At 39.5% G+C, this 288,358-nt stretch overlaps 6 protein-coding genes across 15 annotated transcripts; 2 read left to right on the forward strand and 4 right to left on the reverse strand.

Annotated features, from left to right (window-relative positions):
- Positions 1-13,248: 13,248 nt before the first annotated feature.
- On the forward strand, positions 13,249-22,115 carry NIM1K (NIM1 serine/threonine protein kinase; the record flags this gene model as incomplete). Of its 2 annotated transcripts, XM_080637924.1 has the most annotated exons (4): positions 13,249-13,319; positions 13,873-14,111; positions 19,146-19,414; positions 21,369-22,115. In XM_080637924.1, the coding sequence occupies 4 exons, from the start codon at positions 13,249-13,251 to the stop codon at positions 22,113-22,115; spliced, it is 1,326 nt and encodes a 441-aa protein (XP_080494050.1). The 2 variants fall into 2 exon arrangements, with proteins under 2 accessions (XP_080494050.1, XP_080494051.1); XM_080637925.1 differs by lacking the exon at positions 13,249-13,319 and having other exon boundaries at positions 13,820-14,111.
- A 1,694-nt stretch (positions 22,116-23,809) lies between these two features.
- HMGCS1 (3-hydroxy-3-methylglutaryl-CoA synthase 1) lies at positions 23,810-32,997 on the reverse strand. Of its 2 annotated transcripts, none has more exons than XM_080637170.1 (10): positions 32,992-32,997; positions 30,650-31,107; positions 30,127-30,252; positions 29,598-29,762; positions 28,701-28,869; positions 28,405-28,575; positions 27,431-27,537; positions 26,968-27,093; positions 26,535-26,698; positions 23,810-26,131 (listed from the first exon to the last, which is right to left on the reverse strand). In XM_080637170.1, the coding sequence occupies exons 2-10, from the start codon at positions 31,095-31,097 to the stop codon at positions 26,039-26,041; spliced, it is 1,569 nt and encodes a 522-aa protein (XP_080493296.1). In that variant the 5' UTR covers positions 31,098-31,107; positions 32,992-32,997; the 3' UTR covers positions 23,810-26,038. The 2 variants fall into 2 exon arrangements, with proteins under 2 accessions (XP_080493296.1, XP_080493297.1); XM_080637171.1 differs by lacking the exon at positions 32,992-32,997 and having other exon boundaries at positions 23,810-25,470; positions 26,025-26,131; positions 30,650-32,089.
- Positions 32,998-68,749: 35,752 nt separating this feature from the next.
- Positions 68,750-75,821, reverse strand: TMEM267 (transmembrane protein 267; the record flags this gene model as incomplete). Its single annotated transcript, XM_080637127.1, has 2 exons — positions 75,489-75,821; positions 68,750-69,085 (listed from the first exon to the last, which is right to left on the reverse strand). The coding sequence occupies exons 1-2, from the start codon at positions 75,810-75,812 to the stop codon at positions 68,750-68,752; spliced, it is 660 nt and encodes a 219-aa protein (XP_080493253.1). The 5' UTR covers positions 75,813-75,821.
- A 1,932-nt stretch (positions 75,822-77,753) lies between these two features.
- On the reverse strand, positions 77,754-95,531 carry LOC308232192 (uncharacterized protein C5orf34; the record flags this gene model as incomplete). The annotated part of the gene is made up of 13 exons (XM_080638269.1): positions 77,754-77,796; positions 82,237-82,351; positions 83,117-83,157; positions 83,996-84,088; positions 84,833-84,921; positions 86,475-86,645; positions 86,946-87,015; positions 87,230-87,321; positions 88,162-88,285; positions 89,706-89,801; positions 90,393-91,039; positions 94,921-95,010; positions 95,340-95,531. The coding sequence occupies 13 exons, from the start codon at positions 95,529-95,531 to the stop codon at positions 77,754-77,756; spliced, it is 1,863 nt and encodes a 620-aa protein (XP_080494395.1).
- Positions 95,532-98,310: 2,779 nt separating this feature from the next.
- On the reverse strand, positions 98,311-127,623 carry PAIP1 (poly(A) binding protein interacting protein 1). 4 transcript variants are annotated; one of them, XM_080638139.1, is made up of 11 exons: positions 123,975-124,220; positions 122,538-122,719; positions 116,341-116,529; positions 111,921-112,033; positions 107,132-107,243; positions 105,781-105,906; positions 103,047-103,153; positions 101,588-101,705; positions 101,403-101,457; positions 100,720-100,813; positions 98,311-99,775 (listed from the first exon to the last, which is right to left on the reverse strand). In XM_080638139.1, the coding sequence occupies exons 1-11, from the start codon at positions 124,213-124,215 to the stop codon at positions 99,685-99,687; spliced, it is 1,428 nt and encodes a 475-aa protein (XP_080494265.1). In that variant the 5' UTR covers positions 124,216-124,220; the 3' UTR covers positions 98,311-99,684. The 4 variants fall into 4 exon arrangements, with proteins under 4 accessions (XP_080494265.1, XP_080494266.1, XP_080494267.1 ...); XM_080638140.1 differs by lacking the exons at positions 98,311-99,775; positions 123,975-124,220 and adding exons at positions 126,236-126,353; positions 127,415-127,623 and having other exon boundaries at positions 100,478-100,813; XM_080638141.1 differs by lacking the exons at positions 98,311-99,775; positions 123,975-124,220 and adding exons at positions 126,236-126,353; positions 127,412-127,623 and having other exon boundaries at positions 100,478-100,813.
- Positions 127,624-127,892: 269 nt separating this feature from the next.
- Positions 127,893-181,167, forward strand: NNT (nicotinamide nucleotide transhydrogenase). 5 transcript variants are annotated; one of them, XM_080636727.1, is made up of 22 exons: positions 127,893-127,937; positions 128,949-129,146; positions 135,536-135,765; positions 136,936-137,153; positions 138,664-138,751; positions 139,415-139,503; positions 141,833-142,020; positions 142,723-142,856; positions 145,039-145,230; positions 146,351-146,504; positions 147,403-147,564; positions 148,334-148,444; positions 149,168-149,313; positions 150,255-150,450; positions 150,925-151,158; positions 153,086-153,246; positions 156,662-156,841; positions 161,502-161,661; positions 163,034-163,115; positions 175,561-175,679; positions 177,183-177,298; positions 178,547-181,167. In XM_080636727.1, the coding sequence occupies exons 2-22, from the start codon at positions 128,996-128,998 to the stop codon at positions 178,694-178,696; spliced, it is 3,261 nt and encodes a 1,086-aa protein (XP_080492853.1). In that variant the 5' UTR covers positions 127,893-127,937; positions 128,949-128,995; the 3' UTR covers positions 178,697-181,167. The 5 variants fall into 5 exon arrangements, 4 of the variants coding, with proteins under 4 accessions (XP_080492853.1, XP_080492852.1, XP_080492855.1 ...); XM_080636726.1 differs by having other exon boundaries at positions 127,911-127,980; XM_080636728.1 differs by lacking the exon at positions 127,893-127,937 and adding an exon at positions 128,138-128,158.
- Positions 181,168-288,358: the final 107,191 nt, after the last annotated feature.

Genomic DNA, 288,358 nt, shown 5'->3' on the forward strand with positions numbered 1-288,358 from the left:
CAAGTTTTACATCTGCTACTATAATTTTCATATGTGTAAACCATTCTGCTAATAGAGGGATTGATAAATGTGTTTCAGTATAGAAGGGATATGGAGATGCTCAAAAGATGTCTGTGTCTTATCTCAATCTTGGAGTGCAAATACTAGGTTATCTGGTGAAACTGTTTGAGGAAGGTTGAAAAATGCCTCTATTTTACATTTCCTGGAATTGGTATGTCAGAAAATGGAATAAAAGTTCTAGGTTGCTCTGAAATAATAACTGAAAGAAAATTTTGTTAGAAATGGAATTCTCATATAGGCTGAAGGAAGAGAACTCAGCTTCATCAGGCCATAGTAGACGTCCCAATATAAATGGTTTTAATCTGCTTCAATACTATTATGGGAAATCCTGTCTTACATTCAGTATTGTAATGCAAGAAATTCAGAATTAGCAAATGTATTGCCAATACTACTTTACATGATGAGAAATTCCATGTTGGTAATAAAATGGAAGAGGTGAACAGATACCATCTTCATCAGGAATGAGACTCCATCATTTTCATCACAGCCATCAAGTTAGCAGCCTCAATCCTCAGCAATCTTTCAAGATCAATTCCCAGAGCATGTGAAACTTTGTGGTCAGCTGTGTGTCAGCTTAGGCATACACTAACAACTCCTTAAAGCTGTTGGCTGAATGTATTTACTTCTCCAAAGTGAACTGTGCATACAAGCAGTAATTTTGTGCATTTGCTTGTTATAATGGAAAAATATGAGAAACACCTTAAAGGAATACCAGGAATATCATCCCCCGGGGTAGAAAGCAGGAGCTGTGACATTGCCTAGAATGAACAATAGGTTAGTTAGTATGCATACCTGGTTTTATGTTCATGAACAAGAAGAGAGCAGAGTGTAGTGGGAGAGGTCGTCTTTTGGCTTTGCTTTTGATTTAATAGTGTGCACAAGTTGTGTATATACAAGTTATGTATATGAAAAATTATGAAGTTCTAGATGGAGTGTGCAAGAAGTGCAGGATGTAGGCTTGATGCTGGCTTTAAGATGGGAGCAGGCTTTCAGAATAACGGTTCTCTGGTTTTTATGTTGAGTACCAGTGTGATCACAGTGGTAAATGACTATTATCTTTGCGTTTTGAGAGGTTAGTGGTACCCCAAAGTTTGAGAGACAAAAATAGATTAAGTTCTTTCTTCCAGTGAATGTGATGAGAAAATGTTCATTCATGTCAGCTCTGTGATTTAGAGGTTATGAGAATAATCTCTTTCCAGTCCTGTTGGCCTCTGCATGTTGTCACCAGATTAAGTAGTGTGATTAGCTGGGTTTAAGTGCTAATTTTACAAAGAGAGTGCAAGAGACATGCATTTTGTATCTTGTGCTCTCTCACCTAGTGCTGTGGCACTGAGAGATGCTGCTCTCATGAAGAGACAGGACAGTAAATACTGTTGATGAAGGTTCAGTTAAGAGACAAGCTTTTGGAATAGCCAGAAGAAACAGTTAAACTTTACATTAGAGGCTGAAAAGCTTAGTGCCAGCAAAGCAGGCAGTTCTAGCTCAAGGCAGTGTGGTTCATCATCAGGCAAAATTAAAGATGTTGCCATGCCTAGTCTGAGCTGCTTGCTGGAGGATTAATTTCTTCCAATACACCTCTGTAGGAGCTGATTGTGAGTCCACTTCCCAAGAGGTTTCAGATGCTTAGTGGAACACTATTTCTAGGTTGAGAGCAAACAAGTCAAAGTCCCCTCTTTGCTGTAAATATCACTATCTGTTACTGCAAATATTGCAACTCTTTGCATATCTTCATTTCCATACCTGTTTTCTGCTATTGCTCTGTAGTACTCAACTGATGTAATGTCATTTGTAAACTGCTGTGAAGAATAAAAGGTTTTGACCTTGAGTTCATAGTTCTTCACCATGCATTTTCTTAATGATCACTATGGAGGAAGGGTGCCCTTCTCAAGAAAAGGGTTGCCGTTATGCCTTTGAGCTTGGGGGGATGCATCCATCATGTGGGAACTTGGCCTTTTGTTGCCAAGGCTCTGGCTGCTCCAGGCTGCCATCCTGTTCAGCACCAAGTCACAGAGTTTTTCCTGAGAGCATGTGACCTTCTGGATTGCCAGCTGCACCTTGTTCAGATTTCAGGGCAGTGTTAAGCAAATCTCCCCTCATTTCAGCTTGCTGGCCTCATGATGCTTGCCTACTCAGTTCAGAAAATCTGAACAGGCTGATTTTTGGTATCTCTTATTCCCCTTTTTCTCTATACACAAAAGCTATCCTAGAAACTTTAGCAGGTCTTACAACTTTACATTTTCAAATGTGCAGGTATTTGACCTACAAGCGACACTGTGATGTGTGTTGCCTTTAGTATTATACAAAAGTATCATGCTTTTAAAATCAGGTTTCTGTCCTCAATATGTTTTCCTGCTGGCATATAATTTCATATGCACACTACTTAGAGAGCAGTTTAATTCATGTTTTAACAAGATCCCCATGGATAGCTTTTCTAATTTAATTATAATGATAAATGGGAAGAAAAAAACAACTTCTTGTGCTCAAGCAATTATCACTGTTAAAGTAGCACAGACTCAGAATATTTTGACCCTCTTCATTTTCTTGAGCCTTTTTTTTTTTTTTAACACTAATTATGAGCTAGTTCCACTGATTGTTTTCCTGATGGGTTTTTTCCTGCATTACAAAGTGAAATACAACTAGGGATTTCTTTTCCCTTTAATTGAATTCTGCTGCACCTAAGCAGCTGCCTTTTTTTGTGTTGATAGAAGGCTACAAGGAAGAGGTAGAGCATTAAGCAGATCTAGGATACGTTAGTCAGTGAATGAAATGCTAGAATCATTATATTGCCATGTATTTAAAAATAGATTGCTATTTCAGAACTTTGGTCTAATAAGAATAGCTTATAAACACTTCTGCATGTCTCTATACTCGGTCTTGCTCAACATCTTTGTCGGTGACATGGACAGTGGGATTGAGTGCGCCCTCAGCAAGTTTGCCGATGACACCAAGCTGTGTGGTTCTGTTGATACGCTGGAGGGAAGGAATGCCATCCAGAGGGACCTTGACACGCTTGTGAGGTGGGCTGATGCCAACCCTATGAAGTTTAACCATGCCAAGTGCAAGGTCCTACACCTAGGTCAGAGCAATCCCAGACACAGCTACAGGTTGGGCAGAGAAGAGATTCAGAGCAGCCCTGCAGAGAAGGACTTGGGGGTGTTGGTTGATGAGAAACTTAACATGAGCTGGCTTCAGTGTGCGCTCGCAGCCCAGAAAGCCAACCGTATCCTGGGCTGCATCAAAAGGAGCATGACCAGCAGGTCGAGGGAAGTGATCCTGCCCCTCTACTCTGCTCTCGTGAGACCTCACTTGGAGTATTGTGTGCAGTTCTGGTGTCCTCAACATAAAAAGGACATGGAACTGTTGGAACAAGTCCAGAGCAGGGCCATGAGGATGATCAGGGGACTGGAGCACCTCCCGTATGAAGATAGGCTGAGAAAGTTGGGGCTGTTCATCCTGGAGAAGAGAAGGCTGCGTGGAGACCTCATAGCAGCCTTCCAGTATCTGAAGGGGGCCTACAAGGATGCTGGGGAGGGACTATTCATCAAGGACTGTAGTGACAGGACAAGGGGTAACGGGTTCAAACTTAAACAGGGGAAGTTTAGATTGGATATAAGGAAGAAATTCTTTACTGTGAGGGTGGTGAGGCACTGGAATGGGTTGCCCAGGGAGGTTGTGAATGCTCCATCCTTGGCGGTGTTCAAGGCCAGGTTGGATGAGGCCTTGGGTGGCATGGTTTAGTGTGAGGTGTCCCTGCCCATGGCAGGGGGGTTGGAACTAGATGATCTTAAGGTCATTTCCAACCCTAACTATTTTATGATTCTATGATTCTGCACTCTCCCAGCCAGAGCAGTATTGGTCTCTGCCTGCCCTCAAAGCCTGGCAGCCCTCATACCCTGACTTCATACCCTGACTTCCCTGCTGATCCTTGGAGCAGGACAAGGCAGTTGCCTAAATGTATTGGGGTGCAGGCTCCTTGGCACATGCTGCTGTATTTGGATTTTTGGTTTGTGTTTGGTTTGAGAGATGATATTATGAACCTTTTAGGGATCCAAAACCAGACTAGTGTAAAAAAAAAAAAAAAAATACAAAAAACAAACAAACGGAAATTAGAAAGGGAAAGGAAAGGAAAAAGAGAAAAGACAAGACAAGAAAAGAAAAAAAAAGTTATGTTAGTAGGATGCATGTCAAAGCATTTAGCTGCAATACTGAAAACAATGATAAGAGTGTAAACTGAGTAAAATCTAGAGTTGTGCTCCATCTTGTTTGGGTTAATATCCCTCACTTAGCATCCTTAATGTGCCCCACAGCGGCTGAAACTGAGAACAGTTCAGTTTGCAGTTGTCTTTCTTGAATATTGCTTGCTGCCATTATACTGCTTTTCTAGGTCCCAGTTTCAAAAATACCTTTCCTAATTTCACTTCTGTTCTCACTAGTGGAAGAGGAGTCTTTAATGGGCAACAGACTGCAGAGATTTTGATATGCAGAGATTAGTAATTTATGACCTGCAGGATGTCAGATAAGATCATGTTGCTTCCTGCTAAGCTTCTTGCCAAGTCTTGAAGATTTACTGTGCATTAAGCAGTTTCCAGAGGTTATTTGAAGATTCAGCAATTCCGGCAAGCTTGTGCTTATTCCCCTGCATGGTCCTGTGCCTGCAAAGGTCAAGGAGGACGTATGGATTGCAGACCTGGTAGCAGGCCACTGCCTGATGCAAAGGTTTCTCCATATGTGGTGTGTAAATACAGGTTCAGAGGCAGCAACCTATATGAGGAGCAGGTGGGTGGTCTTCATGGTGAGAGGACCATGTTGTTTGAGAATGCAGCATGCTCATATATTGCTAGAGAAATATGGCTGGTACTGTTTTCCATTTCAGTGTTATTTTCTGATGGATTATAGAGATTTCCAATCCAATTATTAGTTAGATAAAAAGTGAACTACTTGTCTTTGTATCTAAGATTTTTCTCTAAATGTTCTGACAGTTTTCAGTGCTGCATTCACTTTGGGACATTTAAAATCGGTAAGGACAAAGCAGTTGCAATGACATTTTCAGGGGACGGTTCTTCAGTGTTTGTAATATCAAGTATTCATGGAGATGCTGTTTCTCCATGGCTCCTGACACTTTTATGTGGGCATTATCCATCTCTATCAATGCCTTCTTTTAGTCAGGATCAGTAACATAATTACTGTAGAGTAGTGGCTTAATGCCAATTCAGGGTAAATCTCATATGTCTCAGACATTACTCTGAAAAACTGGAGATGCCAGGCAGTATAAAGTACATTCCAAAGTGCAGTGCAGGATTTATATCTTTCCAAATACCTCACTGGAAAATAATAGCAACTGGTTATCTTCTGCCTGGATCCACTTAAAATTTACCTTATGAATACTTAACCTTTCACTACTCAATACTTTTAAGAAGTGAAAAAAAATTGATGCAAGTAAACTTGATCACCTTGTAAGAAATAACCTGAGTTATTTGTATTTGCTGCAGCCCATGTTATAAGTGGCAAAAATAGTGAAAGGAAAACTCTGACAGGCAATATAAAATAGAATTTCTGTTTTCCTTTGGAAACACATTTTATGTTTCTCTTATCTGCAGATAACAGCAGGGTGTTTTTATTGCAGGCCATCTGCTTAGCAGTGCCTAAATATACAGTCATTTTCTTGAAATAAGCAAAGATTGATTTCCGCCGTGATTTCAGTGGGACCCAAAGTATAGCCTACTTCTTACTTCTGGTACTTGCTTTTTCTAGAAAACTGATTTTCTTTTCACTGAAAACCTATGAGTCAAATTCATTTTTAGTGAAGTAACTGAATTAGATGTAAATTTTGTCCTGTTATATGAAAGTATAATGTATCTATTGCCTCACAATACGTGTTTCATGGAAGTTGGTTTTACCTTCGCAGAACAATTCTGTGGCAAATTGACCAATTTACATTATATCCCAGAGAAGGAAATAAAAGAGATTGGCCGGGTTGAAGTTTTGAGAGGGTAAATCTGATTTCGGAATGCAGTCAGACTTCAAATTAATCCCTCCCATGTAGTTCAAAGACCTGGGAAATCAATGGGTTCTGCTAATAAATTATTTTTTTGTCTTTGCTTTTAATGCAAGTTTCTGCACAATTCAAAGACTAATTATTCTCTCTCCAGTTGTTTTATCATGCAATGCTGCAAAAGGATGAAAGGGATATTCCCTCCCCCCCCCCATTTCAGTTTCTACTTCATAGGTCTCAATCTGTTACTTTAGTATAGTTTGTGGTATGTTGATTATACTGCATTTATTTTCTTTTCAATATACCCCATAGTCTGCAGGCTGTGCATTTGATGTTAGACTCCACCAGCTGGGCTGCACCCAACTCCTGTTGGCATCAGGTCAGCTGGGACTGGGGGTTACATCTCAGCACTGAGGGCTCTGTGCAGCCTCTCTTGCTTGATGCTCTTGTCCAAGAGCTTATTCCAGCCCATCAGCAAGTAATAAAACTAGGGGAGGTGGAAGGGGAGTCTGTGCTGCATGCTGATGCCAGTATCACACAAACTGCCTGTCAGTAGCCCTGCTGGACTCCTTTGAACTGCTGCTGTCATGCAGATAGGGGTACAGGTATTGCTGGCAGATAAAATATGCTTATTAAGCTGGCCCAGCCTTATGGTCCACCTGCTAGGTGGTCTCCCTGGACACAGTGACTGTTACAGATCATGGTGAGATCTTTTAGGAGTGGATCACAAATGAGGGCACAACTGTGGGTTTTCCCTGTTTCTCTCTCTGCTCTTGGTGAGAAGGAAGTGTGACTAAATGATCATGGGAGCTTTTACAGACCAGTCAGTCTCACCCCTGTGCCTGGCAAAATCTTGGAGCAGATTCTCCTGGAAGGCATGCTAAGGCACATGAAAAACAAGGAGGTGCTTGGTGACAGCCAGCATGGCTTCACTAAGGGGAAATCCTGCCTGACCAATTTGGTGGCCTTCTATGATGGGGCTACAAAACCGATGGACAGGGGTAGAGCAGTTGACGTCATCTACCTGGACTTGTGCAAAGCGTTCGACACTGTCCCACACGACATCCTTGTCTCTAAATTGGAGAGACATCAATTTGATGAGTGAACCACTCAGTGGATAAAGAACTGGCTGGATGGCCACACGCAAAGAGTTGTGGTCAATGGCTCGATGTCTGGCTGGAGACCAGTAATGAGTGGTGTCCCTCAGAGATCGGTGTTGGGACCGGTCTTGTTCAACATCTTTGTCGGTGACATGGACAGTGGGATTGAGTGCGCCCTCAGCAAGTTTGCCGATGACACCAAAGCTGTGTGGTTTGGTTGATACGCTGGAGGGAAGGGATGCTATCCAGAGGGACCTCGACACGCTTGTGAGGTGGGCTGATGCCAACCCTATGAAGTTTAACCATGCTGAGTGCAAGGTCCTACACCTAGGTCAGAGCAATCCCAGACACAGCTACAGGTTGGGCAGAGAAGAGATTCAGAGCAGCCCTGTGGAGAAGGACTTGGGGGTGTTGGTCGATGAGAAAATGAACATGAGCTGGCTTCAGTGTGTGTTCGCAGCCCAGAAAGCCAACTGTATCCTGGGCTGCATCAAGAGGAGTGTGACCAGCAGGTCGAAGGAGGTGACCCTGCCCCTCTACTCTGCTTTCAAGAGACCTCACTTGGAGTATTGTGTGCAGTTCTGGTGTCCTCAACATAAAAAGGACATGGAACTGTTGGAACAAGTCCAGAGCAGGGCCACGAGGATGATCAGGGGACTGGAGCACCTCCCGTATGAAGATAGGCTGAGAAAGTTGGGGCTGTTCATCCTGGAGAAGAGAAGGCTGCGTGGAGACCTCATAGCAGCCTTCCAGTATCTGAAGGGGGCCTACAAGGATGCTGGGGATGGACTCTTCATCAAGGACTGTAGTGACAGGACAAGGGGTAACGGGTTCAAACTTAAACAGGGGAAGTTTAGATTGGATATAAGGAAGAAATTCTTTACTGAGAGGGTGGTGAGGCACTGGAATGGGTTGCCCAGGGAGGTTGTGAATGCTCCATCCTTGGCGGTGTTCAAGGCCAGGTTGGATGAGGCCTTGGGTGGCATGGTTTAGTGTGAGGTGTCCCTGCCCATGGCAGGGGGTTTGGAACTAGATGATCTTAAGGTCCTTTCCAACCCTAACTATTCTATGATTCTATGATTGGATCTATAAACTTCCAGCATGGTGATCTGTGCTAAGTGGTGCTCTCCATGCTCCTGCCCATCACCAGTCCAAGGCTCTCATAAGGTTCTTGAGTGAGGGCTCAGGTTCCGTCAGAAACTCATGTTTGTCTTTAGCTGTCCATCCCAAAATGAATGTGGGATCAACCCAAAAGATGAGGATTTCACTCTTTCTGATGAGGCTGGGAGGGCACTTGACCAAGCATCCACCTGTATTCTGCTCCAGTATGCAGGACTCAGGCCTATTAAACTTCTGAGTAGGTTTCAAAGTGTGATGTCTTCTCCTCTTAGTTACAGTTGAGGAATAAATTGTGGGCTAGAGTTAGTGTGGTCCAAGTTAGGATTTTTATGGTTGGCTTTTCTTTTTTTTTTTTTTCTTTTTACAGCAGGATTTCTTTATTTTCTTGATTTGGCATCAGGATGTAGAATAGGTCTTTTGTTGTAGTGAAGGTGTCAATACAATACAACCGTTTGTTACCTCCTTCTGCTTCCTCTCTTGGTGCTGTGGCTATCAGGTGGGCTTTTGCATGGAAGCCACTGAAAGTGTTTGTGTTCTGTTTCACTAAGTAATGTGCAGCAGGAAAAATAACAGATACCATGATCTTTAATATTTTTTTTTTTGTTAGACTTCTCTTTCATTTTGTCATCTTGAAGGTAGTCTTGCATCTGTGGTCTGTATAAGATGTGCATAAAGGACAGCAGGGTGCTTTGGCTTGACTAGTTAATATACAGCTTGCCAAGAGTGGCTGTGTATTTGGCCAGGCAATACTGTTTTATATTGCCTTGGCCTTGGCTGCCTCTGTTAATATTCCATGTGCAGACAAACAGTGTTGTGTCTTAGACAAGGATATTTATAAGGTTAAGAATGGTGTTGATCGTGTTTGTTTTCCATCAAACAGTAACAGGTGAACTGAATGCTATGCTAACTAACAGTAGTAATTCTATGATGTACTGAAACGGGTGGCATGTGGGCCTGGGCAGAGAAAGGAAGTTGGTTTTGGAGGCTCTCCGCAGTCAATGCACTGTCTGTATTTCCTCGTACCCACGTTGGGAACACACAGGTCCATGTTCAGCCTGTAACTGTGCAGTATTGTGTGTTTTGAATCTTGTTTTTTTTAATAATTCATATGAAGCTCTGGGGTGCTCATTTTACATAGTCACTGTGTTTTCTGTCATTCACAGAAATAACACTGAGAGTGATTCTTACTCAAATCCAAAAAATCTGGTCAGGGGAAACCTTGAACGAACACTGATTTCCTTTGGCCACAACTGCCATGCACTGAACCAGTACTACTTGAGCAGAGATACAAAAGCGCAGCTATTTGGACATTCCGTGTGTTGGTGAACATGGTGTGTGGCTGTACAGGAAATCTTTTGTGTCATATTGGTCTGTGGTAGAGGTCTTGTGGACTTTTCTGCTGGGCTCTCATCTTTTTCATAAAAGGTGTGTCTTCTAAACATAAGAATGTACTAGGTTATTGGTATTTTCCTGCAATAAGTGAACTTTTCAAGGCTATGGTTAAAAAAAGGTTCAATGTTTTTCTTATGGATGACATAAAAAATAAATGCCTGCTACTTCAAATCCAGTCTGGTTCCACAGTTGACTCCCGGTGTGTAAAATGTTCTAAGCAGGTGACAAGCTGTTCTTCAGGGTAAGTAAGTCAAACAAATCAAGCTAATCCCCTACCCTAGGGAAATACCTCCAAAATCCTACTGTTCTCAGGCTAGACAGCAGAGGGGCTGAAAAGGGAACTCTAACGATGTATTGCAATATCAAGTGGCATCCTCATTAAAAAAAAAAAACCTTGTTACTCTGAGTATTCGAGTGGTAGGAGACCATCCACTGTGATTTCTTTCACATTCACTGCAATAGGAGCTACAGCAGTTCAAGCAGACAAAGCTGAATGGGTTTTGGTGTCTCTGAAGGACAGGCTTAATAAAACAGACCAATTTGCAAAACACAGTGCTCAAAGCCGTGGTATAGCTGCTTTTATGTTTCCACATATGCTGCAGTCTTAAAACCAGGTGACTTTTCTATACGTGCCAAGATGGGATTTTAGGAACTGAAGTCTATATATCCAGTGATCTCTTTTTTGGCGTGATCCTTTTTCCTTTCATTCTAAATGTACTTAGAGCTGTGATGCAGGGTTTTAACTGAATCTGCAGCTGAAGCCTGAGGGTATTCAGCACTTTTTAGAATAGGTCCAGAGTGTCATTACCTGGAAATATTTGAAAAACAGAGTTAAACAAGAGCAGCACAGTTCTTAAAGGAATTATACATCTGTTCACTCTGTTCTGTGTTGCATTTTGTGGTGGGTTGTTTTGAGGGGGGAGGTTGGTTTTGCTGGTTTGTGGTTGGTTTTTTTGGGGGTGTGTTTTTTGTTTTGGGTGGTTTGGTTTTGTGGTTTTTTTTGTTTTGGGGCATTTTTTGCTTGCATATTTTGTTTTTTAAAGTAATAAATACTTAAATAATTAATTCATAAGTTATTAATAAATTCTACTGAGGTTTTTCAGGTCACAGCCAGCCATACTGCAGAAAAATTAAATCATTGTCCCTCATTGTGTTTGCATGATTTCTGATTTCCTTGTTTCTCCCTTCTCTCTAAGAATTATTTTCTTCTACAGTCAGTGCCCTTTTGTATGGTATCAGGGTGGATTTTACTCATTTAGATTACAGGAAGGAACATAGGCTATAAATAGATGGTATATATTCTCCTAACACCAGGAATACTGAAATAGCTCATCTTAAAAGACAGCCTTTCTGTACAGCCAGTTAACTGCAAAGCTCCTGGTTATTTTTGCAGAGGATGATCTTTAGCTGGGTGACTGCTAATGCTGAATAGGTTGGTTCATAAGACTCAGCTATCAGGAGCATCCTGGTTTGGTTTGTTGTTATTTATTTCCCTGCCATTAATAGCAGTTTTGTGTTTCTCCTTCTGCAAGAGCAGAATTGTCCATACATGCCACTCTGGAGTGCTCAGGCTGTAGCCGTAAGCTACAGCAATTCTTTGGTAAGGTGACAAGGATGTTGCTTCCTGCCCAAAGATACTTGATTAAATAATAGTTTGTAGCTTGTATGTGGCACCACTGACATTGCTTGTGAATTTTTCCAAGCATTTCATACGGACAACCTGAGCTGCTGTGGTTTTGACTCAAGACCAAACAGCAGAATGGGAACAGAGTTTGGCCTTTCTAATCTCTGAATCACTGTGGTGGTGTACAGCAGACAAATGTCTTCCAAAAGATCTGCACAGTGGAGTGCTGTCCACTGTGGAAATTCTCAAATACAGTTGAGTTTCATATTGCAAGTTTTTTGTTACCTAAAATACTGTTAAATTGTGATGTGAAACAGGTTAAAAGAGAAAACAGCCATGGGCCAGGATTAAGGCAATCCTGCAAGAAATTGTCCTTTCCCCAGAAGAAGAAGGAGAACAAGCAGAGAATGTAAGGTGTGGGTTTAGATGGGATTTTGGTTTAGCTTGGGGAGGAGGTGTCCTTCCACACAGATTTTTCTTCCTTGGTATCAAATAATAAAGTTAGAGGGAACATTTGGTGCTAAGTGAGGCTGGTTTGATGGGAGAATGCTGAAGACTTTCTTCAGCTGCCACCCAATCTCTCTGCTACTAACAATTTCAAGATTTAGCCAATAGTTGTTGCACACATACAGCATTTGTTGGGGGTTTAACTCTATTTAGAGTCAGAGAATAACATATGATTATTTATTATTATTTTATGCTTTTTTTTTTCTGTCAACTATGAAAATGGCCCTTTTCTTCAAACAGGACTAAACCAGAAAAAGTAATGAGAGGTCAAAGAAGTCATAGAACAAGTGCATTCTCCCTCCATTGCAGTTATAAACTGTGTCAGATGTAAGTTTGCAGCCACACAGTAAGAAGCATCCCTATCAGAGCGGTGACGGAGAAGTGGGGGGACCCTTCTGTCCCTGAGGGCCTTTCCCCAGGCAGAGCTGTAGGCAACTTGGCCACAGCATGGAGAGGTGATGTGACTATCAAAAACACTTATATGCATCTTGGAGCAAGGAGAAGCTTCCTGGAGGCTGCGTCTGTCACCTTGGCCTTTCTGTAGAAGCAGCAATTGCTTCTGTGCCACCTCAGTTCCCATACAATGAAATCACTACCACTTGCCTTTTCTTTACCCTTATGTGGTGCCTTTGGCTTCTGCTCCTCTTGGTCACTCAGATCAGGGTTTAGAGAACAGCCCCTCCTGGCTGTGTGACAGTGAGGCACCTGAGGTGACTGTCTACCTTCCCTAAGCTCCAGGCATTGAGTTACTGGTCTGATTCCCTCCCCCTCAATCTGATACAGGACAACGGCAGTGAGGTGCTTCCTGCATTCACCAGTGCTGCAGGCTGAGAGCAGGGAAGGTGAGCATTGCCATAACCTGCGCTGCCTTTGTGTCTAGCTCACCACTCTCAGGCACATGGTTGTATGACCTGCAGTTGCTGATCAGCTCCTGGTTTTTAAGGTTAAGGAAGAAAGGTAAAGAAGAAAAAAATGGTGTACTGCTTTAAAGGTAAGTGAATGCCTGTGTATTTAGAACAAGGACTTCATTTGTGCTGCCAAACAGAGTTAAAGTGGTGAAATGGTGTGTGATGTGCTGTCATTTAGTGAAGTGAAGGGCTGTTACGTAAAGGTTTAAATGACTTTTTTCATCTGTCTGCTTAGGAGGAACATGCGTCTGGCAAAATTTTGAGAAGGCTCAAGGCGTTAAAGAAAGCTCATCTAAATAAAGGAGGGTTAACATGACATTGCAGTTACTTAATCCTGTATTGTCCTGCCATGTGACTGCAGGGATACTGAGGTGCAGCGTTTCTTTTGCCTGGTGCACAGATTATGCTTTTCCTGTCATCTCTCAGGGTCAGTTGCTTTGTTAAACTGCAATGGGAAGGAAACAGAGGGGCAGCAAACTTTTTACAGCAAGGCTTCAAGGCACAGTGACATTTCCAAGGCACTCTGACAAGCTCACAGACTGAAGAATGAATCAAAGGCAAACCCTACGTTCAGCTTTTGGACTGGTACCAGAGTCAAGGAGAACTATTCTGTTAAAGTCAGCTATTCAAAATGAACTGGAAACGTCTGGATTTATTCAGAGCAGTTTATCGGCTATTTGTTTGACTTCTATCAAGTTAGTTTTCAGAGCAGCAAGCTAAAGCCTGAAAATTCGTGTCAAATGTCTTGCATGTGTCAAATGTACTGCATAGTAGCAGCAACTTGCTGCTTTCTTGCACCAAGTTTACAATTTTAATTGCAAAGCCTCATTTATCTTGTAGATTAAGATCCTGATGTATTAAATCCATTAGTGAGAGATGGATGTAAACAGCTTCCAGTTTTATGTTTGATTTCAAACAGAACTGCAATATGTCGATGTGCCAGATTTGTTTCTGAAGTGATTCCAAACTAATCCTTGGACTGTCAGTAAGCTGCTTTTTTTGCTAAGTTTGTCACAGTGTTCATTATGTGCAGGACTGCATATTCATACAGAATTATTTAATTTAAACTCCTTACTGGAACATCTTGTTAAATGGGGAAGTGACTACCCTATAGACTATGACAACAGGATATATGAATGGAGGAAGTCTTGGAAAACATTGCTATTCCAGGTGGCATCGTGAGGACAGTGGAGAAGACGATGGGCATCCGGAGTGCTACGGAGGAGAGGAAGAGGGCAGGGAGCACAGGCTGACCCCATTTGAGAAACTAATGCATGACATGGCCCAGAATGAAAAAGTGGTGAAAGAATTAACCCTGGGAAAGAGAATTGGCTTCTATCGAGTCAGAGGAGAAATAGGAAGTGGCAGTTTCTCACAAGTGAAGATTGGAATTCATTCCCTAGTCAAAGGTAGGCACTGGTATGTGGGTCACCTGTGTTCTGATGCCCTAGTTCTGAATGTATACAAATGGCTGTCTTAGGAAAGAAAGATGCTGTCTGAACCTTATGTTTCTTTTTTTGTTGTTGTTGAGTGCATCTGAAGTACAGTCACAGGTAAATGCGTACATTTGGATCAGCTTTTAAAGAAAACCATAAGCATTTTCTCTAGATGGCAACTATTAAACCAAAGTTTATCTCTGTAGTTCCCGGAGTTGACACATCTCATCTCATGCTTCAGGCACTCCACACTTCAAAGCATGGTGTTGTATTTACCTTCCTACAACTTGTCCTGCCCATCTGCCCTCCTCCCTGCCCCAGTTCATGGGCTGCAGTGCTGTACATGGTGAACTCCCAAGGGCAGCCTGTCTAGGGGTGCTCCTGCCCATTGACAGAGTTAGCCAGGCTGCCTTTGTTTTATTGCCACTTTAACTAGTATGGACAAAGCCTTTATTTGGTCACAGTAAACTTGGTGAGAAATGTCTGCTTTGCTGGCTCATGTGCAGGTGGATCAATATTGTAAAAAGCTGGGACAGGGCTATAGGTGTAGACTAAGCAGGGGCAGGGAAATGAGCTCTGGTACAGCCAACCCAGGGTTTGTGTTGACATCAATGATTTTTTTAGTACAGAGAAGCATCCTATATACTGCTCCTAGAAGAACATGAAAGGCAAGGTAACTGCAGGAGACACCTCAGTTATAACTAAGAACTTGTCTTCATCTCTCCTGTTTCTCTACTGCTTCTGACTATCTGACAATAACAGAAAACTGTTCTTGTTTTCCCTCAGGAATGACTGGTTTTCCCCATATCTCTGTTTTCTACTATCTTTTTTCTCATAGACTTTTCTTTCCTCCACCATCTGACAGGAAAGAGAATGAGATACACCCCAAAGCCTTCATGCATTGTTACTTGTTGTTGTTTTCTCTAACCACCTCTTTCAGCCCTGACTGCAGATGTGTGAAAGCTCACATTCATCCCTCGTGTGCAGCAGTTGCTGCACTGGGAATCAAAGTGGGGAACTGATGGTATTTATTTTTTCCAAATCTAAGCCTGCCTGAGGGTTGCTTTAACAGGGTGTGAATTTTTGGTTTTGCTTGTTTCAGAAAAGCACCTATGTTCTGCTTGGGCCACAGTGAGTTATTTCCTCTTCTGTGATTTGTTTTATTTTTCCAGAGAAAACTGTGTTTACTGGTGGAGGAAATGCTGCTCCTGTACTGAGAACACGAGGAATGCTAATGAAAGGAAGTTATAAATTTGATCTGAGTGAACCTTTTACCTGTCAAACTTAGTTAGGAGACAGGAGCTTTAACATTTAAATAGAGCTGATTGACTGAAAAAAATTGAACTTCAATGGATACAGTAAGTTTGGATGAACTAATACCAAAATAAAATGAGTAATTTTTTAAAAGTTCTTTTTCAACAGAAATCTCTGAAATTATGTTTTCTTATGTTTGCTAGTAGCTTTTTTTTGTTAAAATGTTCACTGGTCATGGAGTTAATTTCTTGATACTAAGTTTGCAACTGTCATGAGGAAGGAAGGATTCAAGATAAACATCTGACTCAGTCTGCCCTCATAACGTACAGTATGTGGGTAGAATAGGAACATGCACATGTGTGTACACACGTGAGCACATGCATGCACACGCACAACCCCATCACCCACAAAGATGAGTCTGTTTTTTCCAGTGGATGCACACCATTGTGTTGTTAATGAAGTGATGTTCCTGCACAGTGCTAATGAGCACAAGTATTTTTTTGCTTATTATACAAACACAAAGGCTTTGTTATTAATGCTTTTTGAGTCCCTGTGAAGGGGAAGGAGTATGTGTGAGGGCCTGTTCAGCTCTTCAGTTATTTTTGTCATGGTGTTAAGTTCTAAGTATGGTCTTTTCTCTTTCAATGTCACCATATATGAAAAAAGGAAACAATTCTGTTCTTTACCAAGATGAGCTTTCGTAACAATTACGTGTGTGCTGTTCTATATCCCTTGTGGTCTGTTGCAGCTGGGTATGGGAAGAAGTTTTCTAAAGGGAGAAATGGAAGACAGTGCAGTATCATACTGGTTGAAGGGATGAGGAACCTTGTTTCTCTCACAAGGGCTGTCTTGGTTGCTTAGGGGGTACAGGAGAATCTTCAGTGCTATGATGTGCATGGAGTTATTCAGAAGCGTTGCCCATTTTATTAACCTGAATTTTGGCAGAGTTTTTCTACAGAGACCTGCAAAGTTGCTTGTAAGGACTGTTAGGTTACAAAGCTCTGTGTAACCTTCATTTTACATACCTTCCAGCTGACAAATGTAGTGTGAAAGCACAGCTGAATAGATGCAATTAAGAGCATCCAAAATTTACAGCTAGTAAAAACCCAATCTAATGTGAAACATCAATTGCAAAGGCAGTTATGTCCAGGTATCTAGTTTCCGTATCTTTTTTTTCTTGCTGCCCAAGCAATTTTAACTTGGTTCTGTTTGTATTTTGTTTCCTTTTGCCATCGTACTACACGCCACTTCTTCCTGAAGTGATTTCTCGTAATATTTCAGCTAGCTCTTTTCAAACCTCAGCATATACTGCATATAGTCAATTAAAATCTCTTGCTACTTAGTTTTAGTATTTTGGTAAATAAGCTTGCTGCTAAAAACGCCCTTCTGTTCAGCACTGCTGCCATGCAAGGGCAATTCAGGGTTTGTAGACCAAGGGGTTTTTTTTAAGCAGCAGGAATGAATTTAAAGAAAGAAAAGAAGGGTGTTGGGGTTTTTACACTTTTGGAAGGGCTACTTTTCTTTTTTTTGCATATCATGCATATACAATTGCAGTGATGCAGATTTAAAGGAGCTCAGTCCTTGTGTGTGAACAGCATCAGGCCCTTCTGGTTCAGATGTTTTCTTTCTTTTTTATTCCACCCCCTTTCTCTTTTAAAGCTTTGAAAGAAAACTGACCAGGAGGAGTAGTAAATTCCAGAGAAAGGAAAGGGAAGGAATTTAACCTAAAAGATTATGTTTTTTTTAAAGCCTAAATGCCCCCAACTTCTATAAATTAAGATGTAATGATGCAATTACATACTTAAGATTGTAAGAATTGTTATCCTTGTAGTATGTCAGCATTTAGTTGTGCAAATGTTACCTAAGGATGCCCTTTCCTCTTGTTTAGGTGATCAATATGCTACCAATGTGACAAGGGTTTTAGTCTTTCACCCCTAGGTCATCAGTCAGAGCTCTGCCAGGATCAGTGTCATGTGTGGTTATTGCTCAATAGCTGCATTTCCTCCCAGTTCACTGCCAGCACCACACAGGAGTATGTACCTGGTTTCCTAAGGGGCTCACTAGAAAGCATGGAGCAGGTCAGAAAGAAGCAGCGTGGGGAAGACTGCCCAGTCTCAGCACAGGCTCCCTGCTGACGATAGGCACATCAAGGGACAACTCAGCACCTTTCACAAGAATCACATTTGCTTGGAAATCTGCACTGTAGTAGAGAGATCAATTTTATACATATAAGTTACTAAGAAAGGTAAATATCCCAAACATGGAGTTTTCTTGATCTGTACAGATATATATGCATATGTATCCTTAACACTTCTAACACTTCCTTTAGATAGCGATGAAATACTAAACTTGAGTTAAATGACTTTATAATATTTAGTACAAAATATTTTGAATGCTTTTATACCAGAACACATGTACAAATGTGATAGCTCTCTGAATCTTACAGCAGGAAGTAAACAATACTATTTTTTTTCATTTACTGCTACGTACTTGATACCAAGGTGAAGTGGTTTTTTTCCTGAAAGATTTTATGGAAGTAATTAATTGTTAAGATATCTGTGAATGTTTAACTAAGATATTATTGGGGAAAAACCTTCTTCCTGGGAATAAACAGTTGTTTTTATTGCCATGATCCAATTTAATTTTGCTTTCCTGACAAGTTATACAAAGCCACTGTAAACCTATTTTAAACAGGCTAATCCTTCACATACCAGATGCATTCAGTAGACTGCAGAAAAAAGCTATAACCTACCAGTTAAAACAGAAACATGAGGGCAATTGCAGTTGACCTTTTCATTCTGCTCTGAGCTACCCTGATGATATGGTGCAGCAGCAAGTGTGTATCTGGTTTGCGGCCTTTGGCTTCACTGTAGATAGGCTACAGAAACATGTAGAACTTAACAGCAGCTTTGTATTACCAGGACAGCATAAGACAGCTAGATTTGCTGCCTTACAGGATCCCTGGAACTTATGCTAACTCACTGTGTTCTTTCCCTTCCTCAAAATCTGTGTGTGATGTGGATTCATGGCCCACTGTGGCATACAGACATAAAAATGTACTTTTCCTGTATTCTGTACAGCACCAAGAACTACTCATACATGAACCTGTTGGAAAAACTGACACAACTATCCTGAGAAAGACAAACCTCTACAACACTGGTTTTGCTAACGGAGAATTCAGGACGGGGGGTATGGGATAAGAAATTAGGGAAGAGTTCTTTAAGTTGCACCAACTTAAAAACACCTCTCCATGATTAACCTGCAGGTTATTGCCAGAGACCCAAAATTTCACCCAAGTTTGTCTGTCTGTTCTGAAACAAAGCACCTAATCTGACACCTCCATTAGTCTGGAACTACCAGGCTCAGGCCTGGCTCATCTGAAGAGCAAACACTGAAAGAGAAAGTGTGGACTTTCTCTACCAGCATTAGACACCAAAAGCAGATGATCCAACTGTGGCCATCAGTCACACATTAGCCTGACAGCAGCGGAGCATATTAAGGCAGCAGATGATTTGATCATCCCTTGCAATACACTCCCAGACTTCAGCTACCTCAGCAGCGGGTAGGATGCCGTACACAAGGGCATGGGTGTGTGTGAAAGTCTGAAGGGCTTAGTAGGCCTCTGCAGCTTAGCTTATACTGATCAGAGGTGGAATTTCATTGCACTTCTATAATCAAGGATTGTTGTGAGCAGATGGAATTACCATCTGTGCCTGTTGCATTAACAACACGGAAGAACATTCTTCTTTTCAGAGAAAGTTGCAATAAAGATTTTGGACAAGACAAAGCTAGACCGGAAGACTCAACGTTTGCTGTCCCGTGAGATATCCAGCATGGAAAAACTGCACCACCCAAATATCATCAGATTGTATGAAGTTGTGGAGACGCTCTCAAAACTGCACCTGGTTATGGAGTATGCAGGAGGTGGGGAACTCTTCACTAAGATCAGTACAGAAGGCAAGCTGCTAGAAACGGAGTGTAAAATAATCTTCTCCCAGATTGTGTCTGCTGTGAAGCACATGGTAAGTTGATCTTCTGCAGATTTGTTGCCTGTCACTACAGTAGCAGATTTTGTGGATGTATCTTTTGGTTTTCAACTAGTAGGTTTACTCTTTCCAAGATTTCAGGACCGTGTTTCTGAAGAGCAAACAGCTAGAGAAAAGATGTCTTAAAGGTATCAGAGCTTTCACATGCACCTCCAGTGACTGCTCTCTGTTGACAGCTTTAGGGAGGAGACCGACCTGGGATTCACCTGGTGGGTGGAACCATCCCTTTAGCAACAGTATTGTGTTGTGTGCTTTAAGTTAGTGCAGGCGCCGGCTAACACATCATTTCCTCCCTCCAGCTATTTCAAAACATAGGATCAGTGACTCTTCTGCTATAAGTGTTCTGCAGAAGAGGCTTGTCAGGTGTTGCAAACGTCTAGCTTGCTTATTAATGAATGTGGGAGGCTGGCACTTAAGACAATTGATTCCGAATCCTTGCTTTGGTACAGATCTGTGAAGTTAACACCCAGCAAGTCACTCCCCCTTGCCTAGTCTTCAGTATCTGGGTTTAGTATAATGCTATTTATATAGAGCCCAAAGCATCTTGTGAAGGCATAAGAGAAGCAATAAACTACTTCAGTACCATCTCCTCTGAACTTTGTGTAGTAACTACAGCTACTTCAAACGACAGCATAAAACCACGAGAAGACTTTTCTGCAGGACTGAGAAATAAAAGTGGTGTTCATTAAAACTTGCCTCAGGGTGCCCCCCAGTGGCTTGTAGTCTCCTGCCACATAATAGCCTCAAGCAAAGTCAACAGCAAGGGTGTTCCCCAGTCAGGCTTCTAGAAACTGCAGTACAAGTTGTTCGTGTATAAACAGTCTGCATTTTTTTACATATTTCGACAAAATTATAAGATCTACTGTAATTGCTGGATTAGCTCCCACACCTTTTCCATAGGACAGGTACTCTGCATCTACTGGAACTGACATTTTAAGATGACATCTATTTCTGAGCATTAAGGCCAGATCGACCAAGCTAGCCAACCTCTTCACTTGTACACACAGACTTCCACAAAATATTTTAATTTTGCTAAGCCACAAAATCCAGGCTACTTAAATCCCATCTCAGTGCTGCCAGTCCACAGTGAGGACAGATCTCTGCCATCATTGATAGCAGTTTAAAAAACTTAGGACGCTGAAGGTTTTCCTTATTGCCTCCAGATACTGCACTTTGTTACTTCCAAAGGTGGGGCAGAGTTCTCAGACACAATCGTTCTTGCTGTTTCAAACATGAAGCTAAACCCTTACTTAATCAAGACAGGTATATATCACCAACCACTAAGCAGAGAAAATTCAGTTTGAGTCCTTGGCTACTTCTGGCATTTCCAAGGGAAAAAAAGTAAAAGTTACAGTGTATGTATTTACTTTAGACTCTAAAACAAGAAGATGCCACTGAACTTGGTGTCCTGCAACAAGAAATACCACAAGTGAGCGGTCCTTTCCTCCTGCCACTACCGGGTCCTCACACGACATTAGATCATGCAACAGAACTGTAGTGTCCTTCTTACTTTATCTGTGATTACATTCACTTGGTAAACCAAACACTTTCACTTTGTAAGTCCAGAAGCTTGCAATATATACAAAATTGCAGTTACTTTTGTTAGTTGCATCATTACAGAAATGTAGTAATTGCTAAAGCAAGGGTTCTGAACCCTGAAAAAAATTACAGATTTTGCACATGAAGATACCTGGTCTTTTAGGATTAGCCATGATGCCAGAGATCGGCTTCATGAAAATACTTGATACTAGTTAACAAGTTGAGAAAGCTATCATTAAAAACCTCAGCTTCCTTCTTCCCATCTTTTCTACCTACCCTATTGGTTTTGTATCAGTAAAGAATTAATTTTCTTTAAACACTTTAACTTTTCAATTTCGTTGAGAACTTTCCCATGAACAAGCTAATACCAAGTCTTCCTCTTGTTCTACAGCATGAGAATAATATTATTCACCGGGACCTAAAAGCAGAAAATGTCTTCTACACAAGTAACACCTGCGTTAAGGTGGGAGACTTTGGATTCAGCACAGTAAGTAAAAGAGATGAAACTTTAAACACTTTTTGTGGCTCTCCTCCTTATGCTGCCCCTGAACTCTTCAGAGATGAAAACTATGTTGGCATTTATGTAGACATCTGGGCACTCGGAATCCTGTTATACTTCATGACAACGGGTATCATGCCATTTCGGGCAGATACAGTAGCCAAACTGAAAAAGTGCATTCTTGAAGGGACATACAGTTTGCCTTCCTGCCTCTCAGAAACTTGCCAGAAACTGATAAAAGGAGTCCTTCAGCCAGTACCAACCAAACGATACTCCGTCAAACTTATCATGAACAGTGAATGGATGCAAGGGATACAGTACCCCAAACCTTTACAGCCCTTTAAACTGGATCCGAGGTACTTATCAGACAGTACACTCAAAGACGAAGATATAGAAGTCAAAAATATTCTTGAAGATCTGGGAATCACAGAAGAACACATTCAAAACAACCGGGGAAGAGATGCGCGCAGCTCAGTAACAGGGGTCTACAGAATTGTCCTGCACAAAGTTCAGAAGAAAAGGGCACTTGAATGTGTTCCTATCATGTCCCATTCAAACCCCAAAGAACAAGACCTGAAAGGAGGAATCCATTCTTACAGCAGGATGAAGAACACATCCAAGCTGTGTTCTATTTTATAAACTGCACTGCAGGCTTTATAATTGCATATTTAACAAAGGGTTTTATTAACAAGTTCTGGCATTACATTTTTTTGTAATTTTTGAATAAACCAAGAATGCCTCATCTCCTCTGCATTTCTCCACTCAAAGTGCTCAAATACAGAGCTCTCACTCATTTGTTTGCCCATTGCTCCAGAGACTTGGTATAGCCAGTACAAGAACCCCAGCAAGTGAAACAGGTAAGAGATCATTAGTTGAAGTGACCTTTTAGTAAAGGTCAAACAGTACTGCATTTAACATGCTACAGGCATATTACAGCTAAGATCTTGAAAAGTTGTGCCTCAGCTTGGCACAACTTTGCCGCTGCAAACCAGGACAGTTTTTTGCAGAAAACTAAAGCAGAAACCAGACTGTAATATAAACAACTGTAAAGTCTTCTTTAAAACTTCTCAGCAAATTAAACATGGATAAGTGTATAACAAAGCTCTATGGGCTTTAAAATTGTATTTAAAAAACCAGCAGTGGTGTTGTTGACCACCGTTCCCAATTTGTCACAATTACAAAAGGCAAATTAGGACATGCTGCTTGAACTGTGTGGTCACAGTTCCTGTTGCAGAACTGGTTGGGCTACCATCTACTGGGCTACCTACCACCTGCCATTACTTGGATGACTCCAGCAGCTTGGACTCTAGCTGCACTCCAATAAAGGAAGATTTAAGTGTACTCCAAAACTCATGTAGTTTTAAACTCTTGCTTTAGCTCTAAGTATCAGTAAGCTAGACGCAACCAATAACAAAATCTGCTTGAGATTTGAGGTTGAGCTAGATTGAGCATTACAAGCTTGTACCAATTCCTGCCATTATAGTTTGGCAGCAAAAGCTGATTCTGACCACTGCAAGTTAAAAGTTGGATAGCCTGACAACTCCAGTTGTTCCAAGCATCACCAAGATGTAGATACTCTGATTTTCAGCTTTAATTGTTTATATTTTCATCCTCAACACCGTAAGCTCCAATGCAAACAGTGGAAGAGTGCAGCAGCTGTCCTCTGAACAGGCACAGCTGACATGCCCAAGCTAAGAAGCAGAACCCCATCCTACTTTAGTTAAGGAAAGTAAACTAATACAAGGCTTAGAGGTATAGCTGGTGTTTTCAAATTTAAGGGCAGGATGTCTCATCTGTTATGGGGGACTGATGAGATGATAAGTTGACTTTAAAAGGGCTAATTAATGTAAATGAGCCACAAAATAGCTGAAAAGCCACCCCTGGTAAACAGAGATTCAGTGAGGCTTAGGTAAGTACACAGCAAGAATCAATACTGTCTCACAGATGTTTCTGAGGGGGATAAAACAATACCATCTTTCTTAGGACTGTAATAAAGATGAATTGTATTTCATAAGCTGTGAATAAATTCCTCTACTATAAACCGTTTTCCTCTGAAAGCATTAAGTTATATTGAAACACAGCCCTGCAATAATGGTTTCCCACCAGCCTAAGCAACCCTTTCCATTTTTGTAATGGAATGATACTAAGAAGAAAGATCCAGAAAGTCCACACAGCTGGTGAACCTACAACTTCAGGTTTTCACAGGGACAGTTTCCTCTTTTTTTCCTGTTAAAGAAAACAAAAATTCATCCTGAAAATCCAATGAATCAGCACTACTCCAACAGGTTTCAAATATCTCAAATTTTATTTTAATAAAGGATCAGCCTCACAAACCACAAGGCCCCTGTGATAACTTCACGCCAGTAGTGCGCTTCCTGGCTTGTCCACTGCCAGCAATGGACTTTGTTCCATGGCAATTTGTTTTCCTGGTGCCAAGATTAAGTTTCACAAGGGCAACCTAAACCAAAGTACTTGCAAACACTATCATCATGCATCATTGCTCCATCATTTTCAGCAGAACAAACAGATTAGTATCCATCAATTTATAATAACTATTTTACCAAGGCTTGACTGTACAAATACAGCAAGTTATCAAATCCTGGTGAGTGACAGATAATACAAACACTTCATTACACACAAAAAAATTGTAATTTAACAGACATGTAATTTTTTGCTACTTTATATTAGATAATGCAGCTTTGTAGAATTAGCAAAGAAATAAATCCAACAAAATTTCATTCTGTACATTAGCTCAATTTAAATATGTATATATTACAAGCTTACAAGGCTCATGTCATAGTTAATTTCCAATCTGGGCTTTAAAAATCTACCAGAATGGAATCCCCATTAGTATGGTATATCTACCTGTTGCAAAATTGATAGCTTTTAGCTTGCATATTGGGAAAAAAAACAAGGAAGGAGGAAAAAAAAAAAAAAAAGACCCTACTCCTACAGTATCGCCATTAGTCAGAAAGATTTCAAGGTACAAAGCCAAACTCAAAGTTAGAAAGTCTTTCAGAAATGTATTATATAAAGACTAGTGAGAGGCCAGTGCTCCAGACACAGTGATGTTTCTCCCTTTCTTCATTTGCCAATTAAAACAGCTCCGTAATATCTAGAAGTCCTATATGAAAATTCTGCTGCCTTAGATAATTATAGAACCATAGAATCATAGAATGGTTTGGGTTGGAAAGGACCTTAAGATCATCCAGTTCCAACCCCCTTGCCATAGGTGGGGATGCCTCACACTGGACCATGTCGCCCAAGACTCTGTCCAACCTGGCCTTGAACGCTGACAAGGATGGAGCATTCGCAACTTCTTCGGGCAACCTGTCCCAGTGCCTTACCACCCTCACAGTAAAGAACTTCTCCCTTATATCTAACCTGAACTTCCCCTGTTTTAGTTTGAACCCATTACCCCTTGTCCTGTCACTACAGTCCCTGATGAATAGTCCCTCCCCAGCATTCTTGTAGGCCCCCTTCAGATACTGGAAGGCTGCTATGAGGTCTCCACACAGCCTTCTCTTTTCCAGGGTGAACAACTGCAGTTTTGTCAGCCTGCATTCATATATGAGGTGCTCCAAGCCTCTTATCATCCTCCTCTGGACTTGCTCCAACAGCTCTGTGTCCTTCTTAGGTTGAGGAAACCAGAACTGTACACAGTACTCCAAATGGGATCTACTAGACAATCGGGAAAGATGCCAGATCAACGAACCCATATCTTTGCAAGAAAGAAATCCCTCCCTCCCTTCTTTCTCTTTCCACCCACGCTGCTGTGATTTACAAAGCGGGTACAAAATACACATTATGGCTGTTCAGAGGAATCCCATAGTAACTAACACAGCAGGTCACAAAGTTTCTTGGAAGAAAACCACCTGGTCAGTCTAGCCATTCTTGATCCAGTCATTCTGACCGGGAAGAGAGATTCTTCTGCAGCAATGAGTGCTACTTGGTTGTATATATTTCCCAAAGCAATGAGGTGATGGGATGCAGACTGGCAGAAGAGAGGGAAGGTGGTAGAGAGAAAGAGAAGTGCAGGATTCTGAAGTCAGCTTACTGTCAAGGCACTGAGAATCCAAACACAAAAAGCCTGAACTAGCTTGCCACACATTTGAAGTTAACAGGATAGGTTTAAAGTAGAATTTAACAGTAGAAGTTAACAGTGTAGATTTGAGTAGAAGTTAACAATATAAGTTAACAGTGTAGGTTTCAAGTCATTTTGAATGGAAAGAGCAAGCAAAAGTATTTTTCTGTGTATGAACACCTTGTAATGGACTACAGCTACTACTCAGCAATTGAAAAAAAAAAAAATGGACATGTTAATGAATCCACACAGCTCCTGGCAAGTCCCTCCATCCCCAGTATATTCATGAATTTACTGTCTTGAAAATACTATAAACATCAGCACACCATATTATGACAAAGCTTTTCAAGGAGCTTTAACAGTTTTCCATTCTCCAGTGAAGTACTACTATTCACTGAAACTTGAGCACCACTGCAATCCTCTCCCTCTCTCACCCTACCCTCACACCTTATTTCATTCCCCACCTCACAGAGGTATCTTAATGCTCCCCATTGGAAATAGCAACAGTAACGCCTTCAGATTCTGTTGTTGCAGGGATTCTTGGCACTTTCTTAGCAGGGCTTGGGATGTGCTAAGAAGAAGGGAAAAAAAACATTAAATACAGTTTTCTAGTTCACAGACATCCATACTTCATGGCTAGTCCAAATCTCAACAACATTCATGCTACACTGGACGGCTTCATTTTAAGTCAACTGAATTGGTCATGCTTCATGCAAACTGGTAACGTGAAAAGAGCCACTTTGTTCTTGTTTCATTCTTGTGCAGTTTCATTCTTGTTATGATGAAATGTACATTTTAAAATCCCATGTTCAATTTTTTTTTTTTTTACTTCTTTTACTTACATAGATTAGCTAAGTGTTTAACATAACTTGTTAAAACCACTTCCTCCTTTAACATACATGCACATGCTATGACAAACACACAAACCGTTCCACCATTTAGCTTCAACTTTTAAAAGAGTGCCGAGTGTTCACCTCATGAACAACGCCTGGGTGGACAACTTCAACGCCCGCTTCCAGCGGTCCATCACCCATGAGTGGGCGCCGTGCATATGTTCTCCTGTGCTTTTCATCCACACGCACAAGGTACCAAGTTCCCTCAAAGAGATCTTCTACTGAGCACTGTGGAATATAGTTGGCTGTAACAAAGCCAGTAACACACCGTTAATTGGTTCCTGGTAACAGTTTTACACAGCACAGGCTTTGAAGTTTGGACACAGTAAGACAGAAAAAAACAAATCTACATTTTCATGTCTGCCTCACTGGACCAATGAACATGAGCTGTCAGAAGTAGAAAGAAGTTGGACATTTCCTTTATTCTACACCCTAATAGTTTAAAGTCAAGTGAACTAAGTGATGACCATCTTGCTGTGAGGGTACAAACAATTTATACTTATGAAGCTCTTACCCAAATGATGTGTTTCCTGTCTAATCTTCATATTTTCAGCAAAGACATCCGGTGCAATACATTTTCTTGAGTCAAGTCTTGTTTTGAGATCGGACAGACTGGCAGTAATTTTGTCTAGTGCAGAACCTACAATACAGAACCATCACGTAAGGTCGCACCAGTACCAAGAACTGCATGTTAGCACTTCAGTCTCATTCAAAATGTTTTGCATTACAGCAGCTAAACCTTTTTTCATTGAAAATATTCCCAATTACTCCATCAAAACAGTAGCGGAATTTGAAGAGTATTACTTATCTGCCCAAGGAGACACTTAGACATTCCCAGGGGTTGGAACATGTTCAGTTTAGCATTACTATCATTAAGCACTGCTCTGCAGGTTTACTTATTCTGGTGAGTAGTATCATGAGGCATTTAGCACGGAGCTGTGCAAGGGAGTTAATTAAAATTTCTTCCTTTCACTCACCAGGAGTGGCATCTTGAGTAACTCTGATGGAATACAGCGTAGCAGCAAACCCAGAGCCATACGAAAACACACTGATTCTCTGTCCTGCAAGCTGCTCTGGAGAGTACCTGCAAACCAAGCAACAGTTATTTAAAGTGAGAATTAAGCCAAAGTGCCAAATCTAAGTAACAAGAAAGTGCAGCTAGCTCAGCAGAAGCAGCCAGTGAGTTATATTGACTACAACACACATTTTGCATGCTATGTGCTTAAGTGACTTTTAAACAGTATCAGGCGTGGCTGTTATGTGATGACTTCCAAAGCTGCCTAAGCAAAACAGAGCAAGGAAATGCCCAGAATATCATTATCCAGAAGGCAGCCAGTTTTCCTTCTTAAGTGACCTAAAGCCTAAAATGAGTAATCACATCTTGGAAGGCAAAGTCAGAATAACAAAAAAAAGGATCCAAGAGGAATGGCTTAGTTTAAACTTAACATGATTTTGTAAAAGTCTGTCATTGAAAAAAAAACAAAAAAAAACACCCCCAAAACCAACCAAACAAAATAAAACCCCTAAACAACAACCAACCAAACAACCCCCTCCCAAGCCCCTAATTTAATTTGGCTTTGCTTATTATAAGTGAAACAGAGAAGGCATCCTGATTCTCTCTGCCCCTGCAGTAAGTGTTTTTTTTGGAGGGGGCAGGGCAGGGAAGGTTGAGGCTGGGAAAAGATACCACCACATAAATAAGATCCTTCTTCAGCAGGAAGCAAGCAGCTGTTTCAGATCAGCTTCTGACATGTAACTTTTGAATCTGCTTGTCACCTGAACCCAACTGTGCATGTAGAATCGGTTTTTTAACTTCAGGCTTTCTGCTTAAGGCAATCTAGTAGGAAAAGGTTTGCTAGATGGTACTTTTACAAAACGCTTTCTGAAACAAAAACCTTTTATAACCTTACATATAAAAAGCTATGACTTTTTCCCATTATTTTATGCTTACTGGGCTAGAAGAGAGGCAAGGCAACCATAGACTGAAGGGGTGTACATATTTCCATTCTGATTGGACACAAGTAACGAAGCTTTGGTTTTCTGATTAAAGAGCTCTGCACTGGCTTTCATGAAAGCTTTTTCCACATCTCTGTCAAAATATGTATCCTCAAGTTTTACATCCCTATTTTAAAAAAAAAAAAAAGACGTTCATAAACAGTTACTAAATTACTTTACAGAAAGTAAAGACACACTGGAAGTGTAACAAGTTAAGATCATACGAATAAGGAAGATAGCAGGCATTCTCACCTGAAAGCCTCCAGCCCACTGAAAATACCATCTGCTGTTTCTGGGTTCTGATCACTGAGAAAGTCATTCAGCAAGAGTCTAGCCACAGACTTCTGGACCAGTTTACAGTAGGGAGAATGAAAGATCATGAATCCAAAGTCATTCAGGGTGAAACGTCTGCCTATCCCCTCTGGAAGTGGCAGAAATGCTGTGTTACAACTTATGTTCAGTACTTAGTGCAACTATGAAAATAAAACACAAAGGTGGCAGGGTACTAGTGATTTTATCACATCACCGTACAAGAGACTACAGTAAGACTAACTATGGCTGTCAAGATCATTTAAAACATTGCTGCTACTTCTATTTAAAGGTTAGTTTCTTACTGATCTTTTGCACCAACTAACAATGTTTGACCTCCTAGAAGAAAAAGCTACAAGCTTAACAAAATCTCCCTATTCCTTTTCACCATTTTGATGTAATAGTCTACACTTCATTTAACTAGCTAATCTTCACCCTTATGCCCCTTAATATGAGTAAAGCAATTACTAAACATGTGAGGTTAAAAAAAAAAGAAATCAGTATAGTTACATAACATTTAAATATTAACGCCAATATCTTAAGAGCATATCATGTGAAAGGGTGGAAATAACATGGTTTTTTTAAGCAAGGTATTATACATTACACCAAGATAAGCTTCTGGAAACTGCTGCTTACCATCAGGTACTCAGCCATACCAGAACAGATGTAAAACATTTCTTATGGGAGAGACAAAACATTTGAAACGCCTCAGAACATGCAAAACCAAGATGGGGACTAGTCTTCAGAACGAATGCTAAAACTCTGAAAGTACACTGCCAGCACAGAGACACATTTCAGTATTTGCCAGATCTTGCAATATCACCAAGTTCGGCTACATACCTTTTTGCCACTGGGTGTGGATTTTGTTGCGATAAACAGTATAGCAGCGATCTAATGCACTGAGGTAGCACTGTATAGAGAGTTTGCCATCAACTACAGGATATTCAGAGACCATATCTGGCTTATAGAAGTCATATGCATGCTGCATGTGGGTTCCACGCAACCCTAATGGACAGAAATTGACAAAAACTATTCAGCTGCTTTGAGTCAACTCGAATGTATCACTTAACACAATTGGGGAAACAAGCAATATCTGGCTTCCATTAAGCAGGTTTTCATAGCACTTCAGGCCCACTCTTTGACAACTTTATTGTAGAATCCCCAAGGAAATAAACAGACATGAGAATCTCTAGTTGCTCCTTGATGCATCCTATAATGGGACTTGCCCAAGTTAGCCCAGAGTGAGGGCAGATAGCATAATTTCTGACATGGTGTGAGTTAATCCAGCCCTCAAGCAAAGCACAACAGGCTTCCAAACAGATTTAGTTATCTGTATGAACAGTATTTGTTTTTTTTCCACAGGACTAACCTCTCTCAAAAATTAACGGAGCATTTGGACCAACCAGCATAGCAACAGCACCAGCTCCACCTGTTGGCCTGGCATTTCCAGTGGCATACACAGCTATGTCTCCAGCAACAACAAGTGCATAGCGTCCTGTGAAAACCACACACAAATAATGATGAGAAATAGCCAAGAATCAAGCATACTTTAATACCCATCTGCGATTTTCAGATGTTGGTCACAGAGGAGATGACCCCACTATTTAAGGGGCTCTTCCATCTTGACCTTTCCCCCACATTTCAATTACTTAGCAGCCACAGAAATTTACAGGAAAAGACCAGTGATTACTAACCATGTCATCTTTTTTTTTTTTTTTTCCCCCACTGGAGTTGAATGTAATGTCCAGTGCATTTAAGAGTAAGACTTCAGAAGGGAAAAATAGTTTAACCTCTGGGTTTTACATGGTTAAACATGAACACTGTCATTATGAGCCAGACTACCCAAAGCCAGAGGATGATGTAACTTTTCCAAGAAAATACTCTGAACTTACCATCCCAAGAACTGGACTCAATCCAATTAATGGCATTAAAAAGAGCAGCAGTGCCTCCATAGCACGCATTGGTGGTGTCAATGCCTTCTACATCTGTATTACCAGATTCTTCAAAGAGCTGCATCAGGACAGTCTTTACAGATTTTGATTTATCAATTATCGTCTCTGTTCCAACCTCCAATCTCCCAATACAATCATAGGAAAGGCTGTTCCTCTCCATCAGCTTCTGAACCACAGTCAAGCAGAGAGAATTGATATCCTCCCGGTCAGAGCAGAACCCCATTCTTGACTGGCCCAGCCCAATGGTGTACTTCCCAGCATCCACACCATCATACTTCTCCAGCTCTGTCTGGTCAACGTACTGAGAGGGAAAATATATCTCCAGTGCAACAATTCCCACATCTTTGGGCCAACAGTATTCAGCGTTCACCGGAAGAGAGCCAGGCATCGTGGTAGATCTTTAAGGAAAAAAACAAAAAAACCCACACACACACACAGAAAAAAAAAAAAAAGGCTGATTTATTCACATGCATTTTGAGAGACCTACTTTCAGTTTCTGCAGACTTGTAGAAGAAGTTATATTTCAGGTATTCTGCAAGGTCATTTGCAAAAGGCAAGCCTCTGCCCCCTGGGGAGAATTTGGTCTGAGCGTACTGTAAACATCACTAGAAGCTCTGTAACATTTTTATATTAGGAAGCTGTTTTAAGTGAGAACACAGATTTCAGCCCTGGAGATGAACAGATGAAGGTTAAGCCCAAGTTATTTCACCAAAGCAATCCACACTTAACAAGTGTTGTTTGAGAAATTAGTTTATATCAAGGTTCATTATTGTATTTCTGCTTATACGCAAAGTCTCAATTTTACACAACCAAGCTAGAAGCATGGGATTTTTTTTTTTCAGACGTTGCTAGTTGAGAACTTAGGTTTAAAATTCAGCCTTTATCTCTGCCTTAAAACAAGCCAGTTTGTTTATACTTGCAACAAAGACAAAAAGCAGGCATTTTTCTGATGTTTGTTCTTCTTTCTTAATTTCTGGTTGGGTTGGTTTTTTTTTGTTTTTTTTTTTAAGCGTACTGTTTTGGTATTCCAGAACACTGGAACTACCAACACCAGGCCTGGAAGAGCATTTCACATACCAAAATGAATACAAAGAGATTCCTCCTGATAGACCAAGTTTTCTTATTTTAACCCTGTAAGTTTATTGCCACTACACTCGAGGATATTTTACATCCTGTTACTTTAGCCCTATCCCCATTATACGGCCATGCACCACCTTCTTGTAGTTTTGCTCATTTCCTTACAGAGCACTTATCCCCTTCATGCCCAGCTGCAAGTACCATCAAACTGACCCAACTTTTTCCATAAAGTCTTAGCGAGCTGTTTAATGGAACTATCCTGATTTAGGCTGAGATAGAGTTAATTTTCTTCCTAATAGCTGGTGCAGTGCTGTGTTTTGGCTTTAGTCTGAGAATAATGCTGGTAACACATTGAAGTCAGTAGTGCTTACCCTGATAAAGGCCTTTTCAGCCTCATGCTCCGCCAGGAGGGCGCAGAGACAGGACACCTGACCCAGACTAGCCAAAGGGGTATTCCATACCACAGCATGCCTAGTACATGAACTTGGGGGACTTACCCAGAAGGGGCTTATCACTGCTCAGGTTGGGTTGGGTATTTGTCAGTGGGTGGTGAGCAGTAGTACTGTGCATCACTTGTGCTTATTACGGTTTTCTTCTTATTTTATTTTGGTTTTTTTTAGTTATTTCCCTTTTCATTATTATTATCAGTAGTAGTAGTATTGTATTGTTTTTAATTACTAAACTGCTCTTATCTCAACCCACAGGTTTTACCTGTTTTCCCCAATTCTCCTCCTCATCCCGCTGAGAGGGGTGGGGGGAAGTGAGAAGCTGTGTGGTACTTAGCTGACAGTTGTCGTTAAACCATGACAGAAATAAAGCCTGTCCCTGCAGGAATGCTGATTTTACAGGATGCATATTAAGACAAGCATCAAGTGTTTTCTGTTACCGGTATGTTCTTATGAAACTGAAGTCCGAGTGTGTGGTTCACCATTTCGACTTGCCTCCAGCAAACTCAACCATACCTGTAAGGTACCTAAACCTTCATTTTTACGGTATTTCTCTTGCAGCCTGTATTAAAACGCGTGAACAGGAGGAAAACGCTATTTAAAGCTACCCACTGAAGCACCGCATAGCACACAGCTCACCGCCACGATCTAAAGCAAAACAAGCCGCTTGGCGTTCATCCCACCGCCACCCGATCTCATGCCTTTCTGTCTACTCGCCACACCCAGTGCCCGGCCGCGACCTCCTCCCCCTCAACCCACCCTTGCCGCACCCCTCATCTCAGTGCACCGCCGCGGCCTTGCTGAGGGCGGCGGGCAACCCCCAGCCGGACCCACAAACGGCTCAAGGTTACCGGTGACCCGGCCCAGTACACGGCCAGGAACCACCGGCGTGGCGTGAGGGGCGCATGCCCGCTCCCACCGCAGCGCCCACTTCTACCGCAGCGTAAGGCCCAACCACCCACCGCCGCCGTCACGGCCTTACACGGTGTGGAATCTCATCGCCGGCTGCCGGCGCGGAGGGCCGCGCATGCGAATTGGGCAGGCGCGAAGTGCGCAGGCTCGGAGAGATCGTCCCGTTCCCCTCTCGGGACGGCGGCGCTAGCCGTCTTGCCCGCAGCCCTGAGGAGCCCCTTGAGGCGCTGACAGCGCCGGCATCTCTTGCAGCCCAGACAGCTGTGTGCTCGGCTGCATCAGAAGGCGCCCAGCAGGTCACGGGAGGTGACTCTCCACCTCTGCTGTGGTGAGATCTCACCTGCAGCACTGCGTTCAGCTCGGGGGGGAATGCAAGAGGGACGTGTAACTGGTGAAGCGAGGCCAGAGGAGGCCAGGAAGATGATTAGAGCGCTGGAGCACCGCTGCTATGGAGACAGGAGAGAGAGTTGGCTTGTTCAGCCTGGAGAAGAGAAGGCTCTGGAGAGACCTTAGAGCAGCTTCCAGTGCCTAAAGGGGCTACTAAATCTGTAAGAGGACTTTTGGCAAGGACATATATTGACGGGACAAGGGGGAATGGCTTTATAAACTGGCAAAGTGCAGATTTAGATTGGACATTAGAAAGAAGTTCTTCACTGCAAGTCTGTTGAGATGCTGGCATAGGTTGCCCAGAGAAGTTGTGGCTGCCCCACCCCTGGCACTGTTCAAGGACAGGCTGCAAAGGACTTTGAGCAACCTTGTCTAGTACAAGGTGTCTGCCCATGCTAAGGTGGTTGGAACTGGATGATCTTTAAGGTTCCTTCCTACCTATCCAAACCATTGTACGTTTCTGCCTCCAGGAAGCTGGTGAGCAGGATTAAGGATTTATTACGGCATAACAGTGGGTTTACACTGTTAGACATGGAGTGGCCATCACAGCTTTCCTAAATCCACAGGCAGGGAAGGGAGTGTGATGGTCCACAGATTCCCCAGGAGCTGTGGGACAAGCTCAGGTCCCCTCTCAGCAGCACAATGAGCAAGTCACATGCATCTTGTAGGGCCACAGAGCAGCACTGTGGTCCAAAACTTGCTCCACAAGCATCATTTCACTCCAGATATGCACAGGCACTGCAGGGGAGGAGAGTGCCTTCCAGCTCCCTGTACAAGTGCAGACACAACACTGACAGTGAGATCCCAAGGTACCAGCTGCAGAAATGGCCTTGGGGTCCAGCTCTTCTTGGCACAATGTACCTCACTTTCTTCAAAAGAGGTCAGGGGTCAAAAAGGGGTCATTCTTGCTGGCTCAGCCATCCCGAGGACAAGCCTTGAGCCCAAAGCAGAGCTTGTTTTTGCTCCAGGAGCCAGAAAGCCACAAGTTAAAAGGCTGCAGAGAATCTTAAGAGGCTCAATTTTCATGAAGTTATACACTAAATGCCAACTCATGCAGCACATAAGGACCTGGCCTCTTTCATCAGAAAGCTTTCTGCAGAAGACAGCTAAAAGGAGGCTCCTTTTTGTGGCTCACCTAATACCAAGGTCACCAAACATACCTCACATAGCAGCAGTCATAGGGCTACCAGCTGTACTGCAATGAAAATCATGGCTTTATTAAGTTGTTCTGGTCACTGAAGAAAACGGGACAGCTTAAGCCAGTTAGTCACTACAGGAAAAAAATTGTTTACTTAATGCAAAACAAACAGCCTTTTGTTCTCTTGGTCAACAAGCAAACAACATCCCATTACTCAGTTTTGACTGAAAAGAAAGTTTTCTCAAAAGTACGATTTAACAGACTGAGAATGCCAAAGGTTTTCATATAGACACTTAGGAATGCTTTGTCTTGTGTCCCCTCAGGATTCTGTAGGGAATGAACGAGCAGCATAAAAGAGTCACCACTTTCCGCTAGTGTTGCCAGAAATCTGTTATCTCACCACAACTGGTGCCTTACATTGTCTTTGTGTATATTTGTATATTTTTTTATTGGGTCAAATATTGCATATTTAAGAATATGCATTGGTACATATATTGATATATTTGAGAATATTTATATAATTGTGAATATTCTGCCAATAATTTGCCTTTATCAGTTCCTGCTGAAGTCCTTCACTCCTGCAGAACACTTGGCTGGAAGTTAAGAACTGAGCCTGCAGGCTTTCGCCACAGACAACGCTGCTAGGGGTTCACCCACTAACCTGAGCGGCTCCCGGCTCAGGGGGAGCTGGCGGACAGACTGACCTCTCGGGTGGCAGCAGGGATACTTGCGGGACACTTCAGCCCCTCTTCATAAGTCACCCCCCATGATCCGGCAGCCTCAGCCGCGACATCAGGCAGCCACCCCGCCGCAGCGGGAGGCACCAGGCGCTCGCAAGACCTCGCTCACGCCGCGGGAGGTCGCTGCCTCCACCCGGGTCGAGGGCACCCGCCGCGGTACCGGACACCGCTCATCCCTACAGAAGCGGGGGGCAGCTGCGGGGAGACCGGCCAACGGCGGAACGACCCCAAACCGCGGGGATGGTGCCTTGAATTCTGCCGTGAAACAACCCCCATACCTCGCTGTGTGCACCCTTTTGGACTGCGCCCGCACCCGGCTACAAGCGCCATCATGGAAGAAGGCGACAGCATCCCTGAGGCAGCGCCTGCTACCTGTGGCATGTGAGAGGGAGGCTGGGTAGGGGGATACGCCCACCCAGCCTTCCCCGGCTTGTCGCTCTGTCGCGACACTGAGAGGCGGTGACACGCGGAGAGTGCCGATGCTTTCAGCGCCGTCCCGACGAGAGAGCTGCGGGCTGAGCCCGTCAAGTCCCGCAGCAGCCGCCCTCCACGGCTCACTCAGGACAGAGAGGCTTCCCCCGGGGGCAGCACCCGGGGCATCGGGACGTGACTCTTTCGGCTGGAGTCTGGCCCAGGCGGCTGCCCCGGGTGGGGAGCGCCCCACGCCGCACTGCCCAGGACGTTGCTCCGCCATGCTCCGGGCAGCGCCCGACGCGGTGAATGTGCTGGCACCCGCGTTAACAGAGGCACCCGCGTGGAGAGACACCCAGGCACGCCTCCGTTTCTCTTTTTTTCACTCTTTTTAAATCATTTCCCCCTTCTTGCCGCACTGCAGGCACTTCAAACGCGCTTGCATCCACTGAGAACACCGCTCCCAGCTATACCAACCCAGCCCCAGCCCGCGGGCGGCTCCTCTCCCTCCTCGCCCCGCGGCCGAGGAGAGATACAGGGTCCGCCGCCGAACCGCAGGAATCCCGGGGCCCGAGCCGCGCTCACCTGGCACAGGCGATGGCTACCGGTATCACTCGCTGCGTCTCACTCTTGCCGGTCCTCACGCACGAGAGAACGCACCAGGCGCCGGCTTGCGGCGCCTTTTAAATAGCCCCGCCGCCCGAGCCCCTGAGCGGCATCTCCGCCCCCCAATCACAGCTGCCGTCGCGTAGGTCCCGCCCTCCGGCCGGCCGGCAGCTCGCGGAGAAGGCGGGGGAAATGGTGTGAGAAAGTGACGCGGCGTGGCCAGAGGGCGGCGCGCCAATGGGGACGCGGCAGAGGCGGCGGGCGCTCAATGGGAGCCGAGCGCCGCGCGGGGGCAGCCAATGGGAGCGCGCTGCCGACCGCGGGTGAGAGTAGGACGGCTGCCGGTCCCCGGCGAGGCGAGGCGGCAGTTGCCCGGCAACGCGAGGCGAGGCCCGCCCGGCCCCAGTCAGCAAGGGTTCGTGGGGGGGAGCCCAGTTAGGACTGCCCCGCCTGTGTCCGTGGCCGCCGGTGAGGGGCTGTGGGGCGACTGCGGCTGGCTGAGGGGTCTGCAGGCAGTCGGGGACCGTGGTCCCGGTCATCGGAAAGCCAGTCCTATGTCTAGGCCTACAAAACCGCTGCGCAGCCCTATCCCTCGGTATTAGGGCATTCGAGGCTCTCACAGGGGCTCTGCCAGGGAAATTGCTTCACGGAGGATGCGATGTCCTGCCCTGGATTGTCCTGTTCTGACGGGAGTGCCTTCCCAACTTGTTAAACCCACAGCGTGCCAAGCCAAACCTCGTGGTGGTGGTGTTACTTGGGACATCGACAATTAGCTAATGTACGGGTTCCACATGCCAATCTCTGTAGCCTTTAGGCCCTGTGCTAATCTATTGCTGCACAGGGTACTGAACATCCCCAGAAGAATCACTGAGAGTACAAACCTTCGTTGCAGATGAGAAGCTGGTCAATAGAAAACACACACACATTTCAAAGCCTGGATAATTTGGTTGTAAAACACTTCTCAAGTCAAAAAAATAGCATGCCATTAGCAGCTGGTGTCAGGTTCTGTGTGATCGCTTGCTATAGCTAGCAGAAGACACTGCCTTGATCAACTCATGTTGTATCAGAGAGTTTAAACCCATGTTATTTCCACCATCTTAGGGGCAGGTAAAAATAATGTGAAAGAAAGGAAAAAACTCAAAAGTGTGACTCCTGTCCTTGAGACATTGAACATTCTGCTATCATCATTTAAAATCACAGTTTTGTTGTAAAACTCTTTATAGTGCAAGGCTTCAGAAATACTGCTGAGAAACCGAGAGTTTTGTTTGCCTGTGTCACCCTGCAGTCTTCTGATAAGCTTGTACCATTTGTAATGCTGAAAAAAACACATTAGCAAAATATGAACTGAATAAATGATAGCATAGCTGCATCATGTAGACGCACTGCTATCTTCTGTGCCTACAGACCAAATGGGCTTCTTGTTAGAAGTTGATCTTCTGCTCTGGGAATCTAAAACTTCACTTCCTCCTTTTTATCCCTTCCTACAACCAAAAAAAAAATCCCCAAAACAAAACCGAAGGTGCAGCTGTGTCCTTGTTCTACACTTCAAAATGGGTCCCAAATGCCAGCCTCTCATTATATGCTGTGGTGGCAAACAGTTTCCTGTTACTGGGGTGCTTGGTGTGTTCCGGCTTTAGGGAAGAGCAGATGTGCAGGAGGAGATGAAGCAGTCCATGTAGGATCTCATGTCAAAGCTGTGAGTGTGCCCTGATATTGTGCAGCCCTGTTCCCTGCTCCCTGGGGTCTCAGCTGCCTGTGGGCAAGGCCAGCTCTGGTACAGTGCATACATGTAGCCTGGGATGAGGCTGCAGTGAAAACAAATGTGTGATGAGGAGCTGTGATTTGTCGCCTGGGTGGCCTCTTCCCCTTTACTTGAAGCTCTCTTTGAGGTTGGGCCCTTGCCTGAGCAGCACTGTGGGTATGCCTATGCCTGGCTACGTCCCTTGCTGATCCTGACCCACTGACCTGACTTGGCAGCTTCACCTCCAGCCTGCTCATCACTATGGACTCCTCTGGAAACCGAGGGTCACTCTGATCCTGCTTGCCATTGCTGGACCCACTCTGCTTTTTTGTTTGGGCACTGTCAGAACGAGGTCACTGTCTTGTTTGCTTTGTTATCACATTCAGTTGCTGGCTCACCTGCCCTTGCTGCTCCCTGACAGCTTAAATCTGCTCTCTTGTGAGCTTGCGCTTACAGTGCCATGTTATGTTTTGTTTTGTTTTCAGATAAATGTCATGTTTGCCTTCAAAATGGTAAAGGCAGAATGGGTTTTTGTGATTCTTTTTTTTGGTGTGTAGTCAACAGTAAACACAGACGTAAACATGAATCTTCTTACCTTTATTACATCTTTACAGATCTAATTAAAAAAAAAAAAAAAAAAAAAAAAAAAAAAGTGCCAAAATTACTAAGGTCAGCTTGGGGAGATAATTCATATTATTGCTTTCTTTTTCGTGGTCTGCAGTACAAGAGGATGAAAGGCATTCCATAGTCTTTGACATTAACTTTCTGTGTTGTAGAAGGTAGCATGACATAGACATGCATGAAATCATTGCTATTAATTTAAAATCATTTATTTGAAAAAAAAAACCAAAAAACCAAAAAACACAACCCCAAAACCGAAAAAGCAAAAACCCAAACACCAAACAAGCAAACCCTAACAAATTAGCAATCTATAGGCAATAAAATTATAACCATGTTCTCCTATGGTTTCAGTACTGAAGAGTGTTTGAAAATTACACCCTGCAGATGATGCAGGAAAGCTAAAAAGTAAAATGTGATGAACAATTGCTGGGTTTTCAGAATTTTAAACTGAGGTTAAGGACACAATGCAGTCATATTTTTTTAATAGTTGTCTGAAGTTAAATTCAGAGACCAGGTATCTGACCTACACTGCTAAGAGCAATATATTTGTCTCTTCAGCATGTTTCTGGATCCAGATGCTAATTTAAATTTACATCGAATCCCCTGCCATGGGCAGGGACACCTTCCACTAGAGCAGGTTGCTCAAAGCCCCATCCAGCCTTTCCTTGAACACTGTCAGGGATGTGGCAGCCACAGCTTCTCTGGGCACCACCACACCACCCTCACAGTGAAGAATTTTTCCCTAATATCTAATCTAAATCTCCCTTCTGTCAGTTTAAAACCATTCCCCCTTGTCCTGTCACTACATGCTCTTGTAAAAAGTCCTTCTCCAGATTTCCTGTTGGCCTCTTTAGGTCCTGGGAGCTGCCCTAAGGTTCCCCTTAAGGAGCCTTCTCTTCTCCAGGCTAAACAAGCCCAGCTCTCTCAGCCTGCCTTCACAGCAGAGGTGTTCCAGCCCTCTGATCATCTCCATGGCCTCTTCTGGACTCACTGAAGCAGTCCTCATCTTGCAGACTAGTTTGATGGCTAGTCAGTTATAGCGTAATATCTACTACTTTTTCTTATTAATCAGTACAATTTATTTTACAGTTGCTGCCAGTAGTATTATTCTTTTTATTCAGCTTTATGAGGCTATTTGCTTTTCCTGTCACTGAGTATATTGCAAGAAAATTCCTAGAAAAAAATACTATTTTTTTCACAAGAAGGGCTGTGCCTGTACTGCTGCTGCAACAGACTACAATTGATTTATATGAATATCTAAAAAAGATCTCAGTAATAACATCAAAGGTCTCGGTAAATCTTGTTCCAAACGTCTTAGGTAATTAATTATAGTCCTCTAACCAAACTATGCTCCAGACGTGATTGCCACTATCTCCAGCCCAGCTTGTGAGAATGACACAAGTTTTCCTTTCGTGGCCCTACAGCTTGACAAATCTGTCCAGTGAGATTCTCAGTTGAGACTGTATGGGACTAGTGTACAAAAATTAATCCTGCACCTCGGTAACCTTAGAACTGGAAACCTGAGACAGGAGAGGTCCATTTAATAGAGATGGCATTACTAAAGAAACTCAGCATGCTAGCCCAGAATAACCTTGGAGAAGAAACATGCTCAGATGCTGCTAGGAAGCATCTTTGTCCATTAAAATCCAGTCTGTTTTGATAAAAGAGGAGTTTGAACTTGAGGCTCTCTTGCAATTTTTCAAGTGTAGAGGTGGGTAGGATCTCCTAGTCCAGTACTGTTTTGAAAGGGAAGTGTTTGCTGTCTGATGACTCACCTCGTTTTAAGCCAGTGTATCAAATTCAGGATGCTGATTTTGTCTCAATAGACTCAACAGGTTCTTTGCTTCTGTTTAGTAATTCTTCAGCAATTCTCTCCATGACCTTTTTTTTTCCTAAAGCCTCCTAAAGAGATAGAGACTGTTGTATTAGGTTAATAACTCTTAAAATAAACAGCCAGATGATTAAAGCTGTTTCTTAAAACTGTATAAGAGTTAATTTACTGGAATTTTCAAGAATATTAATTACATGCTTAATCTGGATTTAATTAAATGGGAGCTACACTTCTAAGTCACTAAAATTCTCATTGGGATTTTCAGATGCAGCCAACTACATCTTCAGGTGCCTAAACCCATTGAAAAGAAAGCTTTACCCAGCATTTTCAAGGAAAACAATGTCATGTGTAACAGTAATCTCTTCCACAAAACAAGACGTTGAGATGATTTTACTGAAGAAAGTATTGATTTTATGGTTTTGCCAAGCACAAAATAGCAAAGGTCAAAAACAGTGCTCAGCTAAAGGGAGTGTGAAGTCACCCAAGTGAAGGTTTGGAAACTGGAAGGATTTTCTTTTACGTATTTGTGTTTTAGGGTTCAGAGATAGATGAAATTGTACCAGACAGTAGATCTTTCAAGTGCTGTTCTTAATCCAATATCAAGGGAGAAAGTTTTCTGGATTGAATGACTAGTAGAAGTTATTTCTAATTCAGTTCTCAAAAGAATGCACACGCAGGAACCCAAACTTGAAATACAGCTAGCAGCTGGTAGAGGACTTATGCCATCTGATAATCTCTCGATTTGATCTGCTGACTCCAGGAGAACCTGATACACAATAACACACACTCTGAAGAACTGGGAAATACAAACAAATCTATCCAAGCCTGTCTTAAAGTAGGTCCAATAAATGCAAACATTTCAATAATATTTGAGTTGCAGAGATGGCTGGGGTTTAGAGTATTTGTGAAATTGTAACAATTCCAGTTATTAAAACTATAAAACTCTGTTTAGATCACACTTTGCTGCTTTTACACCCTATGTGCAAGAGGGGGAACTGCAGCAGAGTTACAGAATTTCAAATGTAAAGCAGTAATTGTTGAACAGATACGAATCTAAGATGTGGAGCCCAGGAAAGCTGACAGTACGAAAAGAGGTCACCACTAGGAAGCAGATACTGTGCTCCAGCCAGAGAGAGAACCACAGCTGTGCTGCACACTTAAAACTGACAGGTCTGCAAGCCAGGACTGCATGGATCTTCCCAGCAGCCTGTGACCAAACCAACAGGGTCTTCCCTTCCCTTCCCCTCTTCCCATAACAGACTCCACTCGTGATGGTGGTGCTGCTGTGGTCTCAGCTAGAGCCATAGTTTCACTTTTTCCTCATCTGTACTGTCAGCTTGACTTTGCTCCCTTCTTTCTCAAATCTCCCAGACTTTCCTGACTTGCCTTTACTGAGTGGCAACACTGAACGATTCTGTAAGTGAAACAGCCAGATGGTTCACACGGGTGTCAGACATGCCTGTGTCAGCCTGAAAAGGTAGTTGCACAGCTCTAATCCTGTGAAATACTGTCTGTCTCTGATAGAAAATCATGGAAATCAGGGTACACTCCGTACTTCTGTCAGTACTTTGGGTACACTGTATACACTCGAAAGGCTACTGGTTACATTAGCGGGAAGGCTTTGAGGAGCTGAGATGCTATCATAGACCCACCTAGAAACCGGTGATTCAAGAGGGAATTGTGAAGGTAAAATCAGGAATCAGGAGCAGAACATGAGGAAGACAATAAATAGAACTGTCAGAAACAGCAAGATGTAGATACAGTAGTGTTATATATTTTAGCAATCTAGCATTCTTGGCTCTCTGATGGCCTGGGCGCAGGAGGATTGGATTCTGTCTAACACTCATTCACTATATCCATGTGGTGTCCAGACAGTGCAGCATCAGAGTGTAGATGGAATGGTGGCAAACGTGTGCCATTTCAGCTTGCATCAGCCAGAGTCCATCCTCTGCCTCCCCAGCGTGCTGATCACGGCATTCAGGAAGAAGAGATTCTGTGTGTGTGTGTGTGTGTGTGTGTGTGTGTGTGTGTGTGTGTGTGTGTTTGTGTTCAGAGTCAGAGAGAGCAATCCCAGCTCCTGCTCCTGGCAGAAGGCTTCCTGCATGTCATTTCAGCAGGCAGAGGATGTAGAAATGCCAGTATACACAATAGTGTACATTGGCATAAGATACAATATACAATGGTGTACACAATATACCCTAGAAACTGGAAAAGGAGTTAGATGATAGAGATGTTAGGAGGCTGTTGGCTCATCAGGTAAGATAATTTCTTGGTTTTTCATACCTGTTTTGAAAGGAGTCACTTCCTTTCATCAGATGTGCACCTGTGGGAGTACACTACCTGTTCTCTAGTTGCCTTGTACAGGTGTTCATCTTTATTTTATTTAGGGAACCAAAAGTGGCTGCTTCTATCTACTGTCATCTGCCATGCTTTCTCCCATGTTTGCAGTATGTAGTTAGACATAACAATTACAGAACAAACCCAAGAGACAACTCTGAGGAGCTAATTTAAGTCAAACGCAGTGAATGGAAACAAACAGTAATTAGCAGGGGAAGAGGATGAAGAACAGAATTATGCTGTATACTGAGTATTTTTTGCTAGCTAAGTAAATATTTAAAGCATGCATTCTGTGGCATTCACTCTTTTTAAGACCTTTCTTTTCCCTCATTTGCTGCTTCCCACGTATGCCTCTGAGGAAAAGTGCTTTTGACTGAGGTGGTTTTGTGGAAATAGTAAATTAGTTCGAAATTTCCAAGGAAGGAGGAAGGGAACTGGAGACTGTGCCACACAGGAGAAGGCAGTGCAGAGCAGTGGGTGGGAAGTTATGGAGTGCATAGTCACTAGTCATTAGTCAGACCAGCATCACTATTAGCCTACAAAGAAAGGCTTTGACAGATATGTGCAATTTTCAATGCTAGTTACTAGAAATTCAGCAAAAAGGGTAGGAAGGACCCATCTGAAGTGTTTGAACGGGTAATTGAATGAACAAAGGCAGTAGAGATTATCTTTGTTGCATAGCTGCAGATGCCATACTTTGGGCTCGATAAGCAAGCTCGGTTATTATCACTGAAATGATATTTCATGATATTAACAGCCAGGAGCAGAGATTGTTTGGAATAGGTAAAAGACACATGATTTTGGCCAGTTAAACCAAACTAGTATCTGGAAAGCTATCTGTAAAATTATGTAAAAAGAAATAAAAAATGACTGGAAGAATAGAAACAAAACAAATGACAGCACAAAGGTGATTGCAGTCAAGGAAGGACCAAGAACAGTACTGGGAAAATGGAGCAATGAGGAGGAACTGCATACTGTCATGTTAAAATAGAAACTACAGGGCAGATTGTCATGAAAACAGGGTGGGAAAGAGGAGGATTTAGGTCTGAATTTAAGTACAGGGAATGCTTGCTACAAGGTGTTGCCAGGAACATCTTGTCATCAGGCCGGTAATCTGACCAGCGTAATTCTTACGTACAGGTGATGTTTTCTGCCACTGCTTTCTCTAGCACTTAAGTACTTGAACAGTCCTTTTAATGCTACAATCATCCATCATTGACAAAGTCTGGTATCTATGTTCAAAATGCCATATGCCGCAGGTATCTTCATCATGGAGCTTGCTTTATCTTGTTACTGTTTCTTTCCTTTTCTTTTAATAATTCTGATTCTTCTCTGCTTTCTACCACGGGGTTTCTTTCTGGGAGTCCTGTGCTTATTCTTCTTCATCCATTTTTTAACTTTTCTAATCCGTGGGCTCACACAAAACTTTCTACCTTCTATGTAGAGACTGCCAGAGCAAAAAATGGGTGTTAGTTTCAAAGAAGAAAATTTAACCCCCAAACATTTAAAAGATGATCATACTTATCACTCACCTATGAAGACCACAAAGCTAGAACTTGTTAATCATAAATTATATTTTATGCTACGGCTATTCACTTTTGTCTGATTTCAAATATGTAAAAGCTAGGGTGTAAAGTTTGCATGATTACACTTGTCTTCCAAAATCTAAAAAAACCTTTACTACTTCAGTGGGTCTGAAAAGAACCACAATGCAAAATAGTATGTTTCTATGGCCAATAAATAAGTAGACCACATAATTATTCTTATTACAATCATAATTCAAATATCTAGAAGTAAAAAATGTCCAGGATTTCTTTGAAATATACCCATTTAGCCCAAACAGTGCTAGCCAAAAAAAAAAAAAAAAAAAAAGAAATGCTGATGTACAAAAGTGAGAAGATTTAATGAATTTAGGCAAGGCTTGTAGAGGATCAGTAGTTGATTGATCAGTAGTTCAACGGAAGTCTTAAGGTACATGAGTTATTCTTCAGTTCTGAAAATAAAGCAAGTGTCAAAGTTAGTGCAGACTGAATAATGATCAATATTATTAGTGAAAGGAAATTCAGTTTTAGCAGTCAGAAGTTTAAATAGCATAAGGAAGCACAGTTCTGAAATCACACAAAATCCCAAATCTTGTTTTTTTATTGAATTTCTGTTAGCATTCTAATGTTCTGCTTGCTTAAATGGCACCTAATAGGTTTTAACTAAACAGTACCCATTACACAGTGAAGGACCCAAAACATCTCTTACATAACAGCTTCTAGGTGACACAGGCCATCAGCTTTCTGGATTTCAAACCTCTCCACTCTTCGGAGAATCCCTTTGGGAATTTCATCTGAAATTTTCGTGCAACAGTTAAAGGCCCCAGGAAACAAAGCTAAAAACAGTAACAACAATGTTAGAAACAACAGAGATATGAAGGGGAGAAGTCACAGCTGTACGTCACAGAATCAAGGGTGATTGAGGTTGGAAGGGGCCTCTGGAGGTCATCTGGTCCAACCCCTCCTGCTCAAGCATGGCCACATGCAGCTGCTTCTCCAGGACCATGTCCAGATGCTTTCTGAATATCTCCAGGAGTGGAGATTATTCCACAAGATACCTGGACAACCTGCTCCAGTGTTTGACTATCCTCACAGCAAAAAAAAGAAAAAAGTCATTTCCTGTGTTCAGATTGTTTAATGTGTTTTAATTTGTGCCCATTGCCACTGTCACTGGGCACTACTGCAGATAGCCTGGCACCTTCTTCTTTCATTCCCATCAGGTATGGGAATGATGGTTACACCACCTTGATGAGAACTCCCTGGAGCCTTCTCTTCTCCAGGCTGGGCTGTCCCAGCTCCCTTAGCCTTTCCTCACATGCAAGATGCTCCAGCCCCTTCATGATCTTTGTGGCCTTTCACTGGACTATCTCCAGTGAGTCCATGTCTGTCTTGTACTGAGGAGCCAAGAACGGGACCCAGCTCTCCAGATAAGGCCTCACCAGTGCTGAATGGATGGAAAGGATCACCTCCATTGACCCTGTGACTGTTGTCCCCTGCTCGCATCCTTTGGTAACGTGCTCAGCATAGCGAACGCCATTTAGTGAGGCAAGCAGCCATTCTGTGGCCAGGTGAGTTATGAATTTGTTCATTTTCCTGCATTATCAGGCCCTCATGATCCTGTGAACCAAACAGGCAAACCAAACAAGTTTCTTCTTCCTTTTCTTACTGGCCCACAGCAGATAGTGCTGCCTGGCTTTATTCCTCATTTTTCCCACAAAACAGTTGAGTGTTATTGTTGTCTGAAGAGCAGCTTCCTCCACCTCTCCTTCTGCACACATATTAAAGGCTTGTTATGGTAAAATAAAAATAATAGCAACATTAATTACACAGGAAGTGACAGGAGCTTAATTTAGAAGCTTTGCTCTGTGAGGTTGAATCAGGCTGATTATGGATTGAGATTATTAATGCTGTTGCCGGGTTTTGTGTTTTCTTTTGTCCCAGGAGCTGCCATGGCTGACTGTATCTTCACTAGAGAATGATCTCCTGCAGATTTTTTCCTGCTTGCTAATGGCATTTTGAAAATAAAAAAACACTGAACCTTAAAAGGCAGATCATAACTCACGATTTTTGGATGAAAAATGCTAACATTTTGGTGTTGATTTTCTTCTGCTCTAGCACAGAAAGAGACTTTCTAAAAGGGATTCCATCCATCAGCTCAAGGACAAACAAAGCTATGTGTTCAGGGATTTATCGAGGATGTGAAGGTCTCAGAATCAAACCAAGCACACCAAGGACTCCAGTGTTTGTCCTTGTCTGTGAACTCATCTGGGAAAAGAAGGGAGAAAGTCTTCTTCCTCTTTGCTTTGACTTTTTATTTTTCTTCCTCGCCTGTAAATCATGCTGTTCCTTAAGTAATCATTTGGTCTTGGAGCACATGAATCATAGAGCAACATAAAAAAGAAGCAGGAGAATCAATTTCAGTTCCTGTAAGCAGGAGACAAGAAGTCTGTGTAAAAGCTTTCCTGTAAGAAGACTGTGTGCTCTGTTCTTTGCGAGAGTGCTTGCTGAGCACTGGGATAGCAGATGCTGGCTGAGCCAGCAATGCAGCAGGAGTCACTGAGCATCAGTCAGCTGCAGCTTGCAGGGAGCTTTTGTACCATTGGGATTGGTGGCATAGCCCTGGGACTGTGCAGGCAGAAGGGAGGGTGAAGGAAAGCAGCTGGGCTAGCAGTTGCCTCCTCAGCAACCCAAGAGGAAGGCTGTAAATAACCATATTGTGCAGAAGGATTAATTAATCGTTACCTGTAGTATTTCCCTATTGCCCCTTGCTTTTCTCTCTCAACAACATACTGTTTGTGAAGCCAGTTAACTGGTGTTTGTAGATGGGAATTCAGCTCACTGAGCACTACTAAGTTTAATTTTTTCTGAGGACTCAAGGCAGCACTTGTAACACTGATACATGAACTTCCGTTGCTGCCATCAACTCCTGGCAGAAGGATTCTGTGGTATAAAAACTCAAGGAAGGGTAATTATCTGATACCTTGAACTTTGTCTGAGGTTGATGGTTGTGCTTTTTGGAGAGGTCTAGCACTGTGCTTCTTTGGGGTATAATGAACTTAAATACCTGACAAGGCAACCACTGCCACCCTCCTGTGGAATGGCTGGATATTACAGAAGGTCTTTGGATGAGGTGGCTGTCTCCTGAACTCTTCCTTACCTGGTCTGCCCGGTGCCTGGATACAATCTCTTGCCCTCATCCCACTTTATGTACTTAAACACATCACTTTCTTCAATCTTCAGATCTGAACCATCTGTATTTCACTTTATAGGGCAATATATATCACTATACAGAATCATAGCATAGTTTGGATTCGAAGGGACCTTCAAAGGTCATCTAGTATATAGCACTATGTTAGTAATTTGTACACTGTACAACTGAAAGTTACGAAATTAATATTGATGTACTTCTATAGCTTTGTAAGGAAAAATATGCAAAAACTCATATAAGGAAAATAAGGCAAAATTCTTGATACAGTTCTTGAGCAGGCTTGTATCTTACTGACCAGTCGTGAGACTGCCCTTTTGCAGGGAATTTAGCCAACAGGAATTGCATATTTCAGAATCTTGTTTGCAATTGCACCTTTATATATCACTCACATAGCTAGAATAACAGTTTTAGAGTGCATTCAACTACTTGATGCTCAGTCATCTTTGAACTGGAACATGAGGCCACTCACATCTAATTTATGCAGCTATAGCAAAAGCTGTGCCTCTCAACATGAGGGCATGCAACAGACTGCATGGGAGACTGGTGAATACACTAACAGAAAGCAGACTGAAATTTTGTATGAAATGTGAATGAGTTAGTGCTTATGTTCTTGTCCAATGAGGCAAAAGCATTTCTTATGGAGATCGAGAAGATGTTAGTAACTTTTATTTGAGGTGTGTGCCTCAAAGACAAGGGATGCTGTCTTGCTTTCATAGGTCTGTATGGGTCCTTGTCTTGAGAAATTTCGATCTGCACTAATTTCTGATAAAAAAGAAGCTGTCACTTTTAAATAATGTTGTTGTTCTGTGCATTGAAGTGCAGCTACCATATGGAAAATAAAAATCAGTTATCTTTGAATCACAGATGAATACACGGCATCAGGGTCTTTTCGTCAGACAACATGAAAGTGTCATCAGCAACTTTGTGCTGACAGAGGCACTTGTGGTAACTGGTACCTTTTTACATGGGAGTCAGTTTTAGAAGTCTGGGGTTTTTTTAACTGTGAGCGTGAAGAAGGACCACGGCAAGAGCCAAGGAATTCCTGTATTTCCTCAGAGCCCCAGGGGAGGGCATGCTGCTCTCCTGGAGCACTGAGTCATCCTGCAGCTCCTTTGCCCAGTCCATTATTGCTGTAACTGCATGCTAATTCCACAAGTGAAAAGAAACCAGGAGACAATAAGCAACGCTAATGATTTCAGCCCAACCCAATACTCTGTCTTCTGTGTTTTCAGCAATTAGATCAGGTTTATTAGTAATCATTGGTCTAAACAGTGGCTAAAAGCGAAGAACTGTGGTTTTCCACAAGGATCTTTGCATGGCCTTTTGAGTGCTATTTATCAGTCAAAGAGATTTTTTTCAGTGCTGCCCATTTCATTTGTCTCTATGGCTCAGTGGCACAATCAGAAATCCACAGCTGCTTACCCGGAATCATTTAGACCTGTTGTCTGACACTGAGCATCTTTAACCAGAAAGCTAATGGAGCTGTTCAAAGGACCGACAAGCTCACTGATGGACCTTGAGACAGGTCCACTCAGGGATTGCCCTGTCATTACTTCAGCAGGTAGTATTATCTGGTTTGGTATTTCTTCCCTGGGAACTCTCACTGGGGGAAGACCTATTGGTTTTTAAACGTTGTGTTTCATATCTTGAAATGCCATCTTCAATCTTGCAGAAAAGTCCACTGGAGCAAGTTAAGTACCTTTGTGGAGGGCAAGTAAGATATTAACTGCAAAAATACCTTTACTCACCCCACTTTCTCTCTAACGATGCTTAGAAAGAACCTCATTTTCAGATGCATGTATCTTGTGGAATACAATAGTGCTGATCTTTTCATTATACTTGGTTCATTTAGCATGCTTTGTGTAGCTTTACAATTTCAAAAGAAGTGGAAAGACAGAAAGTTTTGCCTTTCTACTGAGAAAAAATTTTTTAGCAGATTTGAAAAAAAAAAACCAACTTGATTTTTTCTTTAAAAAAGGAAAAATATGCATGAAATTCTGAATTATTTTGAAATCCTGCTTGTTGGTCAAACAATGTAGGCCAAGGACTTAAACTTCCCACAGTGGTTTGTTTTCTTGGAAGCCCTTCAAATCTTGGTGGCGCAGTATTCAGTCACTTTTTTAGTGCTGAAAGGATCAAAAGCAGTTGTCAACTAGAGATGACTGTTTTCACCTGCATTCAGCTAGACCTGTTAGAAGCTCTTTTAGTAAAATGTTGCTCCTAAATGGAAAAGAGTCCCTAAATTCTGTGAGACTCCATGGGTACTGTTCATTGTACCTGTCTTTAAGCTTCTGCTGATCATATCAAGTCTCTTTGACTGTCAAAAGTTTCTTGTTTCCATTTGCTGTCTGCTACCTGGCTAAACTTCATTCATAGAAACTTTTCTCATCCTTTTTGGTTTGCTCTTTTTATCACCATTCTCAGACTTGAGAGCCACACACTAAACTGCTGAGGAAGGCCATATCATCTGGGGTGCAGGCAAGAAATACGAAAAGCAATTATTGCTGCCTGCTCAGTTTCTGGGGCAACAAAGAATATTCCCCTCTTTCTTCATTTTTGAGCTAATATTCTCAGATTTGCCTACCCATTTAGGGAAACTGCAGTGCCTTATGCAGAACCCTCCTATGGCATACAGGAGGAGTAGCTGATGTCTGTTCTGCTGCTCCCTGGCTGCAGCTTTTAGGCAGGTAGGACTGGGTTGCTCTCTCAGTATGGGTAGGGCAGACCACTGGCAAAGAGAAAGAGCAGCCATTGTTTCAGCCAGGCTCTTCTGTAGGAAATCTAACATGGCAGGGCAGGTCTTAGCCTCATGAAGGGTGGGCAGATGGAGAAACAAGAGGAGACGAAGCCACATGGAAATAAATGGTGAGCGACAGAGCCGTAATGTTTGTGCTTGCGCCCACCCTTGTGCTTGCTCTTAGCTCTGTTTTTATTTTGGCCTCTTTTGACTAAACACGATAGGGAAAGCTGGGCGTTAGGTGAGAACAGTGAGGCACTTTTGGACCCTGATTTCTCTCTGGTCTAGAACCAACCCAGCTGCTGGCTGGCAGCACAGAAAAGACTGTCAGTATTGCTGGCAGAGCCTTAGGTGACTTTTGTGAACTGGATGTGACCTATGCACTGCCGAGTGAAAGGCCATGCTGTGGACATCCTTCTGTGTAACAAAACCCCCCCGAAAGATAGTTCTTGCACTTACACAAACTAAGGGATCCCAGCAAAGATACATATAGTTCTTAAGCAGAATGGGTTCTCCCAGTATACTGTGTGGTCTGGGACAGCTTCTCTCGCACAGCGAGATCCATAAACCTGAAGCACTTTCTATGCTGAAATGTGAGACCTGCTGATAGGGTGCCTCAGGTTCACAATGAACCAATGCAAATCTGTACCTATTGCACAACGTTGGCACACCTAGGACTATTAATGGCAGGGATTAGTGTTTTCTGCTGGAATTCTTTTGTGGTTACAGAGTAGGTTTTGTACATCTGGAAAAAGCCCTTTGCATTGATTAATCAGATGAATGTCTTGCTTAGTCAGAACATGATATGTACTTAAATGCTCTGGTCTCAATACAGCCATTTCCATAAAGTCTGAACCCTTAATCTGGTGTTGTAGGCATATGAATAGCATCCAGGTTCTGTCCTTGGAAGGAAATTTACTGTCACAACATCCACACTTTATATTAACTACTAAGGCAGATAATTTAGTATTCTTTAGTGCACGAAGCTGCCAGAAAAATGTTCCTCTCATCTAAACCGAACTTGATGCTATTTTAGGAGTTCAGTATCTCAAATCAAGCCCTTTCATCTTAACTTAAAGCAAGTCAGTATTTCATTACGCAGAAGGCTCTGACCCAGGTTGGCAGGTGAACAAAGCAGAATGCTAGAATCTTTGGCAAATGTAACATAGCTGTACTCTGTAAAAGCAAGGAGATTGCTTAATAGCTGGAGATGAGAAGGGAAGTAAACTGCTGAAAAATGCTGTAATGCATCCTGCTATTTTGGATGCATGGTAATACAGTTAAAGCATAATTCTGAGAAAGAGATAAAGAAAAGATAGAAGGGATTCTAAGCTATGCCTGCTGAAGTGGTGGAACCAACAATAAATAAAGCATCAATTGTTATATATAACTATATAAATCATACCATATAATTTTATGACTAAGAATAAATACAAATGAAGTAATACAGTGATGCTTTTCCCATTCTGCTATGACAACTGCTGCTAATATGGACATTTTCAAGGGTGGAAGGCTGACTATAGATAGACAGATGGGCCTGTTGTATAGGTCATGATTTTCAAATGGGTCTTTATCCGTCAAATCTCTATCAGTTTGCAAGCTGGCTATCCCCATACAACATCCTTGATGCTCTGGACTACAAAGCATCTAGGAAAGAGAGGCTGAAAACTGGCAAAGCAGAGTTGTAATATCGATGTGGTCGAACAAACACTGATATCCAATGCCTTATCAGAAGATGAAATTTCTGCTATCCCTTGCAAAAACAAACCACATAATGACTTGCACATTATGATGCAAAAAGAAGCTGTCATGTGAACATACATCTGGGCTTTTTTTATGAAACAATACAATTTGATAAGAGGGAGCCCATCTCCCACACTGCACAGATCACCCTTACTCTGACCAGACCAGCATTACTGGAATAACTTGGCCATGATAAGTCCATCTAACTCCTTTGGGAAGACCCAGACAGTCTTATTTAGTTGTTATTCCTACCCTGTAGCATTCACCACTTGGTTTGGATGCTTTTACTGTACAAGAATTATCGAATTTCTCTCTTCCTATCTTCAAGATGAAATGCATATAGGAGTTCTGACAGAGAACTTCTGTCTTCTCACATTGAGATTCAAACCAACCACCTTTGAAATAGATCCCCTTGCCTGACCTGCTGCATACTCTGCCATGCAGTGCTGCCCACCTCACTGCAGGAGAAATGGCTTTGTAAATCTCTGGGACTGAGATGGGATGATGGAAGATTAACAGGGGGTTTTAAAGTGAAAGTGCAAAAACTTCTTTTGAATTCTATTACAGGTGAAAAAAATTCTCCTTTACACCCTACAGAACAACCTAGATCTCTTTTCTGGCTCTGCCTGGCAGGGTCATGTTCCTGCCTGTGGCTGGGTGTAATTATGGCTGCTAGATGGCTTGCCTGGCCTCTGCCAGAGGCTACCAATTCATATCCTCAAGCAAAGGAAACTTTTGCAAGTTTGCATGTAGCAGCCCAAATCTTACTTGTAGTATGTGTACTGTGACACTGAAATAAATGGATGCATAATGGCAAACCTAAAAAGCCTAAGTCTAATTAGAGTTAACCCTAAGTCTAGTTCAGATCAGGGTACAATGTGCCTGTACCCAGATACCAACTTTTGGTTCTCCCCATTTTTATTGTGGGTTCTGCTGTTTGAATATTGTTGCTAAGTATGGAGCATGTGTGCATGAGGAAAGTTAGGTGGTGAAGGTGTTTCCCCTGTGCCAAATGGTTCAGTATAAAAGAATGTGTTCTATGAGAACCTTTACTTTGACCTGTGCGTGTACGTGCCAGTCCTATTGTGCAAGATACTGCTGACTGGCCAGATCATAAATATAATAGAAGAGCTCCTGCAGAGCCTTCCCATGCCAGCAGGTGCAGTGGCCATTTTAACAGGACAGAATTTTAAGGCAGATTTTGCCTACATGTAGTCTAAATCCTCACAGAGCTCCACAATTCCTACTTCTACTGAAGCCAGTGGAGCTTGAGAAAGGAAAAAAACCTCAAAGGCTGAAGTGCTCTGGAATTCGAGTTGTCTTCTCTGTGAACACAGCTTATTATACAGTAGAAATTTACAAGGAAAAACTAAGACTTCAAGCACAGCACTGACTAATCGAGTTTATATTTTTTAATTTCAATGAAAATGCAGATCTTCTGAATCCTCGAGACATGCTGCACCGAACACAGAGCATGCAAAAACGCTTTTCTGCTGGGAGAAATCAGTTACGTCATTTAAAGTTTTCTGAAATCTTTGCCATCCAAGGCAATTTCACTTTAAAGGAGAAAGAGCAAGTGATTTATAAACATATTCCCTCTTGAGAAGCCTGGAAAGGAGGAACTTGCAGGTGAACTACAGAGATCCCCTTAAACAAATAGTGACATTTTATTGGGTGTTACCTCAGGAAATCACTGCTTTAAAGGTCCTATACCTTCAGAAGTTAAAATCGCTCAGCTACGATGTTCTTGGTAATGTTTGCTATGACAGATAAACCCACTTGGCTTTTCCTTGTTTAAGCCATTTTACAGAATCATAAAGCCACCCTATCTATTGTGGAAACATTGAGGAAATGCTCAGGTGAAGCCCTGACTCCACTGAAACAAATGCCAATTGTTTAAGACAGCCAGATTTCACTTTGTAAATCCTCCCAGCACAGACCTCTAAACTATCATCTATTGTCCCATGGAGAGCTGCAAAAGCTCAAGCAGACACAATTCCAGGTAGGTACGCTTTGTGTCCTTTTATCTGCTTACTTTAAGGAGTTTGAAGCACAGAAGCAGACACAGTGCAGTTGTACTTACTCTGAGACGTCTGACTAACCGCGACTGCCAGAACAGCCAGAATTGTGACCAAGTTCACATCCATTCCTCCTAGGAGCTGCGGGAGCAGAGCCACAGGGCAGACAATGAGCTCCAGGAGCTGGTGCCTAACCCTACCTTCTGGCTGCTGGGGATGAACGTGACTCAAAGCCCCACCCTGAGCAGCACCTCGACATCGGCTCTGTCCCGTGTGGCACCATGGACTTCAGCAGGGCTCCTCCGCTCACCTTTGGGTGCGTGGTGGAGTGCTTTGTCCAGAGGGAGAATAGGGTATTTTTCACACAGTACCGCCAGGTTGTACTGCCATATGGCTGGATCCTCTCAGCCCTTCTCACCGATGCAGCTCTCCAACAATAGTAATGCTGAGGGTAGAAATACTCTAGAAACAAATATTTGCAGGACTAAGGTAGAAGAATAAAGCCATTCTCCTATTAGGAATCACATCTGAGAAAGCTAAACATGCAACATCGTGGGCCAGACCTGCTGTAGTATGAAGAGGCTCAACTTCAAGACAGTCGTAGCCTTGCACTAGCTTTGCATTTGACCCATGCATTTTCAGCCTGTGTGAGCAAGGGCTGTGTGTTATTTAGCACATCTTACTCCCTGTAACACAGCAGCGCTGTTGTTCATGAAAGAGACTGCGCAATGCCTTTGGTGAAAGACAGCTGGGGAAACCTGCAGCTAGTGTATCTGCAACTACTGTGTCTCCCTCCATTTTCTTCCTGAATCCTGTCTCTGCAGCCCATTTCAATAGCTTCCTGTGATTGCACAGGAACACTCAATCTGAACAAACAAGTAGCTTTCAGTGGGTTAAAAAATAAGGATGCCTATTTGAAGGCTGATGATTTCTGTAATGCTTCTGTGAGTGGCACTGGAAAAGTCTTTTTCTGACGCACACAGGCAATGAGGAAAGCTGTTTCTGGGGAAAATAACTCCCAAATTTCCTGTTACGCTTGACTTAACTCACTGATTCAAATCTCCTAAACCCCCAAAATATTACTGTGCAATCTCAGTCTGAATTGAGGCTCTATGGGTAGCAAGCAGTTGCCATATTTGCCACTGCAATGCATGCTGTCTGCTCTGACCTCTTTCAGTGCTGAACTAGAATAATCAGTCTGTAGAGTTGCTAAACTGTTTAACCCAGCTCATCCTTGATCTGGCTCACTACAAGCCATTCTCACCATCCTAAGTTTCCAGAACACAAGACAGAAGAAATTGCTAACAGGGACTTTAATCCACACTTATGCTGTCTCAACAGCAGTTTTGCAATTCCATCTAATATCAAATTAATATAGTGCAATCACACTTTATGGCTATCACAATTTTATTTCATAGCTCTTGGTTTCTGCTTCATACTGTTATCTACTAGGATAAGAGAATGGGGCAAATGCAGAGTACTACACTTTCAAATGAAAGTCTACTGTTAAGGAGAGAAAGATAGTAGATAATAATGTGTGCTGTAATGTATGATTTCAGGGAAGTCATTTACATTGAAAACAAGATGATTCATTGTCGCCATTCAATTGCAGTGGACAAAATCTATGTTACAAAAGCTAAACCATCACGGACAAAGCTTAGACAGCTCACAACACCTTTATTAACACACACTTGGATAAGGACAAGACTATCAGCAGCATGAATATTTTTCAACGTAGCATGAAGAGGAACAAGCTAGATGAAAAGAAATAGCGAGACAGGTGTTACTGAAGTAACATGTTACAGAAAGAGCTTCAGTCAGTATTAGAGTTTGTATGCTAGTGTCTACTTGACACTGCAAAATGGGTTGCTTTGTATCCTTGAAGATAAGTCTTTTCTGACAAATGCTGCACAGGGGATCGTCGCATACAGTTTTAAGGGCCTGACACAGATTACAAAAGTCTCACCAAGGTAACAGTGTGGAGAGCTGCAGCAGTGATGGGAAGGGGGGAAGAACCAAAGCACTCCGTGGCTATGAAGACTGGATCCTGCAGTGACAAGACTGAAGTGTTTCCAGGTGGTTGCTCAGACACACACACACATGCTGTGTTCTCAAAAATGAAGAATAAATACAGATATCTGCAGGTATTCATTTCTCTGCTGCTGGCAACAAACTACAGCATACCAAATAAAACTTAAATAAAACCAGTCGCACTAATTGGTTTGCACTGAAGTTTTACATATTAATATTCCCTCAGAGTTCATGGTGCCATTTATAGGTCCGAAATACAGTAAACGTCTATTTACTTCAATGGGAAAGTGCAGCAAGGAGCTATGATTATGTCAGACATGGAACATGCTTTCCAGTTTATGGAGGCTATGTAACGTGTCAACAGTTTAAAATGTTACACCTATTAGAACTGAACAAAATGTAAAATGAGGAAACAATGGTGCTTCATGAGACTGAGAAATTAAGAATAAAGCCAGGGAACAATAGCCAATACTGCACCATATGAATGTGCAGGCAGCCACCCAGCTTACAAAGCAAAACCAAATTAGCATGACATTTTTTTCCGAGAACTGCACTGGCATAGTTGACAAGCACAGGTACAGGAAAGTGAAGAGTTTTATTGACATATCAATTTGAATCACATTCAAAGCTCAAATAGAAGTGCAAACCTGCAGGCAGAAAGTGTTGCAAATGAGAAGGTAGTCATTCTTCCACCTGAGAAACAAAGCAAATACTTGTTTTAATCCTTTTTGAAGTTCTATCTTTATTTGTGAATGCAGGACTGCTGGAAAGGCTAAATCTGACACCTCTTTCCATTTCAGCCCTTAATTTTTGAGCAGAGGTTAATGACTGTGACTTTTTCTATGTTAGTATGCACTGCAATATAATGCCTTCAGTTACGCATACTTTTCTCCACTTACTCAAGCAGAAGCAAGTGTAAACTGTCCTTCTTTAACCCACTCCTTGCCTCTGAGAAATCTTCTTTTGCAACAGGAGTGCTGATTAGTGAAGAAGACTAAACCCTCCAACTCAGTTTGTTAAAGCAGGATAATTCACATTAAAGCAACTTTGGATCATTGCTGTCTCCAGCGAGACGTAATTTGACAAAGGCTTCTAATGTACTGATAGATGCAACAGGCTTATTTGTTACTTCGGTACTTCCTATTACTCTCTAAATGATCATGATCAACAACTCACAATAATTTGTTTCTTTTCTTAGACTGGCTTAAATCATGAATGGACAGAGAACATAATTTACATTCACACTTTGGACTTCCTTAGGGCTTCTACAAGTATAGCAGCGGCAAAAGGAAGATAAGGGAAAATGTGGGGCTGTTGCTGAATCAGATGGGTTGTCCTGGTAACAGAAGATATACAGAAAGAGGAATTTCTGAATGCCTTCTTTGCATCAATCTTCACTGCTAAGGACAGCCCTTGGGGGTCACAGACCTCAGAGGTAAGAGAAGGCCAGAGAAGGGAAGACTTCCCCCTGATTGTAGAGGGTTGGGTTAGGGGCAGGCTGGACAGATTTCACACTCATAAATCCATGTGCCCTGGTGCGATGCACCCATGGGTGCTGAGGGAGCTGAAAGATGTTGTTGCTCCGCTGCTCTCCGTCATCTTTGAAAAATCATGGGAAATGGGAGAGATGCCTGATGACTGGAGGAAGGGCAAGGTCTCTCCCATCTACCAAGAGGGCAAGAATGATTGACAAGGGGAGAGCAGACTTTACAATTCTCTCTCTTTAAAACTCTCATCATCCTTCTGCACACCAGAAATTTACCTGTGGGTAGTTTCCTTTGGGAGGAAAAAAAAGAGTCCAGAAGAAATATTAATCAGAGCTGTGAACAGTTTAAATGGTTAATGCACTCAGTAAGATGCAAGCCAGCCAGATTCAGTCCTCTGCCTTAGAAGGAGGGTGTAGATACATGCACTCCTTATGCAAGCTTTCCTGACAGCCAGCTTGGGCCTCAGGGGGGGTGTATTTGACATTCAGCTCTACATCTTACTGATACATAAAACAGAGAAGAAACCTGAGGAGGGACTGAAGTGCCCATTTCCCTCCCGTCGGGTGGGCACACAGAGCATGGGCTTCCCATGCCCTGACCATTAAATTATGATAGAATAGGATGAAAGTTGTGTTCTTTGGAAGAATGCAGTTTTTTGTTCCGAAGAATTGGTTTTGGGCTTTACACAGCAAGAATCCAAAGGTGCCAGGTCTGCTGCAGTGCAAAAATTGCAGAGGAATACTCAGTATTTTCTATTGTCTGTTTCAGTAAAATTTTCATTGCAAGTATTTTGAGTTCCATTTGAAGCAGCTGACTCCATACACTCCACACACACACACACTCTTCCCTAAGAGCCAGGCATTCTACCTGGAGGTGCTTTTACTGGATTTTAGCTTTTACTGTGGTAACAGCTGTCATCACCAACGGAAACCACTCAGAGAGCCCTTACCTCTAGTACACAGCAAAAGGGATCATTCCTCAGAGGCAGTGCTTTGGAGGCCAACCACAAGAGGAGGAGAGGATGGTGTGGCTCAGGTGCTAACAGAGATGAGAAGCTGGCTGGCTGACATTTAGAAGTCAACACGTTATTACTCAGCTTTAGAAAAAGGACCTAACTCATAGAGTAAGAGAGCAAAGAGACAAACTGAAGAGTCCTCCCTTTTCAATCTCTGTTTTTCAAAAAATCAATCATAATTTAGAGGATGGCTGCAAGTGGTTTGCTGAGAGGATCTGCAGCTGCTGAAAAGAAAGAATGGCAAATGTTTTCCACAGTCGGCTGACTTAAAAGAAAACCTGATGCTGAGATACACAAGCAGGAAATAAGGACATTGAGATTTGTATTTCTTAATAGAACAAAGATCAGTTATTCTGCATGCTTTGTTATTATTAAAAAATAAATAAATAAAAAAAATTTGCTTGACTACACAGCATAGCCTTTTTTGCAAACCAAGTAAAAAATGAGATTTTTGCATTAGTTTTCCACACAGCCTCTTCCCAACTCTGCCTTCCAAAAGACTTCTCATGACAATTCTAAGTGCCAAACACCATATTCCCCTGACTTTTGGAAGAGTTTTTTTGGCCTTAACTGGCATTTGAATGAGGAAGTGAGTCTGGTATTTTGACTCCAAAAGGCAAAAAGCAAACTGGGGGATGGACAGAAGATCTACTTATAAACATATAATCTGTGAAAGCTCATGCCCTACAGAGGCAATATCTGATCACACAGATCAGTGGTCTTGTTCAGCGTGATGCTTTGTTTCTATCCTGCTTCTCCTCTCAGCCCTAAAAGCTGACTTTCAGGACAACGTGTATTCTGAGCACCCATTCTGACTTCCTTATCTTTCAAAAACAAACATTGCATGTATAGGGGAATTAGAAAAAGTGACAAATGTTCAATGGAAACTTGTTAAATCTGATTTTTAAAAAAGGTTGGTGCTCTTCTCTACCAACATAAATAAATACACAAATGTTCCGGTCTTATACTTTGGCTGAAAATATGTTTACGGTCACCAAAGACTTACACAGGGACAAACGCAAACATGACTGCTGCGTAAGGTTATACTAACACAAGGCTATGTGGAGTGCTTGCAGCAGATTACATCAGTGCATGAGGATCAACAGCCTTGTACCAGTTTTTCAGGGAACAAATGTGATTCTCCCTCTTTTCCTGACCCAATTCACTGACGGTTACATTGGCTTGTGAAGTCATTATCAACCCTGAACTATGATCTCTTGCAGCCTGTGTTTATAACTCAATTTTGTCTTACAAACCGTCATGCCCACGTTACATTTTCATTATTTAGCTAGCACTGTGATTTTTATGCAACTTCTCAGGATCTCACATCTGCTGAGCAACAGGCAGTCAACCCCTCACAGCTCTGAGGCTCACATAATATACTTGGTTTTTTCATTCACAGAGTTGAATTCATGCTTTCTTTATGCCCAACATAGGTATCAAAGCTGGGGAAGAGGCAAAACAGCTTCAAGACTTCTTTTATGTTTCTCATGGCCTCATAGCCTGGGCTAAGAAATAAGAGGGGAGCTCTAACAAAGGATCTTTTCTTCCTGAATGAGTCCCCTGGCCCACTGACTGTGAAACATGAATGGTGTGTTCTTACCACGGGTCCCCGCATAGGTTTCCTATCAACATCCATCCTGTCTGAGGAGCTGCCAGGTAGCTCATCAGAAGAGGGGAAGCTCACTGCATAAGGAGCCATCGTCCAAAACAGATTCTTCCCCACACTGGTTTGATTTTTTAGTTCTCTTTCCTGGAAGAGCACAAAAGAGCTCCAGTGAACAAGGTGCCATGTACATTGTACGTGTGCTACTGTGGAACATGGCAGGCAGAACTGCAGCAGGGTTAATTTCTCCTGCCTCATTAGTAGAAAATCTGATGTGCTCTGCTTTAGGAAAAGGCCACACTTCACCAGCAGTGGGAGACAGCCATAGCAAATTCTGAACAGTAGAATGATGCATGAGTTGGATATACACCCTCCCCGTCCTCCTCCATGATGTCACTGTCTGTGTATAAGCTCCTTCAGATTTTTTGGGTTTTTTTTTTCAATAGAATTAATACAAAAATAAAATATGTGGGGCTATTCTTGGCAGCTTTTTTTTGAATGCCAGATGCATGAGTTTCACAAGTCTAAGGGGTATGGGAAATGCGAACATTTCGGAGGAAAAAAGAAAATAGTAGTACCAATTTGCAATAATTTGTTTTAATTTGCTTTTATAAAGTCTGCTACTTGAAGTTAAACAAAATCAGAATCAATTCTCCTATCTTTGTATTTTTATAGTTAAATGTTATCTACATGATATTAAAAATAGTACTTATATTCTATTACTACTTGGGCAGGGACTATCTTGCTGTGTTACACACCACCTAACATAATGAGAGATTGAAACCTTCCTGCACTACCCAGAACAAATAAATTAATAAGAATGTTGTCGATAATATGCTGCTTCTGCAGTTTTCACTCACTGACACTGGGAAGGGCTCTGGCTGCTGGATTGGGCCTGCTTTTGTTTTGAATTCCACTTAAAGTGATGTGATCACCAAATATTCCTCATTTGCAATAAAGGTTACACTGTGAAAGTTGCACAGTGAACCAAGCTCCTCTCTCAGATAACAGAGCAAGGCTGCACAGATGTAACAGAGTAAAATTTGATCAGGAAAAAAAACCAGGAACAAATTAGCATGCTAATCTCTTTTAGTTATGTTTACAACTTGAAGTCAGGCAAACAAAAATAATCCTTTATGTTTCATCTTGTCTACATTCAGGCAGCACTGACCATGTGTTTCCAGTTAAAGATAGGCCATGCTGACTTTTTGACTCCTTCGGGGATCTAATCTTTAGGTTGCAATAAAAATCAAACAGGAATAAGAGACAGTAAGTGCAGTAAGTGCAGACTGTCCTTCCCAGGGGAGGTTCTGTTCCTGCCAGAAGACATTACACACACACTCTCCCCATAATCAAATTCACTGCTTTTCTTTCAAATTATCCGATGGTTTCCAGTCCATCAAGTACTTGGATGGAAAAATCATCCTGCGCATTTATATTTATTGACTAACTTGGGGCAGGGTGGTGATTTACTTTGGCAAGTGAATTTGGTATTTTAGTTCCTCATTGCTATTCCAAAGCCTGTTTTCCTGGCATTGGAAAGTTGTTTGCAATAACCTGCTCTCTTTTTGTAGTTTTAAACCCCAAACTATTTCATCACTTTAGGTCAGCTAGCAGGAAGCGACTGATGTATATCATTTAACCATGAAACTCAAAGCTAGTAATTATAGTTTGAAACAAGCTCCTCTCTAGGGGAGTCTTTCCTTGAATAACTACATTTCCGCCTAACATTCGTGTCAGCTCTACCTCTTCTGCTTTGAAGAAGTACAGCTTTGAACACACTTATCTGGCCCAGCTTCCACACACACACAGAAAAAAAAAAGCTTCTTTGTTTGTTTCCTCCCTGTAAACTAATTAGAGACCTAGTGAGATTGGATAAGGCTTATGAAGCACTTGGGAGGTAAATGTGAAATGCCATCATGGAGGTAGGAATACAAGAGGGAAGAAAACAAGGGTCAGTTAAGCAGTTTTCCTTTGATAATATATAAAGGGACATAACATTCAATTGCATTCAGACGTATTTTATGCATGTCACAGAACACCGTTGTTCAACTGTTCTGACTTTGAAAGCCAGCAGTTACCTCCTTCAAAAGGCTGGTAAACCATTTTGTCCTGTCTGTACCTCTGCAAGTCCTTTTCTCCTCCATCAAGTAGACCATTCAATTAACTCCTAAAAGACTGCAAGTATTGTTATTTTGGGATAGAAAAAAGGCAGAAATAGCAGATACCCTTCATAAACATGTCAGGAGAGTGTTTTCAAACTCTGTCTCCAACACAGACCATTCTGATGCACTGTTTTTTTCAAGTCTGGATATAGTACAAAGTTGAAAAATTTTAGTAGGTTTCTCATTACACAGAGAAAAATCAATGTTTGTTACCTCTATAGATATAATTATGTCAGTGTGCCAAATCAGCTGGAAGCTCAACTGAGAAATAAAGCTTTTATCTCCATCAATAAAGCAATTCCTGCCAGGGAAACTGGCATAAGGAAGTATTACCAGTGCCAGGGAAATTGCATGTTCTCTACCTTCAATCAATACTACTCCTTTTGAGAGATGCTCCCCTTTCTGGTTGAGATTATATACCACCACCAACTCAGGGACACAGCATTCTGCTATAATCATGAAACTCAAGTTCACCTTGTGTACTTGAAACTTTTTATCTTTCACGTAACCTTAAAGTATGTGTACACTATGTGGCAATGCGAACAAACTCAGTGGAAGGCCAGTCCTTCTGCAAGCTAGGGAGATAGAGAAATCGGATGAAAAAAAAGAGCTAGAGCAAAGCAATTCTTCAACACATTTTTTTCAAACAAATAGCCTATTTTATGATATTGGTTACTTTCTTCTAGAGGCGGTGCACCTACAGCTTGTTCTGTAAGCAGTTTGGACAGATTCTGATGAAATACTTGGTGTATGATTAGTCCAAAGCATTTTCCACCTTTTATTGAATACCTTGCGTAACCTTGCATGACAGGTAACTGCTTATGAGTATGTGCCAAGGCAAAAAAGTTGTACTTGGCATTTGCAAACCTTTATACCTGTCCACTATAAAGACGGAAAATGCTCACTCTCTCGATGACTAAAAAGACATTGCCTGTTTTGCAGAGCTAATTCAGGCAACAGACAACCACAAAATGTGCCAATTCATCCCTTTGAAATAGGCAGCAAGAATAGACTTTCTTGTAATTAAGTACAAGATTTTCTTATCTGAAACAAGTTTTCAAGAAATTTGATCATTCAACATAACTGTCAGTGGTAGAAACTCATTGGGAAAAAACTCAGGATTTTCTTTTTAACAGAAGCAGGTTTTAACACCCATGGGAACTGCTGAAGCATGGAGCCCCATATGCCACATACTTAGGCCATGGTTTTCTTAAGTAACACTGCAGCATTCCTTCTTTGCCCTGAGTGTGCAGGCAGCAGCAGCAAGTACAACCCGCATCTCCTTGGAAGTGCTGGAGAATAGTATCACAGCTTCCTAATGGCAATATTTACCATGACAATAACAGATGATCCACGTCCATTTACTGCAATTAGGAGAGACTGACAGTACCAAGTACAAGCTCCGGTGTAGAGCCTCTTCTAAGTCAACTTCCAAAGGAGAAAGAGGCACGAACTTTTACAGTACTTCATGTTCCCAGACTAAGTTCCCATACACTGCAGCCAGAGTCATGTATTTTTTCCAGGAAAGACAAACTGAAGCAAGGACTTGGCACCAGAAATTTCAGCCATGATAAATATATTTACTGCAATGGTTTAATCTTTTAAAGAAAATCTCCTGGCTTTGGACAGATTTAGATTTTGAGAAAGAAAATCATCTAATTTTACAATACATGTTTGTTCTGCATTTTAAAAGCCACAATTCATTTTAAAAAGCTGAAATGTGTCAGTCTAGAAGTTATGTGAAGTGACTCATGGGATCTGGGTTTAGTTGTTTCACTTTTTCATGCTTTTCTGCATATCAAGAAATAACCTGGACAAAAGAGTCCTTGAAAAGACAGTTCCCTTCTTCAGCAACAGGAAATCATGGTGAATGACAGGAAGACAAGCCCAATCTACAACCTCAACTTCAGCCACCTACCTTCTAATTAAATACAATCTGTGGTGACTAGAATGCAATTTAGTAGAAGAGAAGTAGACTTCTCTTTTAGGAAGAGATGAATCATGTTTCAAGCACCAACAGTCAGACTGACTAGATATACACGGAATACAAAGGGATTCTGTAATGAGACAGATGTCTGCCATCTAGTCTTGCAGAACCCAGCTGAGGTATGTGGGTCAGGTACACTGAAGCAGAAGCAAACTTTTCATCTAACCTGAAGTAAGTCAAGCACAAGAAGAGTGCATGAAACGCTGCTCTGTACTGTCTCTGTACCCATATAAAACTACTAGAAATGCCACTCAGTCAACATTTACATAGACATGCAAGATGCATGAAGCAAGATGCAAGAGCAAACGTTCTGCCTTGGTAAGACCAGGAAAATGAGTGCCTGTGTCTATACATTATACACAGTTTATTTTATATATTTATATATATATATTATTTTTTTATATATTGCTTTTGTTTAAAATGCTTTTTTTGAAAATAAGATGGATAAAGCCTTATTACTTGAATCTTACAGTATTCATTTATCCCAGAAACACTTCAGGCTTTTAGACCAGTCATCACAAGCCTTGCTTCTAAATTGTTGGCATTAATATATAAAAAGAAGTTGGTTTTGTTTGACTATCAGCAATTTAAACTGAAACATAAAAGTGAAACTAGCAGCATTAATAACCTTGTAAATTCCTTGTGCCACTGTCACATCTGCTATCTTTGGTTTCATTTCTTTACCCAGTTCCTGTACGAGCACTCACAACTACCAGCTTTTTTGGCTTATCTGTAAGATTGCCGGCAAGGAGTGAACAGCAGATCAAGGAAACCACCACGCACCAGTCCAGGAGCCCTTACTTAGTGTGACACAATTTTTAAGGGAAAGACTGACTAAGATCAAAGTAAGACTGAATTCCCTTAGCAACGTGAGGAAAGCTTCAGGGACATTAGTATCATTCCTTGGACAAAGGAATTGTTTCTGTGGTGGACATGGCAACAGCATACAGTCCGACTTGCTCAACTACCCTTGCAACAGTTTCAGTATACAAATCCATTTTCACACAGATTGTTCCCCCATATTTACTAATACGAATGTTTTCAGTCAATTAGTTTTGATTAAACAAATCTGTTTCTACAAGCTGCTTAGAAATCTACTTTTCAAACAAAAAGACTGCAGCATCTTTTCTTGTTTTCAACATTCTGAAATTTTCTTACACTACATTAAAATGTTTTTGCTAACTAGTAGCATACCAGGGTTTCCTAGTCATTGCGAGAAACATTCCTCCTTACCCTAGGTAAATCTGATACAAAATTAGGTTAAGCAGTGGAAGATGATTAGATGAACATAGGCGGAAAGATCAGTGTGTGAGATATATAAGCACTATTTATCTTTAATAGTGGGTCTATGTTATACGTAATAGAAAACAGTTCTACAATACCGAATTCAGTGTAGAGGCCATGAAATGTGGAAAATTTTAAGAAATAACTGAAGTAACCAATTTATTGTTTTGAAGAAAAGCCTTATTACTGTCGTTTTGGGTTTTTTTTTTTAATGGATGCAAAGTATATTTTAAACCAACAGCCCTTCCTTTGTTTCAGTGCAAGGTCTGCCTGTAGCAGGGAAACAAAACCTAGATCGTGGATTCAGAAATTACTGGTTGAACAAAGCCCATGCTGTGCAACACCTGTAATATAAAATTTATTCTGTCCTGAACAAATTTACATAATTGACAGAATATAGACTGGCTCCATTAAACAGAAACATACTCTTCTGATGCATTTCATTTAGCTTCATACTGATAGTAGCTGATGGAATAAAAATACATGTGTTCAAAATTAAGTATGAACTAACATTTCCTTTAGACTGAATTCTAACCCCTCCCTCATTCTTGAACTTTATTTCCATTAGCAAAAGAAATGTTCTCCTAGTAATAAACTAATACCAATGACCTGGCTGTTAAGATTATTTCCATTTAATGCAAACTCCCTTGAAGCACGGCACCAATTATGAATAATTCACTTACCAATAACCAATTAAAGGCACATGATGCAATACACTTCCCTGTAGAATGAAGTGGTACCAAGAGTCAAGTGGAAAATACAGATTACATTTTAAATATAAACTGGCAAGAAATGTGTTTACTGTTTATGTTAAGGCCACTGAGGCATTAGGAAAAATTTTGCCTTGTTTCTGGAGGACTGGGGAGAAGAAACATTCTAACACTTTTCTTTTAAACTTGGCAATTGTTAGTACCTACTTTCCACAATAGCAGTCCATTAAAACAGGAAAAAAAGCAGCAAAGTTCTAACAATAAAGGAAACCACCACACTTTCTTCAACTTGGTAAGTACCACTTGAAAATACATGGAAAAGTTTAGATTAGCACAGCAAATGAACCACTGAAATAACTATTGTTTTAGTATCATGAATTGTGCACAGAATTAACTTGAGCTTTTCAACTTTTTTTTTTTTGTGTAATTCACACGCTTTTTGTACTTCACATTTACCCTTCACAGTAAAGCATGCAGTAAAAGCACAAATTCATTATGGTTTTAGTGTCTTGGTTTATTTTTGCCATGGTTTTGCTACACATGGCAGGTATCAATGCATGGTTGGAAATACAAATGAATTTGAAATGCACATGAAATACTGGAAAGGAATTGTTAGGCAACTCATTCCTAATAGGCAGGTGTATCTCGTAGGTGACATGAACTTCGTCATTGTTCTCTAATCTGTGTACCCACAAATTACAGCATTACATGCAACCTGTCAGTTTACTCTGAAAAGCTGTCAACAGGCTGAGGTGAAGTAGCCTGAATGCCAGGATGTGAGACTGCCAAGTAGGCGTGCAGGGAGAGAAACAATTTAAGTGTCATACGTTCGTGCTGCCTTCCTTAATATATTTCTAAGTGGCATTCACCTATTGCTGTGGTAGAACTGGTACAAGAACATGACCAGAAAAGTAATATATTGAAATACAGCTGAAAAATATTGTAAAAAAAAAAAACCTCACAAAAACTGCAATACAGAGAATGAAAATATGTGTTTTTAAACTACTGAAGATATACCTTAAACATTGCCAGGACAGTGCAGTACCATACCAATCTTAAGGACTGTTGGTGGACACAGAGTTACCAAAAATGCTACAGCTACAATCTAAAAATGAGACAATGCAATTCTCCACTTTGTTCCTATATGCATTTCCCTTTGCAACAGACCTGTATATTGCAAAGCACAAAATTATACGAGTATTATACTATGAAACAAGAATTCAGAAAATTTGCTACAAGGATTTAAGTGTTCACTTCTTGCACAAAATATATTCATAACTGGAATTTCATAGCCTATAGTTTAAAATACAGGTTAGGAGTAAATGCATGAACAATGCTCCTCCTCTTCTAAACCATTAAGCCTTTGGATAAAGGACAGTTCCTGCTCTGACGGCTCTAAACCAACACATTTTTGATTAAGTTTCCCTAAGCATAACTTTCTTACACGAAGAACAAATAGGGCAGAGACTATTTGGAAGGCACATTTTAAAAGGTGAAACACTTTCCGTAATTAGCTTAGTGTGCAGCAGACAGCCTGTAGTACTTTGCAGCCATAGGTTTCTGGTATTCAATAAGCCAGTCATCCTAGTTGGTATCTTCTGTAATTTTTTTGCGCTTTATACTAAGATATATTTACCCACGTAAGTGCAGTATGAACACATCACCTAATCTTTACTTCCTTTGATAACTTCAGCTCAGCACATGCTACCCTATATATGCTCTTCTATAAACATAAACCCTTTTACAGCTGTTCATCACAAACTGGAATTAAGGTCCCATCTCCTTAATGGACAATGGAGTTCAATGAACAAAAAAATTAGTAAAACAATGATTAATAGACAATTCTCAGCTTGTACACTGTAACCCAGACAAAAGCTATATTTTTACTTTGGGACTTTCTCAGAGAAATTTCTGTAAATGAAAACTGAATAGATCTCAGTGCAAATTACTACATTACGAACACGCAACATAGTAACATGTTTTGTTAGGGAACCTATTTATGAGGAAATTTATATTTCCATGTAATAATACTGAATTTTAGTTTACAATAATATGGATGACATTGCATCTAATGGAAAATGCTGTTTATGAGGACAGTAGTAAGGTCTGTAAACAAACTCACATTTTGCGCAATTTTAGTTTTCTCATGTCTGAATCTTCCCAAATTTTCCCTAAAGCTTCTGTTTTACTGTAATAAGTAAGTTTGCCTTCACACAATCGTTAAATATTCAAGTCTTAATAGCCTTTAAGAGACTTCATTCTTATACATCAATGCGGATTCCATGTTTTATGGACATTAATTCTCTAGTGCCTGTTAAATACATAATAAATGAACACAGATGAGGTAAAGATGCTGTAATTGCCACATACAGCCAATATGGCAAAGGAGGAGTTTTTCCAAATGGGCAGATCCAGAGGCCATGACGAATCCCGTCACGGATGTGATGAGAAGTCCAGGATATGAACAACATCCAGGGAAGAAAGCACCATGAATCCTTAAGCCTGAAAAGGTGCATAATAAACTTTAATGTCAGAGCCGCAACAGGAATCACAGTAGAACAGTGAAGAAATGGTCTCCGTGGAAGAGTCAGAGCAGCCTGCAGAAAAGAGAAATATAATTGGCAATAGGTACAATTGCAACAAGAAAAGAAATGTTTCATGGATGTTTACAGGTGTATTATTAAGTGGCTAAGTGCAAGTGCAAAGAAAAACACACTGTTCCTTTCCACTGTAGTTCACCAAAACCAACAATATGATTATTTAGATGTATGAGAGCTGTTTACTGCACTGTCTCTCTATTGTACGGTATGAATCATGCATCCTATGAAGCATTACCAATGACGAAACAGGGAGGGAGAGGGATGAGTTGTGCTATCTGTCAGATAGGCATGTGGAACCTTGTACATACAGAACTTGTATAGTCTGCTGCACTGATTATATGTATCTAATTTTGAAATCAAAACAACCATATAATACACTTAAAATATTTAATACACTCTACTTGAAATATTTCATATGCTTTAATGATTTAAAAGAAACCCCACTATATCATACTAGTTAGCACCTGTGAAGCTGTTTTAGTTGAACAGCACCTGAAACAGAACAGTAATTTCCAATATAACAAAAATATAATCTAAGTTACATGTATTTTGGTTGCCTTGACACAGTATTTTTTACAGACAGGCAAAGGACAAGTTCAGAAGCCGACCTCTGAACCATTTGTGACTGGGGCTTTTTTATCAACAAATTGTTTAACACTATTTCAGTTGAAAGCCTGATATTTGGTTTTAATTAAGGCGAATGTCTAACCAGTGAGATTAAACTTAAGTGTTTTAAGAAGTGATAGCTATCAATTTAATACATATACTTGAGAAAACATTCCAGATGTACTTACTAGCAACAGCTAGAACTATCTCCACAAATTCAGGTAGTAAAAAAAAAAAAAAAAACAAAACCAAAACCAAAACCCTGTTTTGGTTTTCTAAGCAACAAATAAGTAAATTCTTGCTTCTGTAAGCATAAGAAAAACGACAGCACATTACTAAAAGATCTATACAGGTGTTGATGTAATATTAACTGGTTCAATTCGGATACCAGTGAGCATTTGGAAAGACTGTAACAGGCATCAGAGACATACTCTTTGTATATAATGGTGCATCTGATTGTGATTTTGAATACTGCATCTACTGCAGAAAGCAAACAAAGCATTACTACAGGACACCAGCCAGTAATCTGTCAATGCTTCAGTTGTGTTAACTGTTGCAGGTTTCAGCTATGGGAAGTGGGACTCTGGAATGGCTTAATCAAGTTTTCATGGGTAATTCAGACAACTGCTTTGAACAATGTCTTCGTTGTAAGGAAACTTTGATGTAGCCTTAGCCACAAATCAGAGATGAAAACTTACGGGCCACCTTAGAATATAACAACCTGTGCTTTAAACTAATGCCAATGTTAAAAGGCTCACAGAAAGCTTTGTTCTGTTAGGTTCCCATCACATGCTTCTCCGTGACTCTCTCAATCAGGTGACAGAATTAGAAAGCTCATAAACTGTCTCAACAACTTTTAACTGCAGTGGTACGGACTCAGCTCCTTAAAGTTGGTGCAAAGGGTATATTTTCTACAACTTTGTTTCTGCTTTACACATGCAGAATTCAAAGATTGAGGCAGAAAAATCTTGTGATGGTGAAAGTATTACCTGCCCTACAAAGAGAAGTTGTTGTTACTGTCAGCAAGAGCCTGAAAAACCCATATCAGCTTAATTTTGAAAAAAATCCCACACTGGATGGTGATACATTTTGGCAGACATCTTATTGACTAGTCACTACCCCTGCACTTCATAGAACTCAGTGGCAAAGTCTAAATGAATATTTTCCCAATATGTGCCCTATGGATGTTAGGTACCAACAGCAACACAATGAGTAAGTAGAATGGTAATGTTTAATTACATATGCAATTTATCAGAATTAGTGCCAACCTCTATCCAGTTTTCTGGAGGTGATGTTTTAATTTGTTTCATACAAATTTTAGATGGTAGCGCTGTTCATACAGCAAAATGACCATGCAATTTAAGCACAAGACAAGCCTATTCTGTAACAGCAGTAGAGTCATTGAGCATCTGAAATGCTGTGCCTAAGTTCTGAAAGAAGAACAGTCTGTTACCTCTGTTTCATCCTGTAACTATAGAACATTTACATCTTTGAGTTGACAAGCCCAAGGAAAAGACATGTTCTATTTGTCAATATAAGTTGTTACGCACTTTCTCCTAACTTGTTTGCCTCTAGAGATTACCAAGGCCTTTTCTGCCTTAAATCTCCCAGAAAAAGATGATTGTGATTTGGGTAGATTTAGGGAGATGCCTACCATGAGAGAGATCAGGCTGCAGTTGCAAACAGAATTTATTCACAACAAAAATTACCTTTCCATTTCCCTGAATGTTAAATCAGGTACAAGATCTTCTCAAAGTTCCTGTTCCTCCAGCCCCTTTCACACATTACCATGAGCAGCTAGAGACTGAAAACAACAATTCCATGCAAGAGAACCCAAACTAACTCTTTGCTTTACTGCTCAAAGTGACACCACAGAATTTATGTAATAACATGGGCTCCCTCACTCATATTCCATGATATTTCAGACACCTGAAGTCCTTAGTTTTGGGCCTGATCTATAAACTCAATGTTGTATTGTTTGTGTGCAAAGCTTATTCTCCATACCAGAAATGCTTCCTGTGCAGGCCAGGCTGGTCAGTAGTGGCACATTAACCAGCTGTTTTACATATGTTTGCTGGTACAATCTTGTTTGCCACCGACTGCATTCTCTACACTTCTAGAAGCTGGTAGTTTTAAGCAGCAAGCTAGCAATTCCTCCACATCTATTCTACAACATGAGTGTTCAGGCTACAATCAATCCTGCATGACACTGGGAACAGCCCATGATGCTGTTTTTGTTTATCAGCAATGCTGAGTATGATGTCAGGCTGCAGAAATGTTCACCTTTAGAGCTAGTCAATGACATAGATTCTTCAAACACAAATTCTTAGATTCTTCTACACTTATGTCCATATAATACACAGTAATAACTACATGGAATACAAAGAACTACAAATTCTAAGTAGCAAGGTCTTTATAGACTTTATACTTGTTGCAAAAAATAATGTGGGCAAAAGGGCAGATCACATGCTACTTGGTACACAAGTATTTATCAGAGTAAACATATAAATACCACAGGTGACTATTTAACCTGAATACTGCAGAAAAATAATGATGACACCATGAAAAGCAGCCCAGTAGCCAAATAATCCAAGCAGTCAGCTGTGTCAGCAGGAAATGACTGGAGGAGCCTGAATGTAGCAACTGGAGGTAGATGGCAATACTGCCTACTTAAAAAAAGTAACCCACCATCAGATTTAAGAGTGATTATGAAGACTTTATATGTAATTGTGTAATGCGAAAAATACTATTGTTACAAATTAGTAAGAGTGGTGTGGTTAATTAGATTCTTAATTTATTAGTTACTTAGTAATGTGTTGCATAAGCGGTAAACATTGTAGTCTCTTAAATCAGTTACTCTCAATTCTGCAATCTAAGGAGAAAGAATGGGACTGGAGCTAACAAACACATAGTAAAAAAGTATTCCATGAAGTAATAAATTATATAGGCAACAGCCTGAAATTACTGCATGAAACTGAAAGTTACGTCATATAAAGCCGAAGAAAGAAAAATCACATATTACAATCAAGTCTAGCTAACTGGGCAACAACAAAGCAGTAAAGAATAGGGATATTACATTATATCACAAGCTAAAAAACCTCTGATTGCAGTGCAAGAAGATTTAAAACCTGTAAAACCTGTAATAGACTTTTTTTTTTTTTAAATGACAGAAATGTTGTATGCATGTGACACTAAAAGTAATTAATCTATGCTATCTGGATCAAATGAAATCTCACCTAAAATACTATACGCAATTCGGGACAGGACCGTTTAAAGATAATTTAGGCAGAAGGTAATACAGAGGAGACCAAGAAAAATAGTGAGAGGTTTAGAAAACACAGATCTAGGCCCTTCAGATTTTTTGCAAGCCGGTTAGTCAAGAAGAGACTTTTTGAAAAGCATAATGGTTTTGCAAGTTGTAAAAGTAATGCTGTTACTGCTATAAGGGTCAAGAGACATACACAGGACATGATTTACAGATAAACATCCTTTATTAATGCAGTTAATGTTTGGAAGGAGGAGTTTATAGGCAAATTGCTATGAAAAAGCCTTTAGGCATCCTGCATTCTCCTTTCCTCAGCTAAGTAGGTTTGGCTACTAACTTACTGCTGGCTATTCCCCTACCTTCAACACCTTGTATTTCTGATTTGAGCACCATTCTTGGGGAGAGCACAGCAATCAGCTATCTTCTCCAGAGAGGGCATAAAGAATAAGTAAACAAGATCTAGCTGTCACAACACTTTAGGCTGGATATTAGAAAAACAACTGCTAGCTGCTTGGGAACCAAAACAACACAGGAAAAAAAAAAAAAAAGTCATGAAACTGCAGTAATTTACTTTGTTTGGGATACTAGGGACAGGCTATAATAGCAGTCTCCATTATGTAAAATGTATGCATATTTAACCTCACCTCACTGAAGGCGGCAGAGACAGGTCACCTCCCAGTTCTTTGATACAATGCTTAACTTTCTAAACAGACACTGGTGAAGAGTGTCATCTAGTGGTCATAATTTAAAAAAAAAGTACTGGTAATCTCAAAAGCAAGAAAAAAGCAGCAATAAAACTTTAACAATACTTTCTCGTAATTAACTATTCATTACTTGCATTTGCTGATTTTAAAAAAAGGAAATATATATATGAAAAGAATTATAGATTTAAATTCTATACTAAAATCATAGAATCATAGAATAGTTAGGGTTGAAAAGGACCTTAAAATGTTAATATTATAGGACTCCTTAATCAACCAAACAAATTTTCCTTTTCTTTATATAGTTTTATAATTTTACAGTATTTCCATATGCAAGAAGTATAGAGAAGGAGAGAACCAGAGGCTGCCTAAGGAGGAACAACACCAGGCACCAGCACATGCTGGAGGCTGCCTGGCTAGAAAGCAGTTTTGAGGAAATTCAACTTGTTAAATAGAGGAAATTCAACTTGTTAAATACAAGCTGAATATGAGCCAGCAACATGACCTGTGGCAAAGGCGGCCAGTGATATCCTGGGCTGCTTAGGAGTGTTGCCAGCAGGTAGAGGAAAGTGATAACTTCCCTTTATCCTCAGCACTGGTAAGACCGCCTCTGGAGAGATGAGTCCAGATGGGCTCCTCACTATGAGATACATGGAGCTACTGGCAATTGAGTCTGGCAAAGAGCCACTAAGAGTGTGAAGAGACTGGAGCATCTTGCATATGATGAGAAGTGGGACTCTGCAGCGAGCTCCAGGTGAGCCTGCTTCATCAGGAGGCCTGAGAAGATGACTTTCAGTGGACACTTCCAACTACAACCAAGAGCAAATTCCTAGTAGCAAGCAGAGTGGCAAGGCTGCTGCTATGGGGAGCATGGGGCAAAAAAAAGCTATGGACCTAGGGGCAATGAATGTCTGCCTAAGGTATGAGATATGGGAGGCACAGAGCTAAGAGAACTGGGGCTCAGTCTGGCACAGACTGAGCTTACAGAAGGTGCCAATGTTTTGTAGAGTATAGAGAAGAAACTGTTGTGGTCAGCCCAATCTGGGCATACATATCTACAACAAGCAAGAAAGACAGGGATATATGTACGTGAATGCGGAAGGAGGAATAGGACACACCTAAACCACCAGAGCACTACCAAAAAAGAATGCCATAATCTGGTAATACTCCTATTGAGAAACTCTCATTACAAGCGGTTCTGCAAGTGGATGATGATCATGTATGTTCCTTAACAAGAGAAAATTCACCTTTGTATGCTTATAAAGAAGTTGACACTTGTCCTTTTTTTTTTTTTTTTTTTGTAAATGAACTGTATTTAAGGGCAAACTCAAACTGCCTTTTTAACAGTGACAGCTCATATACAGCTTGTTTGTGGGAGAAATACTTAGGGCTGGCTAAAACCAAACGTACTATTCAGTCAGACTGAATGAAACCAAACTGCAACTCAATTATCTACTTTCCAGATATTTCTGCCCCTTATTGTAAACAGAAATGGAATAATCCACTTTATATAAAAAGCACACACTTTTTTATATAAAAAGCACACAAAGCACTTAACTGTTTATAACAAAGCAACTATATGATACACAGAGGATATAATAAACAAGGGCTTTCAGAACTCTTTTATACAGAGCAAGAAGAAGAACTTAACAGTAGATATTAAATATTTTTAGGGTTTTTAAAATTTTAACAACTGCATCAAATATAATTCCCATATATCTACTAAATGTATCTAATTGGAACTTTTTTGCTTAGGATATGGCAGAAGAAACAAAAAGTAAACAGTAGTGAAGAAAAAAAATACACAACCACTGATCTACTGCCTTACCTTTAATGACAGGGAGCCAGCAAGAACAAAGTGGTCCACATCAATGACAGAGGCGAGGAAGCCAGCCAGAGTGACCTCAGTGAAGTCACTTTTCTTCCTGAGTCCAATCACTATTGCCCAGGACCACATTCCTAGTATACCATGCACTGCATTATCAGAGAAGGCTCGGAGCCAGTCATTTTGCTGAACAAAAGAAAACTGCAGAAGTCTGTCTGCTACAAAGCAGAATACTCCCAAACCTAGACTACAAATAACTGAAGCTGTGCTGAAAGTCTGGAGAAGAGCATGGGCCTTTTCAGTCTCAGATTCCATGGCGATAAGCATGTCACATCACACAAAATGTCATCAGGACACACACTATGCATTGTCCTTCGCATAATCAGTTGTTCTGTAAATGTTACGAACAGAGAGAAAATTATTAAAGAAAAAAACCTATAATCACAAAGCATTTATCACTACTACAACTGAGCATAAAAAACCCCCCACTTCAATGTTTTATTATATATTCCTAGGGATTTTTTTTTTTCATTTCAGTTATTGTATTCTCTTTTATTATATTATATGTATTATCACCCAGGTAGTACTCTCTGAGCAACCACTTTTTTTAGCTTGGAGACTAGCACATAGAATAAGCATTAAGAAAACCAGAACCACTAAAACATCTTTACTATTTATCACAAACACTAAGACAATAATGATTCAGTCAAGCAGAAGTAACCAAAACTAACTCCTTACAGAGCAAAACTACATATGCTTCTCCTCAGTACGTGCTCCAGCAGTAAACTCTACTGTTACTTTTAGGGCTTGTTTATTGTCTGCCACATTACCTTCATAACAGCTCTTTTTGCAGGAAAAAAAAAAAAAAAATTAACTAATCCCAGATATTTTACTTTTCAAAAGTTGACTGTTGTAATTTAAAAATAAAGGCACTTTTATTAGCATTAATAATCACTTAAAAGTTTTTTTTAAAATCATGAATGTCCTGTAATTGTTATGAAACTCTCTCCTAGAAGGTGATTTCTTGGGAATTACTGTCCCTAAATAACCACCTGACACCTCAAAAGAAATTCCAAAAATAATTCAAATTCTTAAAAGACACTCTCACTCCACTCCCAAGAAGCAATTATGGGATACCTGGATTATAAAGACAAACTACTGATTTCTGTGATACCATAAAAAAACCACACTTTTGAAATAAAGTGGGTATACATTAAAATGACATATTCCCAAGCTTTATTATGTTAAACACACCGAAAAGCAGTCTTTGAAGGCCAGTACCATTTCTAACTTTCCCAACTATTACTCTATTCTGCCTTTTGGTGGAGCCATGGAGACAGACCACAGTTTCAAAGCCTACATCCTATCCAAAAACTTTTTTCTCCAAGAGTTTGCTATTTCTGTGCAATCTCAACAACCCTTCTTCACACAGTTCTATTAGGTAAATTTTTTATTCTAAATGGGGTTTTACCACTGTATTAGACTTCCTTTAAAAGTGAAAACTTCTAACAATCATGACATTAATTAATAATTATGACATTAATTAATAATTAATAATTAATTATAACAAATAAACATGTTATTTATTATAAGCCCTAAAAATATAGAATGTGTCTTCCAAATTATGTGCATGCCTGCTTCTTGTAGAATTACTCACAAAAATACGCAGACTGACACTGATCTTTCCAGAAAAAAAGCCCGCTCATTCACTTATTTATAAGCTCTTAAGGAGAAGAAAGCATGAATAATACATGGACTTTGCTCACAGATGAAAGAGGTGGATCATGTTTAAAGTGTGTTAACCATGACTGTCCTGAAGGAAGATGTAAACACAGTATTTCCTGAAACACTGGAACTGCCATTTCTGGTATGTGACTTTACAACACAGTCCCCGTTTCTGAATAAATTCCACTTTAAGGAACAAATAGTGATCTCCTCACAAATGTTTCTTCTGTATAAACATCACATCAGATTGGTTTTTATTTAAAATTACCATAAAAACTGTAATAGGAAGCCAACTTGTGAAGAACTGATGTAGCAGCATACTTTTAGAAAGCACACCAGTATTCAGAATCCAACTTACCCTGGGACTAAGTGAACATACTTTTTCCATTGCCGTTGCTTTATTCCAGTAGCAAACATGGTCTATGCCTCAGCATGGAGCTTCTGTGCTTTTTGAATCCTGTCTGCGCAGTCCAGTGCAGGGAAGACCAAACACCATTTGTTGCATCCTAAATGATTTGAACCAGGTAGCAGTAAGCACTGATACTACACAGAGCTCTTCAAACTCTCTACAAAAGACATATAAAACCTGAAAAACAGTATAAAATAGAGAAAGAAGCAACGTCTTTTTAATGAATTCCTTAACAAATTTAATTGAGCTAAAAGTATCTTCAGCAAGGGCTGAAAGCCCTGTGAGAAAAAGCAGGAAAAGACAACCATAAAACACGAGAAGGGCACAAATTAAAGATGGAACAAGGTAATAATTAAAAGATAATAAACCCCAATGTCATAAAGTCAGAAAAATGCACTTCCAGCCTTCTGTTTCAAGTAACTGCATTTCAAACTACACAGAGACCTATTTTAACAGACACTTCCTTGTAACTGTGTGAGTGAAAGATTCCCATGTAATGAAACATTTGTGAGTCACATTCAGTGATCTCTTTCTAATTTCATCCCATCAGTTAGTGAGCTTGTCTATTCCAAGTGGTGACCTATAAATTCAAACAGCAACAGAGGTCTGCATCAGTTCTGCGGTGGGCTTACACTGCTTTGCTATAGATATTATTAACGTGCATAAAGTGCACAGGAAAACTATCAAAAGCAACACAAAATGAGTATGATTTGAGAATTATTGTACCGTGAAATAAAGGTAACAATACCAACTGGAAAACAATATATGAATGGGTGTATTTGAGACAGAATAAAGAACAGGAAGCAAAAACGTGGCTTCCGATTACCCTTAGTCAAGAGCCATGTCCATGGAGTAACTGTTCTTTTTAAACAGTCTGGCTCTGTCACCTTTCATAGACACAAATGACTGATGTCTGTGCAAAAATCAAGTCAAATTCCCAGGTACAATGGCATAACTATAAATATTCTGCAGATCAAGAGTGAAATCAAGACTAGAAAAAGCAAAACTCTGTTCAACCAGAATAACCTCTGAAACTACAATTTCTAATATAAACCTAGAAAATGCATTTTTTGTGTGGAGAAAAAAATGATTTTCAGGTGGTGTAAATATACCACAATAAAGTGTGATATGTTTACACATACCACAATAAAATATAAAATATCACAATAAAGTGTAAAATATCACAATTAAGTGTCAGAGCTTTTTCTATCCTATAAATCTGACAAAGCACAGTTGTGGAGCTTACATTCTTGTTAGAACAGGAGAGTGGGAAACAGATGTATTACACAGAATGCTTAGAAACCTATGGGTGATCAGTCCAGTTAACATATTGAAAGAGAGATTTAGGCTGGGTTTACAAAAAACACATGCACACAACAGCTGACAGAGTTACACTGCTCAGAGTTATGCTTTCTCATGCCATTTTTCTATGAGATATATATTAGCATTATGCATAATCTCCGCCTATACCCAGAAAATGTAATTCTGCTGATGCATGTAGTTTCACTTATGGAAACTACAAAAATAATTTTAACAAACACACAGTTAACACTGTAAATTACTGACACAATAAGATATTTAGATCAAAGTTGCAAATATGAATTTGAAGAAACAGCTGATACTAAGAAGCCTTTCAACTTATGTTGTTAACAGCAAGAGAAAAAAATCAGGTACATGAATACACATAGGAATTCAATGCTTAAAATTAGTAGAATTATACACTTTATAAAAGAAGTCAAGATTGTAGCAATCCCTTATAATTCTATGATCTCCTAAAAAAGTATTATTTGATATATGATGTTAACTTATACAAAATACTCCATAAAGCTGAATTACCAATTAAGACATGAACTCAAATATTTAATATATTCTCTCACAGAAAGCAGATCCGAGCCTAAAAAGACCTGTGAAGAACCAATAATGCAAATATTTTGGGGTTAGATAATTATAATGCATTATTGATGTCGGAGGGTGGAAGGGGGCTGAACAGGAAAGAGGACAAAAGCACACAAGAAATCAGTGAGATTTTATCAAATTACTGAGGAAGAAACGAAATTAAAACCACAAGGAAATTAAGAAAAACAAATACCACCCACTCACCCCCCCACACCCCTCCTAAAATCAGGACTTAAATAAATTGTTTATTTCAGGGACCATAATTTAAGATGTTTTTTTAAAAGAGATACCAAGACACCAAAACGCAGACCTTCTCCTTAATGAGTACTTTGGAACTGAGATGTACCTAAAAGAAAACAGTTGAAAGAAATATCCTTAAAGTATTTAGGAATAGAAACAGATCCCAGTACTATCCAGTAGAAGAAAAAAACCAATCATTTGTCGTACTAAACAAGAAAAAAAGAAGCACGAGCGGTTTATGCATTACCCTCATTAACCGCAACATCATTTGTATCTTAAATAACTAACCCAATTTTAGACTAGAATACAATTAGTATGTGTAACTAAAGACAGGGATGCAGGAGACAGGCATGCAGCAAGCAGACGTGAAATTACAGCGATCAGCAACAATTTTTACGTCTTGAAGGAAGAGTATGCTTTGCCTCAACACCCACCACCAAAGCCCCTCATCAACCATCTCCTCAGTCATTAAGAAATAAAAATGTGCCGTCATCTTTACACAAGAACGGGAGCGTGAGGCAGCCTGACACCTAAGTGACATGCCTGGCTTTAGGCAAAGCACTTCACTCTTATGTGAAGACCCGACCCGTATATCCGGCCCGGGCGGCTGCATGCGGCTTTCCGGCTCCGCGGGGCGAGAGGGGCTGCCGCTCGGAGCCGCGGAGTCCGCGGAGCCGGGAAGCCGCCCGCAGCCGCCGCCTAGTACCGAGGCCGCCCCGCGGCCCCTCGCACCCACCTCAAGTGCGGCCACCGCTGCCGCCGCCAGCAGCCCCCTTCGCCCCATGAGGTGAAGCAGAGCCGCCCGGCCCCGCAGGAGACATGCGTGGCCGCGGAGCAGGCTGGGACAACGGCTGAGGGAGCGGCCTGTCTCCGCGTCGGCCTGTGGTATGCGGCTTGGTTGTGGGGGCAGTGTCCCTGAAGTGTTGGAAAACAGCGTGTGGGGAGTTGCAGTGAAGCGGCGGAAAAGAAACCGACGGTCTGCTGGAGGACAGGAAGGCTCTGCAGAGGGATCTGCACAGGCTGAATCAATGGGCTGCGGCCAGTGCCAAGAGGTTCAACAAGACAAAAGTGCCTTGTCCTGCACTTGGCTCAGAACAACCCTATGCAATGCGCCAGGCTTGGGGCAGAGTGGCTGGAAAGCTGCTCATGGAAGAGGACCTGGGGATGCTGATTGACAGAGCTGAACTCGATTCAGCTTGTGCCCAGGCAGCCAAGAAAGCCAATAGTATCCTGGCCTGTATCAGCAACAGTGTGGCCAGCAGGGCCAGGGCAGTGATCATCCCCCTATGCTGGGCACTGGTGAGGCTGCACCTCGAATCCTGTGTTCAGTTCTGGGCCCCTCACTGCAAAAGAGACATTGAGGTGCTGGAGCGGGTCCAGAGAAGGGCAGAGAGCTGGTGAAGGGTCTCGAGAATGAGTCTTACCGCTGAGGGAACTAGGGAGGGGCTTAGTCTGGAGAAGGCTCATGGGGGAACCTTATTGCTCTCTGCAACTGCGTGAAAGGAGGTAGTAGTGAGGTGGGGGTCAGTCTCGTCTCCCAAGTAACAAGCAATAGGACAAGAGGTAACAGCCTCAAGCTGTACCAGGGGAGGTTTAGGTTGGGCATTAGGAAAAATTTCTTCACAGAAGATGCTCAGGCATTGGAACAGGCTGCCCAGGGCAGTGCTGGAGTCACTGTTCCTGGAAGTGTTCACAAACCGTATAGCTGAGGCCCTCAGTGACATGGTTTAGTGGTGGACCTGGCAGTCCTGGGTTAATGGTTGGACCTGATGATCTTAAAGGTCTTTTCCAATCTAGTTGACTCTGTGATTCTATACAGGTAAATGGTTTTTTTTCTATAATCTCAGCCTTTGTACTGCTAATCTTCATCTCTGGAGCAGCAGGCTAGTGTGTTTTCATTATACACCACCAGTAGAACAGTGCACCACCCGGTAACAGAAAATGCACCAGGAAGCACTCAAGACGCTTTAGTAAATACTTATTTACTACAAAACCATGAAGTAGAAAGCATTTGGAAAGCTTTCTATTGAATTCTGGACTACTCAGTGTATGCATCTAAATAAAAGCCCATTTATACAGTTAAAACTGCTTATCCCCACCCTAGCCACTTGAGCAGTAACTTAAGTTCCTTGTACAGTTCTCTATAAAGTCACGTGATTCATGTATGATTTCATACATATAAAAACAGCACTTCCAGGTCAGCCCTTATGTATTTATACAGCTGTGCGCTGTTATTTCACTGTTCTTTTTGCCTATGCACAACAAGCAACTCTAGTGTTACAACAGCAACCCAGTCACTGCCTTCAGCCTTCATTCCTCTCACACCTCGAAGCCTCCTCAGACAGAACTGTGGCAACTCCCATGAAGATGCAGAACACAGGTCTTCATGAAGCCATGGGGCTTCACCTCCCACAAGCTGCAAGCAGAGATTCAATATCCTGAATTACTTTGGAAGTTTTTTCCAAAGCCTCCAGGACGTACCCTTCACTGATTTCTTCTAGCTCACTCTCATTTTCTGTTTTTTTGACAGTAAGACCAGATGGATTGGTTTTTGCAGCAGATGTCCCTTCCAGAACGTTGCTATTATCCAATAAAACTAGGGTTATTTTGTTAAGGAAAGAAAAAAAAAATTCAGAATCTTCCTCCTAATGAGAAGAATACTTCTCTGGATTCCTATTCATCATTCTGCAAAGTTTCACATTTCATAGCATGGCAATTACATAAAGCTAAAAAATAAGAGTGTATAACTTAAAATATCTACAACATTTATAAAAAATGTCTTTGAGACTTTGATTTATCCAAAAGTTACCTTAAAATGGAAACTATGTGATGTTACACTGCACATTCAACAGCAAGCACTTTTCATACTAATCAAATTGAATGCTGGCTTGAAGACAATCGTTAAGAGTGGCTTTAAGCAGAGGCAGTGCAGCACACTTTTTTGAGCTATCTGAACACAGTGGAGTGAAACTAAGGTAATTGAAAAACAGAAGGGTTCTGTGCTGTAACAACAAGCCCCATGGCAACTGCATCATCCTACTGTCGAGAAAAGATCAGCAGGTGAGTGTTGGTGAAGTTAAGGCAATGCCCATTAAAGGGCTTCCTTTTTTTGGTGATTTATTTATTTTAGTTTTGTATGCTGCCTTTGCTTTTATTACTGGTGCTGTGATGCAGAAATCAGACAAGCTAAACAAAGGATAAATAAGAAAACAAAAAATGGCTTAATAAGATAAGAAGTGGGTAAGACAGTAAAAGGTGATAATAGGATAGACAGCCTTTGATGATCAAAAATGCAGATTTGAATATGCAGATGAACAACAATGTAAAAGTGAAAAATCTTTACAGCTTTCAGAAAGGATACAGTTAAATCTCTGTATTTTTTCAAGCTCAACATCAGCAGACCTGTCCAAAAAATAAATTGTTAAATGATGTAGTATCATGAAAAGTTCTTTTAATGTATTTTCAACTTCAGATTTTATAATAGTTTCCAGCAATACTAAAAATTAGATGAACAAAATCCAAGCAGGAAAAAAAAAAAAACCCCACTGTATTTTTGTCCTTCATACCACAAGTAAATGGCTGCCATCTGTCAATCAGTTGTTTGTGTTACCAAAAATATGGGCTCTTCTCTAAAAACAGTCTCTTTGCTATATGTATGTATGTACAGATACAATTTTTATTTCATCAGCTACTGAATCTGCTGTAATTTGAATACGAAGAGTAATAATTTTAAATGATAAACCCCACATTTTTAATACCTGAATGTGTTTGTATATGATGTCAGCAGACTTTTGGTCAGATCAGTAGCATGTATTAAAAAGGACAAATATATTAGCAAGAGATGTTAAGTGTCATTTAGCAGTTCAAAGTACTATTTTAAGCTGCTTGGTGCTCTGTTAAAAGACACCTTTCTTAGCCTAGTTTCTCTTTTTCACCTTGCAAGATACTATCTCTGTAACATTACTCCTCCTTTGGCAAAGTCACCATAATTCTGATTTTTAAGTAAGACAGGCTGAAGAGCAATGAAACAAGCTTCACCTAGAACTCAATTTAGCTAACTTTTTAAACACTGAAAGAAAAATAAATGGACTTAAAATTATTACTTCTGACCCTTAGGAAATTCAGTCTATGAAATTCAAAGTTTATTAGTCTTTCTGAGTTTTATTTTCAACTTATTTATAGGTCAGTTATTTAGGATAAAGGTTATTTGTAGTCAGTTATTTAGGATAAAGATTAATACCAATTTTCTTCAGTTACAGAGTGTTCAGTATATTCAGGAATCTCCTTCCTTTCACTCAAACTTCTGCACCATTCTATTGCTGTTCTTGTGTACCTACATTAACATGAAAATTTACAAAAAGTAGTTATTTATATGAGAAATACACTGCATTAATTCAAGCAAAAAAACCTGAAGGCATTAAGCAATAGACCTGGATCTGAAAGAAGAAAACATGAGTCAAAATCTAGCTTTTTTCTCTAGGTTCCCATGCCAATTTTTGATTCCCATTTTTTGTCTAGAGTCTCCTTCATACTAAAATTTGTACTGTCACAGAAAATCGTAACAAAGCTGTATGATTTGTAATGAATAGTGTACAAATGTTAATTTTTGTTTGTGAATATCTCCTTGTTGAAAAGTAGCACAGTAAGCTTCTAATGGTTCCCATAATGAGGCTGTAATTAGAGCAAGCAGATTAGAGAAAGCAATCTGCAGGCAGAGGTCAGTATCTGTAATAAAGCAGAAACTGGATAAAGTGCTATCCACTTCTGTGTACCAGCTCTATATAGGACAAGGATTTTTTTCTTTTTTTTTTCCATCCTTATCCACTGATCTAAGTGCCAAGTTTCAGCTCTAGTCACTTTTCTAAAAAGATATTACTGGAATAGCCATAATGGAATGATAGCATGTAGAGGTCCTGAGCCATAAAGGTCCTGAATCTTTGCCAGATGAAACACAGAGCTGTTATCATGGTGTGTTTGGTGTTACCTCCCTCCCATATATTTTCAGTAAATACCATGTCTTCATATAAGAGATCTGTGCAGAATTCTTTTCTATTTAACTTGTTTAAGTTACTTATACCTTTCATAAATTCCAGGATGACTTATTTGTATTAGCTGCTGTAACCCATCAGAAGTAGTTAACTTACACCAGCCTACGTCTTCATTTATCTTAGAAGAAAAAGAAAATTAGAATTATTAGTTTTCTGCTACAGTCCAAAGAAAAAGAAAAGAAAGGCGAGTATAATAGGCCAAATTAAGAATTAAGTATCTATGAACATTCCACTTTAAATACTTAATAGTTTGTGTTTCGCTAAGGATAGAATTTGGTTATTCAAGAATAAACTACCTCCAGAAAAGTGTGTAGAAATGTTTCCAAACCTGTAGAATATTCAGTTCTTCCTCCTTTTATCAGGAGTGAGTATATAGATTCAAGCTAGCTCACATCAGGAAGTTATATTGTATCTCTTGACACACTATCATATTTATATTTTTTATAACATAAAAATTATATTTGAAGGTTGAAGGAGGTGATCCTGCCCCTCTACTCTGCTCTCATGAGACCTCACTTGGAGTATTGTGTACAGTTCTGGCGTCCTCAACATAAAAAGGACATGGAACTGTTGGAACAAGTCCAGAGGAGGGCCACGAGGATGATCAGAGGAGTGGAGCACCTCCCGTATGAAGATAGGATGAGAAAGTTGGGGCTGTTCATCCTGGAGAAGAGAAGGCTGCGTGGAGACCTCATAGCAGCCTTCCAGTATCTGAAGGGGGCCTGGAAGGATGGTGGGGAGGGACTATTCATTAGGGACTGTAGTGACAGGAGAGGGGATAATGGGTTAAAACTTAAACAGGGGAAGTTTAGATTGGATATAAAGAGGACGTTCTTTACTCTGAGGGTGGTGAGGCACTGGAATGGGTTGCCCAAGGAAGTTGTGAATGCTCCATGCTTGGCGGTGTTCAAGGCCAGGTTGGATGAGGCCTTGGGTGACATGGTTTAGCGTGAGGTGTCCCTGCCCATGGCAGTGGGGTTGGAACTAGATGATCTTAAGGTCATTTCCAACCCTAACTATTCTATGATTCTATGATTCTATAATAGAGATATCCTCAGACACTTTAACATAGTTTTGTATCTTGTCACCTCAGGATAATAAGCAAAGGCACAGAAGCAAAAGTCTCAGCATTCAACCTTGAATTCCACACTCATATAATTTTCTCTGTAGTACCATTCAGCAAAAATCGACATAGTCGTTTTACTTCTGTAGTAAATAGATTTAAACACATACATGTAATACCATATGCACAAGGTTACTTTTCTGAGTAATTTTTCACTATCCATTTACTCAATGACAGGTAATTCGAAATAAAAACCAAATACTCCCTTTGTTGATCAATGTGAGTGACTTCTTGAAAGGATAGTTTCATTTGCCTCCTTAGGCATCTGTTAGGCACTAAAATATTTTTCCTCCTTGTTTCTGGTTAAAATACTGACAAGACATTAATGGTGGTATTTTCATTTAGAGGACTATACAAGCTTGTGAGACAAACCTACTCTTGAGCTTCTGGACTCATCCAAATGAAAAATACTGTGAATGAATCTCTCCAAAGTCTTCAGTTTGTATTTTACAGGCATCAAAACTTTTGCTTCATGTTCTCGTTAGTTTCCTAGTGGTACTTTTCATGAAGAGTTTTAAGAATAGTTACCCTTATAACTCATCAGTTACCTGGATCTTGCTACAGGAAGAGCTGAAATCCCAGACCATATTCAAGGTCACCCCGTCCCAAAAAGCAGCATGGACTTTATGATCCGAGTACACGATGAGTCTTCCTATGCTGGGAATAACCTTTTCATGCAGCAAAACTGGCAACATTTCTCGTCCATCTGTCTCAGGTACCTAGAATGAGACAAATACATTAAAAACTTGAGGAAAGGTTACTTACATCATTCAGATACTTGAATCTCTTCCAGATCTTCAATTCACCTGTTTTTCCAGACCATAACCAGATCTCCATCATGCAGTTGCCTTCTGTTTCACAAATATACATTTACACTGCATGCTATTGGCTCCCAATATATATCTTCTGATCTTTAAGGATACACTAACTATTCTTCTCTATAGATTAGGTCCTATTCCCTATAGCCTGCATAATCAACCTTACAACACTGAAAGATTTATAAATCTTCAGCTACATACCATTTTCCAGCAGCAGAGATAATAGTTATGAGTTAGTGACAGTTTAGTCTTGTAGCAGTACTGAAGTATTCTGAGAAAAAAAAAAACAACAAAGTATTAAGCATTTCATGCTTACTACATCTCCTAAATAGTTGTAATCTTCTGTAAGTTTATAGACGTACTTAGTGCTGATATAAACTCCTTTAATTTTTATACTTCATGTCATAATACATATTATGTGCAATTTTAACTACTGTCCTTTCACAGTCAGAGGAATTAATATAACAAAGATAAATTAAAGTTACTTGGTTGCCTGAGTGATGATGGAGGATATAGAATATGAATTTCCTGGTACATCGGGAGGTAGGCTGTTGACTGAATACATCTTCTCTTCCCTCTGCAGTAAAAAGCAGAAAGGAGGCAAGTTAGTTACAGGTACTGTAGCATGAAAACAGCATTAAGATTGCAAGATATGAAACTTCTGACCTCCCAGAAAGCAACTGTAATCACATTTTTCCAGAACACAGACAAGTATCTCCTTGAAAAGTACTGACCTGCTGTTGTATTCTTCAAGCCTACTTCTGTGGGAAGAAACATGCACTCAGTATGGACCAAGAAGTTCACTTATCAGAGAGTCAACTAGTTCATTACTGAGTAACTACAATTGACTACATGTCACAGGCTTGGTTTGAAGGGTACAAAGTCGACACTTAATTTTGCTTTAAAAATACAAAACACTGTATGAGCCTTCAGAGGATGTCTATTCTGGAGAAGTTTAACAATAGACACAGAGAGAAGCAAAACCATTTCTCCACCAATGAACAGCAGGTCTGTGGCAAAGCTAGAACAGAACTTGCATCTTCTAGGTTCTGTCTCTATATCATGAAAAAGAAAACATTTCCAAATGCACAAAGATTAACCTCTCATCAGTATATTAAAGACTAAATGTGTCTTCTAAATTAGTAAGAAATGGTCATTATAGAATCCTACTGCAGTGCATACTTGAGCTTGTGAAATAAATGTTACAATTAAAAAGAATTTTTTTATCTGTAAGATAATCTTACCTGTCTGTAACTTATAAAAATGCATTCTGGAACAGAAAGTATAATCTCATTTTTTGTATGACTGGTTGCTTGATTCACTACAGATTCTATGGGCAAATGTGTTAAAAAATAAGGAAACTGCTTAACATGAAGGAATTTAGAAAATATTTTAAAATTTTAGAAGAGCTTTATACCTTTTTTGTTCCTTTCTGGATTGAGTAGTGTATGAAATAATTTCCCAAAAGTGCTCCCTCTGACTTGAGAACTGAGTCATCACCAGGATAGATTTCTATGATGTTTTTCCTACCATGGATAAATCTGAAAGAAATAACAAGTGTTTTAACAAGTATTTTAAATGCTGTGTCACTACCCAAGCAAAACAGGTTAGTACACTTCAAGAAAGCACTAAGAAACATATTTTCAACACAACTCCTACAGGAGAAACCTTCTACGGTTTTATAAACACCAGAGTGTACCAATTATTTCTTTCAACACAGAACATTAACATTGCCAGGCTCTTTCTTTGGTTGTGTACATGGTGTGCGGGATCTAAACAAGCTAAGGAAAGCTTTTTTTTGTGTTGAGGTAAACTTATCACAAGAGCTCATTCTGCTGAGCACAAAATACAGCAATTCTAAAGGGAAAAGTCTTAATTTTCTTAGTGGTCCAGCCCTACCTAGTGTACAGAGAGCATCAGACTGAATGATTCCTGAACAACCTGAAGGTCTTCACTTTCACTGCAGCTGTGTGTTTTTCCCTAAGATAAATGGTCATTCACTTGTGATCATATGGTATCTCAGAAGCCTAAAAGCATTTAGTGGCCCAACTTTGTGACTCTGTGGTTATGTGCCTGGAGTTTGGTAATGGGACTTACAAGACTAAGTACAGCTACTCACCATATCCAAAGAAATGAGGTATAGTACTAAAGAACTGCTAAGCATTTTGTTCAGAAATGAGATGAAAATTTAGGAATTGCACTGAGAAAAGTGAAGAACACTGGGCAGAAAGATTAAAGCTTTAAACACTGATTATGTTTTTATCAGAGACTTTTAGATGCTGCTAGCAACTGTAGAATTTTCAGGTTTTACAACAGATTATTGGAAAGGGCAATTTTAAAAAAGGTTTGTGGTTTTGTTTTTGTTTTTTTGTTTTTTTGTTTTTTTTTTTTTTAACCATACACCAGTAAAATCCACAATTTAGCTGCCTGCAAGATGCGAATTATGTAGGTCACCAAGACATCAAGACCAAGATAGGTCACCATGCATTTATAAAGCATGAAATCTTCAGCATCAAAAGCAGCAATGTAATTTTTAAAGTAACCAAGCACGATTTTGCCAGTGGGAGCTCCAGCTGTCCAGTAAACCTTGAAGAACTCTAATACAGCGCCTTGAGCAACACTGAGCAAGTAGGTGGTGTCCCTGGTGATGGCAGGGGGTTGGAACTACATGATCTTAAGGGCCTTTCCAACTCTTAACTATTCTGTGATTCTAAAATCAGATCACTACTTTAAAAGCCTTAAACATGATTTCAGATCGGTTGTTTCACACATACCCACCTTCAGACCTGGAAATACACTGTACCAGAAAATCTGAAGTCCAATAAACAGCAGAAATGAACAGCCTCTCACATGAAGATTGTGTGCAATCTTTCAAAGAGTGAGAAAGGGATAAAGTAAGGCATCCTAAAGCTTAATTTCCGTAAAGTCTTCCAAAGATGAAACACAAGATCTCCGACATACCTATAAAAAACACCCTGCCACCATACAATTTGAATTAGCTGAGGGCATGAATACTTTTCAATGTCTTCATTCTGAAAGAAGTCACAGAAAGTCCACCTGTATAAAATACAACAAATGCTTCAGGAGAGGCTGAAGGTCAGGTTTTTTCTTTATGTGCTGCTGATCATTTCTGTACCAAGAACAGATGGATGCACACTTATTAAAGGAAAAGAGACTAGGTATTTTCAGATTCCTCTGATTCCTTAGTTACTCATATTAGTTACCAAATTAATTTTGTCAAACCTGCAAAGGTTTTCTTTTGTTTTGTTTAATTATTTTGACAGAAAGCATATGCCACTGGCACAACCCAGAAGTATTATCTTCTCAAAAATGAAACCACACCAAACAGACCCAAAACTGTGTTCTTATTTCAGTATTCTCTTTTTCCTTTACATAGTTGTACGGCATGTCAGAAATATAAAAAATACTTTCCTCTGGACTAATTCCTATATTTTAATTACAGTAGGATACAGAATGTTAGTTTCACAAACTTCATGTCTCAGGAAGTTCCTAAAAACATAAATACTGCTATAGTAATTTTTTAAAAATCTTTTACAGCTAGAATTCAGTTATTTTGCTAGAGGTTGAAGTTCCAAATTACAAATTTCAAAACGTGTCAACAACTATGAAGTAAACAACTTAAATTACCTGTGTAAGTGTGGGGCTCTGCAACTGAGTGGCAAAGCTGTAGGTAAATGAGAAACTGTTTCCTTTGTTCCAGGGTGTATTAAAACATCAGTTTCCATAGATGGATGGTTGTTTTTCTCACATGTCTGCATTACCTTCTTAGCAGTGTTTACGTTATAGCTCATTAGTGCCAATGACAAAGGGTATTTCCATTCTTCTGGGTAGGAGGAGACAGACCAACACTGCGTAACCCACATGTATTCACAAGAGTGATTTGTGTAGAACAAAGGGACTCCACCTGTGTCTCTTTGGTCCTCTGGATTGGCTGGTTCTCTGTATTTACTTTCAGCACAACCTTGATCATTCTTCTTACCCTCTATTCTCATTTGTTTCAATGACATTTCAGCAACAGGATTCTTTCTCAATTTTCCATGCTGATCTCTGGTTTGATAGTTGCTGTTCTTTTGAGAGGAGCGTAGGGATGCTGTAGATGACTGGCTGACTTTGCATAAGAACTCCACTGTGAATTCCTGCTGCAATTCTGACAGGTAAAGGTGAGCATAACCATCTACTGATGAGATCTTCACACTGCCATTGTCTGCACATCTTGTCAGATCAGTTGTAGCAGGGTCAGGCCATGTAATTTCTAAAATATCCCTGAAAACAATCTAAAACAAGAAAAAGGACTGGAGTATTTGGCAAGATAAAAATGACCTGCTTCCCACAATTTGCAATGAAAGATTTAGATTTAAATGAATTCAGTTCTGCAAGGTGATATATAGCACGAAACATTATTCTAAATTTATTTGCATACATGTACTGAAGAAGAGGCAAAATATCTCATTTTTGTATCTGCTTCCTCCTAACAGAGTTCTACTTAGCAATAATGTTTTAATTTAATATGCATTCATAAACTAGTAAGGTGCATGCCCAGCTGACCAGGCTCAACTGCCCACAGATGGAAGGTATTTCTGTTTCAAACTGCTTCTTAAGAAACACTGATGAGAAAGCCTAAATTATCTTGATTGTATCAGTTAATGGTACACTTCACAGAAAGCCCACATTAAAACTGTGTACATTAAAACCCCATGTGCCCTGAAATCTTCTATTTACAAGATTAAGATAAGCCTGTAAACTGGCATGTAACATGTATTTATGTGTTCTTACCAAAATGGAAATTTATTGAAAACATTTTGCTGCAGCAATGCAGATTTGGTTACGCTGCTACTGGTAGGATGGGGGTAAAACACACCTCTGAAGAAGAATGTAAAATATAATAAAGATTTTAGACTTTTACAACATTTGGAAAGTCTCAAAAGAGTAGCCTCATCTTGGTGCTGTGATATTCAAGTACAGACTGCTGCTTCAATTAGCACTTTCGTTCAAAACAAACAAAAAACTTTTTCACACCAGATGGCTTTCTGCTACCCCTTCTACAAAAACAAAGCAGCTGATTCTCAACAAAGTACTCCAAACAAGCACTGTATCTACCTCAAACCCCAGATTAAAGCTTTTCCCAAATTGTAGGTTTGGAAAATACATTAATCACCCTCTGAAACTAGAAACATCCTAAGACAATGAATGCCTTTCTAGTCATCTGCAAAAAGTTCTGCCCTAAAAATTAAGTATTTTCCTTTGTATTGGCCTGGTACCTGATCACCACACAGAAAATATCATTAGCCTGCTTTGAATTGAAGACTTCAGGTAAAGCACTGGATCCAAGATAAGAACAGAAATGGAAACCCTCCCAAATAAGATGTGAAAAAAAACCTTAGCATGTAAGTATTTGCATTCCTCATAATTTGTTTTATCTCAATTTAATCAGCTTTCTCACATTTGACTGACCTTTAATCAAATATGTTTCAGCCCAAATCACGCTTTGGCTCAGCATTGGAAAAGTCTGCATTGTAAATACTATTTGCAGTTCTGAACAGAACATACTACTGACAACATCCGGCTCCTCAAGCTGTCTAGAGATGTGGATGGCTAGTGTGGCCAAAGCAGAGCCTAAGCAAACTAACTACTATGCAGTTTGGAATTCAAACATAAGCACAGTAACACAGTGCAACCGTTTTCGTACCCAGTGACCAGTAAAAGTACAGTCACTGCTAGTAAAGGCCATAGGCCTTGGAGTAACTGCGTCCTACGGTAACTATGGGAGGCTCCAAGGCTGGCCCGTTAGGCTTATTACCACCTTATTATTGGAACACGCCCAGTGAACTAGAGCTTGGTGATTGTTACCTTGCTTTAATGGATTGCTGAGCCTGGGAAGTAGCAAAAGCCTTGGAAACAATGAGCACTAGTTGAAAAGAGGGCACAGAACAATAAGCTAGCAGTGAATTACCAAAGAAGTTCAATCTTAAGAGCTACAGAAAAACCTGCTTTTGCTTTAAGAAAAACAACAGTTGATAAACAGTTGGTGTGGGCTGGGAAATTTACCCCTAACACCCTGAACAGTGAAAGCTCTAAGTTAGGAAGCATCTAGAGGCCCAACCATGCTCCAGAAGATGCTGGCCTGGGGGAGGGTGGAGACTGATTTGGAGAAATCTCCAGGAACTCGCCGACAGAGTTTAAGTTGACAAGCAGGTGTTCTTTATTGTAGTGCCAGGAGACACAGCAGATAGCTTCTCCTAACGTGTCTCATCCGAACCTCAAACAGACCATGATTATATTGTTGCTTAACATGCATATTCATTAATGTCATACATATTCATTAACCATCCAAGAACTGCTTTACGTAATTCCACGCCCATTTTCACATGCACACAACAACGTGGTAGTGGTCTTTTGGGGGTCATTTTCTTCTTCCAGCAATCTTCATCACTTCTGGCAGTCTTTGAAGCATGTGCAGTAGATAATGCTTACACCAGCTTAATTGGTTCGGTAACACTGCAGACATAATCGTCCTGTCCTTCTACTTGTCAGGCAGCTTAGCTGCAGCACATCCTGGACATCTGCTAGTTTCAGATACTCTTTATCTACACATCCTGTTTTTCTATCCTGATTTTCTTACGCTTATTTTGTACTAAGGTCATAAGGACCTAAAACTATGTCAACTACAATGGTTTATCTTATACAAGGATTTTCATTATGTTCTCTAGCTGCACTCTAGTTTTTTTTCTTCTGTGAAATGTATATCTTAGTTATTTTCCTTTGCTACTGTTACGACACCATCAAACTTAACGTTACTTAGAACTGATTCCACTTATTTACAAAGGTTTGTATTTCATTTTGTGCCTCCTTGTCTCAAGTGTGACCCACGTGTGCTAATGACAGAGCATCAGCCTACTGCTAAGTATGTAGTGATACTATGTTTCCAGGAACTAAATGTTAGCATGAAGTTTTAACACTTGCCTGCTACTAATGAAGTTTTAACACTTGGTGAGGCTCTTAAGTTGCCTTAAGAGTCCCACCATAGTGTGTACACACATGTGTTTAGTGGGAACCCAGAGAGGAGCTCCTAGAAATGGTAATGGGGGTCTCTGGATGGATCTCAGCCAGACCTGGAATAGCCATTCCTAGAGTAACACTGCCCCTGCCCTCCTGCAGCCACTAGAGTCACAAAGGTGCTGCAGTGCAGAAACAATGGGATGCTGAATGTGCCAGTTCTCAGAAACCACTGCCCTATGTCACCCAGTCTTCCCTGGCAGGTCTTCAGTGCAGGAAAGTGACAATATATAAAACAGTTCATTCTGGCATATGTACAAACCCCTAGGTTTTAGTCTTACTATTGATGCGAGGAATAGTAACAGACTAAGGAAAGGGTTAAGAGTTTTCTTCAAACTATGTATTGATTGTGTTAACTTAGTATAGGGAACAGATATGTTCTTGTTCTTGCTAGTCTTGTGGTTAAACTATAACTCAAATAGGTAGCCGAAACACATTGTTTAAAATCAGGGACCCTTTTCTCTCAAGAAGATGAATGTCTGACAGGAACCTGTCTCAATTAGCCTCTATAAGACTTTAGGTTGCCAGCTGGGGAAACTGTGCCAAGGGTGAAAAGTGCATGGCAAGGAAGACCTCTTACTTCACCCAGAAGACCCCGGCCCAAGACCACCAGATGGCAGTATGCAGGCGTAGAGGGGAAGGGAATGGTATTAATGAGTTCTTGGAACTAATTGTAATAATCTTCTCCTATGCCTGTGAAATCTGATGAATATGTATGTTTGTGTGTAATAAATATCCATCTTGTTGAGCTCTTGGTGCACGAGTTAGGAGGAGCGATCCCCCTTGCATCCAGCGCTGCAATAAACATACCTGCTTTATAACTCTTTGTGAGTTATGAAGTTCTATTCTGTAAATCACTATGAGTAAACGAACTCTTAGGTGTTTGGCTACAAAAGATGTGGAGAGAAGACTAAATGAACTGTTGAAACTGTAACGAAAACTAGCAGTATTCTAAAGTTGTTAGCTGCACTCACCAAACTGTCCTCTCTACATCGTCAAGGCCTGTGCTCATCATATACACACGTGTAAATTTATTGGAGTCCACCTTGTCAGGCTCCTAGCGATGTCTATTGTACGACAGCATTATATGTGTAACTCTCACCTTTTTTCTTTCTGGAGGTATAACACGTGAAGGTAAGTATGGGCGAGAAGAGAACCTGTTCCGGAAATCTAGAGCTCGTGTAAGTCGTTCCTATTGAAATGCAGAGAAAAACAAACCAAAATAAGCCTGTTACAAGTTTTTCTGTACATCGATGACCTTTAAAGCTGATTTTATCTCTTTTGTTTTGCAGCAGAGGCTGAGAGATCCCCGCCGTACCACACAGAGGAACTTTGCTGGGGAGCAGAAGAAACCGCACGCCGGGTACCCCGCACCACGGCTGCTCCCCGGGACCCGCGCCCGCCCGCATGGTACGGCAGGACAAACCCAGAGGAAAGCTCCCCGAAAGCATCTCGACACGGGCCCGGTACTGCACATCAAGGCCAGGGGCCCAGGAATCAGCGGGCGCGACCCCAGCGTACCCGGTGAGCGCTGCGGCAGAAGGCGGTCCGCTGCCGAGTGTTCTGAGCCGGCTGCAGCTGGTGGGAAGCGGCGGGGGGCGCCGCGTCGTACCGGTACTCGCAGCCGCAGGGCGACAGCAGCAGGCGGGCCCCCCCCGCGTACTGCACCTCCGCCGAGCCGTCCCCGTACAGCACCATCAGCCGCTCCGCCATGGCCGCGGCGGCGCACCGCGGGCCGCACCCGCCACCAGGAAGTGGAAAGGCCCGAGCCCATAGCTGCCGCCTCCGCCGGGCGGGAAGCGAGCAATGGGGCGTGGCGCCGAGCTCAGCGGCCGCACAGGGGGGTTCGGCGGGCTCGCTGCGTGCTCGTGCCTGCAGGGCAGAGGGCGGAAGCGTGACTCGGTTTATACACACGTCTACAGAGCAGCTGCGTTGGAATACGCGCGGTGTCTTTTCAACTTGTTAGGGTTTGTTATTACCTGGTAGAAACACAAGTATCTTTTTTTTATGCTGCTCCAGAGATGAAGATTAGCAGTACAAAGGTCTAGATTACAGAAAAAAACCTATTTACCTGCATAGAATCACACAGCCAGCTAGGTTGGAAAAGACCTTTAAGATCATCAGGTCCAACCATTAACCCAGACTGCCACGCCCACCATTAAACCGTATCCCTGAGGGCCTCAGCTATACGGTTTGTGAACACTTCCAGGAACAGTGACTCCAGCACTGCCCTGGGCAGCCTGTTCCAATGCCTGAGCACTCTCTCAGTGAAGAAATTTTTCCTAATGCCCAACCTAAACCTCCCCTGGTACAGCTTGAGGCTGTTACCTCTTGTCCTATTGCTTGTTACTGAGTGAGGAGAGACCAACCCCCACCCTTCTCCATCCTCCTTTCAGGTAGTTGTAGAGCACCATAAGGTCCCCCCCTCCGAGCCTTCTCTCCCTCAGCCGTTCCCCATCACACTTGTGCTCCAGGCCCTTCACCAGCTCCGTTGCCCTTCTCTGGACCCGCTCCAGCACCTCAGTGTCTCTCTTGTAGTGGGGGGCCCAGACAGGATTCGAGGTGCAGCCTCACCAGTGCCCAGTGCAAGGGGATGATCACTGCCCTGGCCCTGCTGCCACACCATTGCTGATACAGGCCAGGATGCTGTTGACCTTGGCTGCCTGGGTACAAGCTGGATCATGTTCAGCTCGCTCAGTCAGCATCCCCGGGTCCTTTTCTGCTGGGACCTGTACCTGTGCTTTAAGATGGACCTTGTTCTGCAAGTGCTCTGACAGAGCAGGGCTACCTGGAGCACAGCAGCACCAGCATCAACACATTCCTTCCTCCCCATGCAGGACACCAGCTACTGTACAAGAGCTAGTACAAGCTAATCTTGCTTGTTTCTGTAGTGCTACAATTACTGAACCCAACATTCAAAAACCCAGTGACCACCTGTTTTCCTAAAAAAAAAAAAACAAACCCAAAACCAAAAACCCCCAAACAAAAAAACAAACCCAAAACCAAATCAAAACCAAGCCCAAACCCAAAACCCAAAAGATTAGCAGATTTGAAACTACGAAGAAAAAGTTGACTCAATATCTAAGTATGTAACTCTCGCTCAAAAGCAAACCACATGAAAAGCAGCAAGTTTGAAATTACTTCAAGCAGTGTGTGATTTTCAAAAACTAAACATTTTTGTTAAATCACAAATAATTTGTCTGGAATGGCAAATACTGTTGCTTGGTCATGTGCTTGACTTTGGAGGCAAAGTCTGTTTCTTTTCAGAACCAGTACTAAAGAAGTTTGCTTCACTTCTCTCCCAAAGTTTGCTTTCCATGCTTCTGCACCTTCACTGGTTTACCATTATGTCATAAAGGAAAGAAATCTTTTTAAGTGTTATTTATCTGCAAGGTATTGTTCAGAAACTTGCAGATGAGAAACATACACAGTGCACTTGAAAATTCAGGTGAGATCATCTTTAAACCTTTCAAGACTCATCTCTGACATGCACAGAACTACTGGCAGTTAAAAGCAGGTAGACAAGCAGGAAATGGTGATTATGATGATGCAAAACCTGCTGCTGGCTTTACTCTCTCACATCTCATTCCGCCATCAGTAATTTGTGTTAGACTCCTGTGAGGCTTAAGACAAATAGGGTTGTCAAGTGTTTAAGGCCAAGATTATCCTGTCTTCCTTAAGCAGTAAGGCAGAGTTAAAACCAAATTTTTCTGCAGTATGGCCTTAAAAACTCTTACAAAGCTTCCTACGTGCAGAGACCATCATCATCACTAGTACTTTGAACAGAAGCGTCACTTTATGTCACCAGTCAGCACTGCTGGTGGAAGGCAAATCTTATGTTGCAAATTTTGAACCAAATTGCTTCATCCTTCCAATTCCTAGTCCCCAACATTTTTGTACAGGATGACTTGCCCTATTTCTTACCTACAGGTAAGACACACTGTCTCCACAAGCTGACATGGTATACAACTGGAGTCCCACAGCTGCATTACAGACAAAAAGACACTGCAAAAGATACAAAACTAAAACACAGAGTGGAGTCCCTTGAAGACACTATTAGTTTACTATAATGGATATATGAATACTTGTTTCTTGGGACTTCAAGGTTTGAGTAAGTATGTTTTCCACAAGACATCTGCCTGTAAAGTCAGTGGAAATCGGGCCTGTATTTGGATTCAAATTTTCATATGAAAAGAATGCTAAACATTTGAGAATGTGTGTGTGAAAAGAATCTAATTTCATTTTCACTTTTCTAGATTCTGGATTTTGTTTCTAGAGTCTCTGAAATGCTAACATAGCTCTTATGACCATACTGCTCTTTGATAAATTTTATTTTTCCAATGAGTATTAAAAGGTAATACTCCCTGCAACTGTCTAAAGAAAAATAGGAGTATTAGGTAAAGGGGAGTTAGAAAAAGGACAAAAAAATACCTTTTTATTTTTAAGCAAAAAACGTAGTGAAACTATACCAGAGGAAACAAAGCTGGTTAAGTTTTATTTTCCAAAACCTCAACCTAAATAAGTATGTTAAATGAACAGAAAGAGTCAGTGCTCACTCTTAGCAGATGCACAAGTTATTTAATCAAACAAGTAACAGTGAAATATTACCAGAATTATTTACATGCATATTTACAACATGTGTTCTTCATAGTTGTTAACTTTTGGGATTTTTTTTTTTGATTTTTTTTTTTTTTTAAATTTTTTTTTTTTTGGTAAGGGATTCTACTCAATCTAACCGGTAACAGATAACAGGAAACAGTACAACTGAGTTTGGCAACAACAATAACAGAGTATCCTAGGAAAGGTAACATGATTATATGGGGTCAAAAGAAGAGCAGTTGGCTTCAGAATGTTGACATTAATGAAATACATGAATTTACTCCAACTACAAAATTAAACTACATAAAATTAGAAGAATAAAGTAAGTTAGAAGAGTTACTAGGTCAGACATGTTAGATACATTGAAAAGAAAACCAAAACTCTATATTGAGCACTGCACAAACTCTTGAGAAGCATGGGTTAAAACATAACTACATTTGTATGCTCTTGAGTAACACCGCAAATTAAAGGCTAGTTTTTGCTTGTAGAAGTTGAAAATAAGCTTATCTAAACCAAAGACCTTGAAAGCACCCAACTTCCAAAATACTGCTTGCTTCCTCACCTATCAACATAGAATGTGTTTGTACCAGGGGAGAAAAAAAAAAAAAAAAAACCAAGCCAAAAACATCTGGACCTCATCCGTACAGGTTTTGGGAAAAAAAAAGGGTAATAAACAAAACAAAATTTCCCACAAAACAAAACCTACATAAATCACTTCTCATGGCTGTAATCTACAGGGGAAAAAATAAAATAACTCCCCAAACACCCCCCCTAAAAAAACCCCCACAAAACCAAAAAAACAAACCAAACCCAAGACCCAACTGTTTTTGATCATGCTTTTTTAGGGGGGAAAAAAAAAAAAAATTGGGTATCTTTAAAAAGGTTGAGTAAATCCCAATGTATACTGCAACAAGCAAGAAAGCAGTTAAATTCAGATCAAGTTATTCTTCCCCTTTTTCTCAAGTGAAATTTTATGGAATAATTCCCCACTAGATTGTAATTTCAGTTATGATAATTTTAAAATAATTTTTATTGCAGCCAAAACATTGTTCATATACCTGTACATAAAATAAACTATGATTATATACACAACATTTTAAGATACAGGGCATGAGTTTACAATTTTTGGCAGTTTCTGTTAATGAAAATTGTGTAACTTTAGTACTTGGAGAAACTCAAGCTCCCTGTTTTGGTACAAATGTTTTTATCCCCATGAATTCTAACCATAAAGTGGCTTAATAAACTAACATTAATTTGTAACATCTCACTATTTTTTCGTATGCTCTGATTCTAGACAGAATTTTTCATATGCCTCTTCAATTTCTGGATCCATCTCATCATCAATGTCATCAAAATACCTGAAAAAAAATTAAAAAATTACATCACCAAAGATGTTAAGTACAGCTTTTCAGAAACATTTATGTAGATGTCAAAAATAAAACACAGCTCTGTACACAGCTGTTAACTATGACATTTTCCTAAAGGGGCTGAAAAGGAAAAAAACATGGGTAACTAAGAAAACAAATAAATAGAAACCTCAAAGCAGCATGGGTATGGTACAAATAGCGACAGTGCTTGTCACCATTTTGGATCATCTTACACTGTCCACAGTTTAAAACCAGAAATAGTTCCCAAGATGACAGTAAGTGCAATAATATTAACCAAGCTTCATAAAATTTAATAATGCATCTGTACTGATCTATTAGCAAGAAACCATAATTAGCATCATATTAGCATATCTTTTGGTTGCTCAGCATCCTAGTTCAAATACTGCATCCACTGCCTTGGTAGCACACTAATCAAAGAATCCATTTATATAAAAACCCACATTCCTTTTTGTTGATATATGAAACCTTAATTCCAAAGGAATACTGAATAACCATTGAAGGAATACGACTTATCCTAAGGAAAGAAACGTAACAAACGTTGAGAGACTGAAAATTTTGTAATCATCTCTAGCTGGGATGTATATGCACATCACTCAAGTGAATTCAGTTTGTCTCACTACCAACACTTGAAAGTCTGCTGCTTCATTTTGCTTGCAAATTTACTTATTTATTTATAATGCAGGAAAGAGTTTGTTTGTACATGTACATGAATATCTGAATTCTAATTACCCCGCTCATTTGGATAAATATAAAATGTTTCAAACTTGTGTGATTACAAAACAGCTAACCTCCACTGTAGAGCCAACTAATAATTATTTAGTTTTGGTTTTGGCAGGACTGGATTTCTGAGTCTGCAGTAAAAAGAACTGGTATTAAAAAAAAAAAGAAAATTATCACTCAAAAAGAAAACATACGGATCTCCAGGTCCTGGCAGATATGTTCCATTTTCTTCATATTCTGGAAAAAAGTCCTCTCTTTCAAGCAGCTCTTGGTATTTTTCTTGATAATCTGGCAAAGCAAAAATGAGATTGAATAATATATAAAACTAGTCCTCTAAATTACCATACAACTGTATGGTTGGAAAATAACCTTTTCAATGAAACCATAAATGGTATGGAACGTTTTATAGAAAAAAAACTCCTGCTACTGTGTTTCTCAGGACATGAACCAACCTTCAAGAATGATACCTAACTTCCCAGCACAGATGTCTGCTGCAAAAGATTTCATGCCACACTGTGCTCAGATTACAGAGAACAAGGAAACCAAGGAAGAAACAAACCCTTTTGCTACTAACAACAAACAAAAATTGACTTGAAGATTTCTGGCTTTCCGGAGGGATCAAGTTCTGAGAACTATGGCACAAATTCTTCTGAGTGACATGAACTCAAATACATGCTTTCCATTTTAAATATTTATTTTCCTTTAATGCAGGATAAGGCATGGGTTACACGAATCAGAAATTCAGACATAATTTTGTCTTTTAATTTGCATGGATTTCAGAAATTTGAAGAACAACTTTTTATGTACTTCAACAGGACAAAGTTGATTACAACTCTTCAAAGATTGAGAAGAAAGGTATGCTAAGCTGTTGACATACCTGGGTCTGCTGCAGTGAAAGGAACACCCTCCGAAGTGTAAAATGTTGGCTCATTCTAAGAATAAAGTTACACAGAAAGTTATACGTATTCAGAGAGACAGCTGTTTGTAGTTTTTAACAATGTGACAGTCTATGAATCAAATTAAATTCACAATTAAGGAACTGAAGTGTCTGTATGTTCTTACCATAAAATAGTTAGGGTCATTTTCAGGGGTAGCTTCTGTATGTGCAGAAGATCCATGAACTCTACCCCAGTTACTTGATCGTAATTCTACTAGTTTCAGAAGCATATGTTTCACATCTCTGAAATAAAAAAAGCAGCACTCCATAAGTTAGAATGTTTTGTGCTAAGCATGAAATTAAGCTTCTCATATCTTGCAAATACTACCGTTAAATCCCCTCCCAAAAGCTCTAAAAAGGACAAAACCTGGTCTAGTCAACAGATAACTTTGAGTTAATTTTTTTCCCCCCATAAGTCTAGACGCTTTATGTATCAAATATAAGATACTCACCCTCTCCACTTCCTCTGTGGTGAAGTAAGAGGCCCATATGATACAAAAATTGCTATAGTTTTTATCAAGATACCAAACCTGCAGCACAAGTTTTTCTGATAAATGGATTGCACTGGGAAAAACAGGCAGATGATCTTCAAATTTTATTTAATAATCTAATTTGTTCTCCTAACTTCAGCCCTTTTAATCACACTGTAATTCTGCAGTCAACAGTGAGAAGTAATGTCTCGAATACATTAGATATCACGAGTCATTTCACCCCTAAAATAAGAGAAACTGCTTTTTTCTTTTAAGCAAGTTCATGGAGAAGACTCTCATTAAGGAATAAATAAAATCTTCACTTGTTTTCTCTATTAAAGTAAGTTTGTGCTTCTGTGTCTTTGAAGCCTTTGCTTGTGCTATCAATTTTCTCAGGTTCCTGAAGCAAAATCTTCCTCATCCTCCCTGGGGACAGCTCAATTACAACCCACAGATGCTATAAGCTACCTGTTCGCCTCCCTCCATATGGCAAGAGATCAGGTCACAGTGCCTGGACCATCTATAGGTTTTTAGTGAGTTTGCAAGAAGCTGAGGATGAAGTACAACAGAATCAGATCACCTCATTCACGCAGCCGATACCACTCATTTTTCTCCAGACTGCAGTAAGACCATACTCTCCAGAAAAACAACACAAAACCAAGTTTCACTTTGCCTTTACATTTATACTTATTTGTATATATTTATATAACCCTAATAATAAACCCTAAAATAATATTTAAAAGTATAAACTATGAGATATCGCCACAGTTGTCTACTTATATATATATACTTGCTCTTAGAAACTAAAGCACTTAGGAAAGATTTCAAGATCTAAAAGATTTAAAAAAAAAAAAAATTAAAAAAAATTACTGTGGACACACATACCTATCAAAACATAAAATACAAAACTTTTTTTAAAAAAAAAAACCTCCCCAAGCCCCTCAATTAAGAAATATCTGATTCTATACATAGGAAGTGACCCAAACATCCCCTTCCTTCTTATAAATAGAAGTTTTTAAAATGTTTTGGATGTGTTGTTCATTATTCTTGAACATTTTTAAGGTGTTCTGTTTAATATAAGGAAACCCCACTGCACATAAATTTATCTTCTCACCTGCTACAGTTTGCATCCAACACAACATTTTCAATTCTCTGAATAATATCCTCCATATCACTTTTTCCTTTTTCTTTCCAGGCATCTTCTAAAACTGAGCCTGTCAACTAAAGACATTGGATTAGTTTGGGGTTTTTTTGTTTCTTAATTATAAAACATTAATAAACTGTCAACAGAACAGGTTCTGTAACAATTCATAACATTTAGATGTACTGCGTGACTGCTTGAGGACTGACATTCCCAATTCCCAATACCTTTTTGCTAAAGAGATTAACAGACCTTGTAAATAGTTTATTTTAGATTACAGGCAGTATGGTAGCTCTATGTCCAATGTTTATGTCACCAAGAAGTTCACAACCACTTCTCTCCTTTCAGTCTTGAAATATGATTTGAAACAACTCTTCAATGACATTTGTCAGATCTTACGTAAGTATATGCTATAAAAAAAGGAGACCTTATTTTTGCAGATAATGCCACTAGGTTGCCTGAGACTAATGAAGAGTTTAATAAACAATTTAGAAACACCTCAGTAAACTTGGCTAGCATCACACATGCCACACGATTTCATCTGGGTATACATGAGGAGCCAAGAATTATCTAATTAAGCCAGCCTCAATTTTAATCCATAAAACCTGTGAGGCTGAAGCTGCTGCTGAGAGAGTTTTAGCAGCAGATAGTCTACAACTGCTGTGGATGAAAGCCTTTTCTGTTAAAAATAGGTACTTCACTGCCCAGTAATTGCACAGTAGGAATTTAATCACAAGAAAAATAGTTCGCCTCTATGATCAAAATTAACAGCAATTCCTCATCTACTCAGCATAAATATTACACTTTTCAAAATGCCTGGAATGGCACCTGATGATACAAAGGAATAAAATGCAAAGATAAAAGCAAGCATCTTGGTCAGCATTTGTTTGGTATTTTCAATTTTCTACTGCAGTCCTACCCTGATCCTAGGCAATTAGATAATAGTACCAAGATAATAGTACCAAGGAGTTTTAATTACAAATAAACATACTGCAGAGCAAACAAGTAAAACACCTGTATCTATCACTATATTAAATGGAAAACAGGAGACATCTACTGCTTCAATAGTGAAGCCAAGGGGTTGGACTAGGTGATCTTCAGCGACCACTTCCAACCCTAACAATTCTGTGATTCTGTGTGATTCTGTTTCGTGAAGTAGCCCAATCTAGCTACACATATACTCTAACATTTGTAGCTACTGTAAGACACTAGAAAACACATGCATCAAAAAAACCCAAAAAACCTGTGTTCTGTAACACTTTGTAGATTAGTACCATGTCATAAAATAATTTAGATTGCTGTCTTTTATTTTTGAATGGATGTTGTGAAGTCAAGTAAATATTCCAAGAATATACACAGAAATAGCAAGATCTCCACCTTCTTTTGAGAACGATTATTAAAAAAACAGCAGCACTGGAAAGCCTCACAATTTGTGTACTGCCTTTTTGGAAAGTCCTTCAATGGGCCTTGCCTCAGGGAAGCACTGCCAACATAAGGATTGACCATGGGAGGGACTGTGCTCATTGAATACAACCTCACATTTTTGCTTTGAAGCAACCTGTTTAAACATCCAAACTTCAAATGTAAAGTTTAAACTGAAAGATGTAAAACCTCTCTTCCCTATTCACCATATCAAAAGAAGCTGCCTGAATTTCAAGATAGAAGAGTCTGAAAAATAGTGGAGTGGGAAGAAGAGGGAAGAATGAGGAAAAAGCAACTAAACAACCAACCGCCCTTCCTCTACCCTCTTTTCCCCCCAAAAAAACTAAAGTCCAAAAAAATACTGTTTAGCTTTTAAATTGCTTTCCTGTAAAAGTCTTTTCCCAGCTATGAACATAACCATGGCAAAGAGAAAAGTTTTTCCCTGCATAGAGGCTACCATTTTTTTTTAAGGAAAAATTTACAAGCAAAGAGGTTTGTTTTCATCATGAAAAAGGAATATATTCATTTGTGCAGTAGCAATGATACAGACAATACAGGATGAAATAACTGGTATCAAGAACCTTCTGCCACAAAAAGTGGCAGACGTGTCCTTCAGAACAGAGAACACAGAATCACAGAATCATAGGTTGGAAAGGACCTTAAGATCATCTAGTTCCAACCCCACTGCCAGGGGCAGGGACACCTCACACTAAACCATGCCACCCAAGGATCTGTCCAATATGGCCTTGAACACTGCCAGGGATGGAGCATTCACAGCTTCCTTGGGCAACCCATTCCAGTGCCTCACCACCCTTACAATATAGAACTTCCTCCTTATATCCCATCTAAACTTCCCCTGTTTAAGTTTTAACCCACTACCCCTTGTCCTATCACTACAGTCCCTAATGAAGAGTCCCTTCCCAGCATCCTTATAGGCCCCCACAATTCATTCAAATTGGTTACAGTTTTCTTCCACACCAGAAACAGCAAAAGGATACCTGAAGTGACTGCTTAATCCTCTGCTTCCTGGCTTCAGTTCCATTGCTCTTGTATGTACAAGAACAGCCTTTCATTTTACTTTTAGAGCTTACGTTACTTTTTTGTTGGCTCAATTTCATAATGGTACTAAGCGAGAAAAACCCAGCAAACAAGTATAGCTTCCTTTGCTAATCATGTAATGCATAAAACCTTATAAATATTTTCTCATTTGCAGTTTCCCCACTGCTTCCGAAGGCAGGAAGGTTAAAAAACTTGATCATTTTTTCTGTTAAAACTACCGTCTCACCTTCAGCAGTTTCACTGCACATATCAGATTACTGTCCACAGGATTAGACAAGAGTGCATTTAGTAATTCCCGAAGGCCTTCCTGAAGAATTTCTGCTCGCATTACCTGTCCCTTTGTTCCTTTAATCTGCAACAACAAGTTTAAAAGACTTAAGTTTTAGAAATCAATTTAGTCACATTTTCCTCTCTTGAATGCCGTTATGATTTGGTTCGTGATCAACATAGCTGAGCTCTTTAATTGGAAGAACATGCCGCATACTGTAGCTGTTTTAGAACATAGACTTTGAGAATACCTTATAATTCTGACGTATACATAACAATGCATGCCTAGCATTTTGTTTGCTAGTAAATTGCTAAAAAAAGCTACCAAATGCCTGGCAAATGGTCCACAAAATCCCAGAACCCCAAGCTCTTTCCCATGTTACAATATGTATTCTCTACGGCTGTAGTGGCTTACTTCTGGAAGGTGCTCATTATGTATTTAAGAGAGTATAGAAAACAGTTGAAAAAATAGATCGTAAGTTCCACAGAACTGGACAACTCCTCCTCCCGCAAAGCCCTCTGCAAATTTTCCCATTTACTTCCATCAAGTGAAAAGCAGATTTCAAGGCCTACTTACAAACAGAATTGGAAAACTCACACATTTATGTTCTTTCCTTATGCCAGCAGGACATTTTTATATTGTTTGCTTATATCAAACTGTTGAAATAATCCTGCTAAAAATATATTTAAGTACACTTTGGCAGTGACCTTACTGAACTCACAAGTGTAAGAGTCAAAGAAGCTTTAAGTGTACATAAACTTTTTTGCACATATTACAGATGCAAAAAACCCCCAATCTAAATACAAGATTACATGCTTAAAGCATAATACAAAGGCTCAACCTTCAGAAGGTATGTCTTTAAAGTCCTAAATTTTAAATTGCTCATTTTAAAAAATTCCACATTTTCCTCAAGGGTTTGTTAATAGCTCCTATTGGTGACTGGATACTGAATCATGGGTTATTTATCCTGATCCGCTTCTGCAAGGTTGTAACATTTCCTGCGTTGGTGAAATGTATTCATCTGGGGGTTTTGCCAGTCTAAAGAACATACCAAAAGCTGCATTCCAAAGGTGGTTGTAGTTGGTTCTTTTTATGATTTCTTACACTTTTAAAAAAATCTTTATAAACTTCCACTGATCTTGTCCTATTTTCTGGACACACATTATAACAAAACTGTTCTAAAGTTCTTTTAATCTATTCCCGTCTCCCTTTAGAAAAAAACACCTCAAATTATATGCCATTTGCAGTGTTTACCTGAACACAACAAAAAATCAACAAAGAACCACACCGCATGCAACTTTCTTCTTACCTCTAGATTAAGGTAGAGTTCAGCTAAGAAAAGCACAAAGGCATGAAACTCTTTTTGAGTAGTCTCATCTGCTCTGGTGGCTTCATCCCTGTTTTCATACTCTGCTCGACACCTGTAAAAATTAAAACAAAATCATGCATCTGTAAACATCCCAATGTATTTGTTAGAGGAGGGTGAAATTTTCTGTAACCATTCTAGCAGTGATTATATTTGAAAAGTTTGCAAATCAATAGAAAGCCTTTGTACATATGTTAAAATTTCGTAACTTTGCTGTTCTGTATTTTAGATACTGTTCCAGTAGGTGATTGTGTTTAGAAATCATAAATAATAGAGAAGCTTCATACACTGACTGCTGCAATTGTGTTGGTTTGTATCTTAGCTACTTTATAACTAAACGCTACAATGGTGACTTTAGGTATAGAAACAAATATAACCTTGTATACTAAAGGGAATGTAGAAAAGAATGTACTGAGAAACTCCAACTTAGCACAACCAAAAATTAACTAAGCCAGAACCACATACCAAGGGCAACTAAGTGAAGATAAGAGAATGCTGTATCCACATAATGGTTGGGATTTGTCCAAAGAACAGGAAGGTGAAAAAAGGACAGAGTGAGGAAGAATCCTTACTTCATCAGGACGACCACAACGACCACCAGAAGGGGCTGCGCAAGAGCAGAAGAGGCTGATGTCGTAAAGGACTGATGAACCAATCCCCGATACCTATTGCGAAACTTCTAACGTATAAATTGCGAACGCAATGTGACGGGGTTAGAACCAGATTTGGGTGCGTACCCCTGGTTCTCGGCGCCTTAATAAAGCACCTCATATAACCATTCCGATGGTTATGTGCTTGTCCTGACGCTAACATATTTAACATGACCCTTACTTAACAGAATGCTAAGAACTTAGGAACTACATTGAAACTGTTGCATGCTGAATGTTGGCAAGTACAATTTGTGAAAGAAATGAGAGCACTTGACAAAGACACCATGGACTTGTCTCTTTTCAGGTTAATACATATGATTACATGATGATGTTTTCAAGCGCTGAAATTGGAGACAGCAAAATGAAATAGAGCAAATTACAATATGGAAAAATTAGAAGACAGTTACAGTTTACATATTCGAATATGGGTCCAGGAAGTTTAATGCAGGCAGCCAAATGACCACAAAACCAGATACTCAGTGAAAGACATACTGCCCCTTTCAGGGTGTTGCCCACATTGTCTTAGATACCTTTACATTTACTCGATAAATTCTTTATCTAAACATTTTAAGTGGCAGTGATGCCTAGCTTATGACACTAAGCTGTGTGGTGATATGCTGGAGGGGAGGGATGCCATCCAGAGGGACCCTGACATGCTTTAGACGTGGGCGAGCGCAAACCTCATGAAGTTCAACAAGGCCAAGTGCAAGTTCCTGGACTTGGCTGGGGCAATCCCAAACGTGGATATTGGCTGGGTGCATTCAGAGCAGCCCTGAAGAAAAGGACTTGGGGGTACTGGTGGATGAAAAACTGATTATCAGCTGGCAATGAGTACTAGCAGTCCTGAAAGCCAATCACACCTTGGGCTGCATCAAGAAAAGTGTGACCAGCAAGTCAAGGAAGTGATTCACCCCCTCAACTCCACTCTGGTGAGACCCCACCTGCAGTACTATGTTCAGCTCTGGAGCCCCTGACATAAGAAGGATGTGGAGCTGTTGGAGTGAGTCCAGAGGATGGCCACGAAGGTGATCAGAGGGCTGGAGCAGCTCCCCTATAAAGACAGGCTGAAAGAGCTGGGATTGTTCAGTCTAGAGAAGAGAAAGCTCCAGGGAGACCTTAGAGCAGCTTCCAGTGCCTAAAGGGGCTGACAAGAAATCTGGAGAGGGATTTTTTGTAAGAGCAAATAGTGATAGGACAAGGGAGAATGGCTTTAAACTGAAACAGGGTAGATTTAGATTAGACATTAGGAAGAAGTTCTCTACTGTGAGGGTGGTGAGGCCCTGGCACAGGTTGCCCAGAGAAGTTGTGGCTAACCCATCCTTGGCAGTGTTCAAAGCCAGGTCGGATGGGGCTTTGAGCAACCTGGTCTAGTGGAAGGTGTCCCTGCCCGTATCAGAGAGGTTAGAACTGGATCATCTTTAAGGTTCCTTCCAAACCAAACCATTCTGTGATTCTATAATCTAGATATAAATACAGAAGATTAAGATAATATGGCTGAGAGGTAATTTTTCTAGTACGCAACAACTGTGCCAAAAACATACAAGCTTACACAGCAGTTCAAAAACAGAATTGAAAAGTATTTGAGATAAAGGAAAGCCAGACAACTTCTAATGTACCTCTATGGTTATGTAGTGAATTAAGAAACACTAAAGAAACTGAAAAATCTACATTTTCTATTTCAGCTGCTTAAAGTAGAAACTTGGGCTGAGAAACAGAAGAGGAACTCTCTCTGGTTATACTGTTAGGTTGTTTATCTCCCTTCCCAATTACATCCGTACTAGTAATAAAAACAAAAGCAGGGTGCCAAAATGGATGTTATCTATTGGGTTGGCTTTAAAAAAGCCACCAAAAACCTGATAACCTAACCTTAACAGCTTATTTCCTTCATCCTCAAGTAACAAACATATTTAAAAAAAAAAATCCTAAGATAAAAGTCATAATTTTGAAGGCAAAAAGGCTCATTTTGGGAAGAGGGAAAATGCAAGTATTTTCCGTTTCTTCATGTCCTGGTTTCAGTTGAGATAGAATTGATTTTCTTTCTAGTAGCGGGTACAGTACAGTGCTGTGGTTTGGCTTCAGTATGAGAATAATGTTAATAGCACACTGATGCTATAGTTGTTTTGTGAGTACACTGGAGGAGTGAGTGAATGGCTGTGTGGCATTTAGCTACCTGTCAGGTTAAACCATGACAGTCCTTTGGGAGCCCAACACAGTGCACAAAGGATTGAGCTAACAACAGATCTGACCTCAGTGTGTTAAAACAAATTTGCTATAAGCATTCATTAAATTAGTTTAACAGTCACTGATCACAATATTGATTGATTTTCTCTCAGAGTTGCTGTGTGTGTTCTCAGAGCTGTGGTAACACCTTACTTGCTGTACATGTTGCCTGTTGTGATATTTATCAACTCTGGGGGCTGGGTTAAGGTTACCATTTTGCTGTACTTTGTAACACTGGCTTATGACATGATAAAATTGCTGCTTGTGAGACTCACTCAATCTTGCTTCATTTCCGTACTTCGGGAGCCATCTATCGGAATCTATTAGCAATGACACCTTTTACCTTTTCCCCTCGGAGAGCCAATCCATTGTGGAGATATGTTCTTCCATTTCCCTTTCTTCTGGAGGAAATACCTTCCTCCATCTTCCTCTTCTTCTTCATGCTAATTACAATAGCTCAAGAATTTTGAATATTCTAGGGATGTTCAAACCAGCGTGATCCTATTGCTGTGTCTCCTAAATGTCCTCAGAGTTAAACTACTTAAGAATACCATCCAGAGATCGGTCCCGAGTCTAGATAGTTATGAGTGCTGCTTGGGTAGAGTACCTGTTGTAAAAGTATGCCATGTAGACAGATACTCAAGTATTCAAGAGTTGGGCCACTGAAGAACATCAAAACAGCCAAAAGGTAGATCAGGCTGCTAAGACTGAAGTGGCTCAGGTGGATTTGGACTGGCAACATAAGGGCGAATTATTTTTAACCCAGTGGGCTCATGCAGGCCACCAAGGAAGAGATGCAACATATAGATGGATTCATGACTGTGGGGCAGATTTCACCATGGATGCTATTGGACAGGTTATCCACGAATGTGAAACATGCACTGCATTTCAGCAAGCCAACTACTTGGCTTCATTATTATTATTTTTCCTTCAATTTCTTTCTTATTAAATTCTCTTTTCTTTCCAGGTCTCTCCTCCATCCTCCTGAGGGGCAGGGAGAGTAAGCAAGCAGCTGTATCATTTTTAGCTACCTGCTGTCTTCAACCATGACACTCCAGAAGTTACACTCCAGATAAAAGATCATCATAATGCACTGCTGTTGAAGTTTTTCATGATTGTGTTCCTAAACATAGGTGCACTAAGTGAAACTTTTTAAAACAAGAAGCAAGCTTGAAGTTTATAAAGCCAAAAGCCCTTCAAGAGAAAAAGGCTAATTTCTAAAGAATTCTTAAGTATTAAAGTGTACTGCTTCAAATGTCATGCAGTAAGATTTAAAAGGAAATAGTCCATTTAAAAACTTTTTTGTCAACTACAAAATCTAGTCATTATTAAACTGTAAGCCCTCGGAATTCTGTAGAAACTGAAAACTGAAGAAATGTATTCTTCTGGATTTTATGCACCCACTTCACAGACAAAGTCAGTTAGCTGATCAATGAATAAACCTTACACAGCAACTCCAGCCAGAAATGTAATTAAGGGAAAAAAAAAACCAAACCCCACAATGAAGTCAGTCTTGGCAAGGGTCAAAGGACAAGGACAGTACATACATGTGCATTTACTATACTTTCAAACTTCAGTTGACTAACTTTCCAATTTACCCTGTAATTTGGGATCAGTCTGAGATACTCAGGTTAAAAGAGCCAACAGAACTCCAAATGGAATCCCTTTCTCATATTTTAAAATATTGAAATATTTTAAAATATATGTTTTTGATACCCAGTATGTACGTGTGCTTTAATAATCCTCAATCTAAACTTCTATTTTATATATGTACCTTGTTGCACATGATGCTAACAGTTACTAAGTAAGAAGACATGTAACCTGAGAAAGTGACAGGCTTAAAATTACATACTGATACTGACCTTTGAAGTAACAGCTGTCGGAAGTTCCCACTTTGTGGACTAATGGTTAGATGGTGAGATAGATAGTTACACAACCGTGCTCCCATGTACGAAAAATTTGGGACAGATGTGGCCTTCCAAAATAGAAGTGGAAAAAAGAAATTATTCATAAAATCATTATTAGGCTATCAGGAAGTATCTTTAAAAGCTTTTTAGAAAACTACAACAGTTGATAGGACAACTGAAGAGCAGAAGATTAATAATTACTATTTGTCATGTTAATTTTTGCATCTCATCAACACTTTGCTAAATGCATTCCTGCACTTAAAAAAATACATGTACTGTGATTTGTAAGAATCTTTAAAAAACCAACCACTATTACGCTGTGTGTCTGAACTGTACTTCTTCACTATAACCTACAGCCAAAAAGTATCTGAAGGTCACTTACAAACTGTTTATACGAAAAAAATCAACACGACATTAAAACATTTTTCCAAGGACACACTCTCTCTCAAGGAGCAAGGAGTATATTAAAACAGCAGCAACGACAACAACAAAAAGTCTCCTTCATTCAAAGGGCTGTTTATCCCAGAAACTATTCTTGGCAATAACGAATGCCCAGGGAAAAAGTACAAGAACATGGAAAGTAAAGACAACTACTTTCTCCTGTACACACTCCAGCAACCTGCAGAACAGCAAACTCCTGATTCAGAGGTTAAGACTGTTATCATTACAGTTAATAGCTCTTGATGGGTCTTTTTTTCCAGAACAAGTGATATTACTCTGAACATTTACACTTTTGTTATCTAAAAAGAGCTGGCAGCAGTGAAATTCTACAATGTAAGTTATATGCTGTCTGAAAAACATTCGGCTTTAAATACTATACTTTAAAATTTTAAGAGGTGGAAAAAAACCATCGAAAATTCAACATTGTCTATTATTCAAACTCTCTTAGAACTTAATGCAGAATATCCTATCATTTTGGCAACTTATTACTGTTCAATTATTTTAAACTATCTTCTAACAACACTTGAATTAGAGATTCTTTCTCATATACAGCTTCAGTGAAAAGAGGTTCTAGTGTAAGTAACTACAGCAGCTCTGCCAAAAAGAAAACAAGGTTATCAAGAATTCATTAAACTTCTCCAATGGCTGAATCATCTTTGAACATTCATTGTACATCTTGATCACCTATCAGCTCTACAGCTGTGCTTGCTGCTTCTAACATGTTCAGATAAAAAGCATCTTGCCATTAGCATGTCAATGCATTATATCTAGTTACCTTGTATATGCACTATAGCTAGTTACAGGCAGAGAAAAATGCACTTACTGTAACTGTACTATGTGCATGAAGTCGTTGGTAAAAACTGAACTGTCTTTGGAAGATACAATAAGTTTATGTAACTAAGATAGTAAAATACAATCTAGTTTCCAGTAAGAGGCACGTGAAATACCTAATGAGCTTTTTGGTGCTTTGGTTCAATTAGTTGCTTGGACTAGAAAAGGTGTCCCCTTTTTATGCAGCAAAATACATCACTTTAATTTCACTTCTGTCTCCTAACAAAACCCCCAAACCAGTCAAACACACACAAATTCTTCGAACCTCATCTGTATTTTCTAAACTTCATCTTCCTAATTACTTGGTCTGTATTTGTGGTTGCATCAAATACTGAAACAATTAAGTTTTAGGTATTACGACCTAAATTTAAGGTATTATGACTCAGAGACCAAAAAAACCCACCTCTACATCTTCTTAATAACCAATCATTACTGTGCAGTAACATCTTCCCTGAATTATTGTTGCTGGTAATCACAGTTTATCTCTGACTCAAAAAAGTCACAATCTAAGCAGAAGGCTAATCTACGAATACCTATCTTGAGAAATTTCAGCCAAGATTCTTAAGCTATAACGTCAGAGTGTTCAACCTCTGGAAAACAAGAGAACCAACACTTCACTCTGTACAGAGACATAAATGGGTTAGGAAGAAGAAGGTGAAGTATATAATTAATACTTATAGACAGATTGAGATACCTGATACACAGACAAAAGGGAAGAGTGCACAGGACTTGGGTTTCATTCATTTCAGTCTTTTACTTTACACCTAGCAGGTGTAAATCTGCCACCTTTAACCCAGGACTGCCAAGTCCATCACTAAACCATGGCACTGAGGGCCTCACCCAAATGGTTTTTGAAGACTTCCAGCGATGGTAATTCCACCACTGCCCTGGGCAGCCTGTTCCAGTGCCTGACCACCCTCTTGGTGAAGAAATTTTTCCTAATATCCAGTCTAAACCTCCCCTGTTGCAGCTTGAGGCAGTTACCTCTTATCCTACGGCTTGTTACTGGTTAAGAAAAGACCAGCCACCTCCTGGTTCCATCCTCCTTTCAAGTAGCTGTAGAGAGTGAGAACTCCCTTTTGCCTCCTTTTCTCCAGACTGAACACCCCCAGGTCCCTCAGCTGTTCCTCATCACACTTGTGCTCCAGACCCTTCACCAGCTTTGCTGCCCTTTTCTGGACCCGCTCCAGCACCTCCATGTCTCTTTTGTAGTGAGAGGCCCAGAATTGAACACAGGACTTGAGATGTGGCCTCACCAGTCCTGAGTGCAGGAGGTCTCTAACCATTTCCTCCTGAATTATAGAGACTTCAATCAGCTCCTCATCTCTGCCACACAGCTCAGGGAGCTAAGTACCCTGAGGATGGCTGGTGTGACTATTGAAGACTGAGGCAAAGGCAACATTAAGTATGTCATCCTTTTCCTCATCCTTGGTCACTAGGTTTCCCCTAGTATTCAGTAAAAGATGGAGGTTCTCCTTGGCCTTCCTCTTATTGCTAATACATTTGTAAAAATACTTTTTATTATCTTCTATGGCAGTGGCCAGATTTAGTTCCATCTGTGCCTTCACCTTTACAATTTTCTCCTTCCCTAACTCAACAATATCCTTGTATTCCTGACGGAGCAACAGTCCCTTCTACAGGTAATAGATTCTCCTTTTTTCTCCTGAATTACCATGATATCTCCCTGTTCAGCCAGGCCATTAGATCAGGTTGCTCAAAGGCCCATCCAGCCTGGTATTGAACATTTCCAGGAATGCGACATCCACAACTTCTCTGGGCAACCTGTGCCAGCTGTAAGATCTTCCTGGAGCAACCTTTTCTCCAGGCTGAACAAAACCATCTCTCTCAGTCTGTCTTCATAGGAGAGGTGCTCTAGTCCTCATTGAGTAATAACACTCAATGCTTCTCAGTTGAGGAAGGCACAGCCAACCCTAACACTGAACTTGTTTTTAAACAGGGGGAGAGAGAAAGAGACAACACTGAAGACTTAAATAAGAGTCTATTTAACTTTTATGAAGTCAAAAATCAGATAAATCCCTCTTTTTCTTCCAATAAAATTATATGGAATATGTCAATCTTTTAAAACTGTTGTCCATGTGTTCAAATAAAAGATGGGAACACAATGCTGCCAAACACAACACAGATAATCTTACTGATAATCACTAATCTGTTGTGAATTAAACCTGCATCAATTCTGTATGACTTTACATACAGAAGAAGAAACTTTAAGACTCTATAGTTCTGTACCATGATCAATCAGTCATGCAGCTTCTACATGCCCCAGATTAAAATATTCTGCAAGTATCTGCACTTAAAAGGTAAATAGAGTTTGCATTCTCCAAGGTAGAATTCAAAAGCAACCAACCCAGAAAAGTGAAAGACACCCAAGGTAATAAACAGCAAGGTTAAGTGTGACTTCATTCTCTGCAACAAGGCCAAAAGACAGTAAAAACAGCTAATTTGCTAACCGACAGATATTAAGCTGTTTGTTCCAATGGCTCCCCCAATTAGTACGGAGTTCAGCTCAAGGTCGCTGTCCTCATTTCCATGGCCATCAATGGGACTGGACCTAGTTACCATTAGGTGAGCTTTCCCTTCCCCTAGTTATGCTGTTCTGAAATAGGTACATTCCAAATGAGTAAGAAGGCCTGTCAGTAAAAGAGTGTTTCCCAAAGGGTGATGCGCACAGCAGGTATGAATTTAATTTTTTAAAATACCAAGGAATTGAAAGTATCTGAGTAGTATAAAGAACTTGTTTTGCAGCATAAAAATGTACAACTCTGACATTGCTTAAGAGTGTACTCCTTCAATCTTTACTATATAACTAAAGCAATTAAAATATAACTCCCTTTAACTGTAATTTCAAATCTAGTATGTGAGCCAGGAGATAAAAATTTATCAACTGCCCAAGTATCCCACACCTGAGCTACTATTTAAATTTGATTTAGCAAAATCTTTCCCTATATGTTCCAGTCTAAAAAGAAAAATTCATTAAACAACTACATAGATAAAATTACATGACAAATAATACTGGTATGCATACTTTGGACACTAGGTAATAGAGGCACAGTATCAATATTATAAGACAGAATACACAGTGTACCTGCTGATAGATGAGCTCAACAAGCCCTTGTAAATCTTCACCTGAAGTGACCCAGGCATTCAGTGTTTCAGCAAACTGCTCTATTTCAGTTTCAAAACAAGCTGGTTGGTCGGTGAGGTGATTTAGGAAATCTTGTACGTATTCCACCAAAGTCAGATAGCCATCGTATCTATCTTCAAAGGAAGAATCCTATAGCAGTGAAATAATATACCAACTATTTAAAAGGAACATAAAATAACATTGTTACACTTACTATATCGAGAAGCAACCATATAGCCCTTAGTTGTGAGTCTGCAGACTTAATAGTGATCTTTATCACAGTTTACTTGAACACTTTTAAGAGAACACAGACCTCAGGGCATCAGAAAGCTCTAGTAGTCCTATCATCTTAAGAACTAGGTAATATTTTTATAGAGATCAGGGTCTCCCAGCAAAATACATCAAAAGACAGATCAAAAGAAATCAGAGTTTGCCAAGTTAGGTGCAAGATTAACTAAGCAATAAAGTAAGTATATATGTTAAGTCTAAAACTAAAACTAACAAACTGAGGCTCAACACCCATTCCTGATGTGCAGACAGTGCTGCATATATATGAAATGTAGAAGGAAAAATAATCACAAACTTGAAACAAAGTATGTTGGACTTAAACAGAATGTATAGTGCTTCAAAACATGCAGAACGGCAAGAAATTACAGAAATACAATAAATACAGACTAGCACCCCCATGTAAAAAGTATTTTTTAAAGTCAGTGAATTTGTATCTCTTGACAATGGATGAAAGATTACAAAGCATGAAATGAAACTATTCAAATGGTACTGCATTAATTTGCAGCTACGGAGGTTAAAAACCAGGCAGTAAACACACCCGCTCCCTAAAGGAGCAATGAGCTTGCACAATACCACTTTATCAGTGTTTACACTCCTGCTGATGGACAGAAGGCTGTCAATTTTGTTCATTCAGAAATGAATGTATGTAATGGTATCTGAAGTCAATACTGTTCTGGAGTATTATGATGCTAGCATAGGAGGGGAACAGCAACGTTAAGCAGGATACTTTGTGATGTCACTAGTAATAACACAGTACAAATAATTCACTTTGTCACACTACACAAAAGATGGTGAAAAGCATTCTTACACAGATTTCAGAGGTGCAAGCAGGAGCCTGAAGAGGGACTGCTAAAGAAATGACTTATCATTAGTTATTCAAGACATAAGGGTAACACAGAATATCAGGCCTGTCAACTGATCTACTAGTTAGCAAGAAAAAGGTTTAAAATACATGAACTGTAAAGAAAAAAATTATCTGAAAATGTTAGTGAACTAACAATTTTCTTCATTTAGTGGACATAAATACATTGCCAAGGATTATAAGTACATTCTCCTTTTCCCCACCACTTCTCCCTTATTGAAGGGATGTAATTTACTTTCTGTCTTCAAAACAGCTCAGTCTCTCCTGTACTGTGAAGCAACATGGATCTGTGAAAGGTTTTTATTTGGGCATGAACTGTACAGAAAGACAGACAGGCATTGTTGGCAATCAAGTATTTACATTCATTTCACGACCTGTGAAGAATCTGTGGGGAAAAAGGCAGACCTTCCAAAATTCTTGACAGATCCACGTCATAAGGGTATACAACTTAAGCTAGGGGGAGACGTATCAATATAATAAAAGAAAAAACTAGAAAGATATCCTATTATGTGTAATTAAGTAGAACATTTGTCTATGGTATTATTCACTGTACAAAGTTACATAATATTGCCCACAAGAAACTGAAAAAAAAAAAAAAAAAAAAAAAAAAAAGAAGAAGGGTTTATGGAAATGGTGGCAAATTGTTATTACCCATAAGGATAAATATTTCAACAACCTGGTCCAAGTTAATTTTATTTTGAGTTCGAGAAGGGAGTCAAGAAGCTTCAGAGGTCTTCTGCAACTGAAAGTATCCTACAGTTCTAATGGTTTGGAGCTTACAAAGCTGAAGAATAAAGGGTAACAGGCCTATGTGTAATTTGCTAAATACTCCATTTTGCTAAAGGAAATCAACTTTTACTAGGCAATCTCAAGTACCCCAGGAAAAGTTCTGTAAAATAAACTTCAACTATTTTGTTCCACAGAACTATGATGTTATTGTGCAACAACTACAGCTTAGTCATATACAGATGAACTGGCTCCTGTACTCCAAACAACCTGTTCAAAAAGTCTCCAGCCAGGTTGCAGGGAACGCTGTTGCTGCGGCTAGTATAAAGAAGCTGCTCCTTCTGACAGCCGTCAGGTTGTTAGGAGGTCCTCATTCAGTAAAGAGGAAGGTATCTTCCTCTCATCCTTATTTGATAGGAATTCAGTCTTGGAGGAGAACATCCTTCTGGAAAGATCCCCAATACCATCTGGTATACCGGTGTCCCTGTATTCATACTCCTCTTCCCATTTTGTAATTAAAAGGCTAAACACAGAGGCTCTGTACTACATTAACCTACCTGTACTAACTATGCAAATCTAAATGCAATTGAGGTTTTAGTAACTATGCCAGCAAACAGAACAAAGAGGAAAAAATGAGTAATTCAAACTTTATAATAAAGTTGTATATTGCTAAATAAGTAATACCTGATACTTTAATAAAGTTTAGCCTAGTAACTTCAAGACACAAACCACTCATGTTTGTCACTGGCAGATTTTAACAAGAGAAGATAGCACTGAGTATTGTATCAAATAAAGAAAAGCAAAGCAAATCCCTCTTATTATTTTTATTAGTTGGCTAACAGGAGGCTATAAGTTTACAAATTTATGATTCAAAGCCATGAAAGTAAAATGGAAATTTTCCACAAATTTCAACGATTTCTCAATCAAGCCAACACTGTCTAATCCTTCTCCTTTATGTTTGATAGCTATAGGATGGGATCCTGGATTATTCGCAACAAAAGACTGATCAATTTAAAGATAATGGATTTGCCTCATTTTGGCTAAGAGATGATTTGCTTCTCTTTTGCCTCTGCTTCTACTAAGAGTCAATCCATGAGTTTCAAAAAAAACCAGTGAAAAAACTCAGTAGGTACTAAACCTCCTCTGATTTATGTAAAGGTAACAAAAAGGAAGAGACATGAGCCAAATCTGCTCCTGTGCTCAGTTTCTGCACATGTGCTAATTACCACCTTCCTATACCTGGTAGGTATTCACAACATTTCTTCCACTTAGGAACTTTGTCACTGAATCCGTCATTTGATTTCTCTTCAGACTCTTAGGAACAAGCTTTTCTCCCTTTCAGATTATATGCATTTAACAAGTTTACAATAAATTTATTGCAAACTTAAGTACAAATGATGTACAGGGAAAATGGAATGTGCCATAGTGATAAATAGTGATCAACACCATCACTTGGAAAAACAAGACTGTGTGTAAGCAATACATTCCTTACTAATTACCTTAACCTTAGAAGCAGAGCTAAAGGACTGATAAAAGGAGAATACCTGCACCAGACAGTGCCAAACACAAAGCAAATACTAGAAAAACAAGTGGTCAACAAGAAAGGGCAGTAGCTGGGTGAAAAGCAAAGGTGGCAGAGGAAGATTGCTGACTGACTCAATTCAGGACCCCAAAAGCTTGCTCTCTCCCCACCCCCCTCCATGAAGCACATGTGCTAAAATAAAGTGCTAATTAATAATATATTTGGTGACTTTTGACCAATGATAAGTAATTTCTTTGTTCTCTGAAATGTATGTATTTGATGTACACAAAACTAAGGTGTGCTAGCTTTGCGGAGCTTCCACCTAGCACCCTATTTTGCAAAACAGCTGAGAATAAAACACCTCGAGTCTGAGTATATATAGTCATTCTGCATGCCAGGTAACAATCCCACATTTGGGACAACACAAAGACTGTTGCATATACAAAATCACCTCACCATGCTGTATGAAGGGAAGAGGCACCCTCCTGCTTGGCTAAACATATAAAATCAGCACTAAGGCAGCTTAACCGCCTCCTTTTTTTGAAATGAAATGAAGTAAAAACCAAAGCCAAATCAAATGGTGATGGTGAAATTCCACCCAAGATGATACAAAGCTCATTCCTACGAAGTGAAGACATCATTGTGCCCTTCTGATGGAGTGACAGCCATGTTATTATCATACACTCGTGCCAGAGAACAAGTCTGACATTTCCAACTAGCAATCCAGACCTAAATCTAGTCACCAATTCTACTGCAGAATTCCACAAGTTCTGACTGGACCGACCTCTGTAAGGAAACAGATAATTCCATGGGGGTCTTTATTCCCTAAAGTCCTGGTAAAGTTTTTCTGAAAACTAGTATGCCTTGTGTGCTGTTCCCCTTACACTGTCTTCACAGGGAACTGACAGTTTTGAGTATCAGAACTAACCGGAAGTGATAAAGTAATCTCATACGCAAATGTGATATGGACATGCACAGTAATTACTATAATGTACAAAAAACTTGAAATGTGTCACTTTTTCTAAAACAATAAATGCTTAATAGCAAACACACTGTGTATTTCAGAAGAGAAATGGAGCTTTCAGATGTAAAAATTCCAGGGAATGTTATAAATGAAAGCTAAAAGATATTAATTTTAAGTCAGAAAAGGAGAATTTTCTCAAAACTTTTTTGATTTAAATTTTAAAACTCACGATCAAAATCTGTGTAATAATGAAGTGTGCTAAATTTCTTATTTTTATTGCAAGTGAAATTAGTACAGTCATTAAAATTAAAAAAACCCAAAACAACCAAACCAAAAACACATTAAGAAAAAAAAAAAAAAGCCAAAACAACCAAAAACCTTTGTAATAGTGAAGCACAAACATCTGAAGCACCACTATTAAGGCCCCTGCAACATACTTACATGTTCTAGGTTTTGCCTAGCATTTAACAGGTATTTTAATTAATAGATGAGTCACATATTTCTACACCATATTCCTACACCATATTCCTACAACACAGCAACCAGGAACTCCTACATGCCTGTGTGTTTCCTCAAAAGAGCTGAAAAGCAACACTGGTGTCCTCAAAACTTTGTAATTGTAAGCATGCATTATGTATGCCAACCCAAATGGCAGGTTTTTTGGTCTTGAAACTGAAATCCTTTACTTATAGAAAACACGTAACATATATTGGTGGAAAATAACTAGATTACCCATTCACTGAAGCATGTTTGTGTTGGCATTTCGTTAGCAGTTGTATATCGGCTATGGGCTTCTATTATGCAGGACAGTAATTCTATTCCGTAAGCTGGCAAAGCTGGTAACATTAAGGTAACATCAATTTCACTGGTGAGCAAAAGACTTTAAATCCAAGCCATCATATTTAGCATTCAAATCAAGTATTTTTCTAGAAGGTATTAAAAATCTATATGTTTCTATAAATTGCTTGGGGTTTTTCTGTGGTTTGTGGTTTTTTTTGTTTTGTTTTGTTTTTTAATCACTTGAATGTATTCGTAAAAGTCATTGTTCCCACCTGTTTATGTACAATACCAGAATTTGGCTGCTTGCACAAAAGGATATTCCAAGAATTCACATACATCCTTCCCTTTACTGAAGCAGTAACATGGAAGATAACAGAGTAGAAAATAAAAAGTACCAACTTTCATTACATGATGCATCTACAACATTGATCTGAAATCACCCTTAACCTGGCTGTAAATGTATTAGGTATGTGGGTAGGTAACTGCTAGGAATGAGCTTAATCCTACTTTTCTGCCCTTTGGTGATACAATACCACTTTTAAGGAAGGAATTAGAAGTCACAGTCAATTGTACCCACTGCAGAATAAATTTCAAACAGGTAAAGTCTGTGCTTGGAAAAGCCTAAGGTCAAGCTTTCGCCCACACTTGCATCAAAAACTGTGAACTCTGCATAAATGTGCACCTAAGCCCCTACTTAAAATCCAGGAAAGATATAACTACAACAGAGGTACCTGCTAAAAAGATGTAATCAATGCTTGGTCAAATCAACAAGTAACATTGTTATCTGCAGCAAGCTTTAGCAAAACATCTCATGCTAAAGGCCCTCACATACACCATAATATTCACCCACTATCACTTAACATTCTGACTGTGGCTCCTGAGGTTATCATCAGAGTTTCTGGAATCTCTTCAGCAAATGAAGCATTCAAGTTACCTGATTAAACAAGACCTCAGGAAAACGTTAACTTGAATACAAGAAAATTGGCATATACTAAGAAAAGAAAATAAACACTCACCGCAAAGTTCTGATTGAAGTTCTGGATGTATCCTGGTGGATAAAACTCAGGTGCTTTAACAGACAAGTTTGATCTTATCACAGGGGCTGCAGCCACTTGAGGTTCAGCCATTTCTGGTTCAGAATCAAGAACTGAAACTTTATCTTGTGATCCAGATGGAATCCCTGTCTGTGGCAGGTGCTCTGAAAAATTTTTGTTAAAAGCTTTTCTTAGAATTTACTAAATTAGTATGTATTCACATGGAGTACATACATAGTACGTATTTTTTTATTTAAAATATACTTTTACCATAAAAATACTTTCAAGTTTACTTCAAATACATTTTTTTTTTCTTAAACATGGAAAGTTTTTACTTTAGCAAACTCTAGATGTCCTTCTACCTCACAGAAAATAACCACAATGTTCATGTGAAAGGAACATTAAAAAAAAAAAAAAAAGAAATAAAAAAAAAAAAGAGAAAAAGGAAAAAGAGCTCTCTCCTCTCCCACGAAAACATGCTTTCTAAGAGAGCTAACCTGAGAAACTAGCAAATCTGCTTATGATATGCTTGCTCATCTTGTGGGTTTTCCATACTTTTCAGATAGAAATTCAAGACTTTGAAGTTCAATTATTGGAAGATATGACTAATTTTTAACAACACTAATTTTACCAGAATTCTCAAAGACACTTAGGTGTTTTTCTCATACATCATTGGCAAAAAACCCCCACAACTAAGCAACCAATCGACAATGAAAGAGTGCTTTTAAAAAAGTATTTCCCACGAGTTCCAAACGTATCTTTATAGATTAGCTCCTATGTTTATTGAAAATGGAACCTGATACCTACCCGAAAAAGCTAACCAGCAAACAATGCTTTGTATTACTGCTGGATTGTGTTTATTTTCTGACAAACCTTTAGGCTAGTGTTCTTCAATAAGAGGAAGGCTGAAACCATCTGCTGTCAGTTTAACAGATGGATAAAATGCACACACAGATGTGAGGGCCCAGAAAGGGGGCGAGTGGACAAAGAGGTGTTGTGAGTGGCTTCAGTGCCACATCACACCTTTACCTGGCCATAGGCCCATAACCCAGAAACATGATCACTCTTCTAAGGAAAGGTGCAGATGCCCCCACGCAGCTCTCCTCGGTGCCACGCAGAGAGGAGCCAGGAGGGTGGATGGGGTGCACAGCGCGCTGGCCCTCAAGGCCGCAGTGACTCCTCCGCCTCTAGGTATGGGGGTGCGAAAAATCACGCGTCCCCGCGCTTGGGCCGCGGGGAGGTGGTGCGAACCCCCACGGCTCCAGTCTCAGCGGGATGGCGAATGGGTGGACAAGCGAAGCAGGAGCAGCATGCTGCGGGCACACGAATGGAGGGCGGCAGGCTGCAGGGAGCTGCTCCCCTACGCCTTCGACACCGGGGACCTCGGGAGGGGCAGCGAGGGGGCCGCTGCTCCCGTACCTGCGATTCCAGTGCCCAGGGGCGCAGTCTTCGGAGGCCGCAGTGATTCCTGCTGCGGGAAGAGGCCGCCCACTTGGTGCTGCTGCTCGTCGGCCGAGCCTGAGCTGTTTGAACCGCTTCCCCCAAGGGGGGCCCCATCGCCGCTCTCCGGCGCTCCCGCACCACCGCGGACACCAGTGCCTTCCCAGCCCGCGCCCCGGCGTCGGCCGGCACCCGGAGTTCGGTCGAAAACATCCGACATGCTCACGCTGGTGCAGCTCAAGCGCTTCTGGGAGGCAGCCGGCGAAAGGCGTGGGGGCGGAACGGGGAGAGGGGCAGGGCGGCCGCTGAGTCCCGCCTTGCCGCTGCCCGAACCCTTCACTTTCAGTTTCACCCCCACCCCAACGCCACGATGGTCGCGGATCGGCGCGGCTGACAGCGCCCTCTCGCGGCACTTGTCATGCCTGTCGCCATAGCAACCCCGGCGCAGGGATAGCCTCTCGACCCGGCCCGAGCTAATGTCGCCCAGCTCGGCTGCCGCGGACGAACAGAGGCAGTTCCCGGACCCGAGGACAACCTCGCCTGTCCACAGCTGATGGGTCTGCACCCACGCACCACAGCACGGGATGGCTTTCCAGCGGGCTGCGAGTGTCAGCAGTCGGTTCCGGGGCCGCACCTCGTCACGCCTCCCGAACAGCGTGGAAGCTTGGGCACGGCATTTCTCACAAAACACTATGTTCTTGCGATTGTTCCCCTGCAGGGACACACAGCGCGAGGTGACCCCAGCAGCACACCAAGACCCCTGCTTCACGTGGCAGAAGACCTCTAGCTACGCTATGCACATATAGGCAAAGGAGAGGCGTTTATGTGCACAGCTGCAACCTGAATTCTGCACTTGAGCCTCTAACATGGCAACATGATTGTACTGCTACACTTACTTTGTATGAATGTGCTTATTCAGAATAATGTATTTTCATGTGTAATTGTGCATGACATGGTAACAAACTCTATTCTGATTTAACTTTTTAAACCTTCCACACCAACACGAACTACCTGGAAGAGCCAGTTATCTGTGTAATGCATTTTGCTAGTATTAACTAATATTTGCTAATATTTTGCTAATAACCCACATTAACTGTGGGTGACTCAGTTTAAGTGCCTGCTCACAATTTAATTCACCTATTCCTGTTCTGTTTTAGCCCAGAGCCTTACTCTACTCACTTTGCAAACTCCAGCACACCACAATATGCTTTCAAGATGAAGCAGGTAATGGAGACACAGGGTGCCGAGAACACACCACAGCTTGTCCTGACCCCACAAAGGTGCTCTGTCCCTTCCACAGCCAAAGCCAAAGCCTGAGGTGGGGTCAGGTCAAACTCTGTTCATCACTCATGAGGGGGTGAAAAATACACACATGTGTGAAACATTATAAAAAAAACCCTCAAACAAACAGAATAGCACTGTCTTGTATTTAAAAAAAAAAAATCGGATTGTAAAATGGTGCCTTTAGAAGTTATGTTCCTATTTGGTTTATTACTACATTTTACCATTTTTAATTATTAATGGGGTATTGGTGTAGGGTATAAAATATTTGTGACTTCCACAAGGCATGAATTGGTCTGATTTTTGGTGAGAGACAGGCTTGGCCAGACAGTAAAGGTGACACAGCTGAAGTTCATTATGCTCATGGGAAAACTGTTCCTAGGCAACCGCTACTGAAAGCCAGACTGGTAAACTAACAGATCTACACACTGCAAAGGAAATGAGAGCAACAGTAGGAGGTTTTGATGAGGCAAAAAAATACCGGAATACTTCCCTTGTGTAAACAATTCTCAAAACCAGATCTAAGCAGCATTACCAACCCTTTAAAGATCACAAATTAGGTACTAAAATAACTAAACGGAATATATTCAGTAGTGTTGTGTTATTTCAGCTTCACTTTTAAAGCCCGTGTTTGTGACCTCGCGTCACATCTGCAGACTCCACCTTACCAGGAGGAGAATGAAAAGCTTACATTAATGTGAAAAAGGAAGCTGAGATTCTCAACCACTGGTCTTAGGCTCCTGAGGCTTTAAAGGAAAATCATCAATATACTCTGACATCACTTTTTAATACACCAATCTTTCGAAAAAGCAAATCTCATTCTTTAAGGTATACACCTATTGAGGAATTAAATGTTACTGAACAGGTAACTTTTCATCTGTGATCATAAATGTGAATTCTTTTCACTTAACAGACATTCTATATTATCTTAATTTAATGTCTGTTTGGCAACTACTTACCATTTAGAGTGGATTGTGATACCAGATCCATCTTTTCCTCAGAGATGTAGTACTGGAGGTTGTATGAAAGCAGTTGTGCTTGGCTGGGAACCCAATTTTTCTTCCCTATTGTATACACCTAAACCAAAAATTAAAAAAAGGAATTTTTTAGGCAATGAAATCCAAAATTACAATACCCAAAATACTACCTACAATAGCCAACCATTTTAGACAGTGCTTAAAATTCTGCTTAGAATGTTCTGGCCTGAGTAATTGCCAGTTACTTCAATCCTGTGATACCAAACTGCAGAAGACCCAAGATGGCTACGCTAGTGAGACACCCAATGATGGATGAAAACTTTTACCAAATGCCGTTATTACTTCCAAATATCCATTTGTAAGAAGTTACCTGTTTTGTCCTAAGTGTGAGACCTAATGTCTATCACTTAATTTTGAAGCAATATTGTACACACCTGCAATGCCTGGTGCTGAGAAACCACAAACTGCAACTTTGTCACTATTCAGAACATAAGCACTTTAAATTTTTTTTTTCTTTCTATGCTCACAACATATTTATAATTAGAAAAAATGGAAAGGACTAGTTCTACCTTTTAAAACTGAATATATTATTAATAATTGGTATTTTGCTGATCCCTATTATATTGACAAGGCATGGCATTGCACTACTTAATGGTATGGAGTCTGAAACATAGAGCACCCATATTAGTACATAAGGTGTAACTCTAACTGGAATCTTTCCCACAGATTTATTTAAAAGCCCAGTAGTCTCCCGAACATCTAGCAGCAAGGTATCCTATTAGTTACTCTCAGAGAAACATGTTTTCAGAATCATTAATTCACTTCTAGTTGTAAGTCATTGGTTTTTTTTGAGGCTGTATGACACCTCTGGCAATGCGTGTTTTGCAGGAACAGTTACACTGATGTAAATAAAGCCTAGCACATACCTAGAAACTACAGACTGTGTGAAGTAAGAGAAGATACACAGGCAACAGGCAAGCTGTCATCTGTAAAGTTCCTACTTAATAGCATGTTCTCTTCATTCACGTATTGTTTATACAGTTGTCAAGAGTTCCTCTGTTTCTGTTATCCTCCCACATTGTATCTACCACTCTAATGCAGACACCAGCTCGCTGCTGTATTACACATCTCAAGAAATAACAATAATAAAGAAGATACCACCTATATGTCGTGGTGCTCGTCCGCAAGAAACCAGCCACGTTTCAGACACCTTCTTCGCAAGCCGCTGCCTCGACCTTCGCCTCCTCGCCCCAGTCACAGGCGGCCTGTCACGGCTGAGGGACGCGCTCACCTGCTGCCAGCGCCCAACACCTTCGGCCTCCACCAACGGCTGCGACGGCTTCAACCCCGGCCGCGCTACCTCAGCTTCCTTCGGGAAACGCCTCACCAGCGCCGCAGCACCGTCCTGCGGGCAGGGCCTGAGGGCAGGGCCAGCAGGCGGAGCCACCCCTCAGCCGCGCGCCGCTGGCGGAACGCAAGGCACCACGTGACGGGCAGCCCCCGCCACGCCCCTCCCGCTCGGGAACCGCCCCGACCAATGCGTTCCCCTCACTCCTTCCGGGTTGGCAGGCAGTGCACCCCCCACAGCCCCTCTACACCATCCCATCCCGTCCCGTCCCGCCCCTCCGCCCCACCCCACCCCACCCCACCCCGCGCTGGGACTGCCGCGGAGCCTCGACCCAAGGTTGGTTAGTGCCGTGCTAGGGCCGGTGCCGGCGGTGCAGCTGGTGGGTGTCTTGCGGGATAGCAGCGGTGGCATCTCTGCTTTCTCGCGGCTTGGACGGGGGCTGGCCGTTGCTGAGGGGAGGGCTGCGGTGTCTCTCGCAGCGCCCAGGAGCGGCGGGAAGGAAGGGCGGGAGAGAGGAAGGAAAGACGTGTGGGAGGGAGGACGCCTAGAGAAAGCAGGTATCGCGGAAAGGGGCCCGCGGGAGGGCTCCAGGCAGGGATCGGAGAAGTGGCGGCTGCGGGCCTCCCTCCGGGCGGGCGCGATAGCCGTTGTGCTGGGGAGGGGGGTGGGGGGTGGAGGCCTGGCGAGCGGGGGGCGAGCCGCCTGCCCAACTACGGTCTGTCAGTGGCCGTGGCTATAAATAGTAGCGAGAACAAAACGGGGGCTCTGTGCTGTGGGCAGGGCCGATGGGGGAGCGGTGGTCCCTCGCTGTGGGGAGGGACGGGACGGCGCGTTAGACCCGACTGAGTGTCGGGCGAGGAGCCCTTGCATCCGTCAGGAGTCAGTACCCGCCTGCTGAAGAGGGCACCCCGGATCCCCTGCTCTCTGCCCCGCTTGTCCCAGCCCGAGTGCCTGCTCTGGAATGTGTCCAGAGCCCGTGAGATGCTGTCCCGCAGCGGGTAACTGTTCTGGGAGCTCTGGTAAGGGTTTGAATTGTTTGGCTCTGTGGAGCGCAGGAAGTTTACACGTGTCAAAGATTCTGGTTTACAGCAGTGGTGTGAGGAGAATGCAGTCTTTGAGCACAGAAATGCGATTTCTAGGTCAGCTTATTGTAATGTCAATCCTGCTATGGTCTTGTTAATTTAGTTCGATAGTTGCCTCAGTTAAAAAGAAAGTTCTAGCTAGGAAGAAAAGAGGAGAAATGATCGTCTCATGGCTACTGGCAGTAGACAAGGACTTAGGCTGCTGAGTTTACATGCCTTCTATCTTGTATCATTAATAATTCTTGCTTTGTTTTTATGTGTGCAGCCCGAATTCCATAAGTGGCAAGGAGTCTGCTGTAAGGTCTGGGCAAAATGGCGAGCCTTCTGCGCATTGCTGTTAGTGGGTGCTCCGCTCCTGTTTTCAGCAGTGTCTTACCACCTAAGATGCATTCTGCAAAGATGCCATGTTTGCAGATGTTTAAAACCCACAGGATGCTCACGACTCAGGCAGTTCTAAAGCCAGGTAAATTGATTACACTACTGTAAATAATCTTTTATTTTAAAACATGGAGATAGATTTAATTTTTCTTTCAGATACGCATTAGTACAGAAGAGACTTAAAAAAGCGCCCCTTAAATCATGTCAGTAGCATGCTTGGGTCATATGTAGTACAATTTTACGCTGGTTTTAAAGGGGTTATGTGAAAGGTGTTTGTGCTTATTATGAATACTTTTCTTAATAAAAAGCCCGAGTTCCCCAAGAGGTGCAGTTGTGCAACTCTTTGTGTGCATGCAGAGGAAAACAGAGCCCTCACAGAGAGGGGATCTGCAAGCATGACTATATGTAGATGCAGCTATCCCATCTAAAAAAAATCTTTTGTTCAGAAAACTTATGTTGCACTGCCTTGAAGAACTTCTGATTTGCATCTTCACATGTAGGGCTTGTTGGTATGTTTGCACTAATTACGTTTATGCGCAGATAATGGACAGGCTCAGGTATTTTCAGGAGAGAAAAAAAAAAAGGAGGGGGGAGTGGAGGGGTGTCCTTGGTTCCAGTTTATGATGTGAGCCTGGTGCATAAAAATCAGAACTGACTTTGTTTTTTTCCCTATGCAGTGTATAGCCTGAGAGCTAGAGGACTGGAGAATATATAAAACTGATTTAATGATATTTTTGCCCATTATCCTGCATGGGTCATGCTTCCCTGAAGGAATTTAGAGACCCAGCTGCAGTGCAGATCTAGGATCTTCTCAGTCTGCGACAGATTAATGTGGAAAGTTAGACACTGTACACGTGATGTTCAGTTCTTCCAGATATGCACAGTAGGTAACTGCATTAGATATCTTAGAGTATTAGAAAAGTAGTGCTGTTTGTGCATTGAAGTGTCTGGTTATGAAAACTCAAGACACAAGATTAGATTATAATAACTCTGAGAGGCCTTTGTTGCATGGAATTTCTGGCAGTACTAACAACGGCTGGTGCGTTCTGGGGTCCTCTCAAATCAGTAAGCCAGTGAGATTTGGAGCTTCTGAAGAAATGTAATGAGAAGAAGAGTTTCTTTAGTCCCAAGGGCTCCGTATAATTGGTGTCGCATGGCTTTTTACTACAGTTGCATGGTGACCCTGAATTTCTTTGCTCTGACTGACAGATTTGTGATGCTCCAAAAATTTTTTTTTTCATATTATGTACCTAATGAAACATCTGTCTGTCTTGATATGGCAAATTGACCCTTGGTTGGTGGTGTTAACCTGGGATGTAGAAAACTAGGTTCAAGGTTCTTTCTCAAATGTCCCAGGTAAGTGCCCTTGTTGTTGTTTGAGTTTGGAATCAATCTTTGTAGTTGAGTTTGACCACAAATTTGATCATGAAACTGCAAAATCTCTTCAGTTTTACTGGAGTGAGTATGCTTGTCTCTGTCTGTCATGTGTGTGCGTTTTCCTATTTTTGTGAATCACTCTTCAGAATTTTTTCCACAATGACAAAGAATTCTGATAAGTGTCATATGTTCAAGCATTCAGTCCTGTCTCTTCACATCTGTCATGTGGAAGTCCTTATTTAAGAGTGAATAGTATTCACACAATGCAGTTAGTTAATGCTAAAAATTAAGTTGGAGAAGTATTTTGGTTGATGATTAAGCTGTTCTCATAGTTAGTTTTGGTAACATGAGATTTGTCACTCAGTAGAGGACAAATGAAGGATAAACCAGCCATTGACTGACGAATTACTGGCAGTACTGTTGCCTATGTATACTTTTTAAGTGCTCTTGAATCAAAATTTAACAGCATAGAAAATAACTGCATTTTATTCTTTTAGAAATTATCAGTGACACTTGGTAAAATCACTGTAATACTAGGAACAGTCAGTTTTCTGAAAAGACCATTGTCACAGTAATTCTTCTTAAGCCTGTGGTTGTTACTTCCGTTCTTTCAGATTAGCTTTCATTTAATCCAGGATATGTTGTGTACAAGAACAGCAGTTGCTTTGGGTATGAAGGGATTTGGACTCAGTTGAAAAGTAAACTTGGAAGATGGATACTTTTCTTACTGCTGTTTAATTTGCTTTCTGTGTTCCTTAGAAACATAGGCATTTTCATACAGGAGTAAAAATGTATTCCTGCAGTCTATCTCAAATAGTTGCTAGCACAAGGTGCTTGGGAAACAGATGCAAAACTTTCCCAAGCCCTGTGAAGGGTGACCGACTGTCAGGTTTCCAATGTACTTCCAGATTCATTTGCCTTAGAGCTCTGTGACTTTCACCCATCTCTATCTTGGGATTTTTAATGTAATTTTAATTTTGATTCTTCTTTCTTAAAAATGCCTTTTTTTTTTTTTTTCCTGTATAGCAGAACTTTTAAACCTATAACAGTTTGTTATCAACTGATTGTCTTGATAAGTTGTACGTTATTTATAAATCATAGGCATTCTCCATTAATTTCCTTGGGTTTTTTTATATCCCCTTGCTTGTGTAAGAAGAGGGATCAGGTTTTTGTTTAATATTCTGTACCATTCTTTTGGTTTTTCTTTCTTTTTTTTAATTTTCCCAACATCATATTCCTGTTCTTTGGAATATGTCCTCATCTTCAGAACAGGTGAGATGTTTGGTTTAAAGATGATATTAGAGTAACTTATAAATTAAGCAGGTTACTTATCCTGTTTTCCCATCCCAGAAGATATGGCATATAGTCAAAACTTTTCTTTTCTCCAAGTCTGTTGTTGGTAATACTTTCCTCCAGACTTCTTCCTGGAATCAGGTTAGGGGGATAAAAATCTCTATTTTTCTCTATTTCTCTACATACAATGTTCTAAGTGTTCTTGCTAGTTTTAGCTTATGATCTTCTTTAAACAGCTGGTTTGTAGATAAAAGTTAAATAGAGATCATCACTTCTGTGATGATAGTTATTTTTTGTTTGATTTCTGGAGCTTGAAGATTTAGACTACCTACTTATTTTGCTTACTTGAAGTTTGAGACTGTGCTTTATGTCTTCATTACACAGTTGAGATTGTTAGGCTTCTTACTAGTTTTCTAAATTCTAATTTTTGTATATTCCACACTAAGATTCTTAGGCTTATGAAATTTAATGATACCGCCACTTTTGGTACTGGCAGTGTCCTTTTGCTGTTGATTCTTTGTATAAAAAAAAAAAGTGGTGTATTTCCTACAAAATGAACAGTACATTCAAAATCTTCATGTGACTCAAAAGGCTCTCAAGGTATGTGTGTAATGGTCTGTTTCTAGAAAATCTTCATGTGATAAAGCAGTAAGTTAATTACTAAAACATTCTCAAGGCAATTCTTAAAGAAATTACTGGATGTGGAAGCTTAGAAAGGCAACTTGGATGCTTCACATTCTCATGCAGTTTAAAATGCATGGGAAGGATTGCAGATGTTCTTCCTTGAAGTAAAATCTAAATCAAGATCCTAAGTTTATGATTCTAGATTTCAACTTTTCAAAACTAATAACTTCCATAATATTGCTGAGTTTAGTAAGCCAAATCTGTGCTCATTGTATAGCTATTATTCAAAAATAATATTTATTGTAGCCTGCCCTGAAGTTTTAACATAGGTCTTTGCTTTGCAGTTGTGGACATTTGCTTTGTTTTGATGTTAAATGATGTGATAGCTCAGTATAGTCTTCTTGAAAAATGTCCTGTACCTGCTCTAGCTAACCGCTGGCAAACCGATGTCTCTTTGCTTCTGTGTTCATGTGCTTCTATATTCGCTGTTTGCTAGAAATTTGGTAGTGGGACGGAGGAGAAAAGAAGGTGAGAGGCAAATGAGACTTGTTGAATTTTTATCTTGGATTTGATCTCCCAAAGCATTGGAGGAGGACATAGTCCTCAGTATTGGTCTCTGATTGTTCTCCTTGCTAAATAAGATGCACAAATAGTTTTACCTGTTTTTATTGCATGCAAGATGTACCAATGTGAAAGGGAGAAATAAGGAAACACATTTGGGATATAATGAGAGCGTATTCTTGTCCCATCGCTCCTAGGCTTTTACTGTGGTACCCCACATAAAACAAGGAAGCAAAAAGAAACCAGAAGCATATATTGTCATTTGAGCCATAGGAGATTAAAAAAAAAAGAAAAAAAAAATCTACATTTTTTTTTCCTGAGAAGTACATAAGCTTTAGCCAAGTGTTTGTGTGCGTTTGAATCCTTCTATTCCTTTTATGCTATAAGTCCTTCCTTTCTCTGAATTTGTGTGCTGCAGAAACTTAGAGAAGCAGAAGGGGAAGGTAGAGCTCAAGTTCTTATTTGCTCACTGCTTCTTCAAAAGCTGTTTGCCTTCTATCCTAGAGCACCTTCCTTTGGAATTACGATTGGTCTCTTAACAAATTTAAATCTTCTAGGTTTCATTTCTGCTTCTAGAAGACAACTGAACTGATTTAGTGAAAATCAGAAGCAGAACTTTATTGTGTACTAATTAGGAGAAGAGATGAAGAGAAAGTTCTTTTCAAATGACAAGGGTGGTTTGTATGACTGACATCAACAGTTACTGCGGCTTTAAAGTGGTCAGTGTTGCTGTAGTAGGGATGCCCTGAGTTGCACAGTTTGCACAGTGATGCTTATATGTGGTGTATGCTGATGAAAGAAATCTTTGCGAAGCATTATTACCTTTGTGGGTCTGTTGTTTCAGATGTGCATTCTCACTCCTGCTGTGACTTTGTTCCTTTAAATCATGTTTTTCTGAATTTGATTTTTGTCTTGTAATTTAAAAAAATTTAAATGTTCTCCAACTTACAAAATATCGCAACACTTCTGTCTTCAAATTGTTTGTTACCATTTTATTAGTTCATTTTCAAAGAGAAAGCTAAAAAGAAAAAAGGTAAAAATAATTAGAAGTAATGCACTTCTTTGGTGAGCTCTGTCATGTTGGATATGTTCAACCTTTTTTTTTTTTAATGGATTAGAAGTCTGACAAGTACATATAGATATTTAAGTACCAATTCTTAGCAATTTTTTCGGAACATTATAGATTGATAGTATCTTGAAAGTTGTTAAACATTTTCAGATATTCAACTTTAAACACCTTATAGTCCTAGTTTTTATTTCAGATTTAGATTTTAAAATATCAAACTAACTCAGTTCCTCCAAGTTCTTCTAGTGTGGTATGGGTGGCTTTATTTTGCTTGTTTCTATCTTAAAAAAACAAACAGGAAAAAAAAAAAGTGAAAAGGAAGCCTTCCTAAGGCATGCAACCCATTACTTGCCTGCTGCAATGTTTGTAGCAGAATACATAGTTTTGTGGCAAAATGAAAAGCAGATCTGTAAATTAAAGGAAACCTCTCATCTTCTTCCTCTCACCCCTTTTTTTTTTTTTTTTCGTTTGCTGCTTGATCTTTAGTATCTGTGACTGCTTAAGCACATATATTTCATTAATCTATATGTGGTGCAAGTGGCTCATGTACAAATGTCACAATCCAGGTTTAAATTCTAGATAGACAGCACTGAAAGTTGATGCAAAACTGGGCCTGCGTGCTGGACTGCATGCTCTCTAGCGTAATTGAAGCAGTAGTTTGGTATCTAAGTATTCTGCTTGAGTCTGTGTATTTATAAATTATGTATTTAAGCACTTAATTTGATCAGAGAAGATTTTACTCTCAGATGTTGTACTGGAAGTCCACAAATTGTATGTGAACAATTACAAAGATGTTTGTAATTTGAAACCTTAGGCTAAAACTGATAGATTGCAGCCTCAGCATTTTCCTGATGTTACTTAGAAGAGCTTTGAACAAGTTAAGACAAGGAAGTAACATGGAAGAGAAGTGTAATTGAATAAACTAGTAGATGGATATTCCATTATTCTTCCACTACTCCTGAATTCACTGTTTTTGTCTCTGTACGAACTGTAAGAGTACATTATAGATGTAGTTGTGTCTTTCAATGTCTTTTGTAGTATGTAAGTTGCATTCATTAGTAGTTATCAGAGACAATTGTAATTTGAGAAACATTAAAAACATGCTCATTTAAAATGCAGTTCAGGTGAAACAAACTTAATTTGTTTATTTCTTCACAATAGTGACTAGAGAGAGATTTAAACCCTTCTTACCCCAGGTAGAATGTGTTATCACCAGAACACCATGTAAAGTATAAGTCAGAATGACAGTTACACAGTCAGAACTATAAATTCAGATGGGTATGAACTTCACCAAACACTTGTTACTGCTTGTGTGGTTGATTGGGCTGACCTATCGATTCCTGAGAGAACAAGAGTCTCTAGCAAAGTGGTGTAATTTAAGGAAATGTAAACTACAGTACCAGAAAAGATCATTCTACTTCCTCTTCCATTAGGAGGGAGAACTGGTAAGTATGACATGTCTGCATTTGTCTGTACAGCACTGAGTAGTGCCATTAATATCAATTTATTAATCTTTGATGCAACTAATGCTGTCTTATCTGCCACTCTTACAGGAATTCCATATAAACAGCTGACCGTAGGTGTCCCAAAGGAGATATTTGAGAATGAGAAGAGAGTGGCTCTATCACCAGCTGGAGTTCAAGCCTTGGTCAAACAAGGCTTCAATGTTGTGGTGGAATCTGGTGCTGGAGAAGCTTCCAAATTTTCTGATGACCATTACAGAGAAGTTGGAGCAAAGATCCAGGGGACCAAGGAAGTCCTGGCTTCTGATTTGATTATCAAAGTAATTGCTTTATTAATATATTTCCTATTACATCCTTTTTGGAGAAACATAGAAGTAATTTTTTTTCTGCTAGTGTGCTGAAAGTTCAGTAAGTAAATTAGAGTTTTCCATTCTAAGTTCTGATTCAATTTTCTTCTATCTTCTTTTTTTTTTTTAATAGCTCAGGTGTACACCTGCAGTAATAAGCTAGTAAATGGCAGCATTGAAAAAAAATGAGGATAATTACTTACCATGTTTTTAACTAGCTTGGAGGTGTTGTGTTTTCTAGAGCGTGGCAGGCTACTAGTTCTAGACTGATAAATGAGGTCCCTGCTGTAAGAAACTTTCGCTGCAAAAGTAGTAACATACAACTGAAATTATTCTTTAGAGAGAGTTGCTTGGAATTCTGAAGATGCTGGTTTCTAACTTTTCTCAATCAGGCGTCCAACAATTCCACAACTGAGTGTTTCAGAAGTATTTGTAACTAGATGAGTTAGATGTAGTTGATCTGGGAGGGCTGCTAGAAGTGAAGTTGCTAGTGAGGTATTAGGTTGTGTAAAGTCCTGAAGGAAAATGGAAAAAGACCTTAAACTTGATGCTGAGGCTTCTTTTAACTGCTTTATTTAAAGTTATTCTGTCAGGTTTGAACATAGAATTTCTGTGAGCTCCTTTGTGAACAAGCCTTTTAAGTAGGTTTCTTTTTGAAGAAAAGTAAGAAACTCAAAAGAAGTACAGATGAAGATGAGTATCTGCTGGACTTCATGCTTGAAATTCTCTGTATGCTGTGCTGCATTGCAAACTGATAAGTGATTCTTAGCCTGTAGAGCTTAATGGCATATCTGCTCAGTAATCATTTTGCTTAAAAATTGTGTGTTTGGGCCAGCTATCTGTCATAAAAGCCACTAACTGATGGTTAGAAGCCATCATATCTTTCTGAATGTGTGATGGCTATTACTGTCCTGTCACCAGTCTGCCTAGAGCTAATTCTAATGCATAGATTGCAGTTAAGAAGTGCAGTTACTCAGTTGTGTTCATTTGTGTAAACAGTTCAGTTATGTAAACAGCGTTTGATATACTTCCATACTTGTGTACTTTGTAGATGGGAATGGACAACTGCAGGTGAGGAGGAAGAAAGTCCAGTGTTCTGATTTATTTCTTCTGATTAATTTGGAAACTTCTCTCTTTCTTCAGGTGAGGGCTCCTATATATAACTCAGCTCTAGGTGTGCACGAGGTAGATCTTTTTAAGACAGCGACTACTCTGATTAGTTTTATCTACCCAGCACAAAATCCAGACCTCCTGAAAAAACTTGCAGAGAAAAAAACTACTGTCTTGGCTATGGATCAGGTTCCACGGATCACCATTGCTCAGGGATATGATGCGCTTAGCTCCATGGCCAACATTGCTGGGTATGAATCTTTTTTTTTTTTTTTTTTTTCTTTCAGCTCATGTAAGTATGGCTGGATTAAAAGCTATGTGCTTTGGTATTGGGTATATACAAAACAATCCTGCACCTCTATTTTCATATAGTTGTTTCACAGAGGATGACGCTGTTGGAGGTGCCAACCAACTTAAATTTATTGCGGTCAGCTTTGCAGCAGATCAGAAAAAAGCCTACAGAAAAATTAAACAGACAAAATTGATGGCACTTCTTTTAATTCCATGACTGCTTTCTCAATTTTTTTTTTTTTTCATCTGAGATAGATCTGAGCAGGCTGAAGTTATCTTTAAGAAAGCTTGAACACAGGTTATCTGTCATTGGGATCTGGTGGTGTTGGGAGCTCACTGACCCAGGCAGCATGTGGTATGAATGCAATTGCCATGGCAGATATAAACAAAAGACCAAGTACTCTCAGGCATCTTCATGCTTTGTGACTGGTATTGCAGGTATTCCAGTGCATTAAAATGTTGTTGTCATCAAGCTGACTTCTATTATTAGATTCTTGATTGCTTTTTTATTTTTTTTTTTTTTTTTTTTGACTTTTTACTTAGATGATGTCTGTGAGGCATAATAAACCTTGGAGAAGGCTACCAGATTTTGTGGACACCAGCATTATACATCTGAGCACATGTTTGGTTACTTCTCTGTGTTTCATTCTGTGTAATTTTACTAAAATACAGAAATTCATAATGTTCTTAAAGGTATAAAATCTACAAGCTGTATTCCAAATTAGGACTAATTTTTTGTCATACAGACCTCCATATATTCCTGCTAGAGATAGGAAAAAAGAGTGGAAAGAAAGGAAAAAACAGTGGAAGCTGTTGAACACAACACTGTTAGTAACAATGCAAGAAAATGTGCACTGTTGTTAATAAAAGACACAATTGCACATTAACCTGCATTTTTGGATAGCAATATTGATGTTAACTTAGCATCCAGCCATCCGTTCTTGAACAGCTACAGAGCAGATGGGGCAAAAGAAGTAGCAAGCTTAAGCTATTTGGCCTAAACTATATAGGTCTGCAGAGTTAGGGTCAGAGTATCTTGTTTAAATGTGTGCTTGTTTGTCTAAGTGAGCTTACTGCAAAATTGCTCTAGGTTTTGCAATTGCTTTTTCATATTTCCTTCCTAGCTAGCCTCAGGTTACAGCCTTTAAAGATAGCTTCAAAGACCACAGAGTTAACTGTTAGCAAGTTATGCATATATTGTTCAGGTAAAATTTAATTTGAGAGAGTGAATGGTTGTGGACATCCAGTATATGGCATTATAAAAATTATGTCTGAAAATGCATTCCCCACCCCTTCCGAAAAAAAAAGGAAATACAAAGACAGACTTAAGCTTGTACTCAACAGTAAAATATTAAACTTGCTTTATCCTGTGCAAGCTATGGTCAAATGTTTATGCTTTTGATTGCTGTCATGAATGGAATTGTACTGACCCTAGGAAAATACTGATACGTGTTTATCCTTAATTGACAGTTACAAGGCTGTGGTACTGGCAGCAAATCACTTTGGTCGATTTTTCACGGGTCAGATCACAGCTGCTGGTAAAGTGCCTCCAGCAAAGGTATGTGCAATTAAGCAGATACTGTGGCAGAAGAATATGTGAGTTCTTGAGCACAGCTAACGACTGCTGAAACTGTTTTAAAAGGCTTTTTTCCTGCCTTGAGGCTAGTTCTAGAGACTTCAGAAATTCCTGTAGTTATTCCCATAACAATTTTTGTTCTCTACCTGTAGGGTTGGTGTTTTGGGGAATAACAGAATAATTTGAGTTTTACTTAAGTTTGCTTAGTTTTAAACTTCAGACTATTTATACATGGATGGATTTCCCCTTTCTCCGCAGATGAAGAACTGCAAGGAAACAGTTCAGAAAAGTCAGAAATGTTGGGATTTCTGGTGCATTGAAGGCTCTGATTGAAGGGATTGCTGGATTGGAATTGCAGGTGGATTGGGTTGAAGAGAAATGAAAGTAGAATTAGGGAAGGGGGAAAAAAAAGCCAAGGAGAAAACATGTACTTACATAAACTGTTAGCTGCAGATGAGTTGGCTTTCAGATAAGTGAAGTTAGGCGTTGCAGCTTTTAAACTTAGATTATGGGGCAGCTCTACCAAAGTAATTTTGTGTTCTATGTCTTAAGGTAGCTTGTTTAAATGGCAGTACAATGCTGCTGCTTTTCTAGCCAGCTCTAGTTTTAGGTTATGTTACAAATACGATGATTGTATCTTTCTAGGTCTTGATTATCGGAGGAGGAGTTGCTGGCCTGGCTTCTGCAGGAGCAGCTAAATCAATGGGTGCAGTGGTTCGTGGATTTGATACCAGGTAGGTGTATGAAAATGGTAATAGCAATCTGACGTTATTTTAAGGTTAAGTAGTTTGAGTCAGTATTACAGTGAAAGCACATGTACTGCACTGAATCACAATTCCTTTCCTGCTATTTTTATTCCATCTTTATTCGTCTGTTTTTTTATACCTCAAAAAACCCAAATCTTCCAAAAAGTCCTTATCATTGCATCATTCCGAAATACATGAATAAAAAAATCATTACTTTATGACAGTGAGAAAGGTAGGGCTTTTACCCATAGTTTCATGTCTCTGTTCTTCTTGGAGACACAGAGGAAATAGTAAAGAAATAATCTATATGCCCTTATCTATAGCTTGCTTTGATCCAGGTTCATAGCTGCATACTCTCATTCACTTCCTCTTTCCTGATCTGAGAAAGGCCAGCTAGGAAGTCTTTGGAGAGACTCTCTCCTTCAGTAGGTTGAAAGAAGCAAGAGATCAAGTTATTTTATTTATAAATCTCAGAATGAACCAACAGAAAATGCATCTAAAGCTGTTCAAATTCTGCTTTCTTTGGGTCTCTTCTTCGTTTGGAAGGATTATTTTCTCCTATAGCCATTTTTTAGAGCAGTAGAGTGGGAAAATCACAGAGCACAAACATTTGTCTTACAACTCCAGGGACTACAAACTGGATTATTTTCTGTTAAATGGCCTTATATTGAATTTCTATCTGCTTAATACTGTATTTGCATGAAAATTACTTATATATGTTTGATTTTATGCAGAAGTGGCATTTAGTGCTACTTAACTATATTTAATATGAAAGAATAAAAGTGATCTGGTTTGAGACCATCCTAAGAACCCGAATGTACACAAGTCCTTGGGACCTGAATGAAATCCATCCGTGGGTCCTGAAGGAGCTGGCGAATAAAGTCGCTAAGCCACTGTCCATCATATTTGAAAAATCATGGCAGTCAGGTGAAGTTCCCGATGACTGGAAAAAGGGCAATACACTTGGAGTATTGTGTACAGTTCTGATGTCCTCAACATAAAAAGGACATGGAACTGTTGGAACAAGTCCAGAGGAGGGCCACGAGGATGATCAGGGGACTGGAGCACCTCCTGTATGAAGACAGACTGAGAAGGTCAGGGCTGTTCATCCTGGAGAAGAGAAGGCTCATAGCAGCCTTCCAGTATCAGAAGGGGGCCTACAAGGATGCTGGGGATGGACTATTTATTCATCAGGGACTGTAGTGACAGGACAAGGGGTAATGGGCTCAAACTTAAACAGGAATTTTAGGTTGGATATAAGGAAGAAATTCTTTACTGTGAGGGTGTTGAGGCACTGGAATGGGTTGCTCAAGGAAGGTGTGAATTCTCCATCCCTGAGGGTGTTCAAGGCCAGGTTGGACAGAGGCTTGAGTGACATGGTTTAGTGTGAGATCTCCCTGCCCATGTCAGGAGGGGTTGGAACTAGATGATCTTAAGGTCTTTTCCAACTCTAACTGTTCTATGATCCTATGATTCTTTGAATATATCTCCAGATTTATGATGTGCAGCATGAAAAAACCTTCACTCTGGTTTGTTAAAAAAATCTGCATATGCCTTAAAACAAACTAGAAAGAGTTTATTTTTCCGAAAAGCATGATAGAAACCTGTCTAAAACTTTTTACAGGCTTTTTTTAATTCCCTTCTTTAACATCCTTTATGCTTTTATGTTGGTGCGCAAGAATTTTGTCTTAAATCTTACGTGATGTGAATGTTCACCTGACTCTGAAATTTAGACTCATTATTTACTGTGATATCATGTGATGAAAAATAAATATCAGATTTACAGGATAACTGTTAAAAAAAACCCCAAAACCCTCAAAACCCAAGTAAACCCTCAAACCCATGACCCCTTAACCCCCCAAACCTTCCAGTTTTCCCTGTAAAAATCAGACTTACTAGTTTCCATTTGACAGATTAAAGACAGGGCCACATGTTTTGCATTTGTCACCTCTCCTTGGCATCTAAGTTTGGGCTGTAGATGTACCTGGGCATGACAAGAGAAATGGGTAAGCAGAGTTAGTCAACAGTTAAGCTCCCAGCTTTGAGACTTTTATTGGAGCAATGCTGCTGAGTGTACAGGAAACCTTGGCTGCCTTTATTACTTACTCAACTATTATTATTATTAGGGACCTAAAGTTAGTGATGTAATTACTTTTTTCACCTAATATATAAAGTTTAGGACTTAACTTATGATCTCCTTAATCCTAGAATAAGTTTTAGATCTCTTGTGTGGAGACTGGTACTAAAAAGACCAGAAAAGTCATGGTGGATTTTCATGGCAGCAGTTGTTTTCTTCCCTGCAATTTTATTTTCTTAGAGCTGCAGCTCTGGAACAGTTCAAGTCTCTTGGGGCTGAGCCTTTGGAGGTTGACTTAAAGGAATCTGGAGAGGGACAAGGTGGTTATGCTAAAGAAATGTCCAAAGAATTTATTGAAGCTGAAATGAAACTCTTTGCCAAACAGTGCCAAGATGTTGATATCATCATCACTACAGCACTTATTCCAGGTATGTTTTGTGTGCAGGATGCTTATTTTCATTTATCTTGTGTAAGTTGGCATGTTTTGAAGCTGTGCCTACAGTGAAAACAGAGGTGTTACTGAATTATTTCAGTGCTACCATGTACCTTTTAACTTCCCTGATAATGCCTGGTTTTAAAGCATGTGCCTTTTTTTGCAGCTTTTGTTTTCACAAACTAGCAGTCTTTGACTCAATACCATGTTCTTCTATTGAACAAAGAGTAGATGGTAATAAGAATATGTAATTCTCTTGAATATTTATTGCATCGCTGCCACTGCTGCTATTCAGCTTGTGCACAGAAACAAATCCAAACAAAACAGTACTGTCTTTGGTAATTGAAACATATTAAGATAGAGCTTACTATTTGTATTGCACAACATCTGTATTTTGATGTGGCATCTTTTGCTCTTTTTGTGTTATGACTTGAATTGTGAGATTGGATGTTGTCAGTTACTGAGAACAAAATTTTACACGCTCAGAGCAAGATGTTCTAGCATCTCTGCTCTCTGCCTGTACAAAAAAAGCCTTCTATGACATTTCATCCTACGTAGTGATGACTTGAAAATTTTTCTTACAAAAATAAGGTTTATATATATAAAGAAGGTTTATATATAGAGAGAATGTATCTCCTGAGCTCTACAGATAAAAAGCTTTATTTTGTGTTTAACTTAAAATGCCTTGTCTTGTCAGGCAAAAAAGCTCCCATCTTGTTTAAGAAAGATATGATTGAATCAATGAAGGAAGGTTCAGTTGTTGTGGATTTAGCAGCAGAATCAGGAGGAAACATTGAGACTACAAAGCCTGGAGAAATGTATGTTCATAAGGTGAGCATTTTAATCTGCAGAGTGTTCTCAGTTTGTGTGAATTCACATGGTGTTCTCTAAACTGCTGAAAATGAGTAGCTGATTTCACTATTTGGGCTTAAGTAATCCTTACGTACCTCAACCACTTGTAAGCCAAACTAGAGTTCATTATTACTATCTGTTTATTAAAATAAGCAATTTTGCTCTGGGCTGAACTTACTACTTTGGTTTTGCTCCAGTGTTCATTGGCTCAGTAGAGAGCTTGTTTTTCCACTTTTTTGGTTTTATTTTTGATATTTGTGAGGAATCTGCTAGCAGTTACAGAAATTTGGGGGATGAGATTTAAAGTAGCAGGTTTCCAAGGTTGTTCATTTGGTGATGTCAGGACATAATGGTGTTATTAGGGAAGCTTGTAGGACACACTGTTGCCATGGTTATTAATATTAGCAGGGCTGTGTGTGTATGAGTCATGCACTGTATTTGGCTTTGTGGTTTTCTAGGGCTTTTGATGTCATTGCTTAAAAAATTAGAGTATGTAGAACAGAAGTAATCAGATACTTGCATGAAGAATTTATATGGAACACTTTTAGTCTGAGGAGTATTACTCTTGGATATAGTGTACTGGCACTGACCTGTGGAAAAAAAGCAGCAGTGCAGAGGTATTATCAGTGTGCCATAGCATTGTATTGTGAAGCCAGAGTTCCTGGAAGCATGCATGGATCTTGGCTCTCAGTTGCGGGAACAATGTTTTAACTCAAGCTTGCTTGTATGTGCATGCCAGCCTCAGCTTCCCATACGTTCCAAAACCCTGATAACCAGGTATACTCACATTTGTTCTTTAAACAGTAGGGATGTATTATGTTACCTCTTTACGTAAATGTGAACCCGTTAGGCATGTTACTTGCACAGCTGGCTAGCTCTCAGGAAGTTTCCTTCACTCTTCTGTCATATGGAAAGTTGCCTTCAGTGCATGCTCTCAAGAACGACTGAGAAGGTGCCAAGCATTGGGCAGAATAATCTGTTACCTGATGCTTTAAGAAGTTAATCTGACAGAATGGTAGGATTTGGAGAGGGCAGGCTCTTGCACCAATACATCTTCCTCTCTGTGTAGGCTTGCTGCTAATAGCATTTAAGTTGTTGGGTTTGATCATGTTGGATACTGTAATTGTTGTGAGTAATCCTTCCCCCAACATAATAATGTTAGAGCTGCAGGTAACAGTTTTATCTGGGGTTAAAACCAGAAATAAGTGAAACAGTTTGGATATATATTTCTAGGAGAATATATAGGAATAAGAGAGGGACCTTTTAAAAGGGCATGTAGCATTAGGACAAAGGGAAATGGCTTTCAGCTGAAAGAGAGTAGATTTAGATTAGTGTCGTGGTTTAAGCCCAAGCTGTAAATCAGAACCACGCAGTCTACTGCCTCCCCCCCCCCCACCTTTCTTCCCTCCGCTTCTGGAGGGACGGGGAGGAGAATCAAAAGAATGCAGCTCCCACGGGTTGAGATAAGAACAGTTTAATAACTAAGGTATAACACAAATCACCACTGCCGCCACCAACAATAACAACGACAAGAGAAATAATAAGGGAAGAGAACACGATACCGCCCGCTGGAAAAGACAGCCCGGCCGAAAAAGGGACGTGCCCTTCCGGGTAGCTCCCAGTTACATCCCCTGGCATGACGTGCTGTGGTATGGAACACCTCCTTGGCCAGTCTGGGTCAGGTGTCCTGTCCCGCTTCCTCCCGGCCCCTCCTCCTCCCTGGCAGAGCATGAGACTCACAAAGTCCTTGGTCAGTCTAAACATCAGTGTTATCAGTTTTTTGTTCCCAAGCCAAAAGTCAAAAACACAGTGCTGCAACAGCTACTAAGAAGGAGAAAAAAAAAAAAAAAGAAAAAACTGACTGCCACTGCTGAACCCAGGACAATTAGACATTAGGAAGAAATTCTACACTCTGAGGGTGGTGAGACACTGGAAGAGATTGCCCAGAGAAGCTGTGGCTGCGCCATCCCTGGCAGTGTTCAAGGCCAGGTTGGATGGGGCTTTGAGCAACCTGGTCTAGTGGAAGGTGTCCCTGCCTGTGGCAGTGGGGTTGTAACTAGATGATCTTTATGGTTTCTTTCCAATCCAAACAATTCTGTAATTCTATAATTCTTCAGAGATTGCACTAATCCTTAGTATTTTGCTTAAATTTTTTTTTCAGGGCGTTACACACATTGGCTATACAGACCTGCCTAGCAGGATGGCTACTCAGGCCAGTACTCTCTATTCCAATAATATTGTCAAACTCCTAAAGGCTATTAGTCCTGACAAAGAGAACTTCTACTTTGATCCAAAAGATGATTTCCATTATGGGACTCTGGATCATGTTATTAGAGGAACTGTAGTAATGAAGGTAAGTCAGTAAATATTCTTTTCTTAATTTGTGAGTGCATACATTTATCAGTGTTGCCTCTTTAAAATACTTCAAAGATACTGCGTGCAAATGGACTTCAGATACGGCTTCATGGGTAGTGTGGCCAATCATGTTTGTATTCAGCTGAATATTCCTCTGTCCCTTTTTGTGAAGGGAGAGCTCTTTGCTTCTGTCTTCTTGTCATGGTTAAACAAGTATCTAATGTCTGCTCTTGAAAAATAGGAAAAAGATTCAATTTGCATGTTGTATTCATACGATAAAAGCATAGTTATTTAAAACATGTTTGAAACATTACTGCAAGATCAGAAAAATATTCCTTTTTTTTGTTGTTGTTTTTAATAAATACATGTTTCTGTTCTTATAAGAGTAACTTCAGAAAAAAATGGTGGAACTGGAATGTGCAGGATACTCTCAACTCTATTAGGAAATACAAAAATACAGACTTTGGTCATGGGCCAGTATAGGCTCTCCTCCTGAAACTATTAGGAAATAATAACTTGCAGTTTAGGTAAGAGGTATTTGCTTCTGTTGAGTTTTGCTGCATAATGTTTCCAGCATTTTGTAATGCTTGTGATACCTGGAGGAGGATTGCATTGAGCTCCGCTCTCCCAGGCCACTGAAGTGGTCTGTACTGCACAGGTCTGGAGGTTTTTCCTCTAGAGGTCTAGAACAGCAAGAAAAGTGAGACGATATACTTGGTTCCTAGCTGAGGTCTCGGCAGGCTCTGATTACAATTCAGATCTGTAGCAGATTTTGCTATTTCCAAGACCCTGTTTTATTTTGCATAAATGTTTTCCATTTAAGGAACTTGACCACTTTGTTTTCTGCTTTCAAGCCTTGTGTTGTGATTCCACCAGGTGCTCTTGGACGCTAATATTAAATCATGTCTGAAAAATATGCAAATCAGTAAGGTTAACTTGGTCAGGCTGTACTGATCGTCTAACCTTGAAAATGTTGCATATGCAGAAAAAGAAGATATTCCTGTGGCATGCCTGTAGGATGTTAAGACTCAATTGAGTTGCAGGATTAAGACGAGGAGGTTCCTCTAACTGTAAAGCATCTGCCAATGTTAGTGATAACTGTAAATACCTCTTGTCAGGATGGCAAGGTGATTTTCCCAGCACCTCCACCAAAAAACATTCCTCAAGGAGCCCCTGGGAAGCAGAAGACTGTAGCAGAGCTGGAAGCTGAAAAAGCAGCTGCTATTACACCTTTTAGAAAAACTATGACTACTGCATCTGTATACACAGCAGGTAGGCACCTTCCAGATTTGGAGAATCAGTGTATAGTGCTCCTCATTTGGCAAATACTTTTAAGACTCCTCATCTTACTTATCCAATTTAATAACTATTTGAGAGAGCAGGTGATTGGCTGTTCTACTCTGGTGCAAAATCAGTGTATTAGAAAAACTGCTTTTGGGAGGGAAAATAAAATTTTAAAAGTTTAACTAAAAGTATCAACATTTCAAACAGTGGTGACTCATGCTGTGTGCATCTATGTGTTTGGCTTTATTTAAATATCAGTAAAATACTTAAAATCCTGAGGGATTCCTGATAGGACTGTATCCATACTTTGCAGCAGAGCCAATTCAATGCCATTGCTTTCTTAAAATTTTAATTTGTCCACAATCTACTGAAGTACTGAGAATATGACATTTGTCATATATGTTGTCATAATAATATATATTGTCATAGATATTGTTTGCTGTTGGCATTTGGTATTCTGTATGTACCAGAAATTCTGCATGAGGTAATTAATGAATTACTTATTCTTTATTTTAACATCTGTTCTTCATATGCGTGGTTTGAGTCTTCATAATAGTATTTCAACATGATTGTCACTCTTCTATATTTTTACTTTAGAACAGGGGAGTGATAGGATTCAGTGTTACTATAGAAACCTATCATTGCTACTTTGTGTGCATGCATAACAAAGATGTATGTATTGTATTTACGGTTTTATTTTCTATTGTAAAAGAAACACTAGCACCAAAGAGCCTCGTAGTTGACAACTATGACACAGCTGATCTTGAAATAAGTCCATGCACAAGGCTCCTTTTTGTTTTTAGCTCAGTACTGGGGAATCCTGTTGTACAGAGGTTACATGTAGGAAACCATTGAAAACTATAAAACCGCTTTGCTGTTCTTCTAGGTTTGGCTAGCATGTTAGGGCTGGGCATTGTAGCACCTACTTCTGCTTTCACGCAAATGGTGACGACATTTGGCCTAGCTGGAATAGTGGGGTACCATACAGTGTGGGGTGTGACTCCGGCTCTTCACTCTCCACTCATGTCAGTGACTAATGCTATCTCAGGTGAGTAGCTGTCACGCAACTGCTTGTTTTCTGTTTGAAGTAGGCACAGCTCGTTTTATTTGAACTTCAGATGAAAGTCTGCTGATAAATAAATAGCAAGGACACTTGAAACAAACTCTTTATGAGAATATGATGTTTCAAAAGAAGGGCAAATGTGGTGCTGTGTATTTTTAATTTTTATAACTGATTTTTCACTTTTAACCTGTTTCCTTTAAAATTTGTTTTACTTGGAGTACTGCAGTCTCTCCTTTCATAACACATATCTTTCCTCCCATCTCTCCAAAATATTGCCCTGAAAATAATTTGTCTTTCATATTTTCTGCATTCTTTTTTCCTCTCCTCAAACTGTGTGTTTTGAGAGAGAGGAAAAAGTTCCTAAGTGACCTGTAAGGCTCATAACTCTGTCAGATGTAACATACTGAGTTTGTATATATGTATGACAGGTCACAAGTCTAACTCATTTTGACTGTTAAAAGCGAAGTTTCTTTTATTGAACGAGCAATTGGAGGCTGACTCTGTGTTTGAGGCACTGTACTTCAAAACTATATTCATATAATAATTTGTAGTTTTGTTTGTTTTTCTTTTTAAACCTGTTCGTATTGCTGAAAAGGACTGTTTAGTCTGACTAGGACTGAAAAGTTTGAATAGTAGTGTGTACAGTAGGAGTCAAAATTTGAGTTGACTGGTATCTGTTTGACAGCTGAAAGGAGACTTGCTACAGGTATAGAGCCTTTTTAGGTTCAGTAACGCTTTTTTCTCTTTTAAATAGGACTAACTGCAGTTGGTGGGCTGGTAGTGATGGGAGGACACTATCTCCCTGAAAATGCTCCTCAAAGTCTTGCAGTGCTTTCGGCCTTTATCTCTTCAGTCAATATTGCAGGTATGAAAGGCTTTCTCCGGAGGGTAACTTTAAAGCACTTGTCTAATTCTTCTATTTCTTCTAGGTCTTTAATTATATAGATTCCAGAAGTAGAATTCTGAAAATTGGGTAGAAGTTACTCGGTCTGGTTTGCACACCCTGTTGTGTAAACCTTCTTTAGGGAAATATTTAAATGTGCCTTTTTCTTTTACAGTATCCTTTTGGTGATGATTATATGAAATACCTTTTCCTGTATAACTTGGGATATAAATTTATCCTTGTATTCCTTTTTTCTACTTGAAAAATATACTAGCGTCATAGAACAAAATTCTGCTTGCTTGAGCTGCAGAAGCCCAAGCTTCACAAATAAAAAAGATAAGAAAGTGAGCGATGTGTCTTATAGATACAGCTTTTTTCTAGAGTAGATAGGGAAAATGGCACAGTCATAAACTAAGCTGTATCCTACAGTCAGTGTAGAGTATGGAGCCAGAGCACGTCCTCAGTGTGTTCCAACTTGTCCTTTTATGAATTTCTTCTGAAGGTTAAAAAAGACAACAGGATCTGACACTGGTTACATATTTGTTACCTGGTGGTTTTCCAGATTAATAGCTTTTCAGAGGCTTTATTGGTGTCAGTTGTTAACTTTGTGTGGTAATATGGTTTAACCAAATATTTCTCTTACAGCTTGGCATATGTTTAGTTTCAGATTTTATTTTTGTAAAATTGTTCTTTTGCTTTGGCCAGGTGGCTTTCTAGTTACACAGAGAATGCTGGATATGTTCAAACGTCCCACAGATCCCCCTGAGTACAACTACTTGTACCTACTTCCTGGTGGTGTGTTTGTAGGAGGCTATGCAGCTGCTCTTAGTGGTGGCTATCACATTGAACAGGTAAGGAGATAACTTTGTGGCTCTTAGCCAGCTGTTCACAGCATGATACCTTTCTTCACTGTTTACTCTGAGGGATGAACTGCAAATTAGCCGTGGTCTTTTCATTAGCTATGTATTCCCACAGGGCGAGTCTGAAGTTGATTAACATGAAGTTTGCAATCATACCCCAAATGCTGAATCTGAAAATTTTAAAAGCTTTGTTTTTTTCCTTTCCCTGCAAAGCACCCAGTACTTTGATACTTATTGGACAGTTTTGCTAAATTACAGCTTAAGTATTAGAGCAACTACAGAAACCAGTCTTTGGTTTAAATGTTTCTGAAAATTCAGCTTGGCATGACAGTTGAAGTAGGTGTGACATCTGGATGTGATGAGATTTCAGCACAAAGAGATTTACAGGGATTGTACCTGTAAATGAGCACCTTTTATGGCAATTTTTTTTTTCATTTGTTTTAAAAGGAATTAAAAACAATCTGTATTGCCTTCTGTGTTTGAAAAAAGTGAATCCAAACATACCTCTATGCCAGAGGCTTATAATAGATTTGATTTTTTTTTTTTTTCAGTTACCTAGACAAGTACTGCTCAGTTCATTTGTTTGTTCATACATACAAAATAGGAGTTCAGATGTTCCATAAGCAAATTCTGAAACTATTGCTGTAATGAACAGGACCATTTAGTTTCGAGTTTGTACTAAAGAAAAATTTCCTTCTGAACTGATGAGGAAAAAGGGCTTGACTCAAGTTTAGTATTCACAGATAAACCAAGATTGGCCAAAATCACATCCTGTGCAACAGTTTCTCACAGTCAGAAAAGTTCTGACTTCAGTTAAGAACTGTAACTGGAGAAATCAGACCTTCTATGTAATATTCAGAAAGATTTTTATAATGATTATTCAGTTTGTCTTTAATTCATATATGCATACTGATGTTTTTCTTATTTTAAAGATGATGTATTTAGGCTCAGGCTTATGCTGTGTTGGTGCCCTGGCTGGTCTGTCCACACAAGGAACAGCTCGTCTTGGAAATGCTTTGGGTATGATTGGTGTTGCAGGAGGCTTAGCAGCAACTCTTGGATGCCTTAAGCCCTCACCTGAATTGTTGGCGCAGATGTCAGGTGCACTGGCACTTGGTGGTACCATAGGTATGTATGTGTATGATACTATAAACTAACAATATTTGCTCTATGCATGGATTTATGCAGGCTGTATATACACAAAATACTGTATAGCTCACAGGTGAATTGACTAAAATTTATGGATTGTGTATGTTACTTTGCAAATACGTGAACAAAAAGTCACAGGGCTTTTATTAGTGCATCAGGGTAACATAAAGAATAGGGATAGTGGTGGAAAAGCAGGAGCAATATTTAATAAAGCTTCTAAGAACATGGTAAGCTTTAATCTTTTAATTTCCATTATATCTTCATTGCATAAAATACACAAATGCAGCTTTCACTTAAATGCCATAGCAATTCTCAGCGTAGAACAAATTCTTCCATTGGAACAAGAACGTGTGTGCATTGATTCAGTGCACACTGAACTATGATACATTAATTTCCATCTGCACAAATTGGTTGTGTTTTGTAAGACTTCCCTCTGTTTTCAACTTTTAATAGGTTTGACGATTGCTAAACGCATCCAGATTACAGATCTGCCTCAGCTAGTGGCTGCTTTCCATAGTTTGGTTGGTTTGGCTGCGGTGCTCACCTGTATTGCAGAATACATGATTGAATATCCTCACTTTGCTGCTGATCCAGCTGCAAATCTCACCAGGATTGTGGCATACCTTGGCACGTACATTGGTGGAGTGACTTTCAGTGGCTCTCTTGTTGCTTATGGAAAACTACAAGGTGAGACCTTCCATTCAGAATTCAATATTTGTGACAGGCATTTATTTGTGATAAACCCCTAGGGTTTATCTTTGCCTTTAGACTGCTGCGTAATTGGAAGGAAACTTAGTATTTTGCATCAGGTGAAACTTTGTTTAATTCATATGAATTCATTCCCCCCCACTTTTAAATTGTATTTAATTTGTGTACAGCTTTAGTTATGAAAAAATTGTCTTCAATGCTTGGACATACTCCTGTGAGTAATTACTAAGTCATGTAAGCTTCCCTCAATTCATCTTATCTAGAAATAAGTGTTGCTTTAATGCTAAGACACTACCTGACACTGTTTCTCTAGTTGATTTTATTGAACTTTTATGTTCACAACTTCATATTCCTGAGCAGGCGTTTCAATTGAAACCTTTGTGTTGCTGGACTCAGTGAGCACTGCCAGTATTTATAGGATTTTGTTCTCAGCACTGCAGGCTTCATTTAGGTAGGTCATTGCAGGCTTCACTTAGGTCATTGCAGGCTTCATTTAGGTAGGTCATAGCAGGCTTCATTCAGGTAGGTGGCTTGCAATATCAGCTGAGACTGCCTCACTTGAAACCATTCAGTTCACTGTCTACCTACTGTGCAAACTCCGTGTGTCTTTCTGTTTTAGTAAATATGCCTTCTAAATTAAATACTAATTCCTGATTCTTAAGCACCTAAAGGTTCCTTATTGTGTTTATTTTTGGTTTTGTAAGCACACAGATTTTGAGAGACTGAGGTAATACCTGTACTAAGAAGTTGCAGCTAAGAGCTTCCTGTTACTAATCCTGTTACTAGCTTTGCAATAGTTCCTTTAGGAAACATCTGTTTGCTTTCTTCAGTGTTTATGAGACCAGCCATTGAAGGAGGAAGCATGACATGGATGGAAAGCTGTCTTCTCTAATAATCTTTTGAAGGATTTGTCAGTAGTATGTATTTATGATGCATTTCTGCTAAGTGGTTACTTATTTATTTTTATTTGGTTATTTGTTTTTACCTCCCTCCATCCCCTCAGTCATTTGTGCGCATGTCCCTGGTGAACTTCCTGGCCTGTTTCAGCCCAATCTTCTGTTTCTCGTTTTGGTTTTGTGGGGTTTGGTTTGGTTTGTAGTTGGGTGGGGTTTTTGTTTGTTTGTTTGTTTTTTTCTTTGCCTTTCCCACTTTCCCTTATTTTTTCCCCCACTTTGACTCCTAGTCCTGAAACGATCAATTCATTCTTCACGTTTAGTTCAGCTAAATTTAAATGAGAACTCGGTAAGTAATTACTTACACCAAAAGTAACAGATAAATTTGCATTATTTTTACTTTTATTTGCCATGTTGTTTGAGGAAAAAAAAAAAAGCCCAGGGTGCAAATAAATTCACATAAATACCAAACCCTCTTTGCCAGTATGGAAAGCTGTAAGAATTCTGTGTGACTGAGGGTACTGGTGAAATCAAAGCATTTGAAAGCAGGAGTATTTTATATTTGGGATTATCTGTGGTCATATTTTTCTAAGCACACAGCTTTTAAGAGGCTGAGGTAATAACTGTACTAAGAAGTTCCAGCTAAAACTTTGTATTACAGAGCATCATACATAACATGCAAAGACCCAGGGCCAGAATAAAAATATGGGTTGTTTTGATTTGGTTTGGGTTTTTTTTCTTTTTTTTTTTTTCCCCTGTTTTGTTTGTTTGTTTGTTTTGGTTTTTTTTTTTTTTGTGATTATTCTGAAGCACTTCAATGAGATTAGGAATTAAAAAAGAGTTTGAACAGGAGTATTTGAGGATCTCAGCTTTGACCAACTTGTTTTATTTTCTGCTCCTCGCTTTTTCTTTTTTTGATTTTTCTTCATCTGAGGTATTCGATTTTCTCTGAAGGCAAGAGGCAGGCTCACCAGCACACATGTATCAATCTCTGAATATGCATTTGGTTGCAGGTATCCTGAATTCTGCACCACTGCTCTTGCCTGGTCGACATGTATTGAATGCAGGATTGTTGGCTGCCAGTGCTGGTGGAATGATTCCATACATGATTGATCCTAGTTACACTACGGGGATGATTTGCTTAGGTTCCGTGTCAGCTCTCTCAGCCATAATGGTAAGTCAGGGTGTTTTAAGAGGCGAAACAAGTTAAACAAGCGGTTTGTTCTTTGGCTTTGCACGATTCCTCTTGATGGTTGAATTTTACCAGCCTGAGTCACAGTCATCATAGTGCCTGTATGCTAACTTGCAGTAGTAAGTAGCAACTGACTTTCCTAAATCTAGCAGTAAATTAGAGCTGTTCCAGAGAACAGGCATGTGTATATAGGATTACTTTTTCCAGCTATGACTTAATGGAGCCTATTATAAGACAAACTTCTTTTAAAAGACTTCTTGGAAAGTTTATCCTTAAAATAATTAAAAGAGCACTAGGTCTACTGGTTATCATAACTTAGTAAGATTATCCCCATGTGTAACTTGCCCCCTTCTACTCACACTGGCTGTTGCAAAATTTACCTTGAGTATTACCATTCTGTAAACTAAGTCTTGCAAAGACTCCTCAGTACAAATCTTTAATGTTATGAACAGTTTCACAGAGCTGGTAGGATATTTTTGTGAGTAAAAATATGTGACTAAGCACAGGGTGAGGACAGTAGAGTGCCTTCATGTCCTCTCAAAGGCAGAATCAATATGTCGAATTCTCAGGCTACAGCTTAATATCTCCTACATTGGAATCATAGAATCATAGAATAGTTAAGGTTGGAAATGACCTTAAGATCATCTAGTTCCAACCCCCCTGCCATGGGCAAGGACACCCCGCACTAAACCATGCCACCCAAGGCCTCATCCAACCTGGCCTTGAACACCGCCAAGGATGGAGCATTCACAACCTCCCTGGGCAACACATTCCAGTGCCTCACCACCCTCACAGTAAAGAATTTCTTCCTTAGATCCGATCTAAACTTCCCCTGTTGAAGTTTGAACCTGTTACCCCTTGTCCTGTCACTACAGTCCCTGATGAATAAACAGTCCATCCCCAGCATCCTTGTAGGCCCCCTTCAGATACTGGAAGACTGCTATGAGGTCTCCACGCAGCCTTCTCTTCTCCAGGCTGAACAGCCCCAACTTTCTCAGCCTGTCTTCATACGGGAGGTGCTCCAGTCCCCTGGTCATCCTCGTGGCCCTCCTCTGGACTTGGTTCCAACAGTTCCATGTCCTTTTTATGTTGAGGACACCAGAACTGCACACAATACTCCAAGTGAGGTCTCACGAGAGCAGAGTAGAAGGGCAGGATCGCGTCCTTTGACCTGCTGGTCACGCTCCTTTTGATGCAGCTGAGGATACAGTTGGCTTTCTGGGCTGCGAGTGCACACTGCTGGCTCATGTTCATTTTTTCATTGACCAACACCCCCGAGTCCTCCGCAGGGCTGCTCTTAATCTCTTCTCTGCCCAACCTGTAGGTGTGCCTGGGATTGCTCTGTCCCAGGTGTAGGACCTTGCACTTGGCATGGTTAAACTTCATAAGGTTGATATCAGCCCACCTCACAAGCGTGTCAAGGTCCCTCTGGATGGTACCCCTTCCCTCCGGCATATCAAACGAACCACACAGCTTGGTGTCATTGGAAACTTGCTGAGGGTGCACTCAATCCCACTGTCCATGTCACTGACAAAGATGCTGAACAAGACTGGTCCCAACACCGATCCCTGAGGGACACCACTCGTTACCAGTCTCTAGCTGGACATGGAGCCATTGACCACAACTCTTTGCGTGTGGCCATCCAGCCAGTTCTTTATCCACCAACTGGTCCACCCGTCAAATTGATGTCTCTCCAATTTAGAGACAAGGATGTCATGTGGGACAGTGTTGAACGCTTTGCACAAGTCCAGGTAGATGACGTCAACTGCTCTACCCCTGTCCATCAGTTTCGTAGCCCCATCATAGAAGGCCACCAAATTGGTCAGGCAGGATTTCCCCTTAGTGAAGCCATGCTGGCTGTCACCAACCACCTCCTTGTTTTTCATGTGCCTTAGCATGCCTTCCAGGAGAATCTGCTCCAAGATTTTGCCAGGCACAGGGGTGAGACTGACTGGTCTGTAATTCCCTGGGTCATCCATTTTCCCCTTCTTGAAAATGGGGGTTGTATTTCCCTTTTTCCAGTCGTTGGGAACTTCACCTGACTGCCATGATTTTTCAAATATGATGGCCAGTGGCTTAGCAACTTCATTCGCCAGCTCCTTCAGGACCCGCAGATGGATTTCATCAGGTCCCATGGACTTGTGGACATTTAGGTTTTTAAGATGGTCTCGAACCAGATCCTCTCTTACAGTGGGCCTAAGGTCTTCATTCTCACAGTCCCTGCATTTGCCTTCCAAGACTTGGATGGTGCAGTCACAGACTTTGCCGGTGAAGACTGAGGCAAAGAAGTCATTAAGAACCTCAGCCTTCTCCAAATCCTGGGTAGCCAGTTCTCCCGATATCTTCCAAAGGGGGCCTACGTTGTCCCTAGTCTGTCTTTTACTCGCTACGTACCTATAGAATCCCTTCCTGTTATCCTTAACATCCCTAGCCAAGTTCAGTTCTAACTGGGCCTTAGCCTTCCTCACCTGGTCCTTAGCTTCCCGGACAACATCCCTGTATTCTTCCCAGGCTGCCTATCCCTGCTTCCACCTTCTATAAGCCTCTTTTTACCTTTGAATTTTCCTGAGCAGCTCCTTATCCATCCAAGGAGGTCTCCTGGCCCTCCTGCTGCACTTCCTTCTAGTTGGGATGCAACAGTCCTGAGCTTGGAGCAGGTGATCCTTGAATAACAACCAAGAGTCTTGGGCTCCCCTGCCCTCTAGGGCTGTATCCCATGGAACCTTACTAAGCAGGTTCCTGAAGAGGCCAAAGTCTGCTCTCTTGAAGTCCAGGGCAGTGAGCTTGCTGCACGCTCTTCTCACTGTCCCGAGGATCTCGAATTCGACCATCTCGTGGTCACTGCAACCAAGGCTGCCCTGGAGCGTCACATTTCCAACCGGCCCTTCCCTGTTGGTGAGCACGAGGTCAAGCATGGCACCTCTCCTTGTTGGCTCCTCTATTACTTGCAGAAGGAAGTTGTCTTCCACACAATTGAGGAACCTCCTGGATTGCTTGAGCCAGGCCATGCCTTCACTCCAACAGATGTCAGGGTGGTTGAAGTCTCCCATGAGAACAAGGGCCTGTGAGCGTGAGGCTGTTCCTATCTGTGTATAGAGCGCTTCATCCACAGATTCCTCTTGATCAGGCAATCTGTAACAGATCCCCACAGTAATGTCCCCCATCGGTGTTCTCCCTTTAACCTTGACCCACAAACTCTCTGTTGACTGCTCACCCGTCCCCAGACAGAGTTCCATACTCTCCAGCCTATTGATTTTGATATTTTTTCATTGATATTGACAAGACTTGTATAGGTTAATAACTTAATATTTATTTTTCAGTGCTAGAGGCAGGATGTCTTCTCTATATGTTCTCCTTAGTTATAGCTTGTACTGAAGCATTTTCTTTCCTTTTCCAGGGTGTCACTTTAACAGCAGCTATTGGAGGCGCTGACATGCCTGTAGTTATTACTGTCCTCAACAGTTATTCTGGATGGGCTTTGTGTGCTGAGGGCTTCCTACTGAACAACAACTTGCTGACCATTGTTGGTGCACTCATTGGCTCTTCTGGTGCCATCCTCTCTTACATCATGTGTGTGGTAAGAAGTCAGCAGAAATGTGCTTGTTTTCCAAGTAATAAAAAACTGTATTCAGCATGTTTGCTAGGCAGATAAGCAATTGGAAGACCAAACTGCTAGATGTTTACAGACTAGATTGAAACTGTTGGTCTAGTTGCCAGTCATCTCTGTTTGGTTTCGAGAGATATGTACTTCAAAACTGCAGAAAGCTTTTGCATTGATTTGTGCATTGAGGTTTGGGATCTGGACTCAAGTTTAATTCCTTGTGCTCAGGTGTTTTTTTAGACATATTCTATCACACTCATGTTTACTTTTCATTTAAGCTAAATGAAAAATCTATCAGCAGGAGATACTGTAAGTAGTAAGTTTCTTTGGAATAAAAAAAAAGAAAGTTGGTTTGATAGGAGGTAATGGAAAGTTAGATTTTTGGAGTGCAGGAGAGTGTGCTACTCTCTTCAAAGCAGGTACTCTGAAGTACCACGGGGTGGCAGCAGGCTTGCATTAATGTAGTGCTGGTACTAATGTCTGTTGGAGCAAACTCGAGCTTCAATGCAACCCTGTGTGTAGATCATACTGCATTATTATCAATGGCCTCTTTTTCTATGGAACATTTGTGCATAAGTAGTTTATTTTCGTGTGTGTGTCTCCTTTTTGTTTTCAAAGATGGAGAGATAATGACTTAAAAAATAACACCTATTCACAGCTACCAGCCTCCTGATTATCTGTTGTGTAATTCTGTTTCATTTCTGCTGTTGTGTTCTTGTATGATCATTATCACTCTTCTGCTGTCCTAATGTTTTCCTGCAGTCAGCTCTGGCTATCTTTTTGTACTTCATATCTGCTGATAAATAGTGTCGTTACCATGTTAGGAATCACTCATTTTTATCTCTCTTGAGGAGCAATTTCAGAAAAGCTTAAAAAAGTATTTTTGTGCAGCTTTGTGGAGGTGAGTTCAAGTGAACAATCCCAGGTATGAGTTTTAAAGAATCTTGTTTGTTCTTGAACATTTTGTATCTCCTTATCAAAAGAAAATCTGATTATGTGGTTCATGGGTATATTTATTTAGGTATAAATGTATATATTCGTATATATTTGTATACAGGCAGCAATTTAGTCCATATCAGCAGAAGGACGATGCTTATGGGCAACACAGGAATGAAAAGTGTGTTCTTTAAAGATCAAATTCTTGTAAGTCTTGGTGAAAATATAATCTGTTGGGTATGTATTTACATAGGCATAATACCTCTATAGCTTCGTTATTTATTTTTTTTTCTGAGCCCTTCTGTTTTTTTATTTATTTTATTGTTGCCTCCTCTCAGCACTCACAAGAGAGTTTTGAGATACTGCATTTGTTGTTTAGAGGAATCTAGGTGAATAGGAAGCCTGGGAAGGTAATTAGCAAAGCAGCTGTGCTGTGACAAAGTGGTTTTCCTCTATGAATTTCTTAAATTTCAGTAAGTTTAGTGTTTGAGATAGGATTCTAGAAATTTTGTGCTGCTTTATATAAAGTTTAGACAAAGTTCATTGGCCAGTAAAATACAAAACGTTTTGTATAATTTCTGCATAATAAGCAGAATAACTTGTTTTTAGCCCAGCATTTTTCTTTTCTTCTTTACTTGCTTTAATGGAAATTGTTACTTTTAAAAGTATTGTTGTAATTAGGGGATTCAATATCATTGCCTTCAAGCTGCATTTCGGAAGAAAAACTGCTCCAGAGTTCCAGTAAACTCTGATTGAGTTATTGTAACCTGGGCTAATGAAGCAACAGTTATCCTCTCATTTTTTTTAACTTCTTCCCTCCTCTAGTATGACTTCCATTCAAAGCAGAGTGTTTATTGAAGCTTACCTAGTACAGATGAGAAGGTGTTTTTTGGAACATCTTACTGGTTGAAACCTTCTTTTTACATTTCCAATACTTTTTGTGATAAAACTGTAGTTTAATCATCCAAAAACTATCTGGAAAATCTCTTAAAGCTTGAGTTTATAAAATTGGCCAACAGGTATTCAGATAACCACTTAGTGTTTCACTTGTATGTACTTGATTTTATACCTGTCCCTCTTCTGTGCCTATTAGTTGGGTGAGTTAAGGACAAAGAATTTAACTTCAAAACAAAAAACCAAAGGCCTGTAGCGTTCAGTCATCCTGTGAATTGTGACTTCTCTTAAAACAATAACACAATGTCTTCATCAGAACACTTGATTATATTAGCATGTCCTTCCCTCCCTTTATTTTTTGCCCCAAGTGAATGCTTGATGATCACAAATGTGGTACTAGAATTGGTATGCTTAGGGATGGGGAAAATGCTTCAGGTTGAAGAGGAGCCATTAACTGAGGTGATGAAACAGAGCAAGAGAAGGAACAGATTGCGTTAGTCTTATGAATAGTATGATGGTCCCTCACCTGAACTACCTGTGTGGTTTCTGTTGGCACAATGGGGAAGGACTTGGAGTTCTCAGGGATCAAGTGTTTGCTTTTTCCTGGGCTGTAAACTCCTGGCCAGTATCACCTGTGTGTGCACAGCAGAGAGGTCTTTTTGCTAGTGGTTAGATTATCTGTGAGTGATGAAGCCTGCACTTTGTTGTGTTTGTGGTCTGTGGTGGTATAGAAGATGAAAGAGGCTGTAGAAGAGTTTCACTGTGCTGAGGAGGTCTTAGCTGCATTATTTAGTTGTTGCTTGTTGAGGTCTTGGCTTATTTTGAAGTCTTCTGTACCACTGCTTTTTCTTCTTCTCTTTTTTATTTTTTTTTTTTTATTTTTTCTTGCCATACTTCCTGATTCCTCAGCTCTTTGGTGTGGAGCCAGGCAAGGGTGCTTCAGTCTCATGCTTGCTGTTTGTGGATTATCAGATCTCTAATATTTGAACTATTTTTCCTTTGGTCTGGTCTTACTGTTGGCTTTTGGTTTAGATATGTGTAGAAACTGCTTTGCTTCATGTAAAGTTAGTGTACGCAACATCTAAAGAGAGTATTCTTCTGTCTAGATAGTCTTACCTGACTCAACTGATGTAATATACTAAGTAGTCTATTCTTCTGTTTGATAGTTTGGTATTGTGATACTTGTCAAAGGCAGTGTGTTCTTAGAGGATATGAACTACTGCCTGCTGCAGACAGTAGAAAGATGCTGATTCACCAAATTTGTGAGCCTGCCTTATGGTATCTGAAACTGATGATGTGTCAGGACATCTTCTAACACCTTTGTTGTACTTATTTGCTGAGAAAGTTGGGGCTGTTCAGCCTGGAGAAGAGAAGGCTGCGTGGAGACCTTATAGCAGCCTTCCAGTATCTGAAGGGGGCCTACAAGGATGCTGGGGATGGACTATTTATTCATCAGGGACTGTAGTGACAGGACAAGGGGTAATGGGTTAAAACTTCAACAGGGGAAGTTTAGATTGGATATAAGGAAGAAATTCTTTACTGTGAGGGTGGTGAGGCACTGGAATGGGTTGCCCCGGGAGGTTGTGAATGCTCCATCCTTGGCGGTGTTCAAGGCCAGGTTGGATGAGGCCTTGGGTGGCATGGTTTAGTGTGGGGTGTCCCTGCCCATGGCAGGGGGGTTAGAACTAGATGATCTTAAGGTCCTTTCCAACCCTAACTATTCTATGATTCTATGATTCTATGATGGTGAATTTCACAGGATGGCATATCTTCTCAGGCTACAGCAAAAAAACTGTGGAATTGCATGATTTGAAATGTTGGTGGAAAACGGACACTTGGAAGCATAGTTTTGTGTGGGTGTTTCCTTTTGCTTGTGTGTGTGCCTCTCCAGATCAATTCTTAAATTTTGCTGTGGTTTCTGAGCTAACACAGCAGATGTACGACACACATGTTTAATTAAAGAAGCAATTTATCCTGTTCTTTTCCTGCTTCCAAAGTTTTGTTTACTGCAATTACAAGTTTTGCCTGCTTCCAGATATTGACAGATACTGCTTTGGGACCATACTCACACGGAGACATGCCACTGAAAGCATTTAGCCAGTGGCTTTTCCTGGCTAATTTTCAGGAGCCAAATTTTCAGGATGTGTTCTCCTTTTAAAGCTCCTATTTTAAGATCTCTTGTCCCCCTTTGGTGCTCAGCCAGTAAGTTAATGGTCCTTTTCAGTTTGTTACTATTTGTTTTGAGTTAGCATTTGGTTAATTTTGTGTGGCTACTTGGCTTTGTTGTGGTTTTCCTGCCTTGATGCTGTAGGAGCTTTGCTTCTGTACTACCTGTAAGAGCTACGCAGTTTCCATGCTATCCTGTAGCAGTTCTGTAGCCGTTCTGTACTTCTGTGTTGAATTGCTCAAGAACTTGAGAAAATATCTTGCAAAAATAGTGTGTGTGTATATGTATGTAATAATAAACCTGTCATCAAACATGCATTCGTTTGTATTTCTTTCTTTTGAGAACAAAAAGAGACCAATATTTGCTATTTGTGGTGTTTTATTCTTGTTTTAAGGAAATACTGATACTCTTCCATTACATGTGATGTGTTAGAAGCTGATGTTGGGCTACTGTTGTGTTAATCTGTGTCTCTGTTTTAAGAAGCCTGTTTTAAGAAATTTTCAATTGTAAGCAGGTGAAATCAGCAGAGAAAGACTATTGTCAGGGAGGATTTAATAGTTTCAGAAGTCTTCTTTGTGGACATTTCTTCTTTATTTTTGTATTTCATCTTTACCTGATGAAAGCTCTCTTGTCTTTCAGGCTATGAACCGTTCCCTTGCAAATGTGATTCTAGGGGGCTATGGCACCACATCAACAGCTGGTGGAAAGCCCATGGAAATTACTGGAACCCACACAGAAATCAATGTGGACAATGCAGTTGAAATTATAAAGGAAGCCAATAATATTATTATTACTCCAGGTAAGACATTCTTGACTCATACAGCAAGATGTTCAGAGGATATATTGTTTAAAAAACACTCTCAAAAACCTAAAAAAAACCAAAACAAAACCCCAAACCAAAAGAAAACAAACCCCAACCAATGAACAAAACCAAACAGCCCCTCTAAGAAAAAGAAAGGTAGCCTACCTTGCAGTTGCAACATAGCAGTAACAGGGCAAATGTTGACTGGGTTTGTGGTATATGTTTTTGTTCCCAGGTTGTCATTCCTTTGTGTAGACATGAGTCCGACACTTTATTTTTCCTTGTGTGTGTCTCTTCAAAATTTGTGCTATATATTTAGGCTTTAATTTTTTCAGGACAAAGACTGTCTTTTTTAAATTATGTTTACAGTTGATTTTTTCTACAGCTGTTGTAGTGTGAGTTTCCAAGCACTACCACAGTACCAGTGGTACCAATAACAGAATATCTGTCTGTTAAGTTACTGAAAGAGGGAATTTTATTTATACTTCTCATCTACTTGCTCAAGTCTGCATTGTACTGTTAAAAAAAGGCAGAAAAATAAAGTGGAAAGAAACCTGAAAACCAAAACCCTGAGTTGTCTGAAACTATTATGTAGGCTGTAGGCTCATATAGTTCAATAGTATGTTCCCTGTTAGAAGAGGTCAGGTAGGGAATAGCTCAAGACTTGTTTTCCTTCAACTGAATGGCACAAGTATTGTGTTAAATTTATTTTAGCATTTGAGTGCAAAGAATGATAACAAAGTCATCTTTCATTTTGCTTCAGCTTAAATGAAAACATCAGTGGGGTAGGGTTCTGATTTGGGAAGTCATCTTTGTTTCCAAGAAAGCTTGCAAACATTTTCAAGGAGTTTGTGTCTTGCTCCTGTGATCAGACCTTGAGGACACTGTTAATAATTTATGCTCTCAATTTTCTTCCTGGGCACTTTTGCTCTGATGATTTGATTCAGACAGAAAGACTGAAAAGTTTGTTTGCTGCTAAAGCAAATCTAATAGTATGTTGAGGGTAATGGTGGTGAAGTAACCTGATAGTAGCCTCTTTATCAATTTTTCATTGTACGTGTCTGAAACATCATTTTCTGATAGAAAGATGAACACATGCTTTTGTGTATTTGAAGTAAGTTACTTGCGTAGTTTGACTGGTCAAAGGACTACACTGGTAGTGGTCAGGAGACCAAAACAAGAGTGATCAGTGGGAGTATAGTGATCAGGCTGGGAATATATGGGTATCTTGTGTATGTGTGCATATACATTTTTTTGTTTATTTTTAATTATGGGAGCTTCTGTTTGTGTGGAAGGTACACTTATTATTTTGAACTATTCTGTCTGCACTGAAACAGAAAAATAGCTTACAATTTGAAAATTCTTCCAGGTTATGGTTTGTGTGCAGCAAAAGCTCAGTATCCCATATCTGATCTGGTGAAAATGTTGAGAGAACAAGGGAAAAATGTAAGGTAGGTACTTTCCTTGAGTATTACAGTTGTGGGGTTTTTTTTTAATGTATTTTTTTTATTTTATTTTGTTGTTATTTTGCTTTTGTTTTTTCTTCATTCCAGAAAAATCCCCTGCAAGTCTTTGTTTTGGTTTAATTTTTCTTCCAGTCAGTATTATGCTGATCGCTCTCTCAGAATACTAGCTAAAAGAATGCTCTAGTTTTACTAAGCTATAGCTGAATATCTAGAAATATCTAGAAATTTCATACTGAACATAAAAGATTCCTTACTCCCTTATACTCTTCTTAAGTTTGGTTTCTGGAAGAAGCCAGCATCTGGAGAATTACGTTTTTTTTCCCAGTTTTGTTTTATTTGGTGTCATGCTGAAGTTCAATTAAAAAGAATAGTTTTAAAATGTAATACTTCTCTATTGAGGCAACAAAATTTTACTTTTCTGAAAGGTAAGTAAGCTCCTTTGGATACATATGCTGTGTCTCTGGATATAGTAGTATTTTGCTACACAACAAGCACTGGAGTTATTTGTAAAATAAAACTTTAATATAATTCTGCATTGTGTTCAAAAGTTAGCCTTTTCAACAGGTGGGGAGGTTGGAGAGCTTTGTGAAAGCAATCACTTTGTGGGAATACATAACTGTGAGGAGTAATCACAGCAGCTGAAATCAGTTCAGGGAGAATAGCTTTTATGTTTGTAGTCAACAGGGAGACAGCACAGGCCTAACATAAGTGCTTTGAATGCCTTTGTAGAGAAACCTCCATTGAGGAGGATTGTTTATTATCCTGAAAATTGTTGTGTTTTTTTTTTTTTTTTTTTAAGTCCTGATATCTTAAGGAAATGGACCTCTCTGCTTGGGGAATGGCTAAAGGGGTGCAATGGGAATAGTTAAGGATAGTAGGCAGGAAAGGAGAGCTTTCTACAGTACGGAAGAATTTTTTACTGGGGTCAGTCTGGTATGAAGTGAAAGAGTACATGAGGTAGCAGTATCTGCACGAAAAATGTGGGGCTTCTTTATTTCCTGAGATAACTGACTTGAATTAATAGAAGTCAGGTGAATTAATGGCAGTCAGGTGAAGTTCCCGACGACTGGAAAAAGGGAAATATAACCCCCATTTTCAAGAAGGGGAAAATGAATGACCCAGGGAATTACGGACCAGTCAGTCTCACCCCTGTGCCTGGCAAAATCTTGGAGCAGATTCTCCTGGAAGGCATGCTAAGGCATATGAAAAACAAGGAGGTGGTTGGTGACAGCCAGCATGGCTTCACTAAGGGGAAATCCTGCCTGACCAATTTGGTGGCCTTCTATGATGGGGCTACGAAACTGATGGACAGGGGTAGAGCAGTTGACGTCATCTACCTGGACTTGTGCAAAGCGTTCAACACTGTCCCACACGACATCCTTGTCTCTAAATTGGAGAGACATCAATTTGATGGGTGGACCAGTCGGTGGATAAAGAACTGGCTGGCTGGCCGCACGCAAAGAGTTGTGGTCAATGGCTCCATGTCCAGCTAGAGACTGGTAACGAGTGGTGTCCCTCAGGGATCGGTGTTGGGACCAGTCTTGTTCAGCATCTTTGTCAGTGACATGGACAGTGGGATTGAGTGCACCCTCAGCAAGTTTCCAATGACACCAAGCTGTGTGGTTTGGTTGATATGCCGGAGGGAAGGGATGCCATCCAGAGGGACCTTGACACACTTGTGAGGTGGGCTGATGCCAGCCTTATGAAGTTTAACCATGCCAAGTGCAAGGTCCTACACCTGGGACAGAGCAATCCGAGGCACGGCCACAGGTTGGACAGAGAAGAAATTCAGAGCAGCCCTGCAGAGAAGGACTTGGGGGTGTTGGTCAATGAGAAATTTAACGTGAGCCAGCAGTGTGTGCTCGCAGCCCAGAAAGCCAACTGTATCCTCAGCTGCATCAGGAGGAGCTTGACCAGCAGGTCGAAGGAGGTGATCCTGTCCCTCTACTCTGCTCTTGTGAGACCTCACTTGGAGTATTGTGTGCAGTTCTGGTGTCCTCAACATAAAAAGGACATGGAACTGTTGGAACCAAGTCCAGAGGAGGGTCACGAGGATGATCAGGGGACTGGAGCACCTCCTGTATGAAGACAGACTGAGAAAGTTGGGGCTGTTCATCCTGGAGAAGAGAAGGCTGCGTGGAGACCTCATAGCAGTCTTCCAGTGTCTGAAGGGGGCCTACAAGGATGCTGGGGATGGACTGTTTATTCATCAGGGACTGTAGTGACAGGACAAGGGGTAATGGGTTCAAACTTCAACAGGGGAAGTTTAGATTGGATATAAGGAAGAAATTCTTTACTGTGAGGGTGGTGAGGCACTGGAATGTGTTGCCCAGGGAGGTTGTGAATGCTCCATCCTTGGCGGTGTTCAAGGCCAGGTTGGATGAGGCCTTGGGTGGCATGGTTTAGTGTGGGGTGTCCCTGCCCATGACAGGGGAGTTGGAACTAGATGATCTTACGGTCCTTTCCAACCCTATATGATTCTATGAAGTAATGCTTACTACTACAGAGCAATGTTTGTGTGTTAAAAAAAATACGGATAGTAACATTCAATTCTTATTGGCATGTTTGAAACAAAGCTGAAAAGAATTATCCACATTATAATGTTAGATGCCCTTCTTAGGTTAAAAATCCACAGTCTGCCTTGCTGTTTTACTCTTCTTAAAATCTCTTCTGCAGTCTGGAATAGCTAAAGATATTCAGTGCATACTGATTAGAGGTGTCTTGCAGACACTCAAGAGCTTCTCTTTTTGGACCTATGTGCTGCACACAGTGCCTCTGTTTTAAAGTTATTTCCTGTCTGTTCCTTTAGTTGAAATCGTCCTAAGTCAATCCATGTAATCTTGCATTGGCAGGAGGACTTTAGCTTCCACAGGATATGCTGCCTGATTTCCCTTTGCCTCTTACAAGCATTAAGGCTGTGATATTTTCTCTCACACCATGCTTTGCAGTTTTCTAGTCTGGTTTGTTCAGAAAGGAGACAGTGAGCATTGGAAGGTCTCAGGATGTAAACTTCTGTTACCGTTTTAATGTAATCTGCATTCCATTAAGCAACTTAACTTACTGGATTCTCATAAATTTTTGCTATTGCAAGCAACACTGCTATTAGAGTTCTTTGAGTATTGCATGGAAGGATAACTGGAATGCATGTGACCAGACCTATGGTTTTATTTTGCTGGAGTGCTGATCCAAATAACAGGATTATTTCTTAGATGCCAGTAATGGCTTGAAGTCCTTTTTGTCTTTAATTTCCCATAGACCTTACAGATATTGAGAGTACTAGCAAGCAAGCATCATGCCTCCCGTGCTGATTGTTTGGGAACAACTGTTTTCTGATTATGGTAACTTAATATTTTGAGTCAAGGCTCTGTTTTCATTTGAAACAAGATACTTGGACAGATGCTGGTTAGCCGCTCATTCACTGATTTCCATGTGTTTACCTAAATTATATGGTGACTTTCCTTTGAAATCAGTACTCCAACTGTTAGCACTCCAGCACTGCAGTACTCCAGCAATTATTTGTTTTGGTTTTCTTCCACTGTTTTTCCAGGCTTATTGAAAAGTTGCATACAAGTGTTTGCATTGTTTTACACCATGCATTGATACTGCATAATGGCAGGGTTGTCATAGGGTTTATCAGCAATTACTTGTTAGTGTGTGCCCATAATGTTGTAGTTTTGCATCTAAAATTGCTTTGTAGATGTATTTGTTCATGCATACATGATAAATGAGGAGGTGTGCTGGTGTATTTGCTTCCTGGAGCAGTCCTATTCACACCTTATTTCTCCATGTTTAGCAGAAGCTGTGTCCCCAGATTGCATTAAAATTTTTGAAGACCTGTTAGCTGTGCAACAAAAGAATCTTTCTTGGCTAATGCAATGACAGTGTTGTGTGCTTTGGCTTTCCTTTCAGCTCTTCTATTTTTTTTATCAACTTTGGTGAAATAAAAGACAAAACCAATAATTACTTATGTTGGCTTTGCAGGGGAAAAATGTGAATGAATCCTTGAAATAACTGGCTTATACTTGAAATGAATCAATTTCAGGAAGGGATTGCTGCAGTGCTTACCTGGTATTTTAATGAAATAAATCTGTATTTATAGTTTGTGGTAATTCAGGCCTTTCATCACTTTGGGGAGCTCCCACGGTGTTCATTGAGTGCAGCTGCTGTCCCTCTGGTTTCAGTAGGCCTGGAGTGCCTCGGGACCCTAGTATAGTCACCATCCAGATGTAGTGACACTCTCACACATCCGCTGTGGAAGGATGCCAGCATGGACATACAATTGCATCAATTTGTAATGCCCATTCTGTGCCAAGAAAAATTATGTCTGTCATATGGTCTTCTTTTGCTTCATGGCTCATGATGGATCCAGAGGAGCTGTTGTTTTCATTTACTTTGCTTATAGCCGTAACATTCTTAGTGAAGAGTGCAGATTATATAACATGATGCATAACCTTTGACTGGGGTTTAAATTTAGAAATACAGAGAGTTTGGAAACTTCAGACTTTTAAAATGCATAGCTAACATCATCGCTTACTTGAGATGATCTTGCAGCAGATCACATCTTTAATGCATTAGGAGGATCACATAGAAAGCTGGATGCTGCTGACCCTTCATTATAACATTCCGTTGTCATGGATGTGTAAGACAATAAAACTTTTCATAAACTAAATCCTCAAGTCCCCAGAATCTCTTGGCCTTGGAGAGGAAATGCCTGTTCTACAACTGCTGTTTTATCCCTGCGAAGTTACAACTGAGTAAATTGTTGAAAGTTCTTCTTTTTCGGGCACATGTAGTTTGTAGGCCCCTAGTTGTGAAATTCTGATTTCTTCTATATAATTAAATTATATTCCATAGAATCACTAGACTAGGTTGCTCCAGGCCATATCCAACCTGGCCTTGAACAATTCCAGGGATGGGGCAGCCACAACTTCTCTGGGTAACCTGTGCCAGTGTTTCACGACCCTCACAGTGTAGAATTTATTCCTAATGTTTAATCTAAATCTCTCTTCTTCCAGTTTAAAGCCATTCCCCCTTGTCCTGTCACTACAAGCCCTTGTAAAATGTCCCTCTCCAGATTTCTTGTAGCCCCTTTAGGTACTGAAAGGCTTCTGTAAGGTCTCCCCAGAGCCTTCTCTTCTCTAGACTGAAAAAGCCTAACTCAGCTTGTTGGTCATCTTGTGGCCTCCTCTGGACTTATTCCAACAGTTCCATGTCTTCCTGAAGGTGGGGGACCCAGAGCTTCATGCAGGGCTGGAAGTGGGGTGTCATGAGAGGAGAGCAAGGGAGCAGAATCACCTCCCTCGACCTGCTAGTCATGCTCCTTTTGATACAGCCCAGGACATGGTTGGCTTTCTGGGCTGCCATCGCATGTTGCTATGTCACATTTTGCTTCTCGTCAACTAACAGCCAGAGTCCTTCTCCTCAGGGCTGCTCTCAGTCCATTTTCTGCCCAGCCTGTATTTGTGCTTGGGACTGCCCTAACCCAGGTAATTCTATATAGAGAGATGTAATTACTGTGTAGTATTATAGTACAGTTTAACACTATATACATTTCCATATATAAGTGGGTAATTGACATCTCACATCGGATTAGCTATCTTAGCTATTGCCACAGTGTGACTTTCCTAAGATTTTTTCTATCCATATGTTTTGTTTCTTGCATAGTAAGAAATTCTTTTGAGAAAAATGTATTACAGAGTGAATGGACTCTTAGAATGATGCTTTGTGTAGGTTTTCTAAATCTAATTCGTACATAAATATGGTGGTTTTCTGGAAACTCTCATAGTTTAGAGAAACATTGTCCATCACATTTGAAAAACCATGGCAGTCAGATGAAGTTCCTGACAACTGGAAAAAGGGAAATATAACCCCCATTTTCAAGAAGGGGAAAATGGATGACCCAGGGAAATACAGACCAGTCAGTCTCACCTCTGTGGTGGCAAAGTCTTGGAACAGATTCTCCTGGAAGGCATGCTAAGGCACATGAAAAACAAGGAGGTGCTTGGTGACAGCCAGCATGGCTTCACTAAGGGGAAATCCTGCCTGACCAATTTGGTGGCCTTCTATGGTGGGGCTACGAAACTGATGGACAGGGGTAGAGCAGTTGACGTCATCTACCTGGACTTGTGCAAAGCGTTTGACACTCCCACACGACATCCTTGTCTCTAAATTGGAGAGACATCAATTTGACGGGTGGACCAGTCGGTGGATAAAGAACTGGCTGGCTGGCCGCACGCAAAGAGTTGTGGTCAATGGCTCCATGTCCAGCTAGAGACCGGTAACGAGTGGTGTCCCTCAGGGATCGGTGTTGGGACCAGTCTTGTTCAGCATCTTTGTCAGTGACATGGACAGTGGGATTGAGTGCACCCTCAGCAAGTTTCCAATGACACCAAGCTGTGTGGTTTGGTTGATATGCCGGAGGGAAGGAATGCCATCCAGAGGGACCTTGACACACTTGTGAGGTGGGCTGATGCCAGCCTTATGAAGTTTAACCATGCCAAGTGCAAGGTCCTACATCTGGGACAGAGCAATCCGAGGCACAGCTACAGGTTGGACAGAGAAGAAATTCAGAGCAGCCCTGTGGAGAAGGACTTGGGGGTGTTGGTCAATGAGAAATTTAACGTGAGCCGGCAGTGTGTGCTCGCAGCCCAGAAAGCCAACTGTATCCTGGGCTGCATCAGGAGGAGCTTGACCAGCAGGTTGAAGGAGGTGATCCTGTCCCTCTACTCTGCTCTTGTGAGACCTCACTTGGAGTATTGTGTGCAGTCCTGGTGTCCTCAACATAAAAAGGACATGGAACTGTTGGAACAAGTCCAGAGGAGGGCCACGAGGATGATCAGGGGACTGGAGCACCTCCTGTATGAAGACAGACTGAGAAAGTTGGGGCTGTTCATCCTGGAGAAGAGAAGGCTGCGTGGAGACCTCATAGCAGCCTGTATCTGAAGGGGGCCTACAAGGATGCTTGGGAGGGACTATTCATCAGGGACTGTAGTGACAGGACAAGGGGTAATGGGTTCAAACTTCAACAGGGGAAGTTTAGATTGGATCTAAGGAAGAAATTCTTTACTGAGAGGGCGTTGAGGCACTGGAATGTGTTGCCCAAGGGAGGTGTGAATTCTCCATCCTTGGGGGTGTTCAATGCCAGGTTGAACAGAGGCTTGGGTGACATGGTTTAGTGTGGGGTGACCCTGCCCATGGCAGGGGGGTTGGAACTAGATGATCTTAAGGTCTTTTCCAACCCTAACTATTCTGTGATTCTGTAAAATACTGATTACCTATATTTCTTCCAGGTACATACTTTCAAATTGGTTGCTCCTATGTTAGTCTTTTGGTTTGGTTTGGTTTTTTTTAACCTAATATTTATAGATGGATATCTTGAGGGACTTTGATGCTGGAGAATCTAATTAGTTTTGAGCACATGGAAAGATGGGTTTCTAACATTTTTGAAAATAATAAAATATGAATTTAGTGTTGGACATTATCTTTTTATTTTTTTTTAAATCTTCAGTTGTTTTAATTATGTCCATTTACAGTCATTCGATGTTGCTGTACAAGAAAATCTAGAAGAATTTTAAAGGATGAGCTGTTAAGATGATCCACCAACCAGTCTTAACATACTGCATAACTCAGGTGTGCATAAGGTGGAAATTACTGTCACTGCTGAATGGCAGCTTAAGAACAACATACATTGATGCAAGCTCATAGGATGTTAAAGTATGCTTTCTAGGAAGACACTAAATGTATCAGCAGGATATCGTAAGCAATGTGTGTCAGTTCTCAGTTGGTTTCACATAGTCAAATTAACTAGGTGGCTTCTGAATTATTAGTGCTGCTGAATTATTAGGGACAAATGAAGTCTAACAGATCTGTTAGTTCAAATATATTGGTATAGCTAGAAAGCACTTGCAAACCTTGCTGTACCTGGTTTGCTTTTGCAAGAATACAGCTTCAGTTCTTGCTCCTGGGGCTGTATTGTAGGTATGCCATTGGCTTCTGTGGGTCAGCTCAGCTCTGGTGACCTTACTAGGTTAGTGTGTGATGCTTTGTGGAGGTAGTCTGCTCTTTCTTGGGAGGGTATTTGCATTGAGATAAAGTCCATGCCATGTATTTGGAGCTTGCTCTAACTGTGATAAACCATAGTGGCTGGAAATATGAGCCAGTACCAACTCTCACTCACTTAAGTATGCTTAATAATTTAAATAACTAAATTCAATTGAAAGTCTTTAAGTGACCTGACCCAGCAAACCCAGAGCTTATTTGATGCTGAAATACTATTTGAAATATATATGTTGTTGCCTCAGGCATGACACCAGGCCTAAGCTAGCTATGTGGTTTGATACTAGTAATCTACATAGTCATCCATAATGTGTGATGAGAGCATTATACTGTCATACTACCTTGCAACTGTTATATGGCAGGATACAAGCTGTCCAATATCTGAATGATGCACTTCTCAGTTAATTTAGTTCTGTATTTTGTTGTATTTTCTTCCTTCCCTTCCTGTTACCTTGAATAACAGATTATTGTTTGTACTACAGAGGTGGAGAGGTGTCAAAACACAAAGTGAATGGGATGGAGAGAAGAGGAGGTGAGGCAAAACCCTTGGGCAAATTATTCTCTGTATATACAGTGCCTAAAGTGTTGAGTAAACTAAACTAGGCACCAGACAGATGTTACTTACTTACATCACTCTGTCCAGCTTTGGCATAATGACAAGAATCCTATCTTTACATGGATGAAGTGATCTTGAAACACTTCTGCACTGGGTTAGGCAGGTGCTAGCTGTTTCAGTATCGATAACAAGAATGTTATCTAGCCAGTTGTAATAAAGATAGATGTTGACTTTATGAACTGTATAAAAAGTGATTTCCATTCTGAGATTTTTCATGCAATAGTTGTCTATTCCCACTGCTATAATCAACTTCATACTACTTTAAGTAACACAAACTGCTCCTCTCACTTCCCCCAAATTTAAGTGCTTTCTGTACTGGAAGTGCTGTCCTATATATGATGTGCATGTCAGGAGTTCTAGATATTTAGTCTAAATTTAAATGAAATTGTTGCACTCTTTGTATTAAAAAAAAAAAAATTCAAAATATTAACATATTTTTCAGAGTGTTGTGTTGTCTTTCTAAAGGTAAAAAGAATCTGAAATTCTGAAAGAGGCTGATTAAAAAGGCTGGATATCCTTGCCTGATATTCCTGCTGTTTAGGTGTAAAGTCTTAGTAATAAGAGGGTGTATGCTTACTTCAGTGTATCTGACAGTTGGAGGTGGTAAGCAAGCCCCATGTTACATGGTCAGGGTCAAGAGAAAAAAATCAGACTTAATTCTGTGTTTCAGTGAACTACCAGAATAATGTTTCAAGTCAGACACAGCATGATTGTGAATCTTCGATACAAGTGAAGTATATATAGACTGAAAACTTAATGTCATGTAAACTGAAGGTCAAAAAGAGTGTGAGATTTCTGCTTGATTTAAAAACAGACCAACCAACGTAACTGAGTTCTTGCATAACAGATATTAAAACCATATCAAAGAAACCTCACTATTTTTCTCTTTAAAATATTAATATTTATAAAATAGGTTTCTCTTTTAAACTAATTTGAGTGTTGAATTTTTGAATATGAGTGAGGTTCATATTTTGAGCATCTGGGAGATGTTCATGTGACAAAATGTTTCTGCCGTAATACACATAGCTTTCAAGAACTGCTGCTGTTTTGAGTCAGGAGTAAGGATTTTAGCTACCTCTGTTCTGTGCATACCTGAATTCTGCTCTCCATTGGACAGGCTACCTTACTCCAGATGTATGGAGATCTTATCTTGTGAAATAATGAAAAACTTAGAGAGGCACAATTTTTAATGGTTCTTTTTGGCACACTTGCACACCCAGTTTTAAGAGGTACTGGCAGGCTACTGTCATATTTCGTTAACAGGCTCTTAGAAGCAGACTTCTGGGAGTTGCTTTAATATTTATCCACAAAGCTTTTGTATGAGTAGCTTTCTTTGTGAATACACAGTATGTGGTTTCAAGCAGAGTCTGTCAGAAGTCCCTAAGTACTGATAGTTCATGCCGTAACTTTTCCTGAATGAAGATTACTTGTCCCTTGCTTTTCTTCTTTCTTTGCTTCTTGTCAGGAGTGGTGCAGTCAAAGTTGAAATTAATTCTTTTGGCAGCTTAAATTTTGGCTTTCCAGCCCTTGGAATAAGATTGTATGTGTACATAGTATTTAATAAAAACCTCACAAGTATTTTGTTTTGTGTATTGCCAAAGTAGCTTTGGTCACAAAGACACTAAAATAATTTTATTAGAAACAAAAGAGAATTTTGTTGGAAAATCTTATTTTCACTGCCAGAGGAGTGATGGGTTTTCTCAAGTGTACTTCAGAATAAGAGTTCTCCTACTGTACTGTAAGAGATTGAATTTGGTACACTTAAAGACTAGCTGCAGTACTGCACATGGCTTCCATTACTGAGTGGTATGAAACGTAAGCTGTTAATGTTTTGTCCTGTGTATTTCCTCTCCTTTTTATGATTCTCAGTATTCTCCTTTGCAATAGGATTGCATATTTACTTGCTGAATACTGTCTATTCTCTTTCTTTCCTGAAAAGCATTTCTTTTAAAGCTGGCTTTTATCCTGCTGCTTGACCTAGAGCTTAAAATTCTAGTATATCTTGTGCTATGTGAATTGATCATATGTCCTTAATTTTGTTGCTGGAGTTCCAATTATGTCATCTTTGCATTGTCTTAATGTTGTCTTGCTGATGGAGTGTTCAGTTGCCCTTTTAAGGATGTATTTGCACAGTGTTAAATTTATAATCCATCTGTCATGGCAAGTTGATTTATCAGTCTTGCCCTTCTTTCTGAAGAAGTCCAAAGCAATCTTACTGCATTCCTTGGACTTCTGTTCAGAAATTTCTGTTCAGAAATTCAGAAATTTACAGTTCTCTTGCATATTTTAGATCTCTTCCAAAGTACATGTAGGCTTCCTTATTATAAAACATGTAACTTCAGCCATATATATTTATCTGAGGCATTTCTGGTGTGCTGGAATCGGCATTCCATTTGGTGATAGCTCCAGAGCTGGAAAGACATAAAATGTGCAGAGCAGTAGACATGAATATTACTAGTTTATTCAGGGCCAGTAGATGAGCAGAAGAGTACAATCTGCCCACAAGAAATAGATCTGCTTCTATGCAAAATATATTTTTGGGAGTTGCAGCTAAACCAGTTTTAACACCTCCATTCTGACTTTTTGTCAGGTTTTTACTCTTACAGAACTGCATGAATGCGTTGGCTCCCTCTCTGCCACCCTCTGTGTCTACCTGAATTTTAGTAACTCAGAATGCATAAGCTGTGTATTTTGTCTAAGTTGGTTTTGAGCTGTTCTGAAAACATCTCCCCCCTTCTCACTCTCTTTTTCTCTCTTTTTTTTTTTTTTCAATCATGACAAGACAGTGGGACGTTAACCAAATTCAGCAAAACATTGTCTTATGCTTGAAGTGGAGTCCTTACTAAACTTTCTGTTAGAGTGTTAGATTGTGCTAACCGTGCGCATTCTAGAGCTGCCCTAGTCAACAAGGTCATTGCCAAGGGCATTTCTAGGAGTGGCTGTACTTCAGGAAGAGTGCTGGTCCTTTTGGCCTTTTCATGGAGTGTTACATTTTGTGGCCAGTTCATATACTCTGGGTGCTTTTACTTTTCAATGATGTAAGGGACCATGGGTGATGGTTTTGCAGCAAAAAGGCTTATACATAAAAACTCAAAGGTGTCTTGTCATAAGTTTTTAAATGTGATACTGCTTGGAAGATGGATCCAAAAGGTTGCAGTGTGTGGTGTGGCTCAGTTTGGTGATTGTAGCCAGACAAAATGGTAGAATAGTCCTATTACCTACAAAAGTGACTGAAGAAAAGCTTTTTGGTATAAGCTACTGCTGGGTGGAAAATTTACTCTATTGTTCCTTCTTGATAGTGTTCCCAGGCATTTCTGGCTATGAGTACCTTCTGTGTTGTCGCTACAGGTCTCCAGCAGGCTCTCCAAAGCTACTCTGCAGGTGCAGCAACTTTCTGAAATGCTCTTCTTATGATGGAAGGATTGAAAATGTACTCCTGGCTTCTTTAGTTCTGCCGGTGAATGAGCATATTCTTTTGCATACCTTCTGTGTCATCGATACTTTTAACTTTGCAGAAAAGCAGCAGCTGCTCTCCAAGTGAAGAGTGGAATCTATGAGCCTTGTTCCCTTCCTCACCTGCTACTTCCCTGCAACACTGGAAAAGTAACTGTGATACTGTTAAGGTTTAATCATTTCATTAACTCACATATGTGCTTATACTTAAGAACTTCTCAGTCTTGTAGGTCACAGGTGGCAATTTTACTATACAAAATAGAGTGATCAGTCATATTAACGGGATTGAACTTTCTTTTTTGTTAGGTTTGGTATTCACCCTGTGGCTGGTCGTATGCCTGGTCAGCTGAACGTACTCCTAGCAGAGGCTGGTGTTCCCTATGATATTGTCCTGGAAATGGATGAGATCAACAATGACTTCCCAGGTTAGCATGTGAGCTGTGAGTTTCCAGTAGATTGGATTTGATGTTATCAATTTTTATTTATTTCTGGTTTTATATCACACAGGGATTATTAAAAATAAAAAATCTCAGTCAGACCATTCAGTTTCTCTTTGTGCCTGTCGTGATATTGCTGTAGAGAAGCAGGAGGTCTTTCTCTTGCATTCTGAGTGCTCTCCCAGGTGATGGCAAGTGAGCACAGAGGAATACAAGAAATACTGTGACTCAGGAGCAGAAAGTACGGACACGTAGAGCAAAGGGGAATATTGAATGCAGGTGTACAGAAGAGGGCAGGTGTTGAGTGGAAGTTAAGTAGGCCTGTGAAATTTGCTTCCTTCAGAACCAAGAGAGCAGTGTTCTTTTTTACTTGGATGTAGCTATGAAATAAGTGACAAATGCTGTGTCATACAATTATAGAATCATAGAATAGTTAGGGTTGGAAAGGACCTTAAGATCATCTAGTTCCAACCCCCCTGCCGTGGGCATGGACACCCCACACTAAACCATGCCACCCAAGGCCTCATCCAACCTGGCCTTGAACACCGCCAAGGATGGAGCATTCACAACCTCCCTGGGCAACCCATTCCAGTGCCTCACCACCCTCACAGTAAAGAATTTCTTCCTTATATCCAATCTAAACTTCCCCTGTTTAAGTTTGAACCTGTTACCCCTTGTCCTGTCACTACAGTCCCTGATGAAAAGCCCCTCCCCAGCATCCTTGTAGGCCCCCTTCAGATACTGGAAGGCTGCTATGAGGTCTCCACGCAGCCTTCTCTTCTCCAGGCTGAACAGCCCCAACTTTCTCAGGCTATCTTCATACGGGAGGTGCTCCAGTCCCCTGATCATCCTCGTGGCCCTCCTCTGGACTTGTTCCGATAGTTCCATGTCCTTTTTATGTTGAGGACACCAGAACTGCACACAATACTTCAAGTGAGGTCTCACCCTCTCTATTACTACCCCATACAGGAAAACTACTGTTTACTGACTTCTTGAAGTCAGGTGTCATGGATGACTTGACCCTGTCATGTCTTGCAAACCAGTTTAGCATTGTACAGACATCTTGCTTTCTTACATCTTTATTTAAAAATCAGAAAGTTGCTGGTAAAAGGTTTTTCAAAAGAATAGTCAAAGGAAAAGCTAGGCATAAGGAGATTTGAAAGTCATGGTACTATGTGTATACGAAACCACATTTAAATATCAAAGGGTTTAATTTTGTGAGGTGGAATGATCTAACAAGTCCTTTAGAACAGGGTTCTGGATGCTTGCAGTTTACTTGGGCTAGTTTATAGCACTCTTGCCTCTCACGTATAACTTGCCTGATAAATTTGAAAAATATTTGTGAATGAAGTCCCCATAAATGTTGTAGAGTGCTTACCATAACAGGTTTTTCTGCCTCTGAAGATCAGATTTAACACAAAAATACATCAGCATCACTGTTCAGGTTTCAGATAATTTTTCATCAGTCTTATTTTCTTTGTCTTGCTGCAGAAACTGACTTGGTCCTTGTAATTGGTGCAAATGATACAGTTAATTCAGCAGCTCAGGAAGATCCAAACTCTATCATTGCTGGAATGCCAGTTCTTGAAGTCTGGAAGTCCAAACAGGTGAAATTAACAGAGTTTCATTAGCGCTTACCTTAGGGAGCATGCTTTTAAAAAAAAAAAAGATTTATAGGATAAGCTAACGAGATTCTCCTACTCTTCTGGTTTCCATGAGAAGCTTTTCTGCAAGTTGTCCAACAAAACAGTACTTTGAAAGTGTAATGCATTATTCATGATTTTATAATCATCAGCAAATGCTTTAGTGAGCCTAGTGGTGATTGCAGTAGAAAAGACCAATGAAAGTGCTTCTACTAAAAAATGTGATTAGAATAAATTATGTTCTGCTCACATTTGCAGTCCTGAAGCATTTCTGTACAAATACCTGCTTTTTTAAGTTCATAGGAAATTTGATTGATAACTTTGATATTGAAGTGGAAATGCAAAAATGAATAATATGCTTAAATAAAAAGAATCAAAACAGTAACTGGCTGGGTTAAAGAGCTTAGTTTCTGCAGGTTGAGCTGATAGTTTAATTACCTCACCAGTTTTGCTCTTCAAAAGCAACTTTGTCTCTTCTAAAATACATAGACTTGAGTTGCCTCATTGTGAGATCTTTGATAGTTTGTTCTGAACCCAGATGTAACCTCAGTTCTTCTGAGGGTTTAGCTATTCAGATAGTCGTAGGCACATACATTTATCAGGGTGTTGCAAATTGGGAAATAAGCATGTACATGGGTGAAGCTGGTAAAGCTTCATAGTTTCTCTGCTGAAAGTGCCATGTTTAACTAATTTAACTTGAATATCTAAAACTGGCTGAAATTTATTCTAGGATTAGAAAACCCCATAATCTCATGTATGAAGTAATGCAGAGTAATGGTCTGGAGAAGTCTAGAGAATGTTGCACCAAGGATTGATGTGAATGCTCATCTGAATTGTGTTGCTATCAGGGAATTGGCTCCTAAAATAATTCAAAAGAAAAAAGCCTCAAAACCCTGTTATAATCATCAGTGCCCATCTTGCTTTGATGTTATTGTATGGAATAAGTAAAAGCATATGCATATGTAGCATCCACAGTCTCTTCATGTGATGTGTAATATTGTGTTTAACAATAAATGTTTCTGAAAGTGGTTTGGGTATCAATTCTGTCTGCTGTATTAAAATTTGAAATAGAGTTTTGTAGCAGTGAGTACCCTATTTTGGAAGCCTCTTCATCTCCCTTAGCTTGTGGGAGTTGCTTTTTGTATTGTCTTTCTTTGGAGGGGGGATTGCAGTTGGTTTTTGCTGTTTCAAACATGAACTCTTTACATGCAGGTCATTGTAATGAAGAGGTCTTTGGGAGTCGGTTATGCAGCGGTGGACAATCCAATCTTCTACAAACCTAATACTGCCATGTTGCTGGGAGATGCCAAGAAGACTTGTGATGCCCTGCAGGCGAAAGTCAGGGAATTGTATAAAAATTAAATACTGATTTTGTATTCCACTCATGATTGCAGGTATTGTTTTGTCACAGAGGTTGTAGAAAAAGAGTTAGAAGAATTCTTTACTGTCATAATACAGCCAGCATTTGTAGAAGACTGCATTGACTCCTAGGAGATGTAGTTCAGTTAGGGAATCATTGAATCATAGAATGGTTTGGTTTGGAAACCAAACTCAAGATCTTAAGATCATCTAGTTCCAGCCCCCTGCCATGGTTCCTTTAGACGAGGTTGCTCAAAGCCCCGTCCAGCCTGGCCTTGAACAGTGCCAAGGATGGAATGCAAGCTTTATGAAAAGATGGCCATATTAGGCCTTCAAACTGAATCTCCCATGAGGCAATGCATTAAAGAATGAAAATGTGCTTTTTAAGGTTAACACTGAGCTGTTAGAAGCAGGAGCTAACTCATGGTCATCTTTAAGTAGTTACTGGCTTCCTCCTCCTTACTGTCTGTACTTCTGTCATGGTAATTCACTAGAAAATACTGTGCCAAACCTGTATTCTGTCTTATCATTGAAGTTGTTCTTTGGCCAGTATGGACAAAACAACTATTTATTTCATCAAAACTTCAAGCAAATTGCAAACAGATGCAAGGAGATGCAAATAGATGCTTACATGATCTGAAACTCTGAACAGAATATTCTGTTTCTTTTGGGGATTTTATGGATGCTGTGAATTGGGAACATTCTAAGAAGGTTACTTTTCTTCAGAAGAACAGTTCCACTTCTTTGTAGTGTCCGCTTACATTATGTAAACACAGGATTTCAGGGACCTACCCAGTAAGTTCAAGTCTGAGAAGGAAAAGTACACATACTTGCACTGCTTAACTTTTTTAAGCAGCTGCTAAATTCTCCATTTTTTCCAGTTGTTGCCTTTTTGAGTGTCTGAGGAAAACTATGGTCCTGTTCTGCAGAGGCGGAACATCTTGCATACCCAATCTGTTCACAGAATTTGGAACACTGTTTCAATTTATGTTCACTTAGACTTTCCACTGTATTTGCTACTTTAAAATTCAGTGATGCTTTCTTAATTAACATTTTTGTGATGCTGGAAAATGCACTTCCGAACATATTTAAGATGCTGGAGTTTTATTAGAATTTTTCTAAATAAATAAGCTATTGTTTGAAGAGCACAGAAACATACCAATCTTAAAATCCAGTGTTTTGATTATTTGACTTCTCTTTAATCTAATTAAAAGCACTGTTAAATTCTTATAATAAGTTCAGCAAAGAATTAAATTACATTATGAACATAGATTACCATTTTGTTTTTATTATGTTAAGTGTACTTGAGTGGAACTCAAATATTTGCCTATTAAAATGACTTCATCGTGTTTCCACTATGATGTTGCAACTGTCCATGGTGACGAAGACTAAATAGAAATAGCTGTACTTGTGTTAGAAAGCAGTCATATTTGGGGAAGACAAACTGTTATGAAGTAAGTCTTGAAATTAATCCATTTTGATTCATAGAACAAGCATTTTTTTATTATACCATGTACAGAGACCTCATTTAAAATATAGTATTTCTACTTAGCTACCTCTGGTTTTGTGTGAAAATCACTTAAAACACAGACTTTGAACTGATAGGAATTACATTAAGAGTTGTAGCAATGTATTAAGGAAGCTACCCTTTTTGCAAATCTCTTTCATATAATTTGAAATAAAAATTTTCATGTAAACATTAATGTGTTGTACACTGCAGGAAAAGACTTGTAATTAAATTTTAATTTTAAAAAATTGTGGCAGCTATATTTGATTGTAGCATATATGGCTTCTTGATTTCATTGTATTCAACTCTTCTTTTAGGTCTGCAAAAAATAGGAAAATGGGAGAGCGGGAAAGACAAGGAAATAATCCTCTGTCTGTCTCCCAACTAAACAAAATGGGATTTGAAGGGATTTAACATCCTAAAGCATTAATTTTTGTCTTGTCAAACATGGTGAATCTAAATCTGTATGCAACATGTTTCTGCTTCTAAGTAGCTTTTTAAAAAACACAACAAAGCCTACAAACAAAAACAATGGGGGAGGAACTTAAAAAAATTAAAAATATGTCCATATCATTTTGTTGGATCAGAGGTACCAGTGTTATCTTCGAAGCTGTGCTTTATCGTGGAACACCAGCTGATCATTGAAGTGCTAATAAAGTCAATTATTTTTCTTATTGATCACTGTCTCTTTTCTCTCCTGTTGAGTAGGTAAGTAGTTTGTTTGTTGAGTAGGTAAGTAGTCTCAGATTCTTTCTGGGAGTCAGAAGATCGAATTGCTACCAAGGATGTTGAGACTGAAGAATGTAATGAAAAGGAGTCAGTGAAATATGCTTATTTGGCTTTTTAATTTGAATAGTTCTTTAAAATTATGTTATGTGACTGTAGCAACTTCTAGTAAATGAAAAGGGTTAGACAGCTTCTGCGAGCAGTTGATCCCAATATTTGTTGCCTTTTTGACTTAAAAAAAACCCTGAAAAAGCTGTAAGAGCTGAGGTGTGAGATTAATCCTATGCCCTTGAGCCTGATACCATATAAGTTTGCCTCAGTTCTTAGTTATTTAGATCTACAAGATGGTCAAGTTGATTTTGTGAAGGTTTCAGTTTTTCTACCTTTGGAGTGAATGGTAGTAACTTCAGCCATCTGTGAGTCTGTTCAGTTGTAACACAAGTCTGACATGCAGCTTTCATGTTTTCTTTGAGTTTTGGTCAAGCCAGGAGTCAGAGGCTGCAGTGTGGCATTAATTCACGAGTTAACCCATCTTCCCTGTTTAGCTCCTGCCTGCAGTTTGATCAGAAGCTGCGGGCTTTGATTTGAACATTTCATGGGTTGAGGTGCCATAGCTTCTCTGTTCCAGTGTTTGATTCTTACCATTGTGAACAATTTTTTTCTTTCATATCTATTGGAATTGCCTTTGCTGCAATTTGTGTGCATTAGCTGGCCTAATCCTGTTACTGTGTCCCTCTGAAAAGAGTCTTTTTTCACCAGTCTTACTGTATATGGCAGGAAAATTCTGCCCTTATCCATCTATGCCTGACACACGCTGTCTTTTGTTTCTCCTTGTATGTTATGTGAATGGTAAGTTGCAGCTTGCCTCACTTTGGTGTGTTAGTGGTTTCTTTTACTGGACACACTAATGCAAATGAAGTCTCGTAAGTATGAAGTGCAGGGTAATCATCACTTTTACCTATGAGCTATGTGCTTACTGATGCAGTCCAATACGTGGTTGGCCTTTGCTGCAAGGTTGTGCTGCTGTTTCACCATTCATGATGGTCTAGTGGGACCTTCTTGTTTTCTGCAGAGCTGTTTTCTTGCCAGTTGTCCTGCACTCTCTGCTATTGTGTGGGGTTATTCCATCTGAGTCATGTTTTTTTGTGTTTGCTTTGGAACTTCATCAGACTCCTGTCAACCTGTTTCTTAGCCTGCTGAGGTCCCTCTGGCAGTCATGCCCTCCAGAAATAATTTGTTCCTGAAGCTTCGTAAAATCTGTGAGCTTGTTATGAGTGATTTCCTTTGGATTGTCCAGGTCAATAATAAGGAAATTTGAGACTTCAGTACTGACCCCCTCATGATGTTGTTACTTCACCACTAGCTGGATTTCTTACTGTTATCACAACCATTAGAGTCTGGTTGATGCTCCACCTGTGCAAACTGGATGTATGTCACTAATGTGCCTGGATACTGTGTGAAACCTTGTCAAAGGCCGTGCAGAAAGTCAAGGTACGAAAATCCTTTGCTCTTCATGTGTCCTCAGGATCAGCCATCTCACTGCAGAAGGCAGTCGTATGGGTCAGGTATGATATGTCCATGGTAAAATCATCCTGCCTTTACCCAGTTGTCTTGTTTTACATGATATTCTGAAGGGGTATTGGTTATATATATGCTTCCCAGGGTCAAGGTTAGGCTGCCTGGCCTATTGTCTACCTGTTCTTTGCCTTTCTTGAGCCAGCAACTTATTCAGATCAGACGTTAAACTCTTAACTGTAAAAGCTGCTGTTTCTAGCACACACTGTGTTTACTTTCTGTCCTGAGAAACATGGAGTTTTGTGATGGTAAATTGGCTTTTTAACATTTTGTAAATAGGGGAATTTAACTGATTGCCAAATGACAAGTTTGCAGTTATGTGATCTATTAATCCATCAATCTGTTTCTCAAACTCTTACGTTAGTCTGGAATTTTAGAAACCGTATCTTAATCTAATGAGTTACGTATATCCTGCTGTGTTGGTTCCTTGTAGCAAGCATGCATTTCTGGCTAATTCAGATAGGGAAATTAGGGACTGAATCTACTTCTGTATTTCAGTTTGAATAAAAAGATGGCGTTTGGAGTGAATCACAGTTTCCTTCACTTCCTAAGTTTTGATTTCTGTTGCAGAGCAGTCTTGGAGCTCACACACTTGGATTCTTTTGAAACTAAGGTAGAAGATGCTTTAGAGCTGTGAATGAGCATTCAGTCTGTAGAACCAGATTAGTGGTAGTTCACAGTAAACATCCTCAAGCGTATAGGGTGCATTTCATATCCTCAGCAACAAGTGCTTTTTTTGCCAGGTTTGATTCTGTTGTGCCAAAGTAATTACTAAGGTAGACTTCCAGATCTCCGGAGCATCAGACAGATCAAGAGGATGTAATTTACTTCTTTCCAGTCTAAGGCTTAGTTAGTTGTAATTAGTTAACTAAAAATTTAAATTCAAAAAACCACCCACCCCAAAACAGAAAAAGATTTTTGCTCTATAAGCATAATTATATTTTTGTATAAGCTCTCAAATTCTGCAGGAAAACTTGACAGGAAGGAGTGTGAACACTGAGAGATCTGGATACTTTGTACCTAAACAGTGCTGTTCAAATACGCATTTCATTAGACTTGCAATGAGAATTCTTCCGACAATATCACTAGTGTGGAGTGGTGTTTAAAAAAAACAATTCTGAAGAAGTGCAAATGCTAATGACTTGTGTAATCCAACTGCTCTGTAGCTGCAAAGAGGATATATCACATTAACTTTGTTAAACTAGTGTGATGCATGTTTTTTCTTGAGAGGAAGATACGTACTTACACATTTTCATAAATGGGTTTAGTAATATTTGAAGGTCAAAGTTCCCGAAAGGTGATAATTTGAAGTAGCAAAACCTGTCCTAAAACATTAATTTAAGGTATTGCTTGAGACATTAAGGGACTAATTTACAGCCCTTTTTCCAGAGCTGTCATCTTAATAACTTCTAAGGAAAGTAGTCTTGCTGCAAAGATCACACCTTCCCATGTAAGTATAGCTTTAAAAATAAGGTTGTATGTGATGCAGTTCTGTTTGATGTGCTGAATATGAGCATCACTAACAGTGTGATGTTTTGCAATTAGGTGTGAGAGAAGGCTTTGTGTGTCTCTTGACCTTCTTTTCCTGTTCCTTGTTGACAAAACCCATAAACCTGGTTATTATAACCGTTTCCCTATTAAAGAAAGGAAGCAACAAAGGAACTGGAGAACAAAAGGGCTAAGAAGGCTTCACACTCAATCAGAAGTGTCTTCTGAAAGAAGATTGAGGTTGAACTCTAGCATAGCATGAAATTAAGTTATTCTATTACATGGTCAGTCTAACCCATAATTTAAAAAATCCTTAGCAGAATGGAAACTTAACAGCTAGTGAACTTAAAAAGCTCAAGCAGATGTTAAAGCTGTCTCATGCAGTAATAACTAGCAGTTGCCCATTCTCCCTATTAAAATATTACAGATGTGGATAGGAAAAACCATTTGGTTTTCTGATTTTGCATTCTCAGAAGCTCATTGTTGTCATAGGCCATGGTACAATGAACTTAAGTTTTCAAGTGTTTTATGGTGGATTTGTTAATGTGTGGACACAACACAGGAAGTTGTGTTTTCTGTGATTTATAGGCACATCAACAGTCCTTATTTTTCATCAGCATGCTCTCTCCAAATGTATCCATTGAATGTTAGTTTCATGAGCCATATAATATGAGGTGATCAATTTATATTTGAATTTTAAAACCAGAAAAGTATAATCAACATAGTGCAATTTGGTGTTGCTATAATTTTCATGTTATATTCCTTTTGAAGTCAGGTTGATTCTATGATTCATTTGCTCTTTAAGGTACCCGTGAATGTTCATTAAAGATCTCAATAGAGTGAATATTGCCTGAATGGGAGATGATATGAATAAGAAACTTTAGTTTTAGTTTGGAAGCATACTCTAGTGTGTTACCTTGAGATTACTGTAGTCATGCACATGTTGCAATTCCTCTGATTTATTGCAATGGATGTTATTAAAAGGTTGAGCAAAACAATGTTGGGATGAAGCTAAGATGGCAGTGAAGACCAAAATACAGTTCAAAGAGCTCAGTGTAACGTCCTAGATAAAAAGACTTGTTTTGCTTGCCCTCCGGATGTGCCGTGCTGGTCTCCATCATGAATTGCAGTGTATCCCCCTAGATAAGAATGAGGCATCTGAAATTTTGTTGTCGATGACATGACAAATCAGAAAATTTTCAAGAGGGCTTGAGTTTGACTTTTGTAACAATCAATTCTCTTTCATTCTATTCAAGGACCAGCTCTGTGGCTTTGGGCTGAACAGTTAAATCTCAGTGTTTGAATGGGTGTGATATCCTTCCATATCAGAAAATGCACAATGGCTTACAAACAGCAACTATTTTTTAAATAATATAAGTAGCAGTGTTAGCAACACATTGTTTCTGTGTATGCATTCTTATCAAAATAATTATCTTTAAAACTGTAAGCTCTTAAAAAGGGAAAGAAGAAAGCTGGATCTTCTACCAAACAGCACCTGAAACCCATGAACTCTCCAGACTCCTCCTGTGTTTGTTTTGTTTGTTGGGTGATATTCTACCATTAGTTTTCAATAAACCTGGAGTATTTTAGCTTGCTTGTCCTTTCAGAAATAAGTTCTAGTATTTGGAAGATAAGTATCTTCCAAAGATGTTTTATTAGAATTTTTCCAGCAGGCAACATTTTTTGTTTGTTTGGTTTGTTTTGTTGTTTGTTTGTTGTTTTTTTTTCCTCAAAAAAGCATGTTGGTGAGGTGCAAAAGTCAGTATTTGAGCTTCATTTTCAATTAGTATCTTTCTTATTTTATCTTCAGAATATACTGATTTGACTCTCAGCCAGACTTACCAAGTAATATATTAGGTTAGGATAGGGAAGTAGATCAGGTTTTGATCAGTTTGACACTAAGTTTACCATACCTGAAGACTTATGTCCTTTGCAGGAAATACCGAAGCATTCTGCCAGAATTTAAATTCATTAATATTTTTCCATTTCCAAGCAAAGTTAATATCAACTCTCTTTTGTCTAGCTCCAAAAATTACTTCCCTTATGCCTTTTAGGAATAGTTGCAATTGGTTTGGAAGTTACTCTGATGAACTTGCAGTATTGGGTACATTTTGTGAGTGAAAATCAGTTTTTGTTGAATTCTTAATTGTCTGTACTTTGTGTTGGAGGCAGTGGCCATGGTTTATCGGGATGGAAACATGGAAAATAATTACTATGGTTTTCAAATGTAAAATTGTGTTGAATGCAAAGATAATACAAAGGGAACTTTGACAAGTAGGAGTTGGGGATCTAAAGCAGCTTTTTTGCTTTGTGAAAATTTTCAGTTCTCTATATTAAAAGTTTCATCAAAAAAACCCCACCACAAAATAAAGACACTTTATCCATTCTGCATCTGATGCTGTATCCACAAATTTCAGTGCTCCTATTAGGAGTTACTTGTGATTTAGGTCAGTATTCACAAGCTGTTAAAATAGAGGCATTTAACAAATGCAAATGTTGAGATTTTAATCTTTGAAATATGAAATTCATGTTTTCTGATTAAACTGTAGATAAGAAAACCCATTATCCTTTTGCTGGATTGTATTTCTTGTATAGAAAATATGTTTTAAGGCCCAATGTGAGGGATGGTTGAAAAGAAAGCCCCTTAAAGAATCTTTCTATGCTAGGGAAGGTTTGATATTCTAAGAAGGGGAGTCCCAGTTTGCCTGTTATTGCAATACCTCTACTTTACAAGTAGAGGTGTTAGTGTTCAGGATGGAATATATGAGTTGCCACAAAATGAGCACATTTTTTAAGGCTGATTTTTTGCCATCCTTTATTAAAATCCTGTAGGAATAAATGCTGTTGAGGTCCAAACAGTGGATGTAAAGCTGTTTGTATGCGTGGCGTATGTAGATGTGAGTGGTCAAAATGTAGGTTTCAGCTGATACTTCTCTCTATAAACACTTTTTCCCTGAATGTCTAAGACATTTAAGTATGCTGCTGCCTGGTTGCGTATTTAGAGGTTCTTTTTTGTTTCGAAAGCTTGTTCCAGAAATGTCCAAGCTAGTTCTCTTTGGCTTAGCTTGTGTCCTGTTACCACTGAGAAATAATCCTTGTGCAGAATATGTAATGAAGCAGCTATAACATCATCTTCTGAAAAAGACTTCTCATTCTTGGGGAGTTGGTTATTGCTATTGTTTGGTGGCCTGTTGTCATAACAGACTAAAAAAGAAAGGGAGAGTTGACTTATTTTATTAGGCAATTGATGTAGTTGAGAAAAGAATGGACACATTTTTCAAACCTCATTTTCTTCCGTTTAGAAATGGCCTTGTACTCAGCTTTGAAGGGCACGTTACCCTGAAAGCTCTGGTTTGTTTCCCAGCTATATTGTTTGGTCTTACATTATTTGTTCTCTCAAAATTTGTTTTCTGTGGCATGTCAAACAAACCTGTATGTTCTACCATTTCTTATTGTTATAGGATCTAAAATTATTGATGTGGTATTAAAGCTACCTAGTGCATATTTCTGGCATTTGTTCTTGAATGACTTTGTCCATTTATCTTCAGCAGCAATGTTTGTTAATCTCATTTTAAATACTAAAATCTTTTAAGTGCTTAAGAGAGGATTTAAAATAGAATGCACGTTACTGCTAACACAGCAAAAAAAATGAAGTGTCTTACTGTAAGGAAGTAATAAAAAGTTGTGTCTGCATGGTGGATAAAAAGGATATTTCAAGGTAGAAAAAAATGCGTTTTTTTAAATACTATATTATGTTTTCTAGCTTTTGATGTCTTTCAGACCAGAGTAATTGATTTAAATATTTTATCAAGTACTTCTTTAAAATTAAGAAAAATACTTCAAACTGTAACAGAATTACATTGTTTATAACATTCTTTTATCACTTCATTGTTCTAGAGTCTGTAATATAAAATAAAATAAATGCCTGCTATCCCACACCTGTTTGGTTATCATACAATGTGTTAATTATAGAATCATAAAATCAGAGAACCATTTAGTTTGGAAAAGACCCTTAACCTCCATAATCCTTGTATCAGTCTCCTTTGTGATTATTTTGGTGAGGGTCCTGAAGAAATTCTTCTTGAACAGAGAAACTGATTGACTCACTACGGGCACTTGGAGTAGACAGAGAACAGGAGGAGGGAGGGAGAAGATGGAGCACCTGGCTTGAAAGTTGAATAGTAATTGACTGTACCAACCACTGGATGTCACTTGTTCCATATAAATATATGTAAGAAGTTAATGGTCTGGCATAAGAAAAAACAGTTTGTGTGTCTGTTGCGAGCATGAAAATGGTGCCTAGGTGAGAATGGGCAGCAGAATTTTTCTTTCTCTGCCTCGTGCTTTTTTATCTGAAAATCAAGAAAGGCTAATATGAAGTGACATCTTGTTACCTTAGAGTGCAAGATGCTTGTAACTGTGTTATGCCATAATGCTTCTAAAGTGAAGTTTAGATGATGGCTTTTCCAGTAATGTGTAACTATGAGGCAGCCATCAGGAGGGTCCTATTTCTGCCACTACTATGCTGATCTCCATGACTTCTGTAGCATTAGCATTGACTTGGACCATGAGTTTGAGTCAACAGAAATATGGTTTTCACAACAGCGTGTTTGATCTTGTGTGCATTTGTAGGCTTTTTGTAAAGATGAAAATGTGGATGTAAAGAAGGATACATCAAAGGTAGAAAAAGGACAGTTGCAGTCAATTAAAAAAAAAAAAAAAAAGAAATGAAGAGATAAAAGACAGAAAGGAACAAACCCCAAGAAGTATTCTTTTCTTGAGGTATTGCCCATTCACTGCAGAACATCTAGCTATGGAAATTCACATCTTGAAAAAAATGTATGGGCAACATCGGCACCAGTCGAAATCCAACTCCTGTGTATTGACATGTGTAGTTACACTTGATGTGGTCATCTGTTGTGCAGATAGAATTGTGCCTGTATGTACATCCTGTCATGTCAATCCTAGCAGCAGCATCTGATAGCACTATCAGAAGACTGGAATAAAAAGAAGAACCTTTTCTTGACTAAGTGCCAGAGAACTGTGGTATGTCTTTTTCACTCGTAGGTCATTGCATAAACAGGTAATCCTCAGCCATAACACACTGTCCCATCACTTCTTTTACTTTCCTCATTAAATTTTCTTCTTTCTAGTAAGTATGTAAAATTATAAAATATAAATAATATTCTAAATATATTAACCAAATACAACATAAACTATGTAAAATAAATGCAAAATATATAAAATGTATTATATAATAAATATATAAACATCCCATAATTAATGAGTTAATGTCATTGCCATCTCTACAACGTTAATAGTACAGACTTTCTGTTAAGCGTAAGAATGTTCATTTTACTGAATGCTTCCTGTCTAGGTGTCAGCTCTTAAAATGTTACTGATATTTAGAATGTAGAATGACATCTTGTCCTTAGTGAAATGAGGTCCACTTCTTCCAATGACTTCTGGTCGAGCAGGTTTTTTTCCATGTGTACTTAGCTGTTCTGTACTGTTGTAGTAGTACTGTTGTACTAGTGCTAAATCATTCTCAAAAAAACCCAACCAAACAGAACTGTCCCCTGTTATATGGGAGACAACATTTCAAAAATTGTCTGGTGAAAAATCAGTTCTGATTTTTATTTCTAACTAAAACTTTTTGTTCAAAAGGAAAACATGTTGTTGTATCTTGCAAAATTTTGTGCATTTGACTTTGAAGTATAAAAGTTGAAGCATGGATCCTATCTAAAACCCAGCAATTATTAACAAATGTCTCCTCCTTGTCATTCCCTTGAAACTTATAAACAGTTAAGTGATAGGGAATTTACAGGGTACATTAATAGATTTTTAATATGTTTGTATTTGTATATTCTTATCATGTTTCACCTATTTGTAGTGATTCGCTATCTTGAAGGTTTATTTAGTGCTTTGGAAAAATTTTTAGTTTTTATAGTAATATCTTGTTAGTATGTTTAAAACTGAAACAGTCTTTTATTTCCCTTCTAGTTGTGCTTCTGTTGCTGCTGTTAAAACTGTGTGGTAGGGTCTCAGGTGGCTGCTGGTTATTAACTCTACAGGCCTTTTTGTTAAAGAATGGTTTCTTTCCAAGGGTCTTTTAGTCAACCCGAGTGTTTTCATGTCTGGTATTTGATCACATCTTTTATTAAAAAGTTTTGTCTGTTCAGTTCTGTTGTATCTTGAAACTCTACAGTGAAATTTTCAGTCCCAGTTTTTCATTACTCTATATAGTATTAATTTCCCAACAGCAAAGGCTGTCTCTGTCTGGTTATTATAAAACCATATTAGATACCAGTGGAGACAACAGAGCTTGTTTACTCTTAATTACATACAAGGCAAGCGGTGTGTAATACAAACCTTTGCTAATTTTGTTTTAACAGTTAAACATATTGGTCAAATTTGGTAAATGATGCCCTAAAGGGCTGTGCTACAGGTTACAAGAGCTGAAGCAGTTTGTCAGCTGCTTTCTGGCGCTGAATATTTTAATTAAAAATATGAGTGGAGCTTTTGTAATTACACACATGTGAGGAATGGGAAAATGAGAAGAAATAAAAACTTCACCTTTAACTTATTGTTGCGCACTTAAAAAACAAATTTTTTTTCTTGTAACAGCTATACCAGGAAATTTCAAATGTTCTCAGTAGAATTCAGATAAGGAAGGAGACAGCTGTTTCCACCATGGCTGCTCATAGAGGTAAGTTTTCATGTGCTAGGTCTCCATCCCAGTTTTCAGAAGAAGCTGTATTCATGATTTATCGCTTTTTGTTATGACTCCATTTGTGTTTGGCCTGACCACATCCTGATTTCTCCATTTTCCTTCAGTCCCCTGAACACAGTGGATTCCATCACAAGAAAGCCATTCCAAGTAGTTTTATTTGGGCTTTTCATGCTACTTTCTACTTCACATGATGAGGAATTCCAAGGAGAAGAGCAAAGAGGGGGCATCAGGGTTAATGTGTTGTGGAGTTTCCATCTCTCCATTGCTGTGCCTGATAACCAAATGAGCAAGACCTTGCTGGGTGCTTTTATTCATTTATTTGACTAGAAGCTCTATAGGTCCTTTTATTTTGGGGAATTATCTAGTTCTAAATTACGGATGAGTAGACACAAGCAGATAAGTCTTGGGTTGCTTGCTTACCTTGAATTGTATCAGCTTCTTCCAAAGGAGCTCTTCCACAAATTTTGTAGAATGTCTCATATGTTTGATATATAAGATTAAAACCATACTTTAAGGAAACATTTGCTAGCTTTAAATTAATGATATGTGAAGTCACAAAGAGTGGTATCCAACAGAAACCCATGTGTATAATGGTACCAAAAGTATAGCAGATTCTTAGGGCAGTGGTATATTAATCATAAAAGAGCCCAGTGCTGTAAATTTTACTGCAGTCAGGTTGCAGGCACTGTAAATGATGAAATGAAACAGCACCTACTATGGTTCCTCTTCATGCAAACATTTCAAACAAGCTGAGGCAGAATGAATAATGCATGCATTAGTGTTATGCAGGATGATATATTCATTAATACTTTTAAAGCGTATGGTGGACTTATTTGTGAATCATGAGAAAAGACTTAAGTAGTTTCAACCTGCTGAGTGTCAAAATCTATCTAAAAATGGTAGGAAAACTCATTTAGGCTTTGTTTGGTTCATTCTTTTGTGTCTGAATACTTTAAGCTAGTAGGATATAAATGAAAATATTTTTTTCCTTTCTTGTACAGCAAAAAATGAAACAGCCCTGCCACTGACAACTCACAAAAGAAGTAGAAAGAAAAAAAATTCCATGTATATTACTGCAAATAGAAGTAATTTTGTCCAAATAAAATAAGCAAGAAGATGTGAGTTTTTCATTGAGTTTTTGCAAGCAGCAAAATGACTTAAAATGTAACAGTGAGTACATTTATACTCCATGCTACAACCCAGGAGAGCTCTAGGTTCCATGTCCTGATAGACTCACCATTAAATTGGTAAAAAAGTCTTTATCTCGAGTCTGAGCATCCATCATTGAAATGATACAGGTTGGTGAGATGACTATAGCTTAGTGTAAAAGGATAACTTCTTGCCTGAGCTGAGCAGAGTTCTCTTCTCCTCGCCTTTCTCTTTCCAGTGAGGCAGATTTTGGCATCAGCTCTGTGACATTTGTATGAATGACCCCTTTCCAGCAGAAAGCCTTTATGTCTCTGGGCTCAATAGAGCAGGTTCACCTGAGACCTTCTGCCTGGCATTGTTACGTGGCCAATGTGCTACTTCATACAGACAGTCTGTGGCTGAACAACATGTAATGCTAGAATTGCATACTGCATGTCTGGAAGCACAGACCTCCTGTGGTTTGAGCTGAAGAGGAATTTCTGTCAAGATAGCTGCTATGGTCTGGGGAGGTTTCATTCCTTTCCAGGTCAGCCAATAGAGAAGGACCCATCGCACACAATTTTGAAAGGCAGGCAGGCATTCCTTCTAGTGAAACTGCGTAATAGACGTTTAAATGAATACATTTCATTAGGAAGAGTCATGTGTAGTGTTTTATGTAATTAGAAAATATTTATGTGACTAATCTTTTTGGGAAAAAACCTAATAATGTACCCACACTTCGAACTCTAGAATGTAACGTCAGTAGGAGGGTTACCTTTGACAACAGATTTCTTTTCATGAGCAATACCCTTTGGTTTGGCATTTGAAACTTGTACTGAAACCACTGAGGTCAAAAGGTAGAATTTAAAATCTCTCTCTTCTTCTTCCTTTTTTTTTTTTTTCAAAGGACCAGTTATGTGTCTCTGCACAGAAGGTAAAGAGATGGAGTCTTTTTGCCTTTCAAAATGTTATTTATTCACTTGAAGTTTTACAGAAGAAAATGTTATTTACACAATAGGCAAATATGTCATGTTTATCTGCCAAGACAATTCTTGCACCACAGTAATTCCTTCTGAAGAAACAAATGTCCCCTTTCACATTACAGCTATGCACAGTTTACATGAATTTTTCCAGGACTGCACTTTAGAAAAACTGCAGTAACACTTACATACTTTTCTTTCCCCTCATGTATAAGCAGTGACCTTTTTATCATGGCCTCATGCTTACACAAGCCAAAGCACTAGTAGGTGATAACCTATAGGTGTTATGAAAAGTACTCTGCTAAACAGGAGCGCTGCAAGTTTTGTCAGAAAAAATAAAGTTTTACCCCATCAGTGTTGGAAGGGCAAACCAAAACAGGATTTAGGAGCTCGGGCTAGATGCAGATGTGGGACCGTCTGATTTGTGAAACACATCCAACCTTGATTGTTTCCCTTCTTTTTGTTCTCCATCTATCCATGTTGAAAGGCCTTTTATGCTTAAAGCAAGTCTCCTACCTCTGTTGTGCCGAGAATTCTGTTATTGCTACAAATGAATACTTTAAAACTCACCCCAGCTGAAAAAAAAGAAAAAGCCAAGAGTGACAGCTTCTCCTGAACAGAGGTTGTAACACTTTGCATATAGATTCCTTTAGCTTGGTGACATATCCAATGGTTACGGGGATGGATTCAGAGTTACAGAGCATCCTGTTCCCTAAAAGCTGAAGGTGTTGCTAATTCCCTCGCAACACCTGATCTGGACTCTTCGTTCTGTTGTCCTTTATTTAGAGATGCAGAACTAGCAGCAAGGAACTATATTTGAAAGCAGTCAAAGCCAAATCCTAAATAGCCTCATGTAGCTGCTACCTTATACTTGAAGTGCCTGTTACGAGATGCCTAATCTCGTAAGAGAATGCATTTTTTAAGTATAAAAATATGAAACGATCAACCTATTTATTTAATCAATGTGAAAATTAACATCTATTTCCTTGTGAAGGTCTTGGCTGGTTCCCCTGGGATGCCAGTCCACTGGGAATTTCCCCAGGACACTTAACCCCAGGGGCCCAATGAAAATGGATTCCTCTGGAAACACAGTTACATAGATGCTTTATTTTAAAACAGGATTGATTGACAAGAAATGTCAGCAAATCACTTGTATAAAATAACCTGCTGCTCGCAGCATGGGTCCTGGAAGTAGGGGGTATAAGCCATGAGGTGATGTCTTCCTCCTGAGAGGACTAAGATGGCTCCAAGGAAATCCCTAAACCATGGACTTAAAAAATGTCTTAAACTTCTTTTGTTTTCCATCTTTGGTAAATCTTGACTTTTTAAAAGCACCACGCACAGACTTTTAGAAAAGGGATTGGACAAGTTTGAGGTGCAAGGAGCAAATTGGATCCCGTCTTCCTTTGGTGAATGTAGTGCTATAATCACATCTGTTGCTTCTGCTGGTCACATCTGGAAATATGCTAAACTGATTGCGCACGTATAGACATCTATAAGGCATACGTTAAGAAAGGCTAAAGACTCTCAAGGGACCAGGCTAGAGAAACACCAGTCTGGAAGTTGGACGTCAAATTTTTAAGTACTTTCTAGCCATGCAGATGCCTATAAGTATAAATCCATTCAGAGTTAGGCTGGATATACTGCCATAAAAGCCTTCCTCGAAGATCTACGCCATAGTCATTTGCATGAGGCAGCTCAGTGTATGGTGCAGCAGTGGAGAGCGCTTCCTTATGCTATATCCTCCACAAGTGCCTCCCACTGCTATAGCTCTGTAACCGTTCTTCTTTAACGCCTGGTGTGCAGAGCCCTAGGCAGGAGATTTGTTTATCAGTGCTCGTTGCCTACAGGGCCAGCATTCATTTCCTCCCAGAGGAACAGAGTCATCCTGCCAATTTGGGTGGTTAGAAGGGGTGCTGAAGGCAGCTTCTGAGGCTGTAGCATATGATTAAGGAAACCACCTTGAGCTTCCCCTGCTACCCATGCTTTTGTGAGGCAGACCGCTCTGTCCATGATGAGTGGTCACAATAAATCTGTTATTGTTGGACTAACATCCCACAGGTGCATCGCCTCCACCAAGAATTCTCAATAAAACTCTGGAAGCATTTTTTTTTTTAAACTCATACCTTCTCAGATATTCCCAATTGCAAATCTTTAAAATACTTTGCATATCACTAGGATTAAGTGTTATTTGCTTTGAGTCACCCATGCTTTGGAGCTCAGCTGTTACAGGTTTTGTATACTCTAGATGGTGCCTTACATTATTAAAAACCTGTATTTTTTATTGCTAGCAAGTTCCTCTTCTATTGGAACTGCTGTATCATGTCATTCACAAAAGACTTATGACATTATTTACGTGACATATGTCATTTACATAAAGCCTGTATAGGTGTTAGCTATCAGGTGTTATCTTGATAAGCGTCATTTTCTAGACACCTTTTGGAATTTGTATCTTTCTTATGTTGTCGTGTGTTTTAAAATCAAGCTAAGAATAGACAGAAATTAAATGTGAAATGCAGGTTTTATGCAGTAAGTTTGAATTGAGATGTTTCCTGTAGCAAATATGTGTCATTTTATAAATGTGTTTCCTTTTTTTTCAGGGGGAGAAGAGTTTGGTCAGTGTTTCCTGTATCTTAATACTCTTGACCTGTTTGTTCTGCTTGGTCATAGGAAAAGTAGCTAGGCCTTTGGCTAGGGGAAATGGAAGATATTTTATTGTTTTAATTACCAATTGTAATGTAATTGTGAGGACAAAGGCATAGATTTTCTTTCAGAGTGCTATTGGTTACCAGGTTGTAAGTGTTGTAATAAAACCAAATATCTATATGGACTGTGATCAATATGAGATAAAGCATTGAAAATGAAAAATCCTTTCTTTTTTTTTTGTTTGTTGTTTTGTTTGTTTTTTGTTGTTGTTGTTGGTTTTTTTGTTTTCTTGCATTTAAACAGTGAAAGCAGGCTAGTGTGTTGGACTTTTAAAAAGTCTGTATGGTTTCACTTCCTAGCTTTTGTAGAGTAAGACATTTCTTAGAAATTCAACATTAGAGGCCTTTTAAAATATGAACTGCTCTTTTTGCTGAGACAGTTTAAAATCATCTTAAATTTTGTATTGACTTAACTTTTTTGTTTAAAAAGTTTTTTATTAGATCAGAATTTAGGCCTGAGTTATCCTGACACCATGCATTTAAGAAAATGTCAGCGTATAGTAAGCATTCTGGATATACTTTAAATTTTATTATTGTAGAGGGTTTTTTTGGGGGAAGCAGGGAGATGTTGGACAATTCAGAGCAGAGGGGAAGAAAACCTAACAAATTCTTGGGTACTGTCCAATTCCTGAGCTAAGCCATGAACTCCATATTTGGCTTGAAATAAGGAATTTTCTCCTCAACAGCTGTCCCTAGAGTCAATATAAACTGTTCTAAAATATTTAGTTACCAGCAGAGAGATACTACAGGAGGCACTAAACCAAACTGTTGTGAAGCCCTGGGCATAGTAAGGGAGCCCTGATTCATAGACTGTACTGTATATTGCATAATGGTGCAGCTATTCCCCTGCTTGTTTTCAGCGTTATGGCATATGACATAAGGAGAGGGCTTCCTTCTGAGGCACCTAAGCACTTCTGTTGGGAGGCATGATGCAGAGATCAATAAAGCTGTTTGTAAGGAAGGAATGTAGATCCAGGCATCATGATACAGGCTGCATCAACTTTATTCCTTAGAAAACTTTCAAAAAGAACATAGTGTTCACCTCTTTGCCTGTCTTTGTACTTTTTAAAGACTTAGTGCTCTAGTAAATAATGATTTTTGGAAACAGTACTTCCGGACAGTGGAAGAAAGCCAAAAAACCCTTAAAACTGTACTGGAGCATTAGAAGTAAAAGCACTGTTTGAGTAAAAACTTACCATTTTGAATGAGCGATGTATTCAATCAAAGTCTTAAAGTGCTACTTAAAATGAAACCTTAAGAAAGATGTTACTTTTCTCTTTGATTTATAAATCACCATAAAAGCAGGATAAAAAGTTCTTTGTAAAATGCTGCTTGACTCTTCAGCTGTTAAGCTGAAATCCTATGCTAAACCAGTGTATGCAACTGAATAATGTACTGAGACTGAGATTACCTACTTTTTACACCTTTATACTGCTACAAAAGCAGCAACCTTACCATATACTTAAACAATGTAAAAGAGAGAGCGCATGCAAATAAAGAATGTCAGGTAGATATAAAACAGAACTCGCTGGAGTAAAGGGGCTATGGAGCTGTATCTTCTCTTATGTAACATTTCGCACTCTGCTAAGAACCCTGTGTATTTTATCATCATCAAGGATGACGACTGTTGTTGAAATCTGAAGTATTGACATAGAAGGTCTGGATGCAACTTCTTCAGAGAAAGTACTCCCAGACTGCATCTCAGGACAGAATGGTCTGTGTGAGATGTCTCCCTTTAAGGGCAGTTCAAAATAATGCAGTAAAATAGGTTTATTTTGTACTAAAATGCAACAATCGTCAGGAGCTGTCTTTAAACTAAAGAAAAGATTAAACCTGTCTTGGGGTTGAATGTGGTACGACATCAACAGGTTGGATGTTGGTTGTTTCACATGTGGTTAATCTCATTCAGTTAAACTGAATGGAAGTTAAACTACTGGAAGGAGCACAGCACAAAAATAGAAGCTTAGCATTTACTCAGTTCAAGGAACAGAGAATGGAAAGAGGATGGTAAAGGACGGTGAAAGAAAAGAAGACAAAATATGTAAATATATAAACACATGCAATATGTAAGAATGAAAACTGTAGGTTCTGAAAACATGAGGATTTTTCTTGTTTTCCCCATAGTATTTGTGGACTGTGCTGTTCAGAATAACGACTAAATTGTGTATTTTCCAAAGTTAAGCAAGGTATTTGTTTTTTCTACACAATTGCTCTCTTTCTCAGTAGAGCTACTGCTGTGAATGAAAGACAGTATGATCTTGAAATATCGCCTAGACATAGGAACATATTATTTACATAAATTGGGTTATGTACTTTTAGCTGTAATAACTTGATAATGAAAATTAACTATTTTCTAGGAAAAGTCTTCAAGAAAAGTTTCATCTAAGGCCATGGCAGTGGTGGAGACAGCTAGGATATGCAGTCAGGACATTTACCTCTTTCCAGTAACCAACTGGCATATTCCTTCAGCAGGCTCGTGGAGAAGAGCCCTCGTGAACATTAAAAGTATTTACTTGAATTTCTTTTGAAAACACCATTTAATTTATTTTCAGGTAGGGTGTTAGAGGCTGAAGACCAGAAACAGGTTTTCTGTAAGAGGCAGGAGTAAAAAGCATCAGTGTGCAAGTGGCCAAGCAAGCTGCTGGAGGCAAAGGTAAGTAAATACAATGCTTCCCTTTGTACTCTTACATATTGATTGCCTTGGCTGTCCTACGCTGATGAGCCATCCAGGTTTAGGGTGGATGTGAAGCTGAAATGCATGCTTGTGCTGGAAACCCTGCTAGAAATCAGATCCTCGAGTTAGAAAAATTGAAATTGATACCATTGCCTCTCTGTAGTAATCCCTCAAATAGAGTCCCTTCTCTGGAGATAAATCAACTGTGTGCGTAGTCTTCCAGTAAAGCACTGATATATGCTGCATCTTCTCACATGGCTGGTTGCCTGTAAGGTTTTATGTAGCATGAGAATAATCAACATTTTGACTGAAGTCTCCTTGGGGAGTGGATTGTCTTCAGGTTTCATTTTGCATAATGCAAAGTGGGTTGTTGACACTTGACAAATAATGAAAAATACTTCAAATATTTTGATAACTTCCTTTATAAAAAGCCTGATTAATGGAGGTCTGTTTTGAGAAGTTCTCAAGCAAGAGGTTTAATGTAAATGTATTACTTTATAAAAAATTTCACTTTTCTGTAAAAGGTTTAAAATTAATAATGTGCGGCTTTCAGGTTTCAGACAATTGTTGATTAGGTTTTTTTATGGAACCTCTGCTAACAAAACAGTTGTTTAAAGCTGTCAATCTACAGTCTCCAGTTATTCACCCCTTATTTCTGTGAATTTTGATTAGCATACTCTTACAAATAAGAATAAAGTCACAGCTGTCAGATGTTGATAATTAATATCTGCTGAAATAACTGAATTTACAAAAATATTCAGTAGAATGTATACTTGGCTCTTGGGCACAATCTGCACTGTAGGTGGAAACAGGTTTATAAGTTTTAATGTCATAAAATTTCTGATGCCCATAACCTTTCATTCCTGTGAATGTAAGAACTTGAATTTCAAAATTGTTTGCTATTAGAAACAAAATGATCTGGAAGCAATTTTGCTTCAGACTCAGAAAGAGGTTTTATGGGATGGTGAGGGGGATTTTTTTAATCTTCGTCTAAGTAGGACAGTTCTGCATCCGTAAGCATGAAGGTCTTAAGCAGATCTGTTTTACCTTCATTTGGTCTAAGTTTCATCTAAGTGTCTGTAGCTATATTAGTAAGATATATAGTTGTCTTAATAAAATAGCTTGCGTAGCTCCTGGCTGTGGCTCAAGCCAGCTGGTACATTCACAGTGGAGAGCTGGCCCTGAGATCATCCAGGGGCCATTCCAAGGAGCTGGTTGGGATGTTGCTACCCTGGTTTCATGTGTGGATGGGGAGTGAGGCACATTTGGTGTGCTCTGTAGTGGCTGGGTGGCCTCAGAGCCAGCAAACAGTCTTGGGTCTGTTGTGAACATAACCAAAACATCTCGCAAGACTCTCCCTTATCAGGGAAATCTATTGGCAAGAGCAACTTATCAGTACCTTCTGGGAGAGCACCGAATGGGGAGTTTTGTTATGCCTCAGAACAAAATGTGCACGATGCTTTAGCAGAAAAGTGTGCTCAGCAGAGATCTGATCTTTTTTGCAGCTTATCTTCTCCCTGCTCTGACCAAAGCCTCCTGAGAAACCGTGATGTATCTTTCTTTTCCTGCACCTTATTTTAGAACTGACATGAGTTGGAGCTGTTGCAGATTGTGGAGACTTAACATCCCTCAGCATATTACCCTGCAGAGTCTCCCCATAAACACAGGTGGACAGACAGCTCCATATATCTCTCCAGCAGATGTTCAGTCTGTTCAGTAGCTCTACCAGTGAAAATCGTGGTTTCTCACCCACTTTTCATCCTTTTCAGAAAAAAGTGGGAACAAAACATTCCTCAAATCCTATGACAGCAGAACTGTAGCCAGAAAAACGACGTATAGCTATGAATTTAGTCCATAGAATATTTAAGATGAATTCTAAGATTCTTTCCACTCACTAAATTTCATATTATTGTGTGCCAAAATCAGGTCCTGCATCACAGTCTGCTGATGAATTCAGTCTCCCAGAGAGGTGGGTCCCCAGGGCACCAATTATTTGAGTTAATGTATTTGGCATGGAGTACATCCATCTGAAATTCATAATCTCCAGGACTAAGAGGTCAAAAAAACATTTGGAAACAACTGAAAAGGCATTTGCTTGTTGTTATTGTTTCTGGGATTAATATGGAGACATTTGTCTTCTCGCAAACATTAGTTCGAAGTGTGTGATTCTACTCCAAATCTTCTTGTGAAGAAACTTGTATCACTTGAATAGACCTTAAAACAGAGACTTTCCATAGCCACACACCTTCTTTTGGGGTCTTGCCAGATCTGAAAGGCTAAGCAGTGTAGGACATGTTGGGAAACATGTTGTAGTTGAACCTACTGGCAATCTGCAAGTCAATTTTTTGTCATAGTGTTTTGGCTTTGTGCTTAGTTTTCCATGTGACCTCTCGTTAGGCGAGCCATTGTCTGGCCACATGCCCAAGTTAAGCTACCAGGTTTATGGGGCACTCATCAGTGAGACAGAATGTATTTGGTCCATGCTAATCTTGTCTTTACCACAGCATCATAGGGTAGACATTATGTAAGCTGGTTGTGAGGCGTTTATTGAGTAGATCCCTAAATTATGGGGCCCGGGAATACCCTGAGCGTGGCTCCATGTCTCTGAGCTATGTACTTTCTGCTTTCAGGAACGTGCACGGGGAACTTGAAGAACACAAGTGTGCTCATTACTCTTTTTCTTGCACTCTTCTGGGCTGCAAACCACTTTATGGAACTTCAGGTACTCCCTTTGGTGCAGAAGCTAAGAGCAGTCATGTGCCTCCACTGGGTCTACAAAGCTGGGTATCTTTCCAAATTTGTGGCTTTGTGCATCAGTTTCTCACTGATTAAAAATGTCATGTCCTTGTCTCAGGGAGAAGCTTTGAAAGCAAATGTATTGGTGAGTGTGATATTCTAGGATACTATTGCAGTAGAGGCCATCAGTGTATTTTCTCTTGCTATGTAGCAAGAGTAAGATTTAGATGTCCTTTATTAAGTTCCTGGCTTTTAAGGTGTTTTCACTTTGTAAATGTTGTCATAAGTAAATACACTGTCATTTAGCAATATTCATTCTTTTTACATAATTTTACTTATTTTTCCTGTTAATAAATCTGTTTGGACCTAGTAAGATACTATGGAAGGCCCAGCTAGTTCTTGTATTTGTGGCATCATCCACCAAATGAGGTCTGTCTATAAGACAAGTAGTTTTCCAGTTTTTGAAATAGTGTTTCTCCTCCCGCTGCTAATACAGCCTAAATTTTGTTAAATACAAGTTTTGAGTCTGTGTTTGTATTTTCCCAGGCTTTTTTAATGCCTGAGGGAATAATTTATAGGGCTGTAATTTTGTGGGTTACTGTGTTATGACCATTTATAAATGGCTCCTTAGGGCACTCAGAGGGCCAAGAAAATATAAATACAAACACAAAACAGAAACAAATACCTGCAACATGAAGAAAACTACAAGTAGAGAGACCATATGGCCTAACAATTCAACTGCACTTAATGGCTCCATTCACCTCCTATGGAAGTAAAAGCATGTTTTACTAGTGACCCCAGTGAAAGAAAAATTGAATGTTTAAACCTCACCTGTAACATGACAATCACTTAAGTCTGCGTTTAACAATATCCATACTCATTCATTTATTTTCTTTTAATATTGGGCTGTTGTTCTTTACTACCAAATATAACTCCCTATTCCCCCTTCCCTACAAATTTAATAATGAATATTTTGAAATACTCCTGTAGCTTTAGGCTTGGCTGATTAATAAGCTCTTTATGACATTTTATGTTGCAGTAGTTAAAGGGAACTGTTGGCTGGGACACCTAATGGGAGCCAGGCACTGTGGGTTCTGGTCAGTTTGTACTGGAGCAAGATACATGCTGGGCTGAGCTGCCCCATGGAAGCAACACGCATTCCTGTCAAAAGCATCCAAGCATTCGCAGTGGGCAAAACATCTCTAGTCAGGATATTTTTACTTTATTACCTGTAGGTAACATCAACTTCTGATGACTGATTTGGGCTTAGAGGAAAAAAGAGAACATAAGCAATCAAAAATTCACTTCAGCAAAGCACTTTTCTCCGCCTCTTTCCCAGGCTTGACTTCCCCAGTGTTTGCTGGGAGTGAAACTCAGTTTATCCCTGTTGCTACAGCCAGGTGATGGGTGACACAGGAGGTCTGCGGTGGTATGCATAACTTTTTGTTTTCCTGCTGCTTTCTTTGCATATATTTTTTGTTCTACGGCACTTTGTTTCTTACTGCTTTTCGTTTGCTGTTATTTGTTTCTTCAGGTTTTCTTGCTATGCTGTTTCTCAGTACCTTTCCTCTGGTGTGGGTTGGCTGTGGGTCATAGTCAGCCAGAGGTGTCCCTGCCTTGGTGTGGATCCCCTGTGGGCTGCAGTCACATAGAGGTGTCCCTGCTGCAGTGTGGATCACTGGAGGGCCACTGTCCCTCAGGGGACTGTAGGGTATTCACAATAGCAATCTCGCTCTGCATTGTGCCTTGTGAAACTTGTTTCTCTCCACTATGAAAGGAAAATTACTGTTGTGCTTCTAATTCCTCTGGAATTAGGTTCCTGAATATACCTGGAAAGGTATTCCTGTACTCTTTAATTCTTCACTGTTAAAAATGAGTACATCATGTATAGACATGGTGTACATACACACCCTACAGACTGTAAGGTACTCTGAGAGTGCAGCCACATGGACAAATGTCTCATTTTGAAGAGAAGATGGCTTTTCCTTTATTGTGTGACAGATTTTGTGAATAACTACCTGCAAAGACATTATGGGCCAAACCATAATGTTCTTGCACAGGACCAGCTTCCTGGGCTTCCTAGCTTCATAGAGACAAAAGTTGCATGCGTGAAGCTCTGTGATTTAATGACTTAGGACATGTTTTTCTGTGAGAAGCCTGTGAAAGACAGCTACTGACATCAAGGCTTTGCCTAGCCTACATTTGCTATACACACCTCTGAACTCCCCTGCAGAAAAGCTGAAGATCCAGAAGTAGAAAATACCCACATCACTGGTTTGGGCCATTTTTACTCACGTTAAATCTGAGTTTTGCCAATAAATCTATTTGAATTAGGACAGGAAACTGAGAGTATTTAATGTGGCTGAGACTAACAATCCTACCATTTTCCCACCAGAGGAAATTTTTACTAAACTGTAAGAAAATGAAAAGAAGTGATGTAATTAGGAAGCTTTTTCAGCAACACTGATGGTTTGCAGAAGGGTAGGTGCCATATGAACAGTGCTGCATGAGCCTTGAAACCTCCTGGCAAGGAAGTGAGTTCTGAATGAAAAATCCTTGCCAAATGCACCCTGTCATGTTTTCCATCAGTGGAGCTGGATATTTGTGTATAATTCTTGTGGGATTGGAGGATGGTAATGTATACACACAGAAAAAGTTCAATTTCAAGTAGCTGCTAACATCCAGTAAACAATATGTTCCAAATTCCTTTCAAGGCTCCTAGCACACTGATTTTTTTTCTAAACACTGCCATTCTCTGTGATGTTCAAGACTATTGGTGAGAAGCATTCATAACTATAAAAAGAAAAGAATTGGACATAAAATATTTTCTATTGAAGCTGCAAGACAGTGTGTGCCTTCTTCCTAGCCACAGCCCTCTATTTTCAGTGTGGCCATCACCATGGCTTTTCAGGAAAAATAAAGACTTCAGGCTACTTCAAACCTGTGTGTCTCTATAGCTTTCCTGTTTGATAATACCAGATGGCCTTGTGACAGTTCATTTTTATCTTCATAAAATGGGGAGATTCCAGGACCTTGTAATATGGGAGTTTACAACAAAGGCAGGTGAAACACACAAAGCTTTTTTTGATACTGGAAAGGCACAGAGCATGGCAGAAACACTCTCAGAGGAATCTGAGATGCACCTGTGCATTCACTATTTTTAAAAAGTAGTAAAATCCCTGCTTAGTGTTTTTGCAAAACATTACGTACTTGTATTTGTGTTTACGCATGCTCATAATAGGCAGAACTCTGCTCAGCCACACGGTAGCATTGCAATCCCTATCATCAACACTGAGGTTACAAAAGAAATTTCCTTTGTGTTTAACCCATATTTTGTTTCTTCACAAGCACAGACTACAAGCATCAGCCACTGCAGCTCGTACAAATCAAGAGTTCATGGCTGCTCCCATACAGCCCTTGCTACTTTCAGGCCTCTTGCACATTGCCATTAATGCCATCAAGCAAAGAAAGCTGCTTGAGCTTCATTTGAAGACGAATCATAGAATCATAGAATAGTCAGGTTGGAAAGGACCTTAAGATCATCTAGTTCCAACTCCCCTGCCATGGGCAGGGTCACCTCACACTAAACCATGTCACCCAAGGCCTCATCCAACCTGGCCTTGAACACCGCCAAGGATGGAGCATTCACAACCTCCCTGGGCAACCCATTCCAGTGCATCACCACCCTCTCAGTAAAGAATTTCTTCCTTAGATCCAATCTAAACTTCCCCTGTTTAAGTTTGAACCCATTACCCCTTGTCCTGTCACTACAGTCCCTGATGAAGAGTCCCTCCCCAGCATCCTTGTAGCCCCTTTCAGATACTGGAAGGCTGCTATGAGGTCTCCACACAGCCTTCTCTTCTCCAGGATGAACAGCCCCAACTTTCTCAGGCTATCTTCATACGGTAGGTGCTCCAGTCCCCTGATCATCCTCGTGGCCCTCCTCTGGACTTGTTCCAACAGTTCCATGTCCTTTTTGGATGTGAATGCTCCATCCTTGGCGGTGTTCAAGGCCAGGTTGGACGAGGCCTTGGGTGGCATGGTTTAGTGTGAGATGTCCCTGCCCATGGCAGGGGGGTTGGAAGTAGATGATCTTAAGGTCCTTTCCAACCCTAACTGTTCTATGATTCTATAGATGATTCTATGATTCTAGATGGTACATCACACAAGATAGTGCTTGTTCATGTACGTTTGAGTAATCTACTATTTTGAGCCTTATGGTGAGCTTGCTGAGGATTTGCAATGCAGTTTCTAGTCCTCATAAGCTTACCATGTCCTTATGCAAATCAAACTGGAACTCAGCATCTTCTGACTCCTATCAGCTAATATCACTATGTTCTTCTACCCTTGGCTGGAGGCTAAAACAATCTTTTTAATCATCTTTTGTGATTATGAAGTGAGTGTGTGTGGCAGATATTTAGTGATCAATGGAGAATAAAGGTAAGAAAGGAAATTTTCACACCAGTTAAACAGAAATGGACCAGGTCTGTGAGTGTAGATCAATACTTACTTTTTGTTTCTTTGGTAGGAGTATTCACAGTTGAAAATTAATCATGTGCATTGCATTACTGCTTTCAGTCCCTGACTATCTGGGCAATGCTGGAGTCGACTGCCTTCAGCTATTAGTTTCCATCCTTCATGTAGGAAATAATTTCAGTAAGATAAAATTTACACTTTAGAAGCTCTTAACTACTATATCACTGCTAATGTTGTGTACTTTCCCATGAACAGCTAAAGCCCATAACATTTTCCCTACATGCCACACCTCCAATGACTTCATCCTCTAACTTCATGTAGGACTTCAGACACAGAAGTAAAAAACAGGATCCAAACAGGCTGACATTCCACTAAGCTGGAGAAGAATATATTTTTAGCTTTACTAGCAAAAACTGAATTTCTGCTCTAACTGATGAATGGTGTTGCTCTGAACAAGCTGGGAACTGAAAGAAAGAATAATTGCCACATTTTAAAATATGGAATCAAACTTTATGACCTGTGAGAAGGAAGGTTCATCATGCTGGTAGTTTTATTTGTTATACAAGCAGTCTAGCTTCTACCAACCAGATAAAAAAGGCTACATGATTCCAGCACTACTGGTTAGATACAGCCATAAATGGCCATTTGTGAAGCAGCTTTAATAAGTGTGATAATACTTTGTATTTCAACAGGGCCTGTTATCTTAACCAAAAGGTTTATTAGTATTAATTGAACTTTACGTAATTCTTGTGAAGTAAGTATAGTAAATCTAGGGATGGCAAGTTTAGAAGAAAGATTATCTGAAACGTGAAGCAACTTGCCAGAAGCTGTGTTGTGACCCAGTACCTGGCCTAGGAATACAACTTTACAGTTAATGCTCTAGGATACTAGGCTGTGCTGGGTTATAGTTCTCTGGAACTGTAAATGAGCTCAGAGCAGTCCTAATGCATATGAAAAAGATGCCTTAATGTCTTCTGTCAGCAAATTACAAGGCAGCATGTCAGCCACACTGGAACTTACTAGAGAATTTGATGCTGGAGCAGTTGGATTCAATAATGCAACTAATTATACTTGATGTGGCATTATATGAGAGGGTTCTCCAGCACAGACAGAAATGACAAGTTTGTTTTGAGAGAGGAGAATCCCATCTTGGGAAAGTCAGCTGAGTATTCAGGCTTGACTTTGAAGCCTTTGATGAGAGAAGCATGTCTGGTCTAATCTCTGAGTGACAGGTTCATAAACACACGCACTACAGTTGATACGCTAATGGCTATATTATGCTCTGCTGATTTTCTTTGCGCTGCTCATTGAGTTTCTTTAGAGACATCCAGAGATGAAAGAGAAAAATGCACAGCGTGTTGTAAAGACCAAAAAGAGGTTTTGTTTGCAAACGCTCTTGTTATCAAGCAAAGCATTAGAAATCTGCAGCAGCTCATGTAACTTGAAGAGGCCATGTAGTATGAAAGAATACCACTCTTCTAGATGAAAACCTGTTAGCGTCCACAGGAGGTAAATGTAGCTTAGTGAAGATACAATGTCACCGAGAACTGCAGGCGTCTGTCTTTGCTCAGTTTGCTGGTCACATCTGTGGAAACCATTTGCTATCAATTAGAAGTCCCTCTTCTGCTTTATGTCATGATGTGACTTATAAGCAGAAGAACAACTGGCTTCACTTCTTACTAGGGAATTCTTCCAAAGTAGAATGAAACAAGTCTTCAGCTATTGCAAACCGACGGCAAAAACAAATGTTGCTATGAAGCTGTATCCCTTATCGGTAGTTGCCACAGCTGCACTTAAGCTCTGGGCAGCTGAAACAAAAGTCAGGGTAGTCTAACACATCTGTGAATGTAAAGCAATGTTTCTGACTGCCTCTCATTGCATGAAGGCCACTGGTTTTCTGTGCATCCAGGAGGGCAGAAAACTGTATCTTTGTAACCATTAACAACAGCTGGTATAGAACATTACCAAGTCCATCATAAAAAAATGCCTGGAATCTTTGTTTATTCCTCAGAATCAAGTAATTTCACAATGGTGGTTTCATGTCATTCTCCATAGGAAGTCATCTCCAAGATCCCCGAGTTTAATTCTTGGTATAAGTTTTTCACTTACAAAAGATATAATAAAAATGTTAGTCTTGCATTCACAAGATGTTCTTGTCAGTTCTATAGACATAAACCCATTAATGATTAAAAAAAAAAAAAAAAGAAAGATGTCCTTCAGAGCCTGGGTTGCAGAAAAATTTTATAGCTCTTTAGCTATATTTTCTCAATTTCAGGTTTCCTGTCTTGTAACAAAAGGTTAGCTCCATTAACTCAGGGATATGTCACAATGTGGAAAAGGGCACTGAGTTGGGTTGTCAGCTCACAGCCTACATGTTCTTTCCCCCTTCTATAAAAAATGGCATTCTACCTTGATTAGGCATTAAGAGACATTCAAAGAAAGAACAGTAAAGTTTATTTGTGCATGTTTAATAGTGAAAACTAAGACAATAGGTAGAAACCCACTTTATGCTCTAAGCTCCTCTCTCTTGCCCTGTGCTCCTCTTCTTTATATTTCCCTTTCCCTCACCCCCTACCAGAGTGTAAAAGAGACCAAAGGGCTCCAAATAGAAGCTCTGCTCTCTCCTATGATCTCAATGGGAACTGAAAAATCTGAAAATACAGTTTACAGCTGATAACGGATTTGGAAGTTGACTCCTGTTATTCGAAATACACTGCTCCTCCTTAGCCCTCCCTCCAGTTTAGATGTGTCTGTTAACTGTTCTTAATGCTGCATTCTTCTTTGATTTCGATGTCTGGAAAACCTTCATCTTAGTGTAATACTGAGATTTGCAGCCTGTTCTTTTTTACATGCTGTTGTACCCATGAATGCTCACCAAATTACATTATAGAGCTTTTTGCTGTCTATTATAATTATCCCTAAAAGTACTGTCTGGCAAACATAAAAAAACCAGTTATAACTCCAAAGGATTATTATGCCACTGTAAAATTGTCTTCAGCTGACTAGGTCAGAGCAGTAGATAACTTGTGATGACCATAGAATCATAGAATGGTTATGGTTGGAAAGGACCTGAAGATCATCAAGTTCCAACCCCCCTGCCATGGGCAGGGACATCTCACACTAAACCGTGTCATCCAAGGCTCTGTTTGGACGTGAACATCACCAGGGATGGAGCATTCACAGCTTCCTTGGGCAACACATTCCAGTGCCTCACCACCCTTACAGTAAAGAATTTCTTCCTTATATCCAGCCTAAACTTCCCCTGTTTAAGTTTGAACCCGTTACCCCTTGTCTTATCACTACAGTCCCTAATGAAGCGTCACTCCCCAGCACCATTACAGGCCCCCTTCAGATACTGGAAGACTGCTATGAGGTCTTCAACAGCCCCAACTTTCTCAGCCTATCTTCATACGGGAGGTGCTCCAGTCCCTTGATCATCTTCTTGGCCCTGCTCTGGACTTGTTCCAACAGTTCCATGTCCTTCCTATGTTGAGGACACCAGAACTGCACACAATACTCCAAGTGAGGTCTCACGAGAGCAGAGTAGAAGGGCAGGATCATCTCCTTCGACCTGCTGGTCACACTTCTCTTGATGCAGCCCAGGATACGGTTGGCTTTGTGGGCTGCGAGCGCACACTGCTGGCTCATGTTCATTTTCTCATCAACCAACACCCCCAAGTCCTTCTCCGCAGGGCTGCTCTGAATCTCTTCTCTGCCCAACCTGTAGCTGTGCCTGAGATTGGCCTGACCCAGGTGTAGGACCTAGCACTTGGCATGGTTGAACCTCATAAGGTTGATATCAGCCCACCTCACAAGCGTGTCAAGGTCCCTCTGGATGGCATCCCTTCCCTCCAGTGTATCAACCAAACCACACAGCTTGGTGTCATCGGCAAACTTGCTGAGGGCGCACTCAATCCCACTGTCCATGTCACTGACAAAGATGTTGAACAAGACTGGTCCCAACACCGATCCCTGAGGGACACCACTCGTTACCAGTCTCTAGCTGGACATTGAGCCATTGACCACAACTCTTTCGTGCGGCCATCCAGCCAGTCCTTTATCCACCAACTGGTCCACCCATGAAATTGATGTCTCTCCAATTTAGAGACAAGGATGTCATGTGGGACAGTGTTGAACGCTTTGCACAAGTCCAGGTAGATGACGTCAACTGCTCTACCCCTGTCCATCAGTTCTGTAACCCCATCATAGAAGGCCACCAAATTGGTCAGGCAGGATTTCCCCTTAGTGAAGCCATGCTGGCTGTCACCAGCCACCTCCTTGTTTTTCATGTGCCTTAGCATGCCTTCCAGGAGAATCTGCTCCAAGATTTCCCAGGCACAGAGGTGAGAATGACTGGTCTGTAGTTCATGATTTTTACATGTATTTTCTATTGGACAAATCTATGCTTTGGATCCTTGTTGCAAAGAGACCAGAGAGACAGAAAAAATTCATATAGATTAGTTAGTATTTGTGTGATTCCTCTGTGCTTTTTCATCGACCTGTATAAGTGATTACGTGCATGGCATTGTCCTAATGATGTGTAAGGTACCCTTTTCTTCAATGCAGACTGTCTTTATATGCACCTTATTTGTCTTGATGATCTGCATTCAGATCTATCTTGCTAGCTAAACATTTGGTCCATTTCTTTGTGTTTTTAGGAAATCAGCCGGCTAACAGCTTGCTTTACTTGATGCTCCTGCCCCCTCAGTGAACTTGGTGCTTCAGCCAAGTGTCATTTCATTTCCAGTCACTGTGGAATGATGAGAGCTGGACATAGGACACCACAGTTTTGTTCTTGTCCTTATGCTCTCTCTGGTCCCTAGGTCAATAGATACTGGGATTGCAGTGAGACTGGCGTACGTCATGTTTGGGGCCTCAGAGAACTTCCTGGCAACCCAAGGAATGGATCATCCTAATGAACTTTGAAGATCCATTGATTTCATTGGTAGGCAGCATGTGTTGACTATTAAAAATTTTCCTGTGGGAGGGGTATAAGAATACAGAATAGCTTTCTCAGAGCTCTGATTATCCCAAAAAATTAATCACTGAGCTGTTAAACTGAAAATATTTAGTAATGTGGTCTAATTTGCATAATATCAATAAGTTAACATAGAACCATAGAATGGTTTGGGTTGAAAAGGACCTTAAGATCATCAAGTTCCAATCTTACTGCCATGGGCAGGGATGCCTCACAGTAGACCAGATTGCCCAAGGCTCTGTCCAGCCTGGCCTTGAACACTGCCAGGGATGGAGCATTCGCAACTTCCCTGGGCAACCCATTCCAGTGCCTCACCACCCTTACAGTAAAGAATTTCTTCCTTATATCCAATCTAAACTTCCCCTGTTTAAGTTTTGACCATTACCCCTTGTCCTGTAACTACAGTCCCTGATGAAAAGTCTCTCTCTGGCATAACACAGTAAATTGTTAAAAAAGAGTAAGACACTTTCTGTCACAAATGGCTTTGTTCAGACAGATACTTTATTTATGCATCTCAATTTGGAAACTAAAATAACTCAAGACCTTCCTCCCATGTTTTAATTACAAAAATTGCATCAATACCAAAGAAAGAAAAAACTCAGTGCTCAGGCACAGACAGATAAGAACCTTCACAGATTAAAAGTAACAGAGCTGGATGGAACTCTGAATGAAAGAGAGCAGAAAATAGCATTCAAAAGGAAAATATCTTGCTTTGTAGGGGACTAGGATAGGAAACAGACAGAAACCCTAAATCCTTCTGCAAGTTTGCCGACTTCAAAGCCTTAATTAAAAGGCCTACATTGGTCTTAATACATTATATTATCAGAGAATGTGTAGTAAGAACTTAGAAAATAAGGGAATAGAGAATTTTGGAAGGTTATTTCTGTGAAACAAGGCAAGGCAATGGGTTTGCTTACAAAACAGATCATGTGAAATTTGTTTCAATTTAACATTGTCTCACTTTTGTGATACGATTTTCTAACTGAAGAAAGAAGCGTGTCTAATACTGTCAAGTAGAACCATTAATAACAGAGAGTATGAGAGTGCTTTATTTTTAGAACTTAATTAAACTTATAATTAAGCCATCAGTGAGACAAAAGAGAACAAGAGTATTAAATTGTATCAAAGGAAAGTTTAGTAGCATAAAAGAAAACAAGACAGAATAAAATGTTTGAGGGGATAAACAGAGAATATAGAATAAAGGAAGAATTAATATCCAGAGGATTGCCATAGCCATCTGTGCATGCTGTCCCTCATACTCTGAACAGAATATTGATGGTAATGGAAATGGAGGCTGTTATAGAATCATAGAATAGTTAGGGTTGGAAAGGACCTTAAGATCATCTAAGTTCCAACCCCCCTGCCATGGACAGGGACACCTCACGCTAAACCATGTCACCTAAGCCTCTGTCCAACCTGGACTTGAACACTGCCAGCAATGAAGCATTCACAACTTTCCTGAACAGCCCATTCCAGTGCCTCACCACCCTCAGAGTAAAGAACTTCTTCCTTGTATCCAACCTAAACTTCCCCTGTTTAAGTTTGAACCCATTACCCCTTGTCCTATCACTACAGTCCCTAATGAAGAGTCTCCCCAGCAACCTTATAGGCCCCCTTCAGATACTGGAAGGCTGCTATGAGGTCTCCACGCAGCCTTCTCTTCTCCAGGATGAACAGCCCCAACTTTCTCAGCCTGTTTTCATACGGTAGGTGCTCCAGTCCCCTGATCATCCTCATGGCCCTCCTCTGGACTTGTTCCAACAGTTCCATGTCCTTTTTATGTTGAGGACACCAGATCTGTACACAATACTGCAAGTGAGGTCTCTCGAGAGCAGAGTAGAAGGGCAGGGTCACCTCCTTCTACCTGCAATCTGAATCAAACATTAAGTGCATAGGAGAAATAGAAAAATTACATATTGAAGTAGAGAGTATAAAAGTTAACAAAAGCAATACTAGAAAATGAAATGAATACTCTGAGATTAAGATAATAGAATTTACAGGAGCACATGAGACATGAGAAGTCAGTAAGGGAAGAGGGGCCTCTAAGAGCAGCCTGGATTAATTTACTGCCGGAAAAGTTAGGAATTGCTAAAATCTCTTCTAAAACTGTGTCCTTACAGAAAAAATTCAGCACAAATATAGAATCTAGCCAACTATGGAGCACTCGAAATATTATGTAAAAATGCTCCTGACTCTTAGAATGACACAATTTCTAGCCTGTAGCTTCAGTTATAAAGATGAGTTGACTTCCTTTCAATGCAGACTTATCTTGGGAGCAGAATGCTACAGTGAAACCCTTTCCTCCTTGTGAGAGTAGACCTTTGACAACAAAATCAGTTTGATTGAATCTCTGGGTTTTGGGTACTAGGCACAGTCTGGTTCTGTGCCTTAGGACTCTGAGGCTGTACTACAACTCTTGGACAGTCAGCTCCACCATCATGGAGAGGCTGGATCTTCCAGAGATTTTGCTGACAGTAGGTGTTCCTAGCACCCTGCTGCTCTGATGCATTGCCAGAGAGCCTACCTGGTGGTGGAGCTCTTGTTTCTAGTCTTCAGGGATGAAGTAGTGGGCAGGCAAGGAACTTGGGCTTAGCCAAGCCACAATCACTTTTACTCTGGAAAACACCAGGCAGTTACAAAACAACATCCTGTATGTACCCTCCTCCCCCGCTTAGTGTGATCTCATCCCTCTTGGGAGTCCTGGTTTGGACAGCATCTTTCCTGCCTTTTCATCAGGCATGTGGTAGTGGTTTGGCCTTTTTACTCACAGGATCAACTTTTATCATAGTCTCTGTCTTTCTTTTGTTCACATACTTCAACAGGGAGCAGCCTAGTTTGCATACTCCCCACCCTCCACTGTCTTCTTTACACAACCTGTTGAAGCAATGACCTTACTGGTAGAAAACCCCTTTTTCCAGTAAAGGAAGATTATCAGACACCAATGGATCTTGACTGCTCTCTCATTGTTAATCCCCTCTGAGCACTCCATATGCCAGCATGAGTGTTGTCAATATTCAGAAGAGTGAGCTTGAGTCTCAGGGGGTCAATGGAGACACTGGAGACATTGCAAAGCAATGATCTAAGAAAAAGGTATGTCAAAATAGCATTTCCCAAAGGAGGGGTCATTCCTGCGATAATGTGGACAGATCCCAGCATAGAAGCCCACTTCTCATCTGTATCTTAAAAGAGGAGGAACCTGGTAATTTCAGTGCAAGTACTGCCCACTGGTATACAGTAAAGTTTTACCCCCCCCGAACTTACCTGTTTTACCCTTTCCAGGCAATAAAATCAGTATTCACGCATTAGCAACTTCCTGATGTTTTTACAAATGGTGCTAGTCAACTGCTAACCCCTTTTACACTGTTCAGGTACTTTCCGAGTCAGTGGAGAGGCTGATGGACTCTCACGTTCTCCAGAGACCATGCTTTTGCTTGCAGGGACTGTATTGTAATTCTTTCCTCTATTGACCTTTTTCATCTCGATCTGATTTCTTTTCTTTCAAAATGTTCATTTTGTAGCTACCTAAATATCCTTTAGATTGTCCGTATCCAGATCACCATGAAGATGAATTTGCATCACAGAGAAACACTGCTACTATGTTTGGCTTTAACTGAGGTCCTTGCTGGCTGTTCGAGTGGAGAGGCCAAGGATTTAATTCGTCGAGGGACTGGATTTTTTGTTACCTCTCCCATGATTTGGTCTCTACTCAGTGGAGGATTCTATCCAATGCTAAGTCTGGCATTGTTTTCAAGCAGCGTAACTCTTGCATCAAAGAAGAAAAGAGAGAAAAAAGCTCTTAAAATATTCTTCCAGTTTTCACTTGTAAACATGCTCATGGGAGTAATTTAGTGTGACGGTCCAAACATGCTATTTTGCAGTAGTATTTTAGAACTCTACTGCAGAATTGTCAAATAGAGGATTAAACTTTCCTATGTTGAGATGCATAGACTAAGGCTGGAAATCTAGAATGGGTCAGTGCAGATGAAGGTGATGGAAAGAGCAACAGATGAACATCTTTCCCCCATAATGTTAATTTATTAACAAATAAATTAACAAATAAATAAACAACCTACAGTTGTGCTTTCTCAGAGAAACATCTGGCAAAATGTGTGATTCCAGTGGGGGGGAAATATCCAAATATTGTTTTGCCATCTTTTATTTTTTGGCTTTATGGGGAGCGCTGTCTACTAGAAGAGACACAGGAATGTCTGAGCTCTGTGGTGTCTCAATACACAGAAAACACTGCCTTTTTTTCCGCTCACTTGGTGAAAAGGTTCCAGTAATGTTGGTCATGTGAGGTAGAAAAAAATAAATAAGTACTTATTTCATATTCTTGTATCCTAATACTTGAGATTTTTTTTCTCCCCATCTTTTCGAAAAAGCCATGGAGTTTTCTTTTAGCTGCATGCTGCATTACGGATATTTGAGATTAAAGTGACTGCAATGGAAAGAACAGCCGATACTGGGGAAAGAGCATTATAAATCATTCCTGTCTGTAAATCAGTTTTGTCTCAGACATATTTTTTGTCTCTATTAAATTGATTCTAGTGCCATTCATGACTAGCCCCTGAGTTTAGTAATTTTCCATGGTGAAAGCTAAGATGGATAACTTTTTAATAGCTGTAAGAAAACAAAAATTATTCCATTGCACACATCTGGATGAACTGAAATCCAGCTTTCCAGGCAATCCATTCTCTTTACTGCTATTTTGAGAAATAATCACACTGTCTTATTTAGGATTATTTTAAATACTCTGGGCTTATTTGCAAGAAATATTATTTCCTGATTTATAACTCTTGCAGCCCTATTGACTTATATGGAGACCAAGTCAGTGTCAGACTCATTGCCATTCTCAAAGGTATGTAAATAGCAGCTGTCAGTACAAACAAAGGACCTTCCTTTCGAGGCCATGCATGAAGTATGGCTGTTTACTTACTATTGGAAGAAAGTGGCTAATGTGTTCCCTGCAGGCACTGATCCAAAGCCAGTCTGTCACGACAAGGCATCTCTCTGTCAGAGGATTTGGAGGGATGTTTGATCCAGGAGTGAATTTTGCTGTTTTTATAAAGTATAAACTCATGCCTGGAGTAACCTTGCTAAAAGCAGCAGAGCTGCTCTTTTTACCATATGTACAGCCTTTGCTGTGTGGGGGATGTAGATAGTAGAGAGTTGGAAGTAGGAAGATCACAGGCTGCTTGTGTGGCACACTGTAAAAGATATAATTCTGTGATATACATTATTAGACCGAGTTTCTGACTAGAAAGCATAACTGGATACTTCATTAGGAAATATAGCCAGCTAGCTTGGCATTTGATGTTATAGTATCTCTTGTAAGGTTATTGTTTCAGTCTGAGATGAATTGCATATTTCTAATTAACCAGATAGGAGATGGGAGCATTGTGTAAGTGATAGTATCAAACCATAGCAGTGCTGTGGAGAGGAGATGATACTGCTGTCTTACCCAGGAAGGCATATGTGAAACAGATCTGGTGGAGGCAGAAAGCATGGAAGATGTTTGAGAAGGCAGTGAAAGCTGGTTTTTATTCACAACTCCTTTGACAAGAGCAGTGCTTTGAGGGAAAGAAGAGAATTAAAGGTTTTCTTTCTTTTTTTTCTTTTAAGCAAGCTCCTCACTGTCAAAAAAAGACGTTAGAAATGGACTGGGTGTTTGGAGGAGACATGGAGAAATGAAACAGGTGAAAGAAAAAAGCTGACTCATTTAAATAGGAAATTATTTTAGTTACTTATTTGATGCAGTTGCCAAAAATCACCGTAGAAATAGTGGTAGCTCCCAGTGTTGACAATAGTTTATTTGCAATATATTGTATAGTGCATAGTATTGATAGAATGCGTGGTTATACCTTTGTCCAAGCTATATATAGAACTGGATGCAGCTACATACTGCTAGAGAGAAAAAGGTGAACTATGACATAGTGTTGTAAAAGATGATAGTCCAGCAGCTCCTGCATGGATGAGAATCAGTGTTGAGAGGAAAGCAGCTGCTTTTGCAACATAATCAACAAAACTGTGTGTGAGTCGTCAAAGTCACAGTGCTTTGTCTCATCTTCTTCCTCATGCTTTCCTGTTCCAAAGCACTCTGCTTGGCAAGCCTTCTGTTTGGATTTAGGCAGGGCATTTCAGAATTCAGAAATTCTACCAATATCAGTATATACACTGTTTGCTGCTATTCCTACCCTTATCCATAGAACTTCCAGCTAGATAAAAAGCAAGGAGTAAAGGAAGAGGGAAATCACTTTTACACTAATTACCTAAAGGGCAGTCATACCTCAAGCTAGCTACAAGCTAGTACTCAGATGCAGACTTCTGTGCCAACATCCTCCTGACATGGCAAAGGTTTGCTAGAATAATCCCTCCTCTACATCTCTGCTATTCGCTGTCCTAAAAATGCTCTGCAACATTACAGAATCAACAAGACGTCAAGTAAAGATGTGAAAGGGAAACCATATAATTTGCTGAATTCTTCCATTTTGGAATCTCTGTTAAAAGAAATTGCCTCTAAAACTTGTCTCTTTATTTGCTGCCATTTGCAACTCCCTGTCATTGTTGTTACCAGTTTATCTGTAGGTGGATGGGAGCCAGTGAGTTTCCCCTCCTTTCTAGTTCTGTGATTGAAGGCACTCCTCCTAGGTGATGTGTGTTCCTCTTAATTGTGTTTCATCATTTGCTGGGTGTGCTATCCTTTGCCATATGCAGAGTTGTAGATTGTAGAATCCCAAGCTGTAAGGGACCTCAAGGATTGTTTGATCCAACCTTTCTTGGCTAAGCATGACATAGTCTAGATGTTCCAGCACCTTGCTCCTCCAGTTCCCTGGGGAGATTATTCCAATGGCTTATTGTTGTCATTGTGAAAAATTTTCTTTTTGTGTCCAACTGGAACCTCCCCAGGAACAACTTGTACCCGTTACCACTTGTCTTTTCCATGTTACTCTTTGTAAAAAGAGAGTTTCCATCTTCTTTGTAGCCATACATGGTATAGTTTTCTTTTTCTTTTAGAATTTGAGAATATAAATAGCCTTAATATCTGATCTGTCCACATCTGTCAATTTCCATAATTTATTTTGCTTTATTGATTATTTTGTTTGTTTTCTTTCTTTGGCATAAAGTGATCTCTACTTTGTATATTTTAGGTATAAAATGATAAACAAAATTCTCCACGAACCTTTCCTTTCCACATCTGTAAGCAACTTCTTCTCAAAAAATTTTAGTGTGCTCAAGACGATGACAGCAATCTTTGGGAGGAGACAATATTTAAGGGTTGAAAGAGGAAAAGATGTGGGCATCAGTGTGGAATAGAAGGAAAACAAATGGAAAATAAAGAGGTCATAAATAAGTTCAATTGGAAAAAGAAGTAAAATATTTTTAAACAGTAGACTAGAAGCTGAGGACAAAACTTTTTGAGGAGATAAGGGTTTATGCAGATAAGGGCCGGCAAAACCTCACGACATTATTCTGAATTAGATTTAGGGACTAAACCTAAAACATTCACAGTCATAATCAGCAGTGTACATATCTAGCTTTCCATAGCTTTCCTTTCACACTGTTACATGAGTTATTCTTACCAAAGTAAACTCTCCTTTTGGCTTCAGCTGGGCTGTATGAGTGGATAATGGACTTCAAAGATGTGACCTAGGTCTGGAAGAAACGTTTCCTCAAAACTCCATCAAGGAGTTTTACAAACTGTTCTGGAATTAAATGAGGCTTTCAGCTATTTTTCAGTCTTCAGTGTAGAGTTAGGAACAGGATGAGGATATTGTGATTGGGTAGGGCTAAAATTCTACTTACCTTTGAGGTAATTTTTTGTGGTAGTTTTGCTAGGATTTAGGTTGCTGTTCTTGTGAAGGGTTCTCTAGCATCCTTTCTGCTGCATATTGCTTTTAGGTCCAAATTGTTAGAGCTGTTGCTGCTCCTGACTTCTGTAGAAGCAACAGGGTAAAGGCAATTTTTAATGATTCTTGGCCAAGGGCAAGCTTTTCCTAGACATATGAAGAGCTCTTACAGGGAGCAGCAAGGGAGGAAGTTCAAAAACATTCATAAAGAGGAATTTAAAGGAAAGAAAAAATAAGTGGCTCCTGCAATAATTACTGGGCTTTCAGTAAAAATTCAGTGTGGGCTGTAAAATTGTTGCTATGAATGTGAACAAGAATTGAGTGGTGTCACAGGGGAGTCCCATCAGTCATCCCTTCATTTAGAGGCCAAATTAGAGAATAGACCTTGTGTTGCCAGTTTAGTGTATCTGTGATGTTCTGTATTTGCTTCATAGATAAAAAAAGACATTCTGTCCTTGGTGGTTGTCAAAACAGGTTTTTTGATGATTACTAGGTATCTATATTGCAAAGCAGCTTTAGGTCATGAAGAGAATCTTGTCAACTTTACCATTCACACACTGAGAAAAAGAAAGTGATGTGTGGCTGTTCATGTTTTTCTGAAGTAGTGTCATTGCTAAGATATATCATAAGTGCAATATAAGCATCCCTCAATAGGGTTTGAATGTGTGCCACAAGTAGGTCAGTAAACTATTGCAGGCTAACTGGAAGGAATGCGTTTACCTGCTCCAAAACATAATTGGAAAGCAGAGGTAACACCAGTCATGGTGACCCTGCCAATAAAAATATATATACGTATATATTGACATACATGACAACCCAAGCACTTTTGGGATTTATCAGTAATGATGGGGACAGTTTGGACTCCTCTATCAGGTCATTATAATGTGTCAAAAAAACCCCCCAATAATCCAAGATAAACTTAATTTGGGGATTAGGTCAGGATCTGAGATCACCCATGTTTAATTAAATTTAGTACAGAGTATGAATGAGTACAGATTATCATGACCTGCCTGCCCTGATTTAGTTTATGAAATCTGAATAAATTAAACACAACGTAGTCAAAGCATGAGTGTAATGCTTCAGTGGTAATCATCTTCTACTTTCCATTCCATTTATTAACAGAAGTTGTCTCCTACAAAAAGAAAGCAAACAACCTGCAATTTAAAATCGTTACCTCAATGCCAGTAAAAGTCCTCATGTACTGCATGTGCAACCTGGCTGATGCCAGCTAAGTGCTCACCATCTGTTCTGTTACCCTCACAGTAAATAATCATTGTTACAGTATTTAAATCAAAACCATGCTTAGAAATCTCTGTGGTCATTATCAGACAGAATTCAATTCAGCTCATCACACTGTTTCAAAACAGATTATTATTTCCACCATTTTCCATTCCATAGATGTATTACAAGCAAGTAACAAAACAGGTGTGTACACACTTAGAACATCTGAGAATATTTTTAAGCCCCTAGATTATTTCTGCTTATGCTAGTTAGACTTTCCATATTATTTTATACAACTAGTAATGATGAACTGTTTGGTAGTTGTGCCAGTGCCAGAAAGTAAAGCAGTAAAACTCAGTTCAGGCTTAGTCAGTTCAGCCCAAGAGCCATGAAGTTTACACTGTGTGCATTTAGTGGTTTAGTATAGGTATTAGCTTAGTCACTGCTATCCTAATATGACTTAATTGTCTTATTTGTATCATCCTGCCAGTAACTGAATATCTAACCTTATACTGGGGAAGACAGAAATTATTTCTTTAAACCCACTTACAATTTTCCAGTAATTTTGATTTTTGCCCTGCCTGAAATGCTAGGAATACGTAATTGGAAATGAATGGTTAAGATTATAAAATTATTGTGCTTTCACTACTGCAGCGTTTTTAGTGAATTAGCCTCAGTGTTTACAAGAGACTTGCAAAGTTAAACCTACAAAGCTTTAAAGTGAATTGTACCATTTGTATTATTCTCTGAGGAGGAAAATGTTTTTGCAAGATTCTTGGCACAACTTTCTTTGAAATTGTTAGAGCTTTTTATTTACCCAACAGTGTATGTTGTTAAAAGTAAAACTTCCCTTGTGCTCTAAATTTTGGCCCAGTTAACCTTTCAGGAGTGCTGAAAACAGGGCTTTAATTAGGAACTTTATCAGTTAACCCAGTCACTCATCCCAGAGCTTATCTGATACTGTGTCCATGCAGGCATTTGGAACATCAGAAAAAGGCCGACTTGTCAGTAGGACAGTAGAGAGAACCTCAGTGGCAAGACAGAAAAGAGACCACAGAAATAGATGGCATTAAATGGAATTCGATACAAATCCAAAAAGAATGATCTGACCACAGTAACCTAGGACAGGCTTGGATTTCTCTTGTATTTCTCCCTGATGTTCTCTGATAAATCACCCACAGGAACAGAGAAGACAGTGGTCCCTTACAATGTAAATGTGGTGCCTGGCATGACTGAAGTTCTTTGCTGGGGAGGTGCTGACTGAGCTGGGAATAAAACCTTGCTGATGTTGTCATTGCAGGAGCAGCCAGCTCAAGCCATGGTGGGGCTCTCCCCAAGGCGCTCATTAAGCTCTTTTGCTGTCTTCAGCAACAAAGATTTAGTGATCAATCTGCTCTCCCTACTTGCCTCTAATTTTTCTGTTTTCTCTTTAAGTGAAAGAGGGTGTGTGTATAAATGAATGCAGCTGAGGGGGTGACATTGCTGTTAGGGAGAGTGGACTGAAAATTGCACATGCTTGCCTGTAAGGGAACTGGAAAGAATAACAGGTGAAGACTTACTGGTAGCCAGAGCAGAGGCAAACCATGCTGATTTGTCTTGGGGATGAAAAGGTAAAGACATCTTGTTTCCTTAAGATGAGTCTGTCATCACAGTCCTAGCAGAAAGAGCCTTGTGCTCCAGTTCATGCAACACTCAATCGTTAGCAGTAATCGTGTGAGCAGTTCAGTCTGTGCCTGGTGAACTCTGTGACCAGTCAGGCATGGTTTACTCTGTGGCTTTAGAGGCTGTGGCTGGTCCTCTGAAACAATTAAAGAACAATACCCAAACACTTAGGGGGAAATTGAAAAATGAGCCAAATCAAAAGAACTTGGGTGATCTGCTTCTGGTACTCCTGATCAGTAACAAACAGGGAAAATAAGTAGAATCAGAAAACAAACATAGAAATATAGACCAAATTGCAAAGAATGAAGGCTATTTAGAAAAAAACCCCACATTTTGAGGGAGAGCTGGGTTTTCATTTTATTCTCCACCTTACTTCATTTGCATTTGTGAAGTGGTCTCTAACCCTCCTTGCACTCAGTTTAGTCTTTCACATGGCATCATTTGTGGTTCAGAATTCTTACTCACCTCATTTTTTTCCCTAAACAAAGATGTACCATTCATGTAGTTCTAAAACTGTCTTGTCAGCAAAAAATCTGCAGCTCTCACCAATGCAAGGAAGCTTGATATTAAAAACATGCATCTCTTTGCTATCTTAAGATGAACCCATTAGCATGTGGCTGAAAAGTAGGTTCAAGAGAGAAATCTCGTTAAGAGGACGGAGTGGCTACCTGGTGCCAAGAAGATATTTTATGCTTGCTCAAGCGGTTCTGATGAGTTGATAGCTGAAATGTTTATGCTTTAATTCACATAGATAGCATACTAAAGACGTCTATTTTAAACAACAGATAATCCAAGTGGTGCATTTAGTTTGTGATGTAACTGTGGCTGGTGTTCTAAGGCTTGCAGAGTTTGCTCCTGCTCTGATTGACTTCTAACTGGGCCCTGCAAAGTTAGGCCTTTGACTTCTTTCCAACCTGAAAACAAAGGCAGAAAACAAAAAACAGGAAGACATGTACCAGCTGTAAGTTTTCTGTTCCTGCTGATGCAGAATACAAATGCAAGACATTGTAATGATTTTCTCTCCTCTGCTGAAATGTGTAAAGTTACGAAAAGTTCTGTTTATAAAGAGAAAATCTTGGGCTCAGGATTGTCTAAGTGTAACTCTGTGATATACAGGATTTAGAGAAGCCCAGTTTCAAACTGCTGTTTGATTTGATGCAAAAATTAAATGCCACCAGCAACTGCACTCTGGGGGATCCTTCAGGCCTTATTTCTTATTTTTCTTCTGTACTGTCACCTGCTACTAACTGCCAAACTCATTACCTTTGATAGCTTGTTACCCCCAAGAGGGGGGAATTTTTCTTGCTTTTGTATTCTTTCTCTGAAAAAAAAAGGAATAGTCTTGCCCACTACATTATTCTTAAAAAAAGAAAACTACATTCTTTTTTTATTGCCTGGATCACTTAACATCCCCAGCATCAGATCTTGGCTGCCTGCTTAAATTGCTGGTTTATGTGTCCAGTCTTACATTCTTGTCTTTTTCTCCCCTTTACCATAATCCTAGAATATGTAAGTGACTTTTTAACATAAAGTCTACATGAAAGGATGTTAGATAGTTCTTGCAGCTTCTGGGCATTTTCACCTCTTTGTGGAGGGGTATTTATTTTGACATAGATGCTGACACATTCAGAAGGGGCAGTAAACCAGAGCAGTCAAAACAAAACAAGCAGAAAAGGAACAATAAAATATTTATTTGACATATGTTTATCCTATCCTTAACCACTTTCTTACTTTCTTACAAATGCTTTCGCCGTGGTAATCATAGGTTAGTAGGCCATTATAATAATTTCTAGATGTATGTAACTGTCCAGAGTATTTGAAAAACACAAGAGGCTGGTCCAGCTTCTTGTATTTGCTGTAACTGGGTCAACCTTTCATTGACAAGCTTTCCATGTGAACAAATTCCAAGTGTCTTCATAGAAAAGCTAGTTGAAATTTAAGGCATGTAAACTTTTCAATCTTGTTCTCCAAAGGAGTTCCATTTTACTAAGCCACTTAGAAGGTTCTGTGATAGATTATCTTGCTAGTGTTATGGAAACTCCTCAGGTTGGATAATTTATGTCTGTTCATTGCTGTTAATATTTGTCAAGTAATTACCATGGGCAATCTCTATTTAGGACTGCTCACGATAGCCTTTTTTTTTTTTTTTTTCCAGTTTGATCTCTACCGTGTGTAACAGAATTACAGCCATGTCTTAGTCTGTCCTGTTCAGAGAGCTATTGCTGAAATTATAAGGAGTGGTTATGGATTAACAGTGATAGCACACTCAGAGCAGGGAAAGGGAAAGAAGTCATTTGGTCCATTCCTGGTTTATGCCATTCATGAAAGATGTTTTTCTGAACTGTTCTTAAATGATCCTGTGATGTTAACACAATAACTTCCCTAGGCAACTGATTGACAGTGGTTAGTACTAAAAAGTTTATCCTAATGCGTTCTCAGACATCCCTTTCGGCATTCCTGCTGCTACTGACCTTTTGAGCAGCAATCTGGATGCCACTTCATTGTTACTCTGTTTTCCACAAGTCTTCTCTTATCTAAGCTAAACAGTCCTAAGGTCTTTCAATCACTTCTTCCAAGTCATGTTTATAGATGTCTCTTTACCATTGCAGACCTCTGGATTTTTTCTTCATCTGTCCCATGTATCTCTGCAAGTGATCGAGCCAGTATTCTGACTGAGGCCTTACCAAGATAGAAAGACTGCTTTGCATCGTCTGGAGGCTAAATTGCTCTTTAAATGTTTCAAAATGGAATTAGCCTTTTCTTAGCATGGTATTTTTGACTGACGTGCAGCTTATTATCTGATACTTGTTGCTCACTGTTCTGTGTTTTTAAAGTGGATAATCCTTCCCTGATACCATTGTTACTCCATTGCCTGTTGTATTGTTTTTTATGCCTTTTCTTCAAATTTGCAAGATCATATTGAATTCCATCACATACCTCAAGCTTGATCTTAACTATAAATTTGAAAAACAGTTTATTTCATCTTCCATGTCAGTAATTGCAGTTTTAGCCCCAGGACAACTCCTTCATAAGGCTCAATCCACCCTTTCTCATTAATTGTTAGCTTTTTCTTTTTTATTTTTTTCTTTTCCCCTGGAAAGTGTAGTTAAACTGACTAGTCTAGCATTCTCCAATTCCCTTTTTTGCCTGTGTTTTAAGGATAGACATAATGTTTCCCTTTTCTGGAACCTCATTGATCCCTGCAGGTTTTAAAAGACTGTTGGAAACTGTGAGGGGTACTCCAGACTTCAAATTTCCTAAGACTAGATTTAAAATCCAGATTATTTGAGTATTGATTCTCCAGTATTAATTCTGGTAGTGTAAGAATGACAGAGCCTTTAGAAGGCTCTGAAACAAAATAAGTATTGCATGCATGTATATTCAGTATCTTCTGTCTTTCTCATTAGGTAGCAAGCCAGTATGTCTCCTGGTTATCCTCTGATTTCCAGTGGATTTGTAGAACCAATGTGATAGTTTCTTTTCAGCCCACTTTGGAGCTGTAGTTGTACTTCATTTTTCTTGTGCACCATAGTGGTTTGTTCTTATGTATTGAGGTTTCTTTGCATTCCTCCCAAATACTCTTGTTTCCGCTTTCTATAGGCTCCTTTTTGTGTGCAACTCTCCCTTTCTTGCTTGAAGTTAATAAACACCTTCTGCTTTACTAAAAATACATTTTTGACAATTCCCTGAAATCTTTTGCTAGATTTTGCTATTTTCAATGAAACAGAACTATGAAAATAATCTGATACTGGTCGAAGGTTAGTTACAGCCTTTGTTTTGCAGACTAAAAGCAAAACTCATTATCAAGAAAATATTAAAGGTAACACACAGACTCAAAGAACAATTATAGCTTATGACAGCGTTGTAACAGCCCTTCAGCTAAGTGTAGTGTCTACAGTGTTTATACTTTGCCCCTTACATACACACCACTTTTAGCACAGAAGGGTGGTGGTGGTGGGGCACTGGGTTTGTTTTTTCTCATGTGGGTAATACTATACCGTCAGTCATCATATAACAAAGTCTGTAACTGAATTTCTGGTTTTCAGAAATTCTGTATACTTTTTTTTGTTATATTAAGAAAATAGAAACCACTGATTTCTTTTTAAGTAATGCATACAAACTTGAGTTTACATTATGAGTGAAAATTTAACACAGAATTTGTTACCCATTTCATATTGTATTTTGAGTGCTGGCTAATCAAAGTATTAATCTGTTTCAACTCTGGAAAAGCCAGACTATGGCTCCATTGAGATAAAAAATTGTTTTTGTCTTTACTCCATCAGGGTCAAGATTTTACCTAGAAGAGTGTTCTCATTATCTTTCCACACTGTGCTTCCCAGCTGAGAATGATCCCAGCTGTTGTGATTCTAGTAACAGAAATTACTGCATTTTCACTTCCTACAGGGAACACTTTTTCCATTGTTATGGTGGCAATTCATATTGCTCACCACTGAAGGCAATAGTTTATGAGAGCCACAAGGATAAAATAGGCACTCTCAATTTCCTATCAAGTCTGCCGCAGACCTTCTATTTTCAGTGTAGTATAGACATTGTGTGAAGAAACATATATGTAAGAGTGATAAACTGAATGAGGTGAAGTGCATGAAATAATGAGACAGAGCAAGACAGACAATAAAACAGTGTACAGAGATTTTGATTCCAGATTATTACAGAAAATTGCCTATTCTGGTAGATAAACTCTCAAGGATAGGTCCTGGAAAGCGAAGTTTCTGTCTTAGAAATGGCAATAAAATCAGTAACTGTGGTTTTTGTAACAGTAATGAAAAAAAACATTAATAAAACCGTAATTGTGGTTTTATCTGCCTCTGATGCAACACTTACTTGTGTGTTCCTCCCAGACGTACAGCACTGCAAGTGGAATTATTTAGGGTTTCATTAGATGTGATTAGTTCTTCTGTGTTTTCCTGTCTAACCACATGGAGGTTATTACCCATGTACCCTTTTTCAAAAACTACCTACATACAATCTTTTTATGGAATAAGAACAAAAGAGAGTGTAGCCTCATAATGCCTTCTTTAATTTTCTTCGTATAAACACAAGATATTTGATAATTTATTTCTAAGCCTGCGTGTGCTGCTCCTTAGTCCTGCGGGCTTGTGACCAGCTGTATTTGTAGACTGTGTTTCCAGAGGATGCCAAGAAGCGAAGTGGCATGGCAAAAGATCTTGCATTCTAGTGTATGAGGTAAACTGCTGTAGGATTGTACCTCTGAGAACAAAGAAAGGTCGTTGATCATAATTCAATATCTTCAAATTCTTCCCATTAGAAATTCTTGACATCTACTTGTGCTTCCTTACCTTTGGTGCATCTCTGTTTTAAATGAGTTCTTCCAGAAGAGACCAGGGAAAACATGACTATAAAAGTACTGAAGTAAAAGATAACATGCTGTTATGTTTAAAAGAAAAGAAGTTACTAGGAGTGGCTTGGAAACTGGAGGGTATGTGAAATTCACATGTCCAAAGAAAATGCTTGGCAGATCTCCAACACCATGGCATGGATTTTTGTACATCACTTATTTTGGTGCTGTAAACTGCACCAAATACAACTGTGATGTGGTATGAAATCTTTCACAAAGCAAATTTGACTTGAAAATTTGAAGTCAACTTGAAAGACTTGGCTCATGGTAAACAGCTCAAAAATCTTCAGCTGATCATTACTGTGAAACAAATACTTAAGGCAGTTCAGTCAATTCTGTATATAATCCTGATGTCAAGCCTTCTGGGATATCTAAGGCAAGAAGGGAGAGAACATTGTCAGACTACCATCTGAAAAATACATATATCTTCTCTGTATCAAGAGCCCTGGCATTACAATTACTGTCTTTTCTCACTCGACACTGAATAAAGACACTTTCGGGCTCTATTTTCATCTCTTTGGTGAGTGATGGTCATTTGAGAACTTCAGTCTCTTTTTCCATAATAATTCCAACTTGTGTAAAAACATTTGTTCCATCAAGGATGCCTCTGTTTTTGGGCACTTTCCATGGGTTTTCTGTCTTTTTTTTTACAAAAGTAGGGTTTTTGGTGTTTTTTTTTCTTTCTCATTCACAGAAGTGCGTGCACTGGGTCAAGTGTATTACCATAACACCTTATCTTCAGCACTTAACTGCTTATTGCTTTTATCATGAGCTAAACGGGAAAAGAAAAAAGCCCTACACTTTTTCTGTTCCAGGGTGATATAATAAATAGTTAAAAATATCTACGCAATTTGTTACACAAGTTATATCAGATTATAGAAGTGAAATTACAGTTTTCAATCCTTATCTTCTGCATTAAGTGCAAAATAAGGCAACTGAATCACCTTTCCAAAGGATATTTAGGATGTCCAAGAGATACTGGGCTACTGTGACTTGGCAGCTTCTTTCTGTTTGATAAATATATAAACCAATAGTCTGCTGTGTAATTTAGAGGTCCTTTCCAATTCTGGCACATTCTTTCTCCACTGAACTACCTGAGACAATTTTATGAATTGTTTATCTTAAAATTTGAAACAGGCTTTCAACTGATTGTGAACAAGAATCAGATAATAGTTTATCTGAAGCTGTATGCATTTGAATAATGGGATTTCACTAGGAAAACCATTTATTGGTGTGTGCAGAAAACGTGTGGTAGAAATTCTTGAGTTGCTTTGCAAGCAGAGAATGCATTAGACCAAATGTGTCTTGAGTGGACATGACCTGTGCTCTCAAGCACATCACATGCTTGGTCACTCACCCAACTGATCACAACTCAGTAGCATAGTTCAAATCTCAGATATGCAAAAATATTTGATGAACTAAGCAGTGAATATCACAGAATGACAGAACCATAGAGTGGTTGAGGTTGAAAGGGACCACTGGGGGTCCTCTAGTCTAACATCCCTGCTCAAGCATGGTCACATTACTCAGGATTGTGTCCGGACAGCTCTTAAATATCTCCAGGGAAGGAGACTCCATAGCCTCTCTGGGCAATCTATTCCAATTCTCAGTCACCCTCACAGTAAAGAAGTCCTGCTTCATGTTTAGATGAAGCTTCCTGTGTTTTAGGTTACGCCCATTTCCTCTCACCCTGAGATGAGAAGCACCACTCATCCTGGTACCCCTTAGAAGAGTCTTGACACTGTTCATTCAGATACTTATATACGTTGATCAGCTACCCGCTGAGCCTTCTCTGCTCTTGGCTGAATGGGCCCAGCTCTCTCAGCCTTTCCTCATTGGTGAGGTGCTCCAGACCCTCAGTCATTTTTGTAGCCCTTTGCTGGGGTTGCTGCAGGAGCTCCACGTCTCTCTTGAACTGGACACAGTGTTCCACGTAAGACCTCACAGGGGCTGAGTAGAGACCATAAGTTCAATGAAAATGAGCTATTCAGAGATGTGTAATTAGTAACAAAGAAGCTTAAAACTCATAAGATTACTCATTTGTTGCAAATTAATCACTCAGTATGAGATGTGGTCCACTACAAACCACTTGTCTTTGGTAAAGACAAGAGACTGAATTGCACATATTCCATTGTAACATCTATCTCCCGCTTTCTAGGATACTTCATGTAACTTGCTGCAACATTTTAGAAGGCTCCCCCCACAAATGTACTTACCAAGTTCCTTTTCTCCTTTTATTTGTAAATATTTACAGAATATTTCTGTATAAGTTTGAAGGGTGCCATGGAGTTGATTCGTTGTCAGAACAAAATAAAATCCTCTCTGAACATATTAAAGCTTAGAAAAAGTCCCATATATAATTTATGGGAAAGTCAGTGCCAATTTAGGGCCTCTTTCAAGGTGCACTGAAGTTAAATAAAAATACAAAGTAAGTTTGCACCAGACCCACATTCCCTAAATAGCCTTTCTACCTTTCTGGCAATCCTAAAGATTAATCATAACAGCTTTGTTTACATTGATGGGCTGGAGCAGCCCAAAGGTTGAACTGGAGACTAAATTCACTGCCTGTCATAGTATTTGCTAGGAGCAGCAAGTCTAGGAAGTAGGATTTGTCTCTGAATGAATTCAGAAAGTCTATGGAAAAGTCTTGTCAAGTGAATGAGAAGACCAAGCACCTAAAAAACCTGAATACTATACCTAGCACATATGCGAAACAATGTGCAGGTATTCAGGTGATGATTTCAAACCTGCTTCAGTCTCCATTGAAATGACTTTTTTTTTTTTTTTTTTCCTTCTGATTTCAGTGCATTTAGTTAAGTTTACTGTTTTATCCAACTAGTATATGCTCCAGTATGAAGCTGGGTTTACCAAAGCTAGCTGTTGTTTTCTGCTTATCCAGCTGTGCCTGATGTTGATCATAGTGTGGTCCTAGTACACAGGAGAACAATTTTCTTCTCAGCAGTGCATTAGTGCACCTTGAGGTGAGGCTTTACTTTGCCTTTGAGGTTTTGACTTGCACCTGCAGATGTCCCTTGGCGCTGTGAATATGACAAATCAAACATGCTTCTGAATCCTCCCTGATGGGAAACACGTTGTGCGTATGAGTGCCCAATCCACAAATGCAACTTCTGTGGTTCTGACAGGCTTTGTGGCAACAAGTCACAGATCAACATTTGAAAACAGGCTTCTCAGCATCCTTACTTTAAAACTCTTATGCATGACAAGCTTCCTACTTGAGTGGCAAGCAGCACTATGGTTTGAAAAGGCAAGCAAGAGATTGCGCTTGCACATCTGACCTTCCTCCGCTGAAATCATGGTCCAAGTGAAGAGATGTGCCCGTATGGCAATTAGTTTTCCTGTCTTACCTCCTTGGAGGCAGAAAGCACACAAATGTGGGGAAAGCCCTGGCTCCCACCCTGGGGCTGTAAAACAGCCTATGTAGCTATTTCATGAGCAAGTCATATAGCACCTAATTCACAAATGTGAAAAAAGTGTAGAAGTTCAGGGAATGGAAAAAGCTTTTAGGAAGGGAAAGCAGCAAAGACAGATCACATAACAGCCTAAATATGTGACATATCCTTAGATAAAGCTGAAACTACAGCCAACAACTGCTGCTGGAGTCTGCCAGGGAGTAGGTGCCATGAGTAGCAGATATGCTTCCTCTGCTTGGTGTCTCAGTAGTGCTGACTGTTGAGACCAGAAGTGCTCGAAAGGACCAAGCGAAATGGGTCACTAAGGCCAAAAAAACCATATTTCATTGCTTAGAAGACTGCTTATTGGTGCTTATTTTCCTAAAAAACCAACCAACCAAACAAACAAAAAACCCAAAACAAAAAACCCCAAACCTGTTAGACTCATGTTTTCAGCTCTGACTGTACCAGACTTCCAACATTGGCAAGTTCAAGCGGTGAATATCCCTGGTTCAGTAGAGCACTTAGGCACAGCTTAACTTCAGTTTTTAATGCAATCAAGTTTAATATCACCTAACTACATCCAGTAAGTGTGTTGTTGAAGTGTGTCTTTATGTGATGTACACAGTGCCTCCCAAATTAAGTTTTGTTTGTGGACTTTAGAAGTATAAATATAGATATTTAAAATTTAAGTATTTATACTTTGGAGTATCTACAAAATATCCTTCACTAGTGGTGTTTAAATATGCAGCTACTTACAGTAAGTGATCTAAATGCCTTTGCTTGCTTTTGCAATTAGTTGTGCCTGGGGGTTCCATTATTCTAAAAACAAACAAACAAAATGTTTTAATGTGAAGAAATTCCTCATGCCTAATTAGAATATACAGATCCAGCTTTTTATAGAAAATACTGGTTTTCTTCAATCTTGTGTAAATTAAAACATGATAAACTGATGGGAAAACGTGGCTATTAAACAAATGTGATCTTGGTATTACATTTTAACAAATAGATTTCAAAATTATTATCAGTCTGGTTAAAGTTGAAGACTACTTTGATTACTTCATGTTCTAAGCAACTGGACAAGTGTTAACACTTACTTAGCTGTGGTTATGTCTGGTAGTAAATTTTAAATCATTGTTCTTCTGGTAGTTTTGAAAAAAGCTCAAGACTACACAATTAGTGTCAGTTATACCACTCACTTTATTGAATTGGAAATTTTATCTAGCAATATATACCTGTGGAACCTTATTGATTTTATTATTTTATTGATAAGTGGTTGGAGTGCAGACCTCGGACACCGATGAAACCTTTTTCATCCAAGAGTCTCAAGTACTCTTAAATGAAATTACACCTATGAATCAAGTCTTTTGGATGCAAATGATAATATTCTCATGTTACAGGTAGATAAGATGACATACCTGTAGATATAAGTGGTTTGCTGAAAGTCAAGTCACAAAGCAAATGAATGGCAAAGAACCAAGAGTGTAGGTCTTGGGGCTTTTTTATATAAATATGCTCTATGCATTTCAATCCAAAATCAGCCTGTTATTAAAATTATGTGAAATACAGTGTGATTTCTTATAGACGTACGTACACTACAGCAATGCTGACCCATTTTGGTGGGCACTGTATACCAAAAAAAATATAAAATAAAATCCCTGTGCTGAGAGGAGACATAATGAAGATATGCTGTGTCTTCTACTATGCAGTTCAAGGTCATTACTCTGATCTTTTTACTTTTTAAACTTTGGAAGCATACCATTTTGAACTGAATGATGATTATATGGGCAAAGTGTCACAACATGCGTATGTTATATTTGTAAGGTGCCTTATCTAGGAATAATCCTCTTACATTTTTCCTCCAGTGCCAGGACACCATAACGCACAAGCAATATACTATAAGTATATCTTTTGCTAGGCTCTCTTCATTCTTTTGTTTAATAAAGAGTGGTTTCCATCATTTGCAAGGTAAACTATAAAAACTCCCTGCTAATGGTATCTGACGCAGTACTGAAAAGTGAGCTGCAATATTTCAGCAGAGGGCTCTTGCTTTGTATGTTTGTATCACAGAATCCCAAAGCACTAATGGGATCTTTACAAGGAGGGAAAAAAAAGTAGTAGCTGACAACTCAAAGACATACCTTATCTGAATAGTGTTATTGTGAAGAGAACAGACTTATGAACAAAAGATGGAAATTACAGAAAAGGGAATCGGATATCACAGGTCCAGAATAAGAATGGTGAATAGAATATGGGGCAAAAGACTCAAAGCCTGAGTGACAGCTGAAAGACAAGATGGGATTTCATACATTTTCTAAACATTGCTTCTGTGCTTCTTTCAAAGAAATTTTCAAACACCATCTGGCTTTCCTAATTAAAGAACAGTGAGTGCTCTATAGATAGGAAATGTGTGCGTGTGTGAGTAGGAAGGGACTGGATTATGTCTGCCATTTTCTCACTATGATCAGTTCTGCTTAGAAGTGTGTGAATCTTTGGGGATGTAAATGTATATTAGCTTGAAACTGAATAGTCTAAGCATTGCAGATTTTTTGGGGGGATGGAGGGAAAAAGAGGAAGAAAAAAAGCAAAAGTGCATGGAAATAGATTGAGAGCTTGCAAATTGATGAAATAGCACAACAACTCTTGTCTGATTAGTTCAGTATAGATGCTTTGAAGTATGTTTTCTTCTGTTGCTTCTTCTCAGGGTTTCATTCCTTGAAACAATACTTTCAGCAGGGACAGAAATGCATTTGGGGAGTTTGACATTGAGTTGTTACCCATTTGACAAAACCTCCTAGGTCAGTCATCTCTGAAAGAGCAATATATTTTGCACAAGATATATATTTTAATCTCTCTCTTGCTATTTTGCTTATTAATTATTTGGACATTTTATTCAGATTTACACAATATCATAGACAAGTGATGACTGGTAGGTTATAAAAGTTAAGGAAACAGGTAGGTGAACAAGAACAGCATGAGTAAAGCATACCGGATTTTTACCCAATGAAGTGATATAATCATAACGGAAAAAAGCAGTGAAATAAATGAAATATTTTCTGTGTCAAGTATTTTGTTGCATTATGTCATCTATGTCCCCTTATGAGACTCAGAATATCTAAAAAAATCATACTTCCAAAATATTTACAGACTTGGAAACAAGAGCAGACAATGGGGCAGGAAGAGACAGATAAACTTCTCAAGATGGCAGGTTTTGGTAAGACTAATAGCAAGAAAATAGATAGTAAATTAGTTGAAAGAATGGCAGTGAAGCAAAATAGCACGGAGAAATAGCAACATGTAGGACATAAAAAAATCTATGAAACTGCCTTAAAACTATTGTAAAAACACTAAATGGAAAGTGAAATTGTCTAATCCAGGAAAAGACATGTTACATTAATTTGTTGTTGTTCAAACCAGCATGTCAAAATAGGCAATGACATTCCTCATGTGATGCTATCTGCACATGACTGGAGGAAAGTAAGACTGCTGCGGTTGAGGCATTTGGAGGATATAGGTGTAAGGGTAAACAGACATTGAGGGGCAGGTTTAGGATCAGAAAGGCAAACAGGGAAAAGATTCAAAGTTAAGGATGATGCAAAAATCACACACAGCTGAAACAAATGCTTGGCTTTCATGGCCAGCTTTCATTAGAAGGGTTCTTTAGAAGAATATATGGCAATGAATCTGAAAAAGGGTGAGTAACTGAGGGAAAGGGTTGAGAAAGGCTGTCTCGTCTCATTTAAATTTTATGTTGTTGCTCTATTTTCAGAGCTGTTTCAAAAGCAATTTCACTAGTTATCTTTTTATTTGCATCTCTTCCTAGTTATTTGCCAAATTTACAGTTATTTTGTTTATCTTGCAATGCATTTTGAGGACTATTATATATGGAACATGTTATCTAAAAAAGGATGTACTCCATATTTATAATTTCTTTGATGACAGAGGGCCAAATTTGGCCAGTATATAAACAGGTGCAATGCAGTCTGGGCTCTACAGTATTTGTAGTCATTTATATAAAGACTGAAATTGGTCCAGAACATATCTGTAAAAATCTATGTCTCTTTCTTGTGGCTACAGTCCTCATGCATCATTAACCTAATACATTTCTGTTTTTGCAATGATTATACAAATTTCTGCTTCATTTTAGGAAAAGCTTGGGGGGTAGCATATAAACCATACAGCATAATAAAATACAACTTTCAGGCACACCCTCTTGTATATAAAATTAAAGAGTGCCAAGTGCCAAGGGTTTGTATTAGTACCATCCATTTTGTTAGCATTTTTCCAATTTATCTTGCGTTACGAACCCTCAGAGTACTATGTCTATTGTAAATATTTAAGCATTACTGTTGACATAAAGATAATACTGACAAATTGAGTTAACATTTCTGCTGAGGATTACTGACCATGTGTAGTGCAGAAGAACTTTAACACCCACACCAAGCCCTGTGCTCATGCCAAACTCTGTTTAGTCTACAATACGGCAGCCTCCCTCAAATGAATTTTTAGCTTTGATTTACACAAAACATGAAACAACCTTTCTTGGATCAATTAATTGTTTGACTTTCCTAATACATTTCCATTTTAACTAGATTATGTCTGTATCACAGGACAAGTAATGGGTGCAAGATGTTCGTGCTCTTATGTGCATGTATGCACATGTGCATGATGCCATTGCTCTTACTCAAGTTAGTATCTTCCGTGCTTTCAATATTAGCCTACAGTGTAGATAGTTACTCATATTTGCCTACATTTGCGATAACAAACACCTGCATGTGCATAGTTAAAAACATGGAGAGGCTCCTTGATGTGTTGTTTTGTCTTCCAAGTACAAAGTTTCTATGGCATCTTCTCCCTTCTGACAAAGCATATACAGAGCAGAAGTAAACAATCCAGGCAGGAGAAGTTTGAATCATTTACTCCAGTGGTGTGCTATTTACATGCTGTAGTTTGCAGTTTACTTCTGGCACTTGTAACCAAAAGTCTCCCAAAATTGTAAGAAATTTTTGTCCTTGTCCTTGTATGTTACATTTGCCCTCACACAATTTGCATATTGGACATCACCAACATATTTTGACTTGAAAAGGGTTGTAAGACATTCATATAAAACCTTGATTTACAAAAAAATTAAAACCTAAACCGTTTTCAGGTTTTCAGTAGTCAAGGGCGGTTCATGTTAAAATTTCTATTTGAAGAATTGGCTAAGAACATTACGAAACACCTTATTTCTTATGTATAGCTGGAATTGAAGTATGAGTTAATACCAAGCTCTGTTTTCTTAATTCTGGACTGTGGAAGCATTAACAGAACTGATGTGGATCAGGATGCCACTTTGCAATTTGGTTACACAGCATCATTCTTGCTTGCCTCAGTATCGAATTCCCCACATTGCTTCATTTTGTTGATGAGAGTTTTCTACAATGTGTTTTATTATGAGACTGAAACAATCCTTTTCACATGATTTCCTTTCTTCAGCTGACAGGCAATATTTTCCACACTTAGAATGTCTCCAGTTATTATGCCAATAACAGTACTCCTAATAGCTAAAATATGTTTTACAGAGGGGGGTTAAAACCCTTGTCCTAGCTTTATAGGTGGAGGATCCAGGCACAAACTAAGGAACTAATCTGCTAGGCTGCCTGTCCATCTGGCTAGTGGCCTAGCAAGGACATAGGTCTTCTCCAGCTTCTAGTTATAATCCTACACCCAGAGAGAGGTAAATCCATCCTAGGACATGAAACTGGGAGGAGCCTGAGCCTGAAACCACTGTGCTTTCTTGAGCAAAAGCAAATGGGAATTCTGAAGAAACAAACACTAGTAAACATGGTATTTTGAGATGCTTGTCCTAGGTAAAATGATGCTGCTGTCTGCTGAAACAAAGTTAGAAGAGCCAACCAAACCTCTGTCACATTCAGCTGGATTTGTAGATGAGACTTCTCTTCATGAAAACTTGGTGGCAGCCTTAAGGCTTGAATCAGAAAGTTACTGGCCACTGATCTAGTGAGGGGTGCTTGTGGGCCCATAATATTAGTGCTCAAGGATTAACATTAACATGGAAGGTGAAGTTCGTGGGCCATTCCAGAAATCAGGAGTAGCTCAGATAGAGTGTGTAAAGAACTACTATGGCAGATACAGCTAGCTCATGGGATTTAAACAAGTTTCTATATATTATATTCTCCAGTATGAGCTATGGAGAGTTCATAACTTTTGACCTTGCTTGCTTACCTTTCTGATTTTCCTGGTACCTCTGGAAATGTAGCCCTGGTTTCAAGAAAGGACTGTGGTGCTAGAGAATTCTTAGCACAGGACTACGAGAACTAATGAAGTTTCCCTTAAGGCTTGAAGCAAGAATAATATCTCTGCAGTGTAGAAAAAGCAGACCTGACTAGGATAATTGTACTATTAACAATATAAAGGCAGCACTGGTGAGATACCAGATGGTTTGTCAGAGCTAATTATAGCTGAGTTGATCTGGAATTCAGTTTGCAAGAGCAATGTGTTTCTCTACCTTTAGCTAAGCAATAGAGGAATGGAGCTGAAGAGTATAAAGCATCCTGTCTCCTAGAAGTAAATACCTAGAACTTAAGCATTTTTACATCCTACCTAAATCTCTCCCCAGGAACTATTATAGAGCTGAGCTTTTTACACCCTTAATGTGTGTTTGTTCTCAGTATACTCCTGTAAAGCTAACAAAGAAAGGACTAAATAAAGACACACTAGAAGAAATTATATACCTTTAGTCTACAAAAAGATCAATGATATGGTACGATCTAACTGCCAGCTTTTAACAAGAAATATTAAAACTACCCCTAGTCTAAGATATCAGCTTATAGTATCTTCAACCATCTTTTGTTTATTAATTGTCTTTGCCACGTCATGTATTCCTGTCCCTTCTGCTCTTTCTTTTCCCCCATTCTTTTGCAATTCCATTGCCTTCCTCCCTTAAAAGGAACAATTTACCTTTCCTTTTTTCCCTTGTCTGGGTGGAATAAGCTTCTAACCACTCACACGTGACTCAGCTTGCAGACAAATCATGATAAAATCATCAGCAGTTGTGTATAAACCAGTCTGTAATTTCTTCATAAGATGATCTTCTTCTACAGCCTTTGCCCTTGCAATGCTAATGAGACACATATATATGAGCACTCAACAAGTCAACCGATTTGATCTGAAGTGGCATCAGGCAGACTGCCTCATCTAATTTAACTGCTTACAGGGAAAACCCAGAGCAGGATATGAAAACTGATGTTTGGACAGCTTTATATAAGGACAGATGTAATACAGACACAGATACTTTGTTTTTGTATTAAATTCATTCTTTGTGTTTGGCTATAGAATAAAATATAACAAAAGCCTTCTCTTTCTAGTTGAGTCTTTGCATAGCTCTCTCATTAGAGGTCTTCCCTTACAGTAGTGGTAGCCTCCTACTTAGCATTAATTAAGCTCTCAGGATGGGTTTCTACTTCTTCCTGAAAAAATAAAAAAAAACCTTAAAAGCTTCCTGCTTAAAACTGTAGGGATCTTATTGTAGCTATGCCTAGGAGTCCTAGGGATATTTTCATAGCTAGTGAAAGAATTTCAGAGATACTTGCATTATGAAGTCTTAAGACTGTACACGATGAAACATATTTTTAGATGCAACATCCTTTCCCACATGCCATGGTTCTCTTAGAAAAGGTCTGTCTAGGAAAGCTTGCCTCTCTGAGAGTGTCCTTCCTGTGGAGAGGCAAAAGCAAAGGTTATGGCTTCTGGGAAAATAGTATGTTAGTAGGTGTCTTTAATGACCTTTACTAGGACCAAGGATTAATGAAGGTCTAAATTGGCACTTTAATTGGTGACTGAAGAGAGGAATAATGAGCTTGGTATCAACATTTATGAGTGTTATTGGAGTGCCTGGGAGGAACTGAGCACATAGTGAGACTACAGAACTACTGCACCAAAGGTGGAGAGATTGAAAACAAATCTTTAGTTTGGAGAAAATGCAAACCTCTTAAAAACATGGAAAGATAACCTGAAACAGTTATCTAGTCAGAGGAAAGAGGCTACAGTGATTGTTGGTCCACAGTTAGCTGGTTGTGTAATGTAAATTAGATTTTCTCGTTGAAGTTTTGTCTTGTCTTTTGTTGCCTCAATGGCAGAATGTGTATGAAGGAGCCGCTGTACTAAGTCTAAAAGAATTGTTTACAGGCATGGAAAAGCCTGTTACCTCTGCACAGCTCTCTCTTTAGAGGTCTTCCTTTACAGCAGTGGTAACATTAATCAAGCTCTCTGCTGTTGTGTTGAGGCTTACAACAGCATCTGACAAGCAAAAGTGAACTGCTTTTCAGCATTCACAGGTTGTCTTACCACTCAGTTTGTGGTTATCATAAATCAACCTATACACCAGAACATGCTTGCAGAATAGGACTGTGTACTGACTTATGTGAAAAAGGGGGGCGATAATAACCTCTCTGCCAGTAAGGTGCTATGATTGTATCTGAAATATCATCTGCTGTGCACCAAATGGTACTGGCAGGAGGGGGAAATTGGCATCAAGGATGGCTGCTGTGGAAGTGGACAACAGATTTTTTTTTTTTTTTGAAGAATTAAGTATTTAAAATACAACTAAACTCTTGAAGGAGGAGAAACTGTGGTGACCTTATGCATGAACGTGTGTAGAGATGGATACATAACAATACAGATGAATTAGTTACAACAGCTTAGCCATAGGAGTGTTAGCTAAGAACAGTAGGAGAGATTTTAGAGGAGGAAACCTCCTGGCCATGAGAGCCATCACCCTGGGAGGGAGCAGAGACTCTCTCTGATGGAACATGAAAACCCAAACCGGATAAAGTGCTGGTAGAAATACAAAGAAGGTTATGCTCCTGCACTGAAAGGCAATTAGAACAGAGGAGCCGTAGGTTATTATTTGCAGATCCTATGATTACTGAAAGGATTGATAGCTCTCCTCTGCCCTCACAAAATGGCACCCTGCTGCTCCTTTTGGATAGTGGGATAAAACTGACCCTTTCTGCACAGAAGGGAGGCTCAGAAACTTGTACACAGTCACTTCACCTGGATTAATGCCCAAACACATTTTCACTGGTGGTGGATGTTTTTCTGGTTTTAAGCCTGAGGGCAGAGTTCTGCTACCCCTACCTCATCTACCCCCGCTTAACTAGCTGGGTTGTACATTTCAGAGGTTTACAGCCTGGCAGCACTATTCAGGCTCTTGAAGCTTTTGACTAGATCTGTCATATTTTCAGAGAAATTATGGCTTTCAGGCAGCTTCCTCAAATAATTCAAGAAATTCTGGATCTAGCCATGCCATTCTGAGAACTGAGTGGCTATAAATCAGGGCAGAACTTGTCTGAATGCTCTGAGACTCAGCAGGGGGAAGAAAGATGTTACAATAAAGAGAGCATCTCATTTGATTTGAAACACAGACGATTGATATTCTCCAATTTTGCAAAGTAGTTAGCAAATATAGACGCAATGTGAAGATTTTCTGACCTGAAGAAGAAATTCAATACAGCCTTGTTTGTCCTGCATTTTACATTCTTGCTTCATGATCATTTAGCATATGCTTTATTCTTTTGACAGGTGTAAGTCTATGAAAATGGAACTGAGGCTTCCTCATACTCGATTAATAAATGTATAAACCACCAATTGCATGATTGTTTTAATTAACAACATTTTAGATACTATAAGGAATCCGTAACTACTCTTATATTACATAAGGTGGTGCTACTGCTGAACCCAGGACAGGTGGGAATAAAACATGAGGGTAAATCTGCCGTTTCTGGGGCAGGATGTTTCTGTCTGAAACCTCACACACATACTCAGCTAGTAATCCAACTGTGGGAAGACTCAGTTCTCTTCAGAGATTCCCTCTCAGTGTCATTCTTGGTTGAGAGAGCTTTTAGGCTCATTTCAACTGAAAACGAGACATGCATGCATGCATGGTATTTTCAGAACATACAAGTGTTTAAAATGCACTTGCATGCTGCAATAAGTCTCCAGGAACTCACCTTATTGTTATATACATCTTAAAATGAATTAATTTGGAGTGGCTCAGATCATCACTACCATTTCTCCATTGCACACGATGCCTTCCTCTCCATTGCATCTTCCTGCCCCCATTATGCTAGTAGGCAGAATATGCTCTTCCCAGTTTAGTAATAACTGAAGAAGGAAGCAGGATGAGGGGAAATAACTTCTGTGTCATTTGGGAGAACAGAAATTATTGACCACTGTCTTAAAAAGAAAACATTAAAAACTAAAGTTGGAAGATGAAACCTTCCTTTCATTCTAGCATAACTGGGAGTTCCCTGCTCTGTCCATAGATGAATAGAATTTTAAGCCAGGACTGGAAACAAAGGCAAAACTGCAAAGGCTAGTTTACAATCTTTGGATGAGCAAAAGCCAGTTTAACCTGATTTTCACAGTTGATGTGAGAGATTGCTGTGAATCAAATTTTCTTCATTCTGTTGCCTCATGAAAGCAAGTACTGCAGAAAAAAGTTCTGGAGACCTAGAGCCAAGCACAATCAGTGGGATGCCTAGAGAATAAAATTAGCTAAAACACTGCAGGCTAGAAATCCCACAATCGAAACCCAGAATGTGCCTGTGAGTGCTGTGTGCTTTCAGTCTTTTGTTTTCAGGGGTGTGACAGCTGCTAGAATGGAAAGAGGAACGTTTTGGCCAGCAGGGATATACCTACAGCAAGAGGTAAAATGAGGAAGATTCTCCATTGCAGGCTGTCAAAACCAGTTGCTCCTTTTCCTCCTTTTTGGACAGAATTTGGTGAGATGGAATCTCCTTCCATTTCTGGGTACAGATGTGCAGTTCTAGATTGTAGGGCATGTGGATGTCCCTGTCAGAACTCTCCCTTCCCTGCTCCAGTACCTGGGACATTTTTGCGTGTGACATACCAACAGTAAGCAATAGAAAGATATGCAACTGTACAGGCTACTTCCAGGAATTGCTGAATCCCCCAGTGTCCTGAATTAAAGGTTCATAAGCATTTCAGAACAAAAGAAGCTGCTTTGATGAGCCAATTGCCTGTGATGTGGCTCTTGGGAGTGTAGACATCCTAGCTGTAATTTATTTAATTTGCTGTAATCTGTGTGCTCTGTGAATAAAAACAAATGCACAAAGTACTACTATAAAAGCACTGCAAGCTCCAAAAACTTCAAAAAAGATCCTCACATAACTAAGATGCACACAAATGGGGGTCCTAAAGAGGGAGGCGTATGAGTCTTTGGAAGATTTATGACCATCAGGAGGAGTTTTGGGGGAAAACTAGAGAGCTGCTGTGGGAAGTCTGGGAACATGTGCCTTGTGCATGTAAGGGCAGCTGAGGGGAGCAGCACAGCAGGAAGAGGAGTAAGTATCCATGTAGCCACACATGGGCAGGAACCACATCATGGCAGAGGTGAGGTGAGTGGACAACATCAGTTCCAGTGATTTGGGTCCTGCCTGCCTTATGTCTGCAGAGTTGGAGAGCCCTAGAAGGCTATGACTTGAACCAGAGATTTTAGCAGTGGTGGTGTTTTGAAGCTGGGTGTGCTGGGATGGTTATCAAATGTGGGTAAGAGAAATGCTTCAGGACTTGGCAAGTCCAGTATGAAGGTCACCTGCCAGCTTAACAGGCAGGTATGGATCTTATCAAAGTATAAAGCTAAATAGAAAGAGGTGTAGTACCACCTGGGAAAAAGTGAAGGGAATCTAATACCTGGGAAGTACAGGGAGAGCCAGAAAGTCCACAAATAAGGTTTGAAGGAAAACAGATACCAAGATGGAAAAACAATGATTTTAGGAGGAAAAAAAAAAAAATCGAAAAATTATTTGAAATACCCAATAAATAAAAATCCCCATATGTGTATACCTTTACAAATATTTTTTTGTTTTTGGTTTTTTTTTCCTGTTCCCTGCAAATACTGTGGGTCTTCTGAAGCAAATAGTCTTCTATTTGTCCTCAAAAGATTGTGTAGGCTCTGAATTTTTCTGAACAGACACAGATTTTAGGGAGGATCCTAGAAAAATGTCTGTAAGACGCAGAAGTAAAACAAAGGTCATGTGAAAAAATACTTTTCAGCCAGCAGAAGGGTTCTCAGTGCTGAATAGGTTTTGTTTATAGAAAACATTGCAGTAAAGTTCTGCATCACATGCAGAGTTAAATTTTCTTATTTTCCTTCAATCCTCTGTTCATTCCTTCCTTTCTTGACTATAAAAAATGTTGAAATAAAACTAATATGATTTATATTTAAAATAGGAACTTCTAAGGTTGTTTGGGCTTGACTAGAATCTTATTTCTGCCTTAAAATCAAGAATCCCAAAAGCAAAAAGAAAGGGAAAATAATAGACAAGCTTGGTATTTTGGTTATTCATTTACTAGCAAAAGCAGTAACTTTTGCTTGGAAAATGGACAGGAGTCAGAATTACAGACCTTCAAGTCATAGGCTGCAGAACCAAAAATATGTGTCTAATCATAAGCAGTTTTTACATGAGCTTACTTCAGTGGCACTTGCTGATCGCTGTTGGTTATGTCCTTATCTCTGTTCAGTCACAGAGGATGCCATTACAGTCTTAGTTCAAACTAGACAGTTCTGTTTTCAGTGTTGAAGCTGCATGTGAGGGTCAGGTGAAGACTCATACGCAGGACAGTCTGGTCTCCTGCATAACGCTACTTCTACGTTACGTTTGGATTGAGTCACTTTGGAATTCAGGAGATTGCAATAGTGTCTTTAATGTGACGGTTCTGCTGCCATTCTGTTGTCCTTCTCTTAGTGGTAATATCTGTCTGTGGGTTATGTCTGTCCTCAAAGGAAAATATTTTCCTTAAGAAAAAAAAAAAGATTGTCAGACTCATCTGTAGGAATCAGCAGAGCTACGTGCAGGTCATACATGATTTACATTATTTCCCTCTGTTAGTTATCTCTGTTAATGTCAAAAAGATTATCCCCTTGCAAACATATTAGTCCACAAAGTTAATACCAGCAGAATAAGAAAAAAGTAGCAGTGAAGCCTGTGCAGACTTAGGTTCTGAATCCTTATGTATGTCCTCCATCTAAAAATGATAAATGTAGGCACAGAATAAAACTGAAAAAGAGCATAAATGTAATTTCTGGGTTTAAAGTGTAATAGGATTTTCATAAATATTCATTTATACATTCTTTTTCCTTGAACACTACAACCCTTCTGAAATGTATGTTTCAACTTCCACCCTCCTGTTTCCTCTATTCTCTCCTTGTAACTATTTCCTAATATCTTTGTATCTGCTTTTTGCTTGGTGTTTTGGTTTTTTTATTCCCCTGAGCTCCAGTAGTCTTTTATTTATGAACACAGCTCTATAAGTGCATATTGTCAACTGCAGTCATAGGGTCAGTCAAGTTATAGAACTGATTGATTATTCAAAGCTGAAAATATTTTTAAAAAAATAATATGGATAAAAGGAAATCTAGTATTATGAGATTATTTTTTGTGGTTCTATCTTGTTTACTGCTGATTGTAGCTTGATATACACTATTACTATAAAAATAGGTGTCGGTGTGTCTTTATAAACTGCTTTCAGATCACATTTTCTCAGAATCAAAAGATTTTTTTTGTACTGCCAATCCTCACATCCAAGCTGGAATCTAAAAGCCACACTGCCTCCTATATCCTTGCCAGTCAGAATTGCACTGTGTTTGCAAATTAGGTGACAGTGCTGTTGCTGATGCACAAGGATGGCCTCAGTCCAGCTCTCTGTTCCATACTGTAATTGGCTTTGCAGTGCTACAGAAGTGAAACATTCCCTTTGTCAGAAAAAGCAGGAGCTACTTCTCAAAGACACACAAAGAGCAGACAGATTTTGGAGGAATGTGACATTCCTACAGAGCTGTTTTTTGGAGTGTAACTCCCACGTTAAAAGAAACTGAGGGAAAATGTGGAACAACTCTGACCTAAAAGACACATTATACAGGGACTTAGCCCCTTTACCATTTAAAAAAACCCCTAAAACACAAACAAACAATAAAACCGCAAATGAGTCAAATTCTTTCACTTGAAAGAGCTCTGCTGGAGCGCGTTGCCTCTCCCTGAAGTGTAAGCTGCCTTTTCTAGGAAACTCAAAGAATTTCCTCAAAAATGGTTAACAGAACTTTTTCTGCACTTTTTTAATTCAGCCTCCACTGGAGTGCATGGGCAAGGAGTAGGGATGGTAGCCTGGGGTGGGCTTCCAGTGCCACACCTGCAGGAAACCTCAGGAGGCACCAGCTGGGGAGATGTAGGGGAAGGACTGAAGTTTTCACCTTCAGAGTATTGACCAAAGTGAGCCATAGAAGCCTTGGTGTCTGCCTCACATTGTTCTCCTGCAGAAACTTATTCCCTTTGATAGAGGATAGGGACATGGAGATCATGCCATTATCTCTGTCTTCAGTATGCTTGTGGTCATTGAATTGCATTTTGTTCTTGCAGCCAATAGTTTGTGTGTGAGCAAAATGTTTTTTACGGATTTAGAAGGTGTCTGAACTTGAACAGTCAGCTGCTATCTTTACTATAACTAGTAGCCCTAGCTATGTTAACACTATTTCTAATCTAAACTTCAATGTGAAGGTCAGGAGCCACAACTCCTTCCTCACTCAGTATTTTCCTTCTGTTTTATCTAATAACTTCCCATCATCATTATGACTTTAATACCAAGTATTCTCTCCTCATGATAACACTCAGACACCATAGTTGAGTCCCTGCTTCTTTTTAATAAGTCCCTTGCTGCAAGGTAACTAACTGTTCTTCTCTTCTCCTGATAAAGATTTCTGTCTCTTTCGGAAAACATTACTCCTGGATTTTATTCCATTCTCTACTATATTATATACCATCTCACTGTTGTTATTTCTGTGTTTATGCAAGGTGTCTTCAGTGCTGTGAGCTCTTCCTCTTCTTTCTGCTCCTCAAAAAAAGAGGTTTTTCTCTGTGTTTGTAAGGGAACTTTGTCCCCATAATCCAGCACGTGGACATGATCAATCTGCCAGAAAGCAGTCTCCTAAACAGGCCAAAGTCTGACCTCTAGAAACCCAAGGTAGCAGTTCTTCTAACCACCCTCCTGACTTCTCCAAGAATTAAAAACTATAATTTTGTGATCACTATGCCCAAGACAGCCTCCAACCATTCCATCACCCACAGGTCCTTCTCTGTTTGCAAACAACAGGTCCACTGGTTACCTTCCCTTGCTGGCTCACTCACCAGCTGTGTCAGGGTTATCTTCCACACACTCCAGGAACCTCATGGACTGTTTCCTCTCCACTGTATTTTATTTCCAGCAGACATCTGGTAAATTGAAGTCCCCTACAAGAAAAAGGACAAGTGATCATGACTGGTGATCTCCCGGCTGCTTATAGAATATTTCCTACACCTCTTCATCCTGGTTGGGTCATCCGTAACAGACTCCCACCACGCTGTCTTGTTGGTCTTCCCCCTGATTCCTACCCTCAACCCTTTCACCATCATCATCAAGCTCTAGTCAGTCAAAGTACTCCCTAACATACAGGGCTCTCCCACCACCTCTCCTTCCTTGCCTGTTCCTTCTGAAGAGTTTATAGTCATCAATTGCAGCACTCCAGTTGTGTGAGTCATCCTACCACGGTTCTCTGATTGCTGCTATATCACAGTTTTCCTGCTGCACAATGACTTCCAGCTCCTATTGTTTGTTGCCTGTGCTGCATGCATTTGTGTAGATGTACTTCCTTGGGCTATTGATCTCACCATCTCTTTTTGGTGAGAAGCCCTAATACCTATGTGGCTGTTCTCAGGTGCTTTTGTGGTTTCTAGCACATCAATAACCCTTGTGTCTTAGCTTCCATGTGGATCTCCATGCCTTGCCTCCACTGAGATGGTAGACTGAAGGACCTTGCTAGCACACTGTCTCTCAGACACTGGTGTGCCGTACCCAGGTGTATCTCTAGCAATCCTGGTTTTATCCCTTTCACCCTTAAAATCTAATTTAAAGCTCTTTCAATGAGCCCTGCTAATTCCTGCACAAAGGTGATTTTCCTCTTTTGAGATAGATGTACCTCATCTGTCACCAGCAGGCCTGGTGTCATGTAGACCAACCTGTGATCAAAACCCCCAAAATTCTGCTGGTGGCACCAGTCTTGGAGCAGGTATTGATCTGCTGATCTCCCTGTTTCTTCTCTCATCATGTTATGCAATGGAAAGGATGAGAAATGAGAACATCACTACTTGTAAGGCTCCTGATGTTTTACACTATTGTCCCAAGGCCCTGAAGACTTTCTTGATTGCCCTTGGACTTCCTGTTGCAACTTCATTGCTGACTACCTGAAAAATCAATAATAGATAATAGCATACCAGGGTAAGAGGTTTTCTTGCAACATCTCTAACCCAGGCTCAAGGGAGGCAGCAGACTTGAAATAACCTTGAAATGGTGTAATTTTACTCGAGCTAGGAGTCATTGTAATTGGCCTTGTTTGGTTATGCTGCACATCCTTTCTGATATCGACAGTATGTTAGCACTTTTTCTGTCTCTTAACATTTGAATGAGTACTCTTAGGACACTCAGGCCCAATTTATCCAGGCCTACGGATCTTAAGATACTTATTTCTACCTCTGTGTTTGACACTTTCCCTTATAGAAAATCCACTGTCAATATGATGTGATATTAGTGTATATATATATACATATTCCTTCCAAATGTAAACCAGAACGGTTTATTTTCTGGATTTGCATTTGTTGATTCTCCTTCATCCTTGTTGAGTGAGTGATAGCCTGACTCTCCTCTCCTGTGCTTTTATATTGGAGTAAACTTTTAACTCATGTAAAAATCGTGTTCTGTAGGAAAATTAAGACCTTCAGTGTGTGCATTACTATTTGCAAAACAAGCACTTTTGCTTTCTCTTTTTGCTCACTCTTTTATGTCCCACATGACATCCTTGTCTCTAAACAGGAGAGACATCAATTTGATGGATGGACCCCTCAGTGGATAAGGCTGGATGGCCACACACAAAGAGCTGTGGTCAATGGCTCAATGTCCTCAGGGACTGGTGTTGCAATCGGTCCTGTTCAACATCTTTGTCGGTGACATGGACAGTGGGCTTGAGTGCGCCCTCAGCAAGTTTGCCGATGACACCAAGCTGTGTGGTTCTGTTGATACGCTGGAGGGAAGGGGTGGGACCCAGAGGGACCTCGACACGCTTGTGAGGTGGCCAATGCCAACCACATGAATTTCAACAAAGAAAAGTGCAAGGTCCTACACCTGGGTCAGGGCAATCCCAGGCACAGCTACAGGTTGGGCAGAGAAGAGATTCAGAGCAGCCCTGCAGAGAAGCACTTGGGGGTGCTGGTTCATGAGAAACTGAACATGAGCCAGCAGTGCCCAGAAACCAACTGTGTGCTGGGCTGCATCAAAAGGAGTGTGACCAGCAGGATGAAGGAGGTGATCCTGCCTTTCTGCTCTGCTCTCATGAGACCCCACATGGAGTATTGTGTGCAGTTCTGGTGTCCTCAACATAAGAAGGACATAGAGATGCTGAAGCAAGTCCAGAGGAGGCCACAATGGTGATAAGGTGGCTGGAGCACCTCCCATATGAAGACAGGCTGAGAAAGTTAGGGCTGTTCAGCCTGAAGAACAGAAGCTGCGTGGAGACCTCATGGCAGCCTTCCAGTATCTGAAGGGGGCCTACAAGCATACCAGGGAGGGACTCTTCATCAGAAACTATAGTGATAGGACAAGGGTCAATGGGTTCAAACTAAAACAGGGTAAGTTCAGGTTAGATATAAGGAAGAAGTTCTTTACTGTGAGGGTGGTGAGGCACTGGAATGGGTTGCCCAAAGAAATAGTAAATGCTCCATCCCTGACAGTGTTCAAGGCCAGGTTGGACACAGTCTGGGGTGACATGGTCTAGCATAAGGCGTCCCTGTCCATGATAGGAAGGTTGGAACTAAATGATCTTAAGGTCTTTTCCAACCGTAGCATTATATGTTTCTATGTATTTTTCTCCCACATTCCAGTTTGCGGGTTTTTTTTCGGTTTTTGGGTTTTTTTTCAGAACTAGAATTGAAAAAGCAGGAAATTATCTGACCACAAGATCAACTGGAGCACATGGAGTGTAATGCCATTAGAAAGGTTTGAACATAAAACCTGAAGGACTTGACAGTTAAATTGATCATTTAGGAGATATTATAAGTCAGCCCTTTGAAAATCCTGCAGAGATATCACAGACCTCTTAGCAGAGGTAACTCCCAACACATCTCAGTGTGGAAAAGTCTGATGTTTTCTGTCATTTAGCTTATCTTGTTCTATTATTTTTTCTGTATTTCCAAGACAACTGTAATTGCAGTTAATCTGTTGTAGGAATGTTCTGTCTGGGGACTGGATTACTTTTATTTTGGGCACTGTGCACTGGTAACTTGTCATTTTTTTGCAGTTAATCCAAAAATCCTCTCACCCCACCTGTATTTCGATGAAGTAATGGCTGATCAGATGTCCTCAGTGGGGAAATGACTCTGTGATGCATAAATTTAGAATTATGAGTTTTGTCCGTGTTTACAAAAATGTCTGCAAGGACAATGAGAAGAAAAGACTGAAGTATTACAGTGGAAGTGGACAGAGTGAGAGGGAAGGGAGGTTGTTATCACTTTTACTGTATTCAAAGCTCTGTCGTTCTTTACAATCTTGCTCCTGGGCTGTAGTAAGACTGAAGTCCTACTGTATGAACGGGTAAGGCTTTGTTCCTTGCACTCTTGTGTGACATTTGTCTTGAAGAAAAAGGCTCCTTCGGTGCTTCTGTTTATGAAGGAAGTTTGCAATTGGGAAGTGTTGAACACTGCTTAAGTCTTCAGTGGGTAATTTAAAAAACCAGGGAGCTTGTGACTGGAAGAGACAAGTTCTCTATGTAATTTGAGATGAATAACTTGTCATTTGAAGCTTTTTATGCTTTTTAGTTTACCACAGGATGCTACAAGAAATTTCCTCCAGTGACTAGGAGGACATCCAACACACAGCCAGGCCTTAGCAGGTGTTTGCCACATGCTGTTGTGATGGCTAAGATTAGTTGTTACCCAAGTGAACAAACATCTGTCTTATATTATTCCCACAGACCTAATTTCAATTCATTTCAATGTTCTTATCAGTATGTGACAGTTGATTTGGTTCTCCAAGGTTCAGTATGACGGCTTGTGGCAAAATATGCAGTAAATGTGCCTTTCTATGCAGGGATGCAATTTCTTCCCAACAGTGATTACAGGACTTCCCAGGTCATATGAACATGAAGAAAAGGAAACTTTCTTGTCAGCATGTGTGAGGATTGTTTCCTAAGGATTTTTTTATTCTGGCTATAAAAAGCAGATGAATCTTCAAAACATATCTTACCCAAAAGCAAAGTTTACTATAGTAAACTGCAATGGGAAATTAAAATCTCAGATATCTTTTTTTTTCTTTTAATTTTTGCATGTTTCGCAAGCTGCAGAACAGAGTCCAACAAGTACAACAGACCTGGCCTGTTTGGTTGTTTCCTCTTATGTGGCCAGATTTCTCTTGCTAGTCCTCTCCCAGTCCTCTTTTAGGCTATTTATTTTTCCCTACATACTGACTGGCAAACAGAAATCCAGGCAAGGAAAATATGTAGGACGCATTTCCTAATGTTTCATTGGCCTTTAGAAAGGAAAAATCTTTTGAGGTTACAAAGAGTGTTAACCTGTTATTTATGTGGTAAAGAGCAGAGTGATGTAGAAAAGGTAATTAACCCCTAGGAAAAGTTTCCATATAAGAAAAAAATGAGGCCACTGTCAGGACAGAACTCCACTTTCACAGACTTTCTTCTCTGGCATTTTCCATGGTTTATTTCAGCTCACTTCAGGGAACTGCTTTGAAGTCTGCTCTTCAAGATGTGTTAGGAGATTGGCTGTTGGTCTGTTGTTTACTTAATTGGGTTTTTTGTCCTAGGACGTAACTCAAGATTTTAAAATAAACTTGTTGATCTGAATTAAGATGAAAGGGTGAAATTTAAAAAGCATTCAAAGCTAGTCAAAATTCCATTGCTATTGATCAAAATATTTCTGTAACTGTAGAGCATTTTGTTGCATTTTGTCTTTCCACCCAACCAGGGTGAGGAAGCCAACAAAACCTCTATCCAATTGGAAGACATCTCTATACCACAAACCTTGTTTACTGGGGAGAACTTTAACTTCCCTAACATCTGCTGAAAGGGCAACATGGAATGTTGCAGCCAGTTTAGAAGACTTCTGGAGGGTGCAAAGGGTAACTTCTTCATAAAGAGAATGGATTGGCAAACCAAGGGTGAGGCACAGCTAGATATCCTAGTCAATAACGAGGAAGATGTGGTTGGAAACATGGTAACTCGTATCAGCCTTGGCTGTAGCAAAGATGAATTACTGGAGGTCAAGAGCCTAAAGGGGGTGAATAAATTGAGTAGCAGGCCAACTCATTCAGAAGACTGGTAGATGTGATCCCTTAACACAGTTCTGATGGGAAAAGGAGATGAAAAAATCTTCTGGGTCTTGGTCTGCCAAGCCATTATCTATCGTATTTAAGTAGTTGTGGCAGTCCAGTGAAGTTCCTGCTGACTGGAAAAGAGGAAATATAAACCCCATTTTTTAAAAGGGGAAAAAGTTAGACCCAAGGAACTACAGGCAGGACAATGTCACCTTGGTGCCCCAAAAGATCTTGGAGTAGATCCTCATGGAAACTCTGCTAATGCAAATGGACAGTAAGAGGGTGATTTGTGACAGCCAGCATGGCTTCACTAAGAGCAAATTGTGCCTGACAATTTGGTGGCTCTCTACAATGGGGCCACGGCACTGGTGGATAAGGGAAGAGCAACAGATGCCATCACCCTGGATTTGAGCAAGGCATTTGACACTATCCCTCATGGCATCCTTATCTCTAACTGGAGAGGCATGGATCTGATGGATGGACCACTTGATGGTTAAGGAATTGGCTAATGGTGCATGCAGAGAGTTGTGGTCAATGGCTTGATGCCCAAGTGGTGATGAATGGTGGTCCCCAGGGGTTGGTGTTGGAACTGATCCTGTTCAACATCTTTGTCAGTGACATAGACAGTGGGATCGATGCACCCTCAGCAAGTTTGCTGATGACACCAAGCTATTTGGTTCAGTTTATATGCTGGAGGGAAGGGATGGAATCCAGAGGGACTTTGAAATGCTGGATAGGTGGTCAATACCAAACTCATGGAGTTCAACCAAGCCAAGTGCGAGGTCCTACACCTAGGTCAGGGTAATCCCAGGCACAGCTACAGGTTGGGCAGAGAAGAGATTCAGGGTAGCCCTGCAGAGAAGGATTTGGGGGTGTTGGCCGATGAGAAACTTAACATGAGCCAGCTTCAATGTGTGCTCAGAAAGCCAACCATATCCTGGGCTGCATCAAAAGGAGTGTGACCAGCAGGTGAAGGGGGATGATTCTTTTCCTCTACTCCACTCTTGTGAGACCCCATCTACTGTACTGCATCCAGCTCTGGGGTCCCCAACATAAGAAGGGCATGGACCTGTTTTGGAGCAAGTCCAGAGGAGGGCCACAAAGATGGTCAGGTGGCTGGAGAACCTCTGCTATGGAGACAGGCTGAGGGAGTTCGGCTTGTTCACCCTGGAGAAGAGACACCTGGGGAGCTGGCTGCTGTGAAAGCCAGCACCATTGCATGCTGTATAAGCAAGGGCATGCAGGGAGATGAAGGGAAGTGATTGTTCCTCTCAACTTGGCATGTCTTGGATTACACCTAGACACTGTGTCCTCTGCTTTGGTCTTCCCAGTCCAAAGTAGACATTGCCAAACTGGAGTGAGTGCAGGAGAGGGACACCAGGTTTCGCAGAGGCTAGAGCACCTGCCTTGTGAGGGAAGCCTGAGAGATGGGGCTGCTTCAGCCTGGAGAAGGCTCAAAGCAGCCTTCCTCAACTTATAGGCAGGTTATCGAAAAGAAAAGGTTAGGATCTCTGTAGCAATGTGTAGTGGCAGGACAGAAGAGAACACCTATAAGCAGAAAAAAAGTAAGTTCAGACTTGATATAAAGGGAAAACTTCCTACATGGGGACAGTCCGGAGTGGAGCAGGTTGCCTGTAGAGGATGTGTGGTTTTGCATCCTTGGAGCTTTTCAAGATCAGACATCCTCAGTGATGCTGCTTTGAGGAGGTTGTTGCACTGTGGACCTCCTGATGTTCTTTCCAATCTGCATATGATTCTATGACTTTTTTGCTTGCACTTAGAAGAACACAGAAACTGTTCTGTATTTTGAACAAAACCCCTATAATTTTATAAGAAAATATCAGACAAAGATTTTTCAATGTTTCTTATCTTTTTCTTACATTTTCTTTTCCCCCCAAGGGATTGTGGTAGCCTAGTTTTGAAGGCTCATTTTTCTGAAAGACAAAATGTTTTCTTGAAATATAGCTAGCCACCTCTACTTTGTCAATTGAATTTCAGCTTCTACATCATGGAAAATTAAAGGAAAGGTTCAGAATGATATTGGGTCAGTATGAAGGAAAGGCTTCATTAGCAAAAAGGTCTTGGTGCCAGGTATTCTGTTGACAGACTTCCTTCTCCCACCCTTGCTTTGCTAAAGCCCGTACTTGTTAGCCTGCCAGTCGTGGAGTTTTTGACTCCACTTTTCCATACAGCGGAAGATGAGAGTGATTAGAAAGTAATGGAAGTTCTGTTTATGGGCAGACCCTTCATTCTACTCTGAGTTTTAAATATCAGATCATGATGTAAATTGTCTATGCATTTAAACAGATGAGCCAACTGAAAATGCTATCTTAGCTGTTAAACAGTGGAGACTCAGAAAAAGTAATTTGTGTAACTTTGAGTAATTTGGACAGAAATTTACTGTATCTTTATACATTGCTACTTAGCATCTATTACCTATTTCTGAAAATTTGCAAAATCAACTCATAACATCATTTTCGTGAATACTTTAAGCCAAAGGTGGGTTAGGCCCAAGAAGATATTTTTAGTATTTATCCAGAGCCAGTCATGGGCAAGCTATAAATGTTATTCATTAAACAAGTAATTGTGGTGACAGATTATGTTTGCAGCCATCTGCTTTTCTTCTGTGTCTAGGACTGGGTAAGAAAAATATGTAACAAAGGAGTCAAACTACAGTAGGTGATATAATGCTCATTGCAACTGATTTTTTTTTGTATAATCAGTGTCTGGAAATGACCTAACCTTATGAGCAGTTGCAGATACATCTCGTGTGGTTTGAAATCCCCTTCCCCATATCAGCTACTGGGTTATAAGAGATAGATCTTTGATGACAAAATAGGCAACAAGAAACATGCATGATAGACTTGCTCACCAGACTTATGTGGCCTTTGTCAGTTGCTTTGTTTTGAAATATATTCTTTTTAATTTTTTTTTTTTTTTTTTTTTTTTTTTTTTCTTCTAGAAGTTAGTAAGGATTCGGTTATTTATTTGGGGACCTGACAATGACAATAATGAATGATTTGGTGAGAATGAACAGTAGCTTTCATGCATAAATATTTTCAAGGACTTGTCAAAATTGTAAATATTCTTCAAGAAAATATTTGGCCAAAGAAGTTACATAGAGCCTGCAGCACATAGACAATCTGCTGATGGGTAGCTGTAAGTGAGAACAGGTTGTTAAGACAAGTCTGTAATCAAATGTAGAGACATCAGAACAGATTAAGATTTAAACAGGTCAACAAATCAATAATTCTGTATTGATATTTTGATTCCATTCAGTGCTGAATCCTGGTGATCATAAAATTAGGCACATTGAAATTAATGTTAAAACCTTCCATGCTATCAGCATGAGTCATGTCATCTGCATGGTACTTGTAGTATTCATAAGAAAACTGAAACACTTTATAAACATAGAAACCGAACAGAAATAATTTCAAATGATCCATTTATTTCCAGATATTTTTTAGGTCTCAAACTTTTCTGAAATTCCCTTTACAAATTTGAGAAGCTATTATTTCTGTATTATCTTTTTATTTTCTCATGCTACTTTTATAGTTTCAGGTGTATTTCCTAAACCCACAACCTTCTGCTTATTTAATTCTTCATGTGCTAATGGCGTGGCATGGAAGTTTAGTTTAATCTTTCTTTGTTCATGATCCTAACTCACTGTGTTCAAACCACACTCCATCATTCTGTATGTTTTGCTTTCCTTGAAATGGTATTGTTTATCATCGGTACTGTTTTGATGTGACATTTTTGAAGCTCTACTATACATTTTTGAAGTGATACTATACAAACGTGGGTAACTCAGTAATTCCAGCTAACTCTTGCCTTAGCTTACATCTTTTCTCTAGTTAGCGTATACATATACCTTAAAATTCTGCTTTGTTATGATACCAAGAAAGAGGAAACCAGCCAAACAAAAACTGGAACATAGCCCTCTTGATGTCTGGGCTGCTGATAGTAATGAGACTATCGTGCTTCTTGCCATCTGTATGTCTTCTACTATCTTCTGTTTCCTCCTCTTGTTTCACATTGCAGGTCAGGGATTGTTTTCTTATTAAAGGACCAGAGTGTTCGCAGCAAAACAGAGCTTTGATCTTTGTTCCAAACAAGTGGTATACGTAAATAAATAGCAATTCCACTAAAGTCTATTGTTCATCAGCAGGCGTTCAAATCCATGAAGTTACATCAGTATAAAATATTTTACATACATACTCTTTTTGGTATTTTTGGTGCATACCTAAAAATACTGAGCATATTTTACCACATCTTTTCCGCTTTAAAAAAACCAAAAACCCTCATCCTCCCCAATTTAAATTGGATCAAAATCTCATGAATCAGCCTACCTTGGAAGAGTTAGCAAACAGTTCCACTAACATGCATTGTTTAGAGCAATCAGTCTCCCTAATCTCTGTTGTCTGCCACAGAAGGATGTCAACTATCATGTTTTATTACAGTCTCATGATAAAATAGTTGTGATGAGCTATCTCACTTCAGAAAACATGTAGACGATTTTGTGTTGATTAGTGATGATTACTTTTTATGGTTGACTTCATAAGTTGTTGGTTTTTTGGCTTTAATCTCAAAATAGACAGCAATTTTGGAGAAATTATTTTAATTTCTTACCTTTTTCATAACCATCTGATGCTCCCAGTCATCCAGATTCTGGAGACTCGCAATTCTTTTGTGAGGAGAAAAAAGGACACTTACTCCTGGATGAATATACCCAAGAAAATATCTCAGTTGAATTAATTTGATACAACTATTTCAAGATCAATTGGAATGCTTCATTTTCGATCAGGGGAAAGAAGTGATCTTTGTATTTTTAAGCGCTTTCATATCTCATAGGAAAGTCGGTCAATAAAGTCAAATGCAAAGGTTGCTTTTTTTTTTTTCCCTTGTATTTTTCACTGTCATGGCATGCTTTGCCTCAGATGTGGTCAAAGGCATTCCACTGCATTTGAGTTTCCTCATACTCCATGGTCTTCTTGTCTGTGACTGTGTTAAAATATCTCTGGAACCCTTCTGCTCTTGGAAACTTCTGTTTCCAACATACTGACAATGCTAAGCAGCACATGTTTCAGAAATCTACAAAACAGGAGTTGCTCTGGACTCTGCATGAGAAGGTGACAGAACAATAGCTACTTTTTTCCCTTTGTAGCAAACTCACACAACCATCAGTTTGTTAACTGGCCATGCAATATCAATTATTTTAATAAACTTCCAGCATTGTCAGTGTCCTTCCTGTTTTAAACAGTAGCTTTATAACTGAAAGTACCTAGGAATTCTGATTCAATTATACTGTATCTTATATGCTGGGCTGAATGAGGCCCTGAAATTTTCTGACTTCAGCCACTAAAAGCACTTTGTAGGTTCTACCAGTTCATATAGATTAGTACTTAACTCCTTAAAATAACAAATCTATTATAACCCTGAGTCTAACTGAAGGTTTAGACAGGGGCATAACAAGATTATCTGCCAGAACAGACTGTGGAAGGAATGTCTTAAATATAGCATCTACGCACCATGAATTTGCGTTAGGCTATCAAACCATGATTACTGAAATCTAAATCAACATATGACAGCTAATTTAGCTCTCCATTTTTGGCTTTTCTATTTAGCGGTTCTCAAAGCACTGAGAGAAATGCAATAACAAATTTCGTGGGGAAACTATGCTCATCTACCAATGCCTGAAAACTGGTGCAAAACTTCAGCCCATTTAAGGGATTTTGGAGGGCACATTGACCCTCACTGATTCAAGGATTAGATAATAGAACAATTGATGGCTATCTTTCCTTCCACACAGTAAAAAGGTCTTGTAGGACTGAATTTTAGTCCTCAGACCATAAACTACAAACATTCTTCTGAGAGTTTTTTTAGATAATTCATACTTGCTACTTTCAGACAGAATTTTGTCTGGCACCAATAATTCCTTCCTTCCTGCTTCTCTTCCTTCCTTCTTTCCTGCTTTCCTTCCTGCCTGCCTTCCTTCCTTCCTTCCTTTTTTAATTCCTTCCTGCCTTCCTGCCTGCCTTCCCTCCTGCCTTGCTGCCTCCCTGTGTTCTTGCCTTCCTTCCTTACTGCCTTCCTGTCTGCCTGCCTTTCTTTCTTGTCTTCCTGTCTTTCTTTCCTTCCCTCTCCCTATCTCCCCTCCTCTTTCTCTCTTTCTCTCCCTCTCCCTCTCACCCACCTTTCCAAATACTGTCAGCTATTCCTGGTAGATGGTTGTTTCAAGTATATACAGTGTGACATATGGTGCTAATATAGATCTTTGATGACTGTCACTCTTTTAAGGAATGAGACTACAGAAATACCTGTTTGGCTTGGACTTTGTCTAAAACACTATGTGAGAACCTTTTCACTCAGGCTGGACCTAAAATATTAGATTTAGTAATCTCTGACCTAATGTCTGTGTATGGAAATAAAGAGAAGACAATTTTCATTGATTCAGTTTATTATCTGAAACACTGGAACATCCTCTTACTTCCTGTCTTTTACCAAAGACTAATTGAAGGGCAAGTCTATATTGCTGTTGGACCAGAGAACATTTTGTGGTTCTTCCCTTTTTAATGCATATAGCTTTTCATGCTTGGAAACCACAGAATGGGGGGAGATGGCACAAGTGAGAATGCACGGAGGATCCACCTGGCCTTGGGAGCTGGAAGTGCTGTGGCTGTCACTCATGCTGTCATGAGTCACACTGGCACTTGTGTGTGAAAATCTCACATTTGTGAGCACAGACCAGCCTCACAGGTGTTTTCTAGGCTCTGCTTTCTGCAAATGTTTTCCACTGATTGTTGCTTCACTTTTTTTTTCTCCCCATGTTCAAGTCTTAATCAATTCTACTGACTGATGCTGTTGCCAGAACCCTTTTGGAAAGCCAAAGATTCGAGAGACAGCATAGATAGTCCAAAGGACTTCAATGAACTGGATAAGAAGTAACTAATAAAATGAATTAAGAAATAATCTTATCTTGTAAGAAATAATGTTCATGGTGCTAGTGGAGATTGCCATTCAGCAGGGCTTGCAATTCAACACAACTTCAGTTTCATAGTTGGCCAACTTTTTAAGTTGTTTATTGCTGTTCACATCATTGTTATGCCACATGAATTCCCTTTCATCTCTAGATTCAGGTTTCGAATACACTTTCTTCTGGATATGTTTCAAAGCCAGTAAGCCAAGGGCTTATAGCGCTGAAGAGGTTAGTCATAGCTTGGTCCAACTTCTGAACAATGATTAAGCTTATGATTTCTGAAATGTTTATGTGATCTGTGTCTTGTATTGTTTATTGCTGTTGTTGACACTAACACGTATGGTCCAGATGACAGAATAAGATCTGCATTTGAGATTATCTGAAGTATTGTAAACTCAACTTTGCAGATGTACTTCTAACTAATCAAAGACAGAGGAATTGCTTTGAGTCACATATTGGAAAGTTAATAGGGATGTTTAACTCAACTCTTCCATTTCCAGCTTGGAGAAGTTGACAGACACAAATAACTGGAGGCTTAGTGAGGCATTTCTGAAGCTACTAACAGGCTCCTTTCTTTGGAAAACCTTAAGTGCAGCTGGAAGATACTGTATGAATTATTTACAAAATAAAATAGTAATTAATACCTGCTGGTGGGAGCAGACTTAATAAACACTGAGTGTTCTGAAAAGTGACCTAAACTGATTCCCTCACAAGAGTCCTATGAAATAAGATAAATATGTGACTACTCCCATGGTGCAGATGAAGAAAAAGATGTGGACTTTCATATCATGGGGACATTACTAAGCCCAGAGCCTTGTTACCACAGTTTCCCTCTCAGTCTGCAGGGACAGCTAGATTCTTCCAGAAGGTTTGTCATTTCTTTAGAGGCTGAACCACGTACGTCTCTGAATAGGAGCATGTTTCACTCCCATTGACTTTTGAGAAAACTGTAGTCTGAACCAAATATCTTGGATTTGTGTTAAAAACATCTGAGAAGTGGAATTTTAGCACTTTCTTAGGTGCATAAACTTGTACTAAGAAGTTGGCATAAGACAAGCAAGTCATTTTTAACAGAAAACAGTCAGAAAGTGCAGGCAGGACCCAAATGTAGTGCTCACATTCAGCCAAGGAGGCCTTAGGGCAGGATAGAAAATTTAAGTCTGTTCTTGAATTGTCAATACTTCTATGTCCAGTTCATTCACACTTTCTGTTGGGACTGCCTTCCTTAGCATTAGCATTTATTTGCAATTTATTTTTTATTTCATTTTGAGCTTTGCTTAACTGATCACAACAGTCTTGCTAGCCAGCTGCTAATGACATCAGTTCAGAGCATGGCCCTGTGAACGGTGATGAGGTATCATCTGTGTCTGTAACAATAACAACACCAGCAACAATAGCAACAAAAACAGCAGAGTCAGGGTAGTATTTAACCTCAGCTGGTATTACAGATTTAGAATCTTTCAAGTCAATCTACTCTATCAACATTTATGATTTTACTTGACTTGAAATAGCTACATAGCTGTAGGAAATACATAATTTTTATGATGAATGACGGGAGACAGGGGCAATTTTTTTCTGAGAAGTAACAATAAAGAAGTAAGCAGACTGGATTTCTGGAAAGGGTTAGGATCTGAAGTCTGGAGTGGTTGTTGTACCAGACTGGAGAGGTTTCATCCCTAGTTTCCTGTACAGCTCATCTTTGGTCTTATCTTTGCCGAGTGGCTGCTGGACATCCTCTGCACAGGCAGGTGACCTGTGCTCATTCCTCCACATCTTTTTTCTTTCCATGAACAGGGAACCATTTAGATTTCCTGTTTTTCCTGTTACACTAAGCTGAACGTTCTACAAACTATAATTTAATTAAGATCCTTTGTCCTGAAAATCATTTATCTGTGATAATATCTGATATAATTTAGCACATGGAGTAGTGCATCTTCTTATTTTTATTATTAAATATTTAATCTCTTTAGCTGTACTAAGTATTTTGCACAAAAGGAACTCTTCCTGTTTTCTACTTATCTTTTAGATCTTTTTAGAAATTATCTACTTCCGATGTCAGTGTTTTTTTAATGAGCAAAGTAGTTGTCATGACTTTATTCTGGTGTTATAATAGTCTTTTTATGGCAGCATACAATGTGAGCAATTTTTGTTTATAAACCACATTGCCGTTCAATAAATTGCAAATGCCGTTTATACAGGAATAAACTACAGCCTAATTCCCAAAATCTGGTTCAGCCTTCTTTCTTTCAGCTTTTGTTATAACTGTAGTATTGATAAAGCTTTAAGAAACAGAAGGGAGCACCATTTTTTTCTTAATAATTAACACCAGCTTTACATGTGTTTATGTGAAAAGTATTGTGTGTTATGAGCAATCAAACAAAATAAATCTCAGTAGCAAAAACCCCCAAAAGCCAAATGTATATCTTTTGTTCACAGTCAAACATTTTGATTTATTAATATTTTAACATTGTTACTCAGAAATCACCAAGAATCTCCAGGTGCTAATATATTTATGAAATTTAGTTTTACCACAGTAAACATAGCAACTAGAACTTTATTTGGATTTCACTTGTATAGTTTGAAATATGACCTTGTAAAGCCAGGTCACATTTCACCGTTTGTTTTTACATATATACCCTCAAATATAAAATTGAATTATACAATCAGGCTCTGTGAAACACATTGTTTTAGTACTAAAACATTTCTCTAATCTCCTTCGCTGTTTAGTATGATTTGTTTTGTAAATATTTACAAGTTTGTTTCTAAAAGCAAGAATTTTAAATGAGGTAGGAAAGACAAACACAACAAAAGTAACAAATCAGCAAAGTATTCTTCCTTGGCTACAGACTGATTTGCTTCAGAGGCTAATGAGTGTTGCAACATCGCAGTTGCAGAGAGGTAGGGGTTCCCTTTGTCTTTCTTCCACAACAGCTACATCTGTAAGTACCAGACATTTGTATCTTTGTCAGATCATCTTTACATTTAATCACATCCTACAGCAGGTCTTTGTAGCTACTCTAGGATAGCAGAGCTCAGATGTTAACATAAACTTCTCCATTATTTAAATTAGAATACATTGACCTTTTAAAGGACAGTTTGTCCTCCTGTTTGGAGAGAAACTTTTTTCTGAATAAGTTATCTAGAAAAGAGCTTTATTTATTCATATGCTTATGTTTGATTCCTATCACTTTTCATGACAATTACATTGTGACAATTTCAACAAGACTGGTTTTCATGCAGAAGTTACTTATTATGTTGAAAGTCTAGCCAGAAATGTCTACAGAGATTCTTCTGAAAGAGAACAGAAGAAACTTCCACCAGATAACACTCCATCTAGCACATAAAAAACCTCTAGTGAGTGAGACTGGCCAAGAGGATAAAACTGAGTGGGCTTTATTCCATCTGAAAGAAACAGAAATTGCATGTGAGATGAACAGGAGAAGCACTTGGAAAACTGCAGAAAGGACTTGTTGGTGCTGGGAGAGTATGGCAGCTTTTCAAAAATTGGGGATGTGGCTTGATAGAGCTTGGTGAATATTGCTTATAAATATTTATTTGACTCAAAGGTGTAGACCCTGACTCATTCTCTTTTTTCTCATTATTTGCAGCATTTTATGAGTAAAACATTATTTTCAGAAGTATCCTTGAAGGAAGAATCCATTACTGTGTGATGGATTTACTCATGCAGTCACATAGGAAGTATAGGCAAGCTCATTTTGAAAATTTTTCATTTGTTTGAGGATTGTGATGATGGTAAAATCATATAAATCACACAACCAAGCCCACTGAATTCTGCACAGTGTAACCCCAAGAGCATGGACTTTACTTAACAAGCAAAAGAAATGGCATCAACAATTCACATATGTTTTAAAATGAAATAATTGATAGTAATTAATTATGGATAAATGGCTAAAATATTTAATTTCTTTTTGGTATCTTACAGGAGAAAGAACTCTTCCTGGATGGCACTGTAGCCTTTTGTTTTCTGAGCCTCTTTTTGTAATAAGCTATAGCTTTTTAATGGCAACTTCACAGCGGCCATTACAGCTTTTCATCTACTGTGCTCTGTTCTGCTTGCAGATCCTGTTTCTGAGGAGACATGGGATGCAAAGCCTTTCTTCTTCACAAGTGAGTTATGTTGCTGTAAGAGTAGTTTTATACTTCAGCTAAAACTCACAACAGCACTTGGTCTGTTTTTACATTTTAACTAGTCTCTTCAACCTAGTTTTCTGAAGGTCCTTCTCTTCAGATTCACTCCACCTTGCAGTCAGACTAGGTTTTGCAGAGTTGAACCTTCAAGCCTGGCTGCAAGACTAATTCAGCCAAGTGGCTCTGCTTGTATATGTTTTCCTTCTTGACAGTCTGCTGGAGGTAGTGTCTGGGGTGCAATGCTAGGCTGTTTGTTTAACTTAAGGCTGTTTATTTTCTTGATTTGTTTTACTTAGTAATTTTGCCTGACAAAATGACAAGATGGTAGCAAATGTTTCTTCAGGCAGAAACAGCTGCTTGAAGTCACCTTTTAGGGCAGTTAATTTGTAAATAGGGTCCCAGATGCTCTGGTGCTGGGTGATATGAAAATTATATTTCTTCTAAACTGCTAGATGCACAATGGCAAACACAGAGGTATCCATCTGGTCATTAACTCCCTTGCATAAAACTAAATCTCCTTCCATTTCCCCATCAGCAGCTTCTTCATTCTCCTCCTTCCCCTCAAAACGAAGAGGAAATGTTAACCATCTTTAGACCTTTTGTCAGGGAATGCCTGGGAGAACTGCTATGTAAAGCAGCAGATCCAGGAGATCACTGTATTCAACCAGTATTAGACCAAACAAGCTCCGGGCTCTTAAAACTCACATATACACACTTTGGGCCTATCAACAGGTGAGGTCTTGGGTGAAAACCTCAGACAGAAATATGTCAGATTTAATGTTAACCATGAGCTTACAGAATCCTCCACATCCTTCTTGGTTTAAGTACAGTTTAGGTATGGCTGATGCTTCTATAGCAATAGACTAAATGACCTCTGTTTCAGTCCTGTTATCTGGGATTCCTCTTTTCTGTTTAAAGAAATTATCCCAGAAAAGCTGGTGGGAAAGTATTCTTAAAGTGCTTTCTCAGTATCTGCTTTCTCAAGTATCTAGTATGTTCCTGAGCCCACTCAAAACTGTAAAATACCAGCACTTCGAGGTTACCAATATGTCTTAGCTCAGTCTAGAGTATGGGTGTTTTTAGTTTTTTCTTCTTTATCCTCTTACATAATCACATTAAAGAACATAAAGATAGAAACATGTTGACAGTAGCCTCAGAGGCCAAGTTTTGCTGACCTGGGATGCGTTCCTAGTGTTACGGTTTTCAGATAACTGGCATAGAGCCGAATGCGACAATGTGGGTAGAAAGAAGTATACATGCGCATTCCTTGTACAAAGAAAGCAGTGGGGGATATACTTGAACTTCATTCTGTATAAACAGAAGTAACTAAGAACATAAAATAAGTGCAAAGAATATCACATGCTTCTCCAGATATCGTCCAAGAAGAGACTTGGAAGCAGCAGGCAGGCTACATTTAGAGTTGCGTTGAAAGTATGGGAAATCTGGTGATGGTGCAGCTGCTGCTGGGACAGAAGTGAAGGCACATTAGGAATGGTGGAAGAAGGACAAGTTCCAACATCCCATAGTGAAACAGAGGGAGCCTGTTTAGACACTAAATATGAAAATATAGAAATCATTACATCTAGATCTATAAGAGTTTAGTGAGAGGAAAGAATGATGTCTGGTCATTGTGCTTGGATATGTGGGCAGGTAACACTGCCCACATTTGACAAAATGATAAGGAATTAATTCCTGGCTATGCTATTTTCATTAAATGAAACCAGCTACCTCACAGCTTTGCACTTCTTTTTCAGTGACTCAAAACTAGATGGTGGTTTGTGAAGGGAATATCTCAGAAACACATGGTGGAGCAAACTACCCTCCACCAGTTCACCTGGAGGGTGACATGTCTAGAGGTTAGGCATGGTGTGGCTGATTGATTCTTCCTAATATCCTCACTATGTTCTACCTACTCTGTAGAGAAAACAGTGGCAAACTCCAGGACCATCGAGTCCCTATTCCTATAGGTTATGGCCATTTAGCAACACGAAGAAACATAGGCGTAGTTTTTACATGTTCCACTGTGTGTGCTGACCAAAAAGGGGGAAAGTTGGAACTGATGATCACTGAGGCAACAGAAAGACAGGCAACTTCATGTCTTGTTCACAGCTTTTTCATTTTCCAGAGAACAAAACTCTGCTGTAAGAACTGCTGATCCTATCTCCATTTTGACATTTGGCTCTCTGCCTATACACAGGAACATTAAATATAAAGATCATGTATAAAGACTAATCTACAAAGAAAAGAACAGAATGTTGCAATGACTCAAGAAGAATCAAAATGATTCTTCTGGGGGGTTACTACCAGGATATTTTCATATTTCACAGTCAGTATGAAAAATGTTATAGTTTTGTTTAGGTATAAACAGTTCTTTTGTTGAAATAAATAAAATTATCTCATTTTCTGTAGGCTGGATTAGCATTGTTTTCAAGCACTGATTCTGAATAAACAGCAGACTGTTCTCATTCAGAAGTGAAATCATAAATTGTTTCCCCCCTTAAATGCCCCTGGACTTTTTGAAATGACATCACCTGCACATTCATCAAAGCTCTGTGTTTGGCATATTTTTTTCTGGTTTGGCAAAAATTAAGCAATGACTTGAACATGGTCCACTTTGTATAAAAAAAATTACTTAAAAAAGTACATGTGTTTTAAATTTGTCTTGGAGGCTTAGTAGCATTAAAGTTTTTATGCCATTATTTCCATACTTCTTTTCCCTCCTCAGTTTTTTTGGAACGCGAATTGTGTAGGATCAGAAATGTTTTCTTATTGAGCAATCTGCAAATCAAGGAAATAAACTGCCCAGAAATGTCCATGTTTTCCCCATAACCTTGTTTGGGAAAATGAGTGTTCACTCAGGCTGTGCTGTGGTTTCTGCCTGATGAGTGGATCAGCTGTGATGGGAGTATCTCTCCAAGCAGCTGTTGAGCAAATCATGGCTGAGAGCCCATGCAGCAGGCAAGAGGTGTTTCCTGGGTGCAGGATCAGACCCATAGCACTCAGCACGAGAGTGGGCATAGCACTCAGCTCTTATTCTGAGCTTAAATCCACCTTCCCTAGCAAAAGGCAATGGCTTGAGTCTCAAGGGCTGCTACTGAATGAAAGAGCTTAGTCTAAATCCTGATGAGGGTGAGAAGGATCCACCGGCTCATCAGGCATTAGATGTATGCCTCAGTGCAGATGGAGAAGCTGCACGGATTTAAGCTGCTTGGTGGATTGGGCACAAGTGTGCTGGGCATCCCTACCCATTTGCCTGCTGTGGGAGCTGCCTATTGATGTGGCTGTGTCCCTGCTAACCAGGTCATGCCAGTGTCCTGGTGTCACAGTAAGAGGAGGTTTTCTCTGGAGCAGCAGCAGGAGGTCTCTGGGAGTCTTTCTGTCCACCTGGAGTAATTTCCTCCAGCTGGCCGGTTCTGCAGATAGGAGGCACAGGACCCTCCCATCCTTCACTTTCTGGTGCCAGAAAAAGGAAGTAGCAAACAATTCACTTGCCTAAATAAATAACTAGATTAACTTCTGGGTGCCAATATAGCTTAACATGAGAAAAGTCCAAATTTCACTTCTCAGTTTTTCTTGGTAATTAGATAATAAACACAAGCTTTTATTTTGTTTGATTACTTTTTAGTTTATGTAACATTACTGGACAATAGGAGACAGACTGTGGGCAAGTAACATTCTGTATTAAATTAATTAAAAAGACCAGGCTGGAATTATGTAATCTTCATTCCTCATAACTGAGAGCTTGGTAAAATAATTAATTCTTTTCATAGCAGGTTTAGATTGGACCCAGAAGGCCAGCTTGTTGCTGGAGTTAATGAAACCAGTATCGTTGCTCTGTAAAGTCAGATGGCTAAAAGCTGTGGGCTCGCTGGACCAGGTTTTTCTTCTTGCTTACACTTCGTAACATAAGAACTGCTGTAGCGAATCAGAGCAAAGTCAGACTAGCAAAACCTCATCTCCAACTGTGATCAGTACTTCATGTTTAAATACAACATAAGAAACAGCGTTTGCTAAGAAAGCTCTTTCCTTCTGCATTTTTATACTGCTCTTAATAAAGCTTGGGCTCAGGTTTAGGCTTTGTCAAGGCTGCATCAGGCAGTTTAATAGTCACTTGCAGAACTGCCTTTAACATCTCAATAACTCCGTGGACTTCACTGGACTTAATCCTCCTTCTGGAGAAGGATGCACAGGTTACATGTAACTACAGTGATAACAGTTTCTTTGTAATTATGTAGAAAACTCTTGCATTAGAGAAGCCCAGACTGGTTTCTTAATGTAAACAAACATTACTCCAACTTTGGGTGTTCGTACCTGTCTTTATTCTGCTTCTCTTAATTTTTCTTTGGATTGGGGAGGAGAAATCAGCTTCAGACTTTTGACTTACTAGAGCTGAAGGTCCAAAGAGTGACACAAAGCATATTAAAGATTGTAGTTGGTGAGCACCTTTTGAATTAGAATCTTTCTCTGTGGCCCTGAGTGTTGCATTTGAGTGAGCAAATATCCAGGATGGATGATAGACTTCTGGCTGAATTATGTCCTTTGACAAGAGAAGGTTGTTTATTCATGGGGAGAGTTAAGGTTCCTCATTAAAAATAGTGTCTGGTGGGCTTCATGGCTGAACTGAAGAAGCCAAAATGACATTTGCTTTTGAGGGGGAAATTCATTAAACCTGGCTACATCTTCCACTCCTGTTTGCTGTTCTGACACATTTTTATTTGTACGTAACAATCAGATTGACTTCTCCATAAATACTTTCCTCTGATTTTATTTACATAAGATTTCTTTCCAGTGTGTTGTTAGCAGCATGTTGGATCATGTACACTGACATTTCTGCATGTTTAAGAGGACAAACCAGGCACCTGCCATTTCTCATACAGGTAACTATAAAAAAAAAAAAATAAAAAAAAAATAAAAATTAAAATATTGTTCTTTGTGTGGGAGAAGGATCAACTAAATTCACTATTTATGTGGCAGAGACACTGCCAACAGTTAAAATGTACTGCATTTTGTCCATTGCTTCACAATAGAGGAGAGCTTCATAAGAAACATTTGTCCTAATATATGCAAAAGACAGATGGGCTTTTCTTATTACAATAAATTTCTCAACTGGAAAAAGTCACAAATATACTTGTTCTGTGAATTTATCTAAAATTGTGATTAAAAACAAACGTTATTTTAGAGCTGATGTCAGCTTTATTTTTTTTTAAGTGTTATGTTCCCTATTTTAGAACTGGACAGTAAGTGACATGGACATTTGGAAAACATTATTAAAAGGAGGCAAATGGTCAATTTTAAATATACTAATTTTAGTTACATTTTGAAAAATAAACTATGATTCTTGTTCTCAGCAGAAAATATGAAGAAAGTGCTAAGACATGTGGTGTTAGTGATTTCATAAACCCCATATTAAATTTTAAAAATGAGAAGCACAAGGGGAACATGGAAAAAAGTAAATGCATAATGAGCAAGAGGACACAGAAGCTGTGCTAGCTGGCACTGCCACCACTGAGAAAAGTGGGCTGAGAAACACTGGGAGAGAAAAAAGGTCACTTGGCAAATACGAATCCTGGTGAAAGAAAAGCAAGGACATGTGGCATGAAGCAGTTGTCAGATGAGTAGGAAGTTACATGACGGAACAGAAAGAAATTGAAAGGGCAAACAGTGTATCTCGTAAAGGGAGTGTCATGGTGGAGGACTGAAATAGGAAGAACAGAATACTTACAATACAGTATGGCACTGATTTAACAGAAACAATAGGTCCTTGTCTTTTCTCTATATTCTTTTTAATGTGTATTTTAAACATCATTGATACATTTAAGAAACAGTTTTAATTTTTCTGTAAATGGAACATGTACTTTCTAAAGCAAACACTCAGGAGCAATGTTAGACTGTAGCGTTTTTGTAGTGGACCTTATATTTCATGTGTTCATTTCTCCCTTTGTGATATTCTTTGCTAATCTTTCATTTCTGTTTTTTGCTTTCTGCATTTGCCAGTCCCACCGGGAAAATTCAGAGAAGTTTGGAGAAACGCTTCAGATTTTTTTCTCTTCCCCTCCTCCTCTCCTTGAATTTATAGTATAATGAAGCACAGATGCAGCCTTTTTTATAAGATATAAGCCTCTAACATGAAACCAAAGACTGAATAGGGAAAAAATCTAGTAAGTGGGGAAAATATTAAATTGTGTGACCATCACTCTGTCAGAAAGTTCTGCTTTTGAAAAGCGTTCATGTGTGATTGCCTGTCATCTGACCATCTTTTTCTCTTTTCTCTGAGTGCCTACAAAGGAAAAATGCTCTGAATATAACTGAATTAGTAGCTAGTGAATTATACCTTGTCATAACTCAGGTCCTAGTGAGGTGGCTTTCTTCATTCATCTCTTGATTCTTTGCTTCACTCTAATGTGACTATTGACTATTCAGCAGCATCACTGCAGAACATTCAAAAAAGAAGAAACAGCTTCTTAAATCTGCTTTCAAAGTCCAGTCTAGAGAGCTAAATATTCAGACAGTTTGGGGTTAAATAGGTTACATCAGAAAGCTCTTTTCCTACAGTAACTAATGTTCTTACATTTATGTAACTTACATAATGTAACTTACATTAATGTAACTTACAGTTCTAATGGAAATTCTCTGACTTTGGAGAAGAGAGATCATTCCCTGAGGATACAGCAAAAAAAAAAAAAAAAAAGGTGTCTAACTCCTGCATGAACCTTTGAACTCCTAAATACCATCTATCTCTCATAAAACGTGTATTCCAGTTACATCTATCAATTGATATACTGATGTCAGGTTGAATTCTGAAACACCAAATGGAGCAAAATTTTGCAGTAACAAGCGTCTGGCCAAGAAGAAATAAGATTTGGACCAGAGCAGGATCCTGACAGTAGCTCAGCAAAGAAAATGCGCAGCAGAAGCAGTAACCTTTCATATTAAATGGAGAAGGCACCAAAGCTGCCCTGTAGCTAGCAACCAAGGCAACAACATTAAATGTAACCACAGGAGCTAAAGGCTGAGAAAATGCCAAATATGTAACCACAGTATCCACAGTAGCTAGTGAGTGAGGCAGCATCAGTAATGCAGCCACTTTCCAGTAATGATCATACCTTTTTGTTGCCCATTGACATAGACTACAAGAAAACCAGACAGATTTGGAATTTCTTAAGTAGCCTGCTACCTGTATTGCAGTTGTGCTCGCTCATGTTCTTCTTCAGCTGCTGAGGAACAACGACTACAACATGCATAGCTTTAGGTAGAATACAGGGTTGCATATGTATAGGAATACAAGGTAAGTTTTAGTGGGATAAAGTTGAAATTAATGTATTTAAGAAAAAATAGTTAAACTTTTCCCCTCCTCTTATATTTCAATAGCATAATTACTTCCATTACAAATAAATGTAATGCATTCAGTATAATACATGAGACATAGCCACAAAGAACAATTCACTCATTTAGTGACTTCTCCTCGTTATGGATAGTACAGTATAGACTGCACCTGTTATGATTTCAAGCAGAACTGTATGAAGATCATATTTTTAAGAAGTATAAAATCTCACAGCAAGGTCAAAACATGCCTCATCAATATGTCCTCATTGTAAGTTTTTAAGATTTAACATTGAATAACCCAGTTAACAACTGAAAATAGCACTAGAACACAAACAGTATTATAAACAATTTATCTTCAGCCATCTTGGTGTCCCTGTTTCCTTTTCAGGCTGACATATACGTGCACACACTTGCCTTATTAAGGATTTAAATGCTCATTGTTTGTGATATTAAAATATTAAAATATTGCAAGTAGCTGAGATGAGAAGAATCATTTGCCTGAACTAGCCAGAAGAAAAGAGCAGAAAACTAAAAGAAGGAGCTGGGGAAAAGTTTTGAAGGCTATTTCACTCACTGAAAAACACAGATGCAGTTTCAGTCAGAATTACTTGAGAACTCATGCAGCAGTTAGGGGATAATTTTGGTTGAGAACTCGTTACTTTTCTTTTTTCTGTAAAAGCTACACTTTTCATTTCAAAGGTCTCCAAATGAAATGTTTTACTGTTTTGCTTTGGAAAGACATTTTGTTTTGAAATTTGCTTGTAAAATTTTAAAGATAGAAAGACAGAATAACAGGGGTTTTTTTGTTTGGTTGGTTTTTTTTGTTTGTTTTTTTGTTTGTTTGTTTTCTTCTCAGAGAAGGAGTTGCTTAATGGAAAAGAGAAAACCTTTTCTATTTGAGCTGTTTCAGATTTATTTTGAATTATTTGTCCTATTTGACCAGGGAAATGAAAAGTTAGCTTGTCACACAGCTCAGCCTCTGAGAGGTCAGAAGTGGGTACTGTACTTGTTATAGTGTTATAGAATATCATTACAAAGATTACAGTAAGAAAAGAAAAAGACTGTAGTAGAAGTACACCAGCTATTTTTACTTCATGATGCGGGACTTGATTAGGAGTACTTTGTCTAATAGTATTTTGTATCTTAGTTTACTCTGTGACTGAGCACACTTTTCTTACATAAAACTGTTACGTCACGTGAAAAGTGCGTGCTGTAATAAATACCTTATAATGAAATCTGCCAAGACTGATTGAAAAAGCAACAGTTCAAAATGAGGTTGAGAAAGTAATTCTGACCAGGATGTCCTATTTTTGCTGGTTTGACTGCTCTGATTGAAACCGTCTGTGAAGGAACAGCCTTTGCGTGATAGGACCAGACACAAATTAATAAAACGACAGTCTGTTGACCTACTAAGCAAAAAGCACAACAGCCCAATAACTACAAACAGACGCAGTTATTTTACTGCTTTGTCACCCCCCACCCCCCCTCCCGCCCAGACTGTTGTGTGGTGGCTTCTTCTGGCTGTATGTATATTACGCTGTGAAAACATAAACCTCTGCAGACAATCCCACCTGTGAATGATTGCATCCCTTAACCCTGAGGTTACATTTTCTCCTAGTAGTTCACCAAAAGGGGTGTTATTTTCTGTTTTGTTTTTAAAGAGCTCAGTGGTTATATTGTATAAACCAAACAGGATGCTAGGAAGCTTGATCCCAAGGGCTAAACCTTTAAAGGGTATACACTAGTTCTCTTCTGCTGGAGACCTCTAGTTGCTATTATGCTTTGCATCAGAATTATGTCATGCAACAAGTTAAGGTTAAAACATTGGTCCTGTAAATTGAATAAAATTAGCAAGATACTGTAAAGATTCTGTACCCTCAAGGAGTAAGTGAAATATACTTTTCATGTGACGTAGCACAAAATCTTTTATAGCATCAGGGTAGCCATTAACCTGTTTCTAGTATGCGTATGACAGAAGAACCCAGTACTGCCTTTGTCTGTGCATGAGATGTTACAAGCCTGCTGCCAGAGATACGGACACCCCAGAACTCTGGACATCATGTGTTTGACAATTTATTCCACTGAACTTGAACAATGTTTTTTTCATTATCCCTGTGTTTCACTGAAATTTTTTATATCATTGCCTAATCTGTCTCCTAATGATATTTACAGCAGACAGCATATCTCAAGTGCCTTTTTTCAAGATAGCTGAACACCTGGATAATATCAATCTTTTAATAGAAATTCAGTTTTTAACTCTTTTGTTTCTAGCTGTTATTTGAAAAATCTAATTGTCAATATCAAGAGAATTAGACTGAGCACATAAACAGTCGTGAGAGCTTCCAAGAAATGTTTTCATAAGTTATATACTCACAGAATGGGGAACCAAACCAAATTGTTTCAGGATTTTAAGTATTAATCTCGTTGTCAAATAGTCTACTCAATTTATGAGTTATTTTTTTCAATTTCTAGATTCCAAATTTGATTGGACTAATAGTTTCCATATTGAAGGTAGTTTCATATTATAAACAAAGTAGGCATTTTCCCATGAAAATAACATTAAAAAATTGAACAACATTGACAGGCATGATGGAAATGGGAAGATGCAATCCCTCTCTGAACACATAGGTCATGCAACCATGTGCCTATTCCATTCGGAACAGTATGTGCCAAACTAGTTGATGTTCGACACCAAGACTCAAGGCACCGGTAAATATTAGCCTAAAACTGTCCAGCTGTGAGTCTTGAGAGTGATATGTGGGTTAATAGAGTGTCTTATCTATTCTATTTAAAAAACATCATGGTATTTTAAATACTATGTGAGGCTATAAGTAAGAGTCTATGATTTGAGATACCTGCCTCCTGCAAATAAAATTGGGAAGACTGTGTTGGAGACAATAGTGCTCTTAGAGAATTATACATTCAGAGTTTCAGTTATATTTGTTCATATTATGCAAAGGAAAAAAAAAATGCAGAAAAAACAGTTTTAAAAGTGTTATATAATCCAGTAATGTCCTAGGCTTTGATGAGAGGTGGTTGATCAGTTCTAATTAAAAAAAAAATAAATGCAAAAGAGTAAATACAGCAAGAACAAAAAGAATTCATTTTCAGTATTTTTTTTAGAAGTTGTTTTTCAGTTTGACAGTTCCTGTAAGTCCCAGAAGAATTTTGCTTTGAGCAAAAAGATTTCAGATAATGAATAGCATGCAGTATTATTTTGGAATATATGTTACTACACAAATTGAAGGGACTGTTACTGCTGTCACTGCAGCAGTCCCCCATGGGATAGAGCTACATTAATACATTTATCACACTCATCTATGATATTGCTAGGATGCATTCAAATCCTTTCTCTGGCTTGGAAGACATATTTTAGTCCTGGACCTCCCATATTTTGAGATGTGGTCTGTGCCTCTGCATTGAAAATCAATGTTTAGACTCTAGTGGTGAAGGTGTTTTACTTCTTGATGGTACATAGGAATTAGTTGGGCCAGAAGGACTGTGGTGGTGACTGCATTTATGGTGGTGATGCAGAGACCCGACCCTGAAATATCTTCCAAGCTGAGTAGCAGGAGTGTTTGGAGCACACTGTCCTGCATCTCAGATACTATGATGTGTAAGTGAAGAATTAGCTCTTTTTAAACATATAGCCTGATCTGGTTTAAACTGCCAAACACCAGGAAACAGTTCATTTCTGAGAACACACATGCAGGTTGCGGGGTTAAATGTGTAGTCTCTTGAGGAAGATGAAGCCTAGAAATGCCTTTTTTGCATTTTTTAACTTAGCTCCTTGTTCAATGCAAGATTTTCAGTGTTCATACCTCACCATTCCTGTTTTAACTGCTGTGATACAAATCATAGAACCTCTTGAGAACTACACCTTACTGACAGCTTTTGAAATGTCTTTTACATCACAGAAATTGATTTTTTTACAATCTCCAGTGATAAGCACAGCAGAGCTCTTGGCAGCATCTGCACATTCACTCAGCTCTTTCTTTTACGTCATTTGTGATTGAAAACTTTTGAGGCAACAAGTTCAGCGAAGTGCCAGTGGTTTTCATTTGTAGACGACGAGCCGTCCAGTGTCAGTGGCATTTCACACAGGATCATAGGATCATAGGATAATTCAAGCTGGAAGGCTGAAAGTTAACTTTAAGCTTAAATTCTTGGTTGACTGTAACCCTTTAGCATGCATATGTTGGGATCTAAACAGTCTTCTGTGGCATCCAGTGACCCACAAACACACATTAAAAATCTCAACCATGTTACAGAGCAGGAAGGCAAGGTCTGGAGAATTTATGAGAGTGGCTCAGATAACACAGGAAGCCATAACTAGAATGTAGCTCCCGACTTTTAATCATATTGACTCTTGACTTGGCTTTTGTCATGGTAATATCCACCAGTACAGGAATGAAAACATGAATTTACTGATCACCAAACACACCAAGCACATTTTTGGTTGTGCAGCACTGCTGAGAATATTTGAGTTTAGGTTAAAGAATCACAAACAAATGGATGTATTAACTGTCACTTGCTTTTAATTTCTTGGGGGCATGTCTGTTTTTTTTTAATTGGTATATCAAAAATTTCAATAAAAATAATCCAAATTAAATTCAAACAAATAGAAAGATTCTAGCCTATGGAAGTAGGGGAGATCTATTAGCTGGGCAAGATGTTCATCTCAGGAGAGAGTCTGACCAACCCAGAAGGACTAATGTATATCTAAGGTAGAGCAGCGGTGTGACATTTTTCATGACACAAATAAGCATTACGTACGCGTTATATGACAGTTGAAATATGGTACTTCCAGCAGTCTGGTATTTCTAATTCTGGCAATAAGTTGACATTTACCAAGAAAGGAAAATACATCTTCCTGTAACTCCCAGGCTCTCTTATCTAATTTTAATTTGGCCTGAGTCCAGGGCTTAGTTTATGACCTCTGATGAGCTCATACTAAAAAGTGGAAAAGACGTGAATTTCATAGGCATAGTCTTACCCTTTTCCCTTTTATTATATTATTTCTCACTGTTTCTGAAACTTTCCATGTTTGTATTAACATTGCACAATTTATTGGCAATATAGTTTAATTACTGGTTTTTATTAACAATTAATTGATATTGGAAATCCATGCTCTGGGGTTACTTGTAAATGGAAATTTTAGTTTTAATAACTAGGAAAAAATAACTGTGTGTAAGTTGAACTCTTTTTATGCTGTATATTTTGTAGCGGCTTTTCCTTTCATGTCTCATCAAATGCTAGTCAGAAAGTATTTAATGACATTAAAAAAATGTAAGTGGAGAATATCTGATGACATCAATACTATTTTCTTAAACCATAAGTTAAACTTAGTATTTTAATATCATCACCTATGGTGGGTACATTCAGACATCTCACACCTTTCTCACCTGCATGCCAAACTTTATTTTTCCTATTCCTCTTATTATTAAAATAAGATTCTGGTGTAATTTAATCCAAAGCAGTATGTTTTTTTAAATTACCTGAGAGAGTTATTAATCCACAAGGAGTAGAGTTTTTCTGAGTTAGCTGAGAGACTTAGCCTAAAGCAGCAGTTTTCAACCTTGAGGTGGTAACTTCTCCGGGGATAACTAAATCTTGTAATAGAGATTCAAGAAGGACTTGGACGGGGGGGAAGGGGAATCTTATTAGGTCTTTTCCTTTTGGGACCTACTAAAGGCTGAACTATTTATTGAATATCCTGTAAGCATTTTGGTTTCTGCATCCCAAGTGCAAGAGAACAGCTGGCTACCTGCTGTGTGTTTCCTGGGGTGAAGGAACTGCAGACTTTGGTTGGTGGGGGAATTGCTCTTTCAGTTCTCTGCTGGGATGGCCATCTCCTCTGCTCCGCATGGTGGAGGGAGATCTGGAGATAAGAGCAGGACTATACAAAGGACTTTTGGGAACTGACAAGGGCTTTGGGGTTTTGGTAGTATGTTGAAGACATCAGACCTGTGCTGTGATCAGCCGGAATTGGACATTCACATAGCTACTGTGGCATGAGTCTCATTCACTGCATTGGAGATGGGGATCATTTTCATTCTGTGTCCTTTCCATTTGATGGCATAGATAAGAACTGAAAAGATGGTTCAAAATATCAGCAGATGCCACTTCCAATACCTTCTCATTTTCTGCCTGTTTTCTTTATCATAGAATCTAACATTCAGTAGGCTTCTTTGTCTCACTGCTGTGAAAGCGGAAAATTCTTCAGACATGGCCAACACATACTATTTGCCTGTCAATAATTCTAAGATCTACTTGTCTGTAAATTCATATTATTTTTTCCAATGGTGCTGCTTTAAATTTGATACATATTGAGCTACAAATATTCTGGGCTTTTGTAGATCTTCACAGGCTTCCCTAAATAAACAGAGCCTGTTTTTTGATTGGAAAGTTGGATTAAATGCAAGAATCTTTTCTGACTTGTAAGGACTGGATTATCTCAGATCAGTCGATACTGGCTTTGTATCTATTCTGCAAGACCCTCTGCATCTTCCATGTCACTGCCTATGAAACAAAAACCAAAATCTCTGAGTGCATATATTTCCTGGAATGTTTGCTTAGATGAATTAGTTTCTTAATTTATGCAGTATGAGGAATTCTTATAGCCCTTTTATAAGTCAGTATTACTGATACAAATTTAAAGAGGAGTCATCTGTCCATGGTAGTGTCCAATAAATAAATTTATTTTATCCTGAAAATCTTTCAATTTTTTTAATGATTTCTGGGCTATTCACTGAGTAACACAGTGGAGGTCAGGAGCTATTTTACTCTGTGGGTAAACAGTGAAAGTAAAGGGTCCTTGCCCTTGACATTCTCAGGCTAGAAGCAAACAAAGACAGAAGAACTCATTTAAGCACTGGTAGCAGCATGCTTAACAATGGAAGGGGAAAAATGGATGCATCAATGTAATTAAAATAGATTAAACAGACATGGAATTTATTAGTCATGGAAAAATCCCAGCTTCCAGCTCCTGAGGAGACAGTTTCTGGAAGGCTATTTTTGTGATATGATTGACTTTAAAATGAAATCCACAATGCTTTGAGAATTATCTGGAGGCAAGAACAGCAAACACATACAAACTATCATAGATCAGTGTTGGGAATAGGGACAATTTCTAAATAGCACTTCAAACATTTTCTGAAATGCCCTGCTACTTGGGAGCTACTGTGGTTGCCTTCCTGTCTGCAGGCTGAGGTAAAAGGCAGTATCCTGCTTTCTTTTTTATCTGGTATGGGGGTAGAAAGGATGTGCTGATTGGTTGGGTAAGGTGTAGAGGAAGAAAAAGGAATAGCCCATATGAGACTAGAAAAGTAGCAAGAAATCTAAAATTACAAGTACAGCTGGTTAAGATAAGCACAGATCTACCCAAATACCTATGAAGTGATGTGAGCTTGATGATCATGCAGCTTCCTCTCTCACTGCCATACAGTGAGTTGCATCTGCTCCTACACAAGCTTCTAGGCTAGGTTTTTCCCTCCAAGTCAGCTCCTCAATCTTCCATATCACCTGTTTACTTGAGACTTTGGGGAGCAGTGAAAGGCTTGATCTTAACGAATTTTTCTACTGGGAAATGGTTTCCTCTTTTAAGGCTGCAAGTGTATCGAAGTAGTAATCATAATAATACTTGTGCATTGAAAGTGTGACTTTTCTCTGATTAGAGACACTCATGCTCATCACAGCTTTGAAACATTTTATAACCTGTTCTATGTGTGGTGCTTCATAAACAGAGTTTATGTCCATTGATTACACGATGCAAAGAAACAGATGTGTTTTATAAACATTTTTAACACTTTTGAAGAGAGTGAAATACTTTGAACAACACAATGAAAGTATCAGCCATTACAAGTCCAAGCCAACGCACTAAATTAATATCATATTGTTCTCTATCTGAAAAGTAAGAAACCTGATTCTGAAGCAACTTTTAAAAAATATTTCACTAGTGTAACCCTCTTGACCTTAGAGAATTGCATGAGATTCATACATGAGCAAAATATGCTCAAAGTGGAAGGCTATTTTTACTTGTGTGATGAGAAGGACAGGGGGAGATGAAACCTTTTATGAAGCTGATACATTTTTCAGGCATCTTAGGACAAGCAGCAAAATTTAAAAGCAGAGATGTTTATGATACTGTTTCAAATCTTAAGTTACAGGGGCCTACCAAAAGGCTTTGAAACTGTCAACATGGCCCCTTATAAGTTTATTACTTGCCTATGAACTGGCATGTGTTTTAGATTTGTTAGAGGAAGTTTTCTAATGTACGCTTTCAGTATTTCTCTACTGTAAACAACTTTTAAATACAGAAAGTTGTACTGTGAGCCAAGCTGGACTTTTACTGGTCACCAGGGTCAACGGCAGAACCAAGTCTGACCTCCAATCTCTGACTCCAATTAGTCACAGAACTAATTTATTTTTCATTTTCCAGGCCATTTGTCTTCTTGGAAACCACAGTGACTTATATGATTCCAAGAGTTGCACTTGGAAAAAATTATTGTAGTGTGTTCGTCTGTATTTAGTTTTAACACGTGTTCATACCAGTGATTTATACATTACAAAAGGTTCTAGTTTATTTGAATTAGAAGACTTGGTGGCTCTGTTAGTGTTTGTGTCTGGAATATGTTCTTTTCAGGATGAAGGTGGTTTGATTTTGATCTTTTTATGGTTTCCTAAGCATAGGTACATAGATATACTGGAGCACATGTCAGGTTGTCATGTTTTAGCTAGCTATTTAGTAAAATTTTCTACTGCTTTTATGGTGAACAGCAATGCACTAATTTTTTAAGAATGAATTTGCACTAAAGTTAAATGCAGTTGACTCTTCAGTGAAAAGAGTTTTCTTTAACCCTATTGGAGTCACAATAGCCATATGATTTTCAGAATTAAACAAATCATAGGCTGTGGTATACCAGGACTATTTTTTCACCACTGAAGAAGAATTACATTTCCTTTGTGGTGCAGTGCTGTGTACACACAAATATCATGAACAATAACTAGAATTATACCCATTGCTCAACATGAAGTAGAGTAAATAATAATCTCTAAATGTCTTTCTCACTCCTTATATTCTAGGTAATATAAATAATACATTCATACTTACAAACATGATAGGCAAAATTCAAAGTTAGCTGTGGAAATTTAGACACTGATAATGAAGAAAAATCTTCAGAAAGGGTTTCTGGAGTATGCTCAGTAGCACTTCAAATTTCAGGATGTCCCAGGACTGGCATCTTGATTCTATACTTTTCCTTCTAGGTAGCTTGCAGTCAGGCTGAGGTCCAAGCAGGTGTCGTGGATTGCTCAGGATGGAAACCCAGACAAACAGGCCATGGGGAACCACAGCATGTTCCTGTAGTCTGTATTTAGGCTCACTCTTCAGATGAAACAGCTTTGCCATTTTTCCTGGGTTCAGCAGTAGCAGTCATTTTTCTCCTTGTTAGTAGGTGGTGCAGTGCTGTGGTTTTGACTTTCAGCCTGGGAACAGCACTGATAACACCGATGTTTTTAGTTGCTGCTCATTAATGTTTAGTCTGACCAAGGACTTTCTGAGTCTCATGCTCTGCCAGGGAGGAGGGGAAGCTGAGAGGAAACAGAGACAGGACACCTGACTCAAAGAGGTATTCCATATCACAGCACGTCATGCCCAGGATGTAAAACTGGGGGCAGTTACCTGGAAGGGATAGATCACTGCTTGGGTCGGGCTGGGTATCGGTTGGCTGGTGGTGAGCCTTGTTATTCCCTTGTTATTTCCCTTATCATTATTTATAATTGGTGGTAGCAGTAGTGGTTTTGTGTTATACCTTAGTTACTGGACTGTTCTTATCTCAGCCCATGGGAGTTACATTATTTCGATTCTCCTCCTCATCCCTCTGGGAGTGGGGGGAGGAAGGGGGGGAGTGAGCGAGGGCTGCGTGACTGACTGGGCTTAAACCAGGACACCACTACAGCCTGGTTTTAGGTTAAGCTACTGGCTATCTTGTAGCAAAAGAGGACTAGTTCGGGAGTCAGTCTCTCTGTGAAAATACTCTGCCCTTGAGTCACTCCTGCAGCTACGATGTGCTGGCATTTTTGAAGCTCAAATTTACAAGTGCACAATTTCACCATTCCTAATTACAAATACCTTGCTCTGATCTGAAAGCATGTGCACTAGCACACTGTCTTTTTCATAAATTTATGAAAAAATATTATTAGAAAAAACATCTTCTTGAATGGTAGCAATTTATATATTAATTCTATTTGTGTCAAGCTATTTAAAGTTTGGGCTTTTTGTTTTCTGGTGCTAATCTTGGAACACAATGTCCAGGGAGACAGACAACGGAAGAATTTTGAGGTTGATTTCTAAAGGCCTCCCAATTTCCCTGTTGGTAGTGACTGTGGGATTTTTTGGAAGCCGTACGGAATGCACTTTTTGCAGTTTTCCAGTGAAACATCCAGTATGGGTGTTCTCAGAGCCCTTACATTCTGTCTAGATTAGCAGCCAAACCTTGCCCCACTTGATATTTTAAGCTCACTAGAGCTTCCCTGGTAGATGTAGATGACATACTGCATTGTATCACTCAAAGTGACTTCAGCAATCATTGTATGAAAACACAGTATTATTTCTGTTTTCTTAAGAAAAATGAAAGAAAATAAAAGGAAAGAAAATAAAAGGTACACAGTAGCAAGTCAGTGAGAAGACGAGACCTTGGAGTTTATCAGATAAGCAGTGGAAAAAAGCTAATTATAAGCAATCAGTGGAAAAATAACTTGTATGATTAAATGCGTTAGATATTTTACAAAAAACAGTGGCTCAGAATTTCACTGATGATCTATCAGTTTTAAAGGCACCCTTGAGATAGCTATTTTCCCATTTTGCAGGCACTATGGTAGTCTGCTGTGAAGATGTCTTTGGGAATTCTTTTGCAAGTCCTGTTGTCAGAGGCATGCTATGATGGAGCTGAGGCCCAGGAGCCTGCTGTTGTATGACTGCACTTTGCAGCACTGGCTGATAGGAAAATTCAGGTGCCTGATAGCCTTGAGGTTGGAGTAAAAGGTAACATTTCAGAGAGTTTGAGCCATCAGAATAGGTCTGGAGAAGCTTGATCATCTCCCATTTGCTATAGTAAGCAAACAAAGTGCTTCCTATAGCAAATACTTCCTCTTGCTAGCATTCTGTAGGTCTGCCTATGCAACGTATATGCTTATGACACAGAGAACACCTACTAAGGATATTTTCCAGTTTACTGAAAATAAAATAAAATAAGACCCCTAAAGCTAATATGTAAAGCCTACTGGAAGTCTAAATAAGCAGGAAAATGTGTGAGTGGATGCTACAGAAAACAAAACATCATAGAACGTTTTCAGAGATAATGAGAAGAAAAAATAATCAGATGTGGTTAGTCTCATTGACTTCAAGATACTATTTGGGAAGAAAAAGGTCATGGATGTCTCATGATTCCTAAAATTCCAAGTTCATGTACTAGGAAATTAGTAGTACATGCAAAAATCAATGTGAGAAAACAAAATGTGTATGGGTTTGCTTTTCAAAGCAGAGCTACACCTGAGCATGGCATTAAAGACCAAAGACTTTGAAAGGTCTGGAAAGGCTTTTTTTTTCTGTAACACAGTATGGAATTTTCTAGAAAACAACTTTTGGATAATGAGAATAAGATAATTGTCTGTGTTTTTCCTGGAATATATTCCTAAAAACCTAATTAAAAGGTTTTGCTGTTTCCACCTTTAGATCTGTATTTGTGGAAGTGATAATCAAAGCATCAAAGTTCTTATTTCTAAAGCCTTTGACATATATCCCATTACTTGATAAATCACTTTATCTGTAAGTTGAGTTTAGGTGTCTGAGGTGTGGAGCCTGCTTTCTTTGCTTTAATTTTCACCCAGAAGTGTTTGTTTCTTTGCCTTTTCCATTCTTTCTGTCATTATTAGCACACATTATGAGGTCAGTGGAGTCCAAAATATAGACAGGAGAAATCTTTGTCTGATTCCTAAAGATGTTGACCACCTGTTTTTCCACAAATATAAAAGGAAATGCAGGGATTTTTCACACTTCAGATAATGACTTGCTCATTTTATGGTGCTTGCTAGATTGCTGAATATTTCCAGTCATTTCCCACACAGTTATAGTCAGCCAATCAATAAAACAGAAGAGTGAAATAGTAAAGAGGAAAAAAAAAAAAAAAAAAAAAAAGAGAGCAATAAAAGGACCATAAGAAAAGTGCAAAATAAAGTGTAGAACAAGGAAAAAAAACCCAAACAAACAAAATAACAAGAGAAAAATAAACAATCCAAGGAAGCAGAAGACAAAAATCAGAAGCTGGTGGGGGAGGTTTTCAGAACAAGGAATATGTGGAGAGAGAGAACCATTATGTACAGAATTTGGAAATGCATATTAGGCGTACAGCTTTGGCTTAGCAACAAGACAGCCTGAGGCTTGACTCAGTGTTGGATTCATATACCTCCCATATTGCTCGAAACTCAGAGCCTGAATTTACTAGCTCAATCTGCATTTAATATTTAAGTTATCGAGACTGTAACAATGAATCCTCTCATTCTCAAACCAGACACAGGGATGTGGCACAGCTGTGTTCTCACTTAGCAAAGCAGTGCAGTCATGGACCTAGTTTCAGTCCACATTGGGATGAGATTAAGTCACTAAGTTTGGAATGATATTTTAGCTCATCTGTTCCTCAGTTCTGGATCATTTATATCCCAGGTTTTAGTTTGTGTTCTGTCATCCTTTTTCTGTCCATTATCCCTCTGATTATCACTATTAAATCTGAGGACTGGGTTGGGTTGGGTTTGGGTTGCGTCCATGCTCACTTTCATCGTTAGCAAATCTTTAATGATTTCTCTCCCAAAACAGATAGAAATATTTGTTTACTACAGTCTTATGACAGGAATCTTACATAAAATAAATTAATTTTACTTTAAAATGGAAGCATCACAAAAGCTTGTGCCAGTAGGAAAGAGAGTAGACATCAATAAATGAAAAACTTTCACTTTAGTTCCAAATAATGGTGTCCTATTAAAACTCCGTGGGGGAGTGAACTGCTTGCAATAGTGTGTTTTGGTTTAGGTTTTTTTTTTACCTTGAAAAAATATACTTTTTTCCATAGTTTCCAGACATAAATTATTTTTATTCCATTTCTTATGGCTGATTTTCCCATTCCTGTGCACCAAAACAAGGTTCCCAGCTTGAAGGAGGTCTCAGAGCTTACTTTAAAACCTATTTTGCAGTAGCTTCTTGGAGCGATCATCAGACACAGAAAAAGTGTATCAGCAGCTAAGCCTTATTGCTTCTTCTATGGTGCAGGAACGGCTGTGATTAAAGCTGTTCTTGTTGTAAAATGGTGCAATTAGTTACAATTGAAGGAAAAAATTGTGCTCAGGTTAGTAGAGCTTCTAATTTAGTTCTTCTCTGTAATGTACATTTTTTGCTCTAAACTGCTGGAGCAACATTGAATAGATGAGTCCTAAGGTAGTATCCCTGTAGATATTAACTGAGCTACAAAGAAATACGTAGCAGAAAGATTCCTCAGAGATATATATGTGAGTTATTGTTAAACTGGGTTTGTCACTGGGAGGGTAAACTACCAGTTATCCTGTTTTTGGTTAAGTCATTGTGCTGTTGTTTTCTGAGCAAAGAAATCTTTATTTGCATTTGCCATTAGTCTCTGAAATAAAACAATTCCAGTTACTTACTACTGTTGGTGCTGCTGGCAAGAAAACTACTTTTACAAGCCATGCAAGTGAGTATAATAGCAATATCTTCCTAAAGCTTGCTGTTCAACACACCTTTACCTTATTTAACACTGGGGCAAAGCCAGTTGGGACCACCCATTCTTGGAAATATAAAGGACCAGCACAAATTGGAAAAATGTTGACTGTTGAATCATTGTGTGGAATATCCAGTTCCAGTTCCTCAGGGCAACACTTACAGCAACCCACAAGGGATGCTGGGTCTCAGAAAGAAGCTCTGAGCTTGTCTGCGGCCCTGATTCAGGAAAACATTTTTATTCAGAAATGGTGCTTAAGTGTGTTCTAATAGTTAGCATGTGTTTTAAAGCCTTTTGACTTCAGTGGCTTTTAGGGTCACTCATAAGGTCTTGTGGGCTAATGTCTAAGCCAGTAGACACCATCTTTCCTTGAAGAATTTTATGAAGCTTATGTGACCCTGTGCCAGCCTTTCCCAGCTGCTTATTTTTAGTTACTTTGTCTTACTGACACTTCTGTAGTGACATAAAAGTTACTACTGTGTGTTCAATTATGCAGATATAAAAGTATTACAATTGATTTATATCCTGCAGAAGACAAGTAAGCTTACTGAAATAAAATAATCCCTTTTAATGGGATATCAATACAGCTTTGGCTTAAAATAATTCCATTCATCTAAAAAGCTATCTGTAAAATGTGTGTGTAGACCAACAAGACTGTGGTTTCAAGCAGAAATTATGAGGTCATTTAATTGGATTCATAGGCTTTTCACTCCTGCTGGGAATTTAATAGAAAGCACCCTTCTCTGGTTTAGCTTTCTGGTATTTTTAATAGATTCCAGTTCTAGAATAATTTGCAGCTCTCATGTTTCTTAATATGTTATCAGGATATGAAGCTACTGAGAATTCTGACAATGTAAATTGGTGAATCTAGCATTCAGGTATTTATATTTGGTCTGTTAGATGTAATAATGGATAAAAGAAAATACTGGGCAAGAAGAAAGCAGCAGATTAATGTGCCAGTGCCACATTTAATAACTAAGGCTCTTTGGAGTGAATTTGGGTTTTTACATAAAGTAACCCAAAGATAAGAGTGATGCTCATTCCTGCGCAGAAAAGCAATCACTGTCTTACAAAGTCACATAGGATTTGTCCTAGTCAGAAAAATCGTATTTACTTTTGGAAGAGGGTTCATAGTATGTCAAGCTCTTTTCATAGCACTTCTTACAAACAGACTTTAATGGGATTCTGATTTTCCTTGTGGATACAAATTTGTTCTATGAGATGATGATGTCTGTTCTGGCTGTAAGATCCGTAAAATTAAAAATCTGGGATTTCTGGGATTTCTTGTTCTAGCTAAATGAAGATTATATACAAAACAGCAGCACGGCAGTGAATTATAGTGAGCCCTCCCAGATTTCAGCAATAACCAGGAAGTCTACCGAACCGCTCAAGCAGAACTTTTCCAAAGAAAGTCAGCAATGAAGCACTCAACAAAGTCTGGAGAAGTCCTGGATATTTACATGAGGTTTAAGAACATCAGAATAACACTTGCTAAGCCTAACACATTTTCAAAGGACTCAGTGTCATGTTTTGATGCATAAACCATTGTCAAAGATTAGAATTCAAGATGAAAGTAAACATGACAAATGATTACCAAACACCTGCCTATGCTGAAATTCTTACGGCTTTCTTTGCTATTTACAGCTGTTATTTACAACTATTACAGATAAAGTATTGAGCTCTGAGTCTGAATGGCAGAACAACTGAATGGCAGATGTTGGGATTGCTTTGAGATAGTTTATAATGGTTATGTTTTTCAAAAGTATTACCCATGGTAAGAGGTATGAATATCTGTGAATGTACAAGTACAGAGGAGTGTGTTACTTGGCTATTCTGTAGATTTTCGAGATTCTTTTAACACCATTTATTAGGTGTATTTATTATGGATATTGGGTCTTTGAAATTGACTAACTGACTTAACATCATAAAGAAAAGAATTTGGCATGGAATCATGCCACAAAACTTGATTTTGATTACAAGGAGGGAAAAATATTCTGCAAGTTAATAGGTATTACTTTTGTTTTTCTTTCTTGGCATAACTGTACAATTTCATCTATCTATGTGAAATATATGTATCCTTGACTTCTTTACAAAAAACAATTAGATGTAGTGAAAAGGTGATTAAAGAAATATAGAAAAAATGCCCAGTCACCTAAGCCACTAAATCATATTGAATTCCAAACTGGGACTTTGAAAAGTAGAGTAATTTAAAAACACAATTTTCTTCCTGAAGGTGAGATGATCTTTACACATGTGATAACACTGCTGTGGCCTCTCCAAGAGAAAAGGAACCTTATGTTCCTGCTGATACAGTTAATGTTTCTCTCACTAAAGAGACTATGGCATGGGACAGAAATACCATATAGCTAGAGAGCTCCAGGAAATGGTGAAGAAGTATTTCTTCTGTGACTGTGGCTGAATGGAAACCTAGGGGAATGGACTACAGTAAATACAATCTTATATATCAGTTTATGTTAGTGGCAAAGACTCATGAATATATATGGTTTGCGTATCATGTCTAAAGGACACATTGAAGATTTTGCTTATCTCTTTGTATCAGTTCTGCAAATCTTACTTTGCCCATGAATAAAAGGGTCCTTTCTCCAAGAATAAAAGGCAGCAGAAGACAATGAGGTATTTTATTATTCTCTCAGTACCTTAGTTCTCTCCCTGTATTTCCAAGGGAACAATTCATGTGGAACAAACATGTGCAAAGAACACAAGATCCACATAAAAGGGCACTAAGCGTCCTGTTTGTGAATAGTTGTCATGTAGTTGCAACCAGCTGCCAGCATGTAATGATGATTTATGCTTTGGCTACCATTTGCTTGGCTTACTTGTGATTGGCTCTTAATCCTGCCCAGATGAAACAATTGGGTTGCTTTCAGAAAACATGGCACTGGAAACAGAACTGTTGTTAATGCTTTTCCTAATCCATCCATCATCTGAAGAGCTCTAATTAATCTGGTTTTAACACTGATGAACAAATCTCACAGATAACATAGGTGGGATGCAGGAGGCAGCTCCAAGATGCATATTTGGACTGAGTGAACAGCAGCCATGACAGGTAGTCATGCTTATTTCCCTATTGTGCTTACAGCAGCTTTTATTAAGAGATAATTTGGGAAAGATGCTTTATCTTGCCAGACAGTATAATAGAAAGTACAGAGAAGGAGGAAAATTCTGGTGAAAAGCATGTGTCATTGGTAATCATCTAGGCTGAGGATCAGTGAAATTCTGACTTTTCTTCTGTTTGTGTGAGGCCTCTGCTTAAATGGCCAAAAATAGTTACACGTAATTACTAAGTTTTCATCTGAATAATTTGGCAGTGTTATGAAACATGTGCAGAGGATTTCCATCACCTCATGTGTTCTTTGTGCTTGTGAAGGGTGAAAAACACTTAAACTGAACCAGTTCTGATGTATGGGTTCTCTGCTGGACCAGCATTTTAAACTCAGTTTACAAAGGTCAGTTACTTTTGAGTTGGGAAGTTTTGCAAATTAATTCCTAGCCAACATGGCTTCTCAGCTTACAAAAACAAGCAAACAAAACAGGGACAAAAAAAACCTCAATAAGGGGTGTGCTACAAATTAAAACAAAAACACCTCAACCCTCCCCCCCCCAAAAAAAACCACCAAAAATCCAAAACACCAAAAAAAAAAACCAAACCAAAAAACAACAAACCAGGAACACTTTAAAATGTCATAAGGTTCAAGTGTAGAGTAGAAGACCTTGGGAAAGACACACTCCATGCAGCAGAGCAACAGTGTATGTCCAATACTGAACTTTCTGTGACCCATACATAAAGTACCTAGAATACAGTAACAGGCAATCTGACCTAAAAATAACATCTACAGGACTTATAACATGTTCTAACTGTGGTCTGAAAATGTGTGGAGAAAAAGGACCTATGTTCCTTTGCATTCTATTTTTTACCATGAATAATATAAGAATTCCCCAGAGTTGAAAATTGCTATTTTAAAGGCTTCAAGATGTCACACTAGATTTTTCTTCCTGGACATAAGCCAAACAACATGAGTGGTTCTGTTTTTTAAGTGTATATAGCCTCCACTTCCTTAAGCTTTTTAACTCCCCCTTTTCCCATTATTTTAGAATAAAAGGTGAAAAATCTTCCTCTCTCTTCTTTCCCTAAAATAATTATAAAAAATGCAGTTCCAAATATCCCAACTCAGCTTCCAATTAATTCAAATGTGAAGATATAAAAAAAATCAATACATCATTTTTTCCAGACAAGATTCTAGCTTGTTTCTAGTAAATTTGAGAATTTCATGTGCACATGTGTGTCTTTGGTGAGCAATTTTAATGGGAATAAGTGCCTGCTGTATAGGTAATTAAGATGTTCTTTTAATTTTCTTTCCATAAACCATTGACTGAGCACATAATGGGAAACCTGAAGTCACCACTTCTTGGGTTAGGACTTTGAGTCTTATTCTGTGTTAACCAAAGCATGGAAAGAGCCAGTTCAGCTGCTCTTTAGGAAGAAACTCCATGAAAAAAAAAACCAAACAAAACAAACATGACATTTTATGGATAGTAATTACTTAGAGACTGAGGAATTACTGAAAGACTACTTTAAGTTTCTTTTTTTCCAGATAGGAAGACCCCAAGTATAAGGTCTAGTTAAGCCCTCACAGAAACCATTTATCGTTTCTCAGTTGAGAATGTGAAATGATTTAATGATTTGGGGATTTGGGGAGGATATTTTTTTTTCCCCCAGCTTCATGTGAAATTATTTCTTCAAGGAAATGAAAAAACTTGTGATTTGGAAGTCAGTGACTTTCTCCAACATGTACTTAACTGCAGGGAATTTTAAATAAAAAGGTAAAACAAAATGTGCAAGCACTGCTGTGCTTTGGAAATGGCTTGTACAAAGCAGCTTAGATTTCTCACTCAAGATTCCCTCCTGGGTGCTGCCTTGAAATGTGCAAGTAGTGAAGCATTGTGAGAAGTCAAGTTAGATATTACATATAATGTTTACTTACTAGATTAATTCAGTAGAGTCATAACTCTTTTATATTACGACAATAAACTGGAGAAAGAATAAGACAAGGTCAGAGTTAAATATATATAAAAATATTCCTTAAGGAAGAATGAAATGAAAACAGCAAGCAGCAGAGTAAAAAATCGGTATTTAAAGATAAGAAAAAATAGTGCATTTACTGGAGTGACATGGTAGAATAAGGCATAGATATATCTGATGTACTTTCTTTTTTAATTCATAAAATAGTGGTCAAAAATATTTTTTAGTACTGTGATCTATTGTTGCAATTTATAAAAATTTTAAAAAGCTGAATTACAGCCATCATCCTCTTTTCCAGGTGAAACCCAGAACTTTCTTTTTGTCGACATTATTATTTAAAAAAAAAAAACAACACCAAAAAGTTCTTTCTATTTCCAAAGGAAATCTTTAAAAACTGTAAGAGGAAATCCCCTGTCTTGGTTTTGTATAAGTTTATTTAGGAAGTTATAGAATAATTTTAATATAATATCATTTGTTTCTGATCAGTATCTAGCCTACTGATTCAGATAAGACATAACTTCAAGATTTAAACAAAAAATATCTTGTTGGAAATAATGTGAAAAAAATAGGGTAAAACAAATATTTTATTTATACTTTAAAAAAATTAAAATTTTGAGCAACACTCCATATAAACTCTTCATGTTCTTTAACTTTGTTAAGATTTGTAAGTAAAGACAGGAAGAATAGAAGGTAATAGTTGAAGAAGAAAATATTTTATTGAAGTGAAAGAACTCATGATGAC

This window comes from Psittacula echo (assembly GCF_963264785.1).
Source record: "Psittacula echo genome assembly, chromosome: Z".
Lineage (NCBI taxonomy): Eukaryota > Metazoa > Chordata > Aves > Psittaciformes > Psittacidae > Psittacula > Psittacula echo.

Coding starts and splice junctions, on each gene's coding strand:
- HMGCS1 (XM_080637170.1), bottom strand. CDS start 31,097: ATGCCTGGCTCTCTTCCGGTGAACGCTGAATACTGTTGGCCCAAAGAT. Junction 30,253..30,649: donor TGAGTCCAGTTCTTGGGATG/GTAAGTTCAGAG, acceptor TGGTTTTCACAG/GACGCTATGCACTTGTTGTT. Junction 28,576..28,700: donor AGTGGGCTGGAGGCTTTCAG/GTGAGAATGCCT, acceptor TTTTTAAAATAG/GGATGTAAAACTTGAGGATA.
- NNT (XM_080636727.1), top strand. CDS start 128,996: ATGGCGAGCCTTCTGCGCATTGCTGTTAGTGGGTGCTCCGCTCCTGTT. Junction 129,147..135,535: donor TCAGGCAGTTCTAAAGCCAG/GTAAATTGATTA, acceptor CCACTCTTACAG/GAATTCCATATAAACAGCTG. Junction 151,159..153,085: donor TGCTTATGGAAAACTACAAG/GTGAGACCTTCC, acceptor ATTTGGTTGCAG/GTATCCTGAATTCTGCACCA.
- PAIP1 (XM_080638138.1), bottom strand. CDS start 124,215: ATGTCGGATGTTTTCGACCGAACTCCGGGTGCCGGCCGACGCCGGGGC. Junction 105,907..107,131: donor AACTCTACCTTAATCTAGAG/GTAAGAAGAAAG, acceptor TTGTTGTTGCAG/ATTAAAGGAACAAAGGGACA. Junction 101,706..103,046: donor TTGGATGCAAACTGTAGCAG/GTGAGAAGATAA, acceptor TTTTTATTTCAG/AGATGTGAAACATATGCTTC.